At 48.0% G+C, this 208,964-nt stretch overlaps 2 protein-coding genes across 5 annotated transcripts; one reads left to right on the plus strand and one right to left on the minus strand.

Moving 5' to 3' along the window:
- The first annotated feature begins 22,246 nt into the window (after positions 1-22,246).
- MRC2 (mannose receptor C type 2) lies at positions 22,247-120,442 on the plus strand. Its single transcript, XM_034755841.1, has 30 exons — positions 22,247-22,723; positions 60,016-60,423; positions 62,191-62,364; positions 63,073-63,237; positions 65,109-65,222; positions 66,675-66,818; positions 69,675-69,863; positions 71,888-72,042; positions 73,025-73,135; positions 86,930-87,045; positions 88,448-88,596; positions 89,382-89,599; positions 91,584-91,726; positions 92,953-93,055; positions 94,360-94,498; positions 98,738-98,773; positions 100,845-101,005; positions 101,601-101,668; positions 102,959-103,059; positions 103,719-103,864; positions 105,716-105,830; positions 106,059-106,222; positions 107,465-107,573; positions 109,223-109,461; positions 109,554-109,722; positions 110,355-110,504; positions 111,130-111,249; positions 112,246-112,425; positions 113,968-113,994; positions 114,727-120,442. Exons 1-30 carry the CDS (start codon positions 22,621-22,623, stop codon positions 114,945-114,947), a joined length of 4,437 nt encoding a protein of 1,478 aa, XP_034611732.1. The 5' UTR covers positions 22,247-22,620; the 3' UTR covers positions 114,948-120,442.
- A 5,739-nt stretch (positions 120,443-126,181) lies between these two features.
- Positions 126,182-196,109, minus strand: MARCHF10 (membrane associated ring-CH-type finger 10). Of its 4 annotated transcripts, XM_034756114.1 has the most exons (11): positions 195,462-196,108; positions 189,306-189,411; positions 185,582-185,737; positions 167,955-168,090; positions 158,684-158,833; positions 150,153-151,545; positions 146,506-146,672; positions 143,195-143,304; positions 139,626-139,739; positions 131,453-131,486; positions 126,521-126,626 (listed from the first exon to the last, which is right to left on the minus strand). In XM_034756114.1, exons 2-11 carry the CDS (start codon positions 189,390-189,392, stop codon positions 126,601-126,603), a joined length of 2,373 nt encoding a protein of 790 aa, XP_034612005.1. In that variant the 5' UTR covers positions 189,393-189,411; positions 195,462-196,108; the 3' UTR covers positions 126,521-126,600. The 4 variants fall into 4 exon arrangements, with proteins under 4 accessions (XP_034612003.1, XP_034612006.1, XP_034612005.1 ...); XM_034756112.1 differs by lacking the exon at positions 131,453-131,486 and having other exon boundaries at positions 126,182-126,626; positions 195,462-196,109; XM_034756113.1 differs by lacking the exon at positions 126,521-126,626 and having other exon boundaries at positions 130,299-131,486.
- Positions 196,110-208,964: the final 12,855 nt, after the last annotated feature.

The raw sequence follows: 208,964 nt of genomic DNA on the forward strand, positions 1-208,964 counted from the left end.
TTTATACCTCTAACTGCAACTGCTACATTGCTAAGCCAGTACGACAGACTGAAACCCCACCACCACCACCTTATGTCCATTGATGAAAATTCTCACCAAAAATGGGGTCAGCTTGAGGGACAAGGGCGGCGGTGGCTTGACATGGAACAAATGACGACCAGAGAGAATATAAGGACCCTGAAGAACTCTGCCTTTTGGATTAGTTAGGGCTGGGCTTGTCCACCTTTTTTTTAAGACAATGGAAAACCAAAACATACAATACCTAGGCAACTACAGACGTCTAAGCACATTTCTGGACAAGCTGCCACAGTGTCCCAACTCACCTTCTCAGTTCTGCTTCATGAGGCCTTGGTGCCACCCACCCACCAGAAAGAAGCTGATTTCTTCTAATGAGAACGTGATAGAGGAGGATTCATTCACTCTGCAGTGAACCCAGCCTATATTCTGTCTCCTTCACTGGAAGTTGAAGTAGGTTTCCAATTGAGCATTGCACACGGAACGGCAGCTCCTGTTACGTAAGGTCAGTCAGTTTTATGCTGTCCCCACGTCTTCGGTTTGCTGACCCATAACTGCATTTTCAAAGCTGATTGGGCCAGAGATGCAGTTCTGGAGTTAGGATAGTATCCATATCAGATCCATTCGTATAGGACTTGTGTAGTCCATCTATCTGTACAGCAGGCTCATGCATTATGCTTAAAACCCAAAGAGGGTGTTCACTGAGTTAGGGGTCTGGGTTCTTAATTGGTTTGTCTGATAAGTTGAATAGGAACCACATGCCATGTAATAAGAACCTTCTGTAGCAGTGACTAAGTCCTAACCCTGCCCCTGTTTAGATTAAACTCCAGCGGTGTCTGGGTGCAAGGTGTGGTGCAAAAGAGCATATTCACACGCACTCTGGGATACCTCACGTTTGCTGTTGCTCATTATTTTTATGATGGCAGCACCTACAGCTGACCCATGGTCAGGATCCCATTGCACTAAACACTGGACAAGCATAGGAAGGGGGTCCCTGTCCCAAAGAGCTTACTGTAGAAAGAAACAAAACCGAGGGAAGGAGAGAGGATGTGTAATCCCCATTTTAAAGGTGGGAAATGGAGGCACAGAATGAGCCCAGACTCTACCGTGCTTTTCAGCTGTAGATCTCAAAGCACTGTACAGAGATTAGCATCATCCCCATTCATTAACTCCTTTAGGCTCCTTGGAAAAAAATCCCAGCTGAAGTGACCTGCCCAAGGGTCTTAGTCAGTGGAAGAGGTAGGAGAATGAACCCAGCTCTCCTGCGTCCAAGCCAGTGCCTGACCCCCATCCTCCTCCTGGTATGTGTGCACGCCCGGGCCAGCAGCGTCACTACAATGCAGTGATGCCATTTTATACAAAAGGGGAACGTTTGATTTGTTCCTTGAAACCAATTTTCTGTAAGTCAAATCTGCTTCCATTCCTGCCTCCGCGGTGCCGAGAGCTCTGGTCCAGACTGGCACTTCGCGGGGCAGAGTACAGAAAGGTCAGGTTACTGCTGCAATTATGCTGAACAGGGGTGAGGGGCCAAGCAAACACCATGAGCTATTTAGCCTTTTCTTAAAAGGATAATGGCCAGAAAAGGGGTATCTTGGAAAGGAAGCAGCTAATGTTCCCACCAGGCCTGGACAGGACCAGTGTTTGGGATGGAGCTTTCTCACAACCACGTACCAAACATGTGTCTGCAGGGCGGAGAAGAAACCCATCCGTTTCAGTTAATGGTCTTGGTAAGTAACACGCAGCTCAGCGGCACATCGAATCAGTGGAAGTGGACCTACGCTGCTCCAGCTACCTTAGCACTCACTTCCTTGATTATTTCAGACATCCTTGCTCCTTCTCCACTACACGGTCAGTAATCTGGAAGTCTTCTCTATCTTGCTTACTGACAAACTCGTCTTCAAACCTTTCTCTTTTCCCACTCCTGGCTGTACCTGTGAGGAGTTCTTAGAGTGCTTGTTCATGTCCATTCCAATCAGGTGTGTATGCGCACCCTGCAGCCGGAAGATTTTTCCCATAGCAGCATCAGTCAGGTCAGCGTGGGCGCCCCCTGGAGTCATGCCTTCATGGTGCTCAATATAGAGCCCTGCCGACCGGCCACTCTCAGTTCCTTCTTACCACCAGTGACTGTTGGCCGGAATGTCCCATAGCTCTTGCTTAGCAAGCGCCTCTGTCCGTTTCATCTGTTTATAGTTAGTTAATGTGTTGGAGGTCCCCCCGTTCCGACTCCCAGGAGCCATGGTATGCCGCAGTCCCCGGGGTTCAAAAAGTGAGGTCTGTGCTAAGCGCATGCAAAAAAGGGACCCACACACGTTTAAGGTACCTAGGTGAGGGTCACCGAAAGGACTGTTGCAGAATCTGCAGTACGTTTCACCCCAGAACTTTGAAAGAGAGGGAGCAGCGGCTCAAAGAAAGGACTCTTCCCGAGATTCTCGGCACCGTCATGGCCCCTCCCATGTCCACTCGGCAGGAAGGCTCCAGTCTCAATCGCCGGTGCCCCAAAAGAAAAAGAAGCCAGGGAGGGATCGTTCTCCCCCGGCCAAGTCTAAGGAACCAACGACTGAGACCCCCCAGTTGGGCCACAGTACCTCGTCGCCTGTAAGGGTCGTATTGGCTCCCTGTCCCAGAGGGGCAGTTGAGCCTGGGCCCACCCTGCTCGCTGGAACCTAGAAGTCAGCAGCTGCAGCTCCTATCAACCCCAGAGGCATTTGAGGCAACTCAGGACTTACTACGCCTCACGGTGCCGTTCTCACCTCCAATACGTCCTGCGGTACCGCCAGCGACATCTACGGCCCTGGCATGGGTGTCTTCAGTCCCGGCACTGAGGGGCACGGCACCGTCCGGGTCTTCAACAGCCCCAGGATTCATGCGACCCCTTGGGCGCTGACAGAAGGGAACGGACACCCTTTATGGGGGCTTCTTCCTCTTCCTGGCCAGATGAGGTGTTGATGGGCACCGCTATAGCCCCAGCCCTGGAGGACAACAGGGTGTTGCAGCAGTTGCTGCAGCGAGTTGCCCAGGGCCTGGGTATTCAGGCAGGGGAGGTAGTGGAGGACGCAGATTCCATGGTGTGGATATCCTCGTGCCCTCCAGACCTGCATGCGTTGCCCTGCCTCTTATCAAAACCACATTGGACATGACCAAAACTTCATGGCAGACCCTGCCTTCATTGCCCCCCACAGCTAAGCACAATTAAAGGCGCTATTTTGTGCCATCTAGGGACTATGAGCATCTGTATTCGCACCCACTGCCTGATTCCCTTGTTGTGCCAATCAGCGCGAGCGGCAAGGTTACCAGGGACCTTCCCCCTAAGAACGGGGAGGTGAAAAGACTCTTCCTTTTTGGGAGGAAGGTCTATTCTGCAGGCGCGTTGCAGCTCTGCATTTCAAATCAGCCGGCCGTTATCAGCAGGTACTGCTATAATACATGCGGGCAATGGCAAAATTTGCAGAGCTGCTGCCACAAGACTCCCATGCCGAATTCTCGGCCTTGGTCGAGGCGGGTAAGCTCGTCTCCTGGGCTTCTCTGCAGGCAGCGCTGGATGCAGCTCATGCTGCCACGAGGGTGATGGCTACAGCGGTGGCCATGAGAAGGGGTGCCTGGCTCCAGGGCTCTGGTCTCCCTTATGAGGTCCAGCAGACAATACAGGACCTTCCCTTTGAGGGTGGGACTCTGTTTTCTGAAAAGACGGATAAGTCTTCACAGCCTGAAGGACTCCAGAGCCACCTTTCACACCCCTGCCACACAGTGGAAACACTTCAGGCTGCAACCTTCACCATGGTTCTTCCTCAGCCATGGTTCTTCCAACAACAGAACCGACAGGACGGTTCAAGGAGGAGGAATAGGAGCAGCAGGAAGAGGCCGCACCCATCCTCAGGCCAGGGCTCTGGCCAATCCAAGCCACCTTTGGGCCCGAAACAGGCCTTTTGAAGGAGCAATCGAGGAGGGTGTACCAGCACAAGGACTGGATCCACCCCACCTTATCTTTTTGTCCCAACTATCCCCTTTCTGCCCTGCGTGGTCCCGCATCACATCGGACAGTTGGGTGCTCCCATGGTAATGAGGGGATACTCCATCCAATCCTGTGCCCTTCCACCCCCCTTCCACATCCCTCTTCAGGGACCCCTCTCACGAGCAACTCCTTGTACAGGAGGTGCACTCGCTCCTATTCCTAGGGGCAGTGGAAGAGGTCCCTCAGGAACAGAAGGGCAAGGGCTTCTATTCCCAATATTTTCTAATACCAAAAGCCAAAGGGGGCTCAGGCCCATTCTAGACCTGCGGGAGCTCAACATAAAGAAACTCAAATTCCGCATGGTCTCCTTGGCCTCCATCATCCCTTCCTTGAATCCAGGGGACTGGTATGCTGCCCTCGATTTTGAAGGATGTGTATTTTCATATTGCAGTCATTCCGTCCCACAGAAGATACCTCAGGTTTGTGATGAACAACAACCACTATCCTTTCACGGCCCTCCCGTTCGGCCTGTCAGCAGCACCTCGAGTGTTCAAGTGCATGGCAGTCGTGGCCGCGTTCCTGCGCAGGCAGCAGGTACAGGTGTTCCCGTACCTCGACGACTGGCTCATCAAGGGCCACTCCAGGGCTCAAGTGGAGGCACAAGTCGACTTTATAAGAACAATGTTCGACGAACTGGGTCTTCTCCTCAACATGGGGAAATCGACGCTGTCCCCGGTTCAGCAGATAGAGTTCATAGGGGCGGTACTGGACTCGTCACAGGCCAGGGCATACTTCCCGGAAGCGAGGTTTTGGGCCCTGGGCAGCATCTTTCGAAGTCTCAGGCAGTTTCCCACCACAGCAAGGAATTGTTTGAAACTTCTAGGACACATGACCTCTTGTATCTATGTGGTGCAACATGCCAGGCTCAGACTCCGGCCGCTCCAGTCATGACTAGCTTCGGTGTATCAGGCCAGATCTAGCTTTCCTCCCGAAGGTTATCTCCCATCAACCAGGACATCATCCTTCCAATGTTCTGTCCTAAGCTGCACACAAGCGGCAGGGAACAGAGGCTTCACTCATTGGATGTCCGCAGAGCGCTAGCCTTCTACATCGAGAGAATGAAACCGTTCAGAAAGTCCATTCAATTATTTGTGGCTGTGGCAGACAGGATGAAAGGTCTTCCAGTCTCCTCCCAACGAGTTTTGTCGTGGATCACGTCCTGCATCCGGGAGTGCTACACTCTGGGAGGAGTACCTGTTCCTCTGCTCACGGTGCACTCCACTAAGGTGCAAGCTTCTTCAGCAGTGTTCCTGGCGCAAGTTCCCACCCAGGAAATCTGCGGAGCGGCGACGTGGTTCTCCATACATACTTTCACTGCGCATTATGCAGTTACCCAGCAGGCCAGAGATGATGCAGCCTTGGTAGAGCATTGCTCCAATCAGTGGATAACTCCAACCCCACCTCCATAACTTCAGCTTGGGGGTCATCTGATTGGAATGGACATGAACAGCACTCAAAGAAGAAAAAGGTTACTCACTTTCTTGTAACTGTTCTTTGAGATGTGGTGTTCACGTCCATTGCAATACCCATCCTCCTGCCTCTCTGTCAGGGTAGCCGGCAAGAAGGAATGGAGGGGGTGGCGGGTCGGCAGGACCCTATATTGGGCACCATGAAATCACCTAGTGCTGTAAGCTGACCCTGTTCATCTCAGTAGGTTGACGACTGTGCAGCATAATGACCGTTTCAGACAGTCATCGAGCAGAAAGATCCCTGGCTGTAACAGAGGGTGTAAAGCATAAAGATGGCTGTCCGACCTGGGACTAAAAAGGCAAATGCAGAAACTCACTGCTGTGCGATTCGGGGGGAGATAAGGAAACTTGGTGGCCTTCTGCTCTGTCCTCCACAGTCTGGAGTGAGGCTCCTATCTCGGTACCTGCCCCGCCCTGATCATGTAAACTCCCGGTTCAAGCAATAATGGTGAATCCAGGCCAAGGTCGCAGTGGCCCAAAGTTGTTACCCGTTTGCAAGCTCTTTGGCCTAGCGTATCCCTACAGCCGCTCCTGAGCGAGGAACAAAACCGCAGCACCCTACTTAGCCTTATTTTGAGTCACGGTACAGCAGTGCCTAGACCCCTGATTGAGATCAAGGGCCCCATTGTGCTGGGTGCACAGACATAGTAACTGAGATGGGGGCTCCATTGTGCTAGGTGCTGTACACACGGAGGGTGGGGTGCAATCAGCGTTGGGCTGACTCTGCTCCCCCTGAAGTCAAGTGTGAAAATCCAATTTGCTTCACTGGGAGCAGAATTAAGCCAACGCTGAGCACTTTGGAAAACTCTCCCCATAGTAGGAGCCCATCCTTGCCCCAAAGAGTTTCCTGGGAGGTGAAACTGAGGCACAGAGAGGGGACATGACTTGCCCAAGGTCACCAAGTCGGCCAGTAGCAGAGCTGGGAATAAAACCCAGATCGCCTGCCTTCTAGTCCAGAGTCTCTACCCACTGGACCATGCTGCCTTTCCAAGCACTGATTATTTAGCGTTATTGTTAGATTAGTTTGAATGGGATCTGGTGTCTAAACAGCCTCCTCAACTAGGTCAAGGTCTACGCTCTGCCCCTCCACCTCAGAGGACAGGTGCCTCAATGGAGGTAAGGCCAGGAGGGAGAAGCAGGGCCTTCAGCCACCTATGCTGTCCCTGCTCTGTGGATACCTGGCTGACTGCTGGCTTATTTAACTAGTGCTTGAGTCATGCAGGGAAAGGGTTGTGGAGGCGGTTAAGAATATTGCTTATATTTTGTTTGAATTCCTCTCTGCCCCTCTTCCAGGCCCTTCCGGAGCCCTATGTCTGAGGTCCAGGGAGGAAGATGATGGTTTACAGACTCTGAGGAAAGGGTCCCACCCCTCTGGCAGTCCCTGGCCTAGTCAGCCCCCGCACCCCTCTGAACAGGACGGAAGGGCAGGCATCTCTGCTTTGGCCCACGTTGATGGCTGGAGAGCACTGGAATTCCTCGCCGCAGCTCTGAGCGAGCCCATCTGTTTTTAATAAATTTGAAGCGTGAACTCGTCCGACTTTTAAGTGCTGCAGGAGAATGAATATCCTGTTAGAAAACAGCGGTGGGGGGGGGGAAGCCCCGAGAGCCCCACTGGGGGGCCAAACTGGGGGGCCTAGTCCCATACAAAGGGGGACCCTGTCTGACTGTCCCTGCCACACTGGGCCCTCAGAACCAGCAATTCGACTGCGGGGGAGAAGGAAATGCCAGCAGCTGGAAGGGAGCCTGGAGCTCAGATCCCCCAGCTGGAAGCAGAGTTACCAGACAGCAGCAGCATTAACCCTAAACCCCTGGGAACCACAGGAGTTTCAGTCCGGCTGGCAGTGGCCACCCCCGCAGGTAGGAAGACACTGGGACCTAGGTGGAACATCCAGCCCTGCCTGGCTGAAGCCACTTGGCCGCAGGAGATGGAAGAGGTCGGCTCTGCTCTACACCCAGGCTGTGCACGGTGACAGACTATGCTACGCGCCCCTCCCTTGGATAGCGGAGGTTCTGGGAGCTAGGACAGAACCCAGGATCCAGCCACGTGTTCTCCTGGGGGTGCAGGGTGCCAAGTGAAGGGGTAAAATCACCCCTTTGTTGTGGGGCAGACTGCAGCCTCCCAAAGCCTGAGAAGGCCTCTGCTACCAATGGCTGGGCCAGATGTTGTGATGAGCTTCAGCTGCAGAGAATGAGGGTTAAAGCAGTTGGATGCAGAAAAACAAGCTCTCGCCCCAGCCGCAGATGGAGCTGTAGGACAGCACAGCTCTCCTGAGCCGGGGGAGCTCTGCCTTTGTGGTTTGCTCCCCCCTGGGCAGAGAGATGATGGCTCCTGACTGTGCCCACCCCACTCATCCCCCTCTCAGGTCAGCACTACGCACAAGCCCTGTGACGGGTGAGAGCTGTGAGAGTGGAAGTTGCTCTGAAAGTCCGACCGAGGGCAGCGTGGAAAGAGATGAAGGGCCTCCGCTGAGGCGACGGCAAAGACACGTTTTTCTTTTCTGCCGTCGTGCCCCGGAAGCCTTGGCTGGTGGAGCTGTTCTCAGGAGTAGATGCCGAGGGATGCCCGGCTGCCTCTGCTTGGACTTGCACACCGGTCCCCACTGCAAGGGTTTTTCTGCCTGATCCTTGGCGAAGAGCTGAGGGAATCCGTCTGCCACAGCAGGAGCAGGGCGGTGTCGGTAGGCGTCTAATAGAGCACCGGAGGAGTTGAGAGTCTCAGCCTGCTCCTTGGACCAATGCCCCTTGTGGCTGGTAAACGCAATGGGCAAGGTGGGGTCTATTGATGGGTGAGATGAATGCCTCCTCAGGGTGCTGCCTTCCCTCAAGTGAGCAGTAGTTAGGCCTTGGCTCAGGAAGTCTCAGCTGGACTCTAGCAATGTTGCTAGCTCCCGTCCCTGGCCAGTTTGGTGTCCTCTGGAGTCCTCCATGTTCCTTTAATTTCTTCTCGGCGAGGTTCGGGCCTTACCGGATGCAGGGGCCACGTTGCTTTCTCTGGTTGCTAACCCCACCCTGGTGGGGAATGGGCAGTGCTCGGAGCTCCATTCCCCACCTGCTGCAGTGGATACCGTCGGCCGCACGGCCACGGTAACTGGCCTGCAATTGCTTTGGGGGCAAAGGGGAAAAGTCCGTTCCCTTTTTGGGGTGGTCTGTTTTTATTCACGGTGGGGCTGAGCCCCCAGTTCTGTTTGACGAGGCACCAGCTGAGCAAACTTGGCCTGAAGGATCCTGTGGAGTCCCGTGGGCAGAATCAGGTGGAAACCGAAGGATTGCATGGATTTGGAGAGGGTGTTCCTACTTAGGGACAAAGTGGGGCAGCATGGGAAGCTCTCTGCTGCCTGCACTGTGGATAGCAAGGACCTCACCTCATGAATTTCAGTAGCTCTAAATCCACCACATCTGCCCTGCTGCTGTACATGCGCTTCCCCTATGCCCTGGAGGTCCTGTACCAGCTACTGGCCTCCAGGAACCCCAGATGTTTGCATTGACCCCTGAGCTCTCACTTCAGAACAGCCTTACCCACTGTGGCTGGGATCCTCTCCTCCAAGCTCCAAGCCTGTAGGAAGGTTGGAATAAACAAGTCCATGGAGTGGAACTTTGGCTCCGAGTCAGTGACTGTCTTGCTACGATCTGTGTCCAACGTTTCCATTCTGACGAGGAGCTGCAACCATGCACGCCACGTCCATGTGGCTCATGCAAGCCAGAGTCACACGGTTAGAAGAATAAGGACTGATGGTCCAGCTCACCCCCTGCCGTCACAGCAACACGCCCACCTGGCCTGAGCAGAGGATCCGGGCTCCAGTCCCCCCGAAGTCCCAAAGACCCTGAGGGGAAGTTTCCTTCCTTAGCACTGACTTGGCCATCATTTTAACCCTCCAAATGTGAGCCCCTCTGGTCTGGCGTAGGGACGCGTGACAGCTCAGGCAACATAGTGGGAGCTCCGAGTACTTGGCAGCTGGGAGGCAGGGACAGCCTTCACTTAAGGGTTACAGTCGCTGCATCAAAAGGAGGGGGGGGGGACATAGTAACTAGTGATTAAAGCTCAGCTCGTGTGCTCACAATGGGGCTGTGACCACTTACACCAGCCGAGGCTCTGCTGCCCTCCGATTTACATTCCTGCCTCTGCCCCATGAGCACCTTTTCAGCGCGATTTGCAACAAATACACACCAGGGCCTGCCAGCCGGTAATGCACATTTCTGTGATTTCATTGACAGACTGATTAATACCTTGTGAGTCATGTCAATAGTGTCCAGAACCTCCCACCCCCCAGCATGTTCCAGACAGGTCTCAATTTCACCACTGCCAGCTGTCAGTCCGGTAAAAGAACTTGGAGCAGCAACGCATGTGACTTATCTCCTTGGACTAGAATAAGGAGACTGGCCTCCGTCCTTACACAGGCACTGCTGGCATTGGCATTCTCCCCAAAGGATGCCCTGGGACTTGCCATGGGGATCAAACCAGTACTCCAGCTAGTCTGCAATCCTGTTCACCCCAGCCGATACCAGTTGTTTCAGGGAATGGGGGAAGAAACCCCATCGTAGGCTGTTAAAAGAGAACCTCCCCTCAAGGAAACTTTCCCCCGGGGCACCAATATTTAGAGAGCCGCTTAAGCCATGAAACAGGCAAGTGCTAGCCCCACCAAAAGTGTTTGATATTTTTTTTAAAGTCCGTATCTCTCCTAGATAGCTAATCCTTGTTTGAGTCCTGCTATGCCCTTCGCTCCCCTGATACCTTTGTAGCAGTGAGTTCCATGGGAGAATGAGGCCCAAAATCAATGTGTGACTCTGCTACCCAATTTGCCATGCAACATATTTTGAAGATGGGATTCTAGCTGTTGTATATTCTCTAGAATATTGCATTCTATTCTATCATAGTTTTCAGGTGCAGGTCATACATATATATACGCTCTCTCTCCCTCTCTCAAGACCCCCTCCCCTGGAATTACTATCCCTGTTCTACTGATGGATAAAATGAGGCACAGAGTGGGGAAGGGTCTTGGCCAAGGGGGCGTGTCAGAGCGGGGAAGGAAATCCAGAACATCCTCATCCCCGTCTCTAACCATTAGACCGTGCTCTCTGCTCCCTCGAGGAGTGGTTAGCACAGAGCCCTTCAAATCCAGGGATGGACAGGCAGAGACTGTGAGCCCTCATTGCTTTCATTGACTTCAGTGTTCAGCGGCCGACCGCCTGCTCTCCTAGACTGTCATCCAGCCAGGGCACGGCAATGCCTGGTAATATCTGATGTCCCTCCCACGTCATCCCCACGGAGGACATGCGGTTCTGCAGCCCCCTCCCTCCAGACACAGACGCACGCTCAAGCACCGGCCTGGGCGTGGGCGAGGTGATTTCCAGCTGCCTGTAAGACAGCCTCACTTGATTCCCCTTTTCTTTCGAAACGGTGACCTCAGTGCAGCCATTGCCTGCGGGGTGGGTGTTGATCTTGGCTTGCTCCGCTCCGGTTGGGGGCCAGAAATGAAGTCAGGTTGGTGCAAACCGAGCGCTGACCTGACGGGTGCTCCTGTTTTCTAGTAGCATGCCTTGCAGCCGGTGACTCAGCGTGAGTCTTCGCTCCGCTGGGGTTAGCGCTACGGCTCGAAACGCAAAGCAGGGCCAAGGCCCGCGCCAGGAGCTGCATCTCAGGAGCTCCCTCTTGCAATGCGGGTGCTGGCGCTCTGGGCAGGGCTCAGATGCATCTCAGCTGGCGTGGCGCTTTGGAAGGAATATGCCTGCAGCACTGCCTGGTTACCCTCTTCTCTGTCAGTGGGGGTGTCAATTGGGAAGGATTTCTGGGTGCTTATGGTGTCACCCACCCTGCACTGGGAATTCACGTTCGTGACAGAGTGAATGCCAGCTTTGGGTGTGGCATCGAAGGAGAGGCCTGGACAGAACTTTGCAGCTTCCTGGCGGGGGGAAAAACTTTCTGCCTCTTCATATAATCCCTGCCCTGACTGTATCAAAGCACTGCACTTCATTGACTCCTGTGCCATAGCAAAATATTATCCCCCTGTTACAGCTGGGGGGGGAGGGGACTGAGGCTCAGCAAGAATAAGTGACTTGTCCAAGGTCACATAAGTCTGTGGCAGAGACAGGACCTGAACCCGTGTCTCTGGAGTGCTAGGATAGTGCTTTACCCCTCCCTTCCCCTCATGGCTCAGCTGATGAGCACATCAGCTCTGCCCGGTGAAGGGCGGGACAGGAGAGGCTCAGACGGGGTAGCTGTCTCTGATCCTTCTGCATTCCACGCCTGAAGGAGATTCTCAAGGCAAATTATTCACCTCCCAGGCCTGAGCCAGTGCAGTATTGGAGTGGGATGAACTTTCCAATCTGCCCCCACCCTGAGTCTTATTTTTATTGGCCTCAACTCATGAGATCACGCACAAGCCAAGGACCAAATCATGTAAGCGCAGTACACTGCTGATAGGAGAGAGAAGAGAAGGTAGCAGCCAAGTCTTGTGGATGTGGGAAAAAGCCAAGGAACAAACAATACTGTGGAATTGCAATCGACAGCCCTTCCACAAGGACCCGGACATGGAGCCAATGGTAACTTACTTACATGGGAAGCTCTTAGCTCTGTGTCCATCCAGCACCTTGCCCAACGGGGTCCTGGTCCAAGAGCAGGGGTGCTCAGTGCTATGGCATTACAAAAACTGCTACACAACAGCTCGCAAATCGACATTGAGGAAAGTGTTCCTAGATGCTAAGGCCAGAAGGGACCACTGTGACCCTCTAGTCTGGCTTGCGCCAGACAGGAGGTCAGACAATGCCCCCCGGAAACCATTCCAGTTTTAACGAGAAAATATCTTTTCAGAAAACATCCCATCTTGGTTTAAAGACGACCCGCTAGCTTAGAAAGTGTTAAGCTGCGCGTGAGATGCTCTCCATCCCCGAGGTGGAATCTCACCATCCAACGTCAGAGCAAAGAGTCAGCGGATCTTTAATGACCACCAATGGTCAGGACTCTCTGGTCTTAAATGCCACTCCAAAGGACAGTTCCCTGATAGCATGGAGCCTGGAGCATTTGTTCCCAAATGTCTTGCTGAGCAATCCTCACCCAGACCTCCTGCAGCATCGGGGCCGTCCCTTGAAGGTTGGCCCAAGCTCAGCTGTGCTTAATACGTGAGAGCTACAAGCCCACTGCCTATGCTGTTACCCTCCCAGGAAATGGGACAAAGCTACCGGGATAGTTTTCTTGCTCTGACTCCTGTTAGCAACTTTGGCGGCATGGCGATGCCAGACAATGCTAATGGTGCAAAGGGGCTGGATGGAAAACGTCATCAGCTCTGATCTCCCATCAGCCAAGGCACCGTCGCTTCTGGAAACACGTGCATGACTCTAGCTACTGCAATGGAAGAGAAAGAAGAACTTCGTCTCACGGAAGCTGAATAATCCGTGGCCAAAAAATAGGTGAACGATGACACACGACTTATCGAGCACGTTAAGAAATTCATCAGCCGTCGCTCTCTTGCCAACTTTCCCTTGTGTGCCTCTGCTTGGCCGGAACGGTCCAAATGGCTCGGACGGCAGGAAACTGGGGTTTGCAAACTCAGTCACTCACGAGGCAATCTGGGCTGGGCCCTGATTCTGCATTCCTTTGCACTCGGAATGCTTCCGCTGCCAACGAAGAGAGCGTCGGGGGGGCCACGGCACGATGAATCGGCTCCTGTGCGGTAACGTCCAGAGGGAAAAAGATCCAGCCGTGTACGAGCAGAGAATCTGTAGGTGGAGGCTGCAGTTTTTCCCCATTTAAAGCTGCAACCAGCTTCTCTTTTTGAGCCCTTTGTTAGGGCCTGTGACTTTGGCTTGGTCTGAGAACTGCCTGATTTATGACGAAGACAAAAGAGATTTGGGTTTTTGTTTTATTTTCCAAAGTGAAAACAAAATGTGTCTGTCTTTTTTTTTTTTTTTTTTTTAAGGCTCTCTCTGCATGCGGACTGGGGTTCACCGGTGCATAGGTTGCCACTGTCGTCTGCTACCAGCAGCTGATGGGGGAGGTGGGGCAGCTACTGAACTGGCGCCAAGCTGCCATAACCCACCCCCGTCGTTCGGCAAAGCCTAAATGAAAGGTATTGATGGGGCCCCAAAGAGAACTGAGAATCCGAGTGAGCAACAACCGGCTTTGGCTATAGGCTTCCTACCGGGGCTGGGTGGGGCTCCTCCAGCATCGCTGCTCAGTGCCGGAAAGAATCCGACCGTCCCTACAGCGCCTGGCTTGAGGAAGCCCCCTTCTCCCCAGCACAGTTCTTAGGACGCACCCCGGTCATCAGCATCTCCCGCAGGCTAGCTTAGGTGCCTCCCACCTAGCGTGCAGGCTTTGTGGGTCATTGCAACACGTAACTTCCCTCGTGGGCCCTCGCCCTCCGCTACAGTCATGGGGGCCATATAAGCATCTTGGCTATTCAACCCTTCTGCCAGGGTTAGCAGTAGCAGCAAGGGCTGGGTTCAAACAGCAGGGGTGTTCCTCACCAACATCAGCGCTCCAGCTGCCACTACTCAGTACTTTCCCTGAGTTCCCTTACTAGGCAGCGCTTCCTTCCCCGCGTGCATGAACCAAATCCAGGGGCGAACCAAGGTAAGCTTTACGAGGGGTACGGGCAGCATGTATGGGGAGCTCACCCTGTGGCTAAACAGATTTTATTTACCAGGACGGTCGATCCAGGGCCTTTCACCAGCGCTACGTCGGCATGGGCCCTTTTCTAAACAAATTACACGCCCGCTTCCATTGCAAATTAGTCACAGACATGGACCTTAACTTGGTCAATAATTTACACAAAGTCTCATGCAGTAGTGACTACACTTCCGTAAGCTGCTTTTCCCCCAAGAGGTGGCAGCCTTAAATGCAAGGATGTCATGCCAGATTCACTCCGGTGTAAGTGAGGCCTTGGTGGGAACTCGAATACAAACACAAGTACAGCTGCACCGGAGCAGAACCCCAGTGAAGCCACGCCATGCTAAAAAGGGTCTTGCACAAGTGGAAGCTGCCCTGCGCTAGTTGTTTTCGGCAGAGGGAGCTGGGTAATAACATAAAAGGACACCATGCTCATAACTATTTACAAAGGTGCTGCAACTGCAGCTGGCATTCCAGCCCTGTGCACACAGACTGACTGACTTCTGGCGCCTCCTCCACGTCCCAGGCAGGTTGCTGCGCTAGTCGTGATTTCAAAAAGCCCTGAGATCGGGTCTGGTCCTAATAGCCTAGTGGCTGAAAGAAGAACCAGACAACAAGAGATTTCCGATGCCCCAGTTTAACATTACGTGAGAGCTGCCAAAGTGGGGAAAGCTGGGGACGGGCCAGTGACAGTTGATTAGCAGCGTTCCCTCCCTTGTGGAAAGACAGAAACTCACAGGAGACAGTCAAAGCATTGCTGATGCTATTGCAAACGACAGTGCGCACAACTGGGCTGATCCAGCAGAGAAGTTTGAATGGAGATGGGCTCTATCCCAGCGGTTCTCCCAGCTAAGCCTACTAAGAAATGTGAATAAAAACGGGGGCTGAGCAAGGAATAAAAGTAGCCAGAACCAGGCTAGATGCTCATCAAACCAAACGTTAACCAAACATCATCCGAAACCGATTCTTTTCTCTCTCACTTGGCAAGAAAAGAGCAAAAGGCAAGTGAAAAACCAAAGACTCTGGCAAGGGCTGGAAGCCGCCTCGGAAGTGGAAGTGATTTTGGATGCACGTGCAATGCCAGCGAATGAGCCCCCCCAAGGAGAGTGGAGAAGCGAGGCCTGTAACCTTGGCAAGCCACCAGCTTTTCGCTTACTTGGTTCCTTTTAATCCGACAGGTTTGCTGCTCCCAGAAGAAAAGGGAGTAAGAGTGAGGGGAGCTGGGTGCAACCTGAACCCTACCGCAGCCCCAGCCAACAGCGTTCCAGGCTGAGCTGCTCCCCAGTCTGGAGGAACGTTGATAATGACGCGATCATTGCAAGATCTGAGCAGTTTGAGACATTCAATGAGTCTGTGAGGTTGGTAACGGTGGCTGAAACCTAGCTGGAAGGCCTCCATGACTGCATAGCGACTGCCACCGGGGCTGTCAGATGTTTGGCACGGTCCACGTACACAGGGTGGTCGGCAGAAGTAGAACTCGGCATGTTATTCTTCTAAAGCACAAGTCCTAGCTGCCAAGCTGTGAGCAGCTCTGCATGTGACACATGGGCAGATGTGAGCAAGCTCTTTCCGATTCAGTCCAGCTCTCGCATCCAAGAGTCATTGATTAATGCTCCCACTGCTGTCCAGAAACTTGATGTGCTTTCAGCGATCAGTGATTTAGGGCAGCGTTATCACACCCATTTTACAGATGGATAAACTGAGGCACAGATAGCTGAAGCAACTTGCCCATGGGAACAGTTGGTGGCAGAGACGTTAACAAAACCCAGGTTTCCTGACTCCCATGACCATCCTCTTCTTTCTAAACACTTCTCAGGGATACGTTCTTAAGCAGAGCCTTTCTACCAGATATCTCAAAGCCCCTTGAAAAGGAGGGAAGTATCATTACTGCATTTTACAAGGAGGGAAACTGAGGCACCAAGCAGGCAAGTGACTTGTTCAAGATCACCCAGCAGGTCAGTGGCAGGGCCATGACTATCCTGACTCCAGTGCTCTATGCGACGGACCATGCTGCTTCCCAAGTTGCTCTCTCCTAGAGGCATCATTAAGACAGCTGTACGTCTGGCAGGGCTTGAAATGCTGCCACATATCACAGCACTTACGCCATCCCTGGCAGAATCTTCCCATCTGCTGTGCTTCGAATCAGCTGTGTAGATGTCACGAGGGCGTCTATGTGGAGAGCATGCCCTGGACTAACTGATACTTTGCTCTGGGTAGCCCTGTCTCCTGTGGGGATGAGTGACAGGCCGATCTCCAGCAGCTTGGCTGTGTACATGTGCACAGGGCTGCAAAACTGGCTAGAAATCTTTGGAGAAGAATCCTCCCCCCCCCCCCCGCCCCTCCAAGATTTCTGGTGCTTCCTGCTTCCATTCGCTCCAGAAAAAAATCCACACAAACATAGTCTCTGACAGACCCTCGGTTTGACTTGCTGCTCCCAGCTCAGGCCAGAATCTGGGAGGACAGAGACGCAAGAGCATGAGAAGTTGGGGGGGGAGGGGGTTGCTACAGACTCCTCTCCCACCCACCCCCCATCCAGGAACTGCTTCCTGGTAGCCCTCTGTGTTCTATCTTTGTATGACACACACAACTGTGTGAAACAAATGATATTCAGGTTGCAATGTAGGAAATGCCAGATTTACTGTTGTCTGTGCAATTCTAATTCTGCCCACTTGTGCATCCCTCCAGTGCAGTGAATGAGGAAGGGGTGTTATGATTTGTTGAATGTTAGTAAAATTGTTGATTCTGGGTGAGATTCTGACCTCGCTCTATGTATCTTTACCGAGCTGCAAACTCCATTTTGAAGGTGCAACCCCGTTGCCTTCTCTGTTGGCTGTCTGCAGCCAGGTTGGACTGAAATTCCAAGGGCTGGTGGCAGAAGTATAACAAAGGTGGGTCGTTGACTTGAAGTGCCCTCCCAGTGAAATGGAAGAGCTCTAAACAACATAGACTGGTTCCCAACCAGGGGAAAGGTTGCTTGGCAATGAAGTCATGGGGTGACCTCTCTGGTTTCTGGTCACCTCACAGAGGAGAGCTGGGTCACCTCACAGAGGAGACTGGAAAGTTATACCAAAAAAAAAGGAGGAGCTGATCTATTTGGGGTCCCTTTTTCCCTAGCTCAAGACAAGAGGAGGGAGAAGCAACCTAGCATGGAGGATCCTTCCTGAACACAGATGGTCCCCAAGGGAAAAGTGAGTGAGTGCTGGATGCTTGCTGAGGTTAGGAGGTTTGTCATGGTCGGGACTCCCTCGTGCTTTACGTGGTAAGTAAAAGAGTGAAGATGATTGATCCTGTGCAAAGCGTGTGGTATATGCCTGACCTGTACCATGGGCCTCCTGGGAGAGCTTCTGTAAGCCTGAAGGCTCCCGCTGTGGGGGTGGGGACTGGAGAAGGGGGTGTGGAAGCTACAAGGGAGTCTGAAGGGTCAGCACTGAGCCCACGGGCTAGGCAGCTGGACTGTGTGTTCCAGTTCTCAGGAGGGGGTGCTAGGCAGAGGGTCTGTGCCCCAAAAGTGTGCCTAGGGACCCCAAGCTGGGGCAGCAGCTGGGCTCTGTTCAGGCTTTGGAGGCTTGAAACACCTGGGGACCCAGTGGCTGGGTTCCCTCGCAGCAGTATGGTGAACGGTGGCAGAGCTAACGGGGGTGTCTGGGGGGTGACTGCCTTTCCCCGCACCCTGGCAGCCTTTAGGTGCATGAGACGCCTTTTCCAGCATGGCATGCATGGAAGTTGCTGCAGGCACTGGCACGAGAGGCAGCTGCCTCGGGTGGCAGATTCGTGGTGAGGTGGCTGTGATGTCCCCCCTGCCGCGGTGCGCGCTGTCCGCGTTCACTCTGCCGCCCGTTAACCCAGCCTCTGTGTGCTTCGATCCCAGCTCTCTTTGAAAGGGGACTGGAGTGAAGCGCGTTAACGGGCAGCCACAGGGTGCCCAGCTCATGCACCCCTGCGCGCATGAACACATGCAGAGGCCTCTGCACGGCCCGTGTGGCTGGGGGGCCTGGCCCAGCTGCTGCCCACCTCTCCCAGGACAAGTCCCAGAATGAGGGGCCCCCCAGGTTGGGTGATGACCAGATAAGTGGCATCCCTAGTCCCCATCTGCTCCCTGTCAGAGCTCTCCTGCCCCCACAGCTGCCCCTGCCCCCTTGGGGTCCTAACCCCACCCCACGGTCTAGCCTTCCTGCATCCCATCTCCCCCTCTGTGTCCTAGCCCATCTGCCCCCCAGGGTCCTGCCCCCATCTATCTTCCACATCATCTGCCCCCCGGGGGTCTGCCCCTTGCCCACCCTCCTGCTGCACCATATCCTGCTTCCACCCTATCAATTCCTGGGGTCCTGTCCCATATGCCATCGGCCTCCTTTTCTAGCATCCTGCCCCATATGCCCCCGATTCCTGTCCTCTCATCCCATTAGGATTGGAAGAGACTTCAGGAGGTCATCTAGTCCAACCCCCTGCTCAAAGCAGGCCAACCCCAACTAAATCATCCCAGTCAGGGCTTTGTCAAACCGGGCCTTAAAAACCTCTAAAGGATGGAGATTCCACCACCTCCCCAGGGAACCCATTCCAGTGCTTCTCCACCCTACTAGTGAAATAGTGTTTCCTAATATCCAACCAAGACCTCCCTCACTGCAACTTGAGACCATTGCTCCTTGTTCTGTCATTTGCCACCACTGAGAACAGCCGAGCTCCATCCTCTTTGGAACCCCCCTTCAGGTAGTTGACGGCTGCTATCAAATCCCCCCCTCACTCTTCTCTTCTCCAGACTAAACAAGCCCAGTTCCCTCAGCCTCTCCTCGTAAGTCATGTGCCTCAGCCACCTAATCATTTTCGTTGCCCTCCGCTGGACTCTCTCCAATTTTGTCCACATCCCTTCTGTAGTGGGGGGCTCCCAAACTGGATGCAATATTCCAGATGTGGCCTCACCAGTGCCGAATAGAGGGGAATAATCACTTCCCTCGATCTGCTGGCACTGCTCCTACTAATGCAGCCCAATATGCCGTTGGCCTTCTTGGCAACAAGGGCACACTGTTGACTCATCCAGGTTCTCGTCAACTGTAATCCCCAGGTCCTTTTCTGCAGAACTGACGCTTAGCCAGTCAGGGCCCAGCCTGTAGCAGTGGATGGGATTCTTCCATCCTACGTGCAGGACTCTGCACTTGTCGTTGTTGAACCTCATCAGGTTTCTTCTCGCCCAATCCTCCAATTTGTCGAGGTCACTCTGGACCCTATCCCTATCCTCCAGTGTATCTACCTCTCCCCACAGCTTAGTGTCCTCCGCAAACTTGCTGAGGGTGCAATCCATCCCATCATCCAGATCATTAATGAAGAGGTTGAACAAAATCGGCCCCAGGACCAACCTCTGCGGCACTCCGCTTGATACTGACTGCCAACTAGACATTGAGCCGTTGATCACTACCCGTTGAGCCTGATGATGTAGCCAGCTTTCTATCCACCTTATAGTCCATTCATCCAGCCCATACTACACCTCTACCTCGATATAACGCTGTCCTCGGGAGCCAAAAAATCTTACCGTGTTATAGATGAAACTGCGTTATATCGAACTTGCTTTGATCCACCGGAGTGCGCAGCCCTGCCCCCCCGGAGCGCTGCTTTACCGCGTTATATCCGAATTCGTGTTATATGGGGTCGCGTTCTATCGAGGTAGCGGTGTACTTTAACTTGCTGGCAAGGATACTGTGGGAGAGCATATCAAAAGCTTTGCTGAAGTCAAGATATATCTCATCTACTGCTTTCACTATATCAACAGTGCCAGTTATCTCATCACAGAAGGCAATCAGGTTGGTCAGGCATGACTTGCCCTTGGTGACTCCATGTTGACTGTTCCTGATCACCTTCCTCTTCTCCAAGTGCTTCAAAATAGTCTTCCTGTATTAGTCTCTCCCCCCCCCCCCCCCCGTTGTTCCACCCATGTATTGCATGCCCCCTAGCCTGGTGCAGCTCTCCCTGTACCCTAGAACACCCTTTCCATTGACACCCAGACACCTTGGGATGGCGGGGGAGTGCAACTGGGGAATGGTGCGTTTGGGGATGGATCCCCACTGCAGGGCTGTTGCCTCCTCAGGGTGGGGGACCCCTGTGGCGTCCTTGCATGGAGGAGCTGCTCACAGACCTGCTGCAAACAACGGAGGTGGGAGAGTCTCAAATCAAAGGTGTCAAGAAGCCTTTACGATGGGAAGTGCTGGGCAGCCTAAATACGAGGGTGACTATCAGCTGTTGTCTTCCCCCGGTGCTGGGTGAAATCAGACCTGCTCAACTGGGTGTCACGTGCCCTGTACTGATGCATTCCCACTGCCCTCTGTGTGCCCAGCGACCCGTATCCCCCCTCCATGCCCACTGCTATCATTTTAAGAATATTTTCTGTCTTTCCCCAACACTGGCCATTTCCCTTGTTCTTATCTGAACCCTGCAGGGGCATTTTCCCCATCTCTGTGGGCTCTTCTCATCCCGCTAAGTGAAGATTCCCAGAGCCTCTTTGGCTCTCCCCCTCCCCCTACTCCTAGCCCCCAGACCCCATGCAGTAGTTCTCTCCCTCACAGGCTTTGGGTGTTTTCCCTCTGGAAGGGGGGGGGTGCGGGAGGTGGAGGAGGAACTCCTGGCCTGGTGCAGCACATACAGGTGAGTGGGGGATGCAGGAAAGTAGCCTGCCCTTTGGGTTGGTCTAGCCCCGCCTCTTCTGCCTCCAGTGAATTGACTGGCAGTCCAGGGGAGGCTGCCGGTAATACGTTCGCAGAGGCCAGTGTGGATGCGCCCAGGCTACGAACCTCTGTGCCTCAGGTGCCGCCGTCTAGTGACGACTGGCCCATTGGGGCAGTGCTGGGCAAAGGGCTGCTGCGAGCAGGAGAGGCACAGGTGGTCTGTGCTGAAGCAGACTACGCTCCCTCCTCATCTCATCCTCCAGCCAACGCCCCACACCCTCTTGGATCCCCAGGAACAGCAAGGATGGGCCAGCCTGCTGGGCGGAGGCTGGAGGAAAGCATCCTGGGGGCTCTACGTTTCCTAGGCTTTGAGGCCAGAAGGGATCATTAGATCATCTTGTCTGACCTCATGCAGAACATCCCTTCTTTCACTGATTTGTCCCTTAGGGTGACACCCCCCCCCCTTTACTGTGCGATGTACTGACGTGTTTAAAAGGGTCCTTGTTCCTGGTTTTAACATTAACTTGAAGCTTATGATCATTGCATTGTACATGAGAGACGAAATCCATGATGGGCTACGTGCAATGGTGTTTCCCTAAACTGTCCCTTAAAACAAAGCCTGGTCCCTCATATTCCATGTGGTTTTCCCTTATTTCCCTCCACGAGGGTGGACTCCAGAACTATCCCTCTTCCACAAGTTGAGCAGCATCGGAGGATGCTCCGTAGTTACGGGGGGGCACAACCCCTTTAGGGTTTGTCTTGGCTGCAGGATTGTCAAGTGTTGCCCCTAACTCAGGTCCCATCCCCACACACACGCTTGAGTGGCGTGGCGTGGCGGTTTTCACTGGAGTTGGCTGGCCCACCAGGGGAAACAGGCTACAGCTGGAGTGAGTTAGACAATTGCTCAGCGCAGTCCTCCAAAGGCTCTGGGCAGTGTAGTTGCTCTCACTCGAGCTCGAGGAACATCTGTCCACCAAGGCAGATCACGTTGTGTTGCCTTAAAATCATGGTGCCTCGTTCCCCTGGGAGAATGACTTCAGGGGCAGTTATTCCTACCTGGCAGCAAGAGAAGGGGGAGGAGACAGATCATAGAATTTTGCAACGTGGTGCCTGATTCGTTTCGAATATGCAGGGGGTTAGCAGCAGTGCATTGGGGTTTACATTATTTGTAAAAGCTGAAGGAATGTCGCCGTGGCCAGCTAACCTCCTGGGGGAGGGAGCATCCACCGCTCCCTCGCCACCACAAGTTGCTTGCCATTAACAAAGACAGCAGCAAACCGCCCCCGAGCTCCCATGGCAGAGGGGAACTGTGGCGTTTGGGGTGGCAGCTGATCGGGCTGAATAGTTGACCTCCCGGCCGGGGTCCATGCATTTCATCCCATTCCCCCCCCCCCAATCTGCTTTGCAATACACACAGGAGAGGCTGCAGCACCCCCCAGCAAACTGTTGCAACAGCTCGTGCAGCGCTTCGTGCCAAACTCCTCAGAAGTTTGCTTCCAGTTTGCTAAGCCTGAAACATTTTTTTCCCCTTCTCTTTCCCCTTCCCTGCTTTTTTGGGATCAGCCCACAAGTGACTGGCTCTCCGGTGACGCAGTGTCTACTCTGAGGCTTTCTTTGAACCATTAGCAGACAGGCAGAGACACTTTTTTTTTTTGGTGTTCCTCTCCTCCTTCTCTCTGTCTTTCCACCCCCCTCTCCTTCACCCCAGCCCCTCCAGCGTCCTCCCTCCCGAGCAAGAGGAGGACAGAAGGGAGAAAACAATTGCCCAACTCAGGAGTTCTGCAAGGAGAGAAGGCGAGAGAGAGAGAGTAGGGGGAGGGAAAATCCAACCTCCATCCAAAAAAAGAAAAAACCCTTCAGCAAAACCTATCCCTGGGCATGAAACTCACTAATCTCGCCTGCTCTCCATGGCCACGGATGCTGCAATGCGCGCTCTTCTGCGTCTTGAGCCTTGATCTGCGTCTCGGCGCTGCTCGCTCAGGTAGAGTTTGCACATGTTTTTCCAACTCCTAAGTGTCTGAGTGAGAGAGTTGGGGGGGGGGGAGGAGGTGCTCGGTTCCTTTGTGCATCGGCTGCTCTAGATCGATTCCTTTTTTTGAAAGAAAAGAGGGAAAGGAGGCAGTGGGTGGGGGGTGTGCAGGGAAGGGAGGGCAGCTAGAGCAAAGAGTTGAGTGAAACCAGATGTGGAGGGCTCCCTGGCACTGCTCGAAGTGGGGCTGGGATGGAATGAAACCACACAGCTCATTACAAACACAGTAGCCCCCCCCCTCCAAAAAAGTGCTTTTCCCCTTAAAGATCAGCTCATCTCTGCTGCCGAGGCTTAACCAGTGATTCCACCCTGATCAATATTCCACATCGCCCCAGGCCAACAAAAACTTTGGTCGGTACAAAGTTTTCCAGCAATGCTTCCCCCCCCCCCCCCCCGTGAACCGAAAAAAACTGCCCTCTCTGGTATGCCTTGGGTCCCTAGTTCTCTCTGGGTGACAGCGATTTGGCATGTGTCACTCGAGTGTGTTGTAAGGGGTTGCTGGCCATTTGTTAGGCATCAGTAGCTTAGCTAGATGTACTGATCCCATCATGTCAAAGCAGACTCAGCGTGCCTGTGGGGGTTGGTTGCGGTTTATTTATTTATTGTATTCGTTCTTCCTCTTTTGGCCAAGTTGGTTAAATGCACCCAAGAGTCTGGACAACTCCGGGTTTGGACCAGATAGAAAGACCCGCCCCCCTCCCCAAAAAAGTGGCTTTTCTAGCTTATGATATTTGTAAGACACATGCTGTTAAATGCAAAAGAAAAGTCAGACCAGCGTTAGGAATTCCCAGAAGAATCGTATGTTCTATCACCAGAGGAGAAGAATGCAGCAGCACCAGGGAGCGGAGGGGGTGGCTTTAGGGGGGAAAGAGATTGTTAGGTCAGATTGGATGTGAATCAAAGCGGCTCAGGGATTTGATTGCCAGCACTGGAAGCTGCGGATGCAATCTGGAACCCTTTTGTCTCCTGAGCGAGAGGTGTTCTGTTTTTTTTTTTTTTTTTTAAGGAGTTCATACTTTTAGGCCCCAATTCAGCCAAGCACATAAGCATGGGTTCAAGACCCATTGGCTGTTTAAAAAAAAAAAATAATGGAGGTGTCCTATCTCCTAGAACTGGAAGGGACCTTGAAAGGTCATTGAGTCCAGCCCCCTGCCTAGCAGGACCAAATACTGATTTTGCCCAGATCCCTAAGTGGCCCCCTCAAGGACTGAACTCACAACCCTGGGTTTAGCAGGCCAATGCTCAAACCACTTTGAGCTATCCCTCCCCCCCAAAAATCTTCCCTCTCTGGTATGCCTTGGGTCCCTAGTTCTCTCTGGGTGACAGCGATTTGGCATGTGTCACTCGAGTGTGTTGTAAGGGGTTGCTGGCCATTTGTTAGGCATCAGTAGCATATGCTTAATTGCTCTGCTGAACCGGGGCCTTCGTAGGTACTTGTAGGCTATGATTTTTGTTTTACTTTCTCGTGATAAAAACATTATTTTTTTTACCTTGGCAAATATGTGACATGCCAAATGGCCTGCAGCTTTCAAGACCTCCCATGGAATAGCCATGTGAACTGTTCTGTAACTCGGGATGTGTCTATTTACATAAGTGAGTGACTGACGTCCATTTAGTTGCTTCCTTTAATTAATTTGGCTGTATTAAAAAAAACAATGGGGTCTATTGGCCTAAACAAAACCAAACGTAAACCCTCAGTTTAATTTATTAGAGTGCTCTCCGTAAATCCAAACCAGATTTGTAAATGGCAATTTGCGAGGGCGACATTTTCCTCTTACTTAATAAGTAACGATGGGAACTATGTTCCGGTCCTGTCCTTGCCCTTCACGGTTACTGGCTGAACTGGCCGACTCCTTGGGGCTATCGAAACCTGGGAGGAATCAGTTGTTATAGGTGGTATTGCGGTAGCACAACAGAGATGATCGTGCTAGGTCCTGTGCAGACAAATAGTGAGAGAGAGCCCCTTTCCCTGCCCTAAAGTCTAGCTATGTAGGCAAAGCAGGCTAAGGGTAGGAGAAAGGATGTATTGTTATCCCCATTTTACAGATGGGGAAGTGAGGTGGAGAAACCTGTACCTGCGGGTTGGTCTCAGACTGTTTCGACAGGAGCTGTAATTTCCAACTCGCACAGACGTAACTGCAGGAGTGGTGGGGCGAGCTAGCAGACCTGAGTACGTCTAGGGTTTCAGGTGGGATCAGACCTGGGGCAACTAGCCCCTCCCCCTCATCACAGCGGCATTGCTAGTTTTAGCGTGCTAGGTCAATCGCAGGTATGTCTACCTGAGCGGGAAATTTCTGCTCCCGCGTAGCCGTACCCTAGGCGACTTGCCCAAGGACGAGCCAGGAACAGAACCCAGATCTTGCAGATCCCACTCTGATGCTGTAACCAAAAGACCAACCTTATTCGTAAGTGGGTTCAAGGCTCCAGAAGGCAGCCCTGTGTAAAGCCGGGCACCATGTGCTGCTGTTCACATTTGCCTTAAGGCTGGCTGAACTTGGGGTGGCCAGATCTCGCTCTCCCTTACAGCTGCGGCTAACGGCGCAAGGAAGGGGCGTGGGAAGAAATCGTCATGCGCGGTGGCGGATGAGTGGCTGGATTTATGGGAGAGGGCTTTGGCTGGGGGTGAGAGTGTGAGCCTGATTGGATGAATTTCTCTGACTCTTCGTGGTGTTTGCAAAACTGCTTTGAGTTCACAAACCTTTCGGGCCCCCGCACCCTGTCACTGAAACCCTAGTGAAATTCCAAGGGAAATTAAATTGAAAGCCAACCTGCCTCTCTGCCCCACTGGCAAGGCAAAGGGGGGGCTGGTGCTCAGAATTAGGGCTCAAAGCACCTTTTCCCACTTGCTCCCTAGGCATAAGCAGCCAAGCTATGCACAGCACAGGGACCATGTTAGCTCTTCTCTGCCTCACCACTGCTTTTCTCACAGGCCTTCTCTGTTTGTTTCCTTCTCTGCTCCATTTTCATGTCGGTTCTTCTCCCCCATCCTCATCCATTTCCTTCTCTGTTCCTTCCTTCCTTTGCTGCTCTCTCCTAAGACCAGCTGGTAACATTCCACTGCAGCTCTGTGGTGGGGTTTGAAGTCGGCCGGGCAGTGTGGCATTGGATATGGCTGGAGGTGACGCCGCCAATGGTCTGAGATGCACTGGCAAATATCCGGTTTCTTGTCTCTGCTGCTCCCGAATCAGGCCTGTTTCGATTATTGACACCATGCAGGCCGGGCTGCGTTCTGCCTCGCGCATCACAGGCTACTATGATGCCCTCTGGGGTCTGGTCCCAGAACGTATCTTGCTGGGCCAGCATTAGGCGGGGGAGGGGGCAGCTGGTGCTTGCATGTGGGGCCGAGCCAGCAGGCAGGAAGCGAGTCTCGCTTTGGTTTGGGATCTGGGGGGTTTGTTCATTTCACAGTCGTGTTGCTGATCACGCTTTAAAGGGACAACGCCCCGATTAAAACCCCTGGGGTGCTGAAGAACTGATGCTGCTGGGGTCAGAGGCGCATTAGGTTCCTGCCAAGCCTCCCCTTCCAGGGGACGGTTAATGGGGGACCAAAGCTTCCCTTGGGTCTGCAGAGTCACGATCCAGATGCTTGCTGCTCTCTGTGGGTGTGGGCCCTTTCCAGCAGAAGTCGTGCTGCAATTTCCTGGGCTCTTAACATAGCAGCATCCGTGGACGGAGCCCAGAGGGAGTTAACGCTGGTTGTGCGTCTGTGGGTTTAACAAGGGACAGTGCTGCAGAGAGTGGCCATTGCCTTGCTGGTAGGGTGACCAGATGTCCCGATTTTATAGGGACTGTCCCGATATTTGGGGCTTTTTCTTATGTAGGTGCAAATTACCCCCACCCCCTGTCCTGATTTTTCATACTTGCTATCCGGTCACCCTACTTGCTGGTCACCCGCCAGAGCTAGGCGGGACATCGAATCATAGACGTGCAGGGAATTCCAGGGAGCTTGGAGGCAGTGCCCCTCTCCCTGTTGGTTTAGGTCAGGGCTTTCCATGCACTGAGTACTAGAAAGTGTAAGCGTAATGAGCTATTAATCCAGGGAAGAGTCCAGGGGCTCCTCTGTGGCCTGGGGGTTGTTTAGCCTTGTTGCTGTCTTAAGAGAGAAACCACTGTGGTGTCCTTTTTATGGATTTCATTAAGGAAATGTACAAGCAAATACAACCTAAACAAACACATCACTGGCTATAAATGAATATAATTTCCCGAAACGCACAGAGCACGGAACGATACAGTGATCAAATCACAGCAGCAGTTGAGGTTGAATTGATCGATCAGTAACTACCAGGTTTTACTCGTACCTTGCTAGGCAGAGCTCCCATTGGGAGGTCTGACTCAGGAAGGACTGAGAACGTGTGGTAGGGAGCACAAATGGAAAATGCAAGAATGCCCTTAGCTAGGTCCAGTCCTTACATCCAGCTATGGAAGGGTTCTGGGGTTTGCCCCCTGCATATCCGGCTGCTTGTGGGAGTTCGTTCCATAATGTAGATGTTTGCGCATGGGGAAGGGGCAGCGAGAAGATTTTTCCAAAGCAGAAGGCGAACAGAACAGTTCTTGTTTAATTGTCCCTCCATTTCAATGAAAACGGCTTGGTTAGCTGTAAACTTTCCCCTGCAGTCTTTGCAACTCAGACATTGTGGCACTGGGCTAAGTTAGCACCCGGGAGGCGGAGGGCAAGCGTCTATTAGTTATCGTTTGTATTCTAGACGTGCCTACAGGCCTTCCCTGAGATCAGGGCCCCAGCGTGCTAGGTGTTGTACACACACGTGCAGTGAGAGCCAGGCCCTGGTCTGAAGAGTTTACAATCTAAATGGACAAGATAGACAAATGGTGGGAGGGGAGACAGGCCTGGAGGGGGGACGTTGTTTGCCCAAGGAATTCAGGAAATGAACAAACCCCATAAATCATTTACAGTAAACTACATTTTTTTATTACGTTCCCAGTTTGACTAATGCTGGCTGCACAAATCAGTCAGGCCAGAGAATAGTGACATGGTAAGGAGAAATTTCCCATGTTCTTAAATATTCCCGTCCACTCTTTCTATTGGCTCCCCTGCCACCCATCTTGTAAAATGACAGGCCTGCTCTGATTCCTGAACGTCGCTTCCTGGGTCCCAGTCCCCAGTGTGGAAGGAAGAGGGGTGGATAGATTGGAGACTGGGTGGCTAGGGATGGGATGTGGATATTTTCACCTCTAGGTCACCGGTTCTAATCCAGCCCACCTTGCTAGTGACTGAAAGATGTTATTACCAGACAGCTGTTTGCTGGCCTGTGTGGACAGATAGAGGGAAGTGATTATTCCCTTCTATTTGGCACTGCTGAGGCCACATCTGGCGTATTGTGTCCAGTTTTGGGCCCCCCACTACAGAAGGGATGTGGACAAATTGGAGAGAGTCCAGCAGAGGGCAACTAAAATGATTAGGTGGCTGGGGCACATAACTTACGAGGAGAGGCTGAGGGAACTGGGCTTGTTTCTTCTGCAGAAGAGAAGAGTGAGGGGGGATTTGATAGCAGCCTTCAACTACTTGAAGGGAGGTTCCAAAGAGGACAGAGCTCGGTTGTTCTCGGTGGTGGCAGATGACAGAACCAGAAACAATGGTCTCAAGTTACAGTGGAGAAGGTCTAGGTTGGATATTAGGAAACACTATTTCAGTAGGAGGGTGGTGAAGGAATCTCCATCCTTTAGAGGTTTTTAAGGCCCGGCTTGACAAAGCCCTGGCTGGGATGATTTAGTTGGCGTTGGTCCTGCTTTGAGCAGGGGGTTGGACTAGATGACCTCCTGAGGTCTCTTCCAACCCTAATCTTCTATGATTCTATGACCGCTTTGGTGGGTCTCAGTCCAGATCCCCGTGGATGGGTGTCCGAAGCACAAAAACCACTGCCACGGTTGAACCCTCATCAGAGAGGCCAGAAACGCACACTGGATTGAAGGTTAAATCCAAAAGAAAACATTGCGGGAAGGGGATTGGGGCATGCAGAAAAACTGAATAAACAGAAACCTTGTAAAGCATGAGACACTATAGAAAAAGTAGTGTGAGGAGATAACAGAGAAGAAAAGCTGCCCAGACTAGAATGGGCCTTGGAGACCGAACGCCCCTTTTCCCCAAAGTGGGCCCTCGAAGGGTGGGGCACATTGTCAGGGGGTGGGAAGCGCCTGCTGCACTTGCGGAGCTGTGTCTGCTCTGTGATTAAATACAAGATGTTATTTAGTTGTGGCCAGCCTGGCCCCTTCATTATTATTTATTATTTGTGTTACTGTAGCACCTAGTAAAAACGGAACGGGGGTGGCTAAAGGGGAAACAGACCGTTCGGGGCGGCTTCGTTGTAGCTTTGGTTTGAAAGCGTTTTAAAAAAACCTAATGTGAATTACAAGACAAGGCTCCATTAAGATGGAGTGAAGGCTGAGACTCCATCTCCATAACTTAGAGGTGCAAATTATTACACGGATGTTGTAATTATCCCAGAACCAAGCATTGGAAAGCCAGGAAATTCAGCGCTAAGGTTAAGTTAAGGAGTTAAGGCTGTTTAGGTGCATTATGGTTCATTTCTATGCGTTAACATGTTTGGATTTCTTTTAAATATAACCTTAACTCTGAATTTCCTGGGTTTGTAAGGATTTATTTTAGAATAATGAAAACATCCCTGTAATGGTTCAGTAACCCTTCAGTTACTGGTGCATGCTTTCAACCTTAACTACACTTTAACATATTTTGTTTAATCTTGCTGTTTCCTTGTTTTGTTTTGTTTTTTAAATAAAAATTTCCCGTGTGAGCACTAAGCAAGAAACTCAAAGGGAATGCTGCCGTGCGGTATTTCTGTGGCTTGGAAGATCTGTAGTGTTAATCGTAAAGTTAACGTTTGAGGGCAGCATCATGGGTACCAGAGCAGCACAAAGCCATCAAAGTGCACTAGTGCATCTACATGAGTGAGCCCGGTGCTGTGTGAAAAGGAGCGGGACCCGGGCCTTGAGTCCCAGTGACACAGGGTGCAGCTGTCTCAATGGAGAGCCTATCAAGCGCTGATGCTAGCCCAAAGCAAGATGGGGCACGTGTCAAGAGCTCTCGGTGGCAGATTTCTTGTCCCATCTTGCCTTTGAATAAGGAAGTGGGAACCACGAATAAGGAAGTGGGAACCACAAATAAGTAACTGGTACTGCGAATAAGGAACCAACTTCATCCTCTTGGTTTATACTCACTTGTACCCATATTAAAAAATGCTTTATACCAGTATAGCTTATTTCCATTCCTGCAGGGGAGTGAGCTTGCATTGCGTTAGTGCAGTGGTTCCCAAACTGGGCTTCGTGAACCCCTGGGAGTTCGCGAAATGTTACAGGGGGTTCTTGGGAAAAAATTCCCTAATGGTGGACAGAGCTGTCCCTAGGAACCCCGGAGAGCACGGGGCCAGCAGCCTGGAGCCCCTGGACTTCCAAGAGCTAAGCAGATCAAAGCAAGCATACCTATCACACTGAGGAGACTCCTTATAAGAAATGGAAAGGGAGGTGGATATTTTTTGCTGAATTTATAATTAAATAGGCAGCTAGTATTGTTTTTAAAATTATTATGAAGAACAAGTTTAAGCTTTGTTGTAACGTGCGTTGTTTGCCTGGACTGCTCGAGACCTGAATGCTTGTGGAAGGAGGAACTCTTTGAGTTGGCTTCTTAAATACCTTCATGCTGTTTCACATCTGATGCTCCTTGATGAAACATAGGAGCCTTGTCTTATAACAGGCTTATTCAAAGTGATACAAGCTACGAACGTGAGATCTTGGAAGAGTGTTGCCGTTTTCATAATGTATTAACAATACTGTTATGATAAATAATAATAATAGTGTGGAATAAGCAGGTCATAAAAACAAATGTTATATTTCCAAGATCACTGCTTTTATAATTTATACTCAGGTAAAGGAGAAAATCCCTGGAAATATTCATTTTTAGAAGCAGGTTCGCGAAACTTGACATTTTAGTGAAAGGGGTTCACGGGTTGTTAAAATTTGGGAACCACTGTGTTAGTGCTACCAGCGTAAGTAAAGTGTTACAATTTCTGTGTGAAGACGAGCCCTTAAGATAGAGTTCAGCTAAGAAGAGAGACTACTCCTGGGGGCTGTGTGAGCTCAGCACCTCTGAAAACTGAGGCCAAGTGAGGTGCCCGAAAACGGAGGCATTCAAAGACTAGCACCAAATTTTGCAAATATGGTCTTTGCGCATATGTGGGGGTGTAGAGCTATAAATATGTTACAATAGGCCCACGTACTTTAATAAAGCCCCATTCAATTATCACACGTATTTTAAAATATTTTACCCTTTGTTGTCAATGATCAAAATAACTGCACATAGATACAGTCTTTGGGGCAGGCACCATCTTTTTGGTCTGTTTGTACAGCGCCTAGCACAATGGGCCCTGGTCTGTGCCTGCAGCTCCTAGGCACTACAATAATAATAACCACCACCCATCATCTTCCTTGTCGCACTTCAGTCCACCTGAAACAAGGGCGGTGTCACGGTTGCATTGATCAGACAGGGTGGGCAATGGGAAAACTGATAGAAAAGAAGTCGTTGTTGTTGTTGTTAACACCTGTATTTTGGTAATCGGCAATGAAAAAGCCCATGGCAGCCAGTAGGGAAGTAGGTTGTGACTTTCTCGGCCTATTTCTGCCCTTTGATGCATGCGCAGTTCTCTGCTTGGATGCACTGGAAGTCATGCACAACCACGGGCAGAATTCGGCTCTTGAAGGTTATTCGGTGGTGTTTGTGGATGGAAATTAGGTGTTGGAATTGGGAAGGTAGAATCGAAGGCCCTGACCCTGCGATTGGATCTGTCCAAAGTAAAATGAGGCTTAGGCTGTGGGAAGGCACGAGGGGCTGATCCAGGCCTGAATGTGGGTGCAAATGAGGTCTAATAGTTGGATTGGGGTATTAGGAGCCAGGGCTCCTGGATTCTGCCTCTGACTCACCATGTGACCTTGGGCAACTCATTTAACCTGCCAGTGCACTGTTTCACCTCTGTCACATGGCTATAAATAATATTTGCCTCCATCGTGGGCAGGGTTGGGAGAATGAATGAATGTTTGTATAATGCTCTGAGACGATCCGATAAAATGTGGTCTATGGGCCAGCTCCAAAGCCCGTTGGCACCAGTAGAAAGATTCCCATTAACTTAAATGAACTTTTGAATCGGGTCCTATAAGAACCAAGAGTACTCGTCTCCCAAGAAGTGAGATCAGCTACAGCAAAGAAGGGATTCGAGTAACTCCCCCACCGTGCAGGCTGCTTTGCCACATGCACCGTTTGTTGGCTCTTTGTGGGCCTGAGTGAGGCTTCGTGGCATTTCGTACAGAAATCCCACCCATCGCCAGATTCCCTTTCTTTCCCTGTAGCGAGAGAGCTGTTTATTTTTCCTTGAGGTTTAGTGAAAAACCTCTTTTATTTTACTTCTTGGCTTGAGTGTGTAGATCCACTTCCTGCTGAGTCAGGCCCCAGCCTGAGCCAATGTGTTTCTCTGATGGGACAGCTTGTGCTTGGGAAGGATGCCGGAATGGAGGCGGAGCGCTGATGGGAAAATCAGACCTGAGTTCTGCCCAGATCAGTTTTATTTATTTTTTAAAGAGGGGGAAGTAGAGCAGGCACCCCTGATGGTAAGCAGGGTCTGAACTGAAATATCTGACTTTAAAACTTCCCCCTAGATCTAGTGGGAAGTTTGGACAAAAATCAAGACCCAGGCTTGGGTTTTGCAGCCTGAACTCCTCTCTAGAGGCACTGTGGTCCCTTGTATACGGAACTGGACTAGGTCACTATTCCTAGCCATGCCCCTTGGGGCAAGTGGCTTCCCCACCTCTGTTTCCCCTGTCGCCCTGTGTCTACTTAGATTGTAAGGTCTTCGAGGCAGAGGTTGTCCCTCTTACCACATGTATGACAGCACCTAGCACAGCAGGGCTCTGGTCTTAGTTGGTGTGATGTATTGAAAACTGTGTTATAACGACAAGCTGCCACTTTAAGCATAAAGGGTTTCCTGGTCCTGCTTGCAGGCTAGGGGGCTCTGTAGGGAAGCATGTGATCTGGGTCTTCAGCAGTCAGTCTGCAGAGACTAAGCCTAGAGCAAGGTGAAGTGAGTTGTGGCTCTCTGCCTTAGAGAGCAGACTGCTTTGTCTTTCTCTGTTTTGGGTTCCTGTGTGTCAGGGTTCTGGATCGAAGAACTATAGTGTTGTGTTATGTTGCAACCTTCCAAAAAGAGTATTTGGTGGTTTTTCTCTACCTTCTCTGTCTGTATGCCGTAAACATAACTGTTGGGTCCTCTGGGCAGTAATGGAATGCAAGTAAAAATAATTGTTAGTCAGAATGCCTGGTAGAAGAGCACCTTAGTTATAAGATCAATTCTCTTTGGGGTCTGACTGTGAGTCCATGCCAGTGTAACTCCATTGTTAAGTGGAGTTATTCCTAATTTATACTAGTGTAAAGGGAAGGAGAATCAGGCTCTGAGCCTCTACGTACCCAGGAGAATTTTCTTAAGTGTAAAAATGTTTTGAAGATTGCAGATGGCTTGTCATCTACCAGCTTGGGGGCGTGGGTTGGCTGTTAAGTTTGACTTGCACTTCCTCTGTACCAGAGTCTCAGTGAGCTTTTAGAAAGGAATTGCACATAATACAGACAGGGATACGGGTTCTGGGCAGCAGCCGCAGCTGTGACTTCAGGGGTTTGCTTGACACCGTGGGTGCGGCTTCGTAAAAAGCCAGTGTGTGTTCCTAGCGCAGACATACCTCAGAGAATGTTTTCCTGTTGGCCTTAAAGGCTATGGGCCAAAACATGTGCTGTTGTATCCCTTTTTGTTCTTCCCTAATTAAATGAATGGGTGACCTCAGGATAAATATTTATGTGCTTGTCGAATCCTTGCAGAAGGTACAAGGTGTATTACTGTGTCTCTGAGCACTGCCATAAAGAGCTCTCAGTTGCAAAGTGAGAGCTATGTTGTGACTTCCACACCACCCCCTGAAGCCTGCATGTCGTGGTGGGCAGAACGCCAGGGAGGAGAGGGTGTTTTCGATATTGCCGGAGACTGTGCCTCATGCTAAAACATACACTGGCCTTATTTTGGTCTGTTCTTGTGCTGTAAATCTGGATTTACTCCGCTGGAGTCCAGGGAGTTACTCTAGTTTTACCAAGCTGGGACGGAGAGCAGAATCCAGCCTGTGTCCCTTTCCCTGGGTTTTCTTTGTAAAGTAATGCTTTGTGCTTGTGGTCTGAGATGTTTAAGTGACAGATGCCAAAGGAGCAGAACGTTGTCATTACATAATGCTCTCCGGCTCCTGCATATGGTGGCTGAGAGCTGCGGGGAGAAGCCCATTTTGTACCTCTGGGATTTTAGGCCGGTGGTCCCAGCCTCCTGAGGGCTGTCAGTGGACTTCACCGCGGTTCCAAACAGCCCAGAATCTGTCTGTGCTCCCAAGACTCTCTAGCCTTATTCATGCCCCTGGCTGTAGGGCCAGGGCAGGGGACAGAACCTGTCCTAGTAAATGAAATGATCCCCGAGACACTGATCTAGATCAGGGTCTCAAACACGTGGCCCGCGGAGTTATTTCCTGCGGCCCCCCCCATGACTCCCCTCACCCCCCAAACAGCTGTTTGGCGGCGCTTTGGACTTTGCAGGAGGGAGGAGCGGGGACGCAGCGTGCTCAGGGGAGGAGGCGGAGAAGAGGCGGGGCTGGGGTGGGGATTTGGGGAAGGGTTGGAATTGGGGCAGTGAGGGGGCGGAGTTGGGGTGGGGACTTTGGGGAAGGGGTTGGAATGGGGGAAGAGAAGGGGTGGAAAGAGGAGGGGCAGGGGCGGGGCTCATGGAAGGAAGGGTGGGGGCAGGACCGGGGGAAAAGGGGCGGGGGGTTGTATCTTTGTATGAAAAGGTGTCGGTGGTGCGGCCGTCGGGCCAATGTACTAGTCCTCGTGTGCCCCTCGTGGTGATTTGAGTTTGAGATCCCTGATCTAGATGGTGCCTTTGTTTCTAGTATGCTAAGTGACTGCTGCACATGGAATTATAGGGCACATTAGATGATGATGCAGGATGGTAGCAGCTGCTCGCTGTATTCCTCACTGCGTCATGACAGGCTAGAACTCTCTTAACTTTACTCCGCTACTCTCTTCTCTATATTTTGTTCCGTATATAATATGGAGATACACCTATCTCATAGAACTGGAAGGGACCTTGAAAGGTCATCGAGTCCAGTCCCCTGCCTTCACAGCAGGACCAAGTACCGGCTCTGAGATCAGGCTGCCGCGTGCCGTAGCCAATTAGAAAGCAGTTTCATCATAAAAGCAGTACATAGATTTTAAAAAGCCCAGAACATTAGGATGATTTTCCAGGTTTTTACAGAATGTGGAGCCTGAAAGGCGTCGGCCCTGGAGACAAGACTTCTGTCAATCCATGGAGTGGGCAGCGTGGCAGTTTTCCCATGCTGCCTCCCCAGTGCGCCTCAGCCTTCTGCGATCAAAGTCAGGTCCCCAAAAATCATGAAGTTGGCTTAAAAACGGGGAGATTTTTTTTCAAACAGTACTCCCCATGGTTTGCCTTTCAGCCTTTGTGCCTATGTGGGTGATGTTTTCAAGTTTTTTCCCACACCCGCAAGGGCTAAAAATGTGCTATTTGTTTTTTCATTGAACACTGAGACTCTCACATGATCACATGACTCCAGGAGCTGGGGCTGGAAGAAAAACATGGAATATTGGGAGAGTTGCCAAAGACGGGATGAGAGGAGAGTTTAGTCCTTGCAGAGTGCAATGTTCGTCAAACCCTTATCAGTGGTTGGGAGTTGGGCGTCCAGCTGTCTGACTGGCTGGCATGGGTTCTGTGCGTGAGAATTGAGTAGCATTCTAGCTGAGGGCTGGGTTTTTGGCTTGTAGCTGCAGTGTCACATTGGAGGGGGCAGCCCGTGGGGAGGCTGCTTCCTGGACACCATGGCTGTGCAGGGTAACCTGCTGGCCACTCCGTTCCTTTGCAGATGGCAGATCCAAAAGAAAGTAGAGCCCCTTAGGAGCACTAACCCCTGGGCTCCCCAAGCAGGGGCTCTGCAATGTCTCTAGCCCTCATAGGGTCCCAGCGTCAGAGAGAAGAATAGCTGGACTCTCTGGACCTTCAGCTTCAAATCTCGCAAGGTGGGTGCAGCCCTCCCTCCTGTGCCGCAGGGGGAGTGAGTTCCACGCGGCTCCATGGGCGAGGGCTTTTCGGGGAGTGAGAATGTACAAACTGAGACCCCTGTGTAGACATCCAAGATCCCAGGGGGGCCCTTTCCGTTGCACGGAGCAGCTTGCGCTGGGGGTCCTCTGCCAGGATTCTCTGCACGCTGGCTGCCAAGTCCCAGCCCACTGCATTGGCCACTCCTCCACCAGGGCCAGCGTCAGGCGCTTCCGAGGGAGGGGCGAGAATGCATTTCCTTGACAATGATGGAATTACCTGCCACCGGGGAAGTGTTTTCCTGACCACTGGAGGTCAGCGGTTGGCTCATGCCCTGAAACAAGATGGTTCGTAAGATGAATGTTTTATTTTATTATGTCTATTGCAGTAGGGCCTAGGAGTTCCCGTCGCAGACCAGGATCCCATTGTGCCAGGCAACATAGAAACACAGAATGCGGAGACACAGACAGCCCCTACCCTGCCCCAAGGAGCTTACAATCTAAATAACTCCCTTAGTCACGTTTAATCCTTTCTAACGGAATTGGAGAGGTGGCTGCATGATAGCGGAATTGGAAAAGGTTCAGAAAAGGCCAACAAAAGTGATTAGGGGTATGGAACAGCTTCCGTACGAGGGGAGGCTAATAAGACTGGGACTTTTCAGCTTGGAAAAGAGACGACTAAGGGGAAGTATGATAGAGGGCTATAAAATCACGACTGGTGTGGAGAAAGTAAATAAGGACATGTTCTAGGTTCTGTCTAACTAATCATATGTTGGAGGTGCCTGTCACCTTGTTGTGGATGGATGGAGAGTCAGATTCTGGCCAGCCCCTGAGTATAGACTCAAGGAGGGCATGGAGCAAAGGATGTCCCCATGCAGCTACTGCACAAAAGCCAGCCAAAATCCTGTTGTGGGGTGCGGTCCCTGCAGGTATTAGCTGCTTGGCAGGAGGAAGAGCAAACACAGGCCAGCTGAGCTGCTGAGCTACACGCATTCTGCATGGGCGATGGGGCTACCACGCCAGCGCCCCAACTGAGACGAAACTCCAGTTGCGAGGCAGCTCTTCGGGCGAGCAGTGCCGGGTGTGCCTTGCTCTGGGGAGAGCAGTACTGCTGAGATGTAGGGTGCTGTTATTGCTAGGATTGTGTGGGAGTCTTGCATTCACGTGGGTCTAGCTGCCGTCATGCCTGTGTGGAAAGAGAGCGAGGAACCTACTGCCTGAACGGACTTAAGGGAGGGTGTGCATTGAGTGGTGGGAGCATCGAGGGGGGCCGGGAGCTGGGCCCACTGGATTCTATATTTTGCTCATGGATTTCCCGTGTTACCCGTGCCTCAGTTTCTCCATTTGTAGAATGATGATGTGATTTACCTACTTCACAGGGTTAATTAATTAATTATCTCTATAATCCGCCTTTTTCCAGCATCAGTCATTGAAGCTTCTAGGTATCTTAAAGAACACTAGGAAACAACAGTCACAACATTCATGATTGTTATGTCTATGGCCATATCACTCTGAATATGTCCAGCACTTAGGGGAGAGACTGCCTGGGACTACTGAGTGCTGTAGGCATAGATAGGAGCATAGCTGACAGTGCACTGAACTGGGACTCTGGAGACCCGAATTCAATTTCCAGTTCTGCCACTGGGTTGATGGAGAAACTGAGGCACAGGGAGCTGATGTGTTTTACCCAAAATGGGGACAATGAAATCTATCTGCTTTGTAAGGCACTTGGAGATCTGCAGATGAAATGCACTAAACAGGTCGGTGGTATTCTTAGATTTTAAGCTCCTTGGGGCAGGGACCTTTTTTGTTCTGTGTTTGTACAGTACCTACCATGATGGGGGCCTGATCCATGGCTGGGGCTCCTAGCCCTACAATAATACAAATAATAAATCATAGTAACGGTAGGTATTATTGCGGGTATTATGTTCTCCATGATAGAAGGCAGTTTAAGAACGTTATGTGAAAGACAAGTATACTGTTTGTTACAGAAACACTGGGTGACATCCTGGCTCCACTGAAGTCAAAGGAAGCTTTGCCACTGACTTCAGTGGGGCCAAGATTTCACCCAGAGTGTTCTGTGCCTTATTAGTGACTGGTTTGTGAGAGGGCGAGTTCAGTGTGGTGGGGAAGGCGGGGAGGTAACGGAATGACTCCATTCACATGAATGGCTGTCATGCACCGAGCACCCTCTGTGATGTGCTGACTACTCATCCTGGTTATGCAGAGCCCTGTGGGAGCAATGAAAAATCATGGTAACTGGTGAATTTCCTCTCTGCTGCAGCCTGGGAAAACTCAGAGCAGCAGCGGCGACACTGGAGCTGTCTGTCTGCTGGCTCAGGCAGATGCCTCTGCATTGCTTTACATTCAGTCCGTGGCCTGGAAGGTTTTTTGCGAGAAACATTTGTTTGTTTTTTTGTGTTAATGAAAGCTTTGCAGAAGCTGGTGGCACTCACCTGGGAAAGATTCCCACATTTTCAAGCCCTGTCCAAAGTTGCCACCAGCTGATGGTGATTTGATAATCTGTGTCAAATAATATCTAGCTCTTTTCATCTGTCAGTCTCGAAGCATTTTACAAAGGAGGGTCAGTATCATTACCCCATTTTACAGCTGGGGAAACTGAGGCACAGAGCAGGGACAGTGCCTTGCCCAAGGTCACCCAGCAGGCCAGTGGCAGAACTGGGAATAGAACCCATGACTCCTGAGTCCTAGCCCAGTGCACTGTCCACTAGGCCACACTGCCAAATAACTCATTCGTCCCAGGCCCTTTCTGAGCAGAGGGGAGTCTCTATCACAGAAGCGCTCACCATGAAAAGCAGCAAAGCCCACCCTTGTTGGCAGGAGAGGCCAAGGATCAAATAGGCCATGGAGACAGACTGCCTCCTTCACCGCTAACTGGGGTCTGTCCCAAGTCAGGCATCTTAGCAGAGCAGTGCGGGAGAAGTTTATAATACCGCTGCCTGTGCTTATGTTTGTGGGCAGAGGACATCAGGCTTCAGGGGGTCAGATCTGGTCCTGAATTCATTTTAAAGGCATCATTCAAAGAAAAGAAGGTGAGGGCAGGACAGTGAAGCCACCAATTTAGTGCCCTTTAGTCTCTCTAGTGTCACCAGCCAGATAAAAGCTCCTCAAGCCAAAGACACATCAAACGGCTTTATGGCTGCAGAGCTTTTGAAGTCAAACCTCTTCAACGGCCCTTGCTAAGAAGTGAAATCCCCCTGGAGGGGAACGGGGGGCTGCTTGAGTGTCCTGAGCCCGCCCTGCTCTTTGTACTTTGCCTGTTTAGTTGTGTGCCGATTGGAAAAGCAAGGGCCGGTTGTTCCAGCTCCCAATGCTCGAACGCAAAGTCCCCAACAAAGCCTCTCGGAACATTCTGACAAAACGTTTTTTGGTCAGAATTTGCCGGTTCATCAGAACCAAAACGTTCTTCAGAGATGAAACGATTTCAGCGCAATTGTGACAGAGCCCAGGAGGTTTCCCTCAAAGCCCCTGCCTGTCGGATGGGATCCTCCTCAGAAACCTGCTTGCTTGCCTGCCTCTTCAGCGGCCCACTTGGTGTGCTGACAACAAAGCGCCAACAGCCTGGAAGTCCTGAAGGTCCCAGCTCCCGGGCTTGCCGCTTTTAGCAGGCTGGGCTTCCAGGCTCTGTGGCTCTGGGGCCATTCCCCAGGCAGAGACATGGCTCTGTTCCCTTTTGCAGAGAATTTGGATTCGGAACAAAATCAGATTTTGAAATACTGAAATCCTCCGCACAATGGAATGACCGTTCTGCACCTGCCTGGCCCTAATCCTTGTCTTGCTCTGGTGCAAGCTGAGATGCTCTGCAGTGTGTAAGAGGGAGGGAGAGAACTCCACATCAAGGAGTCTCTATCCACCCCTCACCGCTTAGCAGCTGCTGTGAGGCAGCTCCATGTTGCCCGGGGTAGGACATTGTAACAGCACTCGGTGGCAGGAGCTAAAAGCCCTGGTGGGTTACAGGGATAGGCAGCAAATTTTAATAACATGCGCGTGGGCTCCTTAGGTAGGAATATAAAGAATGGATAATAAGCAACCAGCCCTGATACCCCCTGGACCTGTCCAGAGCCAACACTGCGTGATGGCCACCATCCTGGCCAGCATACTGGGGACTGAACCAGAGACCTCCAGAGATCCTGCTTCGTTCCTTGTTAGCCTGGTGTTCTCAGCGCCGCGGAACAAAGCTTTTTTTGAATAAAGAAAGACGTATCGTGCTGGCCAAAGGTGTCACCTGGATGTCCCTTGGGAGCTCTTTATATTTCAGTATAAGGCCATTTACTTTCAGAACAGGTATAGGAGAGAGGGCAAAGTTCTTCCTCTACCAGTTCATTCTTTGCCTGAGCCTTGACCCGGAGGGACAAGAGTGGGATGCAAAATTTCCATCAGGATGTTTTTGGGACAGAATGCAGCTTTTCAGTGACAATGGTAAAAGCAAAACAAACAAACAAAAAAAGAAACTTGAAAAATGCTGGTGTAGACAACCAAAAAGCGTGTCTTCCTAGAATCAGGGAAGTCATTGCCTGACCCGCTCAAGGGACAATCTCTATGGAGAGGGATTTTTAGGCTCCAGGCCTAATGTCTTCTCTGCTGGGACTCCCAGTCGGAGGGCAAATTACTGCCAGTTGTGGTGATAGGAGACAGCAGCTCGCTGCGATCTGCACTGGAATCCCTACGTTCGTTTCACACAGCCCACCAAACGAGACGGTGACAACTTGCTGGCACCGTTGACCTGTGCTGGATTTGAACCAGTGACTTAGCCGCTGCAAGAGCCTGTTTCATAGAGGACTAACTCCAATTCATGTAGACCAAGAGAGAGACGCCAGTCAGGGCATTACTTGGGATTCTGACAGGATGGTGACATGACTTGGGAAATGGTGAAACATTAACATGGGAACCCAGCGAATCTATAAATAAATTAATAAATTATAAATAAATTAATGGAGATATCCCATCTCCTTGAACTGGAAGGGACCTTGAAAGGTCATCGAGTCCAGCCCCCTGCCTTCACTAGCAGGACCAAGTACTGATTTTGCCCCAGATCCCTAAGTGGCCCCCTCAAGGATTGAACTCACAACCCTGGGTTTAGCAGGCCAATGCTCAAACCACTGAGCTATCCCTCCCCCCTATGGAGGTGATTCTTTTCATCTCCGTGAACCCATAGATTGTACTGTGGCCTAGATGTCCAGCAGCCTTGAATTGATACACTGGTTGGAGTGTAGCACTGTAGCATCATTTACTGCTTTGGCTCTTCTGGAGTTCTGCTTAGGAATATTCTTGGGAGGATAGTTGGTATTTGCACTTAGCTGCTCTTGTTTCTGTTTAATTCCAGGGCAGGGCTGGATTACCCAACAGGCAGACTAAGCACGTGCTTAGGGCACCAGCAAAGCAGGGGGCACCCAAAAAAAGGAGATTTTTTTTTTTTTGAAAAATTTGATATTTGATATTTCAAAAAAAGCATTGAAGTAGTCATCATGGAAAAAATCAGAACTTTGTTAGACGTCCTTACACTACACTACACACACTTCCCCCGTTTTTCTGTTCTCTTTTTATTACTTATCCCCACCTAAACCAGGGGTGCATAGATCGAAATAATGCAAGGAAATCAGAGACTGTAACTGATCATCCTACTCCTGGTGGTAAAACAGACATTGTTCTAGAAGGTGTAGATGTGTCAGAGACTGAACCTGCTCATGCTGTAAATAGGAGAAAAGATCAGTACCGATGATGTAGCTTACTGGATAGATCATGGACCGTACGACGGTCAACACCACACTGGACCATTTGAGAAATCACGTCGGACTTTTACCAATCACACAATATTGAAAGACGGAATACAATGTGTATTTCCAAATGTAGAGATCGCACTATGTATTTTTCTAACATTGATTACTAACTGCTCCGCAGAACGCTCTTTTTCTCAGCTGAAAAGAATAAAAAAACCCTCCGAGAACAGCAGTGTGTCAGGACAGACTTGATTCACTTTCCCTATTGTGCATGGAAGCGGACATGCTTTGTCAAGTCAGCTTCGATGAACTTATCCAGAATTTAGCAATCAGAAAATCTAGAAAGAAGCTATTCTAATTTCAGCATGCATGTAAGTTTTGTCATTTCGAAAAATAACATTTTATTTTACGGTATAGTATTGTTTTTATTTTGAATTACATATGGGGGGGCACCATAATCTTTTCAGTGCTTAGGGCCTCTAACAGTCTTAATCCGGCCCTGTTCCAGGGACTATATCGGGGTGGCCAAATGATGTCTCGTAAAGGTCCCCATACTCTTCCCCCCCCCCCATTCCCCACCTACCAGACTTGGTGGGGCGGGGGGGAGCTCAGGGCTTCTGCCCAGCGGGGGGGGGGGGGGGGGCGGCGCTTGGGACGTCAGCAGGAGCGGAACTGAAGCCCAAAGCCCCGGCAGGAATGTCCCACGGGGCTGGAGCCCCGAGCCCCAGAAATGCCTCCCGCAGGGCTGGAGCCCTAAGACTCCCCTTCCCGCAGGGCTGACGCCCCAAGCCCCGGCTGGCATATCCTGGCTCACAAACGTCAGAATATGGTCGTATGTGGCTTGGTGGGTCAGTACGTTTGGCCACCCCTGGACTAGTTTGGAAAGGGGAGGTCAGCAGTGTGAGGAGATCTTGTTTTGAGGCAAATTCCTATGCACATTTGATTGGAACTGGGATGAGATGTTGGGGAAATGTTCTTGATAAGCGAGAGCGGTTGGAGGGTCGGATGTGAAGACAATATGATATCAAGTAGGGAAATACCTACATGGGGAGAAAATGTCTTACTAGTGGGATCTTTGGTCTAGCTGACGAAAGCGTAGTGAGACTCAATGGCTGGAGGCTGAAGCTAGTTACATTCACACTGGAAATAAGGTGCAAATTTTTAACAGTGAGGAGAACTAACCATTGGAGCAGCTTACCGAGGGATGTGGTGGGTTCTCCGTCACTTGATGTCTTTACATTGAGACTGGGTGTCTTTCTAAAAGATCCCCGCTCGCTCAGCCAGAAGTTATCGGCTGGATGCAGGAATCTCTGGGTAGGTTCCGTAGCCTGTGTGATGCAGGTGGTCAGATTAGAGGATCGTAATGGACCCTCTGAGCCTTAACGTCTAGGAATCGGAAAGATGCCATTTTTTTGCCAACTTTGTCCCCCGTGCAGCAAAGCACTTAGGCATGTGCCTAATTCGAAGTACGTGCTGAAGGCCATTCCTGTTCAGCAAAGCACCTAAGCATGTGCTGAAGTGTCTAGTAATCTTTCACTCCTCACTCTTCTCTACACTGGCATTTTTTTTCTTACAGTCTCCCTCACTTGCACTGCCAGGCCCCATCAGGAGGAGATACAGAGGGGCTTTTTAAAGAAAGAAATATGCGAGTCTACAATGTCTTTGTTACAGGAGTGCTCTGTGAAAGAGAGATGTCTGAATATACGTAAACAGTTCATTAGTAGCTAGCGTGCCAGTAGATGACACTCAAGAACGTGCAACGTTGTTTCTGAGTTTTGTAGGACCAGTGAGACTTCTTGTTGTGCATTGCAAATGGTTTCTTATGTGCAACTCTCAACAGTTTTGGCAGTGGCTTTGTGGCCCAGCGAAGCTCTGTGTTTCTTACCAGCAGAAACTCTGTTGGAAGAAGGAACTTGTGCTCCTCACCAGCTGAGCTGGGGTGTTTTACAAAAGCCCTGACCGTTGACTTCCTTGGGAATAGAAGAGGTTGTTGAAAATCCACCCTGAGTGTGTACAGCATCGGTACAGGCTACAGGGTAGTTACGGTTGGGAAGATCATATTCTATATGGAGGGAGTTGGGAGAAGAGCAACACCAATGGTTGTGGGAGGAGACAAAAGGGAAGTTTAGACAACCCAAATCATTTATGACCAAGAGGAGATATGATGACTCACATACATCTGAAGGATGGGAATGCTCAGGAAGGAGAGAGAACATTTGCAGTAGGTTAAGGGGGTGTATCTAAGGGTACATCTACACTACAGGGGGGAGTCGATTTAAAATACGCAAATTCAGCTACGTGAATAGTGTAGCTGAATTCGGCGTATCGCAGCCGACTTACCCCGTTGTGAGGACGGCGGCAAAATCGACTTCTGCGGCTTCCCGTCGGCGGCTCTTACTACCACCTCCGCTGGTGGAGTAAGAGCGCCGATTCGGGGATCGATTGTCGCGTCCCAATGGGACGCGATAAATCGATCCCCGAGAGGTCGATTTCTACCCGCCGATTCAGGCGGGTAGTATAGACCTAGCCTAGGAGTAAATGGATACAGTTGAAGAAAGGGAATAGTAGAGAAGTTCATGACAGTGAGAACTATTAGGCTGTGGAATAATCTCCTTAGGGGGGAACAGGCAAAACAAAATATTGGGGGAATATAGGGAATAATCTTGCATTCGCCAAGGGGGCACTGGACAAAGTGGGACTTAATACGTCTTCCCCATCTCTGAGGCTATGAATGGGTTACAAGTGGGTCTCCACCTGCCTGAGACGGCTGTTCTTACTGAGTCTGGCTCTCTGGAGGTGCAATGCTCTAGCTCCGGGGGAGAGAGCAATGCTATAAGACTGCAGGTGGCCTTGTTGTAGCACCAGGTGAGATGGCCGTTCCCTGTATGACGTGCGTGTGCACATTGCTCTGTTTTGGGGCCTTCGTTGATTTATCTCTGTCGGTTGATAGTTGAGACTTTTGCACGGTTGTGACTTGGACCTTCTAAGAGATGCTGCGTGACAGTTCAGAGGACCGGTGAGGATGACTGGATGGAAGCCCCTGTCCTTAGGAAGAAGACCCAGCAGTGGACCCAAATGCAGTGAGTTTAACCCACTCCACCAGAGGAGAGGTGGCTGGCGGAGGTGGAATGGACCGTGCGCTTGATCTGAGGCAGGCTGGTGGGTTTGGTATGTTGAATATGGCGGGTCTTCCGAGGTTACATCAACTCACCTAGATACTTGCCTACTTTTACAACAGGCTACATAAAAAGCACTAGCAAAGTCCGTAAAAACTAAAATTTCATCCAGACAATGACTTGTTTATATGGCTCTATAGATTATACACTGAAATGTAAGGACAATAGTTGTATTCCAATTGATTTATTTTATAATTTTATGGTACAAATGAGAATGTCAGCCATTTGTCAGTCATTGTGTGTTGGGACACTTTTGTATTTCTGTGTCTGATTTTGTAAGCAAGTCGTTTGGTACACAAGTCAAATCAGACTCCTGAAAGGGGTCCTGTAGAAAGGTTGAGAGCCACTGCTTTACATATTTCTAATGAGAGACCATTTCCTGCCCCCAGAGAGTCAGGCAAGACAGATAGGGGAAAGAGGCATATGGAGAGGAAGGGCCCCTGGTCAGACAGTGGCCTGTGCTGAATCCCTAACTTCTGTGCGAGTGCCCGGTCTCCTCGGCCTCCCAGAGAGAAAGGAGGGATCAAGAAGGTTTGTCGTAAGTCCTGTTTCAGGTGCCTGAGCAGACCTGTGAAAGAGCTCGGGTCTGGAATAGCAGGGGGGCTGCAGGTCAGGATTGAGGTACCTTGGCAGAGTTGGGGGAAGGGAAGGCGGGGGGGACCAAAGCAGTAGGAGTTGCTGTGGGGCACTTGTGTCCGTTGGGTGTCTGTGTCTTTCAGGGTGGGCAGAGTTTGGGAAAGCAATGAGCTCCCCCAGCCTCTCTCCTCCTCCTGCTGTTTTCCCCTCTCGCACAATTTGTTGTTTTTGCGTACCACGCTCTGAGCTAAGGGAAGTAGGTCATGCAGTCCCCATTCTTGTGTGTGTGGGAAGACGATTCCTCCGTTCCTAGGCCGCGGGGCTGGTAGGGCCAAGCATAACATTCCATCACCTGCACTTCACAGGCTTCCTAGGAAAAGCCACTGCTGTCTTTGAGCTCCCGGCTGTACCCTGCTCGGTCCTTCTGCCCTTCACCCAGACCATGCCCAGGTGGGGGTGTTGTGTGGATAAATAGTGATGGACATGCCAGCCCGTGCTGCGATCCCAGCTCCGGCGGCAGGGTGAGACAGACCTTGAGATAGAGGAAGGACTGTTGAAGTTTGGCAAAGCTGTACGGGCAGAGAGCGTGGGCAAATGTGAGTCACCAGAGCTGCGTGCCTGGAAAAGGCCTGTGTTAAGAAGGGGCACTGGGAGGGAGCGTTGTTCCAGGAAGGACTGCCCCCAGGGTAGTAGTATAGATTTCTCTATTTGGTGTTTTCTACTCAGGTGAATATGGGATGAACGATACAAGGACAAATCCCTGTGCTGGGCACCGTAGCCGCCGGCTCTCTCCTTTTCTTTTTCACAGAGGCTGCCTAAGCGCATAGGTGCCAACTTTCTAATGTGCTGAGGGGGGGGTGCTTCCCCCAGCGCTGCCCTTTGCCCCAAGGCCCAACCCATGCCCTGCTTCTTCCCTCCTCTGAGCACCCCCTGCCCTTGCTCCTCTCCCCTCCCTCCCTGCATGCCGCAGAAGAGCTGATTGCGGCAGGTGGAAGGTGCTGGGAGGGAGGGGGAGGCGCTGATCGGAGGGCGCTGGGGGGGGAGGAAGAGGCACTGATGGGGGGCTGCTGGTGGGTGCTGAGCATCCACGGAGTCAGCGCCTATGAGCACTGCTGCACCCAAGTACTAGATAGCAAGGAGGCGGAGTCCTGCCCTGGCAGCAGGGCATTCTGGGATAGCTGGGACAGCTATATAACGCCCCAGCAGCAGGATGGGCCTGGCATTTGGTGAGAGGCAGCTCCGTTGTGACCTGTGGGAGCAGTGTGTGCGGCACACCTACCAGGAAGACTGAAGTCGAAGGGTTCCTTATTCTAGGATTATTAATTAGCATGGATGACATCTTAATTAATTAATTTTTTTGTACAAAAAAACATTTTTAGATGAAAAATTGGCTTCCCCCCACGCCAAGAAAATTTTCCATGATTTGTTTTTGCTGAAAAATGATTTTTTTTTAAATAGAATGTTTTTATTTGGTTGGGGGAGAGTCCCCCCCCGTTCTTCATTTTACCACTGGCAAAGGGGTTGGGGGCGGTTTGGAGGGGAAAACATTACCCCCAAAATTTGGGGGAGTGTAGATGGGGGCAGGGTGACAGTGAATGGAGGGAGAAGTTGGGGGCCTGGTGATGGCAAATAGGAAGGTACCCCTGCCGTAGACACTGCTCATCCCCCCCTTCCCCCACTCCCACCCCTCAATAACATTCCCCAGAGGTGGATTCCGCCTTGGTCTGTTCTCTCAGTGTGGCCTTTGCAGGGCCCCTTGTGTCCCGCTGTGGCTCGACCTCTGCTATTTCCGTCGATGTCCAGGAGCAAGCGGTGGGGGCTGAAAATGTTGGTCTTGGTGCCCTTTTAATGAAGGGTGAAGCCCCCACTTGTGGCTGGGCCGTCAGCAGCAGGGTTAGAGCCTCTCGATCCCAGCCCTAAGGACAGCGTCCACCTCGTGGGACTTCGCCTCTTGTAACTTCTGAATTCTTCCCTTGCCCCTCCTCCGACCCCACAGGTGACCGATGCGCCGCTTGCCTCTTACGGGGCTCTTGTGTCAGCCGGGGCCCAGTCAGGCGAAGCCAATTGTGGGGCTGCGCCCCGTTCTCAGTTAAGGTGCATTGGCATTGGGGTGCTCATGGGTTCTGCTTATTGGCAGCCCCGGGTGAGGCACCAGGGTGTGAATGGGCCCTTGGAAGCTGGACTTGCCTCTCACCCCTGAAAGTGGGGTCTCCAGGGCAGGACGGTGGCTGGGAGCGCTGCTGGGACGGCAAAGGGGAAGCATGCTGTGCCAGCACTCTCTTGGGGCTGTCAATCACCAGGGCTAAAATTGCTGGGTATGTCCGGCCAGCCCCCTGGCCGTGTCGGCGGCGTCTCTCCGGTGCCTTCACGAGGTTGCAGAAGCCAGAGCAGCGGAGCGTGGAAGGGAATTGGCTGCCTGAAGGTAACTTTCCATTGTTTCTTTTCAGGGAGAGTCTCTGTAGCTGGCGGGTCCCACGCCCCAGGCTATAATTTTCTACCTCCAGCCTGTCTCTTTTTAGAGTAAGATGTTATTTTCTGCCTTTGTGGTCCCAGCCATCCCCCTCTGGTCTGGACAGCTTCCTTTGACCTTTGGGTGACATATGGCTGGGGCTCACAACTTAAGGCAGAGCTTCCTAAAAGATGCCTGGTGGATTTGGACACTCGTTGGTTTTAGCAGGAACTGGGTATTCAGATCCCTTTAGGCAGCTTTGTAAACCTCAGCCATGAGAGACCATAGAAAAGCAAAGCAGCTCTTCAGAACAGACCTTGGTGCGGAGGATGGAGATGGGGCCAGTCCCTGCCCCATGTTGGAGTCAGCAGGAGCTGAGGGCACTTAACACCTCTCCAAATCGGGGCCCCCAGTGGGCAGTATCCAGAGAGGCAGGGCATGTGTCACCTACCTGCGGGTTTCCAAAAGCCAATCCCAGGAGTGGCAGGGCCAGACTGGGCTGTGAGGGAGCCGGCAGTCGGCAGCTGCGTGTGGAATGGTGTCTGACTCATTCTCCTCAAAGCCTGCGTTATTCTGAGTTAAGAACTATAAACCATTAAGAAATCCATGCCCAGTTTTCCCCGGGAGGATGACCCACAGGCGACAGGCGCTAGTCCTATCGCTTAATGCACTACTGAGAGTTCCTCGGGTACCATGGTGATGGGCACGGTGTAATGACCTGAATAGAGTGATGGGGAGGAAGCACTTCGGGGAAACCCTACTTCATCTCCGGGTCTCCTGGGCTTAAAGTTAAAGTTTCACTTGGTGCCATGGCGACACTTGGTCTTAATACAGCGTCACTGGCCCATTCAGCCAGGATACATCTTTGGAAAGATAGGACAAGGAAAAGAATTTCACCTGGACAGACCAGGGATTAGAAATAGAACAACAGCCTGTGTTTAGCAGCTGAACTGAGCCTTAGTGAAGTCCTAGAAAAGGGACAAGGGGTCTTTCTCTTCTCTCTCTACTGTTTTATACCAGTGTAACTCCATTGCCTTGCATGGAAGATCCTGCTGCGGGTGTGTCGGCAGAGCTCTGTGTGCTCTAAATCTGCTCTAGGAATTGTTCTGGGGAAGTTCTGTGGCCCGTGTTGTAGAGGTGATTGCAATGGTCCCTTCTGGCCTTGGAATCTATGGTCTGGTCTATACTACCCGCCTGAATCGGCGGGTAGAAATCGACCTCTCGAGGATCGATTTATCGCGTCCCATCGGGACGTGACAATCGATCCCCGAATCGGCGCTCTAACTCCACCAGCGGAGGTGGGAGTAAGCGCCGCCGACAGAAAGCTGCAGAAGTCGATTTTGCCGCCGTCCTCACAACGGGGTACGTCGGCTGCAATACTTCGAATTCAGCTACGCTATTCACGTAGCTGAATTTGCGTATCTTAAATCGACTCCCCCCTGTAGTGTAGATGTACTCTATGAGTTTAGGACTGGAATAGCGGGACGGGCTGCGGGACAGGACAGGTGCATCGGCAGAGCGGGGTGTGGGGAGCCCAGGACTAGAATAGTAGCGTGGGCTGCGGGGCGGGATTGAGGTGTATGGGCAGAGCAGTGTGCGTGCAGGGAACCTGGGACTGGACTAGCGCTGGGGTGGATGGGGACTGAGATGCACGAGCAGTGCCGCATGGGAGAAGCTTGCCCAGCACTTGCCTACCTGCATTATGAGCCCCTCTTTCGTGAGCACTAAAACTGCTTCAGAACGTTTAGAAGTGTGATTCCATCAGCCGAACACATGGGGTTTAATACGTTATTCCCTTGGTGAGCCTGGATAGAGATCAGGGCAGCTGTCTCTGGAATGAATATGGCCCACTGACTATCTCCCTATAACAGCGGTTCTCAAACTGTGGGTCGGGACCCCATTTTAAAGGCGTCGCTGGGGCCCGGGGCCAAAGCTGAAGCCCGAGCCCCATCACCCAGGGCTGAAGCCAGAGCCCAAGGGCTTCAGCCCTCGGTGGCAGGGCTCAGGTGACAGGCCCCTGCCTGGGACTGAAGCCTTTTGGCTTTGCCACCCGCTTTCCCCCCGCCAGGACAATAGGACTCAGGTTTTGGCCCAGCCACCCAGGACAGCTGGGCTGAGGCTTCAGTCCCCGCTCCTGGGGTCGCGTAATAATTTTTGTTGTCAGAAGGGCGTCGTGGTGCAATGAAGTTTGAGAACCCCTCCCCTACAAGATTCCCTTCTTGTATCCATGCAGCCTAGAACTCCATTGTAATAAATCCATGAGTTACTTGTTAGCTTGGGCAGCTGCAGTCCGAGATCCTGGTGGTTCTGGCCAACTCCAACTACCAGCAGCGTCCAGTCTCATTCTTCTTTCTTGGTATGATGGCAGGGCCCAGGAGGCCCAGTCACAGATGTTGTGTTAGGTGTTTACAAAGTGTCATCCCATTAGTCCTGTCCTGGACAAGACGCTGCTAGATAGGGTGACCAGATGTCCCGATTTTATAGGGACAGTCCCAATATTTGGGTCTTTTTCTTATTTAGGTGCCTATTACCCCCCATGCCCTGTCCCGATTTTTCACACTTGCTCTCTGGTCACCCTACTGCTAGATCGGGCTGTAGTGATCTCATTGTGGGCATCAGTAGCATGAGGCAGAGTTATCTACCGCTGGGAGAGATGGCGTGCTGCTCCCCGTTGCCTCCATCCGTGGGGAAAGTTGCTGCCTTCGCAGGGGAGCTCTTGGATCCAAAACTCCACCTCGTACCGTGTTGGTATGAGAAGGGCGGCATCGGGAGGAGCTTAAAATGGCAGCGTGAATAGCTATTTTTCTTGCCAAATACGGCTCCTGAGAAATGACTGTTACCGGCTATTCATAAGTAATTATGTTGTAATTAACGAATGGAGGGTATAGTGTGTGCCCCTTTGGGACAAGATTTATGTCTTTTAATTACTTAGTGTCTAGAGACTACAGCGGCGGGTACCTAGAAAGGCCTGCCAAGGAAACATTAATCCCATTTCTTTACTGAGTGCCCCAAACCCAAAAGAGAGTCTAACTGAATGGTCGCCTGAGGAAAAGGTCACCTCCGGTAAAGTCCTTTAGGAGCCTGCGTGTCATTGTAAGTCGGTGGGACTTGGGCTCCTCCGGGCCTAATTCACTTCTGGAAAATGGAACTTAGCCCACTAAGGCAATGTCTGCTCAAGAGACTTCTGCCGGCACAGCTCTTTCAGGGGGAATCCTTGGCCGACAGACTGTGTCGTCAGAAGCCGCTAGTGTAGACGCGGCTAGACTAGCACAGCTGTAAGCTGTTACCGGTATAACTCGAGAGGGGCGGTTTTACCGTACCGCCAGAAGCCCAGCTTGCCAGTGTCACCTGGTCCATGTTAGGAGTGCGTTGTCGGTATAGTGTGGTTCAGCTACGCCAGCAAAGCATTGCTAGTGTAGACGTGGCCTGAGTCACTTCGGCCTTGCACTACTGAGCAGAGCAATGCCTTAATAGCCTTAAAAATCTGGACCTTAAGTACTCTTGAAAATGTTAGCCCTTAGGCTGCGTCCATAAGAGTAGTGCTTTGCCAGCATAGCTGTATCAGTATACTGTACCAGTGAAGCACCCCTGGCAGAACCCTGCAACCCAACGTGGATCTGACAGGACCCAAGTGTAAGTGTCAGGTTTGAAAACAGGATCGTGTTATTGCAGAGGCGGAAACTGAGGCACAGAGCCGCGCCGTGACTTGCCCAAGGTCAGCCATTGGCAGAGCCGGGAATAGAACCGGCGTGTCCTGAGATCTACTCCAGGGCTCAGAGCACTTTGCTGACTGGGCCCAAAGATGGAAATGCCAGTCACGTAACCGCTCAGCCTCAGTTTCCCTATCTGTTTGAAGGGATAATCACCTATCCATAGGGGATGTTAATTAAAGTTTGTAAAGTGCTTTGAAAACAAAGAGCGCCGTATAAGTGCTAAATATTACCATGGACAGAACATTTGTGAGACAAGACAAGCCGTGGAGGTATCATCTGCCAGATCTTCACCCCTGCATTTAGTGGAGGTGGAATGCATCGATCAACGGGCTATTTAAAGAACCCGCTGTTTGTACAAAAGTCCAGACAGGTGCCTTCATATGGATGACTCATTTCAGTTAACCGCAGGTGCAAACATCTGGATGACTGGATGTTCACAACTGAATATGTGATCATCTGTCACCCCAATTGGAGGATGCTCCCCGTAGAGCACTTGCAGGTTAAGGAGCGTCAGACTCATGCGCTTAAACCTGCCTTTGTCCTGTGATTCCATGTAGAGACCACACCCCCTCAACCGATTCAGGGGCCCAATTGCGCTTGGTGCTGGACAAACATAACATAAGAGATGGTCCCTGCCCCAAAGTGCTTACTATCTAATAGGCCAGAGAGACAAGGTTCGGAGAGGAAACAGCGGCACTGAGGGGTGCAGGGACTCATCCAAGGTCACACGTCAGGTCAGTGTCAGAGCCGGGAATAAAACCTACGTCTCCGGAGTCCCAGTCCGGTGCTCTGCCACCTCTCTGAGCTTTGATTGTAAATCTGCCCTAGAAGCCCTTGTTCTCTTTCTACCCCCCAGCAGCCACACGGCCTGCTCCAGCAACAGCATCTTTCCGCCTCACCTCTCCTGCCTCCCCCAGCCACTGAGACTCTGTTTCTTTCCCGTGTCCCCCCATCCCCTCCCGGCCATTCCCAGCCAGCAGAGTGCTTGTCCCACACCAGGCGAGGTCAGCAATGCACAGCTTTCACAAGCATTTGTACAGATAGCTCTTCAGGGGATGGCCTGTCTGCTAGAATAACGGGGCCCTGTTCTTGGTTGGTCCTTAGATGCTGTCGTAATAAACGTGATTAATAATCCACATTTCTCAGCGCTGACTAGTATATTTTCCCCCTTGACTATTAAGCTTTAGGGACAGTTTTCAAGGTTATCTTAACACAAGCAGCCACTCCGGTCCTGATACCATGCCCTGCCATTGACTGCCAGTAAGGTGCTAGCAATAACAATACATCTATTGGCAGCATGACAGTGCCGTTCCCTACGAAGATGCTGGAATTTCCATACAACGGTCCAGTATAGTGCGGTTCGCGTAAAGATGCTGTAATTGCCTGTGGCCAACTGCGTCGTCCTCCTGCAGTAGTCGTGTATATGGTGCTGCTAATTCGGTTTTAGTTCCTGCAACACCATTATGCAACCGGTACTGCAGTGCTCCTAAGGAACTACTGGTACTGAATACGCTCTGATGTCGGACATTCCTGCTGCAGGACTGCTTGATGTTAGTGCTTTGTGCACAAAGACTGTGCACGGTTCTGCTTAAAGCCTTTTTTTATTTATTCCGTTAACACTCAGAGATGTCTGACCCATCCCCAAAAGAGCCGCTGTAACAACAAACCCCAGTGTCCGACATGGGTGTACTGTACCAGGCCCTGTAAAGAGGGATCTGGTGGAAATGTTTGCAATGTTGGAATATGTTGCTCATTCCCTGCAGTCACCTGACACCCACCTTTCCTGCTCCTTCGGCGTCCCTGAAAAAAGGGCATGTTCACTGCTGGGAGAGGTTTAGTGATGTTCATTCTGTCCCCTCTGTGTTCCCTGCCGAGGAGCAGAGCTGGTATGGATTTGTGCTCCAGTGAATATGGTATGCCGACCCGCTGGACTCCCTGCAGAGAGCATTGCTGCGAAGTCCGCGCTCAGGTCACTGTCCGTTTCAGGCCCTGTTCAGCTCTTGATGGATTTAGTTTTGTAGGCAAGAGCTTCAGGGTGTCTTTATCGGCAGCGTTTGGATTTTTTTCTCCTTCTGTTTGAGGGCTCCAGGGACGCAGGCATTAAATTCATGTCTGGGAGTGGAGGAGCTGAGACGGCCGGGCTTGTGACTACAGAATTGCATGGGGGGGGGGGGGGTCTTTGGGAGGAGCTTGGCATCACCAACAGGCCTCACACAGTTCAGAGCAGGGACAGTTTGCCTTTCAATTGGGCAAATAGACCCCGGGTCTTGTTTGCAGACTTGCCTGAAAAATGCAGAACGGCGGCAGCTTAAAGTGACACCAGCGAGTATGTTTCTAGAGCTCAGGGCCAACATTTTCAAACTTGGCTGTCTAAAACTCAGCACCTAGATCTGTCTTTTTTTAGACCCCTAGATTAAAAATAACCTGATCTCCACTGGGGCTTCTACGACTCCCATTGATTGTCAACAGGGTTGTGGAGGCGGAGTGTTTGGAGTAGCTCATGAGCGTGACGGGCAGGCTGTCAAGAAGCACTGCACAAACCTCAAATTGGTTGAGAGTTCCCTCCTTAGATTTCACCAACCAAGTAACAAGTGTGAACGCCTCAAGTCCTATCACAGCCTAACCATGCAGTCACAGACAGTCCCCTTGGGCACTCCTGTCTATCCTGCAGGCTGGATAAAAATCATTGATTTTTTTTTATTTAAATCGGATTTTTTGATTGCTTTTTTTCCCCTCAAAAAGCATTTTATCTAAAGATAGTTTTAATTAAGGTACATTCTAGCTCAAAGATATCTCATCATGGAATAGGGATTATAAATTCTAATTCTACAGTATGAGACAATATATTATTTTTTTAAACAATACATGTTTGGTAAATGAGTTCCAATAGTTCATGGATTAGGAACCCAATCTTATGGGGTTCCACAGGCTTCTGTATAGATTATTTAGGTTAATCTTTCTATCTACCCAATGGGATTCAATGCTCAGTCTAGAAGATACCATCAGAGATGCTTAGTTTTGCAGTTCTCAAACTGTGGATTTGTGTCTCCAGAGGTAACATGCTTGTTAATAGCAAAAATGTTTTTAAATAAATAATATATAGAGGTGAGAAATAACAGACCTCAACTCTATTGTCCCTCTGCAAATTTATGTACACAGTCAATCCCTTACCTCTCTCTAAAAGTGCAAAGCTTCAAAAAGTTCAACGAATAGAAGGTTGTTGGGGGCGGAATAGAGCTGGACAAAGAGAAGAAGTCTGGAGATAAATGTGAGACGCGAGGGACATATGCTTGTTTTGTTAAAATATTATATATTTGTGGTTGAAGAAAAAAGTCCAGACTACATAACGTTGTTGTTGTAGTTAAATAAAACAATTTAATAATAATAATAATTAATGGAGATATCCTATCTCCTAGAACTGGAAGGGACCTTGAAAGGTCATCGAGTCCAGCCCCCTGCCTTCACTAGCAGGACCAAGTTTTTGCCCCAGATCCCTAAGTAGCCCCCTCAAGGATTGACCTCACAACCCTGGGTTTAGCAGGCTGATACTCAAACCACTGAGCTATGCTGCCCCCTCATTTAAATGTCTGTCTGGTGGTGATTTCCTCCTAATACAGCATAGCAAGAAAATCCTCCAAATATTAATGATTAACCTGTTGAATTGGAGATTGTTCACCTCCCAATGACTTCATAAATATCTGCTTCAGTTACCGTTGGTAAGTGAAATAACCAAACACTCATTCATTTTCTGATATAGCTGTAAAACTAATCTGAAAAGTTTTCAAAAGAAATCACTGTTGAAAAATATATAGTGTGTACCTTCTAAAAATGAAACCTACATCTATCTCTGAGTTGTGAAGAATATGTATTAAGGTTATAACAACCAACAAGAATGTACTTCTATGTAGAAAACCATGATTAAATCAAGTCTTCCTGACTAGTGATTTATATCACGATTTAAATCAATTTGATTTGAATCGAATCCACGCTGTACCAAGGCAAACTTGCCTTTGTGATAGATGGTCCCTTACATCAAAAATCACAGCAATTTTCTGGTTACTCTCAGTCCCAAATGACCAGTCCTTACCCCAGACCTGACACTCAAGATACTTGTAGCCAATCCGATAATAAACCAACTAAAGATTTATTAACTAAGAAAAAGAAATGAGTTATTTACAAGGTTGAAGCAGTTAAACATACACACACAAATGAGTCACAGCCTTAGGTCCCAAAAGGTAATAGAAACTGCTGCGATATAGACTCATAGATTTTAAGGTCAGAAGGGACCATTATGATCATCTAGTCTGATCCTCCTGCACAACGCAGGCCACAGAATCTCACCCACCCACTCCTGTAACAAACCCCTAACCTATGCCTGAGTTATTGAAGTCCTCAAATACTGGTTTAAAGACCTCAAGGTGCAGAGAATCCTCCAGCAAGTGACCCATGCCCCATGCTGCAGAGGAAGGCGAAAAACCTCCAGGGCCTCTGCCAATCTGCCCTGGAGGAAAATTCCTTCCCGACCCCAAATATGGCGATCAGCTAAACCCTGAGCATGTGGGCAAGACTCAGCAGCCAGCACCCAAGCTTTCTATGTCCTCTGTAGCTAGCCCAAGCTAAGCAGTTTGGGGATCCCTTGCTTATGCTTAGAAATATTGCCCTCTCCAAATTCCAAGCAGGGTAGTGATACAGGTACTTCTGGTCAGGGATTTTTATTTCCTTCCCCCAGAGTCCAAGCTGACGGGACAAATGTTTGCACTGGTCTCCTCTTCATATGAGAGGGACACAATCAACAAAATCTTTGTCTTTTGATGTTTCACAATGGCTCGTTTGGTTTCAGTGGGCTTCCTTGTGGGCAGGCCCCGCACTCTACATTAATTAGTGCTTCTTTCCTGTTTGGTGTGTTACAGTTACAGAGGTTCACACTGCAAACCCTCAGTGTGACTTTATATCACGGGCTGCAGGTGTCATAAGCAAGATCAATACATGCAGCAGCCTACAAGCCTTTCATCAAGTCTAAACACCAACATCTATTTTAGCAATACTAACACACAGGTGAGCCAGACTGCTTTCCAGCTATGCGTTTGCCAGGATTTCAGCAAGGCCTTGGCACGAGCAGGCACCTGATCTGCCAGCATCACAGCGAGCATCTTAAAAATCAGAACGCTTATTTGATGCCTGAATCTGGCATTGGGTGCCTGACTTTAAGTAATCGACTTTGAAAATTATGGGTTTGTCATGGAGATCGCGGACGTCACGGATTCCATTACTTCCTGCGACCTCCGTGACTTCTGCAGCAGCTTGTCGCCCGGGGCTTCCATCCCCACCCCCAGTGGCAGCAGCAGTGGGCCCTCTGGGGCTCCCCCCTCCCCAGCAGGAGCAGCAGCAGGTCCCTTGGGGCTTCCCCCCCACCATCATGGCTGGAGTGGCAGCAAGCCCCCCGGGGCTCCCCCACACAGCTGGTGCTGCGGGCTCCCTCCCGCCACAGCACCCTCCTCACAGTATCCCCACCCCCGCACGCCCAAGAGTCAATCACGGGTATTTATGGTAAAAGTTACGGCTAGGTCATGGGCCATGATTTTTTTGTTTTTTGCTTGTGACTTTTACTAAAAATATCCATGATTAAATCTTAGCTGAAGTTATTTTTTTCACTCTCCATCATGTATGAAACTTCTCTCAGAGAAAGCAACCCATCCTTCTTTCTCTTCAAATTTGTATCCTTTTCCACTTAGCAAACATTGATTTTTCTTTTATTCCCCCCTCCAATGAAAGCTTGAAATTAACACTTGATTTTGTTTTGTTTCCTTGGGCTTGTCTAGGCTGTGCTGCAGTGCAGATTACGGGGGTCTGGTTTGCAGCACCCGTCAAAGGGTTTCATTCTGACCTGCGCTTTGTGGATGCTGATTTTAGTTTGCACCAGCAGCGTCCACACATTGCAGTTACAACGCAGCTCTTTGGTGTGCTCTGCCGTTCACACCCTTCGAATCCACACGACGGCTCAGTGTAGACATGACCCTACTTTAATATCATTCATGGTGTTACCTCTACTTGGGAGTTGGACTGTTAGATCACTTCTGTTTCAAAGCCAGCTTCAGGAACGTAAAATATTATTTATAGCTAAGTCCTACAAAAACAAACAATTTAAAAAAGTTTTTAAACAGCAAGTCAGTTTAAAACGACGTTATTTAAATTTTGTGAGCTGTTTGCAACTTCATTATGCTGGAGCACTGGTTGCAACGGCATAGTTAATTTGGAGTGGAAATTTCAGTTTGATAGAAGTTTAAAGACATTTTATTATTGTTGTAAAAATCTTATAAAAATGATAAACCCTCTGCCGAAAACCCTAACCATAGAGTGTAAACTTTGAGTAGGATTCAGTTTTTTCATGATGAAAAATAGGTTGATAAAACTAGAACAAAGTGTTCCAGAATCACCCCTTTTTGAAATTTTTACTGGAAAGTCTTGGGTTTTTTTGGCCTCTTTTGCAAGACATTTGAAATGCTCTATTCCGCGCTCTATACCACATGTTGCTCCTCATGTGCAGATTAATACAATAGCAGCTTGGCACGTTCCCCTTTATAACGGGGGGGGGGAGGGAAATGCACCCAGATGAGCCCACTGCATTAACAGTGACGCCATAAAACATCAGCTGGTGAGAAACGTAGGTTTTCTCTGATTCTCACACCGCTCTGGAAAGCTGCAGTCTAACACAAACCAAGCAGGTTTTTTTAGGCAGATTCACTTCCCAAGTGACTGGACCAGTCCGTGACGGCAGGGCAGGCTGGCCCGTAGATACACCGGAGTCTGAAGTTGCCAGTAGAGAGACAGTTCAGTGCAGACGCAGTAAATCGTGCTTGCGAGTATCTGTTGGAGGTGGAAGTGAGAGCCTTGTGGAGGGTTGTCGTGTTGTTGACGGTGTTGTAGCCAATGGGAAAGTGGCAGGGAGTGCAGAAGACTTGCCCCAGAGTTAATTTCCCTGCTTTCAAGGTTTTGGGTGGGTAGGCTGTATTGTAATGCAACCTTAGCGATGACGAAACAAAGGTTTTGTTAGATCCGAGAGTTCTATGGGTGGTCATGTTTCAAGCCGCAAGTATTTGAAAGTGTCACTTATGTTAAGAGAGTGGTGCGTCTGCAGGGTCGGTATTCCTTGGTTCTCTTCCGAGCTCAGCCGCTGACTTTAGGGACGTCTGTTACAGGGTGCGATTGCGGCTCGTGTAGCTGTCTCGAAGTTTTGTTACAGGATGTTAGGCTGTGCGTGTCTGCCAGGAATCCTGGGTAATTACTCAGGCAGTAGTCTGTGCTCAAACCCATACTGCTGTGATACCCAGGCTAGCTCTGGTGTACGTCTACACAAGCTGCGATCGCACCCCGTAACTGCGGTATAGATCTACTTGTTTGTGTGTGTGGTCTTGAGCAACTCACTTTCCCTCCAGTATTTCCCCAAGGGTCAAATGATCAAAACCATTTAGGGTGGGATTAGGCGCGCCGTTCCCATTGAATCGAGCCCCTCCATCCTGCGGCCCCTTTGAAAATCACTGAAGCGTAGCGAAAAATGTACAACATAGCCCCACCAACAAGGCATAAAAAGACCAAACCTCAAACATGACATGAACAATAAGGAAAAGAGAAGAAAAACTAACCCCGCGTATCATGAGTCGTTTGCTTTGCTTCCCAGAGTGCTTTCCATCAGGAGGGCCGAACTCGTGAGTCACATGGTGTGAGACTTTCCCCAAAGTACTGTGTGCACCAATATTTTTTTTTAAACAAGGCCCCAGATGTGCATAAAAGTGATGAACACCATTTTATTTCCCCGCATAGCTATATTTTTTTCAGACTTGAACGAATTGGCTAAAGAAGACATAGACCTGGGCTGTGCTTACAGTGGTGGAGAGCTAGTTTAAAATCCATTGTTATAAGGCAACCTAGCATCCTTTTAACAGGCCAATTGAGTTTTTGGGGCCAGTTCGTGAACTCAGAGCGATCGGTGCAAGCTCAAGTTTTAATGACACTTTAATTTCCCTGTTAAAGAAATTTCTTTTTGCCAGGATCTTTGTATCTTTACTAATACCTAAAACTCACCTGCTGACATCCCGTGAAGCTTAATTATTGTTTTTCAAGCACTTGGAGATCCTTCCATGCAAGTCGGTGGGAAAAATGCACCTCCTCGTTATCCTGTTAGGCGGCAGAGGCTAAGGAATAAACAGCCGTCACTCCAAGACGTGAGCGCCCTGAAAAGCAGTGTGATATGTTATGCTGTGTGTGTTACAGTATTCCCCGGAGGACATGCTCAGAGCAAGGCCCTATTGTGTTAGGTGCTGTACAACGCAGCAGGGGAATTGACCGGCCCTGGTAATTGTTGTCCAGGCTGGTATCGCAGCAGAGGCTGCTCACGTTCACATCAGGGCCTAATCCTTTCTCACTGGCTTTATTCTCTTTGTCTTCCAGATTCCAAGGTGTTTCTGATTTACAACAGCAGGCTGCAGGGCTGCTTGGAGACCAAGGACACCCTGGTGAAGGTCTCTAAACCCTGCAACGTCAGCGCCCCAGCCCAGCAGTGGAAATGGGTCTCCCGGAACCGACTCTTCAACCTCGGGACCATGCAGTGCCTCGGGGTCTCCTGGCAGGGCATCAACTCCACCGCAGCGGTGCAGTCCCTGGCCACCTACGAGTGCGACCGCGAGTCCGTCAACATGAGGTGGAGCTGCCGGAGCTTAGGGGAGCATCTCTCTCAGTATCTGAACGCCAAGGCAGGGAACCTCTCCCTGGCTCCTGTCGAGAGAGGAGATCAGGCACGCGGCGGGCAGTGGAGCGTCTACACCACCCATGAAGATTTGTGCTCCAGCCCCTACTCTGGTAACGCCTGGGGAGGGCTCTGTGGGTCTACATTGTCCCCATGATCTCTGGTTGTTTCCCTGTTGTTCTGTGGTCATAGTAGAGCCCAGAGGCTCCTACTGAGATCAGGGTGCTGTTGTGGTAGGTGCTGTAGAGGTCTCAGTCAGCAAGAATTCAGCCATGTGCCCATTATTACTGTTTGAAATGAGGTTTTCAGTCTTATCATCATCATTATCATCTATTTATTTATTTTATTTATTTGTTTGTTAACCGAAGTTGAAGGAAACAGCCCTTGTCCCAAACAGCTAACAGCACAAGGCCCCGATCCTGCATTGATATCTGTTAGGGCCTGATCCAGTTCCCATTGAAGTCAGTGGAGAGACTCTCATTGGCTTTCTAGATTTTTAGGGCCAAAAGGGAGGATTGTGATTTATTAGGGGGATTATTCATTTGTATTGTGGTAGCCCTAGGAGCCCAGTCATGGAGTAGGACCCCATTCTGCCAGGCGCTGTATATCCTGCATCGAGTCTGTCTTGTAGCCAGCACAAATGGGAATTGGATTGGGCCCTTAGCTCGCACCCCTTGTGCGATTCTATCGGCTTGAATCGACTCCACAAGGGTCTGTCCCATTACAGGATAGGGGCCAAGGAGCCTGGCTGCCTGGGAAATCCCCAGGGGGAAGAATGTATAAGGGTTTCCAAAATCATTTTTCTTTCCTCCCATAAATATAGTAAACGTTTATACTGATGGGCATGATTGGCTCCCAGGGAGCTGTGCACGATACGAATGAACAGTCTGTACCAAGGCTGCAGGGGCGTTGAAATACAAGTAGCTGCATGGTCCATAGAACTTTGCAACTTTTCTTCCTAGGATCTCAAAGCACCGGCAAACAGGACGATGACGATGTTATTTAACGCACCGTCCTGCTGAGACCCTTGGAAACAAATCGAAGCCTGCAATGAAAACCTGATTAAGCCCCAGCTTCTAAGGCCTGGTCTATACTACCCGCCTGAATCGGCGGGTAGAAATCGACCTCTCGGGGATCGATTTATCGCGTCCCGTCGGGACGCGACAATCGATCCCCGAATCGGCGCTCTAACTCCACCAGCGGAGGTGGTAGTAAGCGCCGCCGACAAAAAGCGGCAGAAGTCGATTTTGCCGCCGTCCTCACAACGGGGTAAGTCGGCTGTAATACGTCGAATTCAGCTACGCTATTCACGTAGCTGAATTTGCGTATCTTAAATCGACTCCCCGCTGTAGTGTAGATGTACCCTAAGGCTATGTCTACACTAGCGACCTTACAGCTGTACCACTGGAAGGTCTCCCGGTGTAACTTACATTGGTTGGGGTGTGTTTTTTCACACCCCTGGCTGACAAAAGTTTTACCGACAAAAGTGCTAGTGTGGACACAGTCGAAGAGTCCGATTCTCCGCTGCCCTTCGTCTTGGGTCATCCCTTATGCCAGTGGGGAGTGGGTGTGAATCAGCAACAGCTTTGCACCAGGCGCAGAGCAATGGAGAGTCGGGCTGCAGGGGTTCCGAAAGCTCAAACAAACAAAGCAGGTGGGGTTGGTAGGGGGAGAATAATAAATCTAGGGCTGGCAGAGTCCGTTCTGTAGAGCTTCAGTGGGGAGAAGGGGCTGAGACAGTTCAGTGCTGCACCCAGTGGTCCCACTGTCCGAAGGCACGATGGTGGGCTCGGGGACTGCATTTTCCCTCGGCAGCCCTCCGTCCCCCAGGAAGGGAGGCCGAGCTAGGGGGAGGATTCTCTCACTTTTTCTCTCTGCAGAAATTTACACCATCCAAGGCAATTCCCACGGGAAGCCCTGCACCATCCCCTTCAAGTACGACAACCAGTGGTTCCACGACTGCACCAGCACGGGCCGGGAGGATGGGCATCTGTGGTGCGCCACCACACAGGATTATGGAAAAGATGAACGATGGGGCTTCTGTCCCATTAAGAGTGAGTGGCGATTGGCCCGTCCACAAGCTTAGCAACAAGAGGCCGGGGGGGAGGGGGCTACGATCATCAATAACTGGCCTGGTACCAGGTGGGGGTGGCTCTTTGGGTGATGCCAGCCTGGCATTGCAGAGGGAAGGGTTGTGTCAGGGATGCCAGCCTGGCACTGGTGGGGGGGTGGGGGATACAGCTGTGAGGGGGATGCCAGCCTGGCACTGGTGAGGGGGTGGGGGATACAGCTGTGTGGGGGATGCCAGCCTGGCACTGGTGAGGGGGTGGATTCCCAGCTGGATTCTGCAACCCTTCCTCAGCCCGACTGGCCCCGAACTCTGAGAGACCTGAGGCAGTCAGAGGGATGCCTGGCAGAGCAAGGTGCCCAGTGCGGGGCACAGGGTTAATCATGCTTTGTAACCCTGGCTCGGAGAAGGGGGTAATGGCCAGTTGTCTGCCTGCTACGCTGCATGCATTTGCCATGGTCTCGCACCTGGCCAGAGTCAGAGGCCGCCCCAGCCCTTTGGGTCTGCAGTGGTGCCATTGTGGTGTCCCTGAAAGAAAATTGCAGCCTCTGTAATGAGAAGGAAGCCTAAGGGGGGTGCACTTCGGGTCATTAGAGGCACGTGCCCGCCTGCCGCTGGCTCTCCGGGGAGCTCTGCGCACGAGTCAGAGTTAACCCCCAGCTCTCCCTGCCCCACTTCCCATCAATCCCCACAGGCAACGACTGCGAGACCTTCTGGGACAAGGATCACCTGACCAACAGCTGCTACCAGTTCAACTTCCAGTCCACCCTGTCCTGGCGGGAGGCATGGAGCAGCTGTGAGCAGCAGGGGGCCAACCTGCTGAGCATCACCGAGATCCACGAGCAGACCTACATCAACGGTGAGTCGGCACTGCCCCGCCGGGGCCGGCCCGGGAACGGAAGGGGTGCTTGGAATGGGGGGCCCTGGTTCAGGCTCCTCGGAGGGGATGCGGAGGTACCGGTTAGTGCCGGCACTTGGCCTCCAGCGCTCCTTGTAGGCGAGCTTCGCCCCAGGGAGAGGCCGCGTTTGCCTCAGCGAGGGCATCCCCAGCAAACGCCAGGGTTGTCTGAACAGGGGTAGCCGTAGGGCTCTCCTCTGCGCTGGCTGCCGGGCCGCTCAGCGGGGACGTCCCTGGCCTCTCAACACTACAATTGTGTCAGCACCCTCTCCTGGAACACGTCCTCGTGCGCTCACCATAGCGTCGCTGTGCACGTTCGCCTACAGCTTGCTGCAAAACGGGGCATGGCGCTGTAAGGCAAATCAGCTCGTCTGCAGGGCTGGAGTAGATTTGTGTGGGTTCTCGCTGCTCTGAGTGGGGTGGTGGCCCCCAGGCCGAGCAGGTGCTGGCGGGGCATGGGTGCCGTAGAGCGGGGTGGGAGTGGTGTGCTGGACTCGGCTGCTTTGGGAAGCCTGAATGGAAGAGGCTTTATAAACCTACCATTGAGCTGTTGGCTAGCGCTGCCCTGGGCTCTTCAGCTCTTCTCTGAAGTCTTCCATAGAGCACTAACATGGGCGGCGAGTGAACGCACTGTTGGGGGCGGCTAGCCCTCGCCCCTCTGCCTGAGGTGAGTTCCCGCCCTGCCCCTTCCGCCCTCCTTCCCCCACCAGAGCCCGGAGTGCACCCCTCCCGTGGCTACTGTCCTCCCCCACCCCACCCCCCGTGCACCTCCAGCCATGGCGCGCCAGGCGGACATCGTGGACCCAGCGCCAGACGGATGGGCAGCCGGCATGGCCCCAGCGCCCCCAGTCCCAGGCCTTGTGCGCCCCCGCCTGCTTGCCCTAGCCTCTCGGTCACAGAAGCGCGGGAAGGGAACTGGAAGCAGGCAGGAGGGGATCTGAGGGCAGAGCGTGGGCAGGGCCACACCAGGCTGTTTGGGGAGGCACAGCCTTCCCCTGCCTATGCTACCGTCGCCCATGCTCACTAACCTCAATATTAACCCCCTTCCGAGAGTGAGTGGGTGGGTCCTTGCAAGGGGGACCCTTTAGCGACCTGTGGGTGTGGCAGGACGCGGCTGTAGCCTGGAACTTGGCAGAGAGCAGTTTCTGCAGCTGGAGAACCTGCCAAGGTGGCTATGCCCGTTTGCCTAACGAGGTGTGTGGCGGCCTCTAGAGGTACATGGGTGTTTAGCAAACCACGGCAAGGTGAGGCCGGGCAGGTTCCCTGGAGGGTCTGCGTGAACCAGTGAGACGGGAGCTTGCTGCCCGGATTTAGGGATATGCGTGTGTCCCTCCTGCTGCAGTCCGTGTGGGGGAGGCAATGCGCACACAGCCAGTGGTAGGCTGCAGCCGTGCAGCTAACGCGTGGGCCGCAGCTGTTGTATTTCCTACGCGGGCGGGCGGCTCCGTGGAAGAGGCCGTTGGAGTCGTCAGGGCTCCGAGCAGGGAAGAAGCGCGAGTGATGTTTTTAGTGACCGGTTCTGGATTGGCCACCTGGTGAGTGGCAGAAGAGAGACACCTTGGGCAGTAGCGGGAGGGCCGGTTTCACCCACACGGTCCTCAGGCTGACAGGGGAGTTTGGTCTCTTTGTCGTCTCTGCTGCTCGCCGATGAGCAGGGCAAGCGGCCCCGGGTGCAGTGGCAGTTTGTATGCCGTGGACCCGGGGCTGGAAGGAGCCGTGTTTGGAAGTTGATGCTGGGGGCCCTGTTGTGTCCGCTAGACTAGAGATGCTTTACTTGTGAGGCCTTCCCAGAACAGGAGGTGTCTGACGCCGGCATCCTCTCTCTGTCCCAGGGCTGCTGACAGGATACAGCTCCACCCTCTGGATCGGGCTCAATGACTTGGACATGAACGGGGGCTGGCAGTGGTCCGACAACTCGCCCCTGAAGTACCTCAACTGGGAGAGCGGTAAGTCTGGCCGAGGGGTAAAGGGTGATGCAGATGGGGAGCAGCATCCTACAATGGGGTGAGGTCCTGGCAAACTCACAGCAGGAGGGAGACAAAGGCAGATGTAGATGCTGTCCATGGGCAGCACGGCAGAAGCGGGAGGGTCATAGAGATCCTCTGTTGTTGTGTGGTGGCAAATCCCAGAGTCCTGCCCCAGAAGGCTGAGGAGAGATGCTCCAGGCTGCTGCAGGGTTTATAACAGGCAGGGTCATTTGCTGGCGCATATGTGGCAGCAGCACTTTGCCGTCTGTGGAATTACATCACTTCTCTCTACTCTACGTGACGCATGGGGACTGAGTGGAAATGGGGACATTGGGGCCATGCCAGGCACTGGGTCTCAGGGCTGCAGGGTGCCAGGGAACCATGTGCCTGAGCCCGGAGCTGTCATGACATTGTGTGCCACTGGACACCAGAGAAGTCTGGGCCATGTGCTGTGGTGAGACTCCATGGAACTCCATGCCACATGAAACCTGATGCTGGAGGTGAACTCCAGCAATAATTCCTGGGGTGAAATCCTGGCTCCATTGACTTCTAATCTAATCTGGGACCACAAATACTAAGATGCTTTAATTGTAATGCTGTGGTTATTGCATGGCCGGGCAGAGTTAAGGCTGCTCGGGTGCCTTAACTGTATTTCCATCTCTCACTGTGTTCAGATTTCTCTGAAACATAACGTTCACTCTGGATTTCCTGGGCTCACAAGGCTTGGTTTGGGGATAATTCCAGCATCCCTGTAACGATCTTTACCCAAAGTTACTGATACAAACTCTCAGCCTAAGCTCCATCTTGATGTCACTTTTTTTGCCATGGAATATAAAATAACGAATGGTCCTGTCTAATAGAGGCCAGCTGTCTGCTCCTGTTTCCCGCATTCCACGAAACAGGCCCTCGGGGGCATGCAATTCATTTTAAAGGCAACATCTTAAAGTCGCTCCTTCCTTTCCTCTGCCTGTAGTTAGCCTGTGGCAGTTGCTGTGGCAGGATATTATTGGGGGAGGTAGTTTAGGGGGCTGGATTTTCAATGCTGACTTCAAAGGTAGTTGTGGCTGCGCCGCACTTCAGAAAATCAGCCCCTAGTACGTTTTAGGGAATGAGAATAGCACTTGCCAGGATTCTAGCTGAGGTTTTAGAGGCCCCAGGCGCTTATGCTTCAAGGCATAGGCTGATCACCAGCTTCAGAGGTCAGGAAGGAATTTCCCCTGCTGTATAGCATTGCTCCAAAATCAGTACTCTAGGGTTTTACTCGTTTTTTGAAGCATCTGGCAGTGTCCGCTAGCCGGACCATACTCCTCTGCTCTGGTTTCTGTTTGAACTCCTGTGTATTCATCCAGGGGATGGGCTCTAATGCTCGTATTTTCCCTACCCTTCCTCCTCCCCTCTCACCCCCTCCCCACCCCCATCTCCTGCTTGTAGACCAGCCTGACAATCCCAGCGAAGAAAACTGCGGGGTGATCCGGACGGAGTCCTCGGGGGGCTGGCAGAACAGGGACTGCAGCATCGCCCTGCCCTATGTTTGCAAGAAGAAACCCAATGCCACCTCCGATCCGTTCACGACAGGTGAGCCTGCCCGCACTGCAGTATCCAGAGATCTTTTTCTTCTCCTCCACAGCTTTTCTTTTCCTTTCTTTAATAACAAAGCAACCCCCCCCCTCCTCCCCAAACCCTGGACGCACTCTGCACAGCTGTCAGTATTGGTTTGTTCCTGTGTTTTAAAGGAGGAAAAAAGAAAGCGAGGGTGTTCAGCACCTCTGGGTATGAGACCCTAAGATCCTAGGCAGGGATGGGGCCTGATTCTGCACTGCCTCGCACCTCTGGTTGGGTCCGGTCTCTCCCACACTTCCCTTCCCAGGGCCGCTTACTGAGAACCCTAAGTACAGAATTGCGTCTATCACTGCGGCTTGCGTTGTTCTTCCTCTGACGAGGGTTGAGCAATCTCCTCCTGCAGAGGGAACAAGAACTGCCCCAGTAGCCAGAGGGAACCTTTGCCCATCACGCAAACCAGACAGCTCTCGGAAGTTGCCAAACTGGTTTCTTCTGATTATTTCCCGCCTCTGCCCTTCCAGTTGGGAGATATTAAAATATCACATGGTTTTGCCCCCATTTGGAATCGCTCTGTGCTGCTGTCAGTGACGACCCGTGGCGCAAAGCGGTGGAGAATCCGCCCCATCCCTAAGACCTTAGGGCCTGACACGAAGAGAGGCTGAACCCTCCAGCTCCCCTTTAAGTGACTGGTGTTGGAGGGTGCTCACCGTGGGTACAGTATGTGGGAAAGCTGCCAGAATGCTAATGCGCACCATGGAAACGCGACTCATTTCCCCTCCTTCCTCCAGGCCCCTTTCATCTCCGCTGCCTTCTGTCTGCAAGGTGGTGATTACACATCCCAGGTGTGTTTGGCCTCCTACCTTTCAGCCACACAAGAAGAGAACGAACTCCCCCCAGAGCGGTACAGCCTAGAGACGCTCGGTGCAATTATGAAATGGAAATTAGAAGAGGCAAAATGGGAGCTTTAATCATATTCCAGGGGGGAGGAGGGGGCATTATCGCTCTGGGTGTGACATTACTGCTGTCCAATCAGAAGGCTTCTTTGGTGTCTGGCGCTCTAAATCGTTGAACAAATTCCTCTGCTTTGTAGCTGATGGTTATCTTGAGTGACTCCGTTCTCAGCTCCATGTGGGTCAGGTCTCCCAGCTGCTCAGCGCTTCAGCCTCGGTTCCGCCTTATGATGAGTTCAAAGCATTCTCCAAGCTGCTGGCCTGCCACCTGGGGCAGGCATGCTGAGATGTGTGTTCTGTCACTGCTTTCCTACAGCTGGCACTCGGGCTGCTTTGTAACCAACATGAAATATATGGAACATCTAACGCCAGTATCTGACTGACAACCTTCTACCTGATAGTGCTGTGTCAGAAATAATCAACCAGCCGATGCACCAGGCTGTGTCTGGCTCTTCTCCTCACTCTCTATTTTCTATGTTTTAGTTATCTGGTGGGTGGGTTTTTTTTTCCCCCCCTTCAGTAAATCTATTTTCACAAGAGATTTTTTTTTTCTTACTAGCGTGGCCTTTCTCTTGCTGTTTCTGATGGGGCTGTCAGCATGTTGTTGTTGTTTTGTTACTATTTTAATAATTCTGTTTGAACTGTGATAGCCCCTTGGAGTCCCAGTCCTGGACCAGGACCTCAGTGCGCTAGGTGCTGTACAAACACAGAGCAGCCTAAGTTATGTGACAAGGCTGATGGTGGTGGTGGCAGTTCATGCAATGTGGACATCCATCCACTGAGAACTGGATTGCAGCTCGCCATGCTCATTTCCTATAGGTAGGGCCCTACCAAATTCATGGCCGTGAAAAACGCATCATGGACCATGAAATCTGGCTATTGTAGGGGGGCCACAGTATTGCCACCCTTACTTCGGCGCTGCTTTCAGAGCTGGGTAGCCAGAGAGTGGTGGCTGCTGGCCGGGCACCCAGTGCAGAAGTAAGGGCGGTGTGGCATGGTATTGCCACTCACACTTCTCCGCTGCTGCTGGCAACAGCACTGCCTTCAGAGCTGGGTTCCTGCCTGGCAACCGCCACTGTCTGGCCGCCCAGCTCTGAAGGCAGCGCAGAAGTAAGCGTGCCAATGCCGCAATGCTCCCTATAATAGCCTTGCAACCCCCGCCGGACCCTCTTTTGGGTCGGGATTCCCACGGTCACATCACTGTGAAATTTAAGATTTAAATATCTCAAACCGTAAAATTCAAGATTTTTTTTGTAAACGCTATGACCATGACGTTTACCAAAATGGACTGTGAATTTGATAGCGCCCTGCATATAGTCCAGCAAAAAGCTGCCACATGGCTGTAGCTTTCAGTCACTACTGTCCTGCAGGCTGTGAGCTGGACTGACTGATTTGCACACCCTTGGTGGGGGTAGGAAAAAGGGGTCTAAGAAGGGAGAACCTCAGCGCTCTTGTCAAACTGCAGGAAGACCCCCCTGAAGCTGTTGTGAAGTCAGTTGATCCAGGTGCTGGTGTAAAGATGCCAGTTGGAAAGTGGGGCAGCCCCGGGGGAATTCATGGAGCACTGATTCCTCGCGGGGAGGATGGCAGTGGGGCTCACAGAGTGGGGAGGAGGGAATTGCCGAGAACGTGCTAGTTGGAGATGGAATCTGGCCCGTCGCTGGGGGAACAGTTGCCACTTCATAAGTGATCCATGCGACTCCCCTTCCCGTCCCTCGACAGCAGAACCACAGGGCTCAGGAACTCCGGTCTGGTGTATTTCCAGACCCTCCTGCTGCTTGGGGGCTCTGCCATTCCTAACACAGACCCCGCACTCATGTGGCTGGACGCCACTGGCACCGTGGAGGAGAACGGGCTTAGAAGGGGCCGTGCGGGGAGTTAGCAACAAGGCTCCTTAGCAGTCTGCTCTGGGTCCCTGCAGACTCCTGGTCGGAGGTGAAGGTTGATTGTGAGCCTACCTGGCAGCCCTTCCAGTCCAGCTGCTACCGGCTGGTTGGCGAGAAGAAGAGCTGGCAAGACGCGAAGAAGACCTGCTTGCGTGGCGGTGGGGACCTGGTGAGCATCCACACGCTCTCCGAGCTGGAGTTTGTCACCAAACAGATCAAGCAAGGTAGGGTTAAAGCTGGTCTGCACACTTGCCACCTGGGAACATGCTAGGGACCCGGGTCAGAGCTATGGATTGGCTCTTATGGAATGTGCATGGCTGGGGGAGCCCATCTCTTCACTAGCACATGGTTCTATGCTGCACATACATGTTCATATTGACCTTTACATGTATGCATTCATGTGGGATATCTACCAAAGGTACTTCTGGAGCCCCTATGATTAGCTCAGCCCCTCACGCTCTAATGCATTCATCCTCCCAACACCCCAGTGAGGCAGGGCAGGGCTAATCTCCCCATTGTACAGATGGAGAACTGAGGCCCACAGAGGCTAAGTGACTTCTCCAAGGTCACACAGAGAGGCCATGGCTGGAGCAGGGATTTAAACCTGCTTTTGCTGAGCGCCCTAACTACTGGACAGTCTTTTCTCTCTGTAATATACCTTGCACCAGGAGTGGTTCCAGTGAGGCTACGAGTGGAGGAAGATACTACTTGGAGTGAGTAGAGGTATCATGATCTGGTCCATACTAGGCTCTGTTCCCGGCTCTAATGCTGGCTCGTTGTGTGGCCGTGGATAAGTCCCTCCCACCACCTCAGTTTTCCCATCTGAGAAATGGGGTTGGGGATACTTCTCTGACTCTGGGATTATGAAGGTAGTTAATTCAATCTGTGAATGGGGTTGAGATCTGTAGATGGAAGGTGCTATAGAAAGTATCGTCCCCTGACGTCTTGTGAAGCTATCAGAGACAGCACAAGAAGCGCTTAACATGTATTAAGTGCATCATTTATTTATCTGCTGGGGCAATGGCTGACAGTTGATACCTTAATCTCAATCAGGAATAAAAAGGAATGGCCCCATTCTCTTTGAGTCAATACTGACCCAATGCCCCAGGGGGATGGCGGCGGGCACTGTGCTTCTGGTGATGGCATTGTTTCCACGAGATGTAAAACGGAGGCCCTGGACCACTAGTGCTTATTAAAGATCTCCTGGCACTCTTTTAAGAATCGGGATTGCCCTGACTGATTCCAGATTGGGTCCCTGCTTAGGGAAAGCTTCCCCCAACAGTTTCAGTTAGATACAGTTTTAGTCTACACATCTTGTCCTAAATTTGCTCTGTAATAATGTTCCCGTGCGCTGTTAAATAGCCACCACGTTCCATCCAAGAGGTGGCTGCTTTTCATGGAGTGCAGTGATACTATAACCGACCTCGGAGAAGCATTTGTAAAGCACTTTCAGACCGTTCCCCACAAGAACAGACACGCAGAGTATTTATTCATTAGTAGCCAAGGCAAGGCATATCCTTTTGAAAGTACTCTTCTTGTCGAGTACAAACTGGGTCCTATGTTCCAAACCCAGGTCAATGGATGAGTTTAATCAAGAGTTTTGAATCACCATTGGCATGTCAGAATGTCCTGTTGCAGCCAAGTAACACAGGTTATGTCTACCCTGCAAATAAAGGTCTGATTGCTGCGCGGGCAGGCATACTGGTGTTAGCTTTAATCTAGCTGGCATGGGTTACGATAGCAGAGGAGACTTGGAAGTACGCACAAAGAGGCCAAAATGAAGGTTGTATGGGCAACCTGAATTCTGGCATGGCCTAACGTTTGAGTGTTTGACTTTGCTACCCTAATGTTCTTTTAATGAATTTGTCTTGCATGTAATATTGTTATCATTGGCTTGGATTGTCAACGGAGCCTAAAAGAACTTCGGATCTGGAAACTGGGCACTTAACTCCCTTGGATGTCTCAGAAAGTCTGACCATTATCATTGATCTGTAACCCCTAAGACCCCCAGTTGAGGATCAGAGCCCCATGGCGCTAGACGCTGTACAAACAGCTGACAAGGAAGCCAGTCCCTGTCCCAGGTGGCTCACAGCCAACATGGCTTGTAACTTGTGAGACGTTCCTCTCATCCATGAATGCTCAGAGAGGGGAGACTTTTCTCTTCGTGCTACTGTGCGTTAGTAGGGTGAGGTTCACCCCAGACACCAGAGCTGGACTCTGACCTGCTCTTCCCCTTTCTGCTTGGCAGATGTCGAGGAGCTCTGGATTGGCCTGAACGACCTCAAGCTGCAGATGAATTTTGAGTGGTCAGATGGGACGCCGGTGAGGTTCACGTACTGGCACCCCTTTGAGCCCAACAACTTCCGAGACAGCCTGGAGGACTGCGTGACCATCTGGGGACCGGTGAGGACTGATCACGGAGGAGGAGCGGGACAGGATGTGGGACCTTTCCTACCCAATTCGCAGGGCTGGAATGGAGTAATTGGAGCTTGGCAGGATTCAATCGATACATATTTTAAATCTCAACAGAGCTCGATGTTTATTTTTAAGTATTTGTACAGCTGCGGGAAATTACTTGGGGGTCAGACAATAATTATTTAATGACTAGATGCTGAGATTCAAAAAGTTAAGCTTTGTAACTATCAAAACACAAATTGTCAACCTGGCATGTCAGAGGATACATTGTAAATATCCTTACCTCAAACCCTAGTAAGTTTCCAAGCAGAGTTTTTCTTACTTTGCCTATCTGTAAATTTCAGTTATTAATCGATGGAAATCGTCTTCGGTAGGTTTGTGTGCGCTTGGTGAAATCAGCATTTACTGACGTTTACTGATCAAAATCTAATCCACTTTATACTAGCTAGATTGATGGGTGTGAGCTCTGTGCCGACAGCCCCGGAGACTGGAGCTCTCTGTGTCCATCGTACGGGTGTGGCACAGACAGCAGTGTGCCACCAATGTCCCCTAAACCTGACCACGAGGGTGGTCTCCGTGACCGACCCATTCCTTGCCTTCTCCTGCAGAGGCTGCTGACAAGGGGGCCGTTTCCAGTGGTGATTGTAATGTGTGGGCAGCCGACCCACTGAGAAGCGGACCGAGTGCCACCAAACTCCTATCACAAAGGCCACGCAACAGCCACTTCCCTCCTAAGCTGGATTTGAACCAACCAGAGGTTCTCTGCAAGATCCGACCCTGTACTGGGGACAGATAAAGGGAAGGGGGGATTCACAATGATGGGATAATGTAGAGCAGCATGGGAAGGAAGTACGGAGTCGGTGGGACTTACCCAAGCTTGCCCCTGAAAATATCCCATCTCTGGTCTTTTGAGAGCTGCATTTGCTGTGATCCACCCTTTGCCTGACCTGCTCTTTGCCATCCTCTCCAGGAAGGGAGGTGGAACGACAGCCCGTGTAACCAGACGCTGCCCTCCATCTGTAAGAAGCCCGGCCGGGTGAGCCAGCGGGGAGAGGAGGAGGAGGACCACGGCTGCAGGAAGGTGAGTGGGCTGGGGGCTGGGCTGCCATTAGCCTTGCTGAGGTACAGGGCAGAAACTAAGGAGTGGGCCTCTACCAGCCCAAGCTCCACTGACCAGGGCTGACGCCTGAGTCCCCCAGCATCGCCTTCTCCCCCCGCCAATATTCCTCCCTAGGGGGGTGCACCCCATTGTTTGAAAATCGCTGCTTTAGTGCGATTTATTTCCACTTTTAGAGCCTAAATTACTGTAACAGTCGCATGACATTTACCCACAGTGACTCTGTAGATAGGATGTAACTTTGCTTCACGGAGCCCCAGACAATTGCCATGTTTGCTACCCCCTCACGCTGGCCCTGACTGGATGGGGGGTGCTGCCAGAGGAAGGAAGCCCATGTGGTACTGGAAGGACCAAGCCAAGGAGCTGTTGTTTGCTTCAGTTCAGACAGGCTCAGAACGGAGCAGGCACCCTGCTTGCCCATGTCATGCCAGAGGACCCCTGGCTCTGGCTGTGGGGGCCTATTTGAGCAGTCCTTTGCCAATGGCGATGCGCACATACTTTGGAGGGACGGTGTCTCCATTTCTTATGACCAGGGAGGGACTTAGGAAACCCAAATGGGCCAGTGAAGGTCGGGGAAACACCAAGCCTCTCCCTTCGACCCCCGTGACCTTGGGATGCAAAAGCTAAACCCCTTGGTCATCGAGGTGAGACAAAGCTTCCTTCCTAGTCGTCCCACTGATCTGTAGGCACAGCAGTGGGGCTGTGGCCTCTTGGCTCGTTGCCCATGAGCCCTCCAGAGCCAGCAGCTTCTAGGCAGACTTGGCTAGTGAGGTGTGCGCAGCTGCAGGCTACCTCCTGAGCTCTGGTGTGGGGCTCAGTTTTGCATGGAGCTTTGTTGCAGACAGCTTGACTTCCTGTCTGACTGCAGGGGAGGGGAGTCGGAGAGCTGTAACCCTGACTTGTCTCTGATGGGTCCAGCCCCAGGGACTGTCACCTGGCTGGCAGGTGGGACCAAGTACCGGAATTACAGAAGGGGGCTTTGAAGGAGAAGGTTAACGCTGAGCAAGGAGGAGTGAAGAATTGAAGAAAACCCCACCCCCGCCCTTCCCCCCTCCACACTCCTAGATCCGGGGCTAGGCCTGTGGGGAGATGGCTCCTGACAGCTGTGTGCTGTCCAGCTGCATAGTGTCCAGACGTGCATCCGCCCTTGCATCAGGCCAGCTGTGCAATGCCGAGCTGTGTCTCCAGTCCAGCTGCGTGCTGGCCCGGGGCTGGTGGGACGTGGCCGTGCTGTTGATGTCTGCTGCAGAGGGGGCTCGTGGGGCTGCTTGCTGGCAGCCTTACCAGGGGAGAGGTGGAGCGCTGAAATCCCAGACCCACTGCTCCCACCGAGTGGGACAAGGTGACGGGAATAGATCCTGGCGAGGGAGGAGAAGAGCGCTTCCTGCGAAAGGTGCGCACCCTCCACTCCCATCCACGAGAGCAGCTAGCGCGAGCAGGGGGGAGCAGATTTGAGTCCAGCCAGATAAATCCCATCTTCCATCTGTTCCCTGGTAGTGTGGTTAACGCGAGGCTGCGCCCCCCTGTTATTTTAGGGCCCGTGGGCCATAGGCAGGCTTTGATTAGCCCTGTCAAAGCAAGTGACCGGCAAACCAGTAGCAGTAAGACATGCACCCCCGCCCTCATCCTGAAATGGGTCTGCGTTTCAAACAAAATGATTTGTCGTCCCCTCCCCAACCCCCGGCTCCGTTCACCGAAAGCCTGTTCCTCTGCCGAGGCATCTGGCCCGGCTTGGCAGCCCCGAGAGGATTGGAAAGCCAAGAGTACTTGGCTTTCGGCGCCTGGAAGGTGCCTTCATACACTGTGAAGGAGCCCCGATGGCATAAATGGACCCGGACATGTCAAAAGGAGAGGTGAAAAGAGGTGTCCCATCCCTGCCCCAGGATGGGATGGAGAGCAGGGGAGGGGGGATAGAGCACGCGTGGGACCAGCCGCAAAGGGAATGGAATGAGGTTCGAGTGGTTATGGTTACTCCGGGGCTTGGGGGCACCATGGCAAAACTGCTTTGCCCAAGGGAATGGGGCCACCATGAATGGGCATGCTGTCCAAAGTGCGCCCACTCTTCTGGGAAGAAACTGCACTTCCTCCTTCCCTGTGCTCTCCTGCAGCATTCACCGCTCCGCCCTGGTAGAGGCCGGATTTTCAGAAGGGCTCTCAGCTCCTGATTTTGCACCAAAATAGGCAGCCAGGTTTTCAGAACAGAAGCACCTTGCTCCGCTCAGAGGGCTCACGTGGGCTCTGTGCGTTGGGCGCACGCTTGGAAATCTGGTCCCGCTCTTCATTTGTCCTCCATTGACACCCGGGTGCTGGGAGCTTCCTCTTGCGGTGCAGTCACAGTGGGTGTGTCAGGCCGCTGCATGTGTCCCAGGGCATTGTACTTCTTCCTTCTCCACCGTTGCCCCTATGGGGTGGCAGTGTTGCCTAGTGGATAGCGCACTGGTCTGGGCTTTGGGAGACCGGGGTCTATTCCTGGCTCTGCCACTGACCTGCTGGGTGACTTTGGGCGTGCCTCAGTTTCTCCACCTGTAATATAGGGATAATGTTACTGACCTCCTTTATAAAGGGCAGTGAGGTCTACAGGTGAAAAGTGCTAGATGAGAGCTAGGTATAATTATATCTCACCCCCCTCTCTCTTTCGGCACTAAGGCTGCTAACAGTGACATGGGACTCCGTACCAACTGGCTGTGGCCATCTGCCAGATCCCGTAGCATTTCCACCAGCTTCTGCTCGTCCAGTTCTAGGCCCTTTGTAAATGGGTGTCAATCCTCATTTTGCTCAGGGTTTGCAGGAAGGACGGGGCTTGACTCACGCTGGCCCATGAGAGCTGTCCCGGTGCATGGCTTCGACGGGGTCATGCCATGCAGACATTTGCTCCTGCTAGAGTATGGGACTGGACAACATCACGCCCAGCCTCTCCTGCATGGAGGACTAATGAGCTGCCCTGATCCCTCTGTCGAAGCAGCGGAAGACGTTTTAACGCTGAACTATATAGAGCTGTTGAAACGGATGCAGGGAACGCTCCTGCGCTGGCCAGAGGGATGGCCCGGATGTGGCCTGGTAGGGCGGTGAGTTCCGTGCTTCCTGATCGGCTGGTTGGCTGGCACGGAAAAATGCTCCAGCGCTATTCGAGGCTGACTTCAGAGCAACCCCTCCAGTTGGGGCCGTGCCCGGGCTATGAGCCCTGCCGCTGCTGGGGGCAGTCGAGGCTGCAGGACGCGGTTCCCTGCGGGGGGGGCTCAGAATGGCTCGACGGGCCAGAATCTGGTAATGACATCTGCAGGGTTGGGCTCCTTCCTGCTTGCCCATCATTGTGTTTGAGCCGTGTGCGCTGAGGCTGCTGCAGCTTGGGGTGTGTGTGTGTGTGTGTGTGTGTGTGTGTGTGTGTGTGTGTGCAAGTGCAAATGGGCTGATGAAATCGCCGCTTAATATAAAAAACCCTGCACAGAGGATTAAAAGCAGCTGCCAGGGCAGCATTTGTTCTAGAGCAATTAGCCGCCTCGGGCCTTCTTCACGCTGCTGCGGCAGCTGCCTCCCCTGTGTCTTTCCGGTCGCTCTGCTCTCTTCTCGCCACCTTCCCCTCCAGCCCACGCGCCTTGGCAGGCCGTGCGGCAGAGCGGGAACTCCCAGAGTCTGCCAGACATCAGGAGGGACACGCTAATCCCTCCAGCATGGCTCGGCTGGGCTGCCTGCCCGTGGGGAAGGAGCTGGCCCCTTGATGCGCTGAGATCCTGGTGGGATTAGGAAGGCAGGCAGCAGATGAGGAGATGAGGCTTTGGCAAGTCAGGCTGCTGGCTTGCAAGCGGACAGAAGGGGCGTGGTGCGTGGGGGGAGGGGAATTGCATTGCAGCACTGACAGATTCCTTCAGCCAGAATTGGAAACTGAAGCGTCTCCACCGTGGGGTCATTTTGCCTGTGCCCGGCAGGTCCCTCGTGCTGCAGGGTGGCTCTCTGGCCGGTGACGCTGCAGGCAGCCCAGGGTGGGGGCCGGAGGTGAACTGCCCTGCACTGAAGGGGTCGTGCCGAGGTTGAACGTTTTTTTCCAGACCCCTTGTGTTGTCCATGCGTCCTCACCCAGTTACTGGGGTGCTGCCGCCTGATGCAGGGACCCCGACCTGATCTCTCTTGGTTTTGTGTTCTGGGCTCTTTGCACAAGGGCCTGCCCTGAGTGACTTTCCATCTAAGAACCAACTGACCCCACAGGGGACCTCGACACTGTCCTGCACCCCAGAGAAGCTTCCTCCTGCTTGCCCTCTTTGTCAGTGCTTGTGTGTGAGACACAAGGTCTCCCTGGGCTCTGTTCCTGGCTCTGCTGTGGCCGCGCTGTGTAGCCGTGGCCAAGTTACTCTCTGCCTCAGTTTCTCCATCTTGTAAAATGAGGACAGTACTCCCCTGATGCCCGTGAAGGCTGTGAAGCTCCTTCCATTACTGTTTGTAAGGTGCTTTGCCATACTTGGGAAGAAGAGGCTAGAGCCGGTCACAGGTGGTGGTTCGTGAGTTTCACCCAAGTCTTGAAAACCCCCAGATGATTAAGCCTTATGCAAATGACAGTAAGGCACTGGTGGTCTGAAATTACTGTAGTATCCTTCATCCTAAAGGAACCCAAACTGCATTTCTCTGGGGATCTCTTCTCCCACCCCTGACTGCAGACACCTCTAAGGTGGATCTCATCAGCTGTTTTAACATCTCACAGTAATGCTACACAACAGCTTAGGAGAGGAAGTGACGAAGAATCCAGTTTCCAAGTAAACTGGCAAAGGAGAATATCATTATCTAGGTTGGTGAGAACACCAGTGTTAATATCCCTTCCTTACACGGGGGGAAAGCGCCATTTGATCTTCAGTGACCAGCCGTACTCAGGACCTCAGTTTTAGAGCTGATCTGAAAAAAGATGCCCCTGAGGTCCCTTAGTGCCAAACTGGAGCATTGAGTTCAGCCCTGACTCAGAGAACGCCACGTAGTAGATCACCCCGACCAGTTCTTCTAATACTGGGGAGATTTCCCATCACAGCCCGGCCGGCCTAAGCGTGCCTAGCTATGAGATCAGCAGAATTACAGCACGCCTCTGGTTGCAAACCATCATGCTGTCCCTGGATTGCTAAGGGATAAAACTGCCAGAAAATGAAATGAGATCCTGAGACTGCAGATTATAATGAAGAAAAATCCATTCCCTTCCTCCCGCCCTCCCCCCCAGCTCTTTGTCATCTGCAATAAGGAAATCAATGGCCTGTTGATAATTGGCCTGCTGCCCTGTACCTCTCTGTAACCTCGTTCCAGCCTGAGCTATGAAATCTGTTATATACACACACACACACACACACACACGCTGCCCACAGCAAGGGAAGCGAGAGCGCCTTTCTGTGCTTGGTTGCTGTCTGGGTACTTAAAGCCAGCGCTGCATAGCCTGACTCAGGGCACGTCTTCACTACCCGCCAGATCAGCGGGTAGCCATCGGTCTATCGGGGATCGATTTATCGCGTCTAGTGTAGATGCGATAAAATCGATCCCCGACCGCTCTGCCGTCAACTCCGGCACTCCACCGCAGCGAGAGGCGGAAGCGGAGTCGACGGGGGAGCGGCAGCAGTCGACTCGCCGCCGTCCTCACAGCCAGGTAAGTCGACCTAAAATACGCAACTTCAGCTATGCTGTTGGCGTAGCTGAAGTTGCATATCTCAGGTCAACCCCCCCCGTAGTGTAGACCTAGCCTCAGAGGACAAAAGCACAGCCAGTTACCAGAGAAATACCAAATGGGAGCTCACCACGAGTGAAGGCTGCTTGTGTGTAACTCGGAGGCCAGCTGAATTCATGCCCAGCCGGCAGGTCTCTGGGGGATCCAGCCATCGAATTCCACTCGTTCCCTCCATCAGAGTCTGTTAATTCACCTCGTGAAGCATCCCGCACTCTGTCAGAGCTGAGGGCGAGGGGCAGCCTTATCCGGATGTGGCAGGTATAGGCGGAATGAGGGGGCGTGGGGGGCGTTGCCCCCTCAAGTCTCAGGCAGGCAACCTGAGTGTGCACTGTAAGGGGTTCTCCCAGAGGCAGGGAGTCAGAATTTTGTTTATAAACAGAGTGATTAACCGCGGATTAAGATAAGAAAGGGCTGATAGACGGTTCCCTAAAGTTAAATGATCTGTTCCGAACTTGGTGAACTGCAGAAAGTGAGTAGCCTAAAGGACAGAAATTGTAGATTTTTTCTAAAGTTGTTTCAGTCCTTGGATTGAAGAGGTGGTAAGGAAGTTACTGATACCTTTCTTTGAGACGAGAACTGATTTTTTTAGACAAAGGAAATGTAGTAGATCTAATCTACCTGGATGTCAGTAAGGCATTTGATACAATTCCACATGGGAAATTATTAGCTAAATTTGAGAAGATGGGGATTAATATATGAGAACTGAAAGATGGATATGGAACTGGTTAAAGGGAAGGCTACAACAGATCATACTGAAAGGTGAACTGTCAGGCTGGAGGGAAGTTACTAGTGGAGTTCCTCAGGGATTGGTCTTGGGACCAACCTTCTTTAACATTTTTATTACTGACCTTGGCACAAAAAGTGGGAGTGTACTCATAAAATTTGCGGATGACACACAATTGGGAGGTATTACCAATACCAAGGAAGACCAGAAGACCATACAAGAAGATGTGGATGACCTCGTAAGCTGAAGTAATAGAAACGGGATGATATTTAATAGTGCTAAGTGCAAGGTCATGCATTTAGGGACTAACAAGAAGAATTTTTACCATCACCGGGATTGATCGGTCTTCAGCTGTCATTAAGACTGCGCCGATCACAACACATCCGCCATTCTTCTCACATTCTTGCCTTTCTTCTCCATGTTCGTCCAAACCATTTAACAATGTCCTCTTCCCATCTTCTTGGAGGCCGACCAGGTGGTCTTTTCTGTTCTCGCGGGTACCACTCAGTAATGATTGCGGTCCACCTATTGTCCATGAACCATGCTATGTGGCCCGCCCATTGTAGCTTATTATATCTGCTTTCCATGACAGTATCTTTCACACCGCTGTATTCTCTAATCATTTCATTTGGGATACGATCCAGAAGGGAAATTCCCAACATAGCTCGTTCCATTGCCCTTTCAGCTACCAACAGCCGCTGTTCTTTTTGCTATAAGCTGGGGATTTATCAGTTGTAAGTGACAGTGGAGGAGAAAGAATTGGGGGTATTGGTTGGTCACAGGATGACTATGAGCCACCAGTGTGATGCAGCTGTGAAAAAGGCTAACGCAGTTCTAGGATGTATCAGGTGAGGTATTTCCAGTAGAGACAGGGAAGTGTTAGTATCATGATACAAGGCACTGGTGAGACCTCATCTGGAGTATTAGGTGCAGTTCTGGTCTCCCATGTTTAAGAAAGATAAATTAAAACTGGAACAGGTGCAGAAAAGGGATACTAGGATGATCTGAGGAATGGAAAACCTACCTTATGAGAAGTATCAGGGGGTAGCCGTGTTAGTCTGTATCTACAAAAACAACAAAGAGTCTGGTGGCACCTTAAAGACTAACAGATTTATTTGGGCATAAGCTTTCGTGAGTAAAAACCTCACTTCTTCGGATGCATAGAGCACTCTATGCATCCGAAGAAGTGAGGTTTTTACTCACGAAAGCTTATGCCCAAATAAATCTGTTAGTCTTTAAGGTGCCACCAGACTCTTTGTACCTTATGAGAAGAGACTCAAAGAGCTTGGCTTGTTTACTTTAATCAATAGAAGGCCATGGGGAGATTTGATTACTCTGTATAAATACATCAGAGGGATAAATACCAGGGAGGGAGAGGAGTTATTTAAGTTAAGCATCAGTGTGGACCCCAGAACAAATACATATAAACTGGTCATCAACAAGTTTAGGCTTGAAATTAGGTGAAGGTTTCTAACCATCAGAGGAATGAAGTTCTGGAGCAGCCTCCCAAGGGGAGCAGCGGAGTCAAAAAACCTAACTGGCTTCAAGACTGACTTGATAAGTTTATGGAGGGGATGGTATGACAGGACTGCCTATGATGGCATGTGGCCCATCGGCGACTGCCTGTAGCAAAAATCCCCAACAGCTGGAGACAGGGCACTAGATGGGGAGGGCTCTGAGTTACTACAGAGAATTCTTTCCCAGGTATCTGCCTAGTGGATCTTGCCCACATGCTCAGGTCTATCTGATCATCATATTTGGGGACAGGAAAGAATTCTTCCCCGGGTCAGATTGGCAGTGACCATGTGGGTTTTTCACCTTCTGCAGCACGGAGCATGGGTCACTGGCAGGTTCAATCGCGTGTAAATGATTAATTCTCTGTAACTTGAAGTCTTTAAGCCCTGATTTGAGGACTTCAGTAACTCAGCCAGAGGTTATGGGTCTGTAACTGGAGACGGTGGGTGAGGTTCTGCGGCCTGCCATGTGCAGGAGGTCAGACTAGATGATCGTGATGGTCCCTTCTGACTTTGGTAAGAGTATCTCCGTAAGAATAGACATTACAATTTTAAACCTAACCAGTGTCCCTTATGTGATTTGCCACAAGATGTCCAAATGTGTTAGTATTAGAGCTGAATGGGTCTAAAGTTTATTTAATTTTTTCTTGACATGGGAATTAGATACAATGCTCCTGTTGGATATTTCTAAATTATTATCTGCAAAAACACTAGAGTTTTCAGTTGCCTAAGTAGCCCATGGAACCATGGTTAAAATTGCCCCCCCCCCCCCCAAATCTGAAACGGTGCCCCTGTGGGCAGGCACAGGATTAGTCCACCCCCACCCACGCGTGGCCCCATGGGCCTGACTGGAGCTGCCCTCCAAATATAGAAGTCAAACGACGCCTGTGGTGGCAGGGATGTGGAAGGAAGAGGGAAGAAAGGCTCTGGGATTTCAGTAGAAGTGTCTGAGAGGCTGTTTTGCCAGCAGTGTGTTGTTGAGGGGGAATTGCCCACAAGTATTGCCTCAGGGGCATTGAGGACACTGCAGACTTCATCCACTCACTCAGGGCCCCCTAGTACTCCCCATGTGTCTGCCCTCGCAGCCCCCCCAGTGCTGTCCTTACAGCCCCACCCCCAGCATCCCCCATACTTCTGCCCTGACGGCTCCCTCTAGCACTGCTCTCACAGCTGCCCCTCCCAGCCCCCCACCCGATGCCCGTCTGCGGGGCGGGAGTGCGCTTCCCTGGCAGTCATGCACTGTGAGCAGGACCCGTATCTCTGTCCCCGTGTCACAGAGACAGAAAGCACTGGCTTGCGCAGAGGGTGACAGAGCTGACGGTGGAACCCAGGCGTCCTGCCCGTCAGCCTAATATGTCCACCCCAGAACCCTCCTTCCTTCTCCCAAATTCCTTCTACACCAGATCCAGACACTTACGTCTCCCGAGCCAGCAGCTACGCAATGGGGGAGGCCACCCCCTCTCCTCCCCAGCTCCGTGGGGTTGGTCTGTAGGATCCCGTCCCCAGCCCATTGACTTCTGCAAGACAGCCAGTAGCAGCGCTGCTTTGTCCTATAAAGAAAATGTGGTGGTGGTTTTCGCAAGTGGAAACACCATCTCCTCAAGCTATCGGACACGTCTCTCCCAGGCCTCCCTGCCAGGTTAGCCAACTAGCTGCTTCTCTTTTCTTTTCCCTTCCCTCTCCCCATCATCCATACCCTCCCACCCCGCTGATTGATTGGGGTAAAATCCACAAGCAAGTCAGGCACTTGGGCACCATATGAGTTGGGTGGTGGGCAGCGGAGAGAGGTATTGGGGGCTGGGTTAGAAGGGGAATGGGGCAGGGGAGACGGGGACTTGGGTCGTGGGTTCTGGGAGGGAGGATGGAAGCACACGGAAAGAAGGGGACCAGAAGCACTAGCGGATGGAGGATGGTGCTGGGGGAAGAAGACCAGGAGCAGTGGGACAGGGTGGGTGGGCCAAAGGGTCCCAGTTGGTCATCCCAGCTGAGAAGGGTGCGCAGAAGTGCAGGGTAGGCCCACCAGGGAGGAAGCTCAGAGCAGCTGGGCTGCAAACAGGTGGCGTTGCCAGCTCCCAGTGACAAAACACACCTTTCCCCCCACCTGCAGCCCACCCTGCCATGCCCATCACTCCTGAGCTGCAGCACCCCCGGCTTAGCCCCCGGTCCTAGGTCCTCTCTGATTGCTGCCGTGAAGAATTCTCATTGCTCCCAGCTGGGGCCTCTTCCGAGAAGCGCCTGCCCGTCATGCCAAACGCTGCGGTGGTTTTGTAATGCAGACAGATGTGGACGAGGGATTGGACTGGAGCTGCCAAACTCCTGCTTAGCAATAATTTAACCCAGGTCTCCATGGGTGAGAGGGGCTGGTGTATTAACCCACTGTGTCCCAGAGCCCTTGGAGAGCCAGTGTCGGAGAAATGCAGTTTGCAATTCCCCTGGCATGTCCCCAGGGCTAGAGGGAAGGTTCTGAGGGTGACCCATGTGCCGCTCCAAAGGGTACCGTTCTCCCTTCCTCCAGCCTTCGTTTAAATGCTGTTTCTCTTGATGTTGGGGAGGGGCAAGGAACTGCCCCCATCTCCCCCTTCTGTCTTGCTGATTTCCATGCCGGCGGATCTGTAAGGTTGTAATAGTTTGTAACCCACAACTATAGGCCAGCCCGGGGTTGGAACCCACCGAGGAGATGCGAGTTCAACTCCTGGTCTCAGAGCCAGTCTCCCGTTGCCTACACCAGGGTAAAGCAGCGGTAACTCCATGACCGTTAACGGAGATATATTGGTATCAGATCGGGGCGAGTGGACAAGCGGGCTCGGTCTCACGCTGGAAGTGAGAGGCGGGTGCAGGAGCCCACAGCAAGCCGTGCTCCTTGGTGGGGGATTGGGAGCCAGGATTCCTGGGTTCTGTTTGTACTCCGGCCTCCCCTGTGCTTCAGTTACCCCACTGGTAAGCTGAGGCTGACGATCCCGACCCACCTTTGCCGGGAGGTCCTCGGCTGAAAGGCGCTATCGTCACTGCAGCACTGAGCGTGACCAAATGTCCTGATTTTATAGGGACAGTCCCGATTTTGGGGTCTTTTTCTTATATAAAAAGAAGAACAGGAGAACCTGTCATTTTTCTTATATAGGCTCCTATTACCTCCCACCCCCGTCCCGATTTTTCACATTTGCTGTCTGGTCACCCCAGCAGCACTGCTCCTTACAAACAAAATCAATTGAACTGGAGTGAAACAATAATTAACACCGGTGTTGTCGGCTCAGAAGCCATGCATGAGGAGGCACCAGCCTCCCTCTCTGTGTGACTCCAGCGCTCTCAGCTGCGCTTCCTTCTTTCTGTCTTGTCTCTCGATTGTGGGCTCTCCCGGGGCAGGGATCACACTCTTCCCGTTTGCCAGCCAGGGACCTCGGGTCCTCGGGAAATAATCACGATGTTTCTTGGCAATCAGGGCTTCATTCTGTAGCTTGAGCTGCTGCCTTCTGAGGCTTTCCCTCACCTCCCGGTCGTCTCTTCGGTCTGGGGCAGGAGCTCCTCTGCCATAGGTGCCGACTCCATGGGTGCTCCGGGGCTCAAGCACCCACCAGCCACAGCTTTTTGGCGGGGACGCCGATCAGCTGGCTGGCGGGAGGCGCTCAGGACAGGGCAGAGAGCAGCGAGCGGTCGGTGGGTGGTTGCGGGGGTGGAACAGGGGTGGGAAGAGGTGGAGACAGGGTGGGGCTTCAGGGATGGGGTGGGAAGAGGCGGGGCCTCAGGGAAGAGTTGGAGTGGGGTTGGGGCCTTGGGGAGGAGCAGGGTGGAGCACTCACCTAGAAAAATAAAATTTGGCGCCCATGCCCTCTGCATACCTCGGGGAAAGGCACCTGGCATACCACTCTGGAAATAGAATCCTCTGCAGATTTGGCTGGATAATTATCTGGTTGCTGTGGGGGACTTTTTGCCGCAGGTTTTGCCTCGGCATAAGGCTGTGGCTAGAAGTCCCCCAAGAAAAGAGAGGTGGGGTTTGCATGAGGCCATTGCCCCGTCGCATGCCGCATTCCAGCGGGAGCGCGCTCAGAACAGGCGGTACTTGATGCAAGGGTTTTCACGCGCTTTCAGGCGAGTGCTCTGAGTAAAGCAATGGGAGCCGGGAACTTGGGAGTTCACATCCTGGACCTGACGCTAATGCCCTCAGTGAGCCTTGGGAAGGGTCCTCCCACTTGGTCGTTGCCTCAGTTTCCCCATCTGCAAAATGTGGATGATAATTCTTACCTACCTTGCAGCGGGTTGTGGAGCTAGGTAGGGATAAGGGGACATGCCCTCCAGCCTGTTGACATCCCTCCTTGGCATGTCGGACGTAGCTGTGCTCCTGGTTGTGAGGATTCGTTAGCTGGGTTTGCCTAGCACTTTCGTAATACACAAAGCTAGTGCGTGACTCCGTATCCTGCCCGGCACCCGCCTCTTTGCTCCCACCTATGGGAGCTGTCGCGGTCGGGCCGGCTGCTGGTGGTGCTGAAGTTGGTGGGAGGTGGGTTGTGGCAGTGTGTGTAGCTAGCAAAGGCGGAGACGATGGTCTTTTGCACACTGGACTGGAGTGCTGGGACTCGGGGTGGCAATAGGGAGGGGGATGCAGGCCCGACGGCGTGGATGAACAGCTCAGCCTGTTTTGCTCACACCATACATGATTTGTTAGCTTCCCTAGGGCGCGGGAAAGTGGCAATGTGGCCCAGGCCTGAGCAAGGCCAATTTCTCCAGCTGAGCCCCTCCTTCCTTCACCCCCACCCCGGTCTCAGTCTGGGCAAGGAAAATCCCCTCCCCGCTCTTTCTTTTGTTCCAAGTGTTTCCTTTCACTCTTCCTCCCTTTCTCTGCAGCGATCAAGCCCCCTTCCTCCCACCCCATGCAGCCGTGGCTGCCTGCGCTGCCTTTGCCAAGCGTTTCTGGAGCGCTCTGCACAGTCCCTCCTGCCCGTCAGCCCATACTGCTCTGGCAGAGAATAGACCCTATTGTGTCCCCAACTCCAGAGAGGCTCCAGCATCAGCAAACCAAGGCGATTAAAGCGGACTGCGGTGGGACTTGCTATTTGCTTGGCTTTCCCGCATAAGGAGAGGATTGTATTCCCCTCCCTGAACCTCCAATCGGGGATGGGATGTTGGCAACGCAGATTTTTCTGTTACTTTGAAGCTGCCTCAATGTTTTTTCTGCAGCCCTATCCTCTCGGGCTGCAATCTTGTTAGATCTCCCCAGATAAACAGGGTCAAGCCGGGTTAGCCCGTGGATGGGAGACCTCCCAAGAAAAACCCAGGGTGTTTCAGGAAGTGATGGTGGTGAGTCAGGTCATGGCGCTCTTCCCGCTGAAGCCATGCTGAGCCCAGTGCCCCAGGAGTTGCAGGGGGCTCTTTGCCGCTGGGTTTTGGATGAGGGACAACAGTGTTGTCCTAAGTAATTCTAGTTAGTTTGCATAGGGATTGCCAGACTGGATGAAACCCAGCGTCTATCTTAGGCGTGTGGCCAGCATCAGCTGCTTTCAGAGGAGGATGCAAGGAACCCCCTAGTGGACGCTTGTTCAATAACGTGTCTGTGGCGGAAGCTCTTTCTGACCCTAGGCCATCAGGGGTTTCTTGTGGCCTGAAGCAAGAGGGTTTATATCCCCAGCAGATTGTTTTATCCTAGCTAGTGGAACTGCAGAGGTGGTTCTTATTCATGTATATGTCTGAATCCTGCTAGGCTCCTGGCCTCAGTAACATCTTGTAGCAGTGAGTTCCACTGGACAATTCTGCATTGTGGGTAAAGGGCACTTGGAAAGCACATCTGCTCAGACAGTACTAAAGTCTGCAAAATGTCTTACCATCATTGTCTTCTCTTGCCCCAGGGTTGGAAATGGCACAGCCCCTCCTGCTATTGGCTAGGAGAAGACCGTGTGACCTACAGCGATGCACGGAAGATGTGCACTGACTACAAGGCCACCCTCGTCACCATCACCAACAGGTGGGTGCACTCTGGGGATTAGCTCTGTTGTCATGGGTGTTCGGCTTCCATTCCCTCTGGGAAACTCCCATAACCGTAGCTGAGGTCACTGGAGTCCCATCCCCCACCCCCCAGCTTGGTGCTGAATACTTCATTAGCAGAGATGGCCTGTGGTCTGAAGAAGGGATGGGAGGGAGTACCCTGGTTTCTATTTCCAGCTCTGCCACTGAGTGGCTGGCTGTGCAGCCTTGAAGCAAGTCACGTCCCGTTTTTCCCCCATCTATGTAATGGGGATAACGGTACTTACCACAGGACACTCCTGGGGGAATTCTGCGCTACTGCTTATGTGCATAATTAATGAGCCCTGCAGATTTCTAACTTTTTTGCGCACAAAAAAAAGCTTCTGCAGAACTGTTGCTGCAGTTCCGCCTTTTGCCCATGAGAGAGCGCTGTGGCGATAGAACAAAGCTGCATCTCAGGGCCAGCGAGGGAAGAGAGAGAGCTGCCTTCTTCTCAGAGCTTGTCAGGCCAGGTCAGGAGACAGGGGCTATGGGGAGACAGACAGCGTGGGGTGCTATGGGGTGGTCAGACAGGGGCTGAATGGGAATGGAAGCACAGCGCCATAGGTGGGAGGGAGGTACAGAGACACATGGGGACAGGGGAGTGGCTGAGTGGGGGCAAAGAAACATATGGGGACAGGGGCAGATGTGACTGACTGAATGGGAGAGGCTAGGGGTCAGCTAGGGTCTGCATGGGGAAAGCTCCTTAACAATCCCTTCCCACCCCCCAAAAAAACCTGTTCCATACTTTTCCCAACAACCGTCCAAGTTCACACCCAGGTTCCTTCCCAGCAATTTACTTCCCTCTCCCTCAGCTCCTTGGTTACCCCCGATACCCCCAAGCCTTTGCACTGCTTCTGAGAAGTATGGGAAATACGGTTCTATATTGTAGTTTAAATGAATTATTACTCAGAGTTCTGTATTAATAGGCCTAGTAAGGAATCTATTTGTCAAAAAACATATCCTGAAACTTTTTTTGTTGTCTGTATTGTTACAGACATACTTGCTGACAGGTATTTTGAAATAAATGACCAAAAATAATTGAAACTGTTGTGATTATAGTGTGTTATTTTGACAAATAAAATAAGCAGAATTTTAAAATGTTGTGCGCAGAATTTTTAATGTTTTGGTGCAGAATTCCCCCAGGAGTAACAGGAGGCAGAGTTAATTAGCAGGGGACTCAGCAGAAAGCGTCTGGGACTGTACTCCTTGTGTGACAGCCGCTGGGGATTGAACTGGGTTCTCCAGAGCTAAACGCCAGAATCTCCACTGGGGCTGAGGGCGGGAACAGACCCGTGTCTTGGGGCCAGAGCCACAGAGGAGGAAGATTAACGGCAGGGCATCCCACTGCTCTCCCGTGTCAGGTTTGAGCAGGCGTACGTCAGCAGCCTCATCTATGGCTGGGACAGTGAGTATTTCTGGACGGCGCTGCAGGACAACAACAAAACGGGCGCTTTCCGCTGGCTGAGTGGCGACGAGGTCATGTACACCCACTGGAACCGCGACCAGCCCGGTAATGGCACAGAAGCCAGCTGGGAGGAGGGAGGGTGTTCGTTCCCTCCCCCAATTTCCCCTCATTCTCCGCCCCAGCAAAACACATGGCAGCCTCTGTTCCCTGAGCATTGCCGTGGCAAGGAGCACAGGGCCAGACGCCGATGGCAGAAGGAGCAGTAGCCAGCTAACGGCAGCAGCTCTTTCTACCTCCGTATCTTCCTGGTGTGAAGGGCGTAGACCCCAAGCAGGGAGGGGAGCCATCTGGAGCTGCACATGGGGGGATAACAAAGAGCCATGGGAGGGAACTAGACAAAGCAAATGCCACCACAGTCCAATCTCTTGGGCTGTGGGGCCATCTCCCACGGCAGCCCCAGCACGGGAACCAGTCAGCAGGGGACACTGGGGTGCATCCTGTAGGGATGCTCCTGCATGCCCCTGGAAGCTCTGGTCCATTTCAACTTCCTATGGGCCCACCGGCCCTGACGGGGAGAGGATCGGTCCCACTCGTTCCTGAGATGTTTTAGCTCCACCGCCCCCCATCCCCATCGTGTAACTTCTCCATGCCTCACCCGTTCTACCCTCTGGAGGGTGGCACCGCCAGCCATGCCTCCCCTGCTTCTGGATGCCCCAGGGCAGCAGTGGGGTCTGTCTGCTTGGTGCCCACCAGGTGGTAGGGGGATGGGTCAGCGAAGATATCGCTAGGCGGGGGCCTGTTACACCACGGGTAGGTGGCTGGGTTCCACACTCCACTATCTAGGCTCAAACCTTGTCCCCCTCTCTGCCCCCTTTCCACGAGCGTTCCAGGTTACAACAAAGGCGGTTGCGTCGCCCTGGCCACGGGGAGCTCCATGGGGCTATGGGAGGTGAAGAACTGCAGCACATTCAGGGCTAAATACATCTGCAGGCTGAACTTGGTCACCCCGGTGAACCCCGAGTTACCAGCCCCATACCCGACGCCCAGCCTCACCGGCTCATGCCCCCAGGGGTGGAGCTCGGACCCCAAGCTCCGACACTGCTACAAGGTAAGAAACCAACGTGTCCCAGGGAAGACAGCAGGGTTCTCTGGGTTTGTCTACACTGTATACTAAATCCAGGCCCTGGTTCAGGTTTGAATCCAACCTCCTCGTCCGTCCACATGGAAATCAGTCTGACTCCGGTTAGCGAGCACTCAGGATCCGGGTCCTAAGACGCTGCTAGTGGGTGGGTCAGAGCCCGAGCCCCAGTGAGGCTCAGCTCCAAGCCCCGTCATTTTGCAGTGTGGACGCAGCTCAGGCTGCAGATCCGAGTCAGAAACTCTGTGTAGTGCGGCGTGGACGCGTTAGCACGGCTGTGAGACCCGGGGCCAGCAATTGGAAGCCCCGGTTTGCAGTTCAGTGTGGACTCTCAAGCACAGGGCTGGAAACACTGAAAGTCTGGGTCCCACAGACCCAGGCTTAGTGTGCGGTGTAGACACACGTTCTGTATCCTTGGGGTGGCTGCATCCCACCCCAAAGCTGCCAGCCTAGGATTGCCAACTTCCTAACTGCTGACAACCGGAACACAGACCCCTTCCTCCCCGCTCTGTCTCTCCCCCCACCCCAAGGCCCCGCCCCTGCTCTCCCTCTTCCCCCAAGGCCCTACCCCTGCTTGCTCCTGTCTCCCCTCCCCCTTCCTTCTAGCTAGAGCCTCTCCACCCTTCCCTTCCGTCGTCCCCTGGCCCACGGTAACGGGACTTTTGGTGTCCGGTCAGTACATCTGCCCAGACATTGCCAGGTCCCCTTTTCGACTGGACTGTTCAGTCGAAAACCGGCTACCTGGCAACCCTCTGCCAGCCATGACCACAGAGGTCACTGCAGGGAAACCAGGCGACCTGTAGAGCCCTTGCTGGTGCCCTTGCGAGGCAGGTGAGACGGCCGTGGTTGTAAAGAGGGAAGGGAGCGAGTGTGCACCCAGGGAAGCAAGACCGGCCAGACTGAGTCTGTCACACACACGCCCTCCCGAGGCAGGATGCCTTTAAGCCACAGCCCTGCCCTGGAGGCAGGGTGCCGAGGCCCTGCATTCTGGCAGAAGCTCCTGGAGGTTTGCAGGGGCGAGGCAGACACTGCATCCCCTGCTGCTCGGCCCAGTTCCAAGGTGAGCTTCCCTCCCCCGTGCGCCCATCCAGCCCTCCTGGCTGGCTAGAGGGTGGGACAGAGTTGTGGGCCTGCTCTCCCCAAACACCTCAGGGGACCAGTGCTGCTGGAGGTGCTGGACCTCCCAGTCCGTGGGCATCCGGAGCCCAAGCACCGGCAGTGTAGCTGCCTCCTGGGCAGGGAGTGGTGGAGAAGGCTCCTTGGGCCTTGGCCTCTGTGTGTGGGGAGCTGCCTAGCAGCGAGAGGCCGGAGGCGGGGGGTAATTACACCCCTCTGGGTCTGTCTCTCTGCTGCTGTCATTGTGGAGGATGGAAAGCAGGCTGCCTGGCCGAGCCAGTTTCTCATCCCCAGGACTGGATGCGGCAGGCTGGGAGGTGGAGCAGCTGGCCGAGAGGTTTTTCTATCTGTAGGTATTTGGGATGGCAGAGAAGCTCCTGCTAGCTCTGGAGAGCCTCCACCCCTCTCCCTTGCTCACTGCACTCTCGGCTGGAGCATTAAGCTTCTGTAACCTGCTCAGTTCTGCTGCTCTTGGTACATGTTGCACAGGGCAGCCGGTGCTATGGGACAGGCCCTGCGTGTCACCAGGCTGTGATTGGCACCCGCGGGTATTTGAAGCTCTTTAAAACACGGTGTGGAGGCCCCCCGGGGAGCTGGCCATGGGGTGGGGTGTAGTGGCAGGTGCCTGGTCTGTGCTGCTGAGAATGCACCATGACCAGACAGGCCTCGGCCGCCCAGCCAGATGCACCAGAGGTCGGGCTGGAGCAGGCTCCACTTCTCCTCGTGTGTAACGTACCCCTGGCGACAGGGGCAGCAGCTTGGAAGCAGCAGAAGGGAATCGTGGGCGTGCTCTGGGCAGGGAGCAGAGCAGTGAGTCTGCCCCTCTCTCCCACGCCAGGTGTTTAACTACGACAAGCTGCAGGACAAGAAGACCTGGATTCTGGCCCAGCTGTTCTGCCGTGACCTGGGGGCGCAGCTTCTCAGCCTGGGCAGCTATGAGGAGGAGCATTTTGTGGCCAACACCCTGAACAAGATCTTCGGGTGAGGAGTCGGTTGAAAAGGGGGCGTGGGCGTGTGCACCGATCTAGGTGCCCGTGCACGTGCACATACACTCTTGCACCCATGTGCCGGCGGCTGTGTGTACAAGAGTCTGCATGTATTTGTCGTATGTGTCTGTGTGCTCATGTGCATGATTGTCCGTGTGCATATGTACGGCTTTGTAGGCAAAGCATGTACACTGACCTGAGTGTGAGCGGGTACGTATCGTGTGTGTAAATGTGTGAACATAGCACAGGAGACTGAAAAGACTGGAACTGTTTACTTTGGGGAGGCAACAAGGACCTGACACGTGTATGAAATACTGAATAGACTCGAGACGGTGCCCGGAGCCCATGGTAATAATATGAATTGGCAAGTAGGTAGGTGAGAAACGTGTAGCTATTTACCCTTCCTTGTCAGAACAAGGAGCTGCTCCGTGACATTCTAGGGAGCAAGCCGTAAAATGAGGAAACACGTTTTTTCCATAAGGGATGATTGGCTTGTGGAACTCACTGCCACAATACCTCTTTGAGGCCAAGACCTTAGCAGGACTCCAGGCATTAATATGGATCACGAGAACACCCAGAGGTACACAGTAAAGATTGAAACCAAGGAGTGTGAAGCTTTCTGCTACAGGGCATAAGCCAATGAGAAACTGCATCTCTATATAACTGCCCGAGAAACTCCCCCACCCCCTTGGCAGGGACGGGGGGCTCTGGGCCATAACCCAAAGCGACAGAATTACTAAACCCCCATGAGCAGGTTATTCCATAATTCTCTACTGGGGGTTCCTGTGCCTTCCGCTGAAGCATCTCAGACAGGGTACTTGGACTAGCTGGGCCATTGGTCCGATCCTGTGTGGCATTTTCTATGTCCTGTGTCTGTGTGTATCCGTGCACATGTGCATACATGTATGTTTTGCCAGTGCCGGTGCCTAGGCAGGGTGTACGCTGTAGGCAAAGCATGCACACACGAGTGCCTCAAGTGGGTGTATACGTGATTTTTTCCCACTGGTATTCCTGGGGATGGGGATAAAATCCTATTTGCAGCTGCATTGTGGGATGTACCACCTGCGCTTGGCCCATTCTCGCTGCGGTGCATCCAGGGGGCATTAGAACTGGCCCTGGGCATTCTTCCTAATAGCTCCCCCGCCGGCTCCATGCTAAAGGAAGGAGACAGGCAGTGTTTCCCCTTCCCCCAGTTCACCAGCTCCGGGTGGTTTCTTCCAGCGAATCGGAACCGGAGATCCACGAGCAGCACTGGTTCTGGATTGGCTTGAACCGGCGGGATCCTGGAGCAGTGAGGAGCTGGAGGTGGAGCGACGGCCTCGGGGTGAGTGCAGATGCGCTTTGCACAGGAACAGGTGCCAGACACTGAGAGGCAAGCAGGGTGGCCACGGGCTCTGCGCGGGTGTCCAAAGACCTCACAGTGCCGGACACGCTGACTGCAAACCATCGACATAGATAGAGAGAGAGGAGCCACTTCACCGGTTGCTGAAATGCAGCCACCTCTGGGGTGGACGACAACAGCTGTTCAGTGGTGCTGTGCGGTAGTTCAGGAGAGGGGGAATTTTAGGGAGGCAGAAGGTGACAATTACCCATTGGGAATTTGGTCAGGGCACCACAGAACAAATCCAGAGCTGGTGCAAGCCGGTGTCACGCTATTGACGTTAACAGAGGAATGCTGATTTGCCCCCGCCGAGGATCGGATCCTCTGACTTGCCAAATGAGCTATGAGCTTTTTACTAAGCACAAGTGGCCAGCACCTCGTCTTTACGACTCCCTGGGATGATCCCCTTGGGCACTGAAAGCTGTTTTATTGAGACAGGATAATACTGGTACGGCTCCGGGGTTGTCCCCTTTTCTCTTTGACAAAGTCCCTGGGACTCTTCCCGTCCTCCTGGCTGGTCGGATAGAGAGCCACCGAGGAGCAAGAGAGGCCATAGAGGCTCGACTTTCCTTTGACCTAATCCGGTGGTTTTCAACCTTTTTCATTTGCGGACCCCTAAAAGATTTTGAATGGAGGTGCAGACCCCTTTGGAAATCTTTGCCATAATCTGTGGACCTCCAGGGGTCTGCGGACTCCAGGTTGAAAACCACTGGCCTAATCCTTCATGTCTGATCCTTCTACAAGACAGTGACTGCAGCATTGGGCTTTGAAAGAGAGAAAGACACAGAAGTCCCTGCTCCCACCTGACTCTGATTCCACCATAGGACAGCTACTGTGGCCACATATTAGAAAAAGGGCTGCATCATTTTTGGACCCATATTAGCGATTGGGATCCCATTCCCCGGTGCCCTGCGCCATGTGTCCAAAATGGATGGAAAGCACCACTGTCCTGACCTGGAACTTTTCACACCCACTTTTACACAGATGCAAGGTGTAGGGCAGAGGGAATGAGGCTGAGATGGGGCAAACCGTTCTTGCGCTGGTACTGGGATTAGCTGGGCACTGGGGAGGTACAGCATTGCACAGCTGGCTGGGTGCATTATGGGAGTCAGAATGCCATAGCGCTATAGATGGATCAACCCTCTGATCCGTTGCACCCGGAGACCAGACGGTACGGGCCAATTGTCCAGCCCAGTGGGGTGACAAGTTTGCAGGCTCTAACTCTGCCCATCTTTCCTGGCTCCCAGTTTTCCTACCACAACTTTGACCGCAGTAACCATGACGATGACGACATCCGTAACTGTGCAGTGCTGGACCTGGCGTCCTTGCAGTGGATGCCCATGCAGTGTGAATCACAGCTGGACTGGATCTGCAAACTGCCCAAAGGTAACGGGGAAGAGGGGCACAGGGTGGAGGCAGGCGGAGGAGAATGCAGTGTATTCCGTCCGCTGATCTTGGAGCACTTTGCAGACATGGGAAAATTCAGCCTCCCAGCACCCCTGGGTGGTAGGAAAGGGATCACTGACGAGGGCTCTCAGGGGTTGCTCGTTTGGAGTCTGTCACAAGGCAGTGTAGGGAGTTTTCCCTGCCTGAGATGGAGCCGCCTCTTTCTGGATGTAACCAAGGCTGTGTCAGCACTGCGAAAATAAGGGTGTTCTTAACTTGGGTTAAAGTAGCCGTGAAGAAAGGGTCACTTAGCAGCTCAACCTCAAGCCTAGACAGGAGCCTGGGGTTGAACTCACCCAGTTAACCCAAGTTGCTGTGTCTTCACTGCTGTTTTACCCTGAGTTAGTTAACCCGAGTCAACCCGCCTCTCCCACCAACCCCCCGTTTTGCTGTGTAGACATACCCTAAGCCTTCCTGGCCAGAGCTGATGTCTTGCTGGGGAGCATCTATAGCTACATGTGAGGAGGAAATGTTCTGCCTTCGGAATGCACTAGATTGAGGAGACGGGACAAAACCCCAAACAACCCTCCCAAAACACTGCACTCCCAGACACAATGAGAGAGAGGATGGGCGAGAAGATGGAACACGTGACAGATGTCAGTCACATCGCTCGAAGCATGACCAGGAGGCATAGGCACCAATTTTTCCCGGTGCCGGTGGGTGCTCGTGCCCCATCCTGGCCCCTCCCCGACTCCACCCATGCCCTGCCCCCGCCCCCCCCCCCTTCCAACCCCTTCCCCAAAGTCCCTGCCCCAAATCCATCCACTCCCTGCTCCTATTGGACAACTCCCCAAATCCCCGCCCGGCCCCACCTCTTCCCCGAGCACGCCGCGTTCCCCCTCCCTCCCTCCCAGCACTTGCTGCCACGAAACAGTTGTTTCGCGGTGGGAAGCGCTGGGAGCTAGGGGAGAAGTGGCGCGTTCAGGGGAGGAGGCGGGGTGGAGGTGAGCTGGGGTGGGGGTGGGGAGTTGCCAGTGGGTGCAGAGCATCCACCAATTTTTCCCCATGGGTGCTCCAGCCCCAGAGCACCCACGGAGTCGGCGCCTATGCCAGGAGGCACTCAAACTCCGGTGATGGGGTTGGGACAAGAATGTGGGTAGAATGGAATAGCCCCAAACTGCAGATGTTTCTGAACAATTCCTGGTGGGAGGAAATCTCCACCCACCACGGCTCCCCTAAAAGCTCTACACACACAGATGCACACACTCTTCAAATTACACACGCTGATCCCTCCCCGCAGTACTATCAACACACTGACGGGCTTAAGGAGCGAAATCTAAATATTTTCAGCAAATGCACTTAAGTTTGTTTGCCAAGTGGTTTGGGTTATTTTTATGAGAAAGTAGTTTTGTTTAAATGGGAAAACCAATGAATTCATTCCTCTGATCTGTGCATGACCATGCACAGAGGCAGGGTTGCTGGCAGGCGAGGAGTAATTTTGTGGGAGCCCTTTGTTAAAATGTTGGCTGTCCATCGCTGTAACCATTTTTAATCACAGTGAGCCCACATGACCGTTTGGGAAAGGAAGTGAAGACAGATCCTTTGTCCATTTGTACATGATGTCTGAAATTTTCAAAGCTGTGAAGGAATTTTGGACCAAATCCCTGGATAGCCGTTGAAATAAGGAGGAATTGGTTGTGACTCAGTCGTTTATGGTTCCATTGAGTTTCTTGTTTAAAGCAGGGATTCCGCCTGGTGGTTTGTATGAAGACTATAGTGTAGCCTCCCGAAACTCGCAGCACACAACCAGTCAGGAGAGGTTGAGTTTTCTGAAATATACATTGCACCGCGAAAAAACCTGCGAGCATTCCAAAGTTAGGAAATTCTGGAGTTAAGGTTTCCTGTGCAACCTTAATTCAGCCCTGTTCTGTATATGTATTATGACACAGTCCTTAATTACGTGGTTACACGCTTCGTTTTCCACAGGGCACCACTGTATTCAGTGCCCAAGATAGTGCTCGCTGCCTGAGCAGCTCTTCAGTACGAATTTTTAACCTGATCATTCAGTGTGTGGCCTCAAGCTTTGTTTAACCGTAATAAAAACTGTATCTCTTATCTAGCGTTTTTCACCCACTGATCCCAGAGCGCTTTACAAAGGAGGGCAGTATGGTTATCCCCATTTGACAGATGGGGAAACTGAGGCACAGAGCAGTAACTTGCCCAAGGTCACCCAGCAAAGCAGTGGCAGAGCCAGGAATTGAACCCAGTCTCCTGAGTCCCTGTCCCATCCACTAGGCTACACTGCCTCGCATCATTTGTTGCACACCGTCCGAACTCAGCTCCGAATACAGAATTGTTAATTTCCGACGGCTTTTCTGTGACACCCGCAGCAGCACCATGTCTGAGTGATTCACAAATGTTACTGACTTTACTCTCCCAATGCCCCGGGAGGTAAGGTGGTGCTATCTCCGTTTTCCTGGTGGAGTCCTGAGGGGCACAGAGATACTGAGGCCAGTTGTAGCAAGCATGCATATAATTACAGTAGTTGGGGTGTGGTCAGTGTCATTAAAACTATTTCCATTGTAAACCCCCCACCCCTCTGCGGTCACACGCTCGTATCGCTCGGAAATGTTCACCTCCGGGGCTGGCTCCGTTCAGATTTGGCTTTGGCATAAAGGTGATTTTTCTTTTTTGAGCCAAATCCCTTCCACGGTTGGAGTTACAGCCGGATGGAAAATAATCCATTTCTCCCATTGTTCATGGAAGAATCTAAGCCCTAGTTTTTTGAGACCTCTTCAGCAAAGGTAACTGAAGCTTGAAATGTACCATGAGCTTAGTGGCCCCGAAGGGCCAGTGTCTGAGCTTGTTAGGGAAGTTCGGGGCGGACGGATAAATGAGATTTAAGCGATTACAAAACGCTTCTAAGCTTGATTATTATAATTTTGTGTGTGTGATGTTTATAGAAGATGCAGTGTGTGTGTGTGTGTGTGTGAGGGTGTGTGTGTGTGCATGTGTAGATAGATTAGAAAACCTGTTCTAAATATAGGCGTGCACAGGCACACAACCCCTCTGCCTTTAAGGCTGAGTTGTTATTGAAGGTTCCTGGTGCTGTTGTAAACCACCAGAGTGGCGCTTGAGTGGTTTATTTATACACATCCGCAAAACCCCTAGAGAGCAGAAGAGACGGTCTTGCTTGATGCACTTTTAGCTCTTCGATCTTCCCAATGCTTCGTGCCCCTTCAGACCGAATAGCAAATCTGGGGGGCTTCTGAGGACACTGAGCAAAAACTGAAACCCTTGGTCGATTCGCAGGGAGCTGGCTGGCGGAGGGGACTGAGTCTGGCACTTGGAGTCTTTCATGTTTAGAGTCTAGGTTGGCACTGGCCCAAAGTCATTACCAGCAATCTGAGAGCTCCTCAGTGGCCTGTCTTCAGAGTGTCAGGAGCCTCGGTCCAGTTGCTAAATTGCTCAAATCTCCAATAGACACCAAGGGACAAACTCTCCAAAGAGCTCAGTTCACTTTTAGGCACTCAAATAAGGGCTAGATTTTCCCCCCCAAGTCCTCAATCCCCAGCACCGCCTCCAGCCCTCCACCCATGGTGAAATTTAGGGCCAGATTTTTCATAAGGCCTCAGCGCGTTGGGGGTCGAGCAATTGGGAAAACCTGGCCACAGCTGGGAGTGTTGATTGCTTTGGAATTCTGGCCTGCGTGATTCCTGGTCAGGGTTGCAGGCAGTGACTGTGTGAAGCTGCTGCTGCTACAGTCCATGCAACGCTCACCCTGTGGATTCCCCCGTTCTGCACCTTTCCCCAGCTCTAGATTCATGAAATAAAATTTCCCCTTCTCCCTCCCATCACCGCAAACCCCCTGCAGGTGCCAACAGCTGCTGCAGTGCTCTGATATCCCTGTAATTAGAAGTCATTATCCATACACATCCCCCCCAGGTCCCGGACAGCAGAGCGCGAGAATGTCAGCAGGCTCCGGAAGCGGGTGATCCATAATTCAGAAGCCGTATGAAAGCCAGAGGACGCTGCTGCCAGCCAAAACCACTTGGCTCGGGAAGTTACTTTTATTTAATTGAAATCAGTCTGAGTGGATTCTTCAGACGTGGCGCAGGCCTGAATGTAAAGGGGGAAAGCGTCTTCCTTGCAGGAATCTGAGCTGCTGAGGCCCGCAGGCAGGAGTTGAGCTGAATTCAGGAGCATCCCTCATCCCCCTTCTCCTCTGTGTTTGAACAGGTGCTGATGTGAAGGAGCCAGAGATCCCCACCCAAGGTGTGTTACTGAATCATCTCCTGGAGGTTTCCGTACACGTTGGCGTCTCTGCGCATCCCCTGCTGTCTGCCTCCCCCGATGAGCGTGCCCAGATCCCGGGGGGAGGGTGGGTGGGTGCGTGCGTGCGCGGAGGGAGGGATAGCTCCGTGGTTTGAGCATTGGCCTGCTAAACCCAGGGTTGTGAGTTCAGTCCTTAAGGGGGCCATTTAGGGATCTGGGGCAAAAATCTGTCTGGGGATTGGTCCTGCTTTGAGCAAGGGGTGGGACTAGATGACCTCCTGAGGTCCCTTCCAACCTTGATAGTCTGTGATTCTATGATCTCGGGTGTGCGTGTGTCTGGGAAGAGTCTGCCTCTTGTGTGCATCTCCCCTGTTTGCATGTGACTGAGTGCCTGTCCAGTGAAGCGTCTGTCTCCCCGTGTGGATGTGTCTGTCCTTCCATGGTGTCTCCCACCCAACAACGTTAATGAGCAAAGCCTCAGAAACCCCATTGGAGCTCGGTCAGTATCGCTGGCCCCGTTTTACAGAGGGGGAAACTGAGGCACACGGCAGTGGCCTGACTTGCCCAGCATCACACAAGGACCCAGGAGTCCTGGCTCCCTAATCTGCATTCCAGTCACAAGACTAGTCTTCAAACGGTATGTAAAGTTTTGCAAATGCTGTTGAATGAAACAAGCAGGCGGTGGGTGAAACGGACGGATGTCTTAGCAAAGAGAGCTGGATGTCCGATGGACAAAATTCACCCATCGTGTAAGGAGGCACAACCCTAGAGGAGTCACTAGAGTTCTCCCACTTGTACCCGGCGTGAATTTGGTCTGTTGGGCATCATGGTCTCAGCAGTGGCCGGGGGGGGGACCTGGGCCATAACCCAAAGCGACAGAGTTACTAAACCAAGCAGGCAGCTGTTCTCAAGGCCCGGGGTGCAGTTGGCCCCAGGAGTTACTGGGCTGCAAAGCTAGAATGCTGGATTTGGGTGCCCCTCTCTAGAGGGGCCATCGTACGATCCTGAGGTGCCCGGTGCCCAGAGCGAGGGGTGTTGCCGTCCTTCCCATGCTGGCCAGGCTCCCCACAGCTGTGCTGTTGTGTAACAAGGACAACACAGAGCCCAACCTTCTGTCTGCAGGCGAACTCCCGTGGTGCACTGCTCCCCCACCCCAGATACTGACCTGCCCTTAAGGGTTTGCTCAGCCGTGGCTTGGATGTCACTGCCATTCAGTAAGGGCCAGCAGCCGCGCAGTGCCAGAAGGGGGGATGGCGTTGGTGGATAAATGCCCTCAGCCACAAACATGCATGGATCCCGTTGGAGAGCAACCCAGGGCACCCTCGGACTCATTCTGTGCCCAGGAGCGTGGGAGCCGTGGGCTTAACCACCCACCTCGTGAGTCCCCGATGGAAGTGCAAGGGAGGAGCCAAAGTGCGAGGCGTTTGCCCTCCGCCTACCCCCTGACCGTGCCTTCGTCAGCCCCAGTCGGGGTGGAAGAGCCGCACAGAATCAGTGGAGCAGGGAGGGCTGGGATAGCAGGGCAGGACTGAAGTGCATCGGCAGAGCTGTGCTGCTGGGGGTCCCGAGTCTGGAGCAGCAGAGAGTGCCGCAGGTCAGGAGTAAGGGAAATTGGCAGAACTGACAAGGGAGTGGTGAAGGCAAGACTGCAATGGCATGGGGTGTGTAGCTCCGGCTTGAGGGCCAGGTGGGGACTAGCGCAGGGTGCTGGAGAGCAGGATTGAGGGGCCTGAACAGGACTGCGGGGAGATCCCACAGCAGGAGGGGCTGCAGATCAGGTGTGGGGGCACTGGTAGAGCTGCAGAGGGGAAGCTCGCACAGCGGATGCTCCACTGGTCATTGGCGCTGTCAGTTTCTCACGGTACTAAAATGTCTCCAGCTTGCCAAAGGGAGACCCCCTTGCTTGTTGCATTCCAGCACCTGTGGCAAGAGGGACCGATGCAAAGGAAGCTGTATAGAGGGCTGCTGATGGGCCTGTTCCTGTAAGAGCAGATTCTCTCCTCGCTCCATCACTGCTTTCCCCAGCCGAGCCAGCATCAGCCTCGTCTTGTCTGTGCTTCTGTGTCCACAGGCAGCAAAGAGTGGGTGAAATATCAGGACGCAGAATACAAATTCTTTGAGCATCACTCAACCTGGGTGCAGGCTCAGCGGATCTGCACCTGGTTTCAAGCCGAGCTGGTGTCGGTTCATAACCAAGCCGAGCTGGATTTTTTGGGCCAGAGCCTGAAGAAGGTAGGAGAACGTAGCCAAGCAGGGGGCATCCGTGGGTCCTTGTTGGACACCTGCGTGTCACTGAGCGCTGCCGTTCAGCAGGGAGCAGGTCTGCACAGTCGTGGGAAATGCTCCCTTCCCATCATTGAAGCCAGAGCAGGGTCACAAGGGTGTAATTTCACTGGGCATCAGCTGACGCCGGGATTTACCCCGGTGTAACGGATTCTGGCTTGGCTTTAGGGCTGTGGTGCATTGCACTGGCTGGTGCATGAAGCCACTGACTGGCACCAGCAAAAGCATCTCATTGGTTTCCCCCAAGCTGCTGCATGAAGAGAAGGGAGGAGGAGGAGGGTGGGTACTGAGCATCTTCCCCTTCTGAGGAAGGCACTGCAGGGTCTGAGAGGCTGCACACAGCTCATCACCCAGCCAGCCCGCAATAGCCACGGGGCACCTGTGCCAGGTTCTAGGCCTGGAGAAACTGCTGGCCACAGCCCAGACTGAGGGCCGGGCTCAGGCGGCTCCTGTAGGTCCCAGCGGAGAAGGCGGTAGCTGAATGGGGCCCTGCTGGATTTGCTTGGCCTGTGACGCTGACGTGTCCCGTGTTTTGATTCCCCAGTTCTCCAGGGGCCAGGAGCAGCACTGGTGGATCGGGTTGCACACCTACGAAAACGACGGGCGATTCAAGTGAGTCTGCCCCCCTCTTTCCCCATGCATCCTGCACTCCTTTCATGGCCCCCCCACCCCCCAATGTAAAGAGGCTTGTGTTTCAGTGCAAATCCAACTGGAAACCCCACATTAAATTCCAGCTGTGGTGGGGACACTGGGGCAGGACTCCCCAGCTCATCCCAGCTGGAAATGCCTTAGCTTGGGGGGGCCAACATTCTGCCCTCGGATAGACACCTGCTCCCCGCTGGCATCAGTGAGAATTGCTCACTCCCGGAAGAGTGGTCTGGAAATGCTGCCCCCCCCCCCCCCCAAGACTGAGTGCGGAGCCTCTCCAGCCTAGAGAGCAAGTGGCCAACGCTGACAAGCCAGTTCCCGTCACGCTGAGCACAAGTCATGAGGAAAGCAGGCCCGGCTACCTCCTTCTCCGCTGGGTCGGAGCGCCGGTGCTCTGCTCCCATCAGCACCCCCAGGCAGGTTGCAGCACACCCTCGAGCAGCGAGTTCCATTCCAGCCAGGGCAGGGCCACGCCCTGGGTGGGCCATCAGCAGTGGGCATCAAACCTGTGTCTTAAAGCACGAGCCTCTGCTGCTGAGCTAACTAGCCAGCCCCTGTTGGTGAAGCCTATGGCAGGCTCATGGAGCGCTGCATGAGATGAAACCACTGTTAGAAGAGGGCCAGCGTGAGCAGGTGTGGGCTGCACTCAGTTGATGGGGTATTAAACTTTCTGCCCAGGAATCAGAATTCACCCAGGTGTAGTCTGTGGTGCTATGCATGGGCCTTCACTGTGTAAACACACCGTCTCCACCCCATTCCCCTTCCCCACTCTCCTCTCGCCGGACACATCTTGTCTAACACTAGTCTGGGAGCTCCCCTGGGCAGGGGGTATGCACTGAGCGGTGCCTGGCCTGGGAGTGGAATAGGAGCTCCAGCCACATGCTTGCGCAGGTCTGCCTGTGCCACCAGCAGAGGGCAGTAGTGATACCTGCACACACGGCTTGCTCCTGGTCCCCTCTCCACTGCGGTCAGTGACCCGGCTCCCCTGGGCTTGGATGGTAGCAGAATTACTCCTCAGCTGTTCCACCACACTGGCTGCTTTGAAGCCCACCCTCTCGATTACAAGCGGCCCGTGCCAGGTGAGTGCACCCAGTGCATGGGCAGCAGCAGGGGGCACAGGGAGAGCTGCCCAGCAAGGAGCCTGTGCTGCAGAAATCACCCCCCGGCTCTGAGTGCGAGAACCTGCTCGGTAGCCTCGTCTCCCACCCCCTTTCGCGTGCCGCTGCTGACACTTCCTGCCCTCGCCTTCCCCAGGTGGTCCGACGGCTCCCTCCTGAACTTCATCTCCTGGGCGCCGGGCAAGCCGCGGCCAATCAGCAAGGAGAAGAAGTGCGTGTACGTGACGGCCAGCAGAGGTGAGAGGTTTGTACGTGTTAGGCGAATGGCCGTGCTATCAGAGCAGCGATCTCAAAGCCCCGTCAGTGACCCCTCCGGCCAGGCGGCTCAGTACCATGATCCCCGATTCACTGATGGGAGAGCGAAGGCATGGAGATGGGGGGAGCCAACATTTTCGTAAGCGGCTCTGATGTTTGGGTGCCTCTGTTTTTGGGAGCCCAGCCTGGAGACACCTTGGCCCATTTCTCAGAGGTGCTGAGCACCCGCCAGTGAAGTCTATGGGAACTGCGGGTGCTAGGTACCTCTGAGAGTCAGCCCCGGGGGAATCTTGGTGGGGAGGGGCGCTGGGTCTAAGTGGCTTGCCCAGCAAGTGACTGGCAGAGCTGGGAATCAAGTCCTGACTCCAAGTCTCTTGCTCTGACTAATCCAGCCAGTATCCCATGTACCCACCATGGACTGTGCAGGTGAGTCCTACATGACAGACCCCCCTACACACCCGTCCCCTCTGCACATGCCCGGTACAGATGTCCCAAACTGAGGTTAATAGTCGAGGTAGCTGGTATGCTGGAGGCACCAAGGTATTTGCAATAGCAAAGCCCCTTCCAGTCGAGGGAGTTACGTTCCACGGGCTGCCTGGAGCATATAGAGGAAAGTCCATGTTCTCTCCTTTTCTCTGAAGAGGACTGGGGGGACCAGAAGTGTCTAACTGCTCTGCCGTATATCTGCAAACGGAGTAACACCACTGCTGTGAAGCCCTCTCTGCCACCACTGCCCACGCCCGTTCCTGGCGGCTGCGCACGGGGCTGGATCCCGTTCATCAACAAGGTATTCCAGAAGGCCTGCAGACGCAACGGCCGTCTGTCTTGTCTGTCCCACCCCTCCCCATGTGCGTCTGCTTGCTTTTCTGCTTATTCTTGTGCAAAGTGCCCGCCTGCGGTTCTGATCTCCCAGGCCTGGTTTAGGACCCTCTAGGGCAGCGGTAGGCAAACTACGGCCCACGGGCCGGATCCGGCCTGTGGGGTTGCCCCCCCTGTGGCGCCGCGAGCCCCACGCTGCTCCGGGAAGCGGCCAGCACCACATCCCTGCAGCCCCTGGGGAAGAGGGGGCATACAGCTCCGTACGCTGCTCTTGCATGTTCCTGACCAATGGGAGCTTCGGGGGAGGTACCCACGGGCAAGTGCAGTGCGCAGAGCCCTCTGTCTCCCCTCTCCCCCGGGGCTGCAGGGACGTGGTGCCGGCTGCTTCCCAGAGTGATGCAGGGACGGGGCCAGGGCCAGGGTAGGCAGGGAGTCTGCCCTGGCCCCGGTGCGTGCCACTGCCACCCCAGAGCTGCTCAAGGTAAATGTTGCCAGGCCGGAGCCCGAACCCCAGCCCCCTGCCACACCCCTCCTGCACCCCAACCCCCTGCCCACACCCCAACCCCCTGCCACACCCCGCGCCCCTCCTGCACCCCAACCCCCTGCCCTGAACCCCCAGCACCCCTCCTGCATCCCAACTCCTTGCCCTGAGCCTGCACATGCACCCTCTGCCCCGAACCCCCTCTCGCACTCCACAACCTTCCCTGCACCACTGCCCTGAGCCCCCTCCCGCGCTGTGCATCCCTTCCTGCACCCAACCCCCTTCCCTGAGCCCTCTGCACCCCTCCTCCAACCCAACTCCTTGCCCTGAGCCCCTTCCTGCACACTGCACCCCAACCCCCTGCCCCAGCCGCAGCCCTACATTCATGGCCCTACATGCAATTTCCCCACCCAGATGTGGCCCTCGGGCCAAAAAGTTTGCCCACCCCGGTCTAGGGGCAGCATTGCTGGGGCTTTCCACGACCTGGCTGTGGGGCTGAGGAAAGTGAAATGCTACATTGGGTACGTGGACAGAAGAGGAAGTTGTGTGCAGGGCCGGCTTTAGGAAGTGCGGAGCCCGATTCGAACAGTTTCGATGGGGCCCCGACAGGGATGACTAAAAAAAAAAAAAAAAAACCACGTTAAAAAAAACATGTGGGGTTTGTACTCACCAGGCCGCGCTCCTAGTCTTTGGCGGCGGGTCCTTCACTCGCTCTGGGTCTTCGGCGGCACTGAAGGACCCGCCGCCAAAGACCTGGAGCGAGTGAAGGACCCGCTGCCAAAGACCTGGAGTGCCGCCGGGTGAATAAAAATTAAAAAGGTGCCTCTAGCCAGGGAAGGGATTCTCTGCCACTTGCCCCCCACTCTGGGCGGCCCTGCCACTGGATGCGGGGCCCTCTTAAGCACGGGGCCCGATTCGGGGGAATTGGTGGAATTGGCCTAAAGCTGGCCCTGATTGTGTGTGCGCGTGTAGGAGAGAGGATTGTGCATGTGTGTAGGGAAGTGGGGAGGATACAAGGTGTGTTTGTGGCAGAGGGGGTCTGTGGTCAGTCGGGGAAGGGCAGTATGTGGGAGGGGGTTAAGGTGGGGAATAGGTGCGTCTGTGTGCGGGTTTGTAAAGGGTCTACTAGCGGAGATCATTCTCATTCTGTTTGTACAGCACCTAGCACACTGGGGCTCTGGTCTGTAACTGGGTGCTGCAGTAATACAACTAGTGATTCAGACAAGTTCCCAGGAGCACAAGGAAGGGGAGTAGGCAGGGAGGCGGGTGGGTGCGTTGCTCATTGGGTTGGGGAAACGCCCCCTGAACGTCTCTTATCTGCCCTCGGGCCTTGCCCAGTGTTTCAGCATCAAGGGCCACAACAAGGCCGAGCAGGTGAAGTGGCAGGAAGCGAAGCAAGCATGTGAGAGCCAGGGCGCCGTGCTGGCCACCATCTCCAACCACCTAGAGCAAGGTAGGGCATCCCCCTGGGGCCTCTTCTTCTGCCAGGGCTGAGCAGTTTCAGGGCAGGACCCCAAGGGCTGCCTGTGGGGAGTTTGGTCTAACAGCTGGGCTGTGGCCCCGAGACTGGCCAGGTGCAGAACCTGCAGACAGGGGTCAGGAGCATGTGCTTTCGGCAGTGCCCTGTGACTCCACCATTGATCAGCTGGTTCCCTGCTTCCCCTGTGTTTTCATCTTTCAGCTTTTATAACCTCCATCCTTCCCAATGTGACCTTTGACCTTTGGCTCGGCCTCCACGACGCCAAGCAGGAGTTCCAGTGGGTGGAATCGGAACCTCTTCGATACGTCAACTGGGCCCCAGGGGAGCCCTCCGGGTACGGCACCTCCACAGCGAACGACAAACCGGTGAGCGACTCTCTGTGCCCCTTTCTCTCCGCACTAGCCCAGCCCGTTGCTTTCAGCCCGGCTGCCTGGGCATGGGTGGAACATAGGAATTCCCAGAGCTGGGCCAGCTAGCCCAGTATCCCATCCCCAACACTGACTTCAGAGGGAGGAGCAGGAACCCTGCAGATAATCTACCCCCAGGCAGGTCTCCTCCTGATTCCTAATACTTAGAGGTTTGTTGAAGCCCTGAGGTTTATCTTCCGGGCACTGGCCAATAGGCAGCTCTGCTTGTCTAAACAATGGCTAGGAGAGGAGAGGTGACCCTCGGGCATGTCTCTGAAGGATGCGAATCCCCAGGCCGGGAGAGGAGCCATAGACAGCAGCCGGGCGCGGGTGGGTACCTAGGAGTCTGGGATGAACAATGAGCAAAGGGGGAAATGGGTCCTGACGGCGGAAGCTGTCGGGCTGTGGAACCATCTCCCAAGGAGCTGGGGAGGGAGCCCTGCCGCATGGGAGGTTTAAAAGGGGACTGGACAGAGTGGGGGAGAATACGCCAGGGGGATCAGCCTGCATTGGCAGTGGGGTGGGGCAGTGTCCTCTAGCTCCCCTGTCTCTCCCCGTGCTGCCGCCAGGGCAGTTATCGGGGACTGAAGGTCCGGGAGATAGGTAGGAGCAGTGTGCCCGGTAGCACTCTACGGGCTGGAGCCCTGGCTGCATTCGGCGCCCCACAGGAGGGGGTGGGGTTTATGGTGCCAGTCCGGAGGCTGGCAGCAGCCTGGTTTGGCTCTCGGCACCACCAGGAAGGGAGCAGAGACTTGGCCGTGCTCTGGCCACGCTGGGAGCGGGTGCTGTGGGGCTGGTCTCACTAGAGGAGTCTCTCCACCTGCTTTAGCTGCCATCACGGTGCCAGGCAGCCAGAATGTGGGGCCAGGATCCTTTCCGCTCCCAGGGACGGTTTCAGGGGATGGGCTCGGGATACCACTACTCGTAATGACACACACCCGACCTCCAGAGTACGGCTGGTCGTCCCCTCCCGCCAGCGGGAACGCAGGACCCGTGGGGGCTGCGGCCCAAGGGATGGCGTGCGCGCCTGGGAAGGATGTTCGCTGTGGCATGTCAAGCCAAGCAGGCTTTCGACCGGTCTGCGTGTCAGCATGAGGGGCTGCCTTTGCCACTCAGCCCACGCGGCCAGTCGCCTCCGCTCCTCCGAGCGGAGCAGGGCTTGCAGAGGCAGCGCTGACCTCGCTGGCTTGTGTTTTGCAGACTAACTGCGTGATGGTTTGGCACGGCTCCCCTCCCCACTTCACTGGCCGCTGGGACGACAGGAACTGCCTGGAGGAGAAGCACGGCTACATCTGCCAGCGGAGCATAGGTAGGGGAGAGGGGCCAACAGCACCGGGCGTGTGCAGGTGCCTTGCCCGTGGCACCTACTGCAGAGAAGGCGGGACAGGTGCAGGTCAGAAATGAGCTCTGTAACCGTAGCCCCTGGTGACCTGGCATCACGGCCCCCTACAAGCTGTCTCTGTTGGGTCATTGGCTGCAGCTGGGCTTGGCTCCTGCCAGATCAGCTCTGCGCCCGGCTGTCAGCATCCAGCGTCTCTGGGCAGTGTGCGCTGTGCCTGGGTTCTCTGGTACTAGCCACACGTGTGGGGCTGACTGTCCAAATTCTCTTGTAACGTGAGCTGGGGAACGGATCGGTGCGGGAAGTCTGTGTGCCACCCAGGCACTAGGTGTCTGTCCAGCTGAGAGTGTCCGACAATACGCTGCAAAGAAACGCAACCGCCGTTCCTCGAATGCCCCTCCCTGCAGTATCTCAGCAGCCACGCCAGAGCACTGAATCAGAGCCCAAATACAGGCTCCAAACATGCACCCCCTGGTGCTTTCAGATCCTGAGCCAAGGCTGTGGGTTTGGGCCCAGCTCTAATACTGTGCCAGGCCCAGCTAAATCCATCTCTGATACGGTGCTGCACCGCCCAGCATCAAAGCACCCCACGTCCCTCCCGCCACGTCTCAGCAACCGGCGTCGCGCCTGCCCTTCTCCTTAACGGGATTCTGTCCCACGCGGGCAGCGTTTGCAGCTCACTCAGCGCCACCGGCCCATGTCTCGCTCTGCGTGTGGACAGCACCCGGATCCTCATGTGCTAAACAGTCACAGCTGTGAGACTCTGAAGGCGCCACGGTGCCCCCAGGCTGGGACTCCCCAGCCCACGCTCACACGCACGTTACTCAGCCTGTCTCCTGGTTTGAACAAAAACCTGCAGCTGATGGCTGCCTTCTCTCCTGGAGCTGGGTGCCGCCCACCGGGGGTGGGGCATTGTGCTGTCCGTTCAGCGGCGTGTTTTGCCCAGCGAGATGCTTGCCCCGAGCTGGTGCGACAGTTACTCATGGGGGCGTTTTCACATGGAAAAGAGGAGACTAAGGGGGGATATGATAGAGGTCTATAAAATCATGAGTGATGTGGAGAAAGTAGATAAGGAAAGTTATTTACTTGTTCCCATAATACAAGAACTAGGGGTCACCAAATGAAATGAATGGGCAGCAGGTTTAAAACAAATAAAAGGAAGTTCTTCTTCACACTGCGCACAGTCAACTTGGGGAACTCCTTGCCTGAGGAGGTTGTGAAGGCTAGGACTATAACAGCGTTTAAAAGAGAACTGGATAAATTCATGGAGGTTAAGTCCGTTAATGGCTATTAGCCAGGATGGGTAAGGAATAGTGTCCCTAGCCTCTGTTTGTCAGAGGGTGGAGATGGACGGCAGGAGAGAGATCACTTGATCATTACCTGTTAGGTTCACTCCCTCTGGGGCACCTGGCACTGGCCACTGTCGGCAGACAGGATACTGGGCTGGATGGACCTTTGGTCTGACCCAGTACGGCCGTTCTTATGTCCCGTTCCCACCCGCTCCCCAGGGCCCACTCCCACGCTGGGATGGGACGCCCTGTGGCACTGCCGAGGGGCATCGCTCCAGTGCAAAGGGAGACTCTGGATGGAGATCTGACCGTCTCTCTTTCCTCCCCCAGACCCAGCTCTGAGCTCATCCCGGACCAGCTACCCCCCGTCCCCCAGCTCCCTGCTCTCCTACCTCAACAGCACCTACCGCATCCTGCAGAAACCCTTGAAGTGGCAGGAGGCCCTGCTGCTGTGTGAGACCCGCAACGCCACGCTGGCCAGCGTGCTGGATCCCTACACCCAGGCCTACCTCACCCAGGCCATCAGCAGCTTGCGGGCCCCGCTCTGGATCGGCCTGGCCAATGAGGAGGTAGGAGGGAGGGGCTTGTCCCCTCGGCTGTGGAGGGGAGAGGTGGTGGTCTGAGCTGCCCCTGAGCCTTCCCCTTTGTCGGTGGTTTCCAGGGAGGCCGGAGCTATTCCTGGCTCACAGAAGAGAGCCTCTCCTATGTCAACTGGCAGGATGGGGAGCCTCGGCAGATCACAGGCTGCTCCTACGTGGACGTGGATGGGACCTGGCGGACGGCCGGTTGTGACACCAAACTGCAAGGGGCTATCTGCAAGGTCAACACAGGTTTGTGCGCCGGCCTCCCGGGAGCAGAGGAGACGCTGGAGGAGTGGGGGGAAGAAGCACATCAGGCCCCCCTGGTGCCGCTCCACTGGGCAGCTGCAGACCAGGGGAGAGCTGCTTGCACGCCGGGCTGTGGCTTCGGACCCCATGGCTGGGCGGGTTGCAGGCCGAGCAGCAAGAATCCATCCAAGGAGCGCACGCTGTGCTCTGCAGTGCAGAGCTGGCTGGGCAGGAAGGTGTTCCAGACATGGGCTGAGCCTTCTCTTGCTCATGCCCCTTGCCCGTCCATGCAAGGCAGGGCACAGACAAGACCTAAACTCTAGTGTTGGTGGGTCATCAGCAATGCTCCGGCTTGCACCGTTTCCTTGGAAAGAGCTGTTTGGTCTCCCACTTGCTCCCCCTTGGGGTGCTCTCTCCTGATCCAGCCACAGCTGTTTGACGGCACCCCAGATTAGCTGATTGGGGGGAGGGCCTCAGGGAGGGGGCAGAGCGGAGGCGGGAAGAGACGGAGCGAGGGTGGGGTCTTGGGGGAAGGGGCAGAGCGGGGGCGGGAAGAGGCGGAGCGACGGTGGGACGGGGTGGAGAACCACCAGGGACAAGAAAAGCTCCTTACCCATTCTTCGGCTCCTCTGCAGGGTTCCCCCCGTCACACAAGTGGAGTTACAGTGGGAGCTGCCCGAAGTCGGTGGAGGATTCCTCCTGGATCCCCTTCAGGAATCACTGCTACACTTTCCACATGGAGGTCACTCTGGGGCAGAAGGACGCCATGAAGAGATGCCAGAAAGGTACGAATGAGGTTCGAGTGCCGCGAGCCCGAGCAAATGCAAGGTGGTTATGACCCGTTAGATCATGGGCTTCCCCCACTTCCCGGGCAGGATTGGTCCCTGGAACGTGCCTGTCGGTGAATTGTCCAGTTCGTTTCAAATACCCCAAGCAGTGCAGTTTCCACCGCTTCCCATGCAGAGCCAGTTGCATGGACTCCAGCACTTGCCATCCCTCACGGCCAGTATAAATTAACCTTCATCCCCCTTTCTCCTGGCCCACTGCCCTCGTGTATCTCTGTCCTGGTGCTTCCCCACTTCAGTCACTCTCAGGCCGAATCTCCCCGTGTGTTCGGCATGTGATCAGCTGATCCTTTCAATAATCACGTCTTCTCGCAGGGCTGTGGGACAGATCCTCAGTAGATGTAAATTGTCAGAACTCTGATGACCTCGGGCATTTTGCACCAGCTGATTGTCTGTGGAACCATTGCTGGGCGTTGGATCTACGTAAACAAAGGCCCCTTCCTGTTAGGTCTCAGCAAAGCGCGCAGGTGCACCACTGGGAGCAAAATCCAGCACCCGCAGGCTGCGCCTCTGTTCCTCTGAGCGGCCGGTAACGTTCCTCGCTGATGTCCCTTTTCCTCTGCAGCCGGCGGCACGGTGTTGTCCATCCAGGATGAGATGGAGAATGTGTTCGTTTGGGAGCATCTCCAAGCCTACGAGAGCCAGTCCAAGGGCGCCTGGTTGGGGATGACGTTTAATCCCAAAGGTAAAAGAAACACGTTGCAAGGGGAGTGATTTGTCTGGCTCCAGCGTTTTTTAGAAACCGGAGAGGTTGGAGCCGCGCTTCTGACTTCGCTGCTGATCGCTGGTGTCAGGAGGCGGCGTGGCCCCATGGGTGGAGCACTGGACTGGGAGTCAGGAGAGCTCGGGGCTGTTCCCAGCTCTTCCATTATTTGCCTCAGTTTTCCTGTCTGCACAAATGGGGATAATGGCACTGTCCCTCCTGTGCTGAGGTGCTTGGAGATCTACAGAGGGGAATTGCTAGATCTGGGCTCAGTGTTATTGTCCTCAGCGATGCACTGCGGCCAATGGGCACTTAGGGATTGCACGTATCAAAGAGCCCAGGCATGTGGAAGCCAGGCACTCTCTTGTAGGCGCTGTTACCCATTTCTCTGGGGGAAGATGTGTCTTCTGCATGCAATGGCCTGCGTAGCTCTAGGCGCTTTGGGGTAGAAGGGTTTGCTGTGTCAGTCCCAGGGGAAGCGAGACGAAGGAGTGGCTGGACGTTTGCAGCCCCAGTCCGGTCTCCCGAGGGAGAGCTTGGCCTGAGACAGTGTCTTCGACCTGCCTGGATCACCTGCAGGGCTGATCTAAGGGGACCTGCAGGCCACGCTGGACATGGTGCCGGGATTCAGCACCGTTCTCCAGGACTGGTCAAAGAGCAGCCCATGGGCCAAGTGCAGCCCACGTTGCTCTGCAACGCAGCTTATAGCCACCCACGTCTTGGGAGACGACCAGTCCCCGCGTTCAGGCCACTCCGCTCATCCTGCTGGAACCTATAGACTCTGCCGGCTGCCGCTCAGATCAGAATAGAGCATTGGATGCTGGGAACTGTAGCATCAACAGTCTGCTCCGTCCAATGAGGGCAGCAGCTGCGTGCTCCCGTGTGACACTAGATAGGTCACTAGCCCTGCTGCTCTCGGCCGGGCAAGGCCCCGGCTCCCCTTGCAGTCCTGTGTAATGGTCTCTTCCCTTCTCCTAGGAGGCACCTTGGTTTGGCACGACAACACAGCCATGAACTACTCCAACTGGGGCCAGCACGACACCAGCCCCAGCATGCTCAGCCAGAACAGCTGTTATTGGATCCAGAGCAGTAACGGGGTCTGGCACCTGGGCTCCTGCTCGAATGTCACCATGGGGCTCATTTGTAAGATCCCCCGAGGTAAGAGGCCCCAGGGAGCCGGTTGACTTGGCTTGGTGGCTTTCACTGCAAACCAAGAAAGAGTTTGAGAACAAAAGAACCTCCCAACGGTGCAGAGTATCAGGGTTGGAAGGGACCTCAGGAGGTCATCTAGTCCAACTCTCTGCTCAAAGCAGGACCAATCCCCAGACAGATTTTTTTCCCCAGATCCGTAAATGGTCCCCTCAAGGATTGAACTCACAACCCTGGGTTTAGCAGGCCAAAGCAGGAAATCGCTCTGGGGCTCAGGTGCTGTCGAGGTGTCGTGGATTGATTTTCTGCCTCTGGGGACCTGGCCTCAGATCCTGGTTAGAGGAGTCTGGGCGGAGGCAAGGTACTTCATAGCACCTTGTCCTCAGCACCCAGAGTGCAGCGCAGTGCAATTGCCAGCCTTTGCTCTGGAGAAGTGCAGGATCGACATGTTAAGAGCTGCGGCAGGTCAGGTTGAATTGAAATAGCCGAGCTGTGGGTGGGGAGTAGCAGATCAGGACGGAGGTGCATCAGCAGAGCTGGGCGGGGAGCCCAGGGTTGGAATAGCTGGGGCCTGTGGAGTAGGATTGAGGGGCGTCGGTGGAGCTGGGCGGGGAGCCCAGGGTTGGAAGAGCTGGGGGCTGTGGAGTAGGGTTGAGGGGTGTTGGTGGAGCTGGGCGGGGAGCCCAGGGTTGGAATAGCAACGTAAACAACATCAGGTGCAGGCAGAGGTGGTGCTAGCCCATTGGGGTCCCTAATAGGAATATTTTGGGCGCCCCATCATACATGCTAAAGACTCAAATTGGGGCCCTTTTTGCTGCATGGGGAGTCTGCTCATGCCCAGCGCTGGGCCAAGGAGTCTTCAACATTGTGGTGGGGACTTTGTGGAGAAGCGAATGGGAGACCGAGGCAGGATCGAGCTAGTCAGTGGTTCCTCCACCCTGCAGTCTGGGGCTGTTTGCTCCCATGTCCCTGTGGCAGGGCACAGGGTATGGTTGGGGCAGTCCTGGTATTTGGGACTTGGTAAAAACAAGTAGCAGGGACTTGGCAGGTACAGACATGCCCAGGGAGTGCCAGGGAATCGCGGGGGTGGGGAGGCCACCAGGGACTCAGCGAGTGCGGGGCAGGCTCAGGGCGTGACAGGGACTTGGTAGGTGACGGTGACTTGTCGGGTGTGGACCAGCCTCGGTGGGTGTTAGGGACTTGACGGTGCGGGCCAGGCTCGGTGGGTGCCAGGGGCTCGGCGGGTGCGGGCCAGGCTCGGCGGGTGCCAGGGGTTCGGCGGGTGCGGGCCAGGCTCGGCGGGTGCTAGGGACTTGGCGAGTGCGGGGCAGGCTCGGTGGGGGTAGGTCGAGTGCCAGTCCAGGAAGAGAGCTGAGGCAATGCGTAGACTGGGCATGTATTCTGTATTACCGCAGCCATTTGCCCCAGCTGTAGCCGGCAGGGCTGGGCGTCAGGGGAGGAACACACCATTCCCCACTGGCAGGAATGGGTCTGGAAGGAAGGACACTCTGGCAGGCTACTGATCTGTCTCTCTCTTCATTCCCCTTGCAGTTGAGGAGAGCAGCTTCTCCCGATCAGGTGAGTGGCACAGCAGGGTGACAGATCAACATGGGCACAAGGCCTTGTTCCTGTCCAGCCCCAGCTCCAGCGTTGTGCGGGACAAAGGGAGTACCGGGGCCTGGCAACACGAGTGCCCGTGTTTGCCACCTGCTGCTGCGCCCGTAGCTTGGCAGACTGGCTAGGGTCACCTTTGGATGAAGAGCTTTCCCTGTGAATTCCCAACGGCAGGGGTCACGCTTGATTTCTGTGTGAGCACACTGCCCCCTTGCTCCGCGCATTCCCCCCCAGACAGAGAGGAAAGGCTTGCATCCGCTGCTGGGATCCAGGGTGTCTATGCGCTGCGGCTTGGCAGTGAGGAGTATGGCACATTGAGTGGAACCAGGCAGGATAGATGCCCCCTTGGTGAGCCAAGCTCAACAACCGTGGAAAAGGACACTCCCCAGCCCTCCTGGGAACCACCTCTGCTTTGGGGGCCCTGCTCCCAACCTCTGAGCCGCGGGAGCTGTCTGTGTTGCAGTGACCTGCCCTACCCCTAACCCGTTGTCCGGGAAAGTGCAGGGGCCGAAGCACAGGACTGGGAGTCAGGACGCCTGGGTCCTATGCCCTGCTCTGCCACTGACCTGGCTGTGGTGACCTGGGGCAAGCCCGTTCCTCTTGCTGTACTTCAACTTCCCTTCAGTTCAGTGGAGACGGTGACCGGGATTGGGCCTAGTGGGGTGGGTTTCACATGCTTTTTCCCCTCTCCCTCAGCTCTCCCGGACAACACGACCGCCATCGCCGTGGTTGTCCTCTCAGCACTAGCGCTGTGCGCGTTGATTGCCCTCGCCGTCTACCTGTACAAGCGCCGGCGGAGCTCCGAGCGGGGGGCCTTTGAGAGCGCCCGCTACAGCCGCACCACCTCCAACCCCAGCGAATCTGCCGAGAAGAACATTCTGGTGTCTGACATGGAGATGAACGAACAGCAAGACTAATGGGGGGAGCAGGGGGGGGAGGGGGAGGGACTGAGAGTACCAGGCACACTATCTCCACACCAAATACACAAGGTCAGCAAAGGACAACAGCAGAATCACTGCGGCTGGGACTGGGAAGAAGAGCCAAACGGGGTCTGGGGTGGAACCAGGGCCTTTGTCACCAGGAAATCAAACACGGGGCCAGCAGCGTCTCCCTCTCGCATGCCCTGGGAGGCACAAAGCCGCCCCGTTGGTTTGCAGCACCCGTAGGAGTTCGGGGGAGGGCAGTGTCGCCCAGTTAGGGCCTTTCAGAGACCTACACAGGAGCCAAGGCACCTGCGACCCTGAGGTACTAATAGGCTTTAGCATTTAGGGCCATTATGTGGCTCTCTGGACTGGCTCCCCTGAGGCCACATAGGAGACAGGCTGGTGGCCAGAGAGAACTTCCCTCCAGGTGAGAGATCTCTAAACCCAACCCTTCCCCCCCATCTATGTATCCAGGCAGGAGGGCTCCCCACCCCTCCCCAAGTGTCTGTGTCTGAGCTATCTCCACCACACCTCCCTGGGTTACTGCAGCACAGACGCTTTCTCCATCCCTCCCTCAGTTAGCAGAGCATGGCCACACGGCCCACGTTCCCTCCAGCAATGGCAGTGTGGGTATCCCGGTGACCGGAGCGTGGCATCCCACTAACTCCCCTGGGATCAGATCAGAGGCCCTCCTTTCCCATCCCCCCCGCCAGATACAAGAGTGTGAGCACTCCCTTCTCTTCTAGCACTTCGTCTGATTGGGGGGGGGGCTGAGGGGGGCTGCAAGGGAATGGTTTTCCATGTAGCCTTTGTTCCCATCCTGTCATTTTTCCTGCGACTTCTCATCATGTCACAGTGCAATTATATTTATTCCATAGGGTGTCAGAGACTGGATCCCTTGCCCATCCCCACCCCAACTTCTCCTCTCCCGTGGACTCAAACAGAGCCACGTCCACCATGCCTGAATGATGTAGAGAACTGGAAGATGAGCTGACCCGCTTTGTCTCATGTGCCGATAAGTGGCTTATGCCCAAAGCTGCTAGGCTACGAGACTTGAGCCACCAAGCAGCCTGGTCGGTGTGGTTCTGATTGCAGATTTCTGACAGGAAGCTCAGAGTAAGGAATGAAAGGCCCCTGACTCTACAAAATGTTCCTGGGCCAGATATGGCCTAGCTACAGAGCTTGTTTACACACAGCAGATGTGTTCATTATACGTTCCTTTAATGCTCTGCCAGAGATGGTTGACATGCGTTTAAATCAGGTATTTTACACACACTGCCATGTGGTGGCTGAGCAGTGTAACAGTTTATCGTTCCCATGACTTCACCCCCATTAAGTTCTACATTCCTACCTTACAATATTTGAACTATCACATTGTCTTTGAAGTTCAGTACATATCAGTCTGTTAAGTGCCTCTGAATCATACTGTTCTTCTAATTACACAAGCCAAATATGGAACACTTGGCTATCTGGCTAGCTGTTAGTTGCAGCAACTGGCAGTGGTCGGTTTGGAATCTTTGAGGAGTCATTTTGCCTCTGCCATGTGCAGAGTTTGCTCTGTTGATTGTTCTTTCTGAGGAACAAACAGTAGATGTCAATGGTTTTGGTTGAACTCTCCACTGTTGGTCTCGGTCACACATGATCTGGGTGCTGAATTCTTTTTCTTTACAACAGCTGGAGTTGCCCATCCTTTTTCTCCATCCAGTTTGACGTGAACAGTCACCAGGTTCTAGACCTGGTGGTTCTCTGAGTGGCATTTGTTCTAAAAGTGTTCAGAAGCTCTTTCAGCCTTTTTATCCAATTTGGCTATTCTCTTCATGTGTGGCTATTTTGGAAATATGTTCTTTTCCAAAGCTGGAACATAAGGTGTGAGTTGTCTTCCCATCAGGAGTTGTGCTGGACTGTATCCAGTAGCTGTTGTTGTTGCTGATTTGTAACTCAGAAAAGCAATGAATGTATCTTCCTGCTGTAGGACTTTCCTGTCTGCCTGTAGAGCTCTCTCATCTCTCCATTCGCTTGTGGGTAAAATGAGATGCTAGTAATATGATTAAAATCATTATTTCATTTGGAATGACTTAAATTCTGCTGCAGTGAATTGTGGTCCATTGTTCATCACTAGTTATCCTGAAATACTGAAGTGTGCAAAAGTGCATTTCAGTTCCTCGATAACATTGCAACACGTTATGTTTTTCAAGTACATTATTTCTCTATATCTGGAAAAATAGTCCACAATGACCAGGTAATGATGTCCTCTGAATTCACATAAATCTGCAGCTAGTCTCTTGCCAGGTCTGTCTGGTAGAGATGTTTGTACACTGTATGGTTCAGCATTGTTTCTTAAGTTGATTTGTACTGAATTGCCTCTCAAAAGTCCAATATCATCAGATCCTCCATTGAGTTCTTCCACCTTTCTCACTAGGCCTATCACGGCTGCTACGCTTCAGCTGAGAAGGTTGTTCATCTTTGATCCTGTGTACTCTGAACGCAAAACGTTTGACTTTGTAAGTTGTTTCTATGGTGAACTGGTCCATGCAGTTCAGAATACCACCAGGGCTAGTCAGAGCTGTGTCAAGTGACTTTTGCTCTGGGAGGTGTGGAAGGTGACTGTGTCTCTCTTCTGACATGACTGTGACATCAGCTCCTGCATCAATTTTAAAGTCAATAGTCTTGCTATGAATATTCAGTTTCACTCTCCAGGCAGGTGTGTCATCACAAGTGGTAGATCCCAGAAACAATGGCTCTTGATTGTCTGTAATATGAGTCACCTCCCTGACTGCTTTGGTGCGGCAAATAGCTGGAAAATGTCCATATTTTCTGCATTTATTACACCGTGTGCCTCTGGCTGGATATGCATCATCTCTTGGGATATGACTTTGTTCACACCATGTGCGTGTAGGCTGGAATTTGTCCCTCTTAGCCTGGAAGTTCTTTTTCCTTGCCTCAGGGGCTTTGTGATAATGACTTTTAACACTCAACTGTCTTTTTACAGTTTCTAAACCATTAGGTTTTTCAAGTTTGTCAAGTTGATCTGGGTTTTGCTGTCTCACCAGCTCAGAATGCTTTGCTCTCTGTATAGCTGTGGCTAGGGTTAAATCTCTCTTCAATTGTAGCTGCTGTGAAAGGTTTTTAATCTGTTAACCCAGTAGCTAGCGCCTCTCTGATATTTTCATGTTTTGCATTTCCAAATCACAGTTTTCAGCCATTGTATGCAGAGCTCTCATAAAGCATTAAGCATTTTCCCCTGGTTCTTGAATTCTCTGGTGAAAACAATGCTTTTTCATAAACCACATTTCTCTGAGGTATAAAGTATGCATCAAACATAGCCAGAACCCTTTCATGGTCATCTTTGTCTTCAGGAAAGTCAAGGATTTAAAGATACGTTCTGCTTGTTTCCCCATAGCATAAATTAAAGAAGATACCTATATATCATCCGTTTCCTTGTTGAGCTTGGTAGCAATGTGAAACTTGCAAAATATGGTTTTCATTCTGTCCATTGTGAAGGTTTGTCAAAGCTGAAGTTCTCGGGGGCATTGAGATCCTGCAACCTTTGTTGTTTTGTTCCTTCTATTTGAAACCTTTGTTGCTGTTTTCTTTCTGGTTCTATTCTTATTTTACTCCTGTCACCACATCATGTTCTTCTATAGGAGAATATGGACTGGCTACAGAGTTTGCTCATCAGAAGATCCTTTAATGCTCTGCCAGGTATGACTGAGGTTCATTTAAATAAGGTATTTTACACATAGTGCCACCTAGTGGCCGAACTGTATAATACAGTTTAGCATTCCATGACACTCACTGCTCTCCCTCTTCCAGTACCCAGCCGCAGAGCTGCCAGACAGATGGTCTTTCTCCTCTCTCTGTCTGTTCCCCTCCATCCCCAGCATGGACCATTCCATACCAGCCATTCTGCTGTTAATCTCTGCTGACTTTCAGACCAATCGTGTTTCTTGGGAGAAAACAACCCAAAGTGTTTAGTTTGTTTTCTGTTGTGTTTGGAATTGGTTGCCTCACTCGGACTGTGATAAAAGGGGGGTGGGTTTGATTTTGGATGTTTGTTTGGGTTTTTTTAAAAGGAAATGATAGCTTCTCGCTATACTGTATTGAATGCGTGCTGAATATATACCTTTTTTTCACACAGATGGCCGGGGAGTTTGTGGTTGCCTGTTTCATGTGTTAAGTGTAGCTAGGAAGGAGGAAGGCAATGCATGGCCAATACCCTTCTTTCATGCTTTTGAGCTGTGCAATAAGAGAAGCCTGGGTTTCCTGGGGAAGAAACCAGGAATGGAACTCAGCTTTTCCACTCCACCATCTGGCTTCAGCGACAAACGCTTTGCCAGAGTCGGGATACCAGATGACTGGAGACAGCGAGAGACATTCGGCCCTTGAGGGGTGATCTCTGATAGGAATGGGACGTGAAGGAGGCCTTCAACATCTCTGGAGCGGGACAGCATGCCCCTGCAAGAGACACTTGGTTTTAGCCCTCTGCCTCCGAGGCGTGAATTTTTGTTGTTCTAAAGACAATGGGAAATAGCTAATTTTTGTTACTCTAATGATTATGAATTTTAAAATTTGTTGATTTCACTTAAGCTGGAAATTAAGTGTTTGTAAAACTGTTTTTCTGGTGGGTTTTTTTTTTTTTTTTTTTTGTCTTTTTGGTTGGTTTATTTTGGGTGGTGTCTAAAATCTGCCACAATAGTTCACCGTGAGGGGCAACTTGCAGACAATGGAACTGCCCCACTTCCATTTCTTTGTTGTGGCTTTCTCTGTGTTTATTTCCTGAGGATTTTTTCCAATTCAGAGCTGTTTGTTTGTACACATTGGGGCGGGGGCGGGCGGGCTGTGTGGCTCAGTGAACAAATGCACTAGCCTTTGAGCTTTGAAGATCTGGGTGGAAAAACCTGATGAGGAGGAAAATGAATGTGCTGAGCTCATCCTAATCCCCAGTGGGCATTTAGCTACATCACATACAAAACAACATTGTTAGCATTGGCAGCCTCTTCCCCAGGGATCTTCAGAACTCAAATAGCAGGCGGGTTGCTTGGTCTGAATAGAGGTCTACTGGCATAGCTGTGTGGGGGCCCCAGGTTGGAAAAGAAAGGTGGTGCTGGTTGGGGCTGAAGAGCTCAGAGGGGTCCCTGTACTGAAATAGCAGGGGATTACAGCACTTTTTAAAAAAAAAAAGGGGGGGGCTGGTTATGTTTCTGATCAATTCTTTTTCTTTCAAGGTGAAATAACAAACTCAGAACTGCACAATCTAGGGGAAATTCTGCATGGAAAGATTCCTGTCATCAGTTGACAGTGATTGGGATTACCGGAAAAATTCATATACAGTTAAATGGTATTTCCTATCACCGTTAGAATAATGTGAAGAAATGCTTGAAAGGACCCTATCCATTATATGTTTTTCTTTAACTCTCCATGTTTTGTAAGAGCCTTCTAGAAACTTGGAAATAAAATTCCTTTCCCCACCAATTTTTTTCTTTTTTTTCTTTTGTCAAATGCAAGGGTTGTTTTTTTTCCTTGGGTCCCTAATGGTCCCGAGGAGCTGGAGCTCAGATTTAGCCTTCTTCTCTGCTTGTGTGTGTCCCCTCTGTTATCACCCAGTTGATGGAGTTGTGTTTGTTAATGGCGGCTCTGCAGATAGTCAAGGGACCTTACAGGTTGATTTTTGCTGCCCCTAGAGTGAGGCGGCTGTTGTTGTTCTCTTTAAGGCCTGGTCTACACTACGACTTTAATTCGGATTTAGCAGCGTTAAATCGAATTAACCCTGCACCCGTCCACACAACGACGCCATTTAATTCGAAATAAAGGGCTCTTTAAATCAATTTCTGTACTCCACCCCGACGAGTGGAGTAGCGCCAAAATCGATTTTATCATTTCGAATTAATCTCAGTCAGCGAGCGGTGCACTTTTTTCAAAGGGGATATTTATATTTTGACAGCCAGTTCCACCAGTTTATGAGGTGCATCCGATTTGGAGCCAGCATTCTGGGGTTTCCTCAATAAGTGTTGGAAGATTCGGGGGCTGGAATTCAGGATGGTTGAATTTGATCAGTTGAGCCTAGAATATTTATTTATCAATTTTATCACTTGGTTTTCTGGGCCTGATTCATGAAAGTCTTTTTCAGGACCAAGCTTAAATATTGCTTATATGTAAGCATGTGCTTCATAGATTCCAGGGCCAGAAGGAACCATTGTGCTAATCTGACCTGAATAACAGAGGTCATAGAACTTCCCCAAAACAATTCCTAGAACAAACCTTTTAGAAAAACATCCAGATTTGATTTTAAAATTGTTAGCGATAGAGAATCCACCATGACCCTTGGTAAGTTGTTCCAATGGTTGGTTAATTCTCACGCATAAAAATTTTTTTATGCCTTATTTCCAATGTGAACTTGTCAAGCTTCCAGCCATTGGATCATGTTATAACTCTCTGCTAGATTGAAGAGCCCATTGTTTAATATTTGTTCCCCAAGCAGGTATTTACAGACGGAAATCAAGTCACGCAGTAACCTTCTCTTTTGTTAAGCTAAATAGGTTGAGCTCCTTAGGTATCTCTCTATAAGGCAAAAACAACAAGGAGTCTGGTGGCACCTTAAAGACTAACAGATTTATTTGGGCATAAGCTTTCGTGAGTAAAAACCTCACTTCTTCGGATGCATCTATAAGGCAGGTTTTCTAATCCTTTAATCATACTTGTGGCTCTTCTCTGCACCCTCTCCAATTTATCTGGAGTTGTGGACACCAGAACTTGACACAGGATTCCAGCAGCAATTGCACCAGTGCCAAATACAGAGGTAAAATAAACTCTCTTCCGACTCTAGATCCCCGTTTATACAGCCAAGGATCGCATTAGCCCTTTTGGCCACAGCATCCCGCTGGGAACTCCTGTTCAGCTGATTATCCACTATAATTATCCACAGAGCCGCCACTTCCCAGGTTAGTCTCCCATTGTGTCAGTGTGGCCTCCATTCTTTGTTCCTAGATGTATACAATTACATCTAACCATATTAAAATACATTATTTGCTAGTGCCCAGCTTACCAACCAATACAAATTGCTCTGTATCAGTGACATATCCTTTTCATTATTTCCCATTCCCCCAAATTTTGTGTCCTTCCCAAACTATCAGTGATGTTTTTATGTTTTCTTCCGGGTCCTTAATAAAAATGTTAAATTGCACAAGGCCAAGAACCAATCACTGTGGGGCCATACTAGAAACACACCGATTCAGTGATGATTCCCTAGTCACAGTTACATTTTGAGACCTATCAGTTAGCCAGCTTTTAATCCATTTGATGTGTGTGCTATGTTAATTTTATATCTTTCTAGTTTTTTAATCAAAATGTCATGTCTATCACACTGACCTTTAATTTTGACTAACATTGGACTGCCTGGATCAAAATTTGCCTTGGTTTATACTGAGCACGATCCAACTGATCTCAATGAGACTGCATATCAGAGCAGCATTTGGTGCTATGTGTCCTACTGAAGCTTTCTGCTGCTTTTGCTCGTTGATTTAAAAAAAAAAACCACACACACACAGAGATGGAGCTTGAAAGCAGAAAAGCTAAGAGTAACAGCAGTTGATTTTTCTCCCCAGTGCACTCCTCATGAGAGTGGGGGAAAGAGAAGCTGATGGGTTGACAGGAAAGTCACAATGGGCCATGATGTTTAATGACAAACAGCAATGGAAATCTTCCTGAGAAACACTACATTGCAGGGGGGGGGAAGGACATTTGAGTCACCCTCACTCTGGAATTTTAAAGCTTTCAGGGTGACTTGACCTGATTTCAGGTAGATGGCTTATGTTATGGAGGGCTCGCCGTAGCAATTACAATGCTGGTTTTAATAAAGTCCAGAATGAGAAATGTTTTTAAATTAAAACTTTGAGGCAGAAGCGGCTTGTGGTAGCAAAAGGAACATAAGAAATGGTGGAAATAAGATGGAATAAGTATTGTCATTTTTTTAAAACTTGAACCAGATAAACCTGCTTTAAGGGAATGGCTAGTAAACTCTATGAGGTTATTTTTGTTATAGTCTCACTTCGCACTCAAGCCTGGTCTAGCCCAAGCTGATCTAGAAAAGGATACTCAGTATCCTCATTATTTTAAAATCCTTTTTAAGTTTCCTACCAACTACTTATCTGTCGGGCAGAAATGCAGGTGGTATCTCTGAGGTTGACCACTCTGCCACACCAAGCTTAGCCAGCAGGAGGCACACTTCACCTCACCTCTGAAGAGCCAAGTTATTGGGCGGACATTTGACCATAGAAGTTTATCAAGTGTTTACAGTTGTCGGTGTCCTTGGGCTTCTAAAGCATTCCTGCTTGATCTGCAGTTTCTGTTTTAGCTGGCTACATTTTAACTCTTGCCTGACAATTTGTTATGCCAAACTCAGTACCCCAAGGTAGAGGATTCAAATCACTCTCTAGCAACAGCAGCTCATCAAGGAATGGGGTTTTATCAGCCCCATCTAGTGCTATCACTCTTTGCGTTGTGCCCAGCTCCCAGGCAAAAAATGATGTTCATGAGCACACACAGACGTATCGGATGGAACAATATATTTGACTATTTTCAGAGTGGATACAGCATTTCTGGAGAAAAAGGGTAAATCCATCTGGGTGCGGGGAGGAGGAGCACACTACTGTGCATTTGCCCAGGTAATCATTCTTTGCAAACAGCTGAAAACAGCTTTTCATGGCAAAATGGCCATTCAAAAGAACACAAAATGATTCCACTCACATTGCCAAATAAATAAATACATTTAAAAACCCCCACTGGTTTTGCCAGCCTATTACTGGTAGCTCTGGTTTCTATAGTATTTTTATAAAGTGCCATATGGATTACAATTACTGTACATGGTTTAAAAAATAAAAAAGCAACTGTTGGTGGCAATTTTCATTTCACCCAGTGGTGAAAACCACTCCTCTGAAGAGAACTGGTTTGTACAAAACAAGTAACCACAAAATCTTTGTTTCCAATTCCCAGAATCCAGTCATGAGTCTGGACTCAGGAGACACTACTTGAGAAGGATAATGGAGGAACACAATGCTCAGTGGATATGGTGAATGCTTAATAAGTGATTTTACTCATAGACAATGACAACTCTGCTAAGTACTCTTTACTCAAACCACAAGCTATATGATGTTATGTGACTAATAGCTAGTTAAACAACTATTAAGTTCTCATTGTGTAGCTAAGTTCTTGCTCTGATAACCATGCTAATTGATACAATGGTGTTATAATCTGTTAATATATTTTGAGTTGCTATCCAAGCTCCAGGCCACCTTGTTTATCACTAAACGATCCAGAACTGATGTTTCTAAAACCTACACTAGAAAGTTACCTGTTGCTGACAATGGATGTCAGCAGGGGCAGCTGAAGTGCTGCCGAACGTGGTTTAGATGGTAGTATAGCTAACGACAAGCCACACTGTGCACAGATTTAGCTTCACCCGGTGTCAGCAGTGGTCCATTTGGTAATGTAGACAAGCTGTATAGGGACTGCAGCTCAGCACCTCTGGTCAGATTCTGAGCTCTCAATTACACCACTGTAAAACTAGACTTGAAGCAGAGAGGAGGAGTGATTTGGATTAAATGTTTTTCCTTCTAGCTTTCTTCTTAATCACCTTAGTAATTATTGTAGGTGACTCCAAAGAAGCTAAACTGCTTACACCAGCTGAGGATCTTGCCCATCGTTCCCAATCCTGCTAATATTCACAAATTTGGGTAACTTTACTCACCTGCAGTTAAACGGACTAATTTACATGAATGGGACTACTCACATGCAAAAGCATCCAAAAAATGGGCCCTTATTATGAATTTTTTTACTTTAACTGGTTTTTATTTTTTCTAAAATAAATGCAACAGTAGTTGCATGTTCCAGTAGTCAGAGATAAAATGCCCAACTGGAGCTTAGAATTTCAAAATCCAGGGGATGGGCATAAGCTTTCCCATCCTGGTAATGTGTCTTAGGGACTGCCATAAAATTCTTCAGACCTCGGTCATCTCCTGCAGTAAAACCTACAAGATGGGTCTCTATGGGAGAAAATCTCGATGAGGATTCATTCCCTCCTGGAGTTCTCCTGTTGTTCTGTCTGGGGCTGGAGGTTGCCTCATGAAATGAGCTGTGGGGCCAACCCCGAAACTGAGGCGATCCCCAGAAAGTGGGCCTCTGCTCCAACTCTGGCCCCTCTTAACTGCACCCTGCAGTTCCCAGCACTGCAATTCTAATGGAGCTGCATAGCCTGGGAACTCAGCCCCATCACATGCAGTCCACAGGACCTCCCAAGGGTTATTGAGGCTTCATCAAAAAGATAATATAGCCCATCTATGTTCTCTTTTCTGCCTAAGGTCTGTGGGGCCAGAGTAGGGGGAAGGCAGTGTAATTGTCTGCCCCTTCTCCTTGTGTGGACCCCAGACCAACAGAATAGTCTCTGTGGGTCCCCAAGGAGTGGGGTGCTCTATGGGGCCACATGCACCCTGTGGGCAGGAGGAGACCCCTCCATGTAAATGAAAGAGAAATTAGTCATTTACAGATCTGATCATTGCCTGAAAGGAAAGCTACAGCAAATCTGTATTGATCAGTTCAAAGTTGTGTGAAATCCTGAGTGCTCCAGGCTGATTACACAGCATCTAACTCTGTGAAGCATTCAGTCTCCATCCCACCTCATATTCCACTATTCAGGAAATGCTGCAAAATGCCATTTATTACCAACATAGCAATACACCAAATGGATGGATAAGTGTTCTAGTTGCTGTCTGTGGATATAACTAATGGTTCGATGTCTTACTACATCAGTCTTTGCCTCTGGTTCAAGTCAGGATTGTGACTTTTTCCTTCCCTCATCCTTCTCCCCACAGGTGCTGGAACAATTTGTATAGGGGGGGGGTGCTAAGAACCTTATAACCAAACTGTAAACCCTGTATATAATGGAAACCACTTCAAGCTGGGGGTGTGGCAGCCCTCCTAGTTCCAGCACCTATTCTCTTCCTCACAAAAAGAAAATAACTTGTGTATTTCTTGTTCTTTAAAAATTAGTGTACGCTAATGTTAAAGGGGTGAATAAAATTATTTTACTGAAAGTCTGTCCCACTCAAGCTGGAGACGATACACTAATAGGTTTGTCATCACATACAGTAAATCAATAAATTTACAAGAATGCTATAGAAGATTCCAGTGTGAGCTGTATATATGATGATTTAACTTTACTGTACAAACCCAAGCTCTGAATCACAGAATGAAAATGTAGTATGGGTCCAGAGTACACCATAAAGCAACCACATGCATTTCTGTAACTTCTGATTTGTAAAGGTTACAGAAGGCCAGTCAAAAACACATACTGCCTGCTAGTCATCTGTTTTCTGTTATGGTGAGCAGTTTTAGGATATAATCAATAGAAATGGCATTTTTTTTCACTACTAGCTGCTTTGTTCCATGTTATTTTAAAGTAATTATCAATTGGTGTTTCCACTTCTAAAGACAGTAATAGGGCCTGTGAAAAGGATCGTGTGACATGTACACACTTGTTTTAGTTTGGTGTAAAGCAAGACCAAAAAAAAAAAAAAGGATATAAAACACATGGAGAAGGGTATTCAATATAAAAGCCTCTTTGCCAAATTCATTGGACAATCTGGGAAGCACTCTTCTATCCATTGTTCCCCGACTCTGAATCTGTAAAGTGGAGGGAAAAAAAGACTACTTAGAATTCCTCCCTTCGTAGAGAGGAATAATATTCAGTGAATGCAGCAACCTAAAAATTATTCTTTTAAACGCATACAGCAAAGCACAAGCAGGAATAACTAGGCAAACTCTCATTGCCGCTTCTCAGCACTACCAGGAGTTCAATTTTGCTATCGGACATGCCTAGGCAGCTCCCTCTGAAGTCAAATGGAGTTATGCATGCCTATCTGAGGGCAGAGTTAGGCCCCCAAAGTGCAAAATGGGCACATTGCTTGACACTGCCTTGGGACTTACACAGTTTGAATTACTGTGGGAAAACATGGTCTTGTGGCAACAGAAAAGGATGTACTATTACCAAATGTTTCACAGGAAGCCTGTGGTGCCTTGGGGAGGTCATTTAACCTCTGTGCCTCAGTTTCCTTATCTGTACAATAAGGATGCTAATGCATATCGCACAGGAGTGCTGCGAAACCTCATTTGTTAATATTTGTAAAACATTTTGAGGTCATTGGGTTGACGTTGTTAAAAAAGGGCAAAGTATTATTTTCCTAAATGGCCTTATTTATTACTTCTCAGAAGTACAAATGCAAGTGTGGTTTCCTAACGATCATGTGACTGGCAAACCCACAGATTCTGAGCTATTACTCCCCTCTATTCTATTAGCAGTGTTTGGCTGACTATTCTGAGCCCACTATTTAGGAAAAGGGGGTATGCATGCAGTGGAACAGAAAAAAGGGCTGTTTCATTGTGGGAAGGAATGCTAAAAAAACAAATTCTGCTATTACCTTGGTTTAATCTCATTGGAGTTAGCCTAGTATAAATGATACTTTGGTCCTTGTTTATAATTTTTGTAAAAACTGCAGCATATTCCAAAAATAAATATAGAAACTGCTCCCATCTACTGGTATTTGAATGGTTCCATTTGAAGTTCAGGCTTCAGCAGAGAGAGGCTCCATCGTTGAGCTGCTTATGAGACAGTAACCACTCCCTCCAACACAGGTAACACCTGCTGAGCAGGTTACGTATGTATAAACAAGCATAATTGTTTTCCTTTCTTGGAGCTTAAGCTAGATCAATAGTAATGTAGTGTGTGCTCTGTTGGGCTGCACCAGCAAATGACAACATTAAAGCCTCTCCATGGGTGGTGGTTCTGCAAGAAAACAAACCTACAGCAAGATGCCTGCTAAAATGGTCAATAGCCTTACAACTGGTACTTGCGTCTTTAAAACTCTGGTGCTGAGAGTCAGGTATCCAAAAGACAAAAGTATTTGTTCTGAATACACAAGCTACTGACCCATACAACAAGGGTTTAAAACCGACCTTTTAGATGTCTACCTGGTGCTAATGGTGGACAGCAAGTGACCATCTAGATTAGCAAAAAGAACAGGAGTACTTGTGGCACCTTAGAGACTAACAAATTTATTAGAGCATAAGCTTTCGTGGTCTACAGCCCACTTCTTCGGATGCATATAGCTCGGAAAGCTTATGCTCTAATAAATGTGTTAGTCTCTAAGGTTCCACAAGTACTCCTGTTCTTTTTGCAGATACAGACTAACACGGCTGCTACTCTGAAACCTGTCATCTAGATTAGGTTCACTTGTTGAGCACAGTGGAGAGAGTGGTCTATTAGAAAGCAGCTAAATAATAAATGAGAATTGATGTCTATTTGCAATGACTTAGTCAACTGGAGACACAATGTAGTCTCATGGTCAAAGCAAAGGATTGTGAAATATGGAATCATTTTAAAAACAGGAGAATACCTATAAGACTACATGGAAAAATGTAAGGTTAAGCTTCTCTGTGTTCTGACATGCCCCACTATTAACTGGGACTCTACAAGGGAAGGAGGTGCTCAGCACGGAAAGGGTTTAAGATTAATCACAGGCTGCTTTACCCAGACAAAATGTAATGGGGATCTCTCAGGTGGAGCTGGCAGGGGAAGCTGAGATATTTGTCACAGTTTGACAATTAAGCAAATATGCTCCTCTGGGTTGACTCTACATAAGGAATGAGCTGCCGGACTAGCAGCATATGTGAGATGAGGAAAAAACGTGGAAGTCTAGTGGCAAGAAAGGCCTGGAAAACACTGAGCATTGAGCCATCAATCTTCAAGATTCATGGTATGGCGCCCATTACTTAAAAGATGACTGTAAGCCTGTACTGTAGCTATTTTATATTCCAAGGATTTATAGATGGACCAGCCTAACTAAGTAGTTGGTATTTTGCTATAGTTTAGACTATTACATTCTAACTACTGGTTCAGTTAATGACGTTTAGGGGCAATAAGTGCATATGCAAAATGCAGGTTTTGCTTAGAACCAGGAATTTCTGACTGCTGAAGCCAAAGCCCCAAGAAAATAGGCTCTAGGTATATTCACTGCAGGGCATGCATAGGGGAAATTGGGTGTAATTAACCTAACCAGAAACTAGGTGTCACTATAGTATGACACGATAAAACTGAAACAGTGCTGCTTTGGCAAAAACACCAAGAGATTGAATCAAGTCTGCTAGCGTCTAACCTGATGCCTACTAAAAGAGAGTGGCTGTGAGCACACGTGCCATACACTATAGGTACAAGACCTGGAGTCTGCCTATGGGTGGAATAACAAGCTGTCAATGTTCTTCCCAGATGTTACTAGTTTTACATCCTCATTTATATTGTGTTTATAATATTTGATATTTTTCTCTGTAGCTGATGTGTCTGAAATGGATTCAGAGTAATGACCCTTATCCACTAACAGTACAGTTATGTTTGGGGAGAAGAGAGGATGTTTTCATATATCACAATTATAACTGATAAACTGGCACTGCAAGACCATGGATAAATTTGTTGGTGGTTCTAGCAGTAGTAAAACATGTATTTAAAATATTTATTCTTGTTTGTTACCTTCTGGTTCCTCTTTAGCGATACCACTGTAAACAAGGAATCAAAACAGGTGAAAGTAGAAATGGCTTTAGCCACAAGATGGCAATGGCATGTCTTGGGGGAATGTTAACATTCTAAGTATTAACAAATCATTTGCCTCAAAGTTTTTTCTCCACTTTATTTCTGTTTCACTCTACTTCTGAGATGAAGAGACAAAAGTCCTTCCTGTTGATAGAGGCATAAGACTTCCTATATACTGTAGTATAACTTGGCAAGAATTTGCCCTCAGAACTGATGGGTTAATCTCTTCCTGTATGAGAAAGTAACCATTAGCCAGACAACTGCTCTAAATCTAAAGCTTGCTTTGTTTAAATGCTCTTTGCAACTCACAGCTGTAGGACAGAAAAGTCTTTGTGATATATGATATTATATAACATGGAGGTCAACCCCAAGGATGAAGCTAGAAACTTTACAGGAAGGAGGTTTTAAAAACCAAACTGCAAAGCAAAATTGAAAACTGAGGTCTTGTCTACATGGTAGGGTAATGCACTCTACAGGGTGATTTCTGAACAGGGCCGGCTCCAAGTTTTCTGCCGCCCCAAGCGGGGGGTGGGGGGGAGAAAAGCCGCAGCAGCGCAATCGCTCCGCTCTTTGGCGGCAATTTGGCAGCAGGTCCTTTGCTCCAAGAGGGACTGAGGGACCCGCTGCCAAATTTGCCACCGAAGACCCGGACGTGCCACCCCAATAGCAGCTGGAGTGCCGCCCCTTGGTATTGGCCGCTCCAAGCACCTCCTTCTTTAGCTGTTTCTGAAGCACAGTGATGCATTGCGTTGTAACTGGTCCATGTAGACCGGGGTAGTCAATTTATTTTTTGTCAAGATCCAAATTTCTTGGTCAAGGTATAGTCAAGGTCCAGACTGCAGAGAAACATTTTTCAGACCTCAATAACAATCATGATGATAAGTAAATAAAAGATTTTGCGGTCTGTTCTAAAGCACCTGGCAGTCCGAATTTGGCCCGCAGTCCTTCTATTCACTACCTGTGATGTAGACCTTCTAGTGTGCTTTAATGGAATGCGGTTTGAAACAGAACTTTGTTAAAGGGCACTAGGGAACCTTTAGTGTGCGCTAAAGCTCACTGTCTAAAAGACAATGGCGTGACATAGTCTTAGATTTTTAATCTGAAACACTAAAAAGAACATAGTAAATGTTCTCAGCAGACCAGACTATGGAGCCCCTACTCATGTTGGTGAGCATTTACGCAGGTGACTTTAATGGGACTATTTGCATGAATAAATGCTCACTAGATTTAAGTAAGAGCTCCACATTCTAGCCCAGAGAGTTTAAGATTCTTCTGTAAGTGAAACCAAAATATTTTCTTACAGCTTGTGATTAGTCCCGTAAATATAATCTCACTATTTGCCTTGTTTTATGTGTGGCAAAGTCTCACTTTTAGTGTTTCTTTCTAAGCCTGCATGGACAACTAAAATTTTCTGATCAATCCAAAGGAGAAAAGCCAAATGTCAGCACTCAAAAACAATGGATAAAACAAAAAGCCTTATTAAATGGATGAAGTCTTCAACAAATGAGTAACCAATCGTTCTTCTGGGTGTTCTAAAAATAGCTCATAAATGCAGCATAAAATCTTATTGTAGAACACACACACACACACCCCGAATGGAAGTTTTCTGCCAAAACATTAGCTTTTCCTTCTTTATTTTCTCTCCTTATTGCTTTTGTAATTTCAATTAAAAATTCGTATACATTGGTGTGATACAAATCTTCCTGACTATTTTGTGCAATTTGAAATTCCAGAAATCGTTTTTTCTGGTTTGTTAACTTCTACATCTGTATAGGTCTTAGTACTTCCTGCCACTATCTGAGGGTTAGCATGTTTAATGAGAACTAATAAGCAAGAATCTCTGAAGTGATTCTGAACTCCAAAAACCTACTTTCATTTTCCTCTGCTCTAGGCTGTCTTGAGAGCTATGAGAAAGGAGACAAGGATTAATAAAAATTCTCCACATTAACACTGATCGGACATACAATTTAATATACCTAGAGCCTGCTATGGAAATGTCTTGAAAATACTTTAAGAAGGCATGGAAATTGTTAGAAACCATGATAAGTTAGGAAATCACAGCACTGTTAACACTTAAGATACAAAAAATGAAGGCTTATTCTTAATGTTACAATGACTTGTTATAGAATGTCAGGGTTGGAAGAGACCTCAGGAGGTCATCTAGTCCAATCTCCTGCTTCCCTGTGACTGTTATAAACCATCACAACCTCTGCCTGGTTTGTTATTAGACATAGCTAAAGACTCGTTTCTTTGAAGCAGTTCATCCCAGGATCAGCATTTGAGTTTGTCAGTATTGATAATATTAATAAGATATAAGGTTGCAACTTAGTTTGGGACTTCTTTTTTTTTTGTATCAATGTTATTTTTCTTCATATAGGAAACTTTGGATTTGGTGCTTTTACATTAGCATTCCTTATGTTGTAAGAAGCAGTGAGGACAGAACCAAACCAAGCAGTGACACATCATGTTACTACAGAGGGTTACAAGTCTGTAACCCTACAAATTGGTTTGATAACTTTCATCTCCAGGACTAATCAGAAGTGAAAAGATTTTAAAAGAGGTAAAGCCTTAGCCTGTTACTGTGACTGTGGGGGGAGGGATAGCTCAGTGGTTTGAGCATTGGCCTGCTAAACTCAGGGTTATGAGTTCAATCCTTGAGGGGGCCACTTGGGGATCTGGGGCAAAATTAGTACTTGGTCCTGCTAGTGAAGGTAGGGGGCTGGACTTGATGATCTTTCAAGGTCCCTTCCAGTTCTAGGAGATGGGATATCTCCATTAATTATTATTATTAACCTGCATGGTTATTTCAGCAGGGGCGCTTTTGTTACTTCATGGCAAGATGTCACCTAAAGCAGAGGAGCACAGGGGAACAGTCCGACCTGTACCTCATCATGGTGGAGGGTGCGTAACATCTGAAGTAGGGGATTGCTCGCTGGAGCTATGCCATCGGTGATGAAGGCTTGTCTGAAATATTGCCTTGGGCATTATGCAAGATGGACAGATTCAGCGTGAACCCTGAAAATAAATGGTTAACACAGGCGGCGAAGATACAGGGCAGCAGCTGCACCTAGCTACCCGAGGTGAAGGAGATCGCTGAGAAAGACTCAACGGCTGTTGTCGCACAGCGTGAAGCCAGTACTGGTAGACCAGGAAAAGGATTGCGTTACTGCGCCTCCGTCTCATCCCAGTGGGACGAGGTATTTCCCAAGATAATCATTCGCTCTTGTTTTTCTTTTTTTTTTTTACCATGAATAACCTAGTACTCAGCACCAGGGTTAAAGCCCCTGCCTTACTTTCAGCTGTAGATGCCTTGTTGGTGCTGTCTCCCCTTGGTGCAAACATGACGGGTTTGTCCCAAAGCCCCCCTGGGGACACATGTCCTCTGTCGGCAGGCATGGCTGCAGTACATTGTGACAATGCATCCAATTGTATCTAGGATCTCCAACAGTCCACCAAAATTGCAACTTGGAATGTTGCAACTCTTCACAGGCATGGTCATCAGGTCGCTGTCTCACACGAAATGGACCGTCGTGGTATATCAAACGCAGGACTAACAGAAGCAAGGCTGATAGATCACGGACGTCACGAGCTGGAAGATTCTTTACTTCTGTATTTTAGCAGCCCCAACCATCTATATGGGGTAGCACTACTACTGCGAGGTGAGGCCGAGTCCTTCCTGACAACCTGGACACCTGTGTCTCCTCGTTTACTTACTGCACTTCTTAAACAGCAGCACCGTTACCTCACTGTCACAGTAGTCTATGCGCTAACAGAGGAATCTGTTGACTCCGTTAAAGATCATTTCTATGATCAGTTGGAACATCTAGTATGCACAGTCCCTCCAAATGATAATCTCGTGATCCTGGGTGACCTAAATGCAGTTACTGGCTCCCTGCAAACTGGGTTTGAACAGGTGATTGGTCATTATGGTTCAGGCACATCCAATGATAACTCTCGCCACTTGCTCACATTCTGAGCCTCCCAGAATCTTTCCATTCTTGGGCCATGGTTCAAGCAACAACGCATACAGCAGATGTCATGCATCTCTCATGGTGGCGTCACTCAGAAGGAGTTGGACCACATCATTACACACAACAAGTGTCTCTTTACCTCCTGTAGAGTATATCATGTTGCGGAATGCGTGGCGAACACAGATCACCTTCTAGTGGTCGCCCGCATGGTGTTGATGCTCCAATGAGCAGGTAAGCCCTCTGCAATGATGAAGCAGTTTTACATCGACGCACTCCATGTGCCAGATTTAGCCAACAGGTTTTGTATTGATGTCAGCAACAGATTCTCAGCTCTAGCTAATCTGCCAGATGACGTGGAGGTTGCCTGGTCTCTGTTCACTTCTACCCTCAACCAATCTGCTGAGCAGACGATTGGCTATAGGCACCCAGCACGTCGACCATGGCTATCAGAGGAGGCCTTCCAGATAATTAAATTGAAGGCTGCAGCCCACACTCGTAATCAGCTGAAGCGAAAATTTAACACCCTGGCACTCCGCGATCACAAGGCATATTATAACCAAGTGGTGGATGATGTTGAATTTGGCTTAGCCAGGGGTGACTTGAAGCCATCATTCCGTGCCATTCGCAACCTAAGTGGTCAAGAGGTAGTCACTACAAACGGCATCCTGAACGACAGCCAAGGCCATCCATGTAAATCGGATGATGACATTCTCTCACGCTGGGTGAAACATTATCACAGTATTCTGAACCATCCTCCAGCTGCCACTTGTTCAAAGCTGGATTATCTGGCAGTCACTGCAGTTCCAGATCTAGACATTTGTACTGATGCACCAACACTGGATGAAGTGAAGTGTGCCATCGCTAACCTGAAAAATGAACGTGCAGCCGGTGCTGATGGCATTCCCTCAGAGCTGCTAAAATGTGCTATTGATCCTGTAGCAGAATCGCTACTGGCCATCTTTCATCTGGTGTGGAGAACTGTAACCCTGCCAACCGCCTGGAAGGATGGTATTGTGATCTCACTCTATAAGGGCAAGGGACCACGCAGTGAACGTAAGAGCTACAGGCCATGGGCGGTGTGTGAACCGCTGGCTAGCAGAGGCTAGCCCCCGGCCCCGCCCCTTCCATCCGAGGCCACGCCCCTTCCCCGGAACTCAGAGCCCCTACCACTGCGGTTGCCTCTGCCCAGGCTGGCTAGTGCCCAAAGCCCCCCCCCCCCCCCGCGCGCCTCCTGGAGCCTAGAAGCACCACCAAAGCAGGACCTTGGGGGCACAGTGTGGGTTGGCTGTTTGGGGAGGCACTGCCTCCCCCAGCCTCCCTTACCTGCTGCCCATGCTACAGGCCGATCACCTTGCTCTCCGTTCCAGGAAAGGTGTTTGCGCATGTTTTACGGGCATGCCTGGAGCCTTTGCTACATCGGAAGTGTCACCCCCAACAGTCAGGCTTTACGAGGAACAATGCCATTTTGGCCCTTCTCCTGTCAGAGATACATCGTGATTTCAGGAAGCCCCTGCACATAGCGTATGTTGATCTTAAGGCTGCATTTAATTCAGTAGACTGTGTTGCATTATGGAAGGGCTTGAAGGGCGCAGGTGTCCTTACTGCTCTGCTGGACTTGATTAGAGAGCTTCATAATGGAACCACTGCCCATGTTCGTCTGTTGAACCAGAGGTCAGCGCCTTTTAAATCAGTATCTGGTGGTAGGCAGGGTAGCGTTCTGGTCCCTGCACTCTTTTGTCAGGCAACGGATTTCATAATATAGCATTCCGTCAGGTCCATAGGCATTGAGGTGAGTGAGAGATCACCAACAGACCTTGACTACGTTGATGATGATGATCTTTTAGTACAGAGCCCCGACAGGTTTTGTGAGGCACTCCAGCATAGGAGTCAGCTAAAATTGGTCTCCATGTTTCATGGTCAAACACAAAACTGCAAAATCTAGGACCAGGTCCACCTGCGACTCCATTCTCATTGAACAACGAAACCGTCAAATTAGCTTCCAGCTTTTGCTATCAGGGTTCTATACTTACCAGCTCCTCCAATTTTCACACGGAAGTTCTCCATCGGATTGGCATTGCAGCATCTGCCATGTGCTGTTTACAACAGATATGGAATCAACATCATCTTAGTACGAGCACCAAGTTTAGGATTTATTTGAGCTGTATCCTTCCCAGACTGTTGTATGGCTGTGAAACATGGACACTACGCCACGCAGACTGGACAAAGCTGGAGGCTTTCCACACAAAATGTCAACGTCGTATATTGGGCATCAAGTGGAATGACTTCATCTGTAATGCAGATGTTTATGGTCATTCAGGTCTACAGACTACTGGGGCCATTGTCCGGAGGCAATGCCTTACGCTTTTTGGGCATGTCGCAAGAATACCACAAGATGTTCCAGCAAACACCGTTCTTCGGGTGGCTTGTAATATCCAGGATAAAATTCCACCAACTGAGGGATGGAGGCCCAGAGACAGACCCCCTATTACATGGGTTCATCAAGTCTGTTCTGATGTTGTACTCTCAGGCTGTCAAGCCTTTGCGGTTGCGCAGGAACGGACCAAATGGCGAACTATCTCTATGGCCGACTGTCTGACTAAGCATTGGGGAGAGAGAGAGTTCATTGGGAGTGACTCTGTCGGGGGGGGGGGGCAATTTCTATAGAAGCACAAAAAAAATCTCTCTCCCCCAGAGATAAATATTCTTCACTGGCTATGCCCCACGCAAATAGCTGTAATGTGTAGCTCTATGGAAGGGAAAGTTAAACAACACGGGAAGCCCAATGGCAGGAGTGTGCAGTTAGCAAGTGCTCAAAACGGGCGTAGAATATTTCTCAATTGTCTCTCATTTATAGTCTCACATTTACCTCCTGGCTACCCTTGTTGGTTGTTCTCTCTTTTATTGCTGTAATATATTTATATAAGAAGTGCTGAATCATGTCTGAGAAGGCATATATTTTTGAAGTGAAACTAGATGACTCACTGTATCACACTATACTCATTATTAGCCAGTGACTAATATCATGAGCTTCATTGAACAAAAGCCCTGGATCTAAATCTTAGTTCGGTTTTCTGTTTGAAGTGTTTTTGTTAAAGGTTCTTCATGTTTGCCTGTTGCTGATATACTGTTTTATAACCGGCTTTGATGACAAGACTATCTGTAACCTCTCAATACAGCAATGGTGTATTGTTTTACACTGAAAATGCTGTGAAGTGTAACCTAAAATACTGAATCACAAGGTTACGGAAAATATTATTTATGTTAAAGAAATAAAATTATTTTTAAGCTTCCCGTAGTAGCTTTTTTGTCCCTCATCTTGTAGTATTTGTCCCATGTCGGACAAGTTTGCCCAGTGTTAAGAACAGGGATCTTACTGACACTTGGGTTCTATTCCTACTTCTCTCATTAGCTCGCTATGTAGGTGATCTTGCACTGGTCACTTAGGCTCAAGTTTTCAAATGTGGCTTCTGATTTTGGGTGCCTCTGTTTTTCAGTGGTCAACATGAGACACATTCTGCTTGACTTTCAGATGTGCTGAGTTACTATTGACTTCAGCTGCGTCTGTGGGTGTTCAACATCTCTGAAAATCAAAATAAGGTGTTTCAAAATGAGCTACCAAAAATAGGTACCCAAAATCAGAGGCCACCTTTGAAAAGGTTGGGCCTCTCTTTGCCCCAATTCATAAGCTTTTTAAAATTTTAAAAATGCATTATATTTAAAAATAGGTAGGGTTTGACTTGTTTGTTCCAGCTAAAATTGTGACTTTTTGCATTTTTTGCCATGACAAAGTTGTGAGTTTTCCAATTTTTTCTATGACAAATACTCAGTCTTAATTAATTGTCTGATATGGGCCTTGGAAACTTAAGAGGTATAAAGAGGCTGAAAAACTACTAATTGTAAAGATAAACACATCAGGCCAATAACGATGTAACGAGGACTGTTGTACTAAAAGCAAAGTCTGGATTATTTTATAGTCAGCTTTTCAAAACATAGTGAGTATCAAGAGAATCCAATATCCCATAGGTCATGTTCTAATTAAAATCCTTTCCAGCTTCCAGACAGTCAGGATTGAAAGCCTCAGTTCCCATCAGTATCAAGGAGAGACCACAGATTAGCTACAAGCACCCAAAGCCACTGGATCAATATATGTGACCTTTTCAGACCAGCTCAACTATATTTATAACACTCCAATGAAGCAGTGTTCTGTGAATTAAAAAAATAAAAATGTCATTCCAAAGAGCTCCACAAGGTACAGAGCAGTTTCAACTCCAGATGGACTTTTCCTGCCAATTGAATGAAAAGCCTCTGTGGCAGCTTTGCAACTCATAAGAAGTGCTCTAAGAGAACAGAAATATGTCTTGCTCTGAAATATGTCCATGATGCCAACAAGCTGCATCATGTCAATTTTTTATTGTGAAATATGATACCAGGTGCCACCATCGGATGCATTCTGAACCGTCCTGAAGTCTTGTGTATATGCTTGAAACAGAGCTTAGTCCTGATTCTGAGTCACATTAAAGACCCCCTTATACTACGTTGGCACCAAAAAGCAGCCTTAAATTGGGTGGAACGAGCCCCCAGAGTATACCAGTTGCACTGGGGCGTGATTGGATGGTGTAGCACTGATATGAGGGCCTTAAAATGACCCTGTTCCTAGCCCTTGGATCAGGGATTGGATCGGAGGCATGGTTAGCATGCACTGCACTATCGGTGGGATTTTCAAATGTACCTATGTGACTTTGAACACAAGTCCCATTGAAAGTCGCTGAGACTTGTTCTCCTAAACCACATAAACACTTTTGCAAATCCTGACCTTCAGTTGTTCTTTTCTTCTCAGGGCCCATATGTGGCCATGTGAAGCAGAGTGAAAACTAGAGTAGACCTGAGCCACCTTAACCGTGCCTCAGCTGCAGGCATGTGGTAACTGAGAATTAGGCCAGTTGGATCCACATTCAAAAGTGCTTTTAATGGTGCACAGTTGTTGCCAGTACTTGTGCAATTGCGTTTGCTCAAAGTATGGCTTGCCACTGTTGCAACCTGCATCAAGTCACTCTTGACCATCGCAGTGATAGTGCTGGTAGAAATCACTGGTGTGGCAGTTGCACCACTGCATTTGGCATGTCTCCCAGCATGCTTTTATAAGGCTCCTACAACTCTTCTTGCACTTACCCTATGCAGTATCTCCAGTGCTTCTGACTGTAATTTTATGCATAAAAGTTTTCTGTTCACAGGGTGCAATACAACAGATTCAAGATTTATTTTATTTAAAAAAAGTAAAGACGCTTTTAATGTAATACTGCTGTTATTCAGTTTTAGATATCTGCTATCTTACACACTGAATCATGTTATTTATATAGGCCACAATTCAAAAAACTTGGTATAGCAGCTCTCTAACTGGGGAGATCTGCTTCCACAAACCCCATTTCAGGGATCTGGGTGGGGAACTCTGGGAATGCACTGGTACTGAAACAGCTAGAGGGAATTCTGTGTGAGATCATTGTAAATAGGTTTATGTTAACCAGATTAGCCAGATTGTGGATACAATGCACTGATACAAATTACAAGGGCACAACTCTGCTCTGTAGACAAGGTGTTTGGGATTCTCATTCTTTAGTGGTTCAGGCTGCATTTCCACATGCACATAGTTAATCCCAGAATATATATATATATATATATATTTGGAAAACTTTTCTTCTACTGTGGCTGGTAAGCAAGGGAAACACATAAGAAACCCCCCCCCCCCCCCCATTGCACAGTTGTATCTTGTGGAGCTGCCACACAGGGTATGGAGCATGTGTAAATAGTTGGTAATCAGTGGGGGAAATACCCATCCTGCCCTGGGATAATGTTAGGCAGGATTGTAGCTTGTACCTCTGAGGAAGGCTTAGGTTGCTTAATAAAACTCATGTGGCTGATTTTGAAAAAGGAAGACTGCCATAGATTTTAAGTGGATTGCAGAGCTTCTGTGGGCTTGACAACTAGGGAGGCATCATTAGCTGGATAAGGAGTCATGTAAGTAAAAAATGAGTAGTGGTGTGTGATTTGAAGCACTATCATTTTCACTCCTCTTACCCTGTCTCTACTGGCTTGATTGTAGTTTAGTCGCATGAGTTCTGCAAACCTCTGTTCATAAAGGTGAAGGAGCAGCACAAGGTAGAGACCTGAATTCATTAGCTCACTTTGTGCCTGTGTGCAGAGAAGAAAGCCAATTTATTTACTGTTACTGTAACGCTGGTTTCTAAAGACCTGAAGGACTAGAACCAGTACTCAGTTACTTCAGCCAGAGGCTATATTACCTACCAAACTCACTTATTAAGTCTGAACTATCTTTGTGGCCTGTATTTAATTTCTTAATTACTGTGAGTAGTGACTATCACACACAATAGCCTAGCATAATAAGGTCTCTGCACTGACATATGAGTGATCTGGCTTAGACTGGATCAGGAAGCTATCAGACTGTAGGGCCAGCAGGGACTGCCAGGATTCCTAAAACACAGCATACTAAGGACATAGGGTTGATGAGAGATTCAACACTGATCTTTGGCAAGCAATTAAAGGAGCAAAAGACTCTAAAGAGAGTCCTGTCTAAGGCTCACCTCTGGATTGGTAAATTCGTGAGGGGTTTGGGGAGTGCGGGGGCTAAGGTCAGAAGGGTCCATTATGCTCATCTAGTCTGATCTCTGGCATAAAACAGACCATAGAATTTAATCTAGAATGTAACCTGGGATCTTATAAGAAGGAAATTAAAGAGGAGAAAATCAGTTGGGTTCCATACAGCACTAAACAGGAAGAAAACAAATATAAGTTAACTTCTTGGCACAAGTAATGGCAAATCTCAGCTAATAATTAACAAAAAGATGAAGCTATGCCATCTTAAACTGCTGTATATTTTGGCACATATCAAATACAATACAGATCATCAGATCTAACATGCAAATGAGGAGTGGGCCTTTCCATAATTAGATGGAAGCTCTCCAGGGAAAACCATGAGTGTGGAGAGTTAGCATGTGGCACTCTTCCCTTTCAATGCTATATCATGGAGTGGAGTATGCTATGCTGCTGGATGTTTCAGCTTTCTGATATGATGGAAATTTGAGATCTTGACCATCTGTGGGCATTAAAGATCTCACAGCTCTTGTAGCAATCATAGGGGGTGCTGAAAACCCAGTGTCTTGGGAGCACTCTGGGTAAGTAATTAATTCTGCCTTCCCAAATTCCCCCTCTGTAGCTGAATGTTATTAATTGTGAATCTAATCAATGGGCAGAACAAAATGTAAGCATTATTTTGCCTGGCTTTTGACTATTTTTTTGTTTATGTTTTATTCTACGTCATTAGTGCCTCAACCTGCCACTGGTGAAAAGAATCACTGAAATTAACAATTATAACAATTTCCCCTTCAAATACACTGTATCATATTGCTAGCTCAGAACGACAGCCATCTTTCCAGCCCAGAAGTAGTTACCTTTCACTGTTGAAGCAGAGATTTAAAAAAAAAAAAGTGATAATTTTTTTAATGGTGCACACTGAATACTAAACGAACCCTTGAAGTTACTAATAATAGTGCGGTTCTAAGCAGCATGTTCTTGATTAAGAACATTGGCTTAAAAATTAAGCATTCAGGTACAGTAGTCCCTGAGAGGCATAGCCGAAGCACAGAACAGGAGACAGGTACTCATCAATTCTAACTGCTTCTCTGAATTTGAGCAAGTCACTTGGTCAAACTTTTTCAACAGCATCCTCTGTCAGTGCTACCAGTGTAATAATCCTAAGAGATGGTCATTGATCTGGAAACTACAGCCTTCCTGAAACTACAGCATTCATCTGCATGGCTTAGCACTTACAAAATCTCCTCAAATCGTTTTTGGAAGCTGTATTTTCATTGGCACTTATGGTGTTTTTGCTTGTTTGTGTTTTTTTGGTTCCATTCAGACAGGGAATTATATTCCAAGCCATGATGTTCTCCTCTGCGCTTTCAATGGGTATCTACAGACAATCTCTTTCTAAGTGAACCTTTATATTCATATACATTTTACAGCACAATGGCAAATCAATCAGCTAGAAAATAGTTTGGTGGTATCACTTCTATCAAAGCATGCTGGGAAATCATTTACTTTTTTATAACTAAATAAGGCCTAGAGCGATGCAGATGGGGAAATATACATTGTTTACTGCAAATAATTTGAGAAACACAATCTGGTAGAAGTGGCTATCTTCTACGAATCAGTGGGAAAACTCTGGCACACTGCACTATTTATTTAGATTTCTATAAATGCTAAATAGCATATCTATCCATATGCTTTAGGTGCTTTTGGCATAACTAGAATACATCACAAATAATACTTAAAAGTGCATCAGTACAAACAGATAGAAATCACAACCAGCAAGCAAGACCTCCCATTACCTTAATTCCCCATATCTCTCCAACAATTACTCATCCTTACAATTCCACCCATTTTCAAATGCTTAGGAAAAGAGATGAGCTTTGCAGTATGTCCTTAAATGTGTGAATTTGATGTGTTGAATCATCAAACTGTACCCAATATAGGTACAGCCTGTAATTCTGTAAAACACTCTAAAGTTTGAAAAGGGGTGTGTGTGCTTATCACTTTAGTCTGTTTATGGTTCAGTGTGATTATTCCAGAGTGTAGAGACCCTGCTATTTGACAATATGCTTTCTTTCACATTTTGCCACTTCCCCCACCAGCATGACCTACCCTGTCATTCCTGTCTCCCTTTATGAACAACATTTATCTTGTTTCTGAACAAGCTGACCCCATCACCATCTTATAGTAAAGTATTAGCACTCCATGCTTGGAATATTTATTTTCTGGAAAATTAAGCTACTCTTTGGCAGGCATAAAGCTAAAAAATACTAAATCTATTATATAATATATGGAGATATACCTATCTCATAGAGCTGGAAGGGACCCCGAAAGGTCATGGAGTCCAGCCCCCTGCCTTCACTAGCAGGACCAATTTTGCCCCCGTTCCCTAAGTGGCCCCCTCAAGGATTGAACTCTCAACCCTGGGTTTAGCAGGCCAAAGCTCAAACCACTGAGCTAACCCTCCCATCACTATTATGATGCTACGTTTGTTTTCTTACAGCTCTCAATATCTCTATATCTTACCCCTGCATTTTTCTGTTTAAAATAAATTTATTTAACTTGTTTCAAAAATAACACTTTAATATTAATAATGGAATGATGTTCAATTCCTTGAAAATAAAAAATCCACCTGAATCTTCTGTTTGTCTGTGTATTTTTTAAATTGTAAGATGCTGCAGAGGACAACTAACCTTGGCTAGTCTCTCCCTCAAGAGGCTTGCACATTGCAATGTCATCTCTACCTAGCAAACAAGAATGTTATTCCCCATCTCCAAAGGTAATTACAAACTTCCTTCACTCAAAACCTCATGATACTGGGCAGTTTTGTGAAATGAACTGTGATTATTATTCTCTGACTCTTATTACTCAGGGGCTTTTTTACATTTCTGTAAATCGGGGTAAAGAAGCATATCTCTTCCTTGCAGTTTAGCTGGCTTCAGTGCACGATGGCAGATCATTACACGCACAGAGTACTGCAAGCCAGCAGTAGCAAAATAGGATTACAGGCCTTTATTTGGAAAGAGTCCGTTTCTTACCCGAGACTGTTGGTGATTTCTGTAATAGTCATTCACATCAAAATCATCCAGATCAGCTATCAGGCTCTGCTTACACAGTTCACAGGTTTTCACTGCCCCCAGCTCAGCACCTGAAATTAAATGAGGAATTAAATACTGAACTTGTAAGTCCATATTGAGCACAGAGGCTCCGTATATTACAAAATCACTACTATATGGAACCTTTATTTTTAAGCCATTTTTTACTCAATTGCTAGCTTTGAATCTAAATTCCATTGAACTCTATTCTAATCAGACCCAGTCTTATGTGAGCTTTGTATAATGGTTTTAAATACTAGCTGTATTGTCTATTACACTCCATGTGATGTATAACCGTTTACAAAACTGTAACAGATATGGGTCACAAATGCAGGAGTTATGAGATGCATACCTTGATCAATATGGTTTATTTGACATAGAAAAGTAATATTTATATGTTCATTTGTTTCAAACAAATGTAAGTTCAAGTAATGTAAGTGGCCATTCAGGGCCAGATTTTCACAGCATTTCAGGGCCAGATTTCCAAGGCCTCAGCACCCACAACTGGGACCAGATTTTCTGATCAGTTCAGTTCCCATTTAGGTTCCTAAATGAAAGCCAGATTCTCAAAAGTCCTCCACTCCCATTGTGACACTTATGGCCAGACTTTCAAAAGAGTTCAGCCACCAGCATGCACCCAGTGTGTTGAGATCTTTCGGAAATCTGGCTTTTTAGTCCAGTGCCTAAATGGAAACTCAGCTTTTCTGAAAATCTGGCCCTAACTGTATGGGCCTGGCCCTTAGGGACCAACTCACTCAAGACTGACAGTATGATGTGAAATACTCTTTTCTCTTGCTTGTTACATACATTTATAGGTATTGTTATACTGTAGAAAAATAAGCAATAACAGAGTCCAAGATAGATTTTGTTTTTTTCCCCTTGCAAGTTGAAGAGTCAAAAAGCGGAGTTGAAAATGGTGAGTAAGATCTAACTCAGAGGGTCAGTTTTCTTTCTGGCAGGCCATTTCATTAGAGAAGTCTTCGTATCGAGCCCTCTCTCTTATCAACACCCACCGCTTGCTTCTCCAGGTCCTTAATTCCACAAAACACTAGAAGTCTGCTTGTAGTCCAGGAACCACATTTGAAAAACAACAACTCCAGATAACCAGTAACACACTTCTATTTGTATTTGTTTTAAATATTTTGGGCTCCTTCCCACTGAAGTCTGCAGGAATTTTGCCACTGACTGCAGTGGAAACGAGACTGGACTCTCTGGCTAGTCTCTCTATGACGACCTAGTGAGACCTATACGTTCTGAAACAGAATTTCATTCAATGAACTGGTGGGGATAGTGGTGAAAAAGAGAAAAGGTGCAGGAAAATTCCACCCAAGTATCAAGTAAAATATAACAATAGCATCCACACCAAGTCTCTACACTCAAGGCCTGGTCAATACCAACCAAATAAAGGTCCAGTGTGCTGCCTAGTATTTTCACTGGATGTCTTTCCTGCCCTCCCACATCATCAAAGAAGGGAACAATTGGCTCCAGTTGCTTTCCACAATAAAAAATGACACTGAGACACACCTCAATAAAGAGGAGGAAATTAATAAAATCCGCATTTAAAAAAAACAACAAAAAAACCTCAAGTAGATTTTCACCCCCAAATGGAAGAAATACTAGAGCCTCCATGAAATCCTCTTGGGACTTTGCTATTGCCATTGATTTTTTGTGTGGAAGGCAGTCAGATATTGTGGTGGCGGGTGCCTGTATAAAACTCTCAGATAGAACAATGGGTTCCAGTTGCTTTGGGGCCCACTGTATTATATTTAATATGTGGTTAGTATTGTTTAAAAGCATGTGGCCTTCTATAAACTTTTCTTGGGTATTGAAAATAATCTAAGGTTATTACAGATACTCAGATCAGGGCCTCACCCTAAAGCCAGACACCTAAAAAAAAAATCCTTTGCTGACCAGAAGTCCCATTTTTGCCCATCCAAACACATAACTAGTCAAATACCAAATGAATTTCCAGTATACCATCCCAACTCTCTCTCCCCTTGCTAGTGTTCTTTCTCACTCCGGCTCCCAAGCTGTCTGGCTGAACTCTCCCTGAACCCAGGGCAGGAGCTAGGGAAGATGAGGGAAGTAGCTCACTCCCCGGATACTGGGCTCAGTCAGGAATTTGAATAAGGATTAAGAATCTGCATTTAACTGCTACAGCCTCTGCTGGTGAAGAGTAAAACAAGGTTGGTGTGGGCTCCTGTCTTCTTGAATCTAAGAAAAGAATTTTTGATACAAATCTAAACAGTAAATTCTCACAATATATGGAATTAAGTGACAAACTTGCTTATTGTTATCTCTGGAGGCTGAGACCTGTTTCTGTGACTCTTAGATGACACTGACTCCTCTCCTTCATTGCTAGCTGCTAAATTGCACTAATAGACAGCTAAAACACACAAATGTATGCTCAATATTCTTTTTCCATGCAAGCAATGGCTTAATTGACGTGTGATTTCAAATGTAAGGGGGAGTGGTTTACAGGACAAGCTTTGTATTAAAATATGGTCCATATTATGGAAAACTTTGCAAAACCCTGCTTTGCAATTCACATTTATAGCACAATAACGTTGTTGATCTTCATTCAGGACAAGAATGGAAATAGAATACCTGGACTGTTTCAATTTAGTATTAGTGTGTATTGACCAAGTTGGGGGATGAAGATAAGGGAAGTTTGCATAGCAATAATTTTCAGTGTACCTTTCTCTAGCTATCAGTTACTTTCATAAGCATTAAAATTCATCCTATGCAGGTTCCTTCTCCCCCTATTTCAATATTTTAAAAAAAACACACGTTTATCTCACTTTATAGATTTGTCATTCAACATGCTCCCTTTCCTCCCCATTAATTAGTCTTACATGTTTATGGATCCTACAAATTTGATGTTCACATGATACCGCTGGTAATGTGTAAATCCCTCAGCATTTGATATATATTTTGGCTTATTTTAAACAGTAAACTCTGGAAATTTAGAATGTTATTTGTGCTCATCTGTTGATTTAATGGCCAGGAGTCTAAGCAAGGCCATGAAATATTTGCAGTTATTTGACCTAATTTTTGCATTGTGGAAAAAGATTAAAATGTTGACAAACCTATGGGATAAATTCATCCCTGGTGTAACTCGACTGATATCACCTGGTATAGCTCCACTTATGGCAGGGAGTGATTCCAAAGGTGAATTTGGCCCTCACATGATGAGGTTTCTTAAATTAGTGACATGCTGTTGCACTTGTTGTACTCTCCTCTCACATTCCTACCTGATTTTATCTTCGCTTTCAGCCACGTTTTTAGACATTCCTGATGAACAAACTGTAGGGTTCCTACGCACCCACATGGTTCTACCAGTGGATTGGTTAAAGAGCCCCCAGCAATCTGACATATCCGACATTGGTCTCCTTCCTCTTCTGAGTCTTCTGCCAGTAGACTAAAGACACAATAAAACAAATCAGAAGTGTTCTTTCACCAAACTTTACAGTCCAACATTAGACTCAATTTATATTTTAATTAACATGTTTTGGACGGGGGGTTAAAGAGGCTTCCCTAAACATCTTTCAGTACATGTCAGTGATCTGAACAAATAATATCCAATGAGTTGCAAGTACTATTCACTGTCAAACAAGGTGTACAGGGGGGAGAGGAATCTTGTGGTTTCTAAATCCTTGGGTTTTTTTTAATTTTTGAATCCATGATTGACCGTGTACAGCTCAGAAATTACAGCTGTTTTTATACAAGAACAACAATGTTTTACACTCAACCCCTGCAGAACCAGTTAGGGTGTGGTAGCTAATGTGTACTGCCTTATTTGCAAAGCTGTGCTGTGCTGACATCAAGGAAATAAATGGAATGTACATTTTTTTTAAAGGGGAAATATATTTTAACTAGAAGTTAAAACAGTGTATAGGGATGAGAGGACATTTTAATGACTCTCCAACTACAAACAAATGGAGAAAAATGTGAACTTTTTTTTTTAAACTAAACTACAATCAACACTTCTTGCATGCATCAAAATGACCAGAAAGGATTCATGTTCAAGGACTATAATTCTAAACAACAAAACAACTGAGAACTGGATTGATTTTAGTTAAACTTGGCAAACTCATCATAAACAGATTTTCTGAAGGTGAAAAAGCAACTCAAAAAATACCTCTGCTTTCCTTTTATGGTGATAAAACATGAGACCCTATAGAGTTATATAGAGGTGTCTAAAATGCTGTATATCTTTAGAAAACGGGACAGTCCCCAGGTATACATCACTTGGTGATGGGCTATTTGCTGGTGCTTGTAGAGTATCTAGAGGATCTGTGTCAGGGATCTTTATTCAGGACAGGCTGATTGGAGATTGGACAGATTGAGACAATAGGAGAAGCTTCTATCCCCAGGACTCCCACTTCCTTCCTAGCCTGCCCTTCCAACATGATTCATCTCCCTCTGCTGCTAGTTTTCTAGCAATCCCCGGGGCTAAGAGCTTGCTGGGGGACAGCAGATGGTATTAGGTAGTCAAGCGGGCGCATGAAAGTGGCAGTGCAGCTATCTGGGGCCGGTAGCTGTAAGGAAGTGGGTGAAAAAGCCAGAGTCTGTTACAGCCTAGAGTTGGTGGGTGGGGTTTTCTGGAAAGGGGATGGGGGTGGGAAGAAGTGGACATGTTGGGCTGGAGTAAGGAAAGAAAGGGGGTAGGGGATTGAGCAGGAGCGGCGCCAGGGTTTTTGGCACCCTAGGCGGGGATCCTTCCATGCTCCCGGTCGTTGTCGGCAGTTCTGAGGCAGGGGGGTCCTTCTGCACTCCCGGTCTTTGGGGCACTTCGGCGGCAGGTACTGGAGCGAGTGAAGGACCCACTGCAGAATTGCTGCCGAAGACCCGGAGCACGGAAGACACCCCCCCCCCCCCGCCGCCGAATTACCGCCAAGGCCAGCAAAATGTCGCCCCCCCAAAAAAATCCTGGTGCCCTAGGTGACTGCTTAGGTCGCCTAAATGGAAGCGCCGGCCCTGGGACTGAGAATGAAACAGAGCTGTTGTTGGAGATGGGGGTAGAGAGGAGGAGATGAGTTTATTCCTCTATAGTCATTTTTCAGTGTAGCATACATAAGGTTTGTATGTCTGTAGTATTCTAAGGGTTAACACCGTTTGAAATAAAGCATCTTTGTTCTTTTAAGGGTCCAGTTTACATTCTGGTACTACTGTATGACTCAGAGCTATGTCACTTCTCTTAAGTGCCAAAACTGAATATGTGGCCAGTTGGTTTATGTTCTGGGGGAGTGAAGAGATGGGATGGAAAGGCACATTTTCATGAAAACATCTTTGTTCTTAATTGTTGAAACAACTGCTTGAGAAAAAGAGCAGCTTGCTGATTAGTCAGCAGCAGGAAACCCAGAGTTGACCAATACGCCTTTATCAGAAAGTCTTTTCAGTCAAGGAAATTACAGTTTTTAGGGAAGAAAGTGAAGAAACTGGGTCAGCTAACAAGTTTTTAGAACAGACAATCCTCTTAACTTCCTTAGCATCTGTATGGATGTCTTCTTTTTATCTATATTCCTTGCATAACCAAAAACTTGGTCTAAAAGAGATTAAGGAGGGCTATGATACCCTAAAAAGCAAGAAAATAATAAGCTGAGCCACCTCTTAACTATATCCTAATGCCCACCCAGCACACTTCCACTGACAATGACAGACTCCAGATCATCCAAAGGAATTTACTTCTGCCTTCAACTGATAAAGAAACATACTGCAAAGAACACATTCATCTCCTTCACCGTATTGCACAAACCTTAATTACAACCTCAGCAACATTAGCAAATGTTCAGGGTTGACACAAGGTAAGTGTCGTGTGTCAGAACATCAGGATGCAATCTATGTTTTGCTGTAGTAAAATGGCGGTTATCTTCCACAGCCTGTGTTCCATTGGAAACAACGAGAAGTTCTGCCATTTTTACTAGTGGGGCACGTGTGTGTGTGTGCGCGTGCAGACACGCCCTACTAAAACTGATGGCATAAGCAGCTTCAGTATCATTGTAAGTTATGAAAAATGGCAAGTATTTGAGTAAGGGAAAATTGTAACTATAATGGGCAATATGGGGGGAGGGAAAGGGGTTACTACCTAATTCTTCACCTGTGTACACAAAGGTAGCTAGCAATAAGTTTTAACCATATGGAAATTTTCAAAGATTATAAAATCCAGCCACTTATTACCAAAGGGGATCCAAAAGGTCAAACACCGAGCAACCTTAATATAAACAAATACAGAGCTCTCCACAGAGAGATTCCACAGAGCTCTCCATTTAGCTATAGAACTGCATGTTGCTGTGAAATCATGGATGTGTATAATTATACTGTTACGAGTTAAGCCAAGTCTCATTAAAATTAGGGTATGCAACTGCCATCCTTCATTTAAGATAGCTGTAAGAAACAGTCAGATCCTTTTATAGAACAGTAAGTCTCCACCCCAAACAGAAGTGCATGTCGCTGCCCAAAATACAGGCACAAGCACATGTGAGGTTGCGCGGGAATTTGAACTAATTGGATGGAGGGGGGGCTTCCCAGGGACTGTTTTAGTAGAGTGGTGTGTGTATGTGTGAGAGAGAGGCAGGAGAAACCCCACAGAAGAGGAAGAAAGCCAGGTGCAGCCTGAACAAGCACAGAGTATGGCCCTGAGAAAAACCTATAGAAAGAGCTTTTAGGTTGAATGCTGGCTGAATGGGCTTGGAGCTGTGAGCAAAGAAAATATCGCCAGTTGTTTGTTTCCTTCTGTGTTCAGGGAAACAGGACTTTGTATGTTCTTTGGAAATAAAAAGGATTTCTTCAGAGATACCTGCCTCCATCATCAATTTCTCCTCCCAATAGAAACAACCCACAGGGCCTCAAACTTTGGCTAATTGCTCATGTCAAAAAGGTAACGATACATATTTCTCACCTCTCCTGCAGTTTCTTAAGCTTCTCTGGGTCTGCATGTTTGTTTATTTCCTTTGCACTTGTGGTATCACATGCTGTAATGCTGCTCATAGCACTACTTTGATTTTGTAAATCAGACACTGCCAGCAAAGCAAGTGGTAATTGATCATGTAATGTGCCAGCCATGTGAAGGTGGGCTGTGAAATTCGTTTGAAACAAAGATGGGCTGGAAGAATCTATAGATAAAAAAGAACTATGTGAATTTAGTAAGTTCTCTTCATCATGTAAGGCAGCATTTGCAGATGTACTCTTTAAACCATTATCTATACTATCATCCAGTAGGCTATTATCTTCAGGTGTACTGACTATAGGTGATGAAGATTCATAACTTCCTGTAGCAGAAAAAGAATCTCTATTTCTTATAGGAGACAAGGGTCTACGGACATTAAACCTTGAACTTCCATCCAAATCCAATACTTGAGATGATACAGTTGTCGAGCTCAAATTTGTTGAGACCTCAGCTCTATGAGCAGATTGTATTAATGATCTTGGAGGATTATATGCAGAATGCAATAATGGTCTATGAACTGTTGACCTTGCAGAAGTAAGGAGATCAGTATAACGCCTCTGGTTGCTTTCATAGTCTTGCAATTCTCTGTTATAAATATTGACGCTAGGCCTATCTATAGAGCTAATGTTATTAAGAGTCTCAGCAATAGGTGCGCTGCCCGGTCTGCTTTCAGCTCGTGAGCTTCTTGAACTAAATAATGGAGTTTCATTTTCATTGCAATCAGCACCTACAGAAGAATTCCCATCTGGAGTGTAAGACTTTCCATAGTCCCTAAAGTTTCTTCGCCTTAATGAAGACTGTTCAACAGCTGTGTCCATGACATTGGGTTGTCTTAATGGTTGATGAGAAGATCCAACTCTTCTTGATGAAATGCTTCTATCATCTCCAGCTTCTTCGGGGTTACATTGTTCATCTTGTGCCAAGGATGCTCCACTAAATTTCCTAATTTGTTCTAGAGGAGTAGGAGAGTGATTTAGATTGAAAGAAAGGAATTCCTTCTCTAGTAAATCATCATCTTTCGTATCATTTTCTTCACAGGTCTCTTCCATGTTTAAGCAAAGCATAGAATAAAAGTTTTCATCTCTAAACTTCAAAGGGGCCATTTTAGTGGGTATAAAAGATGGACCATGTGACTCGTTTGAGACAAAGGAACCATGAGCTCCTTGCAAGGTAGATGTAGAAGATAGAGTTGGAGACTGCTGATCCTGTGGAAGGACATTTCCTATTTTGCTATCTTTGTTTAGACCTTTACGATCGAGATTTAGCTTAGAAGACTGGATTACATTCCTTTTCTCTTGTGATCGCTTCTTGTTCGTGAGCATAGTTTCATTTGTCACTCCTAGATCTGCAGTGAAAACAAAATCAACTTTCAGCATTTGATCCTTTTTGTTTCTAGTGCCTAACACATGCTCTAAGTGGCTATTTCTTACCACTGCGGTTCTGGTATTGATGTTATGACACATTTAGTTATAGGTAACTGCAGTTCTAGTGCCCTTTAACACAATTAGTAGACTTTATTCATAAACTCTTCTAGGGTTCAGACAAGAAATCAATATTACTTTGCTATCTGGACACCTGTAAGACCATATAAAGGAAATTCATAAATCATGCTAAATGGTGCACTGGCACTTCTGGAGGTCCAATTAACACATGTCTCCTTCCCAGCATAAATATTGTCACACCTACTACTTGCATTCAATGTGTAGTTCCAGAAGGAAATGCCCTTTTGTGATCAACAGAAATTATCACAATGTTTTAGATTTTTTTTCTGTTCAAAATTTATAGTAATTATTTGTAAATAGCATCATAGCACCTCTGTCTAAGGCTTTCAAAGCTCTTCACAAATTGAGTAGGTATTATCCATGTTTTACAAATGGAAAAAGTGATACACAGAGGTGAAATGACATGCCCAAAGTCACACAGCTTATCAGCAGTAGAGATGCAAACAGACTCTTGGTCTCCAGATTCCCAGTCACCCATTCTAGCCACCAAATAATGCTCCTTCCCATGTGATGTGTACTGTTGGTGAAAGGGGTCAGAATGATATCCCTGAAATCCTCTGTGCCCATTAGTGACTGTATCGTAGAGGATCACCCACCTGTAGGGAATTAAGAATAGTTCGTTCTCCAAGAAACCATCTAATTCTTGGTTTCTAAGTGCAACATAAAATGCCAGTTGTGGTCATAGCAATTGTTTCTAACATGGATGCCTAGAAACAGGACTGAGACATGCTGATTTCACAAAGACCACTGACCTGCAATCAATCACTTTTAGTCACCATTAACCTAGCATGAATGAAAATTAAGAACCAAGACCTGAAAAAGATTTCTGATATAGCCTGTCTTCCATTACAGTATCCAAAATAGCCAATTTAGTTTGGCTAGAAGAGGGCAGACCATCAGTCATCATGGGAAGGCATCCTTTGTCAAAACTTTCCAAGTATGACTAAAAATGAGTAAGAAAATGGAACTAGATCCTGTGTCTATTGTAACATCATCTGACATTACATGAGCGTGTTAGGGGATAAGCAAAGAACAGCTATTAAGGGCATAGTCTAATAAAAGTGCATAGGCTTACCACTGCTTCCTCTCTCTAAATTACAAGCAACTTTCAGGGAAGTGCTCCTACAATTCCCATTGACTTTAACAGGAGAACACAGATGCATCCAAGGCCGGGTTTAGTCCTATATTTCTTGGTTTTGGAAAGGATTTTCCATTTTAGCCATGACCATGTGCTTTTTATTTCTTTTATCACAGTACATAGTATGGACTCAGGGAGAGTAATGGCTTTTAGAGGAGGAAAAACAGATTGTGTTCACCTCAGACTTTTCACAAATCACTAGGCTGTATCTGCCTCTTCTTATCATGTTATTCTACAATTAAGAAGAATAACATGGTAAGAAGAGGTGAGACAAAGCACATGAGGGGCAAAATTCAGCTATCCTATTATAAAGGTATTGGTGACAGGTGTGGTGTTAATGAAATTGTTTAATTAAACTGACCCAACAGTGAGAGAATAAGAAGCAAGGGGGAGAGAGAGGGCCTAGATCTACAAACAAGACAGAGCTCATAGCTCCTGAATTCTAATGAGAGAGAAGCTGTGAGTGACGTCTTCTGGGGCTTTGGTCAAGTCACTTAAGTCAACATTTTAAATAAAAAAAAAAAAGCTTCTTATTTTGGATGTCTCCGTTTTTGAGTGCTCAGCTACAGACATCAATGGACTGATTTTCAGAGTTGCTAAGCATGAGTAGCTACCATTGACATCAACTATAAAAAAAAACCTGAGGAATACAAAATTAGTGCACTTCTGAAAATGTGGACATTAACATATCTGCCTTGTGTTTACCCAAATTCCTAGGGATAAGGAGTTGAGGATTAATCACCTTAAAATTTTTAAGCACTTGGATAAGCACTAAAGATACATTCTACTATATATTTTACATTTTTGTTTTTTTTAGTCTCTTTGGAATATGACTTTTCTGCAGATCACCAGATAATAAACCTAGGATATTTATATTTTTAAATGTTAACAGTCAATTCTCTGACTTTTTACTGAACAGATATTCTTTATAGTAACTATTTAAGGTGTTAAAATTTGTAATATACAGTACAGAATAAACGCTGCTCGAGTGGGACATTTCCCATAAGGACAGCAAGATGAATGCGTGGCTCCACGGATGATGTTGACAGGAGGGCTTTTGTCTTCCTCAACTATGGGATGTTCCAGGAAAGAGGAATGCTGGGAAGTTATGGGGCCCCCCTGACTAAGAAGGAGAACAGCATCTTCACACATAACTCACCAACATATTGAGTAGATATATACCTCGATATAACGCTGTCCTCGGGAGCCCAAAAATCTTAACGTGTTATAGGTGAAACCGCATTGTATTGAACTTGCTTTGATCCACCGGAGCGCAGCTTTACCGCATTATATCGGAATTCGTGTTATATCAAGGTAGAGATGTAGTATGGGGAATGAACAGGAGGAACTGGAAGTAATACTATATAAACTAAATTATGACTTAATTGGCATCACAGAGACTTGGTAGGATTACTGTAATGTTGGTATAGAGGGGCATAGCTTGTTCAGGAAGGACAGGCAGGGACAAAGAGAAGCGGTGATGTATTAGATATCAAGAATACAAATACTTGTTCTGACGTCCAGAAGGAAGTAAGAGGCAGTTTAGCTGGAAGTCTTTAAAAGGGGGTGGGGAGGAACAGGGACAATGTCATGGTAGGGATCTGTTCTAGACCACCCAATCAGAGGAGGAGGTGGATGAGGCATTTCTAGAACAAATAACAGAAATATCCAAACATAAGATGGGGTAGTAATGAGGAACTTTAACTACCCAGCCATCTGTTGGAAAAGTAATATGGCAAAATACAAAATGTCTGTTAAGTTCTTTGAATGTATTGGTGACAACTTCTTGTTTCAAAAGGTAGCAGAAGTAACCAGGGGGACAGACGTTTTAAACTTGATTATGATCGAGAGAGGATTTGGTTGCAAATCTGAAGGTTGAAGGCAATTTTGGTTGAAAGGGATCATGAAATGATAGATTTCATAATTCTAAGAAAAGGAAGGAATTAAGCAGCAGATAAGGATAATAGACCTCAAACAAGCAGACATTAACAAACTCAAAGAACTGGTGGGTAAGGACCCATGGAAAGAAAATCTAAGGAAGTGGTTCCCAAAGTGGGGTTCGTGAACCCTTGGGGGTTCATGAAATGTATCAGGGAGTTCTCAGAAAAAATTCTATAATGGCGGACAGAGCCGTCCCTAGGAACCCTGGGCGCAGGGGCCAGCATCCGGAGCCCCGTGACCATGACTTCCTGGCAGGACATAAACTTTGGTTGGATCAGTACACTAAAACCAATATAATTGCACACCTAAAAGGACTTTGCACAATGTTCAGGCAATACTTTCCAGCTATGTCAGGCGATAATGACTGGATCAGAACCCCTTTGATGATGATACTTTCTCAATGCAGATATTGAGCACTGAGGAAAAAGAGAAATTGAGATCTCCTGTGATTATGAACTGAAAAGGAGTTTGAGGTCTGTCATTGATCAACTTTTGGCTGAGTTTAAGAAATGAGTACACCCTGCTGGCAGAAAAAGCGACTATAGTTTTGTTAATGTTTTCAACAACATACTTTCTCACATAAGTATTTTCCTCGTATGCACATCTGAAAACCAAATACAGAAGCAGACTCAATGCTGAACCAGACCGGAGACTTTATCTTTCTCCAATGGTTCTGGACTTCCAAGAGCTATGCAGATCAAAGCAAGTGCATCATAGAATCCTAGAATATTATGGTTGGAAGAGACCTCAGGAGGTCATCTAGTCCAATCCCCTGCTCAAAGCAGGACCAATACCAACTAAATCATCCCAGCCAGGGCTTTGTCAAGCCGAGCCTTAAAAACCTCTAAGAATGGAGATTCCACCATCTCCCTAGGGAACCCATTCCAGTGCTTTACCACCCTCCATCCATCACACTCAGGAGATTTAAACGTCAGGACTCCTTATGAGAAATGGAAAGGTAGGCTGATATTTTTTGCTGTTTCTAAAATTAAATAGACTGCTAGTGTTGTTTTTTAAAATTATTATGAAAAACAAGTTTAAGCTTTGTTCTAGTCGTGGGTTGTTTGCCTGGACTGCTCAAGACACGAATGCTTGTGGGAGGAATTCTTTATTTGAGTTGGCTTCTTAAATACCTTCATGCTGTTTCACGTCTGGTACTCCTTGATTAAACTGTAGGAGGCTTAATTGAAGTGATATGAGCTACAAAACTGAAATCTTGGAAGAGTGTTGCCATTTTCATAATGTAATAAAATTAATAATGTAATGATGATAATAATAATAAATAGTGTGTAATAGGCATATCATAAAAAACCCAAATTATTTCCAAGATCACTGCTGCTATAATTTATGCTCAGGTAAGGGAGAAAATCCCTGGAAATATTTATATTTGATTTGATATTTTCGTGAAAGGGGTTAGTAGGTTGTTAATGTTCAGGAACCACTGATCTAAGAGAGAAAAGTTCAGGAGAGATGGCACTTTCTTAGAGACATGAGTGAAGGCACAACCGCAAAGTATCCTGATGAGAAGGAAAGATAGAAAGACTAGGAAGAGTCCAATATCGCTGCATCAATAGCTCTTTGATGATCTGAAAATCAAAAAGGAATCCTGCAAAAAGTGAGTACATGGACTAATTGCCAAGGAGAAGTATAAAAGAATAGTACATGCATGTAGGAACAAATTCAGAAAGGTTAAGGCACAAAATGAGTTACACCTAGCAGGGGACATAAAAGGCAATAAAAAGAGGTTCTTTAAATATATGAGGAGCAAGAGAAAGGCGAAGGAAAGTGTAGGTCCTACACTTAGTGGAGAAAGAGAGCTAATAACCGATGACAACAAAAAGGGTGAGGTACATAAGGCCTATTTTGCTTCAATCTTCACTAAAAAGGTAAATGGTGACCAACTACTTAACAGAATGTTAACAACAAGGGGCTGTATACAAGCCAAAACAGGGAAAGAACAGGTTAAAGAAATATTTAGATGTACTCAAGTTGGCAGAGTCTGATAAAACTCATCCTAGGGACTTAAGGAACTAGCTGGAGCAATCTCGGAACCATTAGCAATTATCTTTGAGAACTCCTGGAGGATGGGGGAGTTCCCAAAAGGCTGGAGAAAGCCAAACATAGTACCTATCTTTAAAAAGGGGAACAAAGAGGACCTAGGAAATTATAGACCACTCAGCCTAACTTTGATACCGGAACAAATTCTTAAATAATCAGGTTGTAAGCACCTTGAGGATAATAGGATTATATGTAATAGCCAGCATGGATTTGTTAATAACTAATGATGCCAAACTAACCTAATTTCCTCCTTTGACAGAATTATTGGCCTAGTGCATGGGGGGAGGGGGGCCACGAGGAAGCTGTAGACATGATGTATATTGATTTTTAGTAAGGCTTTTGACACAGCCCCACAGGACATTCTCCTAAGCAATGAAGGGAAATGTGGTCTAAATGGAAATACTATAAGGTGGGGTACACAACTGGTTGAAGGACAGTACTCAGACTAGTTATCAATGTTTTGCTGTCAAACTTGGGGGATGTGTCTAGTGAGGTCCCACAGGTCTCATACTAGTCATTATTTTCATTAATGACTTGGATAAGAGAGTGTATGCTTATAAAATTTGCAGATGATCTCAAGTTGGGAGGGGTTGCTAGCACTTTGGAGGACAGGATTAAAATTTAAAACAACCTTGACAAATTGGAGTATTGGGGGTTACAGGTAACATGTGTCAACAATGTGGTGCATGTGCAAAAAAGGTGAACATTATTCTGGGGTGTATTAACAAGAGAGTTGTATGTAAGATACAGAGGGTAATTGTATCACTCTATTTGGCACTGGTGATGCCTCAGCTGAAATATTGTGTCCAACTCTGGATGCCACACTTTAGGAATGATGTGGGCAAACTGGACAGAGTTTAGAGGAAAGCAACAAAAGTGATATTTAGAAAACCTGACATACAAGGAAAGGTTATAAAAATTGGACATATTTAGTCTGAGGGGGCACCTGATAAGTCCTCAAATACATAAAGGGCTATTATAAAGAGGACAGTGATCAATTATTCTTCATGTCCACTGCAGGTAGAATAAGAAGTAATGGGTTTAAAATATACCAAGGGATTAGATTAGATATTAGGAAAAGCTTTCTAACCATAAGGGTAGTTAAACTCTGGAACAGGCTTCCAAGGGAGGTTGTGGAATTCCCATCACTGGAGGTTTTATAGAACATGTTGACCAAACACCTGTTGGGAACAGTCTAGGTACACTTGCTCCTGCCTTAGTGCAGGTCCCTTTTTAGCCCTATAATTGTGTGACCCTGTCTGCTGCTTTACTGCAACAGAATATCCAGTCAATGGCAACCTATTTGGCCAGTTCCAAGGCATGAAGTTGTGTATAGCCATGTGTTAGATTAGAATTTCAGAGGTATTTATCTTATACAAAAGTTATCAAAGACTGAAAAATAAAATGCAGTAATATGTGATGTTTGTTTTATTCAGTATATTTGTTATTTTAAGAATGTTTAATGGCTTCTTCAATCAATTGGATCAGCCATTTAATTTAGATAGATAGGCTGCACGGAATTTAGAGGATGGATACATTTTTCTAAAGCTATACATTTATTAAGACGACTACTTTATTTAGTGAATTGCTTTTATGTCTCCTCTACGGCAATATATATATCAAATGACAATATGAGAATATCCGTTAATTAAGGCCCCTTCTATATTGGTAGTGTAAATGGACCTTAAAGTGAAGGTAAATGACAGTTTAAGGCCTCTCCATGGTACTGGAGTGGGGACACCGTGGTGTAAATGAACTCTTACAGATCCATTTGTCAGCAGCCTAGAAACAGACAGCTCTACGTTTCTACAGACCAAAAGAGTCGTAAAGGAGATTCTTCTCACCAGATGCGCTGGTAACTTGTGCCTTTGCCTGCAGCAACGAGGCCTGTCTGTCTCTGTCTTCCAATTTTCTCAGATTCTGTGTGTCTGGGCTTCCTAACAATCCTCCCTGGTTCATTCTCTTCCTCCTTAATAATGACTGCTTCTGGGCAGCTGTTAAGTAAAAAACCTTTTCAGTAATTTTATTATATTTTCAGGGAAAGAGTTTCCATTAAAATATTTGTTCTTAAAAGACCTAGAAGATAAGTCCCTCCAAGGTCTTCCTCTGTAGAGCAAGAGACTACATCAGCACTGATTTCTCTTTTGGCAAATCTTTGTCATTTATACTTAACTGAAAATAGAAAGAAAAATTTGTATTTCAAAGAAAAAATGCCAGACAATTTATTCCTGCAAAATGTGTATAACGTTAGCTGTTTTTTTTTTTTTTTTTTTTTTTTTTGGATATACAGAGTCATATTCAGTGAACAGAGATTTGGGGGGTTATCCAAACTCACATTTAGCTTCACAATATCGAAATACCAATCTCTCTTCATTAAGAGAGCCATAAAGAAACATTTGAATTTTTTCAAACTCTATTTTGAAATGTAAAACTTTTTTCAAGGAAAATAACTTTTATGAACAGTTCTAATTAAATTAATATATTCAAAGCAATGGGAATTTCCATAAATCTCTGAAAGCTGAAACAAAGACCTGTCTTCTCCAGTAATAAATCACAGCTGAAGTTCTGTTAGGAGGCTTGGTAGCTGGTCTCACTTCATTACATACTGACCAACTATCCAGTTTGGTGGTCAGCCTCCATATCCATAGGGGTAACTGTCGGTTTCCAAAGACAAACTAAGGATTCACCTAGCATAGAAATTAAGGTTCAGATTTTCAAAATCTCAGTCAGTTCTTCAACTAACTGCTCAACATGCGCAATGGGGTCCAGATTGTCAAAGCTCAGCTGCCATTTATGCACCTGTAGCGGGGTAGATACCGGCTCCTGCCCTGCGGGGCTAGAAACAGCCCAGGAGAGGGCTGTGGCTGGGCCAAGAAGCCTGGGCTGATTGGGGAAAGTAGGCTCAGCTGTGGCCATGCCCCAATCAGGCCCAGCTGGCCCCTATAAGAGACTGTGAGCCAGGGCCCTGTAAGTTTCCCTCTGCCTCTAGAGGGAGAAGGGCCTGGCTGCAGGGACCTAAGCAAGACACCTAGATTGGGAGCAGGGCTGGGGAAGGGCCAGGGGAACTGGGAGCTCCCGGCTGACTATAGGCTGAATAGGTGCAGGGTTGCAACGGGACAGCCCATGGGTAGGCAGAGGCAGCAGGTCCAAACCCCTTTGCCTGTGATGAGTGGCTTATACTGCAGTCTGCCCTAGTGAACAGGGGCTAGGTGGGGACTGGGCAGTAGCCAAGACTGAGGCAAAGTGGGGATAGTGGGTGGGGGTTCCCCTGGGAGGGGGAGACCCAGAACTGTGGAGTTACTGCCAGGGTGCAGCACCCAGTTAAAGGGGCACCGGGGTCCTGTGAGGGACACCGGCCTGAAGAGGGCGCTCTGGAGGCTGGATGATAATTCCCGAGGACAACCAGCAGGAGGCGCTGCAGGGTGAGTCTGCGCCCGCTTACAGCATCTAAACAAGGACCATATTCTCAAGAGCTCATTGCCCAACACACACCTAATGTGCTGAGCTCTTTTGAAAATCTACCCACTTACAGTTGGAGACATGAGCTCAACTCTTCTGAAAATCCAGCTGATTGTGGGTACTGATCTCTCTGAAAATCTGGCCCTAAATGAGCCTCCTGCCCATGGAGAAGGCTAACAGGATTTGCCAGGAAAGCATTAGGAAATTTGAATTATTACTCTTTATCTCTGATAAAGAGGCCTCCAGTTTAAAATTAGCTAGATCCTAAACAGATTGAGCTGTCACTATTTTTAATTTATTATTAATTTTGGAAAGTTGGCTTTACCCTCATCTGAAAGATAAAGGCCAAAGATAAGCATCTCTGGTCTGAAAGTGTCATACGGAGATGGACCTGAAACAAAAAAATTTCCACTTGAACACCTCCAAACTTCAGAGAGCATTTACAATCCCAGACCAGATAAAGATAAGACTTCCACACTGTGCCAAAAAGGTAGTGTGGCCAGGCAGAAGAGAGGGGTAAGGAAAAGCTGTTCCATTCAGCATTTTCCCTGTACAAACCAGTGGATATGAACAATATATTAATTAATGCCAAGACTAACATTACCTCCTCCCATATGCTCCGTGACCCCTTTCAGGGAGTCAAAAGTGCAGCTGCCAGAGGAGTCAAGCCGCGTCAAGAGATAGGGAGCAGGATACATCCCCAGAGTCTGAAGGGTCAGGCCCTATTCTATGGATCTTTGGCCTCTAAGTATTTGGCAGACTATATTCCTGCTCTTTATACAGATCCCATGTAGGTAAGGGAATGATAGGTTGCATCTTCATGGACACAGGAGCTGTAGCTCTCTTCATGCAAGTGCTCCCCTTCTGTGCATTTCTATGCAGGAGGGGAGGACATGTCTCCAAAGTAAACAAAAAAAAGCTGTATTTTCAATTCATAAGGCACTCCTAGGAGTCCTGGCACTGGTAGTTCACCAAGCAACTTGTTTCCAGCTGTGAGTAGGAGAGGGCTCTGCTTTTCACTTGGCCTTGGAAAGAAGAGGAATTAAATGTTCTATCAAATTTTCAGTGAGTGTCAGGAAGCTGGTTGGCTGAGATAGGCACCAAGAAGGAAGAGCTGATTTACTTTGGGCTGTGATCAAGAGGTGATATTGAGCCACTAATATAAAAGGACAGTTCTAGGGGAAGGAAGATTTTTGGTTCAGACAATAAATAAATACATGGGAACCCTCTGCCCCTTTTACTAAATGCTACTTTTCCCAGTAGCTGCAGTGCCAGAAAGTGCAAAGGTTAGGTCCGAAAGATAATTAACAGATCTCCTCTATTTCTTTTCAGTTGGAAAAACAGAAATGACCGATAATGCCTCAGTGTAATAGACAGCTCCTGATGTATACCTAAAATTAAAGGGCTCAGACTGTTCACCTTGCTGAGTACGCTGGAGATGTTTATGGTTTCGTATATGCAGAGGAACTCTTAATTAAGGCTTAATTATGTACCACAAATATCTCTTTATTTTAGAACACAAGAAGTGGGATTTTCAGTGTTGGGAACTTTAATATCTAATAAGTAAGTGACAGAGTAATGTAAACATTTATTGAGCTTTTTAATTTGCCCCAGTTCTAATGCGACGCTGAATTGATTTTCACTGTGTACTTTGGGGAAGGCCTGCTGCTTGTGACAACCCTCCTGGGCACTCTGCGATAGAATTCTCTGTATGTTCACTTTCATACACAAAAGTGTATGCTAAAATAATACTGAAAGAGCCTCTTGCATTCTGGTTTCTCCAGTTACTGTGTTATGAAACATAGCAGATAAGGAATTAAGAAATCTGATGAATTTCATTGAGTGCAAAAAAGCAAACAGGCAGGTTGAAATCACTGCATACTGCTTTCACTGTATCCTCCCCAGCACCATGCTGTCAGTAGCAAAGAGGAAAAGGGGAAGGAGATTCCAGGTGCTCATAGTAGCCATACGGGATGGGGTAGACTACACATCTGCAACAAAAATTCACTGTAAAATGAGCCCATTATAAAAACACTCATCTTCACTGCAACAGTTAACTTGAGTTAGTAAACTCTGATTACAACACATGAGCTGCCCAAGGCCAAGTGAGAGTGAAGACACACAATGAAACAGCTGTGCTAGAGACCTGAGCACATACCTCTACATAACATATTAGTTTGAGCACAGCTAGAACATGTCTGACTACCAGCTCTGGAAATACCCAAAGTGTGTGAACAGGAGCTGGGTTAGGAGCAAAACTCAAGCCATAGTTTGACCTAACAATGCAGTGAAGGCAAGCATTTAAAAGTGATTTAAAACATGACCTATAACCGCAACCTCCAGTCCTGGAAACAGAGCTGTCCATGAGAAACTGTTAAGTGATAGACAGCATACAATAAACTCTAACATTAGTGCTATGTGAATGTGAGGATCTTTGGTGCATGGCCCTACTTAACTCATTACACAGGCAGAGGAAGCCACCGACTTACGTGCACCTCTGAGGGTCTTGTACCAGGACAATAATAGAGTGACATAAAACAACACCAAGAATATTGCCGTGGTGTGGATAGAATATAACGTACCACACAAACCATGGCACAGGCCACCCAGTAAAATCTAAACATTGTGCATGCCTTGTACCAATAGACAAAAGAGTGGTCAGGAACTTGCTTTGCTAGCCAACTCCTAGAGTCCTCTCATCATATACCATCTTCAAACCATGGCAAGGAAAAAAAGCAGGACAGACAGTACATAGAATCATTGGACTGGAAGGGACCTTGAGAGGTCATCTAGTCCAGTCCCCTGCACTCATGGCTGGACTAAGTATTATCTAGACCATTCCTGACAGGGGTTTGTCTAACCTGCTCTTAAAAATCTCCAATGATGGAGATTCCACAACCTCCCTAGGGAATTCATTCCCGTGCTTAAGCATCCTGACAGTTAGGAAGTTTTTCCTAATGTCCAACCTAAACCCCCCCTTGCTGCAATTTAAGCCCATTGCTTCTTGTCCCATCCTCAGAGGTTAAGAAGAACAATTTTTCTCCCTCCTCCTTGTAACAGCCTTTTATGTACTTGAAAACTGTTATCATGCCCCCTCTGTCTTCTCTTTTCCAGACTAAACAAATCACATTTTTTCAATCTTCCCTCATAGGTCATGTTTTCTAGACCTTTAATCATTTTTGTTGCTCTTCTCTGGACTTTCTCCAATTTATTCACCTCCTTCCTGAAAGTGCTGCCCAGAACTGGACACAATACTCCAGTTGAGGTCTAATCAGTGCAGAGTAGAGAGGAAGAATTACTTCTTGTGTCTTGCTTACAACACTCCTGCTAATACATCCCAGAAAGATGTTCATTTTTTTTTTCAACAGTGTTACACTGACTTGTATTTAGTTTATGGTCCACTATGACCCCCGATCCCTTTCTGCAGTACTCCTTCTTAGGCAGTCATATCCCATTTTGTATGTGTGCAACTGATTGATTGTTCTTTCCTAAGTGGTGTACTTTGCATTTGTCCTTATTAAATTTCATCCTGTTTACTTCAGACCGTTTGTCCAGATCATTTTGAATTTTAATCCTATCCTCCAAAGCACTTGCAACCCCTCCCAGCTTCGTATCGGCCACAAACTTTGTAAGTGTACTCTCTCTACCGTTCTCTAAATCATTGATGAAGATATTGAACAGAACCAGACCCAGAACTGATCCCAACATAGACCCCACTCGTTATGCCCTTCCAGCATGACTGTGAACCACTAGTAGCTCCATCTAGGTTGCATTTCCCTAGTTTATGAGAAGGTCACGCAAGACAGTATCAAAAGCTTTACTAAAGTCAAGATATACCACGTCTACCGCTTCCCCCCTATCCAAAAGGCTTGTTACCCTGTCAAGGAAAACTATCCGGTTGGTTTGACATGATTTGTTCCTGACAAATCCATGCTGACTGTTACTTATCACTCTTATCTTCTAGATCAGTGGTTTTCAATTTTTTTTTTCTGACAACCCAGTTGAAGAAAATTGTTGATGCCAGTGACGCAACAGAGCTGTGGATGAGGGGTTTGGGGTGTGGGAGAGACTCAGGGCTGGGGCAGAGGATTGGGGTGAGGGCTGCAGGGTGGGGCTGGGAATGAGGGGTTCAGGATGTGAGAGGGCTCTGGGCTGGGGCAGGGTGTTGGGGTGCGGGAGGGGGTCAGGGCTCTGGGCTGGGGGTGCAGGCTCTGGGGTGGGGCTGGGGATGAGAGGTTTGAAGTGCAGGAAGGGCTCTGGGTTTTGGGGAGGACTCGGGAGGCCAGGGGATTGGGGTACGGGCTTATCTTGGACGGTTCCCAGGCAGCGGGGGTGCTAAGGCAGGCTTCCTGCCTGTCCTAGCACCACAGATCACACTGCGCCCTGGAAGCGGCCAGCAGCAAGTCTGGCTCCTAGGCAGAGGTACACAAGCGGCTCCGCGCAGCTCTCACCTGCAGGCACAACCCCCCCCCCCAGCTCACGTTGGCCGATTCCTGGCCATTGGGAGTGCGGAACTGGTACTGCATGTGGAGCCCCAACCCCCCTGCCTAGAAGCCGGACCTGCTGCTGGTCACTTCCAGGGCGCAGCTCGGTGTCGGAACAGGTAGGGACTAGCCTGCCTTAGCCAGGCAGCACTGCCAATGGGACTTTTAACGGCCCGGTCAGCAGTGCTGACCAGAGCTGCCGTGACCCACAGTTTGAAAACCACTTTTCAAGATGTTTGAAAATTGAATGCTTAATTATTTGCTCCATTATCTTTCCAGGTACAGAAGTCAAGCTGACTGGTCTGTAATTCCCCGGTTTGTCCTTAGTTCCCTTTTTATAGATTGGCACTATATTTGCCCTTTTCCAGTCTTCTGGAATCTCTCCCGCCTTCCATGACTTTTCAAAGATATCTCCTCAGTCAGCTCCTTGAGTATTCTAGGATGCATTTCATCAGGCCCCGGTGACTTGAAGACATCTAGCCTGTCTAAGTAATTTTTAACTTGTTCTTTACCTACTTTTGCCTCTGATCCTACCTCACTTTCATTGGATATCTAACATAGTGAATGCCAATCACCACCAACCTTCTTGGTGAGAACCTAAACAAAGAAGTCATTAAGCACCTCTGCCATTTCCCCGTTTTCTGTTATTGTTCGCCCCCCCCCCCACCCATTGACTAATGGGCCTACCCTGTCCTTGCACCATTTTCCCAGGTACTTTAATTTTTCTTACCTTTTTGGTCTGATATATGTGTATTGGAATAAGGCCCTGATATAAATGAGTATCTCATCTTTAACTTCAGTGAACCATCTCAAGAAAGCATCCAAATCCACACACAGGTCTGGATTCTCATATACACTAAGGCACCTTTATGCTACTTGGTCAGTGTAGATGGGCCGTAAAGCGGAAGTAAATCATAGTTTCATCTATTTCAGTGTCCCTTTACATTGCCAAATATAGCAATGAGACATTCGTGTAAATGAGAATCTGGCCCACAGAGACGTCTTTGGGTCAGAGAGACCTCTTTAGTCTAAATAGTTCTGACTGAGAACATAGGGTATTCATCAAGAGTATATGACAACCTGATCAGTTCTCCACTTCAAACCAAAGCATTTACTATGTCACTGAAAATTGCTAGCTCCTGGAGTTAGCGAAACTGCTATTTCCAAACTTCTATTCACAGAATCAAAGAAGATAAATTGCTGGTGCTCTTTAATTGCCCTGAGACCCAGCACATTGCTCATGTTCACAAAGGACATGGAACTGTACTAGTTACAAGTTTGGGAGAGGAAGGATGATCCAGTAATTAGGGTGCTAGCCTGGGACTCAGGAGAGCTGGGTTCAATTTTCTGCTCTACCACAAACTTCCTTTGTGACCACAGGCAAACCACTCTGTCTCTCTGTGCCTCAGTCTCCCATCAGTAAAATGGGAATAATTCATACCTCACAGGAGTTCTGTGAGGATAAATACATTAAAAAAGATTCAGGGTATAATATGGTAAACATTCAATTTTCCCTTCTTATATGCTCAGGAATCCACATTTTGAAATGAAAAGATGTGTCTAATCCTGCAACTGATTCTGCGTGGCAGAACCCTGTATTGCCCTGTTGCTTTCAGTGAAGCTCTCCATGGACATAGGTTTCAACTCATGCAGAGTCAGTTGCAAGATTAGGGCCTTCATTTGTTTTGATTACACTTTTCCCGCAAAATGCCCAAGTCCCAAATTCTGCTCTAAATTCCACTATAAATTACTCTGATGGCAGCAGAACTAATACAGATTCACACCAGGGCAAATGAGAGCATATCTAGGCCCTCATTACCTGCAAAAAATTCATTTTGATAAATGAAATTGTTTTTAATTAGTGGGATGCCAAAATGCAATAAGAGATAAATTTTAATTTTAAACTAGGTTTAAAATATCAGCTTGATTCTTCCCCTCTCCCACCCCAAATTTAGTGTAAAAAAAAAAACCACCCTAATTTATGTACCATTTCAGCCCAGAGCATCTGATATATTTATCTCAAATATCTGGTAGTGATTTATAATGTAAACACTGAGGGATCTTTAACTTTGGCCATATGGATAATCCTGATGTAATTAATCCTTTCAGGAACGTACTGAAATAGCCTTCTGTCTTTGCAGGCTCTTTATATAATGTCATGGACATGCATGGATCATAAGAAATCATTCCCACACAACTGTTGTCTCTGATTGTGTCTTTGGGGGCCTGTTTTGTTTTGTCTCTGGAGATGTAGCCATGTTTCCAAAATCTCCCTGTATCAAAGGAAAGGTACCTTCTATTATATTTAGCGGATAACTTTTACAGCATAAATATTTAAAGCATTTTTCACAAATGGAATACCATTTTAAAAAGTAATTGGGTGGCATGCATACTAACTGACTTCTTTAAAGCAACAGGCAGATTAGTTAATCCTGGCTAAACGTATCCCATTTTCTGAGAATTTATTCATGCACTTTTTGGTATTAACAGCAGCTATTTAGAATTATGAATCCTTTTTTTTTTAATTAACTTTATTTATGATAGGAAAGCTGCCCTTAATTCTGATCATCTATTTATGTTTTAAACACCAATCCCACATTTTCAGTTGCTATTTTAACACACACACCCCTGGGTTCCAGATATTAGTTTGATTCTGCTCCCACTAGAGTCCTATTGAAGTCAATCAAAAACCCTCCCAGGGCCCCGAAGAAGTCAGGTGATTGTAAGACTTGCTCATTGTGAACATGAGATCCAAGGCCAAATAAGTGAGACTGCAGAACATACAGACATGCCCTGCAGTGCCTTTTATTGCTATTCCAAAATGAATCTCTGTTGTTCTAAAAGGGAACTAAATGATTTTAATATGGCCTAGTGGGTTTCAGTTAATTCCAGTGAGATTGTTTGTCATATGGGCCTGATTCTCATTTACAGTTAAGTCACCCTGGTGTTGTAAAGTGGCCGTAAAGCAGGTGTAAATTTCATTTGTACTCATTTTAAGGTCACTGTACCCTGCCAGAATGGTGTAAAGTGACTTAAATGTAAATGAGAATCAGGCCCATGAGTGTGCACGGCAGTACCATAATGACTCTGAATCCACAAGGCATCTTCTACATACTTGCTAATTCCCCAATACCGTGGCAACTAGTTCCATTTTATGCACTCTTTAGCTCACCTGGAGTTATTTTGCTGGAGCTCATGGGAGGTTTTTGCTTTTGCTTGCTTGATGTTTTTTCTATAGCAGGAAATTTTGAGTCTGATCTGTTTGCAGAAGACTTGATGGCGGACCCAGAACCCTCATCTGCAGAGGTCTAGAAGAGTAAAAAGAAAATCATCAGTGACTGAACAACTACCTTCTACTCTCTGAGTGAGAAAAGGTGAGAAGTTTTGTGCTCAAAGATAAGCAATATACCAGCAAAATTTCTAGCACCAGCCAGGAACAAAAGGAATACACCATCCATTTTTAAGAAGATTCTTCCTTCCCTTACCCGTTTATATTCACAGCTCCACAAAGCTGGGGGAACAGAAATCTAAGAGCAATACAAAGTATATACCAAAATAGGTATTTCCAGAGAATTCAATAGCTATGCTTGGATTAAAATGAAAACTCTCTCAAATGGGCAGGAACCTTCACTATGAAGATCAGCATCTTCAGACATTAAAAACTAAATTCTGCTTTTGCTTACACCCATATAATTCTGCAGTAACTCAATTGAAGTCAATGGATTTACAGCAATAGAACTGAGACCAGAATTTGGCCCTAAATCTATAATCATAAAGCAAAACAATGATCCTAACGTGTGAGTGAATGTCTCCCATTAATTTTACTAGAGCGGTTGGTTAACTGTCAGGACTAGTTTAAACCTATGATCATTTACATGTTAACACCATAAAGGAGATCACAATGCAATCACCCAAGCTAAACTGCTGCTATTCAATTCCAAAACACTTTGTATGTTCCTACTCCACAAGACAATTATGCCTCCTGTGCTCTACAAGAGAGGCATGATCTTTGTGGCTATGGTGTCATAATTTTCCAGAGCTACACACATCCATTTACTATTAATACTAGGGTATGAGTGTAGATCATCTAGATTTCTATGTAAATTGCTTAGGAGAGATTAAGTATAAAAATAGGTGTTTTGTGCTCCTAAATTCTCATTTGAGTACCCAAATATTAAGTGCCCAAACTGGAACACTGGGCTTTCCCTGTTAGCATTGTTGTCCCAACAATTCCTCACACTGAGGGGAAAACTTGCTCAGACTTCTTGAAAAATATGCTCTGCAGGTTTCTATTGATCCTGTTCATAGCTCTTGTTGATGGCAGTCCCTGGAACCTATCCTTGTAACAAACCCCGATGCCAACTCTGTCCACATATCTATTCAAGTGACATCATCATAGGACCTAATCACATCAGCCATACCATCAGGGGCTCGTTCACCTGCACATCTACCAATGTGATATATGCCATCATGTGCCAGCAATGCCCCTCTGCCATGTACATTGGCCAAACCGGACAGTCTCTACGCAAAAGAATTAATGGACACAAATCTGACATCAGGAATAAAAATATTCAAAAACCAGTGGGAGAACACTTTAACCTGTCTGGTCATTCAGTGACAGACCTGCGGGTGGCTATATTACAACAGAAAAACTTCAAAAACAGACTCCAAAGAGAGACTGCAGAGCTAGAATTGATATGCAAACTAGACACAATCAACTCCGGTTTGAATAAGGACTGGGAATGGCTGAGCCATTACAAACGTTGACTCTATCTTCCCTTGTAAGTACTCTCACACTTCTTATCACACTGTCTGTACTCGGCTAGCTTGATTATCACTTCAAAAGTTTTTTTTCTCTTAATTAATTGGCCTCTCAGAGTTGGTAAGACAACTCCCACCTGTTTATGCTCTCTGTATGTGTGTATATATATCTCCTCATTATATGTTCCATTCTATATGCATCCGAAGAAGTGGGCTGTAGTCCACGAAAGCTTATGCTCTAATAAATTTGTTAGTCTCTAAGGTGCCACAAGTACTCCTGTTCTTCTTTTTGCTGCCACTTGCTCTGGTATCAAGTAAAGATTTTAGGTAGCTTTGAATTACTGGTTACAACATGATAGCAATGGAACCAAACAGCAGTTTTTTTGTTTGTTTGGTAGTGTTTAAATATACTACCCTGATATAACGCGACCCAATATAACACGAATTCTGATATAACGCGGTAAAGCAGTGTTCTGGGGGGGGGCAGGGCTGTGCACTCGGTGGATCAAAGGAAGTTCGATAAAACGCGGTTTCACCTATAACGCGGTAAGATTTTTTGGCTCCCGAGGACAGCGTTCTATCGAGGTAGAGGTGTATTCTCGAAGTGTGTCTGATGACCTAATGCTGATCATAATGCATTGTCACTCCAGACCCTGAAGGAGTGGGGACAGTTCTTCCCCCATCCCTTTTCAGAGATGTGAAGCACAATGACTTGGATGGGGTGTGGAGAATTTGGGCCTTCATTTATACATGCAGAGAAATACATACACTGGAAGGATTGTATGTCTGTATGCCAGAAAATTATGCATGTACATAATCTCTCTCTCATATGATTGTACAGGAAGAGTCATTACAGAAATCTATTTGAATCTTCTAAATAAATGCTAACAAGAAAGATAAATGTAAAAGAAAGACTCCACTTTTCCATGCAGGGGCAAAACCACCTAATTTTCTAAATAAAAGAGCAGATTATTAGTAGAGGTTCTTGTTAATAATTATAGAGAAACAGCTCAGGAAGTAATGTGGTAGAGTCAAGAATGATAAATATTAGATATTCACAGACCACTAGATATTCATCAGTTTTATTGTTATTTCTTCCTGAAGTACATTTTTTTTTCTAAGGTTTCTCTCCCTACTGCTTCTGCCAAGCACACTTCACCCTGATTATAATTCTTAATTTTAATGAAGATTATTTTCTTAAATTGTATCACTGCTATACATTCAAGATGCTGCACTGTTTGTTTGTGTTACAGAAATAAGTCAATAGGAAGCAGACCATATTTTGTCATCCAAATCAGTGAACAGTTTTTGGTACTCTGGTAAGAATTTCTGATATGACACATCTTGAAAACTTCACTTGATTAAGATATAACAATATATTTTATTAGATATAACTAATAAAAAATAGTTTTATTATGAAGTTGGGGCCAAAGATTTGGGATTCTTGGAGAAAGTACTACATGTTTTCTGATTCCACAAAATTTCCATCTTGGTATCTCTCTTCTGTTTATTGGATCAGGCCAGTTTTATTAATAAAGATTTTAATGTCCATCATTATTGGTATTTTCCACTTCATCCTCACAAAAATCAGATTTCAAGAAGAGATGTTTAGATTCAATCTACTGATCACATTTGTTGACAGATTGTATAATTTGGAACCACAGCACATAAATTAATAACACTACTACTAATTTGTTATAAAGCACATTTCATCCATAGATCTCAAAGCATTCCACTAAGTAGGATAATATCATTATCTCCATTTTACAAATGGGGAAAAGTGAACCAGAGAGTTGAAGTGACTTGTCCAAAGTAACCCAGCAGACCAGTGACAGACTTAGGAATAGAACCCAGGGGTGAAACCCTGAACCCACTGAAGTCAATGGGAGTTTTGCCATTGACTTCAACGGGACCAGGATTTCACTCTGTCTCTTGACTCTGAGCCCACTGGACCACTATGTTCAACCCCTATTTTCTTTATTTTTAGAGAGTCTGATCTGAATTTTATAATTTTACTTTATTAAAGGGTTTTTAACATTAGTTGCCATTAATAAGTGGGTGTGAATGGTTACACATGTTGGTATGACCCTCTCTGCATATTGTCCATACAAATGACTTTTCTCACATATTAGTAAAAGAAAATGTGATATACTTTTGGAGAGTTACAAATCTAGCCCTTGGAAGCCCACCTTGAAATAATGAAGAGCTGTTTTAAAATGGCAATGTTTTACCCTTAGTTAGGCCTAAATCTGTAGGACGCCCTCTGCCACTCCACTGTCATGAGAGTGAGTCTGAAACAGCAGGACTGTAGAGGGCTCCCTGCACTGCTACAGGGCTGGTGACCCTCAGTCCCTGCAGGCACAAGGGTGGCTGCACATCAATACTTTTGTTTGTTTGTTTTTTGGTCAATTTCAGCTGAAATCAACATCTGTTGACATCTATCACCTTAAATCAAATCCTGACAAGCCTACGGATAATGTAGGCCGCTGCCTGGGTAGTCTGCCCCTTAAGGGCAGTAATGTCTACTGGTCAGTCCACCCACTAGAACTCGAAAGAGTCAGGGCCTGCTCCAGGCACCAGCCGAGCAAGCTGGTGCTTGGGGCGGCAGCTTGTAGGAGGCGGCATTCCGCCCAATCCTAGGGAGGCACGGCCGCTTTTTTTTTTTTTTTTTTTTTTTTTTTTGGTTGTTGTTCTGCTCCGGCTGCCCTGGGGGCAAAACTCCCCTATCTCCCAACCAACTGAGGATGAGTTGAGAGAAGGGGACCACCATAAATGCTGCCTCCTCCTTCATCACAGGGTAGATGTCTGCAGATCCTGAAAGGAGTAAGAAGACTCCCGCAGGGTCCTGAGTTAGCAGAGACCAGACACCAGCAGAAGGCTGCCAGTCCTCTGAATATGGGGCCAGCTGCAAGAGATAAATTGCAACCTAGCTCCAAGAGGAAAGCTGGAGTGCCTGCTATAAAGAGAGACTTAAAGACCGAGAGAGAATGCTGAGGGGAACAGAACATAGAAGGCAGGTTTCAGAGGAACCCAAAAAAACAGAAGTACATTGTTTATTTGTGACTTTTTGTTATGACCCCTTTTGTAGGAGCCTTTGTAATAAACAAGTCCTAAGAAGGGTGCTATTGAATCAAATGTCAAGAGTGCCTGAAGTGGAATTACTGGCTTCCTGAGAAGGGAAACTGAGACAGGGAGTATATGCAGCTCTGTATTAACTGAGCAGAAGCTGCTACAGGGGAGGCATGCCCTATGCCAGGGCTACAGACGTTCACACAGTGATTCCTGCATTGAGCCCAGTAAATGACAGTGTATCTTTTAGAAAGATTTCCAACTTGGATTTATAGACTTAGAGTGATGGAGCATTTACTACATTGTTAACAAGCTGCTCCAATGGTTAATTACCCTCACCATTAAACATTTGCACCTTATTTCAAGTTTGAATTGTTTTAGCTTCTACTTCCTGCCATTGGATATTTTTGTGCCTTTATCTTTTATGTTAAAGAGGTCTTTAGTAACAGATATTGGTGGGTAATTATAGGCTGCAGTGCTGAATCATGGTGTTGAGATACAAACTTAAATGGGTCAGTGCCAGACTAAAAGGGTCAGGGCCACTCTCATTACCACTTCAAAAGTTATTTTTCCTCCCTTGGTATCCTACTGTTAATTTAATTGTCTCGTTATACTGACCTCACACTTGGTAAGGCAACTCCCATCCTTTCATGTATTTATACCTGCTCCTGTATTTTCCACTCCATGCATCTGATGAAGTGGGTTCTAGCTCACGAAAGCTTATGCCCAAATAAGATGATCTAGACTAACACGGCTACCACTCTGAAACTAAGTTCTCAGTCTGCCCCATCGCTTTTAGATGTAGGCATCCTAGGAATTCTCACTGTTAAACACATTTATCAGTAGGCAGTACTTATGTGGGAGGCCACATGTGTTTTTGAGGAGGCTGCTTTCAAAACAGAAGTGCTGTTACAATGCAACAAGCATTACATTTTGAATGGTCACAGAAGTTCAGTCCAAATTATTTTAGCACAGGGTGCAAGTTTGGAACGTTACAGGGAGGAAGAAGTTGGATAAAAGTTATTTCAAAAATATTTATGCTCAGTAACTAGCTCAATCTGTAAATTTCAGCTAATGAATACAAATAATTCTTTTGCATGCATAGATTACATTAAAAAAGCCACAATCTTCAGCTTTGAAGTGACTGATTATTTTCTCACAAACATTGTAATTTCCTTTCTTTTACTTTGATGGTTTTGTATGTTTATACAAACTGAGACTATAAAGTGTGTAAATTCTTCTAATCTCCTTGTCTATTTTAACATACTTAGTTTCACTATTTTAATTCCACTGGGCTTTCAATCTGGAATGAAAAGCATAAACACAATTTTCAAAAGTCTAATACTAGGACACCAAAAAACAATCTGTCTCCTGAAGAGATTTATTTTAGTTTTAGTGCTCTGTTTAGGTGAAGGTTTTAAAATTTCAGCAGCAAATAAAACCAAATATAAAGGAAGTGTTGTTTTGTAAATAAAACCCTAAATCTCAGTTGATTCTTATATTCCAATACAAATTAGCCAATTATTCTCCTGAATAGGGAAAAATCCCTATCGCCTTCCCACTGTTTCATCAGATATGTAGATTATAAAGATAGAGATATGAAATATGACTACATGGAAACAAACATTACATATGGGAGACAGAAAAGGAGGCAAACATAAGAACAAGCAAGCGCATGAACATAGTCTGCACTAGGGTCTGAAATACGAATGTATGAACTTTGATTCAGCTAGCAGGAGATGGATATTATTATAAAGTTTGGATAAAACTAAAGTATAAAACAGGCTTATTTCACTGTCAAAGCAGCATAATAAATGCATTGACAAATACTGTATGTAAGAAGTTAAAAAAACTACACATACTGTAGAGAAGATAAATCAGTAGACAGCTTTGTTCATTTGCATGCTGGTGAATTAGTTCAGTACTTGAGGAAAAACTCATTAAATACACATGAATTTTTCTCATGGAACTGTGTATTAATTAATGAAAACCACTGAATAATCACCAAACTGTTCAACGTCCCACAAATAAAAAAATCTGTAGTGTAAACTTTGATTTCAGATATTTACACAATGAACAGCTGCATAAATGTAATGGAAATATCCAGTATAATAACTGAAATCTGCACCAGCCAATCTTTTGTTGCCTCAAAATATTCTGATCTATTCAAATAAAAATACAACGGTCTTATGGCTTATCTGAAATGAACCTTGTGAGAGTCACTCCACACCAGTTCTTACTCACCCTTCAATTGTAAGTGAAAATGAGTTTGAGAGTCTAGGCCGAGTTTCCATTTATTCAGATCATAAAACCACTGTGAAATGTGACTAGGCTGGCAGTCCCTGCTCAACAAATGGTAATGTAGTACTTGGATTGAGCAGTGCAGGGAAGCCTGCGTAGAGTTAGCCCATACTAAGTCCGGTTCCCTCACTTTCATGATCATTAAGTTCACTCAATACAATGTGACAGGTTTCAGAGTGGTAGCCATGTTAGTCTGTATCAGCAAAAACAATGAGGAGTCCTTGTGGCACCTTAGAGACTAACAAATTTATTTGGGCATGAGCTTTCGTGGGCTAGAAACCCACTTCATCAGATGCATGGAATGGAAAATACAGGAGCAGGTATAAATACTTAAAAAGATGTGAGTTGCCTTACCAAGTGTGAGGACAGTCTAACAAAACAATTCAATTAACAGCAGGATACTAAGGGAAGAAAGAAAAGGAACAAAGAAAGTAACAGAACGCCACTAGCCGTCACCTACAGCCCCCACCTAAAACCTCTCCAGCGCATCATCAAGGATCTACAACCTATCCTGAAGGATGATCCCTCACTCTCTCAGACCTTGGGGGACAAGCCAGTCCTTGCTTACAGACAGCCCCCCAACCTGAAGCAAATACTCACCAGCAACTACACACCACACAACAAAAACACCAACCCAGGAACCAAACCCTGCAACAAACCCCGGTGCCAACTCTGTCCACATATCTATTCAAGGGACACCATCATAGAACCTAACCACATCAGCCACACCATCAGGGGCTCATTCACCTGCACATCTACCAATGTGATATATGCCATCATGTGCCAGCAATGCCCCTCTGCCTGTACATTGGCCAAACCGGACGGTCTCTACGCAAAAGAATAAATGGACACAAATCTGACATCAGGAATCATAACATTCAAAAACTAGTAGGAGAACACTTCAGTCTCCCTGGTCACTCAATAACAGACCTAAAAGTGGCAATTCTTCAACAACAAAACTTTAAAAATAAACTCCAAAGTGAAACTGCAGAACTGGAATTAATTTGCAAACTGGACACCATCAAATTAGGCCTGAATAAAGACTGGGAGTGGTTGGGTCATTACAAAACCAAACCCTAATTTCCCCAATACTAATTTCCCCCTACTGTTACCCAAACCTTCTTGTCAACAGTCTGAAATGGGCCACTTTCTTACCACTTCAAAAGTTTTTTTCCTCTCTTGGTATCTTGCTGTTAATTGAATTGTCTCATTAGACTGTCCTCACACTTGGTAAGGCAACTCACATCTTTTCATGTATTTATACCTGCTCCTGTATTTTCCACTCCATGCATCTGATGAAGTGGGTTGTAGCCCACGAAAGCTTATGCCCAAATAAATTTGTTAGTCTCTAAGGTGCCACAAGGACTCCTCATTGTTTTTACTCAATACAATGATTCCCTCAGAGACTGCACTCTGTTTAGTACAATTCTATAAAATAAAAAGGGGAAATTTGAATGTTTAACCAAAAGAAATGAGATTTTCAGAAAAAATCTGATCTAACCAAAACAAGCTATTATCATTGACTCAAAATAGTCTTCATCAAGATTAGTGCCCTTATGAGAATAATTCTCACATTTTATTTTTGGATTTTGACTTCCTTGCTCTTTTTTGATTAAATCTAGTGACTTGAGCCTAAATACAAGTTGTCTGTAGATTGCAGCGTGCAACTAGAACAAAAGAAATCAAGTTTGAATACCTTCTGTGTCTTCAATGGGAACTGAGCTATGAGAGTATTTTTAAAGTCACGCTACTCACACAGATGCTCAGTGTTCAACCAATAGGGAGGACTACATGTGAGGAATAATAGAACAATCAGTTAATTTTCTAAAGTTTATAAAGACACTTTTGCAAGTATAATCTCAAAAAGAACAGGAGTACTTGTGGCACCTTAGAGTCTAACAAATTTATTTGAGCATAAGCTTTCGTGGCCTACGGCCCACATCATCAGATGCATAAAATGGAACATATAGTAAGAAATATATATACATACAGAGAACATGAAAAGGTGGAAGTAGCCATACCAACTGTCATAGGCTAATTAATTAAAATTAGGTATTAGCAGCAGGAGGAAAAAAAACTTTTGTAGTGATAATCAAGATGGCCCATTTTAGACAGTTGACAAGAAGATGTGAGGATACTTAACATGGGGAAATAGATTCAATATGTGTAATGACCCAGCCACTCCCAGTCTCTATTCAAACTCAAGTTAATGGTATCTAGTTTGCATATTAATTCAAACTCAGCAGTTTCTCGTTGAAGTCTGTTTTTTGAAGCTTCAAATGAGAAACTGCTGAGCTTGAATTAATATGCAAATTTGTTAGTCTCCTGTTCTTTTTGCGGATACAGACTAACACAGCTGCTACTCTGAAACCTGTAGGTATAATCTTAGTTTTACATGACTAAATACCATACCAATAGTTAGCTTCATGCATGGTGTTTTCAGTGAACCTTGTTTTGTCTAATAAACACAGACTCATTGCCTTACTTGTTCCCTCATCTGAATATACTATGCAAAGAACATCAGCCTACCTGGGAAGCATCTGAAGCATAGTTAAGTCTGTCTCCAAAAGTTCAAATTATAATCAATTCCCACTCTTGGAGATTCTCAAATTCAGGGAAAGGGTGTAGGAGTATTAGCCGGAGGCTCATACAACAGAAAAAGCACAAAGTGTAACTTTCAGAGTTAACTCCCGGAGACAGAATTTTCTCAGGGTCCAGTCCAAGACTGTGGAACAAAGCAGGAACTACAGACAACCATAAATCCTCACCACCTTCCACTCTAAGGGCAAGGCATGCTTCTTTGACCTCACCTTTTCCTGTATAAACACATAGTAGCGTGGACATTAAAAACTAAAAAACTAAAATCAATACATTACGCTGCACATACAATTCTCCTCCTGGGGCGAGGATGAGAAAAAGAATGAACCACATGTGACAAATATTGGTCATTTTGCTCAATATACTACTTGAAAGTGCTCATATAATACAGAGATAAGGCAGTATAACAATCTCTGTAGAACAGACTGTGGTGAGTGAGCAGTGTGATCAAATCACACCAGAAATATGTATCCTAAACATAACACTGTTACTACAGAAACATTTTGTCACCTTAAAAAAAAAAATATAGGAAAGGGGAGAGTCAGGCACACCCAGACAAAACATGCCTTGACTGCAAAGTTTGAGCTCTAGCTGAGTCCAAAAGTCAGAGCACTTTGTTCACAGAACAGGACAGTCTGAATGCTCCCCAGCTCAGAATAATAGTATCTGCTTAGCTCTACATTTACCAACAGCATACGTATCAGCGAGTGACTGGGATGTGAATGTAATGACATGATTTGAGAATGGGATTTCTCTCTAGTCCTCACTTTTGCCTTGGTAGAATCCTTCCATATCTGACCTCCTACAGGACAAGATCCGTTTAGAGCACAGAAAGAAAAAAGTATTCTCAGTGGTTATTTCCCTTCTTAAGCATTTCATGTCCAATAGTCTTTATAGTGGATTTTCCTTTGTCTTTTAGGAGCTGGGAGGAAGAGCAGATCTCTGACACTGGGCTTGGGTCCCATCTTTTGGAAGCCCTACCAATAGTTGGTAGTTTTCAGAACAAAATTTTAAGATAGCAATAGTATTTATTCTTGTAAAACTGAGATTACACTTGCAAAAGCGTCCTTGATAAACTTAAGAAAATTAACTGATTGTTCTATAATCCCTCCCTAAATGGGTCAAACTGCAGGATTGTGGGGACCAAGACAATAAATTCACAGGTAAGAATAATTTTTTTTTTTCTTTTCTAGACCATTGCATGTCCAGCAATTTTTACAAGGGATGCTCTGAGCAGTGATTGTTTAGTGGTCCTAAAGATATGTCTACGCTGCAGTGTAAGCGCAAGGTTTGAACTCGGGACCAAGCCTAACTCCCCTTCCATCTACATACAAATCACCCTAATCCAGGGCTTGGTCCCAGGACCCCATGGGGGTGGAAGGTCTGAAACTAAATTAAGCTGGGACTCAGGGTCCAAGCCCTATTGTTTTGTTTTGTAGATGCAGCCCTTCCAGACTTGTGCTCTGGGAATCCACCAAAAGTATCCCACAATCCCATGGGCTGCTGACTTTCTTTGTCCTACGGACTATCAAGTTTAGTGGACAGTCAGCTTTTCCCATGCTGCAACAAGAAAAAAGGGCTACAATGGCCAATTTTTTGTGGGGGTGGGGAAGAGATTAGGAAATCTTGGATATGGGTGGTGGGACTCAGACATACATAATGCAGTGTAGATGCTGGTGCCCCAGGTTGGGAGCCAGGATTCAACAATTCCTAACCTGGGGTTACAAATGAGTGTAGACACTCTAGCCCTAGGGTAACAACCCCAGGGTCTGCTAACTTGAGTTGTACTAACCCTGGGCTTACATGGCAATGCCGACATTCCCAAAGAGGAAGGGGTGCTAATTAGATAACTAACACATTTATTGCAAACCTCAGGGGTATGATGTGTTACTGAGAACACTTGTAGAACTTTCCTGCCAATGCTTGAATATGCAGAGGACAGGATGTCTACTTTGTAATGTCTTGAGTAAGTGTACTGAAGACCAAGTTGTTGACTTACACATTTTCTTGTATGATGCATTCGACCTGTCTGGCTACATAGATGCTGTTCTTCTGATTAAATGTGTAGTGATATCAACAAGTGGGGCTACCTCATTAGCTTTGCAAGTCTTAGATGCATCTCTTAATCACGTTTTCTTATGGAGGCTTTTAAGGGCCTTTTCCCCTGCTTTGGATTGCTGGCTGGTAAAGCACTGGAAGGGATGTTGCCTTTCTTTAGACCTCAGTGCGATGCTAATATATATTTTGATTGCCCCGCTAATGTCTAGAATATACTACTTGGTCTCCTTGGGTACTTGGGACTCAGACAGAATTACAGCAGTACCACTAAATTGTGTTATGGGAAACAAATGAACATTTGCTATGCAAAGCATCAGTTCTGAGAATGATCTTACTCTGATGAAAGGTGCAGTACTATAGCTTCCTGTATAATGCACCTATTTCTGAAACTCTCCTCCTGGAGTTGACAGCAAAGGAGACTGAATGTGAGAAAGCACAGAGACACTGACCTCCATTGCTGGAAGAAAAGGATAAAGGACTAGACACCCAAGTAACAACCCTGCATTGCATCAGAGAAAATGTAGACTTCCTAGACAGAAGTCAGGATTTGGTACTGTGAGCACAGCATGCTGAAGAATCAGAGAGGGCAGTGCAGGGGGGACTGAAGAACAAGGAAGAAAGTTGGGAGCATGTGTCCTCCAGGAGAAGGAGGACAACCAATATACCCCCAACGCAGATGGAGGTAAGCAACCGCTTTCAGGCTATCTGCACATGTACTACTGCTGAGAATGTCTTGGAAGAGTCATCTGAGGGAAGGGATCAGAAGGATACCCCGTTGACCGGAAGACATAGGATGCATTGTCCTAGAGATGGGGGTTCCATGACCACCAGTCCCAAGAGGAGAAGAGTGGTGGTGCTCGGGGACTCCCTCCTAAGGGGGACAGAGTCATCCATCAGCTGTCCGGACCAGAAATCCCAAGAAGTGTGCTGCTTGCCTTAGCTAGAATTCAGGATGTGACTGAGAGTCTGCTGAGATTCATCAATCCCTCAGACCACTACCCCTTCCTACTTATCCATGTGGGCACCAACGATACTGTGAAGAATGACCTTGAGTGGATCTCTGCAGACTATGTGGCTTTGGGAAGAAGGATAAAAGAGTTTGGGGCACTTGTTGAAGGAAAAGGCCTGAGCTTGGACCATCGAATTGTGGAAGTAAATGCGAGGCTATGCAGGTGGTGTCGGCAAGAGGATTTTGTCTTCTTCGACAATGAGCTGATGTTCCAGGAAAAAGGATTACTGTGCTGGGTGGGGCTCCATCTATCAAATACCAGGAAGAACATCTCTGGACATCATCTGGCTAACCTGATAAGGAGAGCTTTAAACTAGCTCCTATGGGGGATAGTAACAAAAATCCAGCCAATGTGCATCTAGGTTCAAGTAACGCAGACAAGAGAAGGAGGCTAATTTCTGGAGAAGGGTCTAGAAATCACAACTGCAGTAAAAAGGCAAAAAGAAAAGCAACAGGGCAGTCTGCAAAATATCTTCAATGCCTGTATACAAATTCCAGGAGAATGGGGAACAAGCAATATGAACTGGAAGTCATGGTATATGAAGAAAATTGACTTAATTGGCATCACAGAGACTTGGTGGGACAACTCCCATGATTGGAGTACCATCATTGAGGGATGTAGCTTGTTCTGAAAGGATAGGTATGGGAAAAAAGGAGGACAAGAACAGCGTGGGTCTGCTGCTCAATGGAGAAGGTGAGCTGGTAACAGAACATGATAGGTAGGCAGAGGGGCTCAATGCCTACTTTCCTTCAGTCTTCTCACAAAAAATATGTGAGCGGATGACTGTTATTGAAGTTACTATAGACAATAAAGGGGAAGGGATGCAGATCAGGATAAGTAAAGAACATGTCAGAGATCTTCTGACCAATTTGAATGAATTCAAATTAGTGGATGCTATTCACCCGAGAGTACTGAAGGAATTAGCTGAAGAAATCTCGGAGCCACTGGCAATAATATTTACAAACTCATGGATGATAGGAGAGGTCCTGGAAGACTGGAGAAGGGCTAACATAGTACCCATCTTTAAAAAGGGGGGAAAGGAAGAGCCGGGAAACTATAGACCAGTCAGCCTGACCTTGATACCTGGGAAGCTACTACAGCAATGTATAAAACATTCAATTTGCGAAAACCTGGAGGATGAAGGGATAATCACTTGCAGACAATATAGCTTTACCAAGAACAAATCATGCCAAACCAGCTTGATTTCCTTCTTTGACAGGGTAACTGATTTTGTGGATGAGGGAATGCAATGGACATAATTATACCTGGACGTCACCAAGGGTTTTGACACAGTACCACATGACATTTTGATAAGTAAGCTGCTCGATAGAACTGCCGTTAAGTGAATACATAATTAGTTAAACAACCACAAACAAAGAATAACTATTAATGGAATGATGTTGGATTGGAGGGAGGTCTCAAGTGGGTTCCACAGGGATCTGTTCTGTGTTCAGTGTTGTTTAATATCTTTAATAATGACCTGGATATAGCTACGGAATGCATACTGATCAAGTTTGCAGATGACACAAAACTAGGACGGGTTGCCAATACTTTGGAGGATAGAGCTAAAATTCAGAGGGATATTGATAAATTGGAGAACTGGGCTATAGACAACAAAATGAAATTCAATAAAGACAAAAACCAAATGCACAAATACAGAATGAGGGAAAACTGGCTTGGCAGTAACACTGCTGAGAAGGATCTGGGAGTTGTGGTGGATCACAGCCTCAACATGAGTCAGCAATGCGATGCAGTTTTAGGTTTCATTAACAGAGGCATAGCATGCAAGTCACAGGAGGTGATAGTACTGCTCTACTCAGCACTAGCTAGGCCTCAGCTGGAGAACTGTGTCCAATTAAGGTCACCAATGTATAGAAATGATGTAGAGAAACTGGAAAGGATCCAGAAGCGAGGAACAAACATGATCAAAGGGATGGAATGCAAGCCATATAAGCAAAGGCTGAAGGAAATGGGTATGTTTAGTTTGGAAAAGAGGAGATTAAGGAGGGATATAATAGCGGTCTTTGGACACTTGAAAGTCTGCCACAAAAAAGATGGAGAAAAGTGATTCTCTTTTGCCACAGAGGGCAGGACAAAAGGCAATGGGGTCAAACTCCAGCATAGCAGATTTAGATTAAATCTCAGGAAAAACTTCCTAACTGTAAGAACAGTAGGACAATGGAACAGCCTGTCTTGAGAGGCTATGGAAGCTTCTTCATTGGAGGTTTTCAAAAGGAGGCTGGAGAGCCATCTGTATTGGATGGTTTAGACACAAGAAGTCCTGCATCTCGGCAGGGGGTTAGACTAGATGACCCTTGCAGTCCCTTCTAACTTATGATTCTATGACTTTGATGGCTCAAAAGGAGGGGTTTTCAGTGCTTACATTAGGGATCCACGAGGGGAATCTGTGAATGATGATGATGATGCCACCCTCAGGAATCAATATACATACGTGTTGTGGTCCAGTGATCAGCCAAGGTCTTTTGCAGCTGACCGTGTTTGAGATGGCTGAAACATGCTTTTTGCGAGTGTTTGATCTACTACCCATAGGCAAGCTGAACTGCAAAAACTTCAACATGGAGTTAATTTTTGCTGATTGAGCTCATGTATGTTATTTATAACACCAATATATGATTTTTGCCCATATTTTCTATGCGCTGAGTTTGCTGACTTCTTCCTGGGAGACAGGAGCATTTCATTGACTTTTTTTTTGTGAGTATCTCCGGGAGATCAATTCCTCCTTCTCGACCTCCAGGCTGCTAGACATAGCAAGTTGGAGTTTGGGAGGACTACATGCCCCTGTATCAGAAAAAGTCTCTGACTTGAGACAGCACCACCACAGGTGGTATCTGTATTTGGTTTAAGTTCAAGACCCACAGCATCATCACAGTCAGAAGCAACTATTATCACTGTGGCCCATTCTGCTGTGATCTTTTCATTTGTCTCTGCCAGGAATAAAATGGAAGGAAAGGCACTGGATCTCTCTGTTTGGTGAAAAACTTTGGGTTTTTCTCTTTGATTTACAGTCAAATAAAGCTATGTTCAGGGCTCCAAATGCTTTTGAAAACCTCCCTGTACAGGCACTATTGCCCTGGCTCTATCACCATTATGTCATGGAGGCTGCAAAGAGAGCCCTGCTGGGTATTGAAGAGATTAATTGAGCTCTGAGAGTCTCTGCAGGCCACTACCAACAGTAAGCACAGGTAGGTAAGGTTCAAGCAGGACATAACCTGAGACATATACTTGCCCCATGATCTTGGGGGGAACCCAGGACGATGACTGTGCGTGAAAGGGATCTTGTGTTCACATGACAAATTTACTTATCCCATCTTAGAGAGTTATAGTCTGAGAGACAGTAAAGTCTGGGGAACTGTTAGCAGGAGCTCTACATCCAATAAATGTTGAAAAAGCTATGTCGTGCTTTGCCAAATCCTGTATGCAGTTGTACAGTGTTTATAATGAGACCCTATAGTACAGCTGGGGTTTTTTAGGTCACATAACAGTAATGTTAAAATAAACCAAAACAATAATTTTGGAAGGGATATAAACCATCGTGTTTCAGAGCTGGAGGAAACTTTTCCTAGGAGCACATATCCCGTATTTGCCTACTGCAGTTTTTTGTACCTTCCTCCAAAGCAGCTAGGATTAACCACTGTCAGAGACAGATACTAAACTAGATGGCCCTTGGGTCCGATCCAGTTCATCACTTCCTATGTACCTATGTTTTTTAATCTCTATTCCATGTTGATATATTTTAAAAGGTTAATAGTATATATTTTTTTTAAGTTTTTGAATCAAGAATTGACAAATCCATACTCCATCCCTAGCAAGGCATCTATCTGCAGCTCCCTGGCCCTTCAGCAGCTCCTCTTCACCTGCCTGGGAGTTGGGCATCCTTCAGCTTCACAGTCACCATGGCAATTACTGACTATATTTGTGTACAAGCCAAACAGTTGATACACAAGTCAAAATGTATATATGTTGTCTAATAGGTCTGTAGAGTCCAGAACTTAAAATGTTAATTTATGTGTGAAAAAAATGAATCCACATAAAGTATTTGTTCTTTCCCTAGTGAGAGAACCTGTCCCTGGTAACCATCCATCTGCTGAGTCACTGGTTCCACATTAGAGGAGGCTGCAGTGAAAGTTATTCCACTGTCATACTTTTTTCACCCAAAGGGCACAATTTATTGGGATTTTAGATTTTAGGTGTGTCATGCTAGAAACAACATGCTCAAGCCAGATCAAAGCCATCCCCCCTCTGGTGATCAGTTAGTTCCAAGCCTGTACTGCAGAGATAACAGAAACAGCGGTCTTGATCCTTGGGTTGGGGTGAACAGTGCACATTGCAGGCCCCTAAATGGTGGTAAAGGTGGCTTTATACCACAGTTGCTCTCCTCAATTCCCTGAGCTTAGTGGGGTCAAGCAGCCTGAGGGCTGCTCTAAGGGGCCACAGTGAGTGCTGGAGATCTCCTGTACTAAGGCAATACCTAGCTGGCCCATTAGGCCAGCTTTAAAGCTCCTTTGTGCTGCTGTATTTACCAAAGCTGCTGCTTTATCAGGATCAAGGATTTGATTCAGTTTGAAGTATGGAAAGATTCCACAGACACGGATCTGATGGAAGAATTTAACGTTCAGTTTACTGAAAATCTCCTGAATACGGCCCTTAAATTCACTATCACATTTAAAAAAAATGTAGTTATTCTGTAATGGAACAGTGAGTAAATGTTACTTATCTTGCCCAGCATCCCTCTTAAAAAATGATTACATGTATGTCCATAATTTGACAGAAAAAAATAAAGTCACTGGAATGCAACACTCATAGGCTCAATGTAAAAGTAAATATTTTGGCTGTTCCTCACCAATCATTTCTTATTAACTGCTTCCCTTTCTCCCTGGAATTTTATGCCGCAGCAGGAGACCATTACCCTGTAACAATATTCTGTTCCACTTGACTTTATCTTTTAAATTATCAAACCCTGGGTGACCTATAGTTTAAGTACCTGTCTGGTAACTGGTATGCCTGATATCCATGGTCTTTCATAACTGCGTGTAGCATAGATGGAAGATAGGGTTTTCTGTCTCTGTTCTTGCCTGGCATGTTGCTCTCGTTTCTTCTCAGTTTGTTCTCTATTCTGCTCCTGTCTTCTCAGGCAAGCCTAAGGAACAAAACACATTCTTTGTCTGGAATAAGAGAGAGATTTTTACTTCTGAATAATTTGAGTCTTACTTCTAGCTACAGTCCACCTGGACAAGACAATCTCATCTCCAATTGTTCTGTACTCACACCTGTCACAAAATACATCATAGGATGAAAGAATTAACCTATTGACTGTCTAAGCCTAACACTAATCGGAATAATTACCTGACTTGGTGCTTCAATAATCCTGGTAAATGTAAACAACTAATAAACTGTGCAGCAGCTCATCAGACTCTGTGTGTGTATGTGTTCCTATGTCCGTTCCCCACACACATGCACTCATCTATTTTAGGATTTTCTATAACGCCCATCACCACAAAATCAAAGCACTTCCCAAGTAAATTAATTGTGCAGGGTGAGGTACTTAATGGATTTCTGCTCCTCTCCCCTCACTAGTTAAAGAGGCTCCTTTGGGGAAATGAAAGGTTTGGGGTTTTTTAATCATCATCCTTCTGGTTACTGTGGAAATGCTTGTGTCAAAGAGGAGGGTTTTGTAGTATGCTTGCAAAGGGGTCAGACCAATTAGTCTGATCCCACAGCCAAATCCCTTGAACTCAGAACACTTTACTACTTTACCCTGGTCTGCCAGTATGGAATGGCCACAGAGCCAATGGATCCTGCTGCCCAAGGATTCCCCCTAAAAAGCTGGAATCCCCAGATGGTGTAGGCCTGGAACAGTGGTTTCTGCAACCCTCTCCTCCTAGCCCTTGGGGTAGGTATCACAGCGGGGAAAAACAGGATATAATCACAGTGCCACTAAACTCTGTAGATCCCCTGCTACTAGAATGGCCTGTGAGGCTGTTCTAATGTGGGCTGGGGCCAGGGCCTGCCAACCTAGGAGTCTCATCAAACCAGGATTAGGAAGCACAGAGTGTATTAAAGGACTGTTGCTCCCACCTTCCTAGGCTTACTTGAAGTGCAACTCAGCCAGTACAGAAGATCTGAACCTATATCTTTTGCATCTCCAAGGCAAGGAAGGCCATGCATTATTGGAAGTGTGGTAGCTCACAAAACCACTAGTTTTGAGTAGAAGTTTTTAACCTTCAGGACACTTGAGATGTGTACTGTATACCAACTTACTTCTGTCATTTTCAACCCTAATTCAGTTATGTCATGTTATAGAGTACGCAGATTGGAAAAACATTCTAAAAGTTGCATGGAACTATAAGTCCACTGAGAGTCTCGCAGCTAAAATATTGCTCAACTTGGATTGTATGCCTTTTAGAAAAGGGATAGCCTTTTTGTCGTATATTTGTATAGTGCTTACCACAAATGGGCCCTGGCCCATAACTGGGGCTCTTAGGTGCTACAACAATACAAATAAATAATTATGATAGTAACTAAATATTTTTCCTGTGGAACCTTTGTTTGAATGTATCTATAAAGTTTAACCTATGGCACTTAAGGCAAATTCTCAGTTACATAATTGCAGTCGATGGAAGTACTTCAGATTTACACAGGTGTTACACAGCACAGTTTGGCCCAGAGGCTTCAAGGAATGCTTACTCTCAAAACCCCTAAGGGAAAAATCTTTTCTGCTACAGAATTAACATTACTCTCATATAAACAAATTCTGACCCCCTTATTCACATTGATGAGCAGTTGTGCATACAAATACTGCCAATTAATACAATGGCACTATTTGTGTAACTACCCACCATTGTGAATAAGAGGTTCACAGTCTTACCCATAAATATTATAGTGTGCACCTTCTTGAGAATGTAGCTAGTGTATGCAGATATGACTTGAAGATACAATTGGAACATATATGTTGAAAAGGGAGAAGCCATTTTTAAGCACCTTTTCTGTTGGCTTCCACATAGGTGACTTATTCTGCAAATACGGTTGAAAGTAACTGATGATCAATTATATGTCATGATACTTGTCATAAATTATATTCTATAACAAACTGATGGGAAAAAATACTAAGAAGGGTGTATAATGCAAATATTTAATTCAAACTAAATAACAGATTTACTTGCAAATCCTCAGAAAATTAATTGTGTACTCAAAAAGTAAGTTGGGAGAGGATATACTGCATTAATATTTAAGAAAAAAATTAAGATCCTTATGCAGCAAAGCACTTAAGCACGGGCTTAACTTTAAACATACACTTAAGCCCATCCTATTCAACAAAATGTTTAAGCATATACTTAAGTACTTTGCTGAATGGGACCTAGATCACTGCTTTCTGTGAAAATTTCAAATTAACCTCAACTATGGAGGTTACAATAATAAAAAGCCACTTTAAAACATTCTCAACAAAATGTACTAGTAACGCTGAAAATAAAACCAACAGCAGCAGAACTGCTAGCACCCTCTTTCTCAACATTTACAGCAACAGTGATAATATTCTTAAGTAAAGTGGGTTGCCCCAGGGAAATGTTTCAAATGTAGCCCATTGATATTGCTTCAAATTCATCCTAATAAATAAATGAAAAATATGAATCCCATATTTCAAGATACTGAGCACTACATGTCTACCACTGACATCAGTGAGAACTGAAGGTGCTCAATACATCACAAAGGTTCAGATCCTCAAAGGTATTCAGGTGCCTAACTTCCATTGAAATTAATGGAAGCTATGCAGCTAAATATATCTGAGGATCAGTAAGGTACTTAAACACATGCCTCACTTTAAGTATGTGAATAGAGTAATTCCATTGCTTTCAACTACTCACCTGTTTAAAGTTAGGCACTGAGTCAGAAGGGGTTAAAAAGGGCCTATGAGCTCAATCAGCCTCACCCTGCTACACCTGCAGTATGTCTCAAGCCTGGAAAGGGTGAGTAGAAAATGGCTGAACCCAGCATAGATAAATAAATAAAGATATCCCATCTCCTAGAACTGGAAGGAACCTTGAAAGGTCATCAAGTCCAGCCCCCTGCCTTCACTAGCAGGACCAAGTACTGACTTTGCCCCAGATCCCTAAGTGGCCCCCTCAAGGATTGAACCCTGGGTTTAGCAGGCCAATGCTCAAACCACTGAGCTATCCCTCCCCCCCAGATGGGGGCTGATTAGGAAGAAAAGCAAAACTCTTGCTCTTCCTGAGTGAGAGAAACCTCCATCATTTTAGTCAGGTGAGTAACTGCTGGTAGACAAAGCCTCTCTGCAGGAATGTAGGTAGACCTGCAACAGACCATCCAAAGCACTTGGGAAGGAAAGTGGGAGGAAATGTGTTTGCTCAGGGTTCTCTGGGCTGGTGGAGGGGCCTCCAGGGAGCAGAAATATTCCTGCTAAGTTAGGGAGTGCACTGTGAGAGGTACAGAGAACACTCTTGTGCAGGAGAACCAACTGCTTAAGGAGACTTCGTTTGAATGGCCTGAAAACATTCACTGATGAAATCTTACTGATTTCTACTGATATTAGAATATAAGATAACAAAATGTAAGTTCCCTAACTAGAAATGAATATATATAAAAACAGTAGCATTCAGCTGTTTAATCACCAGCTAATGTTCTACCCAAGTGAAGGTAACTTTCAACAAATAATGAATAGCTGACCAAAGTCTATTGCTTTCTGGGCGCACCTGATACTCTGAATCCATCTTGTGTTGCATTTCCCTCACGTACTGAGCATCACTGATGAACTTCTGTCTTTCTCTGGAGTCATACATTACAGTAGGTAACCAGGACCTGCACATAAAGCAAATATGTCTTCTTAAAGATCATTTTTTATCTCACTACTTCAGTTTTGTTCTGCTCTAATTGCCTTTTCTCTGTGTTAATTACTAATGGTAGATAGAAGAGATGTTCCTGTTTAAAGAAAGCCCTGCCATGCTGGCATTCTTACAGCCTTTCTTTACTAATTACAGAGTACAACCACCATGAATGAACTCGTTCTGATCATTAGCAGGCAATCTGCCCAAATTTTGCTGCACGGTGATCTGGTACAGCAGTAGTGTTCTAGATAGCAACAAGGAATCTGATCTAAGTAAATTATTTATTGATGTAGAATTGTATGAATCCAAGACATATTAAGGACAGAGCTTAAATTAGTTGTTTCCTCTATGCAATTACTAGAGGCTAATGATTATTTCTCAAATCTGTACTGAACTGTAATACTGGAGCCTGATTCTGCAATGTGCAACTGCCAATGTGCTCAACACCATGAAGGAGGTTATTAGCACCTTGTAGGACTGGGCCCAGTATTGAATCCACTATTCCGCCTGCCAGTATAAGTTCAGGCAGCCGAGCATACAAAGGTGCATGGATTTGTATGACTATATGAGAGAGAATTAAATTTGATGCTGAAAAGCACCGTTAAAGAGTCGCTAGAAGAAAGGCTCCTTTACTTTTCATAATTCTCATCCTGCCTCAGTTTGGCATATAACCTGATAGAATTTTTGCTCATACTTATGGTTCTCATATTACATTAAACTGTAATAAATTTGCCATAGTAGTAACTTTCTGTAACTTTTAGATATGCCTCTGCACATAACTGGATTACTGCTGTATGGAAAACTGGAAAAATATACAGCAATTTTTATTAGATACCTTAATCTATGGCATGAGAAAAAGGAGTTTAGTGGCAACATTGTACTAAAATGTGAGGGAGAAATATCTACCTTTAATGCTAATATTTCCTGGGTTCTGGCAACTGGCCTCAGTTGCAACCTTACCAGTTTATAAACATAGGCAGAACAGGAAGACGGAAAGGTGATGCCATGGCCCTAGCCAGGGGCGGCTCTAGCTTTTTTTGCCGCCCCAAGCACGGCAGGCAGGCTGCCTTCGGCGGCATGCCTGCGGGAGGTCCCTGGTCCCGTGGATTCAGCGTACCCGCTGCCGAATTGCCGCCAAATCTGCAGGACCGGTGGACCTCCCGCAGGCAAGCCACCGAAGGCTGCCTGACTGCTGTCCTCGCAGGGACCGGCAGGGCATCCCCCGCGGCTTGCCGCCCCAGGCACGCGCTTGGAGCACTGGTGCCTGGAGCTGCCGCTGACCCTAGCTTCCCCTAGCGGACGAGATACAGGGGAGTGTAGGCTGCACCATCCAGAAGGCCACTTGGAGATGGTCCGTCCCTAAGACCCAGTCCTCCCCTAAACTCTCCCTGCCTACAGAAGCCGTATGTCTGAATTTCACTGGGACAATCCCAGGTTTTTTTATGACTTTCAGGATACCTAAAATGGCCTGGCTTATTTTTTTTCAAACTTTTTTTTTAATTACAAGAATAAGTACAAAGTGTTTGTTCAAAGCATATTGCTATATTGATTGTAAAATGATGTGTGGTCCTGTTTCACCCTCCTCATGTAGTGAACATGGATTTCATGGCCACCATTATTCAGGGCCAAAGCTTATCATAACATGTCAGGCAACACCACTACAAATACAATGGTTCGATGATCCAGTCTAATCAGACCAAAGCCACTGCTTGGACTCCTCTGGGAAGGTTGAGAAGGGAGAGGACGTGGACCTGATACCCCTTCTGTTCCTCCTTCCTGTGGTTCCCAGAAACATACAGAAATTGTTATAGGGGCTAGTGCCTATGGTTTCATATCATTATACCATGAGTATGAAACTGCATTACCTATATGAATACCAATTTGAGGTCCCTAAAAATTGCTAACACAAAAGCATCTTTTTTTAATATGATCATCATAGCTCTGCCGCACCTCATACCCTACTTAGGATTGCACCATAAAGACGTAATCTATGCTGAAGTGCTTAGAAGCCCTTCTCCAATGTGTTTGCATCTTACAAGGTCTGCAGGAGCTCTTCTCCCAGCTTTGTATGTCACTACTGCACCATTTTTCACTCAAAAAAATCACCTTCAGCAGGACTCCAAGTATGAAAAATATCATCCCAAAAGGCTACGGTTTCTGAAAGAGTCCTTGAAAACATGGGTCTAGAACTGAAAATTGTTGTTTGGTCCCAGTCCTGCTGAAAGAAGCCTTATTAATCTCTAACATCTGTTAACCACACAGGAGAGAATATATTTTTAATTTATATTTAAAACAAGTTGAATAATCACGTCTGATGGTCTCCAAGAACGGCACCTCAAAGCTGAGAGGAAAATTATTACTTCAGCAAGGCCTAGCAGTCTCAATTCACATTGGAATTCCATTATGCTAGTTGCTATTCAGCTATCTAATGTGATACAGTCCCTGTATCAAAGCGCTTGCTTACACTTTACAGTAGGAGAGAAACCGAGGCACAAAGAGGTAAAACGCCTTGCCCAAGATCACACAGCAAGTCAGTTACAGAGCCAGGACACAAAACAAGGTCTCCTGATTTCCAGTCTAGTTTCCTACCCATTGGACCATGCTACCTCCCAAATTTATCCAGAAACATAAACTACTTCAAACTAAATCTAAAATAATAATAAAAATGCAGTAATGTACGAGATCATACTGACTTGGTCTAAATGAGCAGTGTACACATTTCTGGAGGGCATGTATGCTGATCACCCTGTACAGAGAGCTGCATTCAAGACATCAGCGAAAATGATCTGAGGTGAATTAATGGAGAATTAGTGAGAGAAATCAGTGATAGCAACAGGAAAGTTCATAGACTATTAAGCAAGATGCAGTCATCTCTTGCAGAAAGTATGTGTGACAAAGTTTTCTTAAACAATCCCTGAAGCCTGAGGAAATGACAAAGGCAAACCAGGTTCCTCAAATAGAAAATGGATGTCCTGAAAATAGAAATGAAATGAAGTTCAAATACTCAGTTCAGAGATGATCCGGGACATCAAGAATCCTAACAACTGTGGGTCAGGCAGCAGCCACCGTGAACCTGCTGTCTTGCTGCCTAACCCATTTAGCATCTGTCAAGAGAAAAGAACAATAACATTGGCTGTAGCCAGGTTCAGCTAAGAAGATGAACAACAGTCAATTATTTGATGTTTGAAAATGTCAGATAGACATGCTAAAAGCACCAAAAGGTTTTGGAGATATATATTAAGTTAATTAAAAGTAATGCTACTTCTTTCAGAGGAGTTGACAGATGTCATCAAATAAGGCAGGCAAAGATTGTGTGGAGTCCAGACAATAAATTATATACCTGTAAATCTTGTTCTGTGACAGGTATAATGTATTCTTCTTAACTTTTTGTGTGGTCCATCCCATATAATAAACACAGGCAGTCTGTGAGACCATCTCAGATATAACGATCTATGCAAGTTTCACTCTCAAAATTCCCATGATGTCATGAAAACCTCATAATGTGCATATATACATTATTTCACTCTGTGTAATTGATAAACTGTAAAGTGGCCCATGCAAAATGAAATCGACTGTCTCTGTCTGCTAGGTCCTAGACAAGAAGCATCATAATGTATGGCACTAACTGGTTCTCTGTTGGCAATCTCAGAAAAGAAACCAAGCATTTAGGGCTCATCTAAACACAAAACTTAATCCAGAATAAAGTAGGGTAGGAATTTAAAGCAGAACAGCTATTTCTAATTAAATCCATATGTGGATGCTTTCGTTTTGCAATATGAGTGCCTTATTCTGAATTAACTCTAATCTGTGGAATTAATCCAGACTAAGAATGCACACGTAGAATCAATCAGAAAGTTATTCAGGAATAATTCCCTATGTTGAGAAATCCTCTGTGTAGAGAAGCTGTAATTGAGCTTCAGAGAACAGACCTATCTTTTCATTCCTACAGATCAAGGATGAAGTATGTTGGGAGGACAGAGTGGAAGAATTTAAACTAATGTTGCCCATGCCGTATATTTTCAGTAATTAAAAAGAGATGTTCAGGGCCTTTTACAAGCATTAATAGTCCCACACAAATCAGTGCTGATTTTTAAGAACTATAAAAAGGATACAGGGATTTATTTTCATGAGATAATGGTGAATTTATCAGAAATAAGGACATACTTGCTAACTGTAAATAAATTTCATATTCTCATAGTTATTACAAATTACATTTTAACTTTGACAGCTCCTCACCTTTGAAATTCTCTCAATTTAAAATGCACTCACTGCTGTATTCACTGCAGCTACTGGTCCCTGATGGTACTATGGTGGTCTATATTAATTCTCTGAAGGTAATTCCTGCTCACAATTAATAGGAGAAGGGAAGGGAAAAGGGGAAGGGAAGGAAGAGGAAAGGAAGGGGCATGGAAAGATAGAGAAATGGGAAAGGGAATGCAAAGCCAGAAGCCATGGTTCTCTCCTATAAACATTCCGTTTACCTAGGCATTTTCAATTACTTAATATTCTAAGAATGCTGACACAAACAGTGAGAATATTTTTCCCATCAGAATACCTGAGGTCATTCTGCTGGAGTTATTCTCCAGGGGCCAAATGCAGCTTTTACACCACTATAAAGCCAGTCACGCTGCTGAAGTTAATCGGGATTTATAACAGTGGTAATGAGAGCAGAAGTTAGCTCAGCTATTATCGTTGTCTGTATCTTCTGGAGGCCTGTGACTAAGTGAGAATTTCAGCTTTCATTTTAAAAAAATCAAGAACACTTTTTTTGGCTTTACAGTGGTGGATGAGAGAGTTTGAAAAAGTGACAAAAGCACATCCTAAATGCTCAGAAACCATACAGGAAATAAAAAGAACACCAATCTTTTCTTTTAATTTCATAATTTTTAAACCAATCTTATGGTCTTTGGGTCCTAACATGATTTTTTGGAGGTGCCAGTATTGGGTATTAATATTTCTGTTAGGAGAAGGGAAACCACACCCAAGTCTGACAGCTGCATAGTGACATAAATAGTACATTGCATTGTGTTGGTGGGGGGTTGGTTGTTTGACTATATTTATTTATTTTATTTCATATATGTTCTAAGCCTGCAACCCCTTACATTGGAGCAAAGGGAACTGCTCACATCAGTATGAACTATTGCATGAGTAAGGGTTTGTATTGTGCCTATCACACTCTTCATTCTGCATCTGGGACACTGTACTAAAAGAAATTAAAATACTGTGAAACCTATGCTAACCATCACCTTTCCTAATGCCAAATCTCTGCAGAAGTTCCTCCATATTCATCACTTTGTAACAGATGGCTGCATAATACAACACCCAGAAATGTGGCAGACCCTTGGGAGGGCCAGTATAAATAGTCTTCACTTTAATAGTAGACTAGGTTAATGATAAAGAAAAAGAAACATAGACTGGAGAGAAGTAGGAGGCAAATTCATGGGGAAATTACTGAACACTTAGAACCAGTGTCAGGCTTGAGTAGACACAAATGAGACAACAACTCCAGCCTTCTAAGGTGATAAGTGCTCTTGGCAGCATTTATACTAACATACGACTGGAAAACTCCAGGGTCATCATTGAGCCCAGTCTCCTGCTAGCCGAGGCAACCCCAACATACAATTCCATTCATAAACTTATCAAGTTTCATCTTAAAATAAGTTAGGTTGTTTGCCCCCACTGCTGTTGGAAAGCTGTTTCAGAACATCACACTTCTTCCTTTCATATTCTTTTGGGTGACTCCCGCGCCCAGCAGTATGCATCCCACATTGCATAAAAAGCCCTAGCGTGCACCCCAAATCAAATGTCCCTCTCCCAGCACATATAACATTTTGGATGACCCCTGTTACTGCCTCCTCAGATAAACTCACACTGTCAGTGACCCTCCCATGTCTTAGAGGTTCCCTGTACTTTTTCAGCTGAGTGTATTTTGAACCTTTGGATGCAGGATAGGAAGCCAGATGAGGCCTCCCACCAAAGGGCAGTGCTTTGGGAGTGGGGATTTACCTGGCTTTACCAACATACCTTTGAAGAGTGCAGAAATCCTCCCCCGGAGACACCTTGGGAGGGGGATATATGGCAGGGGGGTTATTTGCTACACTAAGAAAGCCTGAAAGCTAGTTCCTGGGAACACTCCCTAGGAATGAGTGGTGGGCTTCCCTTCCCTGAGGATGCGGGGAATGCTGTGCAGGTGTCCCCTGTGGGAGGATCAGGGGGGCTCTGCTGTGATGAGAGGATGCTGGGGGGGGGGTTCATCCCTAGAGATGGGGGGAGGGAGAGATCTCCCTCTAAGGGAGATGCTGGGCCATGCTCCACTGAGAAAGGGGTGTTTGGGGAGATCACTCCCCTAGGAGGAGGAGGTGTCTTCCCAAATGGGGTTAACTGGGGGGGTGTCTCCTCTCTGAGGCACTGAGGGAAGCGTTGCTCCCTGGGGTGGGGGGGTTGCTGGAGCACTCCCCTGGGAGTGTGCGTTTAACAGGGCTCCAGGAACAGGCCTTTGCTGGATGGGGGAGTACTGGGGTGCTCCCCCGATGGCTGGGGTCTTCTAGGAGGTTCCCCCCAGGAAGTACAGGCACGGTCCTCGCTGACAGGGGAGCTGGGGCCCAAGGGATTGGGGGGGGGTTAGGGAGGCCCCCCCAGGAGCGGAGGATGGGGGTCTCCCCAAGGAGAGGGGTGGAAGGTTTCGCTCCCGGGAGGGAAGGGCGGGGTCTCCCCGCTGGGGGGGGGTGTTTGGGAGGTTGCCCCCCCCCGAGGGTGAATTGAGGGGGGTGTTGGGGGCGCTGCTGGAGGAGCGGGCTCACCGCGCGAGGCCTTCCCCAGCTCGTCCCGCTGCCAGGCCGGCGTCTGGCTGTTCCCCAGGCAACCGCGCCGGCCTGCCGGCTGCAGCGCGCGCCGCTCGGGGGCGGGCCGAGGGGGAGCGAGCGCGCGCCTGTGGCCGGGGCCAATCACCGGGGAGCGAGCGGGCCTCGTCGCCTGCAGGAAACTGGAGGGGGAGGGAGATTGGGAGGAAGGGGGAAGGGATGGGGGAGGGGCAGAGAGAAGGGGGAAGGGAATGGGGGGAGGGGCAGAGAGAAGGGGATGGGGGAAGGGGAATGCGGAGGGGCAGAGAGAAGGGGGAAGGAAATGGGAGAGGGCAGAGAGAAGGGGGAAGGGAATGGGAGAGGGCAGAGAGAAGGGGATGGGGGAAGGGGAATGCGGAGGGGCAGAGAGAAGGGGGAAGGGAATGGGAGAGGGCAGAGAGAAGGGGGAAGGGAATGGGAGAGGGGATGGAGGAGGAGTAGAGGGGCAAATACAGGCAGAAAATGGGACTGCAAGGGGGATAGTAGCCAGGGTGAAGGACCAGAGACGGGGGGGGGGGCTCATGCCCGAGTCACAGGATCCTGGGGTGCCACCATGAGGCACTGGAGTTAGGCCCTGGTTAGAGCCGGACAACTAACTCATTTTCTGGTTCACGGGCAGTTCTGACAAATCAAAACAAAAATCCCCTTCCTGTTCAACCACAACCGAGATGGTTTTGGAATTTTCAGCAGCTCAGAAAGTCAGCTAAGTTTCATTTTAGGTACGTTCAGTAAAAGGAAATGAAGGGCTAGATTCACAAAGCTGGGGCTGGCGATGGCTCCCTTCTAACTATTAGCCCAGTAGTTAGAGCACTCACACAGGCTGTGGGAGGCCCAGGTTTGAATTTCCCTTCCAGAGCAGGGCCTGGAAGCCAGGTGTCCCTCCTCCAATGCCCTGAGTACCAAGCTAGACTCATTCTCTCACTCTCTGCCCCAATGTCCATTCAAGAACTTTATACAAAGTGAGCAAGCTTCAGCAAGAAAGATGAAGCAAGATCCACCCCCAGAATAACCTGGTGCTTAGGGAATTCACCTGGGTGGGTAAAGACATGGGTTTAAGTCCCTGTGACAAATGAGTATTCAAACCCCGCTCTCCCACATCCTGATGAAGGTCTTAGCCACTGAGCTAAAGATCATGAGAGGGTGGTGGTGGCAGACCACCTCCTCTGGTCATTTTATGAAACGCTTGCCCCAAAAAAATCTAAATGTTTGTTTCAACTGAAACAATTTGCTGAAATCAACACAAATTCATGAAAAAAATTGTGTCTACCTGACTCTGCTTTTTTTGGGGTGGGGGGGGAGTTTCAAGTCAAATTTTGGCCCTTGTATCTGACTACCTGTTATCAGTGCACAGGGCTCTCAGAGGCAGATAGAATTTACCTTCTGGGTTGGAGTGTGTCTGAAACTCTGGTCATGGTTCATGAGGTTCCCAAATTCCCTTTCAGGATTGCTTCTGTGAAACAGTGTCACATTGTGTCAGGTCAGACATAACAATATGGTGCCAAGGTGTCAGGTCATTGCTGGTAACATTTGCAGATGACACAAAGATTGGCTGAGCAGTGACTGACAGCAAAGGGAGGTCACTGGTGCACAGCTGAATCATTTGGTAAGGTGAGCTCATTCAAATCGTGTGGTTTTAGCTGGCCAAATGCACAGCCACACATATCTTGGAACAAAGAACGTAGGTCCTATTTACAGAATGTGGGGTTATATCCTGGTAATCTGTAACTCTGAAATAACAATGTAGGTCATTTAGGCATCTGAAAGGGCTCATTGTAGGTAACCAACTGAATGTGAACCAGGGCCACCCGGGGGGCGGGGAGGGGGCAAGTGGGGCAATTTGCCCCGGGCCCCTGAGAGTTTTTCCCAGCTCTGCCACTAGTTTGCTGTGGGACCTTGGGTCAGTTTACATATTTGCCTACATTTCTATGTATGTAAAATGGGTTTAATATTACTTCACTAACTGAAGAGGGTTATGTGAGACTTAGACATTGATTCAGCAAAGCACTTGCTTAATTTTAATCACACGAGTATGTAACTGGTAATGGGGTAAATTATGTACCATTATTATTACACTCCCCTTTCCTGTACTTCAGTTGAACTCTTCTGAAGCACAGGACAAAGTTTCCTCTTTTCTGGATTTTTCAGAAAGCCTGACACAGCGTCAAATCCCAGTGCTATCGTATTCAAAACCTTGAAAGGAGATAATAGATACAGATGATAAAACAAATCCATATCTCTTCACCGCTGCTGGTCTCCTATTTGGGGACAGTGGAGTTGGGGAGGGAATGTGGTAGTATAAAGAATGGGGATTACAAAATGACATGGGACTATTCACATGCTTAAAGTTAAGCACACCTTTAAGTCCTTTGCTGAACTGGGGCCTAATTAGTGTTTTGAGATCTTCAAATTAAAAGAGATATAGGAGTTTAGACTATTACTAATGTCAAGTTAGTAACAAGAAGGCCTTTAAAATCTAACTTGCCAACTCCAGGATTTACTACATACAGGATACATCTGTGAAACACACTCCTGCACTGTGACTGAATATATCTGGGTCATGCTGACATCCTAGTAAACAGCTGCTCATTTCAGGCTTGGAAGGATGAAACCAACACAATCAAAGAAAATTCAAAATTAAGAATCCCGCTCTACCCTTAACTCATCCCCTTTAGTACTGCAGAGCTTCCAGAACTCAGTGATATCCTTAATTTGGAATTTCCTTATTTGTTGGTGTCAGTCCATAAGCTTTATTTGAATGTTGTTGTCCATACAACCTCCTTTTACTGAAACAAACTAAAAGGTTGAGTTAGAGGCAGAATACTGCAGTACTGGCAGAGTATTTGTTCCTGGTGCAATATTCACCCTATCTCAGGGCTGGCCCTTTAAGCGGAGTCAGATTCCCCAGCCTACCAGTGATAGGCTCTGTGAAGGAAGCAAGCCAACCCAGCTCTACCTGAAGACAGTTAACTGCCTACACAGCTGAAAGACACAAGGAGTTCCATCCCTGTTTTTTCATTAGTTGACCCACAATATTACTTGGGATCTGGAGCTAGTAGCTCCTTCCCTTAGACTGGGGGAGGAGTCTTTAGTTGTGGGCAGGCTTGTGTCCACCTTTCCCCAGATTCCCAGTAATTGGAAGAGACAAGGTGGGTGATGCTGTTTATCTGCTTTTATCTGCTGTTGATGAGAGAGACAAGCTTTGGAGGTCTTCTTCAGATATCTAGAAGGCAGTTAAGTAAGGAACACTTGGGCCTAATAAAAGCTTAGTAGAGCTCAGCTGGGGAGAGCCCCTGAGGAGAAAGGAAGTTCTGGAGGGAAGGAGTGCCTGGAGAGCCTGAACTAGCCAAAAGCTGTACTCCTAAGGGAGGGAGGCCTGCGAAGGACCCTGAGCAAGCAGGGGAAAGACTGCAGAACTTTCCAGGTAGTGGAGAAGCCTGAGGCCTTACCAGAGAACGAGTTGCTGCTGGGATCCGGATACTTTTGTTTCTTGGACTTTTAAGTTTGGTCTGGGCTCTGAGGTAAGAACCTTTATACTACTATATATAGTCTTCATTTTAGAAACTTTGTTAAAGGGAGCCATGTGGGTGTAAAGTAAAGTGTTTGGCTTCTTCTTGATCCTGCTATAAGGCAGTTAGCGTGACTTTTTGTTACCTCATCCAGGGGGAGACTGAGGCAGGACATTGTGGAGCCACATTCACCCATGAGGGAGTGCTTGGGAGGTCATGGTGTTCCTTTAACATACCTATTGCTGATATTACTTTATTTTTAGTGCCAACTTTATTTGGAGCTGTGCAAGACATACCAATGAAGACAATGCTTACTCCAAAGAGCTTACAGATTAAACTTGGTGTGAGTCCCAAGAAGCTATTCTCAGATCATGGGAGTTAGGTCCCTAACCTGCTTAGATATGTAGTGAGATTTACAAAAATGCCTCTCTGCATCTTTAGGCACCCAATCATCATCATTATCAAGGTAAATCCTTGGGGGGCAGAGGCATGTAGTCTCCTTGCTGATAGAGTGGCACATGGGTTGATTTTTAACTAGGTCCTTAAGACCATGTGACTGGATGTTCAGTCTGTCTTTATCATCAGCAATCTAATTCTACCTCCTACATGGTTATCATGTTATTGCTGACTGCCTAAATGTCTGTAAATCTGGCCAATAATCTGAAGTCTGGGGTTCTGGCTTCCCTTTGAACAGGTGCACAAGGGGGGGGGGGAGGGCAGAAGGAAAGAATCTCTGCACTCGTCTCTGCTCTTATGCCCCCACCTGCTCAAAGGATGTCCATAGAATACATCTTAGTCCATTATGGTGCTGATACAGAATCCCATTTGTTCCCAGTGAAGTCAAAACTAACGATTTCACTAGGAGCAGGTTCTATCGCATTGCTGGTCAGTTTGCTTTTTGCGGTGTGTGTGTGTGTATATATATATTATTTATTTATTTTAATTTGCCACTTACGTATATTTGTTTGACCTTCCTTCTCCCCTTCTTTCAACAGTCACTTTTTATTAAGTGTTGTTGTGCGAACATAGCAGTTCTGTGGGGCAGATGATGAAGGCACAGAACTAAAATGACAACCAACTCATTTTATCCATATGATTATTTCTTTATATAAATTACAGACTTGCTGTATAAATACAGGTTGCTATTCCAGTTTACTTTATCCCACCAATGAATCCCTGGATTTACATGTCAGTTTGTGTGTTCTGTACTTATCTATTTTTTTTAATTGTAATTTAGTACTATAAAGTGAATACCTGTGATTCCTGTTCTGTGCAAGCCACAGATAAAGCACAGTACAGTGCAGCATTTTGTAATGGTATCGTGAATGTGCCCTGAGAAGAAGCTTTTGCTTGCCTGAGATGTCTGTGGAATTCTTCTGTAGCAAAATATCCCCAGCATACTCTGAAAGAGCAGTATCAAATTATTTTCAACACCTGGATTTCTTCTTTTGTGCATTTTTATTTTAGAAATACTGAAAAATCCAGTTTTTGGGTGGATTTATTTAAAGTGTCATATAAGGATACTAGTTATTTGATTTAAGACCTTGTTTCTAGGAGGAGCCTTTGCCACAGCAAACCATGCCTTGAGTACAGATTACATCCTTTAATCCCGAACCATTATAAATCCAATACAAAATTTGTGTCCTTACAGCAACAAACATAATCAGACTCCCTGAATAGGCCCATTAAACTAATCTGAAATAATAAGAGATTAATTTTTTTTATTATCACTACTATCCTGTGGAAGTCACAGGAACATAAACAAAGCTGAAAATAGTGGCATTTGGGTAAACAAGAATATCATGGTATTTGCGTTGTAAATTTTTCACAGCCTTATTCAACTACACCTCTACCCCGATATAACGCTATCCTCGGGAGACAAAAAATCTTACCGTGTTATAGGTGAAACCGCGTTATATCGAACTTGCTTTGATCCGCCGGAGTGCGCAGCCCCGCCTCACCCAGAGCACTGCTTTACCGTGTTATATCCAAATTCGTGTTATATCGGGGTAGAGGTGTACCTCAGGGAGCCCTTTATTGGAGCCAAAATAACACAAGATCTGGTCTTGTGATACTTACAACGGTATTTCAGCTCCTGCACGGTGGATTATCTCAATCCATAAATGGATCAAAAATAATAAAAACAAAAAATTTGACTCTACACCTATTCCTCATTGCAATTAAGTAATTAAGAGAATTTTAAAATATTGAAGTGTTTGGAATCCAAACAGCACATCATGCTACTACATTAGAACTAAGTGACATTGGCTGGAAAAAAAACTGAATCTGGCTATTTTCATTGTAACTAGCTTAACAAAATGCAAAAGTTAAATAAAGCAAAGTTGGTAGAAAATTAAGTTGATTTTTAAAACCTTTTTTTAATATTTAAGGTACTGTAATAACAAAGATAAGTGGCAAATGTATCCCTGGTGTATCTCCACTGACTTCGATTTGTATAAAACGTAATGGGGCTTACTGATAATGAAAGGAAACCTTTTGATACATATTATGACACTTACATCTTTTAAAGGAATTAAACCAAATTTTGGAAACTACGCGTCAAGCTATGGAATATGACCAAATGGGATGCAGTTTTTTCCATCCTGACTATCCTACCATGCTGTTGTGAAGATTTGCATTTGCTACAAGGAAAAAAATACTGCTGACTTGTATGTTTGTATGTGTACATTTCTGGTGCATTGGTGTTCTATTGTCTAAACCAGTGGTTCCCAAACTTTAACAACCTGCAAACCCCTTTCATGAAAATATCAAATCTTGTGAACCCCTTCCTAAAAAACGAATATTTCCAGGGATTTTCTCTCTTACCTGAGCATAAATTATAGAAGCATTTGGGATTTTTATGGCATTCCTATTATACACTATTTATTATTACATTATTTATCATTACATTATTAATTTTACTACATTATGAAAATGGCAACACTCTTCCAAGATTTCATTTTTGTAACTCATATCATTTCGATTAAGCCTCCTACATGTTTCATCAAGGAGTACCAGACGTGAAACAGCATGAAGGTATTTAAGAAGCCAACTCAAATAAAGAATTCCTCCCACAAGCATTCGGGTCTTGAGCAGTCCAGGTAAACAATGCACGACTACAATGAAGCTTAAACTTGTTCTTCGTAATAATTTAAAAAACAACACTAGTAGCCAATTTAATTTTAGAAACAGCAAAAAATATCCACCTCTCTTTCCATTTCTCATAAGGGGTCTTGAAGTTTAAATCTCCTGAGTGTGATGGATGCACTTGCTTTGATCTGCATAGCTCTTGGAAGTCCAGAACCATTGGAGAAAGATAAAGTCTCAGGTCCGGTTCAGAATTAAGTCTGCTTCTGTATTTGGTTTTCAGATGTGTATACAAGGAAAATACTCTGACATAAGTATGTTGTTGAAAACGTTAACAAAACTATAGTTGCTTTTTCTGCCAGCAGGGTGTACTCGTTTCTTAAACTCAGCCAAAAGTTGATCAATGAGAGACCTCAAACTCCTTTTCAGTTCGTAATCACAGGAGATTTCAATTAATTTCTCTTTTTTCCTCAGTGCTCAATATCTGCGTTGAGAAAGTAGTATCATCAAAGGGGTTGCAAATCCAGTCATTATCGCCTGACATAGCCAGAAATTATTGCCTGAACGTTGTGAAAGTCCTTTTAGGTATGCAAATATATTGGTTTTAGTGTACAGATCCAACCGAAGTTTATGTTCTGCCAGGAAGTCATGGTCATGGGGCTTGGGCTGCCAGCCCTCACACCCAGGTCCTTAGAGAGGTCTCTGTCCACCATTACAGAACTTTTTCTGAGACCCCCCGATACATTTCATGAACCCCAGGTTGGGAACCACTGGCTTAAACAGATGGCCGGCAAAGAAAAAGATGCAGAACTGTTTGCAGGCACTCTTCCTACAAGAGGCCTTGTCAGCTAAGTCCTTGTGTTCCATCCAGGACCCAAAGAGACTATCTTTCACTTATTTCCAACCCGTCTTTAGTTCCTAAAAAGCCTAGCCAAGTGCCTAAATTGACACTGGTTTCTGGATCCAGGCTCAAAATGAATAAGATCCATACCTCTGTTAGAACATTCAACTCCTCTTCCACTAGTTTTGAATGATCTTCTTCATACATCTAAGAGTCACTCCTAAGACTCTTTCTTAAAAGGAGAAGCAGGATGAAGCTCCAGCTGTGATGGATCTGTTGTATTACTCAGATAAGCAGGACCAACCAGCTCTTAAGAATCCTTCTGCAGCTTTGAAATGCAAAGGTCAGTTTCTACTGGCACTGTTTTCTCCTCAGGTACATGCAGGTTTAATAAGTTTGTTTATGGTGTAACTTTTGCCTATGCTAGTGGTTGGTTGGTTTTTTTCCCCCCCAATTGGCCCTGATTTTCATTTATACTAAGACCTGTGTCCTCTGGCAGTGTGAAAGATCGTTAAAATGTTTGTAGATTATATTTATGCTAGCACTCACTTTAAGGGCCTTTCACAGTGCTGGAGCAGCACAAAGGGACCACATTGTAAATGAGAATTGGGCCCAGGTCAGGTTTACATGACCATCTGTGCATGTTATCTCATCTTGCTGTCATTTGTGAAGTGCATTTGCTGACCTGGAATCTGGGCAATGCAGTGTTGCCAACTCTTGTGACTTTATCATGAATCTTGTCATATTTGATATTTTACTTAAAGCCTCAACTCCTGGAGAGGTGAGAATCTCAGCTTTCTTTTATTTATTTTATTTTAAGTATGCTTCTATCTCCCCATGATTACAGAGAAAAGCTTAAAAATGTGACTGGAGTGTACCCTGAAGGCTCAAAAAACAGAATTCAGATAACCAAAGCCCAGAAGTAGTAATTTAAAAAAAAAAAAAAAAAAAAAACACGATGTTTAAGCCAATCATCATTTTGAGGGGTCCCAATCCATAATTCTTGAACATTTGGGGTATGCTGTAATGGCACTGATTCTGAAAGGCTCTATTGGTCTCTGAACCCAGAGGTACATTCCTCGGTAGTGTGAATGTGCCTGACTTACTGGTAAGTAATCTTCATTTGTCTGATTTCAGAGTAGCAGCCGTGTTAGTCTGTATCCGCAAAAAGAACAGGAGTACTTGTGGCACTTTTAGGGTTACCATATTTTGTGCCTCCAAAAGGAGGACACTCCACGGAGCCCCGCCCACGCCCCAACTCCGCCCCTTCCCCAAAGTCTCCGCCCCCTCCCCTGCTTCCCGCGAACATTTGATTCGTGGGAAGCCTGAAGCAGGTAAGGGGGGTGTGGGGGGAGGAGGCGCGGCCCAGGCTGGCCCCCCCCGGCGTTTTCAGCCTGGGTCGGCTCGGGCCCTGGGGTGCCGGGCCCGGCCCCCGGCCGACCACCCCTGGCCCGCCAAGCACCCCCGGGCCCCCGGCCGACCACCTCCGGCCCGCCCAGCACTGCTGGTCCCCGGCCGGCCCGGCGCACCCCCCAGTGGCCCAACACCGGCGGCCCGGCGCAGCCCCCGGCGGCCCGGCGCAGCCCCCGGCCCAGCGGCACCGGATTTTCCCGGACATGTTCGGCTTTTTGGGATTTCCCCCCGGACGGGGATTTGAGTCCCAAAAAGCCGGACATGTCCGGAAAAATCCGGACGTATGGTAACCCTAGGCACTTTAGAGACTAACAAATTTATTAGAGCATAAGCTTTCGTGGGCTACAGCCCACTTCTTCGGATGCATATAGAGTGAAACATTATATATATATATATATATATATACACACACACACACATATACAGAGAGCATGAACAGGTGGGAGCTGTCTTACCAACTTTGAGAGGCCAATTAAGTAAGAGGAAAAAAAACTTTTGAAGTGATAATCAAGATAGCTCAGTACAGACAGTTTGATAAGAAGTGTGAGAATACTTACAAGTGGAGATAGATTCAATGTTTGTAATGGCTAAGCTTAATTTGTTAGATTTCATTTTAAGTGCTAATAACTTAATCAAAATCACTGACTTAATTGCAACTGTAGGATCGAGGCACCAAAAGGAATGGGGTTTTTTTGTTTTGGGTTTTTTGGTTAAACTAAAGCTAAAAAAGTATGTGTTTAGTGTAAATGCATGACAATTAGCAGGTATGTACTGTGCAGCTGGAGGAACACCAGGATTCTGACTCCTAGAAATGGACTAGTAATTACCTCCTGTCTGTAACTATATCTTTCTAGGCAAAGCATGTAATTTTACAAAGTTTGCTGTAAACTGTATTTTACATTGAAAACCACAACAATGCATTACACTTTCAGAAATGTGGTGTTTTATTGAGGTCCTTTTTATGGGGTTTTCTTTTTTTAGCCTTTGTTCTTTCTGGGTTCTGCTATGCAGGTTGTTTGCTTTGTGAGGGCTAAATCATGACCTTCCCACAATCCCCAAGCAAGGGGCAGCACTCTGTTGTGCTGACATTGTGACTGATTCCTGCTCTGATACAATCTGCTGCTTGGTATTTCCCCAGCTACAAAGGGGAAATACCTGTCCCAGGCCTATATGGGTAGCTATGTGGGATTGAGATGCTGAATCTTGACCCACTTCCTTCTACTAACCTGCACTGACAGGAGAGAAATATAGTGGCTCTGCAGTGCCTGGCTGGGATGATTTAGTTGGTGTTGGTCCTGATTTAGTTGGTGTTTGTCTTGCTTTGAGCAGGGGATTGGACTAGATGACCTCCTGAGGTCTCTTCCAACTCTGATATTCTATGCCTGCACCATTACCTGTGGCACATGTAACAAGGCAGTCTAGGATTTGATCCTAATGGAAGGTCCTATTAATGTCAATGTAGCAAGCTCAAGGCTTAGTTGTATTTTTTTTTAAACTCTAAAGTTTATGTATCGTAATGTACCTTTTTAATAGCTGTCCTTGTTGCTTGTATTCTGATTGCTGGTAGATGCAACATAACAAAGGGTGTTGCTTTAAAAGTCCCTCAGTCCAAATTCGTTGAGGGCAAGCAAGTATCAACTTTACTGCTTTTCAGAATGATGGCCTGGTCCTCTGAAATCCCTGTGAGGAATCAGATAGTCAATGTTGTGTGGTGTTTTGTACTGGAGACAAATATTTTCTGTGGGAGGGTTACATGAGCAATCTTGACTCTGAACCTTGTATATCAATTGCTTGTTAATGGGCAGCATTATTTTTTACCCTCATGTATTATAAATGTGCATCAGTCAGTGAGTGGCAAAAGGTATGTAAAAACAAGTAAACGGGATACTCCATAGTTGTTCCAGGTGTGACATTTTGTCCAAATCAATTCTTCTCCAGTTTAGGACAGTAGTAAACCTTGCATTATCTTCCGTGTGAGCAGGAATTGGCATTACTGTGGGTTTTTTCCTGTTACAATACTGTTTTTTGTTTTCCCCTGATGATCCTCTGGATGGCCCATTTTCCTCTCTTTGAAATTGTCCTCCATGTCACAAGTACCTAGTGAGGACAACTGCACACACCTCTGTCTGTGGCCTATACACAAAGTTCCTTCAGAGGCTAGGGAAAGGGATGTCACTAAAGATACGTGCCCATTCCACTGAGCAAAATCCTTCTACTACCACCTCACTTTGCAACATCCTGGGAAACTAGAGATCTTGTATGGTACCTACACACAGACTTCCTGCGATGCACTGTAGAAAAACCACTGGAGTGGACTGGCCCCAAAAGTTGTTGGTTTTATATGAAGACAATGCATGATTACTAAATTAATTTAATTAGTATACTTTTATGGAATTAATTACCAACCAGTGACACAGAACTTAGCAACTAAAGTAAAGAAAACAGTGTTTGTTGTTTTAGGCTGAGGACGTATTGAAATCTGGCTGCTGCAATTATTAGACTGATAGTGGAAGGAGTTGTCTCATCTGAAGATTCTGAACCTGACTATGATGAAGTAAAATGGTCACAACTTTGTTACCCACTCTCACATCACTAAACTAGTATGCTTAGGGGTGCGTATACTTAAGAAAATAAGTGACTTATCTTGCATGCCTAAAAATTTTTTTTAAAGACCAGGCAAAAGCATCTTATCCATTTGGTCAGATTTAGTTAGTAATTATTCTGTAAATGTGTTGCCTCCTGCTCCTCCCCCTCCCCCCGGAACAATTCAGTAAGAAAGAATTGCTGGAACATCACTAATATGGGGGCTTATCTTACTCTCGCTGCAGACAATAAATTTTACCATGTACTTCAATGGGAGTAGGATTGGATGCTCAGTATTTTGGCTTATATTAGTATCTCAGGAAAGGTTCTAGGTAGGGGCAAACATGAGTACAAACAAAATCTGGGGATATAAAGAAGTTTGAGTTATGAGTTTACTTTCTAGACCACATTAAAGGAGTCTGAAAGTGTGTCCCCCCAAAATGTGCAGGCTCACTCGTTTGCATGCACAGAAACCTGCAGCTAGACCATTATGTACATCTGTCCCTGATTAACACATGTATTTACACCTATGTGTGGGGCCAGAGAGGAGCAGGGTGTGTGTGTGTGTGTGTGTCTCCCAGACATCACGTTTGTCTTGCCCATTGCTTGCCTTTGGCTGCCCATTCTCTTCCTCCTCTCCCAGCATGAACCCCAGATGCATAGAGGAGACTGTGCAGGGTCTGGCTGAGGGGAGGTAGTGTTACAGAGATGGCTGAACCTCCCTTCTACTTCCCATTCATGGTGGCTCACTACCTAGGTTGACTGTCAACCGAGCTTCACTGAAGCAATGTACTCCTTCTGGCAGCTCATCAAACAACACTCTGGCTGATCGAAGAGTACAACTGCGGGACTTCACAGTGAAAACTGGAGGGTGGTGGGGAGACTCTTGATACTCTAACATGGAAAGGATGCTTCAGCCCTGCAGGTGCAGGGACCTCTATGTTGAGGAATGGGCCTTCTGTGCCTGTAGGCCCTGCTCTTCTCTCTGCCAGCACAGCAGTGGGTTGCCAGTGGATGCTACCTCTTAACCTTTTGCTCTACTCGCCTTCCTTGAGGAGAACAACAGAGGTTTGCAACCGGATCCTGCTCCTATCAGCATTAAATTCCACCTCAGTACCAGTGTTAATTCTGCCAAACTGGTAATCCTAGGGCAGGCTGGGGAGCACCTGCTCCGTCTCCAAGCTGCACAACCTCATCACCATAGGCTCCTAGGGGAAAAAAGGAGCATGCCACTGAGGCATCATTTCTCACCCCCCCC

This window comes from Trachemys scripta, chromosome 23, assembly GCF_013100865.1.
Source record: "Trachemys scripta elegans isolate TJP31775 chromosome 23, CAS_Tse_1.0, whole genome shotgun sequence".
In the NCBI taxonomy this organism is placed as follows: domain Eukaryota; kingdom Metazoa; phylum Chordata; order Testudines; family Emydidae; genus Trachemys; species Trachemys scripta.

What these genes read in the sequence shown, in the direction of transcription:
- MRC2 (XM_034755841.1), top strand. Translation starts at nt 22,621, where the DNA reads ATGAAACTCACTAATCTCGCCTGCTCTCCATGGCCACGGATGCTGCAA. An exon ending in ACCCTGAACAAGATCTTCGG is followed by an intron (nt 91,727 to 92,952) that starts GTGAGGAGTCGG and finishes GGTTTCTTCCAG; the next exon opens with CGAATCGGAACCGGAGATCC. An exon ending in GAAAACGACGGGCGATTCAA is followed by an intron (nt 101,669 to 102,958) that starts GTGAGTCTGCCC and finishes CGCCTTCCCCAG; the next exon opens with GTGGTCCGACGGCTCCCTCC.
- MARCHF10 (XM_034756112.1), bottom strand. Translation starts at nt 189,392, where the DNA reads ATGTATGACTCCAGAGAAAGACAGAAGTTCATCAGTGATGCTCAGTAC. An exon ending in CTCCAGCAAAATAACTCCAG is followed by an intron (nt 158,834 to 167,954) that starts GTGAGCTAAAGA and finishes TTTACTTAACAG; the next exon opens with CTGCCCAGAAGCAGTCATTA. An exon ending in ACAAGTTACCAGCGCATCTG is followed by an intron (nt 151,546 to 158,683) that starts GTGAGAAGAATC and finishes TTTTCACTGCAG; the next exon opens with ATCTAGGAGTGACAAATGAA.